Below are 288,358 nucleotides of genomic sequence, written 5' to 3' on the forward strand. Positions count from 1 at the left end.
CGAGTTACATCTCTAACTCTCTGGTTAACTGAGCCTTCCAGAACACTGAGATCATCTGCTGCTGGTTTATTGGAGGTTCTCGGCAGCAGCCGAATGAAAATTGGGGATTCAGCTTTTGTCAGTTCTGTTTCAACACATTGGAACAAACTACCTGCAGATATCAGGGAAGCTACCTCAGTTAATACTTTTAAAAGAAAGCTCAAAACATATCTATTTACATCAGCCTTTAACTGTGACTCTTGAAGCTCTCTCGCACCTGCCTACACTTGAACTACCGCGCCTTTAAAATGCATATTGCTTATTTTATACTTTAACTCTATTTGTGTTTAATTTTATGCATTTTATCTGTTCCTATGCATCTCATTTCTTTTCTATATTTTTAAATGTTCATTTATATCTGTTTCTATGTCAAACACTGCATGTACTGTAATTATCTGACTGTAAAGAAGTTTGAGCTACATTTCTTATATGAAAGGTGCTCTACAAATAAAGTTTATTATTTTATTGTATAATTATGATGAGGTCCCTGCTTGATCAGATTCTCGAGCACTCAGATTCAATTTGTAGACACGCGGAATTTCCTGCAACGCTTGAACGCCCAATTCCATTTGAAGCATCCGAAGAGGAAACATTTCACCTGTTAAACATTTAAATCAGGTGGGTACCATGGAGCAGTGGATATGCGAGAGTTACAAATGCTTCACTACATCATTGCAGCGTGCACCCGTGTTTGTGCTGGCTTTTGAATTAAAGCCAACACCAATCTAATTAAAACTAACGCATGTGGTCTCAGCAGCCTTGTAGCCCAAGTTAATGTGGGTTGTTATGGAGACTTAAACAACTTGTTCTTGTTTCCTATTTTTACCGAATCAATTTCTGTTTAATTTAAATTCTGGACATCGTGACAACCCGCCTGAGATGCTGTTGTCACCACATGACGCAAAAACATTGTGGAACCACCAACACATACTTTACAAAACCTCTGAAATGTGGACATAGTTTGATATCTTTCCGGTAAACACAATAAGCACATTCCTACCTCTTGTATGTAACTGTACTTTGCAGACAGTCACCAGTTCCCTTATTTTCGGCACAATTTTTGAAATACACTATTTAAATCTTCTTTAAGAAAATTAAAGGGAATTCCGAAGTCGGTACGATTAATCTGTGCAGTGCCCAAGTATGTTTACATCATCGTCAGCCACACGGCAGTTTTATACACAATATAAACTTCACGTTTACGTTTTTACTCTACGTTTCAACTGTACTTTAAATGTACAGGAATTCAGTTAAATCCTATTCCTTGGTAAAATTACCATTCCTGTGTTTTATTTTAGCAGTGATGGTAACTTAAAGAAAAAAACAGGCACAAAGCTTTCTGTGATGCATTATGTATCTTAAGCATGTTTCAAGTCTTCACACTTTAATTCTACCACTACATAATCAGAAAGCTTAGAGCTGGCTTTAGAAAAAGTTCAGCAGTAATGTAAAATATACATAGTTCCTATTGTGACTGGGTGATGTATGCAAATGGTCTGAAAACACTTGAGATCAAGAGTACAGCATGACGTTCAAATGGAATCTGTAAATCCTCTACAATAACACTTCATAACAAGGACCAGACCGCTATGGTGCCCCAGTTCTACAAATACCGGGGCAGCATCACAGAACATGAGCTCGCTTCAAGAACATGTATAAAAAAAAATTAAAAAAAAAACATTTGCTCTCTTTTGAGGAAGTCAGTGGGACACGGTCGTGCTTCACTCTTCTGAAATGCTCTTTTGAAACACCGGTTTCAGTTTTTTGTATCGGGTGTCTTTCCAAAAACACAAACAAATCTGCTTTTTTTCAGAGTTGCAGCATAAATGCTGATGAGGTGAGCCCGCATGCTGCTCGGCATATTGTGCTGAGTAGTTTGTTTGTTTGCTTTCATACGTCTTTCTAAAGTGTTCTCATTAGTGAATTTCCACCTCAACTTTTTTCTTACAAACAAAAAATATCATCATATATCAAGAATAAACACAATGTTGTGTTTAATTATGTGCATTTTTGTGCTAGAAAATAACGACATTATATTATTGGTCATTTAAAAACTCAAAGAAATAAGAGAGATCACGAGAGAAATGATGTGAGAGTTGCGTCATGACAGAATCATTCCATTTCTTCAGAACAGCTGCTTTTGCATAATTTAAAAAGCTGTAAATCTATGATGCAGCAGGACATATAGACTGTATGTTTTTTTTTTTATCTGGTTTAGGTGATCTGTACTGTAATTTCTGCTGCTATCCATTTGCTTCAAATGGTCAATGATTTGAGGAAAAGAAAAACAGAAATATATAAATAGATATTAAAGATTATTTAAATAAATTAAAAAAAACTTCCGTTCAATATTGTGTGTGACTGCACTTACAAGTGCGACATTTTAGTTCTTACAGGTGATGCAGGTTTACCTGAATGGAAACAGTTTATGTGTGTGTGCATCTAATCTAAGCAGTGTATTTATATCCTTATAGGCAGGTATATATACTGAATATACCTGCATTGTACTTATGCAAATGTGCAGGTATGCCATCATCCCCGTCATCCTGTACAGTGTTCTTTGACATTTCTGATCCTAAAGCATGAAGACAACCTGATGCACAGAGACAGAGAGGGAGAGCAGCTGGGTAAGCCGCACACCCAGCTGTCAATCTGCTTCAACCGTGGTGAGGAAACTAATAGATAAAAAGAAACACAACAGAGTAACAAAAGATCACATAACTCTCTGCCAAGAAGCAAGTCACTTAATTATTTCTTTACACTGCAATTCCAGTTTTTTGTTCCCCCATCTATGTCTCCCTACTAATGCATATTTTCCAGGTGTAAATTGTTTTGCTGTTTCTATTGAGGCCAGAGCACACATTAACCAGACGATGTCTAAAAGATGACTACAATAGAGCAAAGAGGGAACAGAGAGAACCAAACTGCATAAGACCATGAAATTATAGTTTAAAAAAAAACATTTTTGTTTTTTTCCCCGTATTTCATTTTTGTCCACTGCGAGTCTCGCTGTCTCTTTCACCTGGCTCTCTTAGTTACTGTAGTTCCTTTCTCCCTCTAACATGTCCTTTTCTCATTGTGGAAGAAAAATAGTGGAAGAACCAACCAATAAAAATTTTTTTTTTTAAAAAGTCACAGTGTAGCATAATGACCCATTAAGGGCTCCCTTTGCATTCTGTTTAGTGGCAGTATTGGCTGTGAATCTCGAAGTCAATTCATTAGGCGTTGAAATAGCATCGCTTGCCATTAATGACTATTTAATGACAAAATTAATAAAACAATGGTGTTTTATCACCATCATGAGTCGTTGACACTTTGGCACTGGGGAGGAAAATGTTATTACGCGCACTGATTGGACAACACTGACAATGCAGGATTATCCATGTAAACAGGGGCCAGTGAGAGGCAACCGATATCCTAGTGAGAGTGTTGAACAGTCGTCGTTGCACCATGTGGTGCCTATACTGTTATGTATGTGGTATATTTTCAATGAATTGCCACACATGATCCGTTCTCCCTAATCTCGCTAATTGCTCTCTATTTTCAGTGTTTTTCAAACTGTGCTGTTGTCTGTGCGAAGGAGAGGATGGTTAAGCAGGCGAGTCGTGAAGTGGGTCAGAGGCAGTCTCTCTGTTCTTGTGCACAACCCCCAAAAACAATGGAGCACTGTACGCCAACTCCCCGAGATAATTGCGATACAATGAAGTTACATACATGAGATGACAGAAGCGATGAGGGACACGTGGATGCACCAATACAAATTACTTCTCTGCACAGTTGTAGAAATGATTGGCATTGACGAATAAAAGCTGGGACAATCCAGGGGCGCTGTACAAAAAAGTCATGAACGGGGTTATGAATCATTCCCACTGATTCATTATCATTTGAGAACCAAATAATGAAGAGATGAGGAAATTTAAAAAGAAAGAAAAGAGAAGGAAAGTGGTGCATTGGTTGAGGATGTGATGAGGGACCTGCTGTGAGCACATGCATGTGTCTCACCGGCCGGATGGATGAAGAGATGATAATCTTTGGTTGAAGCAATATTACTAGCTTGTTTACACACGCCCTGTTGAACTAAGCCCTGATGGCACCAGAGTTTTTTTTCTGTTGAAATTTTGATTCTGGATTCAGGATATTAGTCAGACGAGCAGTGCAGCGTAGCGCCTGCTGAGTTTCTGGTTCTCATCTGTTCCTCAGATCCCTTACAGCACGGTTCTGGATGAAAATACACTGCAGAGCATGAAGACGATTATGATGGCATGTACTAGATTGCACACAGGGAATCCAGTGTCGTGTTCCAAATTACATACTTCCCTTAGTACACTAACAAATAGTGCTCTGACATGTTAGGACTCTGACTTTGTGTAGTGCAGGAATTTTGACAGACGAGTGTTGTTTCAAATCGCACACGACCGTTCTGCACCGACTGGAAATGACCTCAGCGTGTGAACACATCACCCACCAAAATATCTGCAGCTTTAATTATTTGACCCATAAATTAACATGTTTTTGTGCCCTCTGTTTAACACTCAATAAACACACTGATTCTTCTGCCCAGCAGCATTCGTGAAAAATAAACACTTTTGTAAGGTGTTCAGGAACAGCTGCAGCTTCCTCAGACACCTTCATTTAAAAATTCTTTACGTTGGTGGTCCCGCGTTTTAGACTTCTTGCTTGGACTGTTTTGAGTGCATCATCCTGGTACTTGTAGTGCACTGCACCCCAGTGCTCCAATATCCAGACTACCATACTATTTAGTATGCTAGAAAAAGATTTAATATGTCCCAATACATAGTATGTTAAACGAAGGATGCCGAAAGTACCAGGACGTCCTACTTCATCCGGTCGTATTTTGCAGTATGCAGGCCAGCATGTTAAATCGAGCTGTTCTGACCCACAATCCTTTGCGTGGCAGAAGATACGTCACATCGACTGAGCCGCCGAGACAATTGGGTGCGCTAACGATTTTCGCGCTACGGATGGCGACAGATATAATCAAGAGGGTCAAAGTTCAAGGCGCATGTAGTATGTACAATTCTGTACATACTACATGCAACAGTACATACTTTTCAAGGGTAAATGCAGTAGGTACTAAAAGTAAAAAGAAATAGTGTGTGATTTGGAACGCAGGGCGTGTTTCTGAACTTGACAGTGGAAACGCACTTCTGCACTCAAAATAGTGAGCGTTGGTACACAAGTATACCCTTTAAAACACAGCACAGGAGTCGTACTGGTGATAAATGTAGCACCATGATGGCTTCCATTTGTAGTATCCATGTCACAGCACAAATAGAGTATGCTGTTAAGATAAAGACTCTTGGCTCGTACAGAGAATCTTACATGTCACACTGCAGAGCTCTTCCACATATCCACATATAACATGCTCCCCGGTGCATTCACACTTCCCACACAGTTTCCATCACCTGTCCTGTTGATGGAAATTTGTTCCCAAATGCTCTTTGCTGTGTGTTTGTTTTATCATTTCAACACCACTGCGTATAAACTGTAATCATGGCATTTGTGGTGTGTAGCATAGATGCTGTAAGGTTGCAATTAAACATACTTAGTACAAGGAACACACAGCAACATTCCCTAAATTGCACAATTAACCTGATAATGGCATGCTGCGACTAAATAAGTTCCAACAGCCTCAGCTTTAAAAAAAAAAAAAAAAAAGGTAAAAAGCATATCCTTATCTTGAAGACTATGCCTGACTGGATAAACACAAAGCACCCACAAAAGCACAGTTCAATAATTAGATCAATTAAGCCAGTGGGTAATCAGATGCAGAAAGAGAAAACTCACAAAAGCTTCCTTTCAGGATGTGAGATGAAGGAGCCAAGTGAACCTGCAGCACACATTATGCTGATTGAAGGGCAGCCTAATGGGGACTCGTTTGTGGGTAATACACACACACACACACACACACACACACACACACACACATTGTCTCAGAACCTAGGAAGTGCATGGTAGGAGATGAGCACAATCTTGCTTGTCTGGTGAGAAAACCACAACTAAAAGCCCAGACAAGACATTAGACTCTACTGCACTGATTATCACACAGCAAAAGTCAATCAACCTCATTTAAACCCATTTCCTGCTCTTATCAAAGTAGCACAGCCAATCTCTATAATAACACAGCTCTCTATCTCTTGCCATGTCTCCATCTCTATTCATATTGGCCTCTGAATCACTCTATTTTCTCTCTTCTTCTGGCCACATTATATGGACATGAGGTTTATTTCTTGAGGCACTCGTACACAGACATAAGAGCAGAGGCCTCATTAAGGTATTTAAGAAGAAAAACAAAACTGCCTGTCTTTAAACATATTAAGGCTGACATCAAGCTGCCTCCTCAGAAGAAGGATAAAGGCAAGACCATTACTGCTCAGTATGCTAAACTTACCAAAGCTATGTTTCCATCTGCCTCTCCTCCTGACACAAAGTATGCCAACACTGGAGACAGTCAATAGCACAAACTGTGACTTATACAATGAGCCCATGTTTGCTACAGCTGGGTATTATTCCTTGAGCATCTTCCACTTACAGGCATTTTGTTGCCTTTTGATCTCTCAAGATGGAAAGAATGAGCTGAGTAGGAGCTCTCCGTGGTGCTGAACTATTTCCAGCTGAACGGCTGCCCTCGGGCCACGGCAACCAAAAATATGCACCGACAGTATGAGGCGGTGCGATCCGTGCTGCAACAACATTGCTTGGACACAGAAAGCTGGCACCGGCTAAAACCCCTTTTATAGTTCAAGTCGATGTTGGTTAGATGGAACTCAATTTATTCCTTTTTGCTGGTAAAATATTATTATTGCAGCTGATTTTGGATGCAATCATGAATTTATATTTTTAAAGCTATTTTAGTCATTTTTCTCTTTTTGCCAAGAATGTGCATTTCCCCTTGTAGTGTATGAAACCAAAAGTGGCTCGAGAGCTTATTTAATCTTGCAGTTCATCGAACAGTTTAATTATAAATGTATTTCAAGTAGGGCTGCACGATTAATCGTATGTAAAACGCAATCTCGAGCTTTACCTCTGTGTTATCTAATTTCTAAGTGACAATTCTGAAGCATTTTCATTAGAACTGCATTAGAACACGCACAGAAAAATAGTTATTCAAACATCTTCAAAGTCAAAGACAAGAGCTGAAATTGATTGTTTTTATGTTCAGAGTGAGATCCATGAAGCTGCTGCATTTAAGATAAAAACAAGAGCGTCTCTTTTGGTTGTTAAAAATGTATCCTATACGAGGCGCCATCATTTTTCTGTGGCGTTTCGTTCTGTATCTGGTAAATCAGTGCATTAAACATTCATATTGAAAAAAAAATTATGAGTGAGAATCTTGATCTCAATTCCAAGCAAGGAAATTGCATCTCCTGGAAACACGTAACCCCCCCCCCCCCCCCCAAAAAAAAAAAAAAAAAAAACCCACATGTACCTGTGTGTGTCCGTGTCTCAGCTGTGGCATTAACCAAAGTTATTTAGTCCTCAAACCGCAGGTCACAGACGCGTGCTAAAAACTCTGCAGAGTCTGAAGGCCACATCCTATTCACCAACTTCAAATTGAACCGTCTTGTTCAAATCAGCGCGACATACCGAGAGACCACCGCATATGAACTGTATTTTACATTCACTGTCGTCTTTGCTGACAGTCTCTAATGTAGAGGTAAATCTCTGCCAGACTCTTTATATTTGGTTCAATGTACACACGGCTTTCGCTGAGCATAACTCTGTATGCATGTGGATATGAGCGAGAGCGGGAGCGTATACAGATTGCCTCATTGGCTTCAGCGTGGGGTTAATGAGAGTTCAGAAGAAAATATACAACGAGAGAACATTTAGAGGTCAGTGGGTGTCAAGAAACAGACTCGAACATTAACTTTCCCGCTGACGGCATTAAACACACAAAGTGAACTCATTTGCACGGGAACCTACAGTACATGTACGCCAAAATGTCCAAGCGTGGAGATGGGGGAGATGCCCGTGAAAGCACTTGCAGCAGAGCTGATCAACTTTCGCAGCAGGAGGCAAGTTACATTTCACACCCAATTAAGGAGACTAGTTCACAGGAGTCCATTTGTGTGCGCACATGTGCTTATGAGTGTCTGTCAATGTGTAATTAAGTGTGCACAACTGGAAAAATTCAACAGCATACTCCTGCTCGCAATTTTTAAGCACAGTGTTTAATTACAAAACCATTCAAAAGTCCACATGATCCATCCTGTCAGCCATCCGTCCGCCCTTTTTCATTTCATTAAAAAACATAGTATTGCAATGCATGTGTCATTTCATAATTAGACCTTTCTCATTAATAACTCCACCTCTGTAATTTTCTATTAAAATATCCCCCAAATAGACAGTCCGCTGTGTGTTTCGCTTCAAACCACTCAAAACCACATTAACATCTGATATCAGTGGTGAAATAAATCCCAAATGAACACAGACGTAACTATGAAAATGTGTATTTACAAAACTTACATTTTTCATGACGGCAACTCACTTCTGCTTTTTTTTTTTTTTTTTTTTTTTTTTTTAATGTAATTTTCAAAACAAGCTCTCCTTGCTATTTCAAGATGCAAGGGGTTGGATAGTTGATATTCAGAGTGAGCTGAACAAAGAAGCTAAACATGTTTAAAAAGTGGACTGCTTAAACTGCTGTAACCAGCTCCTGGAACACGCTCATTACTCCCCTAAAAACTGGCCACTTGAGCAAACATTAGAAAGAGTTGTTGAAAAGTGCAAAGAGACCAAAAGAAATGGATCGAACGTATTGAGCTGGTGTGGAGAATGACACAGAACATGCTGCATCCAAAGAAGAGTAAACATTCCTCAACATTTCAGAGCTATATTTGAAACTCCACTGTGCCCACATACAACCAAACAGATTTTAAAATGTATTGCCATTACTGTTGCTCTATCCACCAACACATGCAACACGTATGAAGTGCAATTTGTAGCACCATTATATCGTGCTCTAGTGATGCTATTGTTGTTGAAGCGGTTTTGTGTAATCTCTGACAGATTTCTCCCCGTAAACCTCCTGATACGAACTCCAGAAATACACCACCACTGTTGGAGTCAAATGAAATCAACTCTAATTGCAAACAAAGAAAATCATGGACAGAGAGGCTACTTTTAAAATCAAACCGCCCAGGTGCACCTTCTTTTCACACAATGTTAATGTGACCCTGACACAGTACCTACTAGTGGACGGTATTACACTCTTTGCCATGAAAACGAGCTGCCTCAAATTTCAAGTCAGTGATGTCACAGTGCAACCCAGTATCAAGGCAAAGCGTGAAATAGACACGCCGGTCCACTACAGCTAAATGCGAGATAGCCACGCTTTCACCTGTCTAGGCGTAAAAGTTACATGTTTTGCGAGCATGAAACTTTCAGGCCCGCAACAGAGGTTTTGAGACCAAGTACAATTGTCTATTTCATGCTTTGCCATCATACCAGGTTGCACAGTGTGTTGACCACACCCGGAAGTACACTTCTACATGCATGCAACAAAATGAGAATCTAAACCCCTTGATATCTGCAGACAAAGAGACTTTGAGTTTGTAAACATATTCTTACATATTTATGAAGTGCTTGGACTTGTGGGACCCTGACTTAAATGCAGCTTTTTGTCTTAATAAGGATTACACAACTCCTGCATTTTAGCTCATAGCTTATTTTCATCCTGGGCAAAAAGCAGCTGAATAATGGCTGCCCCAAGGCCAAGTTGCTGCGACTGACGCCTTAAATTAAAATCGCCCGCTCCTCTGTCTATCACACCCTCCTTTAGAGCATCTGTTGTCAGGGCAGATTTTCATAGCATTAAGTTCACTTGTCTTTCCCACTTTAAAACAACACTGAGAAACAAAATGCATTTCATACACACAACGCATACGAGCGTGTGGAGTCATAGATACACAGTCTCTCAATCTGAAGCAAAGAAACCCACAGTGACACGCATTCATAACAATATATGATCACACTTAGATTATTGTTTTTCTGCATGCAACTCACACTGCATTGACCAAAATATTGATTGATTCTTCTGCTCCGTTTGAGATTCACTGACTTTGTTTGTTTTCATCTCTATCAGGACCTATTAAGAAAAAAAATTGAAAAAGCTGGAGCTTCTTTGTGGTTTCTTCCTTTTTGAAGGCAGGGGAATATTCAAAGCAGCTCAGCACTCTGCCTGCTTTTCAAATCCAGGAGGCAGGATGATCGGATAAGTATTCACTGCACATCACCATCCCTGAATGGCCTTGTCTACCTTTGCTCTCAGCACTCTGTGCTCACTCACTGATATCCATGCATAGCGTCTCTAATGGATGCAATGGACTCGGCGAAGAGAAGGAGAGGACGAGGCTTGGTAGCTCTCATTGGCTGAGGATACACGTGTTGAAGTTGGACCTAAATGAAATGTTAAATGTTTTTCACCCCACTCTTATGCATTGACACAATGGGCAGGAGAAATCCAGGGACAAATTCTGGCCACCATCTCTGTCACTCACTCTCTGGGCTTCTCTCGTGCCCGCAGCACTACGTTTCCCATTGTACCAAATGGGCACCCATTGAACCGCTGCACAATGCAATGGGGAATTAAATCCTGGGATCCCCTCTGTTCGGTAATCACCATAATAAATTGAGCAAATCCAATCAAATCTACAGTATTTCCCATATCGGTGTGAGAATGGATGTGAAGGAACAGGCAGGCTCCAGCTTCAGGTACTGAGAATTGATTAAAGGCTTCTCACAGTTGACAAATAAACTCAAGGGCAATTATGAGAAGCAGGAGGAGAGAAAATCACAAAGGATAAGTGTATCTGTGGGTTTGTGGAGGCATGTGACTGAATGTGTGTGAGAGAGGGAAATTGTAGGGGGGCTGTATGGACTGTGACTTCCATGCAGCCCAGCAGCAAGTGTCCATAGAGCCGTCTAGCAGTGCGTTAATCTGGCAGCTCTTAATGGCAGAGGCAGGCAACGAGCAACAGCTCCGCACTCCCACATCAATTCCACAAGTGCAGGCCTCTCCAGCAGCCAAATGGGCCATGGCTCGGAGCTAGTGGAGCCTCTGTGTTTGTGCAAGTGTTCCTATGCTTATGAGCATCTCATGCCCCCCCCCCCCCCACACACACAAAAAAACAAAAAAAAACAAAGAGGCGAGGAGAATCGTCTGCAGCGAGGTCATTTTGTAAAATCCCTGCAAAAAGCTCTCTTTTTGTCACGAGGCTGCTTCCCAGGCTGAGATTTGTGTGCACTGTCGTTGTGAGAATTTATGGTTATAGTTAGAATAATCATTAGGTCAGCTATGGCTGCTCCTCAGCACCAAGTGACAGCAAAACAAACAGCACTGGAGGCAGATAGCGCTGTGTACTCAGTGCCCTTGCATCTTAACTGAACAGCTACAAGATTAAAGGACAGGATAAATATAATAAAGTCGCCGACAAACTATTTGATGCTGCTGATTAAAATAATGACACACTCCAAATGAAGGTGTCTCAACAGCTACTTTTATCTGCATGTTGTGGGTCTTGCTGGAATAAATGAATCTCCCCTCTAAAAACAAGTGTTACAGAGTAAACCCAGGCAATTTAAATGCCTATTACGCAAGGCCATTCATTATACTACAAGCAGCAGGCCTGGCGTTATTTCTCTACTTCTTTATTTTCATTTACATAACAATCTTGGAGTCATTTTTTTTGTGTTATCCCATGAATTTGTCCGGCCTTCATTAATTTGAGTCTCTGTGCACTAGTTAAGGATTAGGATTTCGGGTAAAATGTAAAATGAGGGATGAAGGTATAGAATTAGGGCTCATTGTGCTTGTGTAGTTGGTGTTTGTGAACGAGAGAAAATGAGAAAAGCCACTTAAGGCAACATGCAGAGGTACTTGCATTATCCCCACAATGACAGTTGCACCCACACAGTAACCAACAACTAGACAGAGAGACACAAATACACACCAGACTCTCTGTGCTCCCGGTATTTCCGAGCAGTTCCCTTTTAAGCTAACCTGCAGAAGTAATCAGAAATACAATAAATGCTATTAAGAATGCACAAGAATGGCACGAAGCAACAACATTTTTCAATTAGCCATCTCTCTCCTCTGTGGTGCGGGGCCACTGCCAAGCCGGGACAACGGCCACACAATGCATTTCCACCCGCAGCAGTCTGCCTCCACAGAGCATACCTTCTCTAAACAACTGGCTGGCTCCGATGTAAAATATTCTCCAATTAGTTTTTTTTTTCCCCGTATGTCCCCCTTGTTCACTGATTGGCCATTGTACCAAACACAATGGTGGAAATAACATGTTTGTGTCCACAGTAATGTCATAAAGCTTGCATTGATTTGTGAATCAATACACACTCAATTAAGATTACACTTAATCAGGGTTTCATTTCCTTGAAGGATGTAAACATATGTGTACCCGTTTAATTTCAGCTTAGTGTTTGACGGTCGTTTGTCTCTGCTCTCTGCCCAAAATAAATATATAAGCGGAAATAAATCGACGCCAAACTTTGGACCAAAATATTGTAGCTTTGTCGATGATCAGGATAGCCGTCCTGGCCGGAGCAGCAGCTCTCACAGCTGCACCCCAAACGTAATGCTTAAGGAGAAACTGTTACATTTGTGGTGACATATAAAGTTATAAAACAAATTTTGTTGATATTGGATGTCATTGAAATCAATAATCAAATCTTCATTATTTTATGTGTTTAAGAATACTGTTATTGCAAAAATACCAAACATATTTTGTGTTATAAAAATGTATTCTTATTTTATCACTGCACTCTATTGGGATTTTGTTAAACCATGCCAGCAGCATGACTTGTGGGACGACAACATCAATCCGCTGCTCAATCGGTTGACTGCTATGAAAACCTGTACAGTCCTGTAATGACTCCTTCTGATATTGGTCATCTTTCTTTTTTTGTCGTGCCACCAGGAGGTTGTATTTTTCTTATTTTTCTTTTTTTATTGGCATGTCTTGGGGTGTCTCAGGTGTGTCAAAATTGAATTGGTTTATGACCAAATACCTGCAAGACTTACGTCATTCCCATAAATCTCAGCAGTACTTTGTCGGTTTAGAGCTAATTGTGAGCAGGCTAATACACGAAACTAAGATGTGAACATGATAAATATTACATTATAAAAATTTGCACTCTACCTCTTGGTCTTCTCACTACAAAACTGTTAAAATAATTTGTTTAATCTTATCTTTCTAAACTAATCAGAGTGTCACTTTGTCCTGCTCTATTTTTGGTGAGAAGGAGTTCCTAATCAAAGTTTGACCAAAGGGTTCAGTTTCAGTGCTCTGGAGCCGCTTTGATCAGCCTGATTGGAACATGTTCAAGGCAGCTGCACATGGAGGGCCTGCACAGACCCAGAGGAATATGCATCATCTGTCACTAGTTCCATCTGCAAGCAGGGGCATGATGTTGTGATCACAAAATTGGCATTACCAAACCAAAGGCCCTGGCTCAATGCAGAAAGTCGGATCCCTCCTGAAAACCTGGGAATGGCACACATTTACATCTGTTGACAACGCAGCAATATGGACAATCTTTCCAGCTTCCTCAAAATAATTTAGGGTATTTGTTGAAATTAAAATAGAGGATATTATCACCAAAGAAGATACAGTCACCACAAGTTAGTAAAAGTGGCAGAAAACTGTGCTCAAGGTGAGCTAAATGTTGTACCATTGAGACCCGTCGCATAAAATGTGCAGGCTCCCTGAGCACATAACTGTGTCCTGCTGTGAGAGATTTTTCAAATGCCTTTGAGAACATTGTGAAAATTTGGTCCCCTAAACGAATTAAATCCACCTTTATGCCAACAAAAAAAATCTTTAATTTTAACCCAAGGCCCTTAAAATCTGTGGAGGCAGAGTGCAGGTTTAAATCCCAGAGGATGTGCCTCAGACAATCTCTCTCTGGGTCGAGCACTTCTCCTTTACTGTGAAAATAATCAGTAATGCCTCTACGTCTAGAGGAGACTAAGGAAACCTGCTTCATGCTCAGTGATCATGACCATGTTCGGGTTTAGAAACTGCTTCACACAGAAAGGACCTGCATTTGGTTGGGAAACCTGCACAGCTCATTGAAGGAGGAAGTCAATTCATTATCAAAGACATCTATACTATCCTACCGACTAGTCCTCTACTGCCTCTTTCTCCCTCTGTCTGAACGAATGTGACGCATCACACCAGGACTTTCATGTTTTAAAAAACAGTTACTTTTCACAAGATGTCAGACAAGTCAAGAGCTATGAGGTGTGATCAAAAAGTTCCAAGACTGCATCTATAACAACCAAAAACTGCATCTGATTTAAATCTGCCTGCCATCCCCTTCAAAGCAGTCTCCTTGTGCAGGGATGAACCGTTCTGAGCAGCGCTGCCATTCTTGGGGCGCTCCCTTCAAGTCCCGGTCTTTAAGCGCGTCAAGTACCATCTGTGATTAGTGCTGGATCACCTCCACAGTGTCCAAATGGCAACCCTGTAGCTGGAACTTTATTTTGGACGAACAAGAAAGAAGTTACAGGAAGTCCAGTCCAGGGAGGAGGACGAGTACGGGGGGACAGTCGTGTTGTTGTGGGTGAAAAAACGAGTGCGTTTTCAAAGTGCCGTGAGCTGATGCTTTGTTGTGTTTGAGAACCCATTTGCCAATCGCGTCACAGTTCAGGTCATTTGCGCCAAATATCTTCCTTTAGACACCTCAGAACATCACGGTGGAACTTGGCGTTGACAGTCTGAACTTGGAGAATGAGTTCAAGGTGCACAATCATGTGAATTTTAAAAGGAAACCACCAACGTGCTCTTGGTTGCACTCCTGAATTAATTAGTTGATTGTTGGACGCTATCTTCAGCATTTCAACGATCTCTGTTGCCAATTTATTAAGTCTGACTCAATTTGATTCGGCTTTCTGCTCAAATCTATGATGAAATTGTAAATGTGCGTGCACCCTTGGTCACAAAATAAATTTCTGACACAAGGGCTGATGTCGTTCAAGCAACGTAACTTGGAAAACTCACTGACCAAAGTTATTGCTTCTCCATGCAGCAGCTCCGTTCATGTGCAACAGGAACTCTCCAAATTTGTTGGACGCACCCCCAACTTCTCAAATATTTTTGACTTTAGTACCAGGTTTACAGCATTGATCAATTATTTCCCAACTGGGATATGGCCAACCAAAGAAAACAGCAGCAGCATATTTAAAATGATGTGTGATGTTACTTATACATTACACATATATTCTTGCATAACTATCAGCATTCTGGATTTTGCAGTTTCATTGATTGAATATGGTGGAAACCTTTTTTTGTCACTATAAATACACAGTAACTTCAGACAAGGCATAAAAATATGTGCTTAAATAATACAGATTCCTTCATGGGGTACAGGATGATTGTGTTGTGTTTTAGAGGCAGCTTTGGGAGGTTTCAGAACATCAACGTTTTTGACACGAGCACCCAGCAGTGGAATTTAGAGAAATTACTGAAAGCACTACTCATCTGTGTGATCAGTAATAATTAATGTACTGACTAAAAGTTGAGGAGAGCACAGAAAGCACTTTAATACATTTATGACTTCCTGACAGAATTAGATGTCAGCACAAATGACAGCGCTTAATATTTAATGTAATGACATAACCATGAAAGGAACTATTGTATCAACCTTCTGCCCAAATATTTTGCTGGATTATCTAAATGATAACGGTAATTAAGTACTTCTAAAACCAAATAAATGAACTTAAATGTTAATGGATGAACAATGGTTTTGATTAAACTTTGCACTAATATATGTAATGTATGTTTTACAACTGTAATGGTAGAGATATAAATCATTTTTGTTTACAGTTCCTTATTTTTTATGAACATTTGAAGGAAATGAATTGATTTGTGAACCCTTGTCATCTAAGAGAACTTGTACCAGATTTGGGTGTTTTAAAAGTGAAGTACTTTTTATGGCTGTGGTCAGAAAAAAGTTATATCAATATCCAATCTTCCTGCCTAACTTGGTAATGGGTTTAATGGTAATATTCTCAGGTGATTCAACAGAGCAGGGTAAAAAAAAAAAAAAAACATAGGAAAGAAAAATGAAAGAAATTAATTGAAAGAACAAAGGAAAGATAGAACGTAGAAGAAGTAGGGGAAATAAGGGGCGAGCAAGTCAAACTGCCAAGAGTTGTTAGAAAGAACATGTTGGAAAGAATAGCATAAAAGCGCTCAATATGTTTATATTTATGTTTAATGTCATTACTTTGATATCATTTATTTTTAAAGCTTTAAAGTAAATTGACAGACATCTCTGGAACTCTACCTTTTTGGTATTTTTGATAATTTACATTAAATTGCCGCTTAAAAAATGTTACAGGATCAATTCAAATTACATAAGTTCAAAATAATATTGGAACCACCTGAAATCTTACGTGAGTGCATTTAAAACCAAGTACCTTGTCTTTAAATAATAGACTATATATTTACATATAAATTACATTGACTCAATAAATGCTCATTGTGTGGGCGTTGTTTGTTGCTTGTTTGTGATTTGAGGAAGACTCCATCATCTGTCATTCGGTGTACGTACCCAATTCTTTGTGGCAGCACGGCGACATACAGACACAGAACCACCTGTGATGCATAACGTTCATTAGGCATGAATAAAAAAATACACCTATTAGGCATGTTCTTTGCTCTAAGCACAGGTCATCAGAGTTGTCAAAGAGCTACTCACAGCAGTCAGCCTCTGAACAATGAACACATGCTGTCATGCCATGGTTTTTCATTGATGGTAAATAGGGCAGTTCTAAAGCTTCATTTTATTTTTTGAAACTGATTATGTTGAAGGACCAGTCTGATCCAAGTCCCGCTGTTCTTTTATACTGCATTTGAAAAAACTAGTCTATGCGTGATTGAACAAATTACATATGGCTGTATAAAAATACATTTCATTTCAATTTCAAAGTGTTAAACAACAAATCTTAAATTTTGACACTTTATTTAACTTTTTTCAAACAATCTTTTGGCCTCATATTTGTCTGACTCTGCAGTAAGTGGAGGCTTCTCTGCATGCAACCAGCAAGACAAAATCCACAAACAGAATGAGTCACTCAGTGAATGCTGGTTAATTGTAGTGGCTGAGGAGGGTTTCAATGTGCGTCATTTACGGAACATCGCTGCACTGTAACATCCAGCGATAAATTGCATGGGAGGCATTGAGCATTTAAGTGTAGCAAAAGAAAACAACCTGGGTTAGACTCTCCCTATCGGAACTGCATGAAAACCAAATATTTATATCATAATGGAATTTTCTTATTCTTACAATGGATTTATTCATTTGGTATCCAAAACCGTTCCGTACCGTACCAATCAGGAACGAGTAACGAATTCAAGGGACCAGTAGTGATATATAAAATTCTACAACAATACCCAGTCGTACCCTTACAGATGTCCCTCAATAGTATATTGTGTTCAAACCAAAACCAGAATAGATACTATTATATGTTGTACTGATTGTACACTCTTTTGAGTCAAGTTTTAAATTTGTGGTTATCCAGTTTGAAACACGTAAGCAACATAAAAACAAAAACAAAGGTTCAAGATTCAAACTTCAGATGATTCAATTACATTTTCAACCATTGAACATTTCACACCTTATAAAAGATATAGATATATACATATATAAGCCTTCCACTTAATCAAATGTATATATAGTTTTAGTAGCGCCAACAAAAAAATGTAATATACATAGAAAAATATGTAAGAAATGGATATGTCCTCTCTGCGGTTGAACGTTTAACCACAAAATGAGAAATGTGTGCTCACTCGTAACCAAACTCATACATGTCCATGGTTTTCTAATGTAATGTCAGGTTTACACAGATAAATTACAGACTGCAGGTGAGTTCAGATCTTCCTTCAGAACAGCGGCCCTGCTTTCAGAATTCCAATGAGGCCATTACAATCTTCACCCATCCTGTTTTATATCCTCATATGCATATGATTTTTTTTCTTACTTTCATCTTACCGCTCTCCTCTCCTTCTCTTTGTCCTCTCCCATGTGACGTCCTTTTCATTTCCTCGTGTCTTTCCCTAATGACTCCACATCTTTTATTTCTCTTTTTTTGCCACTTTTTTCTTTCCTTCTTTTCATTTCACATCCTCTCCTCTCTCCTTTGACCCTGCTTCATCACAACCCTCTGATGTCTATCAAAGTCAGGATAATGAGTGGTAATATTTCCAGCGCAAATTCTCACATAGGCTGACCCCGTCAGGCCTCTTATTCCTGCATCTGGCTTTTTTAGGATCAGAAACTACTATGTTGGCACTGAAAGCAATGATAATGGAAATTTAAAAATGTCTGCGTAATAGTGGATGTTGTGTTTTGCTGAAAGTACGCATTAGCTCGAGGTGAAGCAGAGCAGATTATTACTTCAGAATCATAAATGATTGCTAACATCAAATAGCAAAATTGTTTCCAGTGGGATCTGTGGAGCCAAGCTTAAAGAGGAGATGAACCGCTGAAAAATATGACTGTGGCTTGTTTCTTTTTTACCTGATATGGCACTGCAGTCAAACAAACCACAGCCATATTGTTTAGTGGTCTAGCTCTACTTTAAGTCTGCTTCACACTCTTTCTTCCTGCTCTCACTTCCCTTCTTTTCTGTGCCCTACCCTCACAGAGTTTTCCACTCCAGCTCTCCTCGTCTCCCTCTCTTTGTCCTCCATTTACTCCCCTGTCCACCAAGTTCACTTATCCCCCACCCGTCTGCCTGCTGTGCTTCCTCCCCCTGCCGTACACCTCCTTGAAATATGACTTTATGGAGGAATTTGTGGAACCTTGGTGCAGTGACGAGGCTAATGACAGGCAATTACCAAGATGCAGAACTCACTAATGGACTTTCACCATCGTTTGTCTCCTGCTGATCTCGCCGCACTCCTCCTTTTATGGCGAGGCGATTGAGAATGGGACCGCTGAGAGGGTGAGCCGCAAGAAACTTTTGTGTAACTAAAATCAGAACATCAAGTGATTCATCAAAAGTCAAGTACTTTAACAATATAAATGATTATGGCGTCAATCAAAGGCTTAAGGCAACCTATGATATTCACTCTCCAATCAGAAAGCCATCTCACATTAAGAAGGATAAAAGCAAATCTTGACAATGGAGCCATGGAATTACATGAAATAGCAGCAGTAGCTTAAATTGTGAAGCCCCGGGCTGGGGTGTATTTCATTTTACAATGGCCAGTGAACAGCAGTTACAGGAGTACCGGTTTAGATAACCCCTGAAATTACAGGCTTTTAATTACAGAGAATGACTTCAAATAACTTAATACAATAGTTACATTTAGAAGCACTGGCCCATACCAGTGTCAAGTATATTTAAATGTTCAAATATCACATACAGTTCCTTATTAGGCTTTCTAGACTCACATCGGTGATGGTTATATCAGGCAAAATTCAAGGAAAAACAAAAAACCCTCATAAACCCATAAACACAAAGGGAAAACTGCACGGGAGAGAGAAATCATAGAGGCAATTCTTTGAGGATTCAGTCGCACCATATGTGGCAGAAAATCAATCACAAAAATGAAAAGAACACTGTAACAACAATTATAGCAACAGCAGGGGGATTCTCTTTGAAGTCCAACTGTAGGATTAATAAAAATAAAAAACTGAAATATCATGACTTCTATTATGAATCCAATAGCGGCATTTAAAAATGTATTGAAACCGTAAGAAGGTACGGACAGCTTAATTGGAACCATTTCTTCAAGTCAGTTTCATGAAGGATGAGAGAAACATATGGAACAATACATTGCAACGATGGCTATTGTTGGAGCTTTAGAATGTGTTTTGATCAACTTCAAATCTGGAGATTTAAAATGAGCCAGCTTTTTTAAAAACAGATGGGCGTCAGAGCAGGAAAGGACGGCACGTGTCTGTATATCCTGAGGATCTCGTCGGAGATCTTAATAAAACAAGGATGCCTTCTAACTGATGAGTCATGAGTCATGAGTTACAGGACTGTAGGAAGTATCTATAATATGAAAGCAATACACATGAATGTCAAGTATGTTCAGTGTTAAATTACTCTAATAACTCTGAGACATGTTATTATACCTTATTTGGTTAATGTAGCAATATTATACGAGGCTTATATTTAGTTTGAGCACCCCAAAATTGATTAAAAGAAAAGCAATACACGAATCGAACACTGCTGAGGTGATGTTGATGTAATGTTGCTTTCCGTCAGCAACTGGTGCCAAAATTAAGACCATTTCCTGGAACGTTTTAGCATCTTTCAGGTCATTGTTTTGGTGCTACAGCCCAAAACGTAGTTGTTTTGCCAACTATCACTGCTCTCATCTACCGTGTTTGTAGCAGGAAGCAAACAGTACAGTACAGATGTTGGGCACTCATTTGCCGGATCACTCTATGTACTTTGTAACATGACCTCAGTTGTACGACCTCTTTCTTCAACCCGATAAGTGAACTGCTTTGAAAATATAGTCATGTGATCCACAGTTAATGTGAAAATATATATTACAGTAACTTTTTTTATGTTACAGTACCTAATATGTTTTACTTACATTTTGTGCAAATGTGTATTGAGAGTTGTACAGAGAGTCTTGCTGTTGCTGAAAAAATACAGTCCTTACTGATGAGAACACAGGGTGTCTGGTTAATGGTGTGGATTAGAATTCCTTCCAGGGGACTTTACTTTTTCTATGACATTGATTTGTATTCTCCGTATGCCTGTCCTACCTACTCAGAGCAGCTGGTTTGTTCCACCACACAGTGAAGGTGAGGAGTTGACGTCTGACATCTCATGATAACAAGCCTCCGTCTACGTCTACATGATAACCAGCCTACGTCTACTGCTGTGTTTCAATTATAAAGTTTCCTGGTTCCATATTGATGGTGGAGAAGGACATTATTTCCACTGACTCCCACACACCCTAAGCACAGAGCTGGCCTTGAGAGAGCAACAATGACTGCCATAACTCTTTGTCAAGCATATTGACTAGCAAACCTCTGGAAGGAATCTCCATTAAAAAATGGATGGCTGTGTTGTTCTTCTCACCCCATCCTGCCATTGTTATACCAGGTACATTAAGTGAGTCAACAGGCAGTGGAAAATCACTCATGCACAAACTGTTTCTAACTGCAACCTTGCTCCTCAGAGGAAAATATATCAGGAGAGGAATGATGTTGAACATTGATCCTGTGCTGTGCCTCCAGTCTATCCTCTTATTGTGACAGGATGTGACAACATAATGTAGGACCGCAGCTCGTGACAGAGCAGGAGGCACATATCATAAATCAAATTCAAGTAGAGGTTGTTAGTGAAAGTCACAAGATTAGAGTGAGCAGGATAGAAAGAGACCAGAGACCAGAGATCGGGGGAGGATTTTTTTTTTGACAGTGTGTTTCAAATGTAGAGAAAGAGAGTGTAAATGATGATAGAAAAACATCATGAGTTATAGTACTCTAGGAGCTATATGTAATATGCTAGCAACATTTGAAATACAAGACGGTTAAGTATTGAAAGTATTTTCAGTTCAATGTTAAACCCCATTGAAACACCTCATGTAATAACACAACCTGGTATCACAGCAAAGCGTGGAATAGACACGCCTGTCCACTACAGCAAAATGTGAACTTTTTCTGTTTTCCTGTAGTCAATAAAAATGAAACCTACTGCATGCTTTGAGGTGATGTGATTTACTGGAAAATTAAACTTATCACAAAAACACATGGTTGGGGTTAGGAAATAACCACATGGTTGGGGTTAGTGACAAACAACAGTTGGGGTTCCGAAAAATAACATTGTTGGGGTTAGGAAACAAAACAAAACACAAGTACAACGTTGTAACCTCCTGGATTCAAACATCGTAGTATTGTATGGCAGTCTGTGAACAAAGCCACCCATCCTACCTCCTAATACCGCCCAAAAAAATGTCCTTTGTACCTGGTCTCAATGCCTCTGTTGCAGGACCTTGGTCACATGATCCTTAATCACATGACATTTATATGTGTGGAAATTTCACACTTACAAAATGTGTAACTTTCACATGAAGACAGTCCAAAGCAGGGTTATCTCACATTTTGCTGTATTGGACGGGCGTGTCTATTTCACGCTTTGCCGTGATACTGGGTTGAATAATACCCTATAGGGTTACTTTAGCAATTTATACGGGGCTGATGTTTTTTTGGACACCCCGACATTTACAAAAACATACACATATCTAACATGGCTAAACTACCACAGGAGATATGGACGTAACGTTATTTTCAGTCAGCATCAGGGGCTATAATTAACACTGCTTTGTGGATGCATTTTAGCCTCTTTAAGATCATTGTGTTGACACTACAGCCCAGAACCTCATTGTTTTGGTTAAGTATCACGGCTCTAATTAAGCCTGTTTGTAGCAGGAAGTAAACAGCACATAAAACTAAAAATAGAGCCAATAGTGGACTTGCTTCCCCCAGGTCGCTGTAAACAAGACTCCAGATGAATTCTTATGTTGCTGCTGGACACATAAGTAGGCTATTGTTTTCTTACATGCTTGTCAAAATAATGTTAAATAATGTCAAAATTTATATACATATATAAATATATATATAAACAAAACAGGATGTATGCCAAGATAAAGGCAGTTCCCCAGCAGAACAAGGCTCTGTATTTATGTTGAACAGATGTGGCAATGTTCAAGCCTTCAGCACACTGGACGTCTCAAACATGTGAAGTTGGCATACCTAAAGGGTTTTATGGAGAATCGAAAGAAGAAAGGCCGCAGGAAATGGGTCTAGAACTGCTGAAGCCGGCATGTCTTCCAAAATATGTCATAACAAAAATAAAGAGATAGGGAGCGCGTATGGATACAATCACATGTGTGGTATTGTGCATTAAAGAGAAGTCAAGTGGCCTGTTTTAATCAACAATGATTACTGAATGACTAATGATTAGGTAGCAGGAGAACACAGCTGTGGACATTCTTATTTTACATTATGGTAATAGTTTTCGAGGATCATAGGAAAGCGAGTCTGTGGTGAAGCAGCTGGATTAGTGACTCATACAGATGGCAGCTGATTAGCAAAGCCACCTCCTTATTTTTAAAGTTTGGGCCAGTTTTAGGTTAGGCAGCAACTGAACATACCGTACCAAAGTACTGTGGAGTTGCCAGTAATCTCACCCTCTGTTCGTGTGTTATGTGCGTCAATGTAACAACAGTTTGTGTTTTCTATTGAGGTTGCCCACAGAAGGTCTGGAGGTCTGAGTGAAGTGAAGTGCTGCCTCCACAGCACACACAAAAAGACACGGTGGTCTTTTACTCCTCCTTTAATATTTACTACATTACTGCCTCCTTTTCTGATATGATTATCACGACAGTAGGAAACAAATTATTTCATTATGGCTTCCCTTCACTTGCTGCCACATTGAGAAGAATATTTTATGTCACGATCAGGCTGCAGAATTTACAAAGAAACAGAAGCCCATCTCTATGAGATGACCTTTAATGTGCAGCGGCAGTGACAACAGCCGCAAGGAAATTGTTTTAACCACCATTTTACTTTTCTTTTTTTTTTATGTGGACAATTTGTGTGTTTCAACAATGCTAATGCAAAAAGGACAAAGGAAATCATGCAGGAGACATGCCTATGGCCCTCGCTGCTAACTGATGGTAATAGTGTGCCTTCTAAGGCTCACAGAACCCCTGACTGTCAGTATTAGTGAAATGGGAATGGAGGGATGGGGTGTTGGCTGGCAGGGGGAGGTAGAAGGCTCCGCGGGCCATCTATTAGGTTTGAGCTTTAATCTCCATGTGCAGCAACAAACTGAGCCCAAGGCTTTCTGGAAGACATTGCTCTCTGTCTCTCTCTTTGTCATTCTTTCGTGTCTTATAACACCACTGATGTTCCCTTATGCCACTCATTGCCTCACCATTTTCATAATTACAAGCTCTCCAAACATGTGGCTGGCATGTAAAAGGGAACTGAATTAATATGCATGATGTTAAGTGATTTTTTTTTTCCCCCTCTAGCATACAAATTCAGTCACGATGACTTTGTACTGATGAGAATTTCCAGAATATATCTTTCTCATGAAAATATCATATTACCTTACTTCAACCTAAAAAAAAAAATGCACTGTAACACTCAGTATGGGATAAATTACAAGGACCTAAAGTGCTTCTTATTTGTTTTTGTTTAATTATCTCAACATCATCAACATAAGCTATTTTCTAAGATTTAATTACTTTGTAAGAAGTGTGTATCTGTGTTTGTTTGTGTGTGTGTGTGTGTGTGTGTGTGTGTGTGTGTGTGTGTGTGTGTGTGTTAGAATGACTGCAATTTATTACAATTTGTGTTTGTTTTTGCTGGTTTGGCCATTATTTCTGGGAATACAGAGGCATTACTCTAACGAAGTCTGGCATGCCAACACATTTAAGCAGTCAAAGAAGTTGTAAACAACTGATAATCTGGCTAGGTACCAGGGAAATGTCCTTTATTGTACAGGAGAAAACAAAGTGTGCACACAACTAAATTAAGCACGGTAAGTCATGAACCAGTAAGTTGGTTTCTACAGTTGGGTAAAATTGTGCTCACTTTCTTTCCCGAATACCTTTTGATTATTAAAAATCAAAGTTTTTCAGTTCTAAAGTGGGTTATTTTATTGAATTTATTGGCATTCTAAATGTAAATGGCCTTTTCGACATTTATCTGGGTGGTAATTTAGTTAATATATCAGATCCGGTGCTACATAATATTCATGAGGCCTTAAATATTGCTGACCATAAAAGAAGAATTGAGAATGTCTTCACTTCTGATTAATCAAGGCTCATCTCAAAGTCAGGGGATATGTTGTTGCCATTGGAGACTTAAATCTGAGTTGCCATTGGAGACTTAAATCTGAGTGGATCACTACGACATGCGGAGTCCCTCAGGATTTGATTCCCGGGCCTCTTTTATTTAACCTGTTCTTCAAAGTAAATCATTTAAAACAAGTCTGATTACTCCAGACACACAGTGGAAACACAGATTTACTTTGATCTCTTACTATGTAACTCAATGCATCAATGATAACAGCAGGTAAATAACTGGATGCTATTGAAGTTCCTTGAATAAAGACAGGTGAGAAATCACTAAAATTAGCAACAAGGAAGATATATGAAAAGTTCTTGCTCGCTTTTATTCCAGAGCAAAAAATACGGAGTTAAAATATGGTGTTTTAAAATACTCCGATCTAAGCTTCAGCAGCTTTAACTCCATCAGAATTTTTTATATTCTCTAACAAATTGCAATAAACCTGTAATGTTCTTTTTTGTGGTATTCCTAAAAAGGCCATTAGAAAGCTTTATCTCACTCAGAATGCTGCTGCCAGAGTTCCCATAAAAAACAGGAGAAGGTAGCACACTGCTCCATTTTACTTTGGCTCCAGTTACAGAACACAGATGTTGATCTCTTAGACTGTTAGAAAGCAATCAAGTGAGTTTTATGTGTCATAACCATTCCTGTGGTCCCCGTAATGCCGGTTTCCCCCCATAGACTGTAATTGGGTCCATGTCTCGGATAATCAGATGATGCATATTCAGCAGGCTTGTGCCCATTTGGAATCAAATTGACTGTCGAGGACACAGAAGACAACTACAGATTGCTTTCCTTCAAATTTTAAAGAACAATGATGATAATCACTGTTAATTAGTAGCTAGAGGTGTACTGGGAAATAGACTGCCATGGTTGACAAAGACTTTGATGGTCCACTGACCCATCAATGCATCAGCCCACTGGGATTTTCCCAGGTATTCCCAACAGCCAGCACGCCACTTCAACTATCCAAGCAACCCGTTTATAATACCTTTTCCAAGCACCAATCTTGTCAACAGCTGCATCAGGTTATTCTACTCTTTTTGGGCAAGCTCAAATCAAAATGTTGATGTGAATACTGTAAATGCATGTAATTATTGATAGGTGATTTAAAATTATGTTTTAAATTTAAATTATTTTAAATTTGTACTAATTTTGCCTCAATATTTATACACATAAACTGTTTTTGTGTTTGTTTTTAAGAGGGTGACTCATCATATATATGGTGTTGTAATGCTGCCTGGTTCACTATGTAGTTGCTCTCAATTACATATTTTCTGTTCCAGTTGTAGAACAAACAAAATAATGTGTTTTGATTCCCCTCTCAATCAGCAGTTATTACCAAGCTGTTGCGCTGCAGAAAAAGACATTATTTTTGTTTGACAAAATGAACAAAATGACAGGTTATTGACAACAGATGTGATGTGAGATCAGCTAGAATGCCATTTTAAAATGAGCGACGATCAGAAATTAAACACAACCATCACAGACGACCCCATTTACCAGGAGGCAATCGGATATTCCGCAATCACCATTAATGACGATATGAAGTCAATAATCTTGTTACAACCCATTTGATTAATTTGAAATAAGTTCAAACTGGTTACATAGTCAAGACAAAAGTAGGTGTAGAGTCATTTTCATGCTGTAGCAATGTTCTGGGCTCAGCCTGTTGGTCTTGATTACTTTTAAACAATTGAAATGCCAAGGACGAGCCACTCGTATCTGCTGATTTATTATGGAGACTATGGAATGTCTACTCTCTGCTGGAAGTTTAGTGTCCTTGATAAACTGTTGTCTGTCCTTTCCTAAACCATTCACCAGCTGCTCTCTGCTCTTTTACAGTCTCCAAATCCGTCTATCAAACATATGGTATGCAAAAAAAAAATCATCCTCTTTGTCAATCTTACAACCCCTCGCTTGAATGAAAAGAAATTATGTGACTGGACTCATAACAAATAACCAACAGTAATGTTCCGTGCAACTTCAGTATACAACAAATATGTACAGTCATCTACTAACTGAGATACCCAGGGTTGTCATGTATCACTTCCATCATGTGTGGTACACCCTCTCAATGATTCACTCTAATATTCACCCTGCATCCCAAAGCCATTGAGCCACACATGAAAATGCGCATGTTCTCAGAGATCCATCAAGATCTGTTGGCCTAAAAGACAGACTTGCTACATGTTCAAGCGTAATTCATGTTCAAAACCTGCATCTACAATCTGAATATGAGATCTGAACAGATGATGTAAAAGTTTGATCAAATAATTCTCCCTGACACAGTTACACAGATGGTGTACATAGTTTTGCGCACCCCATTTTTCGCTCATTAAAGTTTTATTAAGTTCAACAAAAATATCTAAAATTAAGCTTTTCCATTACGTTAGTCAGGCAAATATTTTTGTTTTAAAATGTTTATGTTTAATAATACAGCCCTGCAGCTGCAGTTTTTAATTTTAGTTATGTCTTCAGAGCTGGCCAAGGCACACTATGATTTCACTAGTTGTCAGCTTTCCCAATTCAGGATTAAGTCAGAGTAATGACTACCATGACAAGCTTAGAAAAATGATGCAGTGTGAATTACTGCGCTCCAGATTTGTGCTGCAGAAAATGGTTATTGTTGTGTTTAATTATTAACCCCCACAGCTATTTATTCAAATGAACAAATCATGTAGTTTTTTTTGGAACAAAGTACTCTTAACTCTACATGCTGGGATGACTTCACCAACCTTAATCATATTTCTTGTTTTTGTTCAGAGGCCCAACAAACTGTACTGGTAAAATGGCACCCGCTGACAAAATAATAATGGTTTCATTAGAATGTAGATGGAGTTGAGATGTTTTTACTCTTAAACGTATTGTTTTGAGCTGCCGACACAAAATCACACGATTTGATTGACATGCTAAATTTGTTTAGTCAAGAAAAACAGACCGACGGCGGCCAAACTCGCATGAAAATTCAAGTAAATACTGTTCAGAAATATGACACATTGAACAAGAAGAACTGAAGAGATAGAGGAAATTAGCCGTACCTAAAGCTAAAGCCGTATTTAGTTGTCGATTTTCTTGAATGACTTATTGAAGTCCATCCATAACCTCCAAATCAATGTTTCTTCTGTTGCTGTTCTGGATGTCATCGAGTTTGTTCGATTTCATCTTCTGATCACTGCAGTTCCCTTGTTAAATTCTATCTTTCATATTTCATTTTGTTACATTGCCCAACTCTGCAGCTGTAGTACTAAAAATGTGTAGTCTGTTTGTAGTACCACTCAAGGTTTAAAAATGATATACTGACCTTCAGCCTGTTCTCACACACACTTGTGAAAACATTGCATTACATTTCATTTAGCTGACGCTTTTATCCAAAGCGACTTACAATAAGTGCATTTCAACCATGAGGGTACAAAACCCAGAACAACAGGAACCAAGTAAATAGGAAACCAACCAAAATCAATCAAATCAAGAAAACCGACCAAAGAGGTATGGATGGTGTCAAGGAAGTGATTTTGTGCTAAGTTTGCATCGTGGTACCTTCAGTTAGGCTTTACAACAATATGGAGATTGACATAAAGAGACGAATCTGACTTTTCATTTGTTTGAAAGCTACCTTGCATGTATGTTGTCGTAAACTAAGGTAGGGCCAACACTGGTCCACACCAGTAAAAAGGCACTTATTTAACTCCAAAAATTACCTTCACAGTGTTTTTTATCGGCATGCTGAGAACATTTATACTATTCAGAGAACTACAGCGATTTGAATAACTTAACAGCACATCTTTTATTGTTTGATTTCTCTTTAAGAATGTCAATACCACCTTCATCTTTGAAGCCAGCTGCCAAATTTCTTAGTTTGGGTTTTTGTACTGATTAAACAAAGAAGATATTACAGCAAATGAAGGCAAATTTTATAAAATGACAAGGAAAACTCAGGAGAAGATTCAAGTAAAATAAGTGGGGGTAAAACCAGCATGACGATAGAATAGACTGAACCTGCTCGAAGATAAACTGGTTGTTTTTTTGTACTTTTGGACAGACGAGCTGTTTCTGTGTTCAGTCTTTATGCTAAACGAGCTGGCTGTTTGCTGTAGCCTTAGGCTGTGTATGAAAGTGGGTGTAACTTCAGGTCTGAAAATGAGGCCAATGCAAAAGTGTATTATCTGCAATACCACCATGGGCCACTAGAGGTTGGCTCCAAAAAAGGCTCTGGCTCTACAAACTCTTATTCAACTTCTCTCACGAAATACAAAATCAGTACATCTTTTCCAGGCGTAGTGTCCTCGGTTTCACAATCAGATCAAGTCAGATCCACCCCTTTTCCTCCAAATACAGTCACTCCTATCTCTAGACTGGCAAGATGCCAACGGCAGAAACGTCAAACTCAAGGCTTCATAACAGCAGTTAACAAACCAATGGGTGATGTCACCGTTGGTTACCACTTGGCTGTAGCTTCATATTTCATGTGTAAACCTTAGAGTGGTAGTATTTCTTCTTACCTAACTCATGGAAAGAAAGTCAACAAGCATATTTTCCATGCTGAACCATTCCTTTAGATTGATTATTTCACGACCATACATCCTTCACTTTACTTTTTCATTTCTGATACAACTTTGAGTGTATGGTATAAAGTTGGGGCTCCTTGGATAAATCTCCTTATATTCGCCCTTTAACTATCCCAACTAAACAAAACAGAAACTCTCTCATCCAGCTACAAAAATAGATCAATACAATGCTGAAAAGAAACCGAGAGAAAGAAATTTAAAGCCCAAAAAAGTAGCATCACAATAATAAAAAAAAAAAAAAACAATGTGAGGCCCTCTGTGGGTTCAGATAGTTGTTATATCTATAAAACCATAATCAGACAGCACACAAAAAAGATAAAAAGGGAGAAAAAGAATTTGTAAAGCTCATTTGTAATTTCCCTAAGCACTGATGGCTCCTGCTGGGATTGATCACTCTTACAGAAGCAGAGTTAAATTTAACTTACTTTAACAATATCTAAACTAACAATGTCAAACTTTTGATCTGTCCCTTTGTGAATAAAGTTTACATCACATTGGACCAGTCAGGGCGAGGAAGGCTAACGAGATGAGATAAGAACGGAGCAGAAGAGGGGAAGGTGATTAAACGGCTGCAGTTTCGAAGAGCCTGCTTTTTTATTCAGAGATGCCATTCTGGTTATCTGGCAAAGCAGAGGGCACAACAGGATTATGGCCAATAGCTAATGAGCTATTTAGTACTGGCAACGCTGCAAGGAGAGATGGTCCTGCTGGTCGTTCCAATTTGTTACAAACATATACAAGTATGTGCAAATGAGAGCACACATTTGTTACAAACTAAAAAACAATTCAGGTTCTCAAATCTGAAACGGATTTGAGGACTTGCTGTGAAATGTGTGTAATTTTAACATTTTGTCCTCTTTGTAACTGGTTGGCTGCAGATAGTAAGTATGGGACTCTTACTGATTGTTATACATTTTGCTCTATTTTATTATTGACATTGAGTAATGCCAAAAGTGCTAAAATAAATATTATAACGACCTAAAAGACGAACGACGAACAACCTCTGGTAAAGATGATCTTTTTGGCTTTTGATATACTTTTTTGTGAAGACTCAGCTACACGGCACTATCTTGCTCGTTCCCAGCGGTTTGGCGATGACATACAGAAAACGTGTGCAGAAATTTTATGAACTGATCATTTTATGAGAGAAGTTGAATGGCAGTCTATGGAGCCGAGGCTTTTTGGACCCAACCTCTAGTGGCACCCGGTGGTATTACAGCTTAAGGCACTTCCTCATCGGCCTCATTTTTCAATGTCCACTTTTATATAATGTCTATGGTTTGGACACACAGTAACACCACCAGTGGTAAAAAAAAAAAAAAAAAGATAGTTACCAGAGGGCTCCAACAGGGGGAGTTTGTGACTTTTGACCAGTATTGCGCAACCTTTCTGTTCCTTTATTTTCCCCTGTCATTAGTTATAACGTAAGAAAATGTGGGTTGTAATTTTCTTACTGCTAATTGCAAATCCTTTCACGGTGATGACAACCTCATAATAATAATTTATGTTCATATGTGTGTGAGGTCAATGTGTGTCCTTGTGGAATTTTGATAGTTTCATTGTAAAGATCGATCGATATTGGCCTATCACAGATATATTGCTATGTGCGTCTATGTTGGCTGATATGTGCCAATATGACTTCTTTTTTTTCCAGAATGTAATGCAGAAAAAGATGCTTGGGGTAAATTAGAAAATGTTTTATATCTTAGTCTCCAGTGCAAAAAGTGTTTGACAACAACATTTGAAGAATCACTGCAAAAATTGTGTTTATACATACTGTATATATATATATATATATATATATATATATATATATAAAGAATATGTGACCATATATGGATATTGGAACTTTTTCACTCCCAAATATCAGTATTAGCATTGACCCCAAAAAATCCAGTATCGGTCGGGCTTTATTGCAAAGTAATGTGGTACTGTACATCAAAATGTCAATAAACTGGCTAGCCTTTTCTTCCTTCCCTTCTAGTCGTCGTACATACATTCAGAGATAAAACCCATTAAAACACTTTTTGAAACATGTTTATATTTACTCCTGCTTTCTGCCTTGGTAGGAAGCAACTACACTGCATTCTGATTTTCGTGTATTACAGGAAATGTCTGACTGCAATTGAGTAAGATTCATTTAAGAAAGACCCTGATTAGAGTTCAGTTGATCAAATCTGTTGGATTGTTGTATAAAGCCATTGAATTGATATTTCTCACATTATAGGGGGTTTAAATACAAAGAACAGGCGAGAGGGCTGTGTATAACAAGACATGGACTCACAATTGTAACAAATAGACCTTTCTTCAGGGTCGGACAAATACATGTGGTCACGGTAGTATGACTGAAAGACAGTCAATGTTACTGCCCAGCTTGAGTATTTAGACTGATAAGCCAAGTGTCATTTCACTCAGCGATCATGACTCATGCAGCTGTAAGAATTTGTTCAATATTTTTGCTGTCAGCGAAGACACAGCACCAACCCATCCTGTGTGGCTGAGCAAATCCTCCACTCCTAGAATTACTATCCGTAAACTCACGCCGCGCCAGGTCGGCTCGCCTGGCTTGAGTTTACGGCATTGACTGCTTAAGTAAGTGAGACGTCTGCACGGTCACTCCGTGGCCTTGCTGACCAAAGATCAGAGCCACCTCTCTGCCAGACCATCTGACTTCATTATCTGGTAGCAGGGGAGATACACAGAGGCCTTAACTGGGTCTCGGGAGACATATAACCGAGCAATTCACCTTCTATCTCTGTGTTTGATAGTCTACTTTGTCCTCTGCTTTCTCCCGGGTCCTACCTGTTCTTGGCCTGAGGCCTCTGATCTCCTCACTGAACTCTGCAGGAGAATGGCTGCAAGAGAGACTCACAAATGGCAGAAGACAAAGAGGTAGAGATGTAGGATGAGGATCCGGGGAAGAGAGAGCTCCTCGTCACAACCCTTTTTGTATCTGGAAGAACAGACCCCCGGATGAAAAGGCAAAATTTTACATTCTCTCTCTCTCTGTGCGTCTCTCGTTTGTCTCCCTCTCAAGCATTCTCTTTACCTCATGCTCATTACCGCAGCGCCTTTTTATCAACAGCGCATATGAATTTAGCTCCGTGTCTTCTTTCCAATTCTCCTATTCATAACCCTTTTGCTGCTCCTTTTTTGTGGGTGCGGATGACTGAAGCAGAGAATCACAGACGCCCAACAGCCTCCCGCCGGCCCCCGATTCATCCCCGCTGCTTTCTGATCACCGGGGATGAACAGCAATTACCTGACAGACAACAGACAGGAGCTTAAATATAACAGTTATTCTGTACTGAATTTGATTGCTACTAAAGATATCAAAGTAGCTCATACTTAAGGAGATCTATGCTGTTGCATAAATTTGATTTGATCACATGCTGCCAGATTGCCGGCAAAGCTGGGACACATTTCAGAGGAATCCATTCTTTTGTTTCAGATTCTGTTCTAATTGTAACATTTAATTACTGTTTAGTCATTTGTTGCCGCAAAGCTAATTTTAGAGGAATCTGACAATACAGTTTATGTATTCTGTTCTATGAAGCTTTGAGTGCAAAAGATAACGATGATAATGGTGTGAGGAATCAGCATTCTCACAATGACGATGCTAAGCAGGTCATGTTTGCCATGTTTACCGCCTACGTTTAGTGTATACGCATGCTAATATTTGATGTTAAGGACTTAAAGCACAGACAAACTAATGATGATGGCAAAATAACTTAATTGTGCAGGTAATTGGTCATAAACCCAAATTAGAATTGGACAAAAATTAGGACCCGATGGTGGCGCGAAAGAAAATTCAAGGATCACTCAAGTTTATTCTAAAAGTGTATTCTAAACAATAGATAGCTGTACCAAATTGAAGGAAAATGAATCCAACAATTCAGACATTGTGATCTACAAATTCAGCTTTGTGAGGGCATGAAAGATAAATTCAGATGGTCACAAAGGTATTTAGCTGATCAACAGATATTGAGATAGTAAAGATTAAAAGGCCAAAATTCACCAGCATTGACCGGCGCGTGTCAAAAAACAGATTTACAACAATCATGCCACCGTGTTTATACCTGTTACCATGAAAACAAAGGTATAGTAGGCCTCTTGCTGCTTTCCAACGAGCATATACACCGTATCATTGATAACAGCCTCCTTAGCCCACCTGCAGGTTTCATTGGCTCCCTGCTAGCCCATATATTTGGGACAAATGTGTGATGACAACCGCCTGTTCAATAGTAGTCAAACTGGGTGCCCACTCATAAGCACACACACACACACACACACACACACACACACACACACACACACACACACACACACACACACACACACACACACTACTCCATTTCCCAGCAATATTGCTGATGTGCTACCATATGGCTGGTTGGACTGCCAGCTATAATCTTCTCTGTTCTCCATTTCAACTGAAGGAGGTCTCCTTCACTTCTTTTTCAAGTAGCATTTTCCAGTCCACAGATCACCTGCTTTTCTGGATAAGATAATAGGATAGCTACAGAGAAACGTGCGCCTTACATGGCATAAATAATCCAAAAATAAAATAAAAAAATAATCCAATTAGGACAATTTTTGCAGAAACAAGCAAGAGTCCACAACACAAATTTTAAAAAAAAGAGTATTTGACTCTATAGCCAAAAAGAATAAACAAACACATACGTACATTCAGAGATATTTCTACATGTGTGAAATCACAAGTCTTAATTCACCTGAATTCATTCCATCAAACGCAGCATCTTTAGCCTGTCTTCCTGATTAGACACACCCAGGACGGTATAAAAATCCACCCTTTATGCCTGCGAAGCCCCTTTTACCTCTAAACAACTGTGTATATAAAACAAAGACATTTCTGCTGCAAGTTCAAAGATGGACTTTTTAACCAAAAAAAATCATTTGATTTGGTTGATATTTACCTGCACTCCACATTTTCTGAGAGCCAACACCACTATCAAGGCATTTATATCGTCAACTTGATGTGTTTGCCTAATTCAAAAATATACCGTTTGTGTGGGCCTGATATACACGGGCAGATTTAAAATATTCCTGTGAAGTAAAGTTGCTTTAATCTTAAACATTGTGTTTCAGTTGGTATTGATGGAAATATTTAAATTTGTGCATTGCAGACCCGCACTGGATTTTGGAGATGATTCAGGATGCAAAGATACTATACACTACATTTTTGAAAGAAAAAAAAAATGGTTTTGCTGTAATGAATTGAAGCAGAAATTTTACTTTGATTTCAGGAGAGAAACCAGAAGATACAGAGTAACAACTCTTCAGAAGTTAAGGGCCAACATGTTACATTGCTTGTCGGGATTCCCAAGTATTGTTCGGATCCAATTTACACAGAAGTCAGTTAGTCCACCAAGTAAAACCAGTGTCCTGGAATGATATCTTTACGTGTCACACACACACACACCCGTAACGTGTTTTACTGGGAAGGTGGTAGAAGTGATCGACGAACAAAACTCTGCCTGTGCGGTTTATTATTTTTACCGCTCCCATAACCCTCACACCACAAAGCTATCATGTCAGGTTCAATCTCCTATTACCAGCTGCGTGTGCACATCAAAAATATCTCCCCCTGTAACGTCATAACCATCTCCACCATAAAGGTTTACAATCCACTCAATTCAGGTCATGTTCAGTGATAACATCGCAGAGGGAAGACGGACCGCAGATTTATATAAATCAATGAAACTTGCCACACGGAGCAGGACTGTGTTTTGTGATCAATCTGTTGGAAAACGTGTTGCACTTTGACAGCAGCAGGTGGAGGCCGTGCTTTTTGATCTCCACAATGGGCTTGATACGGCGCTGTTGCCAAATTGGTTTGCTAGCTTGCAATGTTGGAGCCTGCCAACTGTAGTCAATGGCTGGCAGTGGACCTCTAAATGCCTGCTCAGAGGCTGCTTCCTGGCCATGCAGCGGTTCCTGTTGCTAAAATATGCTGCAGATTACAATACAGCAACTCACAGCTCATCTGTCTGCATGCACACGGCTACTGTTGAGCCAGTCAGAGGACGGGAATAGTGCTGAGTTGGTAGAGATGATTAATGAATGTACTCCCAACAGCAAAAAAGAAAGAAAAAGTGTAGCAACTGCCATTGTAAAAAAATATGGCGTAATTAGACTCTCCATGCAAATACAGGAAGTTACGCATTTGTTGAACGTGAAGTAAATGACTGAAATTTTCATGATAATGAGGGAAAGAAAGCTAATTGGCGGTCAGGTATGAATGAACCCCCTTCCCACACACACACACGCACACACACACACACACACACACACACACACACACACTAAAATGCATTAACCTGACAGCAGAGAAGCATCCGTGCCTGACCTCCAGCGGCCAGCCCTCTAACCCACAGGCTAATTATAAACCTCATTATGTTCCCCCAGTCCTCTTCCCTCGTCACATTAATTCTTCTGTGTGGTCGGACAGACTCAAGACTGATGTCGCGTGGCGAAGAACAGAGATGAGCCATGTCTATATACACAACTCACACTTTGACAGACCCAGAAGTATTTTATTCCATATTTCATTGTTGATTTTGCAATTACAGGCTTTGCATTTGTTTAAAAAAAAACAATAAAGTTTGACCTCAAGCAGTAGATAGAGTTAGTGATGCCAGCGTGGATCAATAAATTCTGAGACTCCTCCTGTTGCGCGTGAACGATGCGCAACACCGTGACGTGCACGGAGCACAGAGAAGCTGCAACCTTCGTTCACAAGCACTCCAAGTTTCGTCACTTGATCAGAATAATCACCCGAGTTACACGTGCTTTTGCACATGTATATGTTTTGCGCACCTGAAACTTTATCATTATTATTAGTGGGGAACAGAGAAACATAGCAGGTAGCCAAGTCTGACAGATAGGGGTGGCGGGGAGCGACATTTGTGTTACTGTGGGCGAGAAACTCTTGCAGTGACGTTCTGCCCAGAAACACAAATGTCACTGCAAGATTTTTAGAGTCAGACTTACAATCCGAGCGCCCTCTGATCATGTCAACAAAGAAATTGCCACGTGCACAGAGCAGCACTCACAGAAAGGGGCATAACTTGGGTGCCGAGTTTGATCAAGTGCCAAAATGTGTAACACTTACTCATCAGGGTTATACCTTCCTCCTGCTCCGTGCACATCACCGTGCTGTGCATCGTTCACGTGCAACAGGACTAGTCTTGAAACTTCATATACATCCATTCAAACTATGTGGTACATGTGGGATTCAGTTGTGTTAAGGTAATGGGGCACATAGTAAAAGAAAAAAAACCTCAACAGCCACACAACCTGCCTGCAGTCTCCGTAAGCTGTACGTCACAGCTTCACATCCATCTCTTCATCGCTCTTAGACTTATTTATCAAAGAGTTTTGTCTTTTTCAGCACTTTTACTCGGCTCCTGTCACACGTACACAGTACTGCAACCAACAGACTCAAAAAGGCCAGAGTTTGTTTGGTTTGACTGCAGCTCGCGTCGGGGACTGATCTGACACCAGCAGCCCTCCAGTTGGTGCACAGGAGGGCTACAAGGTCACTTCAATCAATGGGAGACTTCAACAAATTGAATTACATGTTTTCAAGGCAAACTGTACAGCCCAGTAATTTGGACATTAAGTACATTTTGTGGCTCTACCTTGGTAGAATACTAAACACTAAAACCAGCAGCAGCAAACACAGATAGAAATTGTTGTTTAATCAACTTGATCTAACAACTGAAGTATTTAATACGGCCATCTCATTCATGAAAGGTAAAGTTTCAGCTCATCCAAATAACAGTATAATATGGATATAGTAATGACAGGGAGTGGCATGGAGACTGAGTGCTACCTACAGTCCCTTTCTGAACAAGAAGAACCCGAGTTGGAACACAACCCACCAGTCGGTGTCCTTTCAGGCTGCGGTGTGCGTGATCTCTCCGTTTCCGCACGAGTTTCATAAAACACGCCAAAGACATGCGGGTTAGACTGACTGGAAACTATGAAGTCTCCGTCGGTGTGAATGTGATTATCTGCATGACAGACAGGCGACCTCTCGAGGTTATCTTCTGTCTCTTACTCTGGGTGCGCAGGAACACACTGCAGCCTCCCACCACCTTCAGCAGCTTAAAGATTGGACGGAAGGATATTAATGACGATGATACTGAAGGTGAGGATAATAACACAGATAATGATAATGCTTCTTAACACGTATAGAACTGTGAAATTGTTGAAACTAAAACTGGAAGAAAAGCTTTGAAGTTTATTTTAAATGTATAATTATTATTTTAAAATGTGCTGTAGAATTTCTAATGTATTCTGTGTGTAAATGGAGTGCTCTCCATGGTATGTGATTCGAGAAGTTTTACTTAATTTCTGCTGCTTCAAACACTCCTAACCTACACTGTGATGAAAGTTAAGGCCAAAAATATTGGTGGAACACTGGTGGTAAAAGCAAAACATCAAATAATTCATAACATTATAATTTTTAGAGCGTAAACATGGTTTGTTTCATGGTTAGAATAAATTAGAGATAATCCTACTTCTTGGTTTTCTCGAATATTTCTCCCTGACCTTAAAAACTAAGGATACAAAGCAACATGCAACATGTCTCATTCAGCAGGCACGTTGTGATTAATCACAGTGCCGTGACCTATCCCATACTACAACAAAAACGCTAAATGGTAATCAAGACAGTGTCAGGAAGAGTGTCTGATCTATTTGTTGTGAGGGTCATGTAAACCAAAAGGTTTAGCAGTTGCTGAAATATGTGATTTCTGTCTATATTCACATCTCTTTTCAGGCCCCTTTCTTCTCACAAATACAACCGCTTGACCAAATACGAGGAGTACTTTAAGAAACACATATCAATTAAACTCGAGCAGGAAACGGAACACTTGACGTCCTGCCTTTTTTACTAATTATCCTAGATACTTTGCACTTGTACACAGTTAAAGGCATTTGACACATAAGTTGCTCCAAGCATTTTGGAGAAACAGTTCTTCTGTGGAACTGGACTGTCTCTGTTGTTTCTATCTCTGTATGTAACTCCAGACTGACAGGAGGATATTGAGATCAGGGTTCTCTCGGGACCCAACCGTCTGTTGCAGGACTGCATGCCGCTGAACATCATCCGTTATGAGTCTGTGGCTGTATGTTTGGGGTTGTTCTTATGCTCCAGAATGAATCTCCCTGATAATATTGAATAACAGTTAAGAATCCTACCATCTAACGTGACTAAAACTTTTACACGGCACTGCAGATTATCAGATTTCTGCAATTGCGTTGAGCATACTTATTGACTGAAAAATTGCATTTCTGCTCACAAAGGCAGTCATGTAAGAAAATACCATTAACTTGAGTAAACTCGCCTGGAATGATAATCTGGTAAAGGATATCTGACTGTTGCTGATTATGACGGCAGTCATTCGTAATTTGTACCTGTAATTACTGCCGCTCATTACCACAGGTAAATCACATGGTACGCTGTAATTTATGATGTTAGGACTGTCATTTCATCTTAGCCTGTAAGTGAAATGCTGAAATAAAATTGTCACTGTCCTCTGGACACTTGTTATGAAGTAAAATACAGTTTCTTTTTTCTGCCATTCGGTTGGAGGACTAATTATCTCTGTGGAGATTTTAAGCCTCCTGGTGGAAGTTGTTTTGAGTGCACCAGCTCAGATGACACTTTTGTGTTTGTGACGTCCGAGTGGAATATCACGTCTCCTGGTGCTGCTGCTTCCCTGCACTTTGCCCCAATTTGGATGTTCGGTAAATAGAGACGAATCAGGATGTCGTCAGTGGACAAGTGTCACAGTCCCTGTGTGCGCCTGTGTGTTTGTGTATGCGTCTGTGGAGGGGGGAGAGTGTCCCACAACTGCACACGGACACTTTCAGGCCTCTTTCATCTGTTTGAAATCGTACATTTTCTGTGCCTAAAATGTGGACATTCAGATCAACAAACTTGTTGTCCTGTGCTGAAAATGTTTTTAAATTACTGAGCCCGGGCCTGGGGGATTGTTTGGGTGTCATAAATGTACAACTCGGTAAACTCTTTGCACTTTACTGATTAGACAGCCCTGCTGTGCTGTTGTTTTTTTAAGATGTGATTTTCTGATTGGGCCACAATCACAGGTTTTAAAACAGTTACTCTGTAGTCTGCAGGAATCCTGATATTTCTCATAAACTGTGCTCATAAGGGATGACAGTGGGACTCTGTTTTGTGATCTAATCTATTGTTGTTGTTTTTTGCTCTGATGTTTTTCCTGTTGGCCTCTGTTTGAGACCTAAACAAGTTAACTCCAATCTTTGAAAGCAAGTTTGCTGTGATTGTTATTCTCGACTTGGGCATTTTAGTTTGATCAGTTTTTCCTGGTGGTGTATTCAAAGGATGACTCACATCAAATGCAAGTTAAATCTCCACAGGACATCAGAACAGATGAATCCCTTCTGCCGAATGGAGAAACATTCTGCAGATTGTTGAAACTATAATGTGGCCGTATAAAGGTGGATCAAAAAGTGCAGAGACTGCCCCTGTTACGCGAAAACGGTGTGCAGCAGGATAACGTGCATGGAGCAGGGGGGAGGCTATAACCCTCATGAGTAAGTATTCCAAGTTTCTTCGCTTGATTAACATCAGCATATGTGATTCACAGGTTTTTGTGACCACTGGTCCAGCACATCTGCAATTTCACCATGGACATGAACAGAAAACGCATTTAAATGATTTTGCTAAACTTGGGAAATTGAAAACAGAGACCCTTGAAATGCTTCAGAAAATCTACGATAATGAAGATAGATAAAGTAGCTCTGTTTCAATATGGCCAAATCATATAGTAGAACTCCTTATTTCATCCTTTTTAAACCAATATATTTGTAAACAAGTTTGTCGCAGTTTTTGATGCAATAATTTTTAGTCAAGGGCATCCATACTCTCTTAAATGTTATTACCATAAAATATGTTCTTATATCATAAACAACCAAATCCAAAGGAAACTACACTCACTGTTGTCCGAATGGTTTATAATAAATCATCGAAATTATGTAAAAAGCGGCCAGTGAAACTCTGACCAGCTGACCAAAAGGGCCAGTGGGGAAAAAAAATGTTATGTCCGACACTGCTGCCTAACAACTAACTACATATACCACAAGTACTTTAAAACCACTACTGCTAAAGGTAATGATTTTACTGCTACTCTTTTACTCCTGCAGAACGAGCACACACATTCCTGTTTGTTCAGTTTGCTTCAAGTAATTAGAACATTTGAGTTTTCAGTGAATGAGCAGTGTATTCAACCTCTCAGCGATAGACAGCCACTGAGAAGTGCTGCCATCCACTTCGAGCATTTTTATCATCCAAATTATGATCCTGTCAGAATGCAAGTCACCTTTTTTGTGAGTCTGCACAGACATGTGAGTATAATTCTGTTTGAAGATTTTTTTTTTTTTTTTTTTTTTTTTAATGATTGTGTGACATTGTGAAGGCTGAACTCTCAGGATAATTTTTTGAGTTTCATCATAAATAAAAGAAAAACTGAAAGGAAAATGTTTTTCCTGTGTTTGCCTAAATTCTCATTTTATGCAGACTGCGAGCCAGACTGGAAAAAAGTTTGTTCTTAACAAGAAATATGCATGAAAGCATCTGTTTCTACTTTAATATGGCACACTACTTCTACAGTACAGAGAATATAGGATCCTCCTGTGTAGTTATCAGTGTTTAATACTTGTTCCCATTCTGAAATAACAAAGTTTCACTTTTATCTCATCCCTGTCGCCCTTTGAGATTTCCTTTTAATGAAAATTGTGTTAGAACTAAAATGTGAAATCCTTTATCCGTCTATCAGCCTTCCACAGAAGTTGGATTTTTTTTTTTTTTAAGCTTTACAAAGACTATATCAACTCAAAAATAAGAAAACCAAAAAACGGTGAATATGTATGTTTGAATAGAAAATGCTAAGTGTAAGATTATCTCCCAACTCTTCTGTTTAAAAAAACATGCTGGTTTGAGATTCCTAATTACCTACATGTATTTTCCAAGACCACTGATAAAAAAAATAAAAAAAACACCAAATGCTGCTGCTTTTCGTGTGAGCCCAGTGTGTTAGTCTTTTTTGCCTTCCCGCAAGAACTAAAGAACTTACAATATTCAAAACAAGCTCTAAAGACCAAAGATTATCCAGCTAATTACATATTATCTGAGACAACAGACAGCCATGGGAAGACCAAAAGAGGCACATACTCAACCACTAAGCTGGCAATTACAATTACTATCGGTTCCACAGCTTCCCTGATGAGGAAGGTGATAATAGTGACAATCAGGATGACTAACAAAGCATGGAGTAATCAGAACCGGCAATTGGACCCTGAAGCCACAAAAACAGTGCTAACAAGGTACCCTACTGAGCAACAGCCACAATGCAGGTAAATAGGACAGGCGGCGTAATCAGTCACATAAACCTCAGTGTGGACCCACTGATGGTTTCAGGAAGGCTGAGATTCTGACAGTTGTGAGCAGCAGATACTTGACAAGCTTTCCTGTTTGATTTCATCACCTGAAGAGAGGACAGAACATTCAGAAGGCAATTGAGTTTTGATGTGGTCTCCTTTATGTCATTCACCGGTGTCTCGCACCGCCAAAGAGTAGAGGAAGAAAAGCCTTCACCTTCACAGCAAGAGTTCAAGGCAGTATTTTGACAGCGGTTTTTAAAGGATTTTCAATACTTCTGCATAAATGTGACCTAAAACTTCATCAGATTTTTTTACACAAGTTCAAAAAAATAGATGAATAGAACCCAGAGATACAAATATTCTGCTTGGTTATTTATTCATGAAAGAAATGATCCAATATTACATATTACGTTGTATGTGAATCTTTGCTTCCAGTATGAAGTGCGACTTAAGTTCTGCACATCAGCTTGGAGGAATATTAGCCCATACCTCAATACAGAGCCACGTTTTCTCTGGACCGGACCCATTTTTCCCAGCACATTCACCGCAAGTTGACAATGATGTAGTTTCAGCACCGTGGACAGCGCTGTTTGTTGCACGCCATATAATGCAAGACATTGTTCTACTTAACTCCCCCTGCTGATTTTGACAGAGAATTGTTTAGAAATTTAAAAAAAAAAAATACAAAGCGCTTTGCTAGTGCTATGTTCTTCTGTGAGTGCTCTGACTAATGGATATATTATTGGATTTCGAAACAGCAGTCTTATGTAGTTGCTATTCAACCTTTCTGAGTAGTTTATGCCATATTGTATTATTCACAATAATATTGGCATGCTTTTTAATATGATTACAACAATTCAAACTGGGATATGGCAACTTGACAGAATGACATCATACTGTTACGCAGTGCAATGGTTTGACGTACGTTACATGTGCAAATTACACACAGCACCAAAATGGAGGGCTGAAAGAGGCTCTATTTTATACGGAACCTGTAATTCCCTTTGAGTTACTGTTTTTGTTTGCAGACAAAAGAACCAACTGAGAGATAATTCTTTAGCTTCTACTGGATATTTGAGGGAAAAAATGTTCTGTTTAGTCTGAATTATCACACTTATTTTGTTTCAATTGTACATTCTTGAAATTAATAACAAAATACGTTTCAGTATTTTGTCATATTGTCAAAAATTTTAGAAATATCCTGAAATATTGTTGTATCATTTTGTGGCTATGTTTCTGAGGTTATTGTAGAGTTAGAGCAATGAATTTCACTTCATGAAAAATTGCTACCTCAAAATTTAGCTGCACATTTTATTTTAAATCTGATTCTAAATATCTCTGGTTTAATATTTGTTGAAGGATGCACAATTTGCTTCAGAAGGAGCAAAAATAAATAAATAAATAAATAAGCATAGGCTAAACACTTGCTAAATTGTAAATCAATGCCCAGGTCATCTATCACTTCTGCGTGTTCTGTGGCTGAATATTGCTCCACCAAAGTAACCACTAAATCCACCAGCCTGAACACTCACTGAATGGATGTGACAGGTGATCCAATTTATAATTCCCAAGTCGGTCTCCCTTACCGTCACGACACGCAGTCTTACCTGGCGAGGTTGTCATGTCGCTCATGCTCGATGGCGACCTCCTCCTCCTGCTGCTGCCCAGTGGAACCATGCTTACGGCCACACGCTTCCTCTTCCTCTTCCTGCTGTCCAGTGGAACCATGCTTACAGCCACACTCTTCCTCCTCCTGCGCTTCAATGTCCATGTCGTTTTCGGGACATGTAACCTCCAATCGGATGGACTGCTCCAACGTCAGGGGGGCAGGAACATGCAGGTAGATTTCTTTCCACGCGACTGTCAATCGGTCTATTTGGCCTTTGCAGATTGCCAGTCCGAGCCTGTAGCTAATATTATAGTAAATATAATTGAAGTAACAAGAAGTCATTCCATCATAACGTTTGAAGTTCATTTCAGTTTCTACTCTTTCACCGTCAGACGGCAAAATACAAAACAAAACGTGTTTGTGTCCCACAATGAGGTTTTCACCTTCAACTCAGATCTGACTTCTGTCCCGGATGAATGGGAAAGTTTATCAACGTCGGAGGAAGGTAAGACACTTATTTCCAGCGTTTTTGATTATATAAAATTTGATTTTTTTTTTTTTTTTTTTTTTTTTTTTTTTTTGCTATTAAAAAAAAAACTAAAAAAAAAACGGCGAAACTAAAATCTACGCGTGTCTGTGTGGCTGCAAAATGTTTTATTGTTGATTTTTCTGCTGGGTTTAGCAGGGTTTTTTTTTGCTCATTTTGTTTTTGGCATGGTTAGAATAAGTGCATTCACACTGTGAAGTACCACATGATGCACTCAAAATGCCCTAAAAAAGAAGTTTAAAATGGTGGACACTTTGGCCCAATCCCAATGCCCACCTTAAACCCTAAACCCTCGCTGATTTAGCTGACGTCACAGATGTAGTGTTTGAGTTCATAAGGGCTGAAATGGTCTAAAAAGCAAAATGCGACACTCCATCATGACATCACACTCTGCTTGCATCTCCACTGTAAAAGAAAAAACACCACGCCTCCAAAAAAACATGATGAAAAATATTACAGATCGACCGACAGATAGATAGATATAAGCCTATACGTTGACTATATTTAGGCCTATATAATGTTTATTCATTTGAGCTAATTACCAGAAAAGGCACTATTTGTTAGGGTACTACGGGGAGTACTGTATGTCATTTGGAACACAGCATCAGTCTTCAGGTGTCCCCTCAAATGTTCAGTGGTGTTGAGGTCAGGTGACTGGAAGAAGGTCAGCACTCCTTAGTCATCTTTGGTCTGTTCTTCAAATCTTTGAGGTGTGTTGAGGCTCATTATCCAGCTGCAGTATAAACCATTTTCCATAAAGCATGTCTCGGAAGAATGGAGTGCTGCTCCTTGGTTCAAGGTAGACTTCAGTGCAGGTGTCTAAACACCCTCAGGATTGAAGATTACCACCCCCTAAGGTTTGATTCACTGTGGTGTCTTTCTCTCTCCTGAAACTGAAATGCTGCTGTCTTCGCCCACCCCACATGTTGGATCCTGTTTCCCCTCCTGAGAAGTGTTTTTGAGGTGCTACCTGTTCTCTGAGGCCACTACTAGACAGCCTCCTATTTTATTTAGACGACCCTGTATCTGCGATGAAGTTGCTTTTTCTGTCTCTCGGTGAACAAACCTTGATGTATTAATGTTCTGTTGGTGTAGTCACTTTCGGTCTCCCTGATCGTGCTTTGGATACAACGGGTCCAGTTTCCACACAGTGTTTTAGAGTGTGATGTGCTGCCCCCTCAGAGAGCCTCAGTATAGCCATGATTTGATGCTGAACAAGTCTAAGAATATAAATGTTTGCTTCTGACACTTTCACTTAGGTCTCATGCCATGTTTTCCACAAGCACCATGCTACTCAGGAAACAATGATTTGCAGGAACCTTGAGGCACACTCATATTCATAACAGATGAATCGCTGCAGGTTGATTTAGCTGACTTCATCAAGTGTCATTTGAACGTTGCTTCAATGGAAGGAAGGAACTCGAAAAATGTTCACCTTTTGTGCAAAGGAGTTAACATAGTCAAAGCTACTGATCTGCTCAAATTTGATTGGCATCCTAGAGTCTAAAATATGTTTTCTCTATTTTACATGTCAGAACTTTTTCTTTTCTTGATGTTTCATGTGTGCTTTGTTAAAACCTAAAGTACCGCACAAGTTCACAAGTGCTATCAGTTTATAATGCAGTCTATCTGTTTTGTCAGTCGACTGATGAAACAGAAATCACACAAGTCTGTGCTGCTTCTGCTCCCTCCTCTGTTTGTGGAAAGTCAAGGATGTAACACGTGAATCCCTGCAGCCCAGATGGATCAGTGGGTGGTCTGAATACACCAGAGTTTTGCTGTTGCACTGGAACCCCTGGTGAGATGAAGGACTATATTTATTGGGGAAAAAAAGACCTTTGAAAGGTGGTTGACATCATGTCTACCTGCTGTAAAAGGAGGCGTACATCAGGGAGACATCTCACCATCTTTGCAGATGTGACTACGTGCGTGTCTGTTGCATAGTTGCATATCGACTGGCATATACTGACCCGTCTGTTTAAGACTATGATGACGAGGGTGATTAAATACTGGAAAGGCTTTCATTTAATCCTGTGTGTATCTTGCAAAAAGAGCACTGTGCTTTCTGTGACTAAAAGATCATGCCACAAGGATTTGTGCACTCTTTGTGTCCTCCCCCTGCTGGTAGTGACTTATACCTGCAAGATTATACCAGTCCATGAAATATTATAATCGCAGTGATTTCTTGCTACAACACCACTTTAGAAAGTGCCTGGTTCAAGAAGCACAGAAAGTACATGGTGCTGAGATCGTGTGTGTGTGTGTGTGTGTGTGTGTGTGTGTGTGTGTGTGTGTGTGTGTGTGTGTGTGTGTGTGTGTGTGTGTGTGTGTGCGTGTGCCTGTGTGTGGTGTGTGTGTGTGTGTGTGTGTGTTAGGCTGTTTGTTACAGAAAGGCAGCGATTTCTCCATCAGAACCACAGAGATTAGAAATGATGGATTTTCTGTTCTCCCCCATTTACTATCGTTGTGTCCTTGGTGGGCATACCATTGACAATGGATTTAGATAAATATATATCCAAACCCAGGGGCAGTGAACTGGCCATGAAACACATGATTAGCCATCGGAGAACAGTCAGTGAAATCAGACATGTTTTTTACATACGTTTTCTATGTACTGAATTTATTATTGTGTTTGTCAGCATTTCCAAACCAGTAATTGCACTGATATTATATATTTTCTGTTTAGAGAACAGACTCTGCAATAGAGCACTGACTGTCTTCTTATCGTTACCCAGTAATGGTTACATGATGACATTACTGAGCAATGAAAGCAAAGTGTTAAATTAGGTGAGTCAAGCCGAGCTGCCTCTGCTCTGTCTCGCTGGCTTTTCATTACGAAGCATAAATTTCACACGGCCACTCAAAGACATATGTTTTTTGGAGAACACTAGATGTGCTCATGGCTGGCTGTAATATCTCAACAGTTACATTTAATGGTGTCAAATGTCATCCATGAATTCGATCAGAGAAGTGGGAACAAATGAAAGAAAAAAACAAAAAAAAAAGCATTGTGATTGCAGAGGTGTGCAGGAAAAAAAAGAGCAATCATTAAACTACATATTTTGCTTGGGATTGCGGTTCTGCCGAGAACCCACGGTGTTCATCTTGTCAGTCAAAGTGTGTGAGGTATGAAGACGTATGTGCGAATGCTTATGTGCACATTTGTGAGAGTTTCTGTGCTGCGGAGCAGAAGCCAGAGTTGCTGTGACACTGAAGCTGCAGCTTAGAGGAGTAACTCTCAGCCTGCGTGTCAGGGATCGCTCTTAATTACCTTCAATCTGAGCACCGCAGTTTGTTTCACAGACTAATGACTACGATGGGGATTAAGCTCCTGGCACTGTGCTTATTAGCCTGCTAGCTCACCCCGGGCATCCCAACCTGAGCCGCAGACAAAAAGCCTTCAACTCGGGGAGAGTACTGTTGAATTTAAGTTTCAGTTCAACTGGCCTCTGACCTCTGTGCCGATCGATCACACCTTCAGCCATCATTCAGGCTAATTGGGCAGGGGTTAGGTCGCTAATGTTCGGATTATTGGCTATATTGTGTTTAAAGGCTACTAGTAACTGTCACATCTTCTTTTTTTTTCTTGTCTGTGATTTCTTTTCTCATAGTTATATTTGGTTTTCTTATCACAAGCCTGTTCTTCTGTTTCAAATCTGTCCATAATTAACATGCTCTGAATATTATCTTCTGAACAGAACAGTTACATTTAGCAAGCCTTCCCTTCATTGTTCTCCTTCAGAAAGATAGATCAAGAAAGAAAGAAAAACATTCCCTCATTCTTATTCAGTTCTTTGATTTAATTGCTGCTGTGCCGTGGTCCAACCCTCAGGAGGGCCTATGGATTAAGCATCATAATTAAGCAAACTCACAAAAAACTGCTGCCTCCACTTAGAATAGTTAGAACCAAAGATCAAAACTGTCGGGCTTAATTAAGAAATCCATTGTTGTTTTGTTTTTTTCTTTATTTTTTTGAAATATATATTGTTCTTTTTATTATTTTGTATTGTGTTTCAGATAGTTTGGAAAAACAACCCCTTTCTATTCACAGATCTTCCAATTAGATTTAACTAGTTACCTGTATACACGCGTCGCAGATATAGGTGGTCAGCTCTTGTTCTGCGCCAGGAGTGCCGTTTGCAGAGATAAACGGTGAAACAAAGACGAACACAATTCTATTATTCGATCAGCCAATATGAGGCCAGTGTATTGTGCTAAATGAAAACCAAAATCCATGTTTTTTTTATACAATAAGAAGACACAGACATCCACAGTGTTGATGAGTGCATAAAATGATTTAAGCACGCAGGTTGCAATCTGTTTGGGTGGAAATCTCTTCACTGTAAGTGAAGAGGCCATGTGAGAAGAAATGAGTCTCGCTACAGCATGAGTGTTATTTCAGCCATTTTCTTACCTTGTAAGGAAATTTCGAATAAAAATAAAATTTGACGATAGTATGCTAAAATTCACATTACAAAAATGTCCCATTGTGCAAAACACATTATTTGGTTTATTCATTACCATACACATTTATTCACATAGTGGAGCTCCACCAAACCAGCTGAATAAACTTCTCTTGTGTGAACAATAATAAATTGATAGTCAAAGTAACCGTTTTGGTGAGAAGCAAAGCACCAACATGTTAAGTATGGGTGGGAGTGTTTTTTTTCCTGTCAGTGTTCCAGGGACAGTTACTTGTTTGGTATTTTTTGTACTTGTTTGTTTTTTGGGTTTTTTTTGGTACTATTAGTGGCAGAAACAGGTTTAGTGTTTGGACTCACCTCACTGATAAAACTGCAACTTTGGAGACATAAAACGATTGTTAATACTGTACTGTATTGGTGAACAACATAAGCCGTCTGATGGTGTTGATGCCTTTAGCCCACCACAGAAAATTGTTCTCTATTCTCAGTTTGTTGTACAAGTTGAAAGACATTATTTTCCAGTGTTATCCATATGTTGTCCAATATAATATTAGTATAAACCCCTACGACCTCCTGCGCAGTTGTATCTGGCTGAGTGAATTCATGCTCGCCCAATGTGTGGATACAAATCCACCACTAGTTGTATGTACTCTTTGTCTTCGGCCCCGCTGACTCATCCTTCAACAAAAGAGCCATCAAAAAAAACATCGGCTGGAGTTGAATCTGTGTCCTGCTGTGTGGAGAATGAATATGAAACGTGAATGTGGGATTCCCAGCGAGACTCCTTTCTGCTCTGCAGCGTTTCCACCACAATGCTCTGGTGGAGGCCAAACTGTACTATCTGTCAATTAAATAGTCTGTAATCCAAGACTCCCATACTGCTGTCCACCTGCTTCACTTTGAGCTGCACCCAGAGGGGCTGGATAGCCATGAAAGCAGTACAATCAAAGAACACGATTGCCATCATGCAACCACTTCTCTGGGCTGAAATAAGCCCTGTGGCGCTGGTACATGATGAAATTGTCCACAACCATTATGTTACTTTGACTGAAAAGAATGAACCACATTTGAATGGAATAAGATGGGTGTGTTGTCAGGCTGTGCAGTATTGGCAGACATTTTTTTTTTTCCCCGATCTAACCACAGTCAAATAGAACAAATGGTCCTGATCAGCCAGCAGAAAGGCGGGTCGGCTGGGCGACAGTAGCTATAAGTATAAGTAGAGCCGTAGTCTGAGGTAAACGGTCGAGGCAAATGGCGTCCCACCTCTCAATCTGTTTCTGTTTAAAGTGCTTTGGGATGACTGGCGTTGTGATTTGGTTCTAAATAAATACGGTTTAATTTAATTGTAAAATTCAGTAAGGTTGTAAAGTTAAACAAGGCGAGAATAGAAATACAGTTACTCAATGGTACAGTCCAGTCGACAGTGTAGTAGTTGCAGGTTTGCATATCATAGAGGAGTGAAATATTGGTGCCCTTCTAGTTTGCTCTTTACATTTTATTTCACTCATTCACTCCGGCGACACCTGCACACTCTCGTCAGGAAACGGTGGACTCGCTGTAACCTCTCTTTCTCAGCATACAACTATTGCACACCAAGATGGCAACGAGCAAACACATCATTTCAGTTGTGTTTTCGCTGAAGAACTGTTTGATCACACGGGGAAGCTGCACCCCTCTCATGCTGAAAGGTCTATAAGTGTACTGACTAATTTTTCCAAAGAGATGTACAACATATTTCTGTATTATCTGTTGGTTTTTAAGACAGAAATTAAATTACTAGCACATCAAGCTTAAAAAAAATTAAAAAGTGTCATTGTGTGTGTTGTATGTGAGCATGTACGTGTGAATTATACAGAGCAGGAAGAGGGTGTAAAGGTTTACAGGAATTCTGTTACATTTTTAAATGTCACCCGTTTCTTATTTGACATCCTTTCTGCTTGCTCCCTTCTTTATGGACGTTGTGATGCCCGTGAAGAAACCCATTTCTTCCTTTTACACTCTCTGATCATCAAGATTATTATTTTGTCTTATATCAAAGCCAGCCCATCAGTTATATCCGCGGCTGTAATAGACTTATTATTTGAGCTCACCAAGGTAGCCATTTCTATTTCTGGCTCTTCCTGTGAAATTCATATTCATTAATCAGAACCTTCTTTGAGGCTTTAGAAATACAGGTGACTTTCACTGAAGCATAAGACATACAAGATAACGTGATATCCTAAATTGGCCAAGCCAGCGTGAATATATTCATTTTCTTAATATATGCACATACATTCTCATTGCACTCTTATCATAGCACATATCATGTAGACATGAGGATAAGTGGTAGAAACATCTATTTGCTTAATGTTTCTACAAAAAAAAAAGAAGGCTTTGTACTTAGTATATTACTTGTGATGAACATTTGTATTCCAAAGACTGAATAAGCAGATAAGCATTCATTAAAAAAAAAAGAGAGGGGTCTTTTAATCAATCAGCTGTTTAAAAAAATGGGATCTTACAAGTTAATGTGCTTATCGGCAGCGGCGTCAAGGCTCACCGAGTGCCGCTGGTTACTCTTTGTATTTATTTGTTCCCGTTGGCACGTTTTCTAACCAAGGTCACCTTTTGTCTTTGATAGTTTTCTGGCAAAATGTCTCAGTAAAATGTATCTCATTTATCTGTGGTCCAAAAAGTCACGGGGAAAACAAACATAAACCTCCACTTGAAAAAAGCTGAAGCATTGCTGTCATTTTTCCAGTCATCCGTGAGGCTTCATCAGTTCCTATTAGCTGGGGTGAAGTGACAGTCATTTAAAGCTCTGCAGTAGCTGCTCACTCCACGACCTCACATGATGAGAGCTGTTGAGGTCACATTCCTGTCACCCAAGATTTGCATCAGTTTCACTTAAGGTGTGAGTTGTTGTACAATTATCCAGCTGCTTATATGCAAATGCTTTGATGTCCTTAATATTTATTTGTTCATCTGCTATGTGGCTGTTACCAACCCAAACTCCACCAACTGACTGGGCAGCCTGGTATCACGCCAAAGTTCGTAATACGGCCGTCGGTCCACTGCAGCATGCAATGTCACATTTTGCCTCACCTAAGCGTGGAAAAACCTCGGCGGTGAGGTTAAGGATGTGGTTACAGTTAGGCACGAAAACTACTTTGTTAAAGTGAGGAAAATATTTCTTTAAAGCAATCAATGACCTCCGTCACGTGACCTCTTTTCTTCTAACCTGGTCGTACGCGAGTGTGCTTTTAACGGCGAGGCAAAACGTCACACTGACAGGATATCCTCTTATGGACTGACAGGTGTGTGACACACTTAGGTGTGAGACTGGACTGTGCTGCTTGGTCACCATAGAGAATTTAATTGCATTGAACCGGAAAGTGTTGACAACAGAAATGAGTGCTCTTCTGAATGTCTTTTCCCCCCAGATAATGTTGTGTCCTGCCAGGCAGTAGCATTGGTTGTGTTGAAGAAATGCACAATGGACCAGCTGGGGTCTGTCAAAGCAGCCATGTATTCTTCCTGCGTCTGAGTGGGTTTCCTTGTACTTGACGTTCTTTTCACAATGAAAAAGTCTGTCGGTTTTCATCAAATGCTCAGTGTGTTACTGTAAGCGTGAGCCTTGACAATCAGTCCGGTGTGCATTCATTGTCTCTCTGAGCTAAGATGACCCTGCACCTGACAAGAGGGAATAAATAATGGACATGTGTTGAGTGGGGGAAGAAGTACGCCAGTTCCTTTAAATCGAATAAAGGTTTCAATACCGCACCACACCAAAAGAACGCGTCCTTTAACTTGCCGGCAAAAAGCTCTGAAAGTATTCAAAGTAAAAGAAGCCCTTTTCATTTTCCAGCGGTATTACAAACACATATTGTCCATACAGGTTATTACCTTGCAAACAACATCGAGAATGATTATAATACGAAATAATGCATGTTGAGTATTGACCCACAATCCAGTTTTGTGCATCCCTCATTATTTTAAAGACCAAAATATATAATAATGAATCCTTTAGACTGCTTCGACAGAAAAAGTCTAGCATACATTTACATTATCTTATGGATATTACCATCGGACGGCATCTACATCATTTTAATACACTGACCAAGTTGTTGACTGAGTTATTCCTAAAAGTATGTGAGGACAATCTGACATTTCTTTGGTGCCCTAAATGGCAAGAAATACCTTTACATAAAAAGGATATCTTTTCAGTTGCTGTTTTGCATTTTTATTTGAATGAAGTGGGTGCAGAATGTGCTGTTGCAAATTTCTGGGGCCCAATAAAAAAAAAGCTTCCCATTGAGATTTCTCTCTTCTTCTTTTGCCTTATTTGTGTTTGTCTGCATGCAGTTTCAATTGGCTCAAATTGTTCAATAGAAATAGAGGGGGGGGAGGAGGCTACATGTTTTGTACATTTCCCCCAGTTAAGTGTAAAAGCTCGCCTCCTTCCCTGTGTCTGCTGCTTGCATGAAGGAAGCGAGTTCAGGAAACAACCGCTTGACACACGGCCCGATGACCGAGGTTTGGGGCGTCGACTAAACTTCGCTCAGACCAATCGGAGTTCACGGTGAAACTTTGTAAACAACTCCGTCTACACGCTGGTTTAAAGCTCATTTACTCTATTTACTACGAAAAGACGCCATGGTGCTGCAGCCGAGGGACTCTGAAGTGACAAAACAGGTGAGGCAGAGTTGCGTTTGGTCGCAGTTTTTAATTTGGTGTTTGTGTGCTGTGTGTGTGTGCGCGCGTGTGTGTGCGCGCGCGCGCGCGCCGAGCATTTGTTTGCTTGTGCTCGTGACACGTAGTAGTAGTAGTAGTAGTAGTAGTAGGTGCAAAACAGCTGTCATGTAACGTAACAAGTGAAGGAGAAAAAGTGACGGATAGTTTGTATAGACAGTAAATCAATACACATTTCACAGGCGTAAAAATGGCATAACGCTGAAAGGATGCCTCAATGTACCGAATGACGTCGTCACCATACGGTAAAACGTTACATTCCTGAACTCGGTAACGAAAAAGAGACTTTCTGCCGGATTATTGCTGGCTGGTTTGCTCGAAGTTTGACCGTTACGACGTTAAAAAAAAAAAAGAATCGAAAAGAATAATTGGCCAAACAATTCCTTAGTGGATGAGATTTTAATTGAATTCGCGAGACTTGAGTGGGATGGGTGTGGTGATGGCCCCACCTTAGAAGAGTTGAGTGTGATGGTGTCATAAAACCTTACAGCTGTTCTGACACTTTGTGCTTTCCTCTGTGTCTTTCTATTTTTTTTTTTTTTTTTTTTTTTTTACCATTAAGATAATGTGTGTGAGGTGAAACATGGAACTATGGGGGGAAAAGTTCAGTTTAAATTTAACAAGGCTTTGGCTGATTTTCTAAGTAATTTCAATGAGCTGGCTAATGATGGAGCAGAGTTCATTGAAAATCACCCAGCACTTGCCTGCTGACTGAATGAGACAGACCTGTTATTAGGCAGCTTCACAGCCTTTAAATCTGTCAGAGCAGTGATAAGAGTAGGTATCAAGAATTGCTTATTTAAGGCCAGTTTAAATGGGCGACAAGAAAATGTGACAGTCCATCGACTCGGCAGGTGACGGGAGAAAGTGTTCATGTTAAAGTGTTCTTTTATGATTTTAAAGCTCCTTATAATGTACAAAAACATCAATCAAAATCACCAGTCAGCTTATAAATGACAGCTTTTTTTTTTTTTTTTTTTCTTGCATCTCAGATTAGTAAGTAAATTCCTTTTGAATTTTCAGTCTCCCTAGTCGTCCTATAGTGCCCACAATTTCAGACTCACTCAGAGACTTATAAGTTCCTGTTTTGCCTCAATAATCCATTCCTGCTGCTGTCTCTGAGCTCCAGCAGTCCTGAAAGTGTACTGCACTGTAGATGCGCCGTATTTCGTTTCCTGCTGTTTTACTGTTCGTCTGAGCAGCCTGCTATAGGCTACGCGAGTGTTCATTCTGAGCGGATGTGGGCAAAGCTTTCGTTGTGGAACGTCAACATCTGCATGCTCTGTGTTCCCTCAGCACGCCCAGCACGCCCACCTCAGCTGAAGGAGGGGTTGAGGAAGAAGGGGGAGGGAAAAGCTTCCTGTCAGAATGGCTGAGAAACTGAATAGGCTGAAGTTTGGCAGTCTCTCAGGCCTGGGGGCAAAGGAGGAGGGAGGGGGGGGGGGGGAGGTGGGACTTTATACATGTAATCAAGACTATGTTCTCTGTAACTTCTCTGGAAATGTGTCACTTTTCTGTTCAGTACAATTGTGGTTTGCTAAGTTTATTTCATCTTGATTGTACCGTGCTCTTTGTTAGGGGAAGTCTATTTTGAGGAAATGGATGTCTGCCGCTGCAGTCCCCACTCTGTCACAGCTTTCAGTAAATGCTTAACAGGTGGTATATGTGCTCATCTCCAAAAGTCCTCGAACCGTGAAACACTCGTTATTTTGGTAACTCTATGGCGGTATTTTTGGCTCTGTTACTGGCAGCTTTTGGCCCCGTGATGTTGTTTTGGTTTAAAAATGAGACTCTGGCAGAGAGTTTAAAATGTAAACTGTGAATTTGAAAGCAATATTATGTAACTTTTGATGAGCAAGAGCAACAGCGGCCTCTGTGGCCACAAGTCTTAATCACACATAAGAATTTCAGTACAAACCAGCAGCGGCACTGTGCAGACATGTCAGGTCGGAATACATGGGATGCCAGCAGACAAAGAAAAGCTGCAACCAAATTAACATTACACAACTTGAATTCCTCTGATGCAAAGTGGTGCTTACTTCCCTCGAACCCTAGCGAACTTCAGAACAACCTTCACAAGAGCACTTATTACCAGTACCCATGTCCAAACGTGTTACATGATATCTGGGTAGTGGAGAGCGAGTCGGCAACCTAAATAACACGGCAACACAAGACATATGATACCAGCAATAACACTCACTAATCCAAAAGGGAAGAAAGCCGGCTGAGCATCTGTCTCCTCGCTGTTTGTTTCATAAAGCTCTTGCCAACAACTAAAAGCCAGTCAATTTGCTCTAGTCTGCCTTCATTCTGTGTTTTTCCTCCATCAATGTCTTCTTTGGTCTCTTTTGCCTCTGCCATGATCCCCGCACTGATCATGCAGCCTTAGCTGGAGACCCATAGTTGGTGGTGTGTGTGACGTAGTGGGGTCGAGCCTGATGCACTTCTCACGTGAGATCATACTTGGTCAACCAAAGGTACGCAGAGCCTGTTCAGGCGTTCAGGGTGCAGAGCGGGAATGAAGGAGATCCTATTCTCCCAGTTAGAAGTTGGTGAATCACTCAAAATGATGTTGAAGCAGTTATTTTAAGGTCAAATAGTTGCAGAATGTTGCTTTACAGCGATGACATTTAATCCATATTGGATAAATTGCTCCACAGACCAACATTTTAAGTGATTTAAATGCTTAATCTAAACTGCTAATTTGCCGTTTTTAGGAGCTACAGATACAAAGGAAAGCAAGGGAAAAACGAAAAGGGGAAAATAATTTTTTTTTAAATACCTGAGTTTTGGTTGATATGGCCATTTCTCAGAAATATATATTACATGGTATACAGAAGATTGTTGTGTGGAAATAGTTTCCATCTTTTAAATCTGGTTATGAATTTCCACTAATTCTTGAATCCTCCACTGGTGCTTTTTTTAATGTAATCTACAAAATTCTTACGGTAAGATCCTGTCCAAAATAATGAAAATATGCAGTTAATATGAAAATAAAAGAAATTATTCATGTCAATGTTCTTTTCTAGGTACCGCACAGAAGCCGGCTCATTGTTCTGACTTTCCTCATAATAGTCTGGGAATTTGCAGACACTGACTGGACTGTCATTTGTCTTTACTTCTTATTCTGCACCTGAAAACCTGCCCGCAATTACCCTTATCTTATTTTACTATCCAGCAAAATCAGCTGAATTAATTCAAGGTGAGAATTTAGCTGGGCGGTTTGAGAATTGCAACATTTAGTTAGTTTTGAGAGTCAGCAGGTCATTTCATCATCATCTAAAAACTCTGCATACGTCACAGCCTGTCACCAGCGTTACGTTACGCTCTTCGGTGGATGTTGAGTCTCGTAAACAACCGCCGAGATGCAGTTTGGCTTTTCAACATTTGCATGTCATTTAAACACTGTCAGAGTTTGGAAGCAAATAATGATTTAATATCTCACAACACACTTTGCCGACTGATTCACTGTGAATTATTCATCGCGTTCAGCTGAAAATCAGGAGCTTAAGTCGCTCGTCGGTAATCTGAAGTAGTGGCGACACCTTGCAGGGAAATGAGAGTTGTTTGTTTTCATGTTGAGGTGCTCCTCACCGACAACCACTTCGCTCTCTCACACAAAACACTCCGACGTCACCACTTCCCGTTGCACTTTCCGAAACACAAACGAGGTGCATGCATGTCAGCAGTGACAGACAGACCGCAGTGTTTTGGTGATTTGACTGCTGTAAATGTTCGACGTGCTGAGGACACCCTGTTGCTTTAATGAGAACGTGTTGGCTTCGTGCCGTTGTTGCGTGTCGCATCAATACAGCTGAACCTGACACGTGAAGAAGAAAATATCTCGACGAGAGTCGAGATGATTTCATGGGTTAGAAAAAAAGAAGCAGAACAGTATTTATTAATACAGCTTTCGGCAGAGTCATATTTGCGTTGGTGAACAGGGGTGTTATTTCCAGGTGAATCTTGTGCACAGTAACAGTGATAATTATTAGCTGGTGCTTGACAGTTGTTAATTGCATGATTTTTGTGGTTTTGCATTGAGCGTTGAATCAATAGTCCGTGTAAACAGTGACGCATTATGTAGTAGCACATACTTCATGCGTCATGAATCTATTTAAGATCAGTGTCTCATGGGAAACTATGAACATTTCATCCCTCCCCCAAAACCCTACAACATAGATGATGCAAGTAATGACGACTTATTTTAACCGGCAAAATTTTCGCAGAATACCCAACTCTGGCCAAACCAAACGAAAGCTGATTCTTCTCGATACTGTTCAGCCTCACTAAGTGCACGATGTGAGCATTGGAATAGAGCCTGCCTGCGAGACACAAAGAATACCAAAAACCTGAAATATCCGTATTGGTATTAGAAGAACTTTGAAACAAGTTTACAGAGTGAAACCATTCTTTAGTAGAAGGCTGCTGGCACGTTTTCAGCGCAGCAGCAGGAGGAGAAGAGCATTGTCGGATTGTGTCTACGAAACAACTGGACCAGGATCAGTAATGAGATTTTGCCGCTGCCGGTCTGCTGGAGGAACATCTTGATGATGCTGATTGTGCCAGCTGACATACTGTAGGAATGCACTTACATGGGTTACACATTAAAGCATCAAATGAACTGTCTACGTGTTACAATACAGCCCTACATTCATTTTCTGCTCTTTTTGTGCGCATCATTTTTTTTTTTTTTCCATGTTCTGTGCGTTAGAGCAGCAATGTCACAAAAATAACTGTCGCACAACCATGTGCATGTTCCACTGCACAAATGCCAACCAAATGAAAAGCACAGTTTCTCACTGAATTTGTGATGTGACTGTTACGCTGCTTTTTGCTGCATATTTGTACATGCTGTGTATGTTTGCTCTGATTCACAGCTGTGCATTATTAACAGAAGCACTATGCCTGCCTTTACCTGCTCCGTGAGGCATGTCGTGCTGTTTTTTTGGAGTGATCAGTGAAGTAGAAAGACATCTTAAAATGTTTTCCGTAAGAGGAGCTTTTTCCAGTAGAACATAGAGTAAGTTAGACATTACAGCTGTCATGGGGTGCGCATTGTTCTCTGTTTAACTATATCAGCTGCTCACATTGCAGTGTTGTGGTGGTGCAAATTCCCCTGAGTGTTTGCGTCAAGTCATGCAAGTATTTGGCCCAACAGTGCAGTCAGTCTTGTTATGTAACGATGGCTGGGGGATAGAGTTTTCTTTTTCTTTTTTTTTTTTTCTTTTTTTTTTTTTTAAAGCATTTGACAGTGCCACTTCTCTTGACATTATTTATTTTATTGTATTTACTTCTCCAGCAGATGATTTGTGTCTACATCCGGTACAGTAGTACACATACACAGACATTTTTTCTCTTAGAAAATCTCACCGCTTTGTAGAAACAGGAGTTAGTATTTTGACCAAATTAACAAATAGGAAAAAATGTCTTTATCTTAAATAGTAAAAAAACAAAAACAATCTAAACTACATAAATGCAATGCATCATCACTGTCTTGAAAAAGAGCTTTGATTGTTGGATTTTAGATTTTTAGGTGATTAACTCATTTTCTCATTTTGATTCTACTGTTTTCGATTGTTTGTTGACTCTGTTGGAGGGAGTTTAATTGACGTGATAACAATTGGTAGCCACGGTTTAGTTCATAGATGGTAGAACTGTGACCTCTAGTGGTTAGAAAACATTCACACAACATTATGCACTACTTTTAATGCAGCAGGGAGTGTTTGGACCCATAATATGTATTCATGTATTGGTTTTAAGAGCTTAATGAATTCCACTGGTCTAATTTTAAATAAATAGTTTTTTCCATACAACTGTAAATATCTAAACACTTATCATTGATTTCAGTGACCAGTAATGAATTGTTATGAATTGTTTTATTCAGTTATCAGTAATGTATTATATTACTGACTACAGATCCATATTTTCTATAATAGGTATATTAAATAGTCTGCTATATTAAACAAACCCCATTTATTTCCAGCTTTGATAGAATGAAGCTCAGAATTGGTGGAAAAATACAGTTCAGATATTTACAATGCTGTTTTTTTATTTTTTTTTTATTTCCCAAGGCACAAAAAATGCTGTATTTTAGAAACGTTAAAATAAAATTGCGAACATCTTATGTAAGCTCACAGTCACTTATTTGTACATTTAAGAGTGCAAGGAAACATTGTCATTGCCATTTAATGCTCATATTAATCACGGCTGCCGTTCTCATAAATCACCACTAGATAGCAGAAAAGTCATGCTGATGGGAATTAAAGGTGTAAGAATCATTACTTCACTGTGTCAGTGAAATGAGATGAGAGCATCTGTCAACTTCAGTTAGAGGAATGAAACATTAGGTGGTTTTCTTAAGGTAGTTTACACTGCAACAAGAGGAGAACAGCCTGTGTTGGTAAGGCTGGGTACTGTTTGAAGTATTCAGTTTTTTGTTATCTTGCTTTGAGGAATACAAACACAATTTTAACCACAGAAGCCAAAGTTCTTAAATGTTGAATGATCCAAACAGAAGAAGCCCTGAGGACTTTTCCTCAGTAAAGTCTTCTGAAATTGGAAACATTTGGACTTATTTATGAGTTGTCTGTCCAAGAAATCACTGAATGAGATTGCGCATCCAGTTAAGTACCAAAAACAGTGTTAAGGCTTAACACCCATCCCTCATCAGATCGTGCAGATCGATTACAGAGGCAGTTAAACCGCCCTTACTACGACCGTGGATTGCTACCAAAAGTTCCCGTACAAAATCAATAGATATATTTTGAGAACGGAAATGTTAGGGATGTGAGAGGTGCATCTGAGGGCAGAGGGAGAACTAGGAAGCGAGCTCCGCCGCTTAGGCCTGTTTCTCTTTGAAGTCGAGCAGAATGACCCGTCGGCCCCTCGTGACCCCGAAGTCTGACCTCAAGTTGGAAGTTTATACTAGAGGCAAAACCAATCTAGCCTACGTGAGAGCAGAGAGGATGGATGTGGATTAGACGGGAATGTTGTGTGTGTGTGTGTGTGTGTGTGTGTGTGTGTGTGTGTGTGTGTGTGTGTACGCTTGCATGTGTGCGTATAGAAGAGAGACGGAGAGTTTAATCGAAAGGGAAAAATAAGTAAAAAGGCCAATTAGACACAGAGCGCCTCATTCATATTGCTCATATCTATAGGAAGGATGTAGTATTTTGAAACTCCAAACAGAATGAAACCCCACAGTGAGAAAAACTGAGCCGTATTGTTGCCCGGTGTTATTCCTTCATTCTGTGCTCTGAACCTCCCTGTGCTATGTGGTGTACGGTTCAGGATGCTTGGGTGTCACATAAAGGTTAGTGGCCGTGTGTGTGAACATTTTTGTGGTGTATTTTAATTGAAAGTAAACTTCCCTTGATGAAGAGTTTCCAGTGAAAGGTGAGCTTTGTTGTAGTTTGGGCAACATTGAGGATCAACTCCAGTCTGAATTGTGTTATTGCATGTATTTCGGTGCGTGGCAGCAGATAATGAACAGGCGATGGAAGCTTTGGCGCTTGTGCATGAGGAGGATGAAGAGTTATGAATTCATATCTCTGGGTTGTCTTAGCCCTGTGTTTGGATGCATCCTTGTATCCTCAATCATGTTTCAGCTTTAGATCTTTTAATCAGTTGCGCGCGCACACACACACACACACACACACACACACACACACACACACACACACACACACAAACTTGCATACAGTTCACACCCGTACTCCCTCTGAAGAACTCGCACACAAACACATCACTACACTGCACATGCACAGAGGTTCCAGTGTGTGGGATTACAGGAGGAGAAACAATCTGAGTTCCATAACTAACTGTGTTTATCCAGGCTGGCGGAGGAGGCCTCTCACTGGGCGGCCTCGGTCCACCTCCAGGCCCCCACTGGCTCCAGCCTCTGTTGATGTAGACATCGTGGACTATTTTCAACCCCCAGAACCATTGTTGAAGCTGTGTTTTTGTTGGTTTAGTTGTATTTTTTTTCCTAAAACTTTTGTTTTGTATTTGTGGCTTTTGCTCACGTGAATCTGTCCATCAAAGTCAAAATCAGAATTTGATGTGCTTTTGTTTTTGACTCGTATAGCAGCTCCGCGAGTTAGACTTGGAGTTGAAATTTGTAGGCAGATAGAAACATGTTCAAGGACTTCATACGAGGTGCGAAGTTCAGAGACCAAAAACTGCACCTGATTTAACCCCGTCTGCCATCTGCTTTTGAGTTGTCTGCTTGAGCATCAGTACAGCACTCCCATTGCTCCCATTGCTCCTGCAACACCCTGCAAGTCCACTTCTGTAAGCTATCTGCGATTCCACCGCAGTGTCAAAACGGCAACCCTTCATCTTGAACTTCATTTCGGGGAACAGAAAAAAGCTCCAAAAAGCCGAATGCAGCGGGTTTGGAGTGATGGGGAGCGACGACTGTGTTGATTAAGTGATGCAACTTGGAATACTCACTCATAAAGGTTCTTGCGCCCCTCTGCTCCGTGCTACGTTTGTGTGCAACAGAAACGGTCTCAGAACTTTCTGATTGCACCTCATGTTAGAAATATCTAATACTCGCCTTGTTCTAGATGGTGGAATTTTAGGTACCGTGCATGTGAACCTTCATATAGACTGTTTTGTTATGTGTGGGTGTAAACGTAAACCTTCTTTGACAGACTCTTCACCTCCTAGTTTTGCAGAAATTGCTCTATTTTGCTGGCGGGTAATTGGCCTTTCCTCCCCTGACTTGTCACATCAAGATGAATGAGTTCATTTGTGAAGGCATGTGGCCCTAATCTGCTTAATTAGAACAAATAAATCCACCAGATCGGGTAAAGATCACCGCAGAAGTTAGCCGTGACACAAACTGGCATGTCGGGTCAATCCGACTGATAAACTGTCCTTTTCTAACCTGCTGTGTTTAGTACCTTTCGCGCCGCATCTGGTGGATTGTTGGAGGCTTCAGTGATGTCGTGTGCGTGAGCCTGTGAGTGTACGCATGTCTCATTAGGATCAGAAAAAGACATATTGTAAAAATAGACTTCCAGAAATGTGTGTACGTCCAGATCTGCAGCTGTCTTTCTATTTGTCTCTGGGTGTGAAACCGCAGATGAGGCAATAATAATGCTTTGCGGTTGAACTGGGATTTTTCAATTTAATGCATTTTCTTTCTTCTTCCCACACTTCACTGCTCATCGGTCTGTCTCTGGGTACTCCCCATTTGACTTCTACTCTGCTGTGCCTGTCCAGAACAGCTGCAATCTCTGTCATGGTTTCCGTCATTTATGTTTTCTTCCAGTGAACTGTGAACTGACTTTGATGTAATATCGTGTAGTTCTGCAGTGTTGTGATGTAGATTATACTCCTCTAGTTGACTCCGCAACACCACCTACTATTCACTCTAGATTTGTTTAATGGATACACCAGAATAATGCCAGACATGAATCAAAATTGGTTTGAGATGATGAAAATCTTAATGGTTATAACTTTTAAAGGAAAGTTTTATGTTCAGAGCTCCGCCCATTGTTTTTGTTGGATATGATAGTCTGTACTCAACCAAGTAGTTATTAGGAACACTGTGACATCTGGGGGAAAAAATGTCCAACAGGACAAAAAAATAACAGCGATCAGGTGATCAGATAAGTTAGAAACACAAACCTCAGATTAGTCACATTTATTTGGAAGAGAAACACTTTGTTGTTCACTTTGTTCTCAACATCTCGGCAATCACTTTTGTGTTTACGTTGCTATTGTAACCTATCACTACTGAAGTAATGCTGAAGTTAGAGCACAACCAATTCTCGATTTTTGGGGGTGTTGCCAGTTACAATATTAGGAAGTATATAAAACTCATTGGGAGTTGAATAATTACAAATAACTGTAAAAACAAAAACACAAATAGAATATTTGTACAAATTTCCCTCAGTCATCTTATTCTGCATTATGTATTATTGTGCTCAGATATATCGGTTGGGCTCTTGTCGTAACAAAACATTTATATCCTATTTACAACAATCCTCTAATACCACAGCCCGTTTGCTAATTTGCATCAATGTAAAGTCCTAATGTTTTACTCCTAACCCTGAGATTTGACTTATTCTTAAAAAAAAACAGAAAAAAACAGCTTCATGAGTTCTGTCTAATGGTGGGATTTTCACATACTTGACTTTACATTAAAAAATAAAAGTCCTGATGACTGATCCCCTGGCCGTTCTGCCCATCTGCTCCCAAACGGCCCGGGACTTTAGCCTGGCTGAGCGACACTAAATGGTGTGATTTCAGCCGCCACCTCCTCACAGCCATTAGGTACCATCGGGCTGCCTCTCTCAGGCCGAACCTCCTGTAAACAAAAATGGGCCAGCCATCACTTTGGACTGAGAGGAGACTTCAAACCTCTATCCTCTGCTCCATTCTCCAGTCTAAACACCCCCCATCCCCACTCACACACACACACACACACACACACACTCACACACTCACATTCACACACGCACGCACGCACGCACACACACACACACACACACACACACACACACACACACACACACACACACACACACACACTCCCTGATGCAACCCATAACTTGGCTCAATCCTGCATTATGCGTAATGATGTCAAAACTCTGCCCTACCAACACACAAATGCACTTTATTCCTCATTGTGGCTCGTTTCTACCCTTATACTTACTACTTCAGAGTGTCTCACAATGCCAGGGCCATTTACTGGAAAGTAGGGCAAAGGTCAGCAGAGCTTTACGTGACTCCGGTGTGCATCTTTGCGTGTTTATTTGGGTCTGTATATGTATGTGAGGTCTGAGAGAGCCGATAAGCGAAAGCAAGAGCATGTGTGAGACCCAAAACGGGGCAGCGGGCCCAGCGGAGGGGTACCCTGATAGGCCCCAGAATTTCCCCCAAGCAGCACCCAACATAGAGGAACAACTATGGCCTTTGTTGGTCACCCCGTGGATCTCACACACAGTTAATATAGACTTTTCCCACTGACTCTGCCAAGAGTCTGAAGTCATTTAATGAAGTGGCGGCTGAGTTTAGAAGGAGCCAGTGTGCTCGCTGCTCGCGCTGACAGAATGGAAAATGTCTGTGTTATGCAGTGAACAGCAAGTGACAAGAGGAGTGTGTTCTGATACTCACCTCTCTGCGCGCACACACACACACACACACACACACACACACACACACGCATGCATTAAGAACACACACATATACAGGCGCATATAACAAAGCTTCATGAGGAGGGACGGCAATTATACAAATTGGGGATGGTAATGGCTCATCGTTCAGGGATACCTCAGGGATTCCAACAGGTTTGTAATCAGCTATGATTAGGTCTAACAATGTGAAAGTTCCCTCCTGAACTCACAAGAACTTAAATGGGTCATTGGCATTCGGGCTCTGCTTTGTCTCCGTGTGTATCTGAATATTTTTGTATACATTAAAAGTGACTCTCTGGTAAATAAAATTTCTCAGGGCCCTAAACTAAGCATTTAAACTGAGTCTGCCTAATTGTTTCACAAATTCTTTGTGTTTATCTTTTTTGTTTTTCATTTGAGCAAAACTTCACCGTTCATGTCCATTTTCACGGCTGTCTATTTATCCACTTCTGCCATGAATGGACAGTATCTCTGTATGTATTTGGTCACACTTCTTTTCAAGTCCCTGTCTTTTCATCTACGGGCAGATTGCAGTCTGTTTTGGTGTCCTATTGTGCAGCTGTCAGTTATTTTCAAAACACTCGAGTGTCATTTGCCTCAGATTCCATCCCTTTCAATTCTCACCACCAGCGTACATCTCATTGAGTGTGCATCAGCAGGCAGATTCATTCTTCTCTTCTTCTAAAAAGCACATTTCTTTTTTTTCATAGCGGCCATAAGCCTTCTTTTTAAATCCACAGACAATGTGGTTTTGTCCATCCTCCTCCATCCTTTTCACTGGAAAGTGCAGGGATTCTCTCTCTTGCTCTGTTACTCTCCCTACATCTCTCTCTCTCTCTCTCTCTCTCTCTCTCTCTCGCCACCTCTCTCTCTCTCTCTCTCTCTGGGGGGGGGGGGGGGGGGGGACCCCTGAGCGTGGTGTTTCTCTTGAAGCTCAATTGTCTGTCTGTAATGAACCATGATGAAAGATAACAGAATGAAATGTAATAATTCATGCAGGCCTCGGTGAGGAGCACGTGGCTAGCGGTTGGCCCGGGCCGTGATAGCCTCCTGCTCGGCTCCTAGAACAATGCTGCGGCCCTGCCAGCACCACTCGCCCTGCTCTGGTCCAGCGATCTTGTTGTGCTGTCCACTCGCTGTTCTCTCACTTCTATTCAGAGTCACTTAACGTTGGAAGGGCTGTCTGTGACCACTGGCATGCCGGCACATCTCTTTGGGAAACAAGGCAAACCGTCTCCGTGGACTCGCTGTCTTCTTGGAATTCCTTCATTCTTTACCCCAAACCTCTTGCTTTGTATGTTCGGCCCCTCTTGTCAGGCTTTTTGACCCTGAGTTGAGTTTGTCAGATGAAGGCTAACAATGTCAACCTCTTGACGCTGCATAATGTTTCCCCGCTCTGTTGTTGATTGTTCTAATTGTGTCTCCTTGTCTGGAACATCTGATGATGGTTGCAGGAATGCGGGCTTGTTTTATGCCCTTTATTTATCCAGAGAAAGTTGAAACAATACACTTGGCTCTTTCCTGGAAATGCCCTGTTTCATATTCAGGGGGTACCACACACCTTTGAGCTTTTGCAGTCTTCTACCATTGGCTGCGACCAGTTTAACCAGAATAGTCAGGGATTAAGTATCTTGCTTAAGGGTACATTGACAGAGGTTGTCTGGAGCTTTTGTCATCCCCCCCCTCCCCCCCGACCCTCCCCCCACACCCCCAACTGCTTTTTTTCCAGCTGCTTTAGGGATTTGAACGAGCATTGCCTCTTTGGTCACAAGATCGATCGCTTCTCTAAGTTCTGTCCCTGTTTCATGGCACCGTGGCACTGATTAATGCATCCACTTGCGAGCTACTGTTTGAGTGCAATAATGGCGATCAAGGAATTTAAACTCATGAGATATGCTAAGAATTTACTCCATGACAAGAGTTCGAGACAGCCGGGGACCTTCCCGCTCTTTCATCTCATTCAATAAGTTTCCCAAGGCAAGACTAAGAGTGGAAGTCAATGAGAGCCAGAAAACTGAAACAATGCTTGTTTATTGAAAGATAGCGTGTCCCTGCTTTTAATTGAAGCACGCTTTGAAGGCTGCTTGTCTCCTTTAAGGTCGTGCTGTCCTGTGACAAATTACGTGGCGTGGATGTTGGTGGAGGAAGATGGCGTGTCGAAGTGTAGACTGGGAGCGCAAGGAGAGATGAACAGAGACTCAATTGATGCTCCAGACCAGCAGCTTGAGGTTTTGACGCAGAGTGCTTGTGTGCGTCTGTATTTGTGTACATTCCAGTATACTGCATCGACGCCTGTGTGCATGTTGGTTGAATCTTACCGGGCTGGTTTTCAAGGCAAAAAAAACACACAAAAAACACAATTGGGAAAAAAAAAATATTTTCTATTCGTTAAAAAAGCAAATCTCAATGCCACATAGAAGTGACCTTGATGGAACTTCATGAACACTTTACAAAGTGCTCTGTCCATCAACAGTTGAAATCCAGAGCTAAACTAAAACTAGGCACAGCAGTGAGTGCACATATACTTGAGTATCCTAGTAATGAGACTTATCCCAGTTTAGATCATATTCAGAATATGGCATTTACATGGAACTCAGAAATCTGGTTATTCATGTCCATTCATGACACGATAAACATTAGTATCCTGGTTATTATTGCGGTATATTCTGATTGCGCACGCGCCTCTAATGTTAACAACACAAAACAATGATTTTGAGAAGAGAGCAACTCAATATTAGTAGAGAATTCTTTTACCGACTGCGCAACACAGTTCAGCCAATCATAGCATCAACAACAGTATGAGCTCTTTTCTGTTAGCGATAACAGTGCTTAGAAGGTTGTACAAAGCTGGCAGTTGTGGACAATATCGCTAACCAGTTTTGGCGTCCACAAGCACCAAATTTGCACATTCTGTTGCAGTATGGCGGGAAAAGCTTCGAGCTACTTCATAAACGTCCCAAGCATGCAGGAAATCATTTGTCTTTCTGTTGCGTCACTTGGCTGACACCTCATATGTGAAGGTAGTCGGCAGCGGTCGAAATTCGGGATAAGATACGGACACACCAGTGGTCGCAAAAACGTGTGTAACACAGGTGCTGATGTTGAACAAGCGACGTAACTTGGAACACTGACTCACAAAAGTTACTGCTTCTCCCCACTCCATGTACATTACTGGGCTGCGATCCATTCGTGCACAACAGGAACCGACTGTGAACATTTGGATTTACCGCATAGAATGGGATGCAGTGTTTTTTTTGTGATCAGATCCCAGATCCCTGAGTGATTAGTGGCATCAGAATGACCTCTCTTATGACAACTGGACCACTGCAATGTGGAACAGTATATCTCAAGTTGTTAGAGATGATGAGGATGATTGAATAGTTTGGATTAGGACAGAAGTAAAGGTGGTTTACATTGTGAAGACATTAACTATGTTACGGTGTGAGTCTCAACACAGTCTGTGTGTGAAACGTAGGAAGATCTGAACATGTTAAATATTGCATAATAAAACAGGAGGAGTAGTTTTGTTTATTGTATATCTCGGAGAGAGGACAGCCAACTCGGTCCCTGTGAATGTTACAGTTGTTTCTTCAGATATTCAGATATTCAGATAACAGCAAGTTAATGTGCACTGGCTTTCACTGTAAGGATGGCTGCTATATAAGAGTTAGCAGCATGATCAATAGAAAAATATTTTTTTTTCTGAGTGTCAGAGTGTGTGCACTCGTGAGTGTTTCGTCTGGAGGAGGCTTAGGTTTACACGAAGCTCCGGCTTAGCTTGAAAAGTTGCGTTGGCTGATGCAACACAACTCCCCAGCGCAACGCAACCAAACAGGGACCGACAGAAAACGAAGAAAGATTAAAACAGAGTGAAAGAGTCTAACTGTAAGCGTGCTTTGAGCGTGCCAGTTCACCAGTTTGGTGGTCTTCCTCTAAAGGTTGTTAATTAGTGCAGAATGTAGACTACAGTTCTACTGCCAGCACTGATGAAAAGAGGAAAGGGAGAAAGAGAGAGAGAGAGAGAGAGGGTAAACTGTAGAGCTGCCAAGAAGGAGGAATTTGTGATAGGTTGAGAGTGGTTCCAAATGGTGAAGCAAAGCATGGAGACTCCCAGAGTTCCTGCCTCCTGACCCGTGTGTTTTCTGCAGGCCCCTTGAGCCGCGGAGTCAGACACTCCAGTCAGTACAGTGAAACAACTGTCGACAAGAGCAGTAGACACAATGAGAAATGTCAGTGTTTAGACTTTGGAAACGGAGGTGGTTGATTTGATTTCAAATCTAAAATCCAAATATCTTGAAGTGTGTATATCTGTAATTGCGATGCCGATCCTCTCCCATTCTCCGCATACACTACAGTGTGTCAGATCCACGCGTAAGCCCCACTAGATACAGTATTGACGAGGGCTTGGTATCGTTAAAAACTAATTTGATACCGGTACCAATATCTAATGGTTCCCGAATTATACTTTTTTTGTTTCAGTAAGAATTTGACAACAAAAAAAAAACAAAAATGTAAAAGAAATCAAATAAAATACATTATGATACAAATCTTTAGTTTCCATGCAGTTTAGAAGAGGAGAGTGTAGCCAAGGTTATTTTCTGTAGTTACAAAACGTAGATGTCCCCTAAATGCCTCGCATGCAAACTAGATGCTACAATTTACCAAAGGCCTCAATGCTATCAGTAGATGCTACCTGCGCACAGAGAAGCCTTCAGTTACAGCAGCTGTAGGTGAGAGGCCAAAAATAATTTTGAAAAAAAAAAAAGAATGAAGACGTTCTTCTTCTCACTTGCCTAAGTTGAAGCCGAGTGATTTTTACCTTTTGGGGTGGGACACCTCAGTAGAGGTTATATATGGTAAACTGGCTTGCTGGCACTGAGTAAACTTAGCAAAAGTTATCCGACTAATAATGAAAATGTGTTACTTTGGTTGTAGACTAATGACAAGGCAGTTTTCGAAAGAAGACGGTACCGAAGTAATTCTGTCGGTGCCATAAAAGTGTCAAAGTTCGGTACCCAAAGCTCGTAAAGACTCCAGTGTTTCATTTCAGAGCAGAATGAGCATAATGCACTTTACACAGTATAATGAAGAGCTGAGTATGTTACAGGACAGTTTTGTAAAGAGGGATGGGACTGAATTTACTTAAGGGGAAACAGAGAAGCCCACACAAACTAGGGTTCTGGCCACACATCTATCTGCGTTTCACACAATGGAGGCATCAACCCTCCCTCGCTCCCGGGCTTTACCCAAGGAAATTAATGTTTACTCTTCTTATTTGATGGTTCCTTTTTATGTTTTTGTTGTATAAAGACATGCAGGAGGACAAACAAAAGCCCTTAAATCCCTCTAAAGATATTGCTCAATAGACCGTCAGGTGCTGCTTTACACGCATGCTATATGCTGTATGAATGACTGTAGGTTATGTCAGGTGCCTGATCAATGTGGCGTCATTCAGCACATTCACGCCCAACATTTAAAGGATTCCTGTGAGCTTGCCAAATTGCTGCACATGCAGTTCTTTAAGTAAAAGAGAAACCAACATCCCAGTCAGTCCACACAAGACCAGTCTGTCTCATCGTATATGAGTGTTATTCCTATGGCTTGTGGATTACATAAGCACCGCGAGGAATCATAAATGCGCTCTATGGGATTGAGTGACACGCATGTGAAGACTGTCTGAGGTGTGTATAAAAAGTAAAAGTAACAGAAAAACTAATTATCCAAATTTACCAGTGTGTCACGACAATTATTCACTCACAACCCCCCCACCCCCCCCCCCCACACACACACACACACACACACACCACCACCACACCTTCAGCGCAGTGCATATCTTTAGAGTAGGGAGGTTGGATGGAAAACACCATTATGTCATCCCAGTTGCACCCTCCCCGACTGGCCACACTGTGGTGCTTTGTGTGCAGCAGACAGAGGAGCTGGAGGCATGGATGAGTAGATGGATCCTTTACTAGATGGGATATAGAGATATATCACACAGAATTCTATTAATGCAATTAACAATGGTTTTCTTTATTGACAAATCTTTGGAACATCAGCTAACAAGTCAATCGTTTAATTTGATTGTTAAATCAAATGAAAACTGGAGAAAAAAAAAAAAAAAAAAAAAAAAACTTTCACAGTTTCGGATATCTTCACATGGCCTGTTTTGTTCACCAGTCCAAAACTTCAAGTTATTATAAAATTAAACAAAGAAAAGCATAAAATTCTCACATTTCTGAAGCAAAAACAAACTGTTGTCGGACTTTTCCTTTATGAATGACAAGCAAATAATTGTTTAGTCAGATATATTTCCAGCGTTGTCTACACAGTGAAAGATTAACCAACTCTTTCAGCACCACATGGATGCATTTAAATTATTACATGTTTAAAGTTTTAAACTTTGAACTAATTTTCCATTCTCTCTCTCTCTCTCTCTCTCTCTCTCTCTCTCTCTCTCTCTCTCTCTCTCTCTCTCTCTTTGGTGTGCCTCCTAACATCTGCTCCCAGCTAGCCACCTGTCTCCTGTCAAATGCAATATTAATGTACGCCATACACTTGTTAATTATTTCCCCTGAATGTGGTCATGTCAAGCCGAATATGCATAACAGGATTGTAAAGAACCATTTTATTAGAGGTGATCACTCTCTTTCTGCCTCCTCTCTCTTTCATTCTCTATTCTTGTCCAAATGCCGTTTCTCAGGTCTTTCTATCCACTGAAGTGGTATGGTGTGTGTGTGTGTGTGTGTGTGTGTGTGTGTGTGTGTGTGTGTGTGTGTGTGTGTGTGTGTGTGTGTGTGTGTGTACTCAGCGTGCCTCCATACACCAACTAGAGCTTGTTTCCCAGGAGACACACAACTGCGTGTGCTAGGAGGGTGGCAGAGGGATGGTCGAAGGGGCCGATGGAGTGATGGAGGGGTGGCATGTCGAACAGGGGATGGAAAGGAGGGAGGTGGGGCGGGAGGGGTGAAGTAATGAGAGGTGTTGTGGGAGGGAAGCCGCGGAGGGGGTGGCAAGCAAAGCGAGGCGAGGCGAGGCCAGGCGGGTGGCATGGCAGTGGGGCCTCCTTGTGTCCCGGTCCCCCCTTGTCCCTCCTGGTCCCCTTTTTTGCGGACAGCATCTGCAGCCTGCTTTACATGCAAAACACACCCTGCAGAGAGGGCGTCTACACATGGGGCTAAGGGGAGAAGAAGAAAAGCATTCCTGAGGCAGTGCTGGGAGAAGAGGGGAGGTGGGTATCTTCAACAGCCTCACTCTACCAGTGTCTCTCCCAGATGAAGCCGTGGGGGGAAGCAGTAATGAGGGATGAGAGGATACATTCACTGCAGATTATTTTGCTTTGAATCTGGCTTGAGCTCATTTCTATACACAGCCACTGCTATTGTTTTTGGCCTGACAAGAGCTCCGTTTCATTTACACTAGACCTGACTATCAACCAGCTTCACACTGATGTCTGTGTTTCTGTTTAGTTCAAGAGCAAGCTATTATGTCTGCTAAGCTTAAACGTGAGCAGACAAGAAAAAAAAAAAAAAAAAAACTGCGAAGAAAGGAAGTATTTATTCGCTCTCTGCCCAGATTCTGATGTTTTCCATTTCTTGCTCCCAACTTTTTTTTTTTTTTTTTTTTTTTTTTTTTTTTTTTTTTTTATCACTTCTCTTTAACTGGAGGGCCGAGTTGTCCAGGAACTAGTCAAGCCACAGTTGTCCCCAGTGCTGGCAGTACGGACCCCCATTGTTAACGGAGGAAAAAACATTAATAGAGAACCGAGGCCTAATATTATAATAATGTATTTTATTCCATGGCTTTCTCCTTTTCCGTTTTCCTTCCATTATGCATAGTGTTAAGTCACTGTGCTACCCCGAACAATGTATCCACCACTAACCAGATGTCACGGCATGTGAGTCATCTCATGCAGAGGACACAGTGCGTGTGTGTGTGCGTGTGTGTGTGTGCGTGTGTGTGTGTGTGTGTGCGTGCGCGTGTGTGTGTGTGCGCTCGAGGGAGTGCCACCTGCCAAGGAAAGCACACACACATACACCTGACATTTCCTGATGTTTTGCCGTAACAACAAAGCCTTTGTCGCACGTCATTTCTTTCACGTCACAGCATGACATTGAGTTTTAGGAGCATTTGAGAAGACACCAACAGTTTAAGGCTAATGTGTCACAGGCATTGTAGCTTAACGCTGACTGTCATTTTGTGCCTGCTTCCTCGGGAGTCAGTCCGAGGTCACCCAAAATGTCTTGGTTTTGTGTACGCTGCCAGAGACTGAGCAGAGGTATAATTGAGTCATTGTAGGGATTTGGGATCCTCAAGTGACATTTGGTGGTGTTTCATCTGACGCAGGATAGCTTGTCCTTCTTTGTCAGCCCTGACGGGAAAATGAGACGAAGATTTAAAATGTGGTTCTGGTGCCACTCGTCTTTGTCAGCCCATGCGTCGACTGTGAGATGTCCTTTCATCTTCGGGTTTTAGAAAATATTTGCAGCAGATGTCTTTATTGGTGTCTAACTTTGACGTGTTATCCTCCAGATAGATGATTGTTTGATCTGTCGTGTAACTAAAGGCTCGGCGGGAAAAGTGAGTTCATCTAAATAGAACAGGCCGTAGTTTCACTCTTTCCTTTCATCCATCTTCCCTCGTGTCTAGCCTTACATCCCACCATATATAGGCGTATTAAATAACCATGGCGATGTCACTCTTAGGCTAACTGCAGGCCTTCCTAATAGATGATATTAAAAGTCATTTCCCTTGATAATTCCTGCTCTCGTTTTTCCTTCTTTTCCCCAGTTTTAATTCTCCCGTCCTCTCTCCAACTAAGCTCCTCTTTAAAGAATGTTGTCCCGTTTGATTTCTGAACGCGGCCTTGTCTTCGATTTCTAAATGACCCACTGCACCCCTGTCACTTTCGGTGTTTGTCTTTTCCATTCCCACCGAGGAAAACTTCCTCTTTCATTTTTTCGCTCCCCCTGCAGAAGTGAATTGTGTAACATTGCTCTCTGCGTGTGCAATAATAAACTGAGGAAATAAGCAGTGTTGCCTCACTTAATGTTAACATTATACATTATCAGGAGGTAGATTGCTGCCGGTTCGTGTTTCAAAGCACGGGGCCGTCACAAGCGGTAGTTTATGGCGGAGATGAATGAACTGTTTCCACGCCATTGTTACAGTCAAACCAGAGTTTGACCCTCGTCTGAATAAATACACTTTTTTATTCGCTGGGGGGGAAATAGTTTCAGTCATTTCCTTGACTGAATACAAACAGAAGCAGTCTGTAAATGGGGTACCTGGAATATGCTTGACCTCCTCAAAAACACAAGCATGTTGCTCAGATTCCTTCTCAGAAGAAAGGATGCTCCGGCCTACAGTCCTGCACGCTCGAACTTAACGGCAGCACGAATTCCATGAACGTTGTTGCACGTTGAGCACGATGACCAGACCCGACTGTATGCCAAACCTCTGACGCGTATCACGAAGCCCCTTACAAAACCCCTTCTGAAGAACAATTGCACTGTTCAGTGTTGACATATTTGTGCATAGTACATGATGTTCATCCACATTTGGTGTGACAACGGCCCCGTGTTGCGTTCAATCTCCTCCAGAGGAATTTTTCTCCATGTTGTGACGTTCCAAAGAGATATTGTACTTTTTTCACAGCATTCTGCAGTTGCAAAAGTTGTGATTGCTCACGTACGGCCTTTATATACCTAACGAACACAATTAGGGATGGGGCACGAATTTCGAATATTCTAATAGTCGTCAGTATCTACCAAATCGATTAGTGCATGCGACTATTGTTTTTCCTTATTTTCCTTGTTTTTTTTTACTGGCGCCTGGTTGTAATGCACCTTAAAAAGCGTACTGCCAGCCTCCATTAAATAACATGAAGAAGAAGAGCACACTGCGATATTCGATTAAAATTTGAATAGTTCAGAGAAAATTTGGAACAGTAGTTTTGCTTGAAATGCCAATACTAAACATTTTGAATGCACTCTGGTGAATGGTAAAAATATGGTAAAAGTCCAAGATTACTGGATGATGCACTGTAGCATCCACGAAGCTGCTGAGGGGACCTCAGGAGCTGTAGCTGCTGCAGGTGGAGCTATTAGGATGTCGGGATTGGTGCTATGTTGTGGGTTAAAACGGGAACTCCAGGGATCATCTTTTGTGTCCTCCAACCAGCACATACCTCACATGTATGTACAACAGAAAGGAAATCCCATATTTACTAGTCCAGCATCATCTGCAACACTTTATCTTTATGTTGTTGTTTTTTTCCTTTCTCTCGTTATTCTCACTCACCCTCAGTTTCTTCGCCTGCAGTCGTCAAGAAAGCCTCCGTGGTGCCCAATTCCAGATGTTTATGTCACTCTGAAGGGTCGAGGCGAATCATTGTATAATTACAAACGTACACAATTAAGATCCGGTTTTAAGAGCAGCTCTAATCTTCTTTGGATTCCTCTCTGAGCTGCCCAAAGACTGAGTTTTATGGCTTTGTGTGGAGCGAGTGCATAGTCCGCCTCATCGCATCCTCAAATGGAAACTCCTATAAAATATCCAGTCTTCTCTTTAAAAGGGGATGTTTTACTCTGCTTTTTGGGAATTTGCGTCTTTGAGGTCTGCAGAGCTCACACCCCCACCAGGAATGCTATGTTGTATGTGTGCAGCATAAAGATATGCCTGAATTCCCAACCTGCGTTTGTGTGTGTGTGTGTGTGTGTGTGTGTGTGTGTGTGTGTGTGTGTGTGTGTGTGTGTGTTTGGGTGCACCCTTAATGTGTATATGTGTCAGAAAAAGTTCCAGCAAATTCATATGTATCTCATTAATGCAGATGACAACACCCCCAAAGCGTGGAAAAAAAAAAAAAAACAGCAATAAAAAAACAAAACAAGCAACAATACAATTACAGTGAGATTCTTGAATGGTGCCATGTCTCAAATGAACAACAGCCCTTTCATGGGACCCAACATCATTTGGTTACATTTACTGTATGGTGGTTTACATTAAACGTTTGCCTTGAGTTTGTCCTGTGAAAGTCGTATTTCCATTGCAGCTAGTAATTGTGGGTCTTCTGTATCCATGAGTGCAGATGTAGCTGCTTAAGTCCCTTTCCATTGCCTGCATTGTGCTGTCGTTTCCAGCGTCATGTGTGGCGGTCCTCACAGACGTTCATCTATTTTCATGTTCTGGGAAAATGAGGCTCACTTTGCTGCAGAATTTAGCTTTATTTGAACTTGATACCTTCCTTGAGCTCCACTGAAACTCTATATGATATCTTTTCTTTTCTGTACGTTAACCTTCAACACTCCAGAGCTTTCTCTTGTTTACAGTTGTCGAAAATAGTTGGTCTCCTTTTATCCTCCTTCCTTTTAAGTCACACTTCTCAGACACTAAAGATGGGATGGAAGCCACAAGTGTTCTCTCCCTGTAATTTTCCATGTCTCCCTAAGCTCAGAGCATGAGCAGATGGAGATGCAGCGTTCTCTCCATATGTGTGCATGCACACGTGTGTGTGTGTGTGTGTGTGTGTGTGTGTGTGTGTGTGTGTGTGTGTGTGTGTGTGTGTGTGTTTTGAAATATCCAAGACAATCATGTTTCGGATACTCCACTCTTCTCTGGATTTCCCGCTCCTCGCTTAGTTCCTTTTTGATCATGCACTTGACGTGTCATTGGGCAATGGTGCAACCGCGTTTTGTTGAAATCTTAGGGCCTGAAATGAATTTGAACATCGCTAGCAACAATTCCTCAACCTCACAAAGCCACACACTTCCTCCTCTGTCCCCACCCACCGCCTCCTCTGCAGCTTTGGTCAGGGGGACCTGGCTGGTGATCCCAGTGTCATCCCTCCTACTTTGAAAAGACAGAAACATTCCCTGACCCTTTTCTATGCAACCTCCCTACACGCACACACACACACCCACACACACCCCCACACACAGCAACCCCCCCACCCCCAACCCCCCAGCCAGACATCCCTGTCTTGTCCCAGCTAGCTAGCGGCTGCAGAGCGAGGGAACAGGAGGCCCCACGACTGAGCCAGCTGTTCCAGACTCCCTCGCTGCCCTGGGCCCCACATTCCCTCATTCAAGGGAGCTTTGTAGTTCTGACATCTTGGAACAGTTGAGCAGCTCAGCTTCTAATGCTGCTGTAATGGTGAGAGAGGCAGAGACAGAGAGAGGGAGGGGAGGGAAAAAAAAAAAAAAGAATGAGACAGGCTTTATGTGTGCTTGCTTGTTACGCTCAATCTCTCCACTCCTCCCTCCCTCGATCCCTTCAGCCCCCTCATCTTGAATCCCTTTACTGTACTTTACCAGGCCTGCACTCGCGTGTTTTGGTTACATGATTCCACTTCAGCGCATTTTAAAATGCAGTCTAGCGTCGGTACCATATTACACTAGACGCAGTTTGCAGGGTCGTGCCATAGTGCACCACTCTGTATGATAATCTTTAAGTTTCCATCTCGTCCATCGTAATGTTCCATACGGCGTTGTATCTGTTGGCTGAACTTTATTCCTATTTCAGACCGTCTGAACCTCGCTGTGGTGTAATGTGTTTGTACCAGGCACCTAAGTGTGTTCGTGGGAGTTTGCTCGAGCTGCTGGTTAGATCATACTTCACTGCACTGAGCTGCACTGTACTTCACTGCGTGGCTGCTGTCATTGCAAGCGATGGCGTCCCGGGCCGTGTCTTTTGTGAGCTGTGGAGCTATCAGCTGTTGGGATGTACTGTACTCTACTGTAACTGTGACTCCCCTCTGCCTTCTTCACTGCTGCTCAGCTGCCAATTTCAACAGGAAGGGAAGCCTGTGGATCATGAATCAAGCAAGTTTACAGAAATCCGATGTACATTGAGAGGAAAAGGAATAAAGATGCATGCAGCTGTGATGTGTTCATCTGACGTAGCCCTGTTCAGAGGGTGTTATCGTATGAAGTACAATGACCTTTAACAGCAGCCTAAAGCCTGACGATCAGCGTTAAGTTCAGTATCATCACCGAACGGCAATTGCTTAAAGGCAGTTAAGAAAGCATGCCCTCATGTTTGTTTTGGCAGATGACGCCTTTTACCTGCCAACAGCGTGCCGCTGTTGTTTGCACTTAAATTGCTTCCTGTGTGTTCATTTGGTACGCCTTCACTCCCAGAGCTATCTCTGCCACAACTTATAAAACATATGATCGGCATAGTTCCCATGGCGCTACGTTTCAACTTGCTGAACTCCAGGACTTTTGCCAGCCTTGCACTTTACATGGCCCCATTTCTCCTCAATGACATGCCATTCAGGAAAGGCCAGTTTTATGGGGTAATCAAGAGGGTTTATCTAAAGTTATGGAATTGTAGATCTCAAGACCGGACTAATTGCTCTCTCCACTCCCTTGTCACAGTGGAAGTGCTGTTTGCTTAGGCCACTTATCCACCGCAATCAGTTCAAGTCACTTTTGCTCCACAGAAAACTTCATGGGAAACTCGGTCTGATTAGATGCCAAGAAAGGTTTAAACATCCCACCCCTGTACAGTTTTGTGCACGTGTGCTTTTACGCACTTATGTGCGCGCACACATATCCGCGGTCGTGCATCTACGCATGAGTAAACGCGTTTTCCTGCCTTTCATGTGGGAAAGACGTGTGCCTGAAAATAATGGGGCTGGCCGCCAAAAAAAGAGACTCCATTTGCGACAAACAAAATGGGCACATAGCTCGACGGAGCTCTCTGGTCAATGACATGCAGACCTTTGAAATTCCTCCAAGGACAAGTTCCTCAATGGTGTCACTGATGGCGCTTTCATACGCAGATGATGCACATTTTTCTCTCTCATCCCGCTTTCCTGCAGATGCGTTACATGCATGCTGTGAATATCCTCTTGTTTGAATTTTGTAAACATCAGAAACAGAGTGTCTGTATACGAGAGTGAGACTTACAAGTAGAAAGAAGAGTGAAAGATGTTTTGTTTCTTGTTGTAGTACCTGCCGCTGACCATAAGATGGAACTGCTGCACTCATTTTAATGCCTCCCTCCAGGTTCTGATGTGGTGCTCACATGCCATAATGAGTATACTGAGGGATACTTGTTATATGCAAGCATGGCATCAGCTGAATGACTAAATGAATGAATGGGAGGCTTGAAAATTACAAAGTGCTTCTGGAATATCAGAATTTATGATTTTAGGGCACCATTTGTTTTAAACGAGACCACCATGGGATGCTTAGGGGCTCGTAGGGAATCACATGTGTACAATAGGCTTACAGTGACAGTACAGAGAGACCGCCTAAGGGTGATAACTGTGGTGATATCACCAGAACACATTTGAGGTTGTCAAAATTTGCTGCACAGTACGAATCCATCAATGTTATTCTTATTATTTTTAACCTAAAGCTTGCATTAGAAACTGGAGGTGTGGCAGCACAGGAGGCAGGGAACTGTAACGGAGGGTTGTATTATGGGAAATGTAGGATCCCATTTTTTGGGATATACCCACACTACAAACTAAAAATCACACTTCAGCTTCTGCTGCTTTGATATTTACAATTCTTTATTCATTTTTTTTCTTAAATCTCTAAGTCCCCAGCTTTATGTAGCTGCAATAATAACTCCCTGCATTAGTCACTTTAATGACACTATTTCAGTGTAAATTGACTGGACACAGTTTAACAAATTACAATGTATACATTTTAGTTGCATGTAGTTTTTTAAGCAGGCTACATTATATGAGAAATAATTAAAGACAATATCATGTTAATTTCACATAACTCCTGAATTGTGAGCCTTAATAATTTATAACTGAAGATTAGTTTTTTTTTTCTTTAGAGCCTGACCAATTTATCAGTTGGCCAACTTTATCAGCCAATCCTGGCCGATCATGAAAACTTTTACAGAAGTTAATGCAGAAAAAGGGCTTAATTTATTTATATTTATATATATATATATATATATATATATATATATATAGTTTAACATATATATATTCTACATTGTATATAACTTTACAATACTTATATCCTATAAAGTATAGTTATTTGCATTTTGCTTTACTGTTTTTACTCACCATGATCATCTGAAAATGAACCCAATAAAACCCTTTTAAATTCCACCATATGCACGTTAACTCCACCACCTGTGCTCATTTTTGTTGTTATGTTATTGCTGAGTATCCCTATATTCACACAAAAGAACAACACAGCCTCAAGCAGCATCGCAAATACAATGCACAAAATACAGTGTTTACATTGGACATATGTATGTACAGAATTTTACAAAAAGAAGCTATTTTTGATCAGTTGGGAATTTTGGATGTGGGGACTCCTCATAATGTATGTTGGTACAGATGAGGGAGTTTAAGTTTTTTTTTGTTTTGTTTTTTTCCTCCATTCTTACAACACAGGCACCTGCCTTTTTTATCTTTTTTTTTTTTAAGACACAAATGTTTTAATCTACGAGACTAGACGGGTCTCAAAATTGTTCAATTGTGTAAAGTGATCTGTGGTTACATTTGGATCACATTTCCAGCGCTCAGAAACTTTATGAACATACATCCTGGAGCTCTGGAGGTTCCTCTGGGCTGGGTGTTGTTTCAAGCCCACAGGTGTGCAACCATCTGAGGCAAAACCGTTGAACCAGTGTCCCTTGAAAGATAATTGGCACTGTACCAGCAAAACCAACAACTCTCTTTGATCCAGCCACACCTTGCTCACTCTGCATTTTGATTATCCGAGTTTTCATGCAGTCAGCTTTACATTAATTGGGCACGTATGTGTCTGTATGACCGTTCTATCGAATGTAAAGAGAAGTGACGGACCTGTTTGAGCATATGTGGTGTAGTTTCTGTTGTATATGTGGTTCTATGTGAAACTTGTGTCCATGTTTACATGTTTGTTTACTGCCGTTGACAGGCAGACGTAGAGAAGTGCAGGTAGTTTCCCTGACTTAAACCACACACTTCACGAGAACGCCACATGGTCAACTGCTAACCTCATTTTGTGTGTTTCTTTTAGGCTACATTGCACTCTTATATTTAAACCACTGTTATGAAATTATCAGCATCACGGTATCCTTTAATTTACGTTGCCATGACAATGTATTTCACATTTCATCCGCAGTGCAATACTTCAGTTCTTGAGAGCATGATTTATAGCACCTTGTGGCTATACAGAATAGTGTCATGTGTTACCAGAGTCTCAACCTCATTGTCGTCACAGTTCATCAAACATGTAAAAGTTGGAGCATGGCGTGTGCGCGAGGCAACAAAGCAGCCGTTGTCAAGTTACTAAACAGCACGATGGAAACACAGTGACGCAGAGAGGACTGCATGCGCGTCCTGTTCTTGGTATTCATTTTTTGGAGGATTTCTATGAATGATTTTTCTATTTCCTGTTTAGTTTTTTTTTTTTTTCATTTTGTATTGCATGACACAACTTGTATACAACTATTATTGACACTCTTATAACAATTTCAATTCCACCACCGATCATTGTGTTCATAGAGAAGGTGTCTGCAGGTGGCCCATGGTTTGTAGGGATGAGGTTCAAATATTTCCAAAGTGCATCTATAGATAAGAGCATATGTGGCCATTGGATGTTACATTAAATTCATTAAAAAAAAAAAAAGCTGCTAATTGTGAAACCCAGCCAATGATGGCACTCGCGCCCTGTTGCCTTTTAGCTTTTTAACATTCTAAACACAAACAGCAAGAATGATTGCATTTTATATTCATGGGCATTTCTCTAATGATGCATGCTGTTTGCTATGCATACAATACAATACAATTCAAATCCATAATGAAAATGTGAAGGCTTCCCAATTATTGTTATTAATTACAAAAGAGGATGGAGTTGACTTTTACAAGCAGGCCTAATTTTAGATACATTGATTTCAATAAAATGTTGACCTTAAAATGTTTAAACAGATAGTGGATCATTGGTGCGGGAAATTAAAAAGATAAATTGTATTTCTCCAAATAAGGATGCAACACCTGAATAGTGTTTGGCGCTTTCCCTAATTAATTGAAGGAGGGAGTAACTGACATTAACTCTAGCTATTCATTAAATTATTGAACTTGAGTATCACTCAAGTAAGCTAGAAACACTGATCCAAGAGATACCTATTCTGCAATAGATAAACTATTAATTCGTCACATTACCGCTGACTGTCACATTATTTGTCCTTTTCTTCACCTTCTTGTCTTCAGCACTAAAGGTATTTGGTCTTTTTGACATGTTATATGGATTTGAATTTGGAAACTGATTATATGAATACATGGATAGAAACCGGTGTTATCTTCTTGGCTAATATAATAATAATAATCGACACCAAAAGACTGTGAGGGCCTCTGGACCAATCAGAGAGTCAGTTTCCTACAAATATAACATGCATCGGCGATAACATCCAAAAGCTCTCAATCTTAGCAGATAGGAGTCTGTGCTGGGTAGGCTATTGGTGAGGAGATTATTTCATAAGAGACTGTTTCATTAGATAGGTTGCTACATATCGAAAAACACGCACAAAACAAGCGGAACAGAGGAAATGATTTGGAAATAGCACGTTCGAGTTTCCTGTTGGACACAATGGAGGATGTCTTTGTCCGCAGGCCAATCTTGTCATTCCACCGATGATGTGAAAAAGTTTAGTGTACCAATTGTTGCTGACTAAACAAGAACATCCACTAAAAATATTAAACTCCAAAACCTACAGACAGCTTTTTTTCATGTGTCTGCATATGATTGCTGTCAGTTCATTTCAGGTTGCTGTGTGTGTGTGTGTGTGTGTGTGTGTGTGTGTGTGTGTGTGTGTGTGTTTGCACAGTTAAAAATTCTGAAGGGTCACATCCACCAATAAAGCTTGACAGAGACCACCTATTCTCTGTTCATTTCCACATGATTTGATTTCAGGGGAGCATTCATTCAAGAATGTGACTCGGAAATAAGACACCTTGATGAGCCATTGTGCGTGGTGTAATGGCAGTGAGCAGGAGGCCTCAGGTGGAGCTAGTGACTGAAGGTTTGACGTGCGTAGACCGTAGGCCTGGTGGGACAAGCCGGGGATTAGAGAGGGGGGGGACGATTTTCTTTTGACAGCATTATTGCCATTTTAAAGGTACACGCTGTAGTTTAATTACCAAAAGTAAAACACTTGTTAAACTCACTGCAGCATTTGTTGGGCTGGTTTTCATTCGAAAATGTTCACTACCACTATCTTGATTTTCATACCGGTTTTCAAAAAAAGAAAGTTGCATTTAACATTACGTTGCAAATCTTTAGTTTCCATGCATTTTAGAGGGGGAGAGTGTAACCACAGATTTATTTCTGTTAACTAACAGACATCCCCTAAAATGCAAGTTATTGTTAAATACTGCAATTTATCGATGTTTCCTAATTGCGTCACGTCATCAGCGGATGCCAGCTTACCAGCTGCACACAGAAAAGCCCAAAGTGGCTGAAGAGCACGCAACTCAGACAGCTATATGGCTAAAAAATAGTTTGAAAAGAGTGAAATAAGGCGTCCTCAATTTAAGATTTACTTACCTCAATTAAAGTACGCATGCCGTGCCTTTTTTGCAGATTTGTAGGTTTTGCCTTTTAAAATGCAAATATGTTTGTGTCGATGTAGTTTTGGTATCAAAATCCGGTACAAAGGACGAGGCATATTTTGATAGCTGATTGTACTGAAACCATTTAAAAGAAATGAGGTTCGGCAGCGAGTCCTTGTCATTTGTGAAGGTATTTATGACTCATTAAGAGTGCATGGCTTCAGAAACTACTGTTGTAATGACTGATGCAGCACCACCAGGCTACTGTTTGCTAACTGTGACTTGGAGCGAAAGATGGTCCACCGTGCAATATTTGCTGACTGAACCTTTAACTAGGTGGATGTTCAGTGGGTCTTGGAACGAGAGCAGACACTGCGAGACCCCTTAATCCTGTCTTGTCAATCAAAGGGGCCAAAAACAGTCATTAGCAGTCTTTCACTCTCTGCTGCAAAAGGGGCTCTGGCGGAAGCTGAGTAGAAGTATGAATGCCGTCGGCTGCTTCAAACAGTCACAAAAGGATCTTGTCATTTATAATAAAACCAGCGTAACTCCTGTAGTTAACAACATTGTTTGCGACACAACCATCAGACAGATTTCTGGGAGGTCAGGGTTGCTTTATATGAATTGAACATCTAAAGTACGTGCTGAGAGAGAACGTGTGAAAGAGAGATGAGCAACTATTTGTTACATTTGTTATGATGGTGATATTGAAGCGGGCTAGTGATGCATCATTATGACCTACTTGTGTTGTTGGCAGGGTGGCGACCGGTATAACGGCGTTCGCACTAGCTTGTATCTCGCCGACTAGAAGCGAAGAAACCTGAGGAACATTTGTCACTGTGAAGCAAATATTAACACTTCTCAAAGTTTTAAAATGACAAAGCCAAGGAGACGCTACTGACTGGATTTAAGTTCAGTAGTTTAACATCTGGCGTCACATCTTCATTAACTACTTTGTCTCCTCCTTCCTCTTTTCTTTTTGATGTGGACAGTTATGAGTTTTTGGATGTAGTGGGAAGACAAATTGAAGGAAATAAGCCGGCGGTGGTGTGTGGTCGCAGCGTGACAGTTGCTGTGTTACTTATGTATCAGTCTGCCGCTCTTGCGGAGGGGCCCGAGACAGAACGAGGGTCTTCAGAGATTTCCATCAGCCGTCGACTCAGATTTTCGAGCCATCTGGCGCACCGAGGCCGGGGCCGTGCAGCTTACCTTGTGACTCTGTGTGCGCCGTGGCCGGCAATGTTTGACTTGTGCTTTCAAGGTCATGACCCTCGACTCATTTCCTTCCAGGCACCCATTCTGACAGCAGGGTTAAGTTTATATGATACCCCTGGATAAGTGCTACTTTAAAGTGCCAAGTTTCTGAAATCAGCCCTCTTAGCTTTGATACTCTGGTTTCTGTTGTGACCCCGCTCCGTCCATATTGGCCCTCGGTCCATCTGGACAGGCCCCCACACATGCACACACACCCACACACCCACACACCCGCCATCCTTTATTAGTACACGACTTTCCACCCCAATAGGATGTTTCCCAGATTATTGTTTTTTCTCATCATCAAGGTCTGCATTTGGCAGCTAGTGATCACTTTATACCAGACTGTGGTAGTTTTAGTCTTTTCCATGGTAGTAAGGAGATGTTAAGACATAATACATATTCATTTAAATATCAGTATTCTGACTTGCATCATGTTTTTTATTTAAATGAGTAAAATATGTAGCTATAAATAAATATATCAATACAGCAGTCATCAAAAGAACATGTATTGTCCCTGCTAAGTTTAGTGTGTCTGTAATAACCATTCTCAAATATTTGAAGGGTTTTTGGTTCTGTGTGGTCGTTCACAAAGTAACTCTCCCTTGAGAGCTGCCCTGGAATTTGTTGAATCTTTGAACCCTGTGCACAGCCGGCTGGTTTCACAAGCCTGAGGAATCTTTCAGTGGCCCTTGGTGCCAGGAGGAGGGCATCAGGTGTCGGGCCGGAGCCTCAGTCCTCCTTTCTCTGGCTGCCCTGGGGTTTTCGAGGAATGAAAAAGCGAGTAACAGTTCCCAAAACCAGGAATTACTAATTAAGAGTAAAAAGAGGGGGAAAAGTTTCCAATGTTTTCTCCCAGCACCTGTGTCTCTCTCTTTTTCTGTCTGGAAAAAAAATATTGACACACTGAGTTAAATGTGTTCATTTCTGCCTCCATACTGCAGCAGACTGGTGGAGGAGTTTAGCTCCTTTCGGTGGTATGCGTGAGTGTTGCTGTCCTTGACAGACTTGGACCTCTGATAGATGTCAGCTGGTCTGCAGGACTGAGAGCAAGGGCAAGGCTGACTGCAGCATCCCCCTCACAGGTGCATCCCATCTTCCACGAAGGACAGACCGGCTAGTGAGGCTGAGCAAAGGAGAGAGGCACAAGGACTTCACTAAATAGAAGGACTAGTTGTTTTAAAAGCAAGGCATAAGCATTATCGCAAGCCCTCATGTAGGTGCAAACTTGTCACTGCACTTTTTAATCTTTAAAAGAAACATATTTACCGGAGAACTTCCTGTTTGTTCAATTTCTTCTTGAGCGAAAGACACATTTACCTTGCCAGAACCGAGACACACCTTGTTTTGTATGATTCTTTTCTATTTTTTTGATACCCTTCATTCGTCTTATGTGGTATCACTTGAGCAAGCAGCGACTAAAAATGGAAAAACCCTGGTTGGTTTTGATTTGAGATAAGTACAAGATTTGGTTTTTGTGTTTGAACATCGTTTGGGCTGTGGCCTAGCGACAGTTTCTTAGAATTTGAAGTTCACAAGCTAAAACCTCTCTTACGTGTCATGGGAGTTTTTTCATTTTACGCATATTTTGTAATGAGGCCTTAATTTGATTGTATTCCAAAAGATAAAGTCAAAAAAATGCTATAATTTTCATGGCTAGCAATGAGCGTGGTATACAGATATGTGATATTACTATATAATACTAATCAGAACACGTTGGTGTAGGAGTCTCCGTTGCCAACATACATACTGAAAATTTTAAATTTCGTACAGTCAATATAAGGCAATGTTGCATAAGCATTCAGGAGGCAGTCCATAATCCTTTTTATATGTTATTCCTGTAGTTAGTTGAAGTTGGGGCTTTTTGTTTTTGAACCACTGTAACCTTAAAGAACTAAAAAGATGCTCTACGGTGCACCTTGAAACCTCCTTCATGTTTTGATGAGGCCGCGTTGCAGCTGTTTTCTGATGAAAATGTGTGTACCGGGATGGTATTCATGAGCTTGAGAGGCTTGCTGCCCACTTACTGGGAGTGGTAGTCACCTTGAGCGCAGTGTCATGGCTCAGGAATGCTATCAATGATCGCTATTTTTACGCGATAGCTCAGAGGCAAAGGAGGAGGAGTGCGATAAATGGCCGGGCACATGGTTTACCTGTTTGAACTCAACATCTTTGATGGGTATGGATAGTGTTCAGACATGAATGCTTGGGTTATAATTACAGTATATTAAGGATATGGCTGTTGACCAAGCATTTGTGGGAGTGTTAACCGATTTCTTGAATGTTTGAAGTTCCCCGAAGATTTTAGTGTAGGTACCCTATTTACGGCCTACATCGCTATTTATTACTGCCTACATCGCTATTTATTAGATACAGTAGGTGATGGTTTTGATCGTTTATTAAGTGTCATTGACATGAACTTGTCCTGATTGAATTTTAAGTTGGGTGAAGGACAACAGAGGTTGGAGGCATCACCCTGGAACACCGGCTTTGAATGTCAAGCCTGTCTGACTTGGTCAGAAGTTCAGCCATTCCGCATTCTTGACTAAAGGATAAAGCAGCCCTAATCCCCTTTACCAGGTAGCTAGAGTTGGCAGTGGAGCCAGAAATTCCTACAGCATACCGATTTGGGGAAGTTGCTAGGGTTTGGATGGACAATTTGAAACAACAATGGAGTACTCTCATTCAAAGAAAAATAGGGTTTAAGTTCTGTGAGAAAGTACTGCCACCACAGAGATAGGTACCATGTGGAATGTGACATATTTAGAGTGCTTTTGAGTCAGAGGCATTTGCCACAAGTAAAAAAAAAAAAAGTGGGCAGGGTGATTTAGGGCGTCCAGAAGAGCTGGGAAAGGGAGCCAGAAAGACAAAAACAAATAACGATTGGACGTGGTTATGGACGGTAGGGATGTATGTTCCTGATCTCATGACAGCCAGGCCATAGTGTGAGCCCCCAGCCGGGGCAGACTATAGTAACAGCAGGCTCTACAGCAGCTTACCTGGCTATCAAACTGAGCCAATGACCTGCCAGCCTTGCATCCAATAGTCCAATGTCAGGGAACAGGATCAGCCCGACAAGAGTGACTTCAGAGACACAGAAGGCAGCATCTAGCTCCTTTATCTGCCTCCATAATGCTGCCAAAGACTAAGGCCTCCACAGAGGTGGAGCAGCATTACTGACCTGTCCTGCTGCTCCTCTCAGGCCCAGTGGATTAGCTGTGAAAAGGCCCCTAGAGAAAAACTGTGGGTGAAATACATTGGGCCGTCTTTGTCCCGTCTGTCTGCTGGGCTGGGGAGCACTGACTTTAGCCCTCTGTCAACTGGGCCCGGTGAAACCCCTCAACAAAAGCTATTCATCTGTTGTACTGTACATGCCAAATGGCTGGCATTCCTCTTCACGAGTTGTTTTGTAAGCCGCATCTGTCTGTCTGTCTCTGCAATTACGAGTCTGTTAGGAGAAGAATGGTTTCTGTGCAGCTGGGGTTTTTCTGCGTTTGCCGAGTAGATCTGATTAACCTTCTGTCTGCTCATTACTGACCAATGGCCAGACGTGTTTTTTTAACTGATTCAGTCATTGAGACACAAGATTACATTTTTGCTTGTACAAGAGCTGCACTATTCAAGGTCACATACAGGTTCTTTGTCAGAGAACTCTAAATTGTAATTACAAGTATCCGGCTTATCAACCGTTCAATACGACGTCTTTCATTATATTTGAATTGCTTTATTACTCACTTGTGATGTGTTCATGTGTGACTAAATGCTAAGTTGCTGCTAGTCGGAGGAATTTACTCGAGGAATAAAAAAAAAAAAAAAAAAAAAGCAAGTAACAGGTAGCCAATGCAGATTTGAGAAATTGCATAGTTTCTATAGGCCAGTGTGAGTGTCTCCCATAAACTGCCAGCTCATTGTCATTTCCAGGGCGTCAAATACTGACGTTTGGTCGAACCCACGTGCGTCAGAAAGATCCCCACAAGGTGCCCTTTGACATTGTGACCATGATGATCCGGGTCGAAGAAGGAGGTCATGGAGTCATGAAGAAGAAAAACTGATAATGTTGGTGTAGGAAGGAGGTCAAGGGTGGTTGCACGGATCAAACACAGGACTTTCACCTCGGACAGCAGGGTTCAAGTCTGTGAAAAAGCAAAAGTCAATCTGGATTTCTTTTAAGTAACGTAAGAAAGTTACTAACGTAATATAATGACTAATTAAAACATATGTGCCACACGTAATGGTAACTAAAATTACTTATTTCAAACCAAACCATGATCTTTTCCTAAACCTTACCATGTGGTTTTTGATGCATAAACCTATAAAACCTCATGTGTATCTTTAAGACACTGGTGGGCTGTGATAACAATCAGTATTTGACACCCAGGGATGAGAAGTACTTGTTGCATCACATTCCCAGTAAATCTGATTTCTTTTTTTTTTTCTTTTATCTCATTTGAGAAGTTAAACAATCTCAAATCACTTGGACTGAATGTAGCATCCACTAATGAAGTTGCTGGTAAATTTATTGGCACTGCATATTTGGTTATTGAGAGTGTGTATATGCGTGTGGTTTCAAGTTCTTGTGTGAGAAGTGGGTGCAGAAATAATTAATAGATTGATTGTTTTGCGAGTTTTCTTCCTGACACAGAGAATGCTCCCAGTGGACGTCATGGTTTATGGGTGATTGTCTAATTGAGTGTTTATGGATCCTGACAAGTTCAAAACTCTAAATTATTTCCGTGTCCAAGCAGCCAACATTGTGATATTAATGCATGGAAGATGCTTTCTGTTTTGAAGGAACAAACTGGCAGAAGATGCAAAGAATCACAAACTGGTCAATTTTATTGTCGCAGCTGGAATGCGTTTATTCTGTTCATCAAAGTAACGGTTCTGTCTTTCAGATAAATGATCGACAGAAGCATTGTGACTTCCTTAATTGGCTTTGACGAGGCGATGCATCATGTCACACCCTATCCGACCCATTTAACAGCCAAACCTGCACAGACACGCACATTGTCGACCCCGGTCCCGTTACTACCACCTCCCTGTGAAGCTCAGGTAAAACTGACAGTCTAATGACACCACAGGGGCCGTCAATTTTGGCCTGGTGTCATTTCAAATCTGCGCTGAGGCTCTCACAGCTGTGTCAGTGTGTCACCTAGAGAAAAAAGTATGTTGCGTTTGTCGCCGTGTCATTCAGTCCTACATGGGGCGCTCCGTTCCCACACGGTTAAAGAAACGCTGCCCAGAGGTCGGTTGCCCATTCCCAACCGGCTCACCGTTTCAGCGCCTGGAAATCCCCCTGCGCACAAAGAGGCCAGATATGATACCACAGCACTGCAGGCGAGGGAGGGAGCTCGGAACAGTATTGATACGGCGAGCACTTTTGTCTGGGAAAATCCTTAAGGGAATGCAACCAATTGTTGTTAATTGTATGGGGGCCACATTCTATCCCAAGTGCAGCTGGTATGTGTTACTTGTTTTGAATGGGAGAGACAAGTATACTTACTGATGATCAGTGCTTGTATTTTGTTCTTGTGAGTCATTCTTGTTTTTTTGTGGCTTGCTCTTTGCTGTCGTATCAATCCTACGAAGCTCACGTCGCTCAGAAAGGTGGCGTTTTATTGGTTTTTTTTTAGCACATTCACACAGTTCAGTTTAATTTTGGCTGCAGGCGTGTGCACATGCACATACCTAAGTGTGAGAAAATATATTGATACCCTTGAGCGCTCACTTAGAAAATTCCCCTTGGTTCTGTGCCGTGTAATCCTGTCCTGGAAGTACACCGTCCTATTTGGGATTATTTCAATTCATACCAGGGGAATCGTTTCATTGATAGCTTGGAGATTCCTTCAGAGTCAGTGAAGCCTGACTGAAGTGTATTCTTCCAAGAGTTCCCACAGTACACGAAAGGGATGCGAGGCGGACGAGTGCGGGATATTTGCTGATGAGGGAACGTGTGCTGTTCAGTCCTCGGTGGTCCTCCAGGAACAGACAAGGTGCCTTCCCAGTTAGTCACTGCGCTGTGTAATTGAAAGAGAGAAAGAAAGCAGCGAGGCAGGGTCCGCAGAGAGATCCACGATGCAGCCACAGAGACGATGTGTTCCCCTGGGCAGTATAATGAAGCTCTCAGTAGGAACGACGTGGTTTGAATGCACTTCAGACGGAAAGGGGGAGAGATGTACAGCCCCATATGCATCTACTCACCACATCATATTTCCACTGCCATGAATGAGGCCCTCACACAGACATCCCCCCACTGCTGTCAGACAGTCAGAGCCAAAACCTTTCACATGTCTTCCACACAATGCGGAGAAAAACTCTTTCGGGGGTTTGCACCGAGCAGAACCCTTGGGGAGGATAGGATCTGTCTTCAGACGGCGAGAGAAAAGAGAGATGGGTTGCCGTTTCTCAGAAATCTGGAGAGCAATGTCATATTACTCTCCGTCCTTCATGTGGTCCCCAGCGCTTTTCATACACCCTGTTTGCAAAATGGTCTACTGCAAGACTGGTTTTACTTTTGTTTTTCCAACTGTTGCTTTGTTTTGACGAGCGTTCAGAAATCGTTCTGGGTCTGATGGTTGTGGTGATTAGAGCTCTCATCAGTTCGGTCGTGTTTAACTGGAATCAATGGTGCCAGTGTGGACTGCGTTATGTGAACACGACGGCTATCGCACAGATTTGACTAAATAAAGCCGTCAAACTGGCCAACGACCAGATGAAATTATGCAATCGCAATTAAGTCCATGGCTGACAGCCAAGCATCTTTTAATGTGAACGAGCACAAAATGCTTTAAACGATAACATAGCCAGAACTGGTGATTGTTCTCGTCACGACCTGCTCTTTTGTTTCGCTTGTTTTTATTTTTCAGTATAAAAGAAAGCAATGTCAAAAATGTTGTACTTTTTATGCTAATAATCATTTTTCAAACTATTTAAACTGGCTTGAAATAAGTATCTTCCGCTGAAAACGTTTTCAGTGTCCATTTGTGATTGTTTGGTATTTTTTTCCACCATCAAGGAGGTTTGTTTTCTTTTAGGTTTGTTTGTCTGTCAGCAGGATTACCAAAGAACCACAGGCCCGATTTCCATCAAATGTGGTGGATGTGTGTAACATGGGCCAAAGAAGAAGCTGTTAGATTTAGCAGCGGGTCGGCTTCATGGGCTGGATCCTCGAAGTATTTTTTCAATTTAATCAACATCTTATCGGCTGGAATTGTCACAATCAACATTCACATGTACAGATAATCTTCTGGGGTACAACAGCTGAGATGTGATGCTTCAACTGGGCCTATTTAAAACAAATTCTAATAGTTTTGAAAATATGTCCAGACATATATCATACAATGTTTGCAGTTGCACATTTGCCCTTCAAGTTATTACTTGACTACTGAAAGATGTGTCACTGTTTTGTTTTTAAATTGATTCAAACGAATCCCCAATAAATTATATTATGTTGATGAGATTATTTTGCGATTTCCCCACTTTACAGCTATTCAGAGGATGATGCAAATGTGTATGCGAGGATGACTCTTACAGAACTTCCTATTACTGTGTTTACCCTCCCCAGGCCAAGATTTTAGGGGAATTTTCAGTCACTAAGCCTATTTAAAGCTGCCATTTGTGTTTTCTGTGGACACGTTTAGCCTGTTTTTGACAGCATGCGTGTCTATTGTTGTTCCTGCAATATGAGGCACTGTTGTCTGTGGTCTACTTTGGTCAGAGTAGACTAATCTCAAAAGGGCTCCTTACCAGCTGCAAGACTGAGCAGAAGTCTGTGGGTGTGCTGGATGACCATCGTAAGTTGACCGTGAGCTCCACAGGGAGCTTTTGTTCGTTTGTTCTATGCTAAACTGTCCTTTCAAGCTCATGCTGTCACTTGAGTGCAATGTGAGATTCCTGTCATAGTCTCCTCATCTTCACAGCTTTGCTCCTCGTCTCTCCTCCATCTGCATTTGTCTACTCAGCTGAGTAGACCTCGTATCCCAACTGCCCTCACCGCCAACCCGGTGACCCTGTCATCTTTTGGATTCAGGAATCCAATGGAATCCCCGTTTGATAAAGGGCAAGAAATATTGCAAGGCCGGAGACACTGGCAGGAAGCCGGGCTAAAGCAAGGTACTATTTTGGTTGAACAGTCCTATTGTCCGCGGACGGGGGATGGCTGACTGCCTGAGGGGGGGGGCGGAGCGGATGATGACGGAGAGACAGGGGGAATGATGGACTGTGAGGACGTCTCTCTGCTCTCCATCCTCCCTCCTCCACCTCTGATCATTCAGAGGGTCCTCTGTCCCCCTTTTCAGTGTTGAACTCATGGCAGTCACACCCTGAAACATGTGCAAAGGAAAGGGGCAGGGGTAGGTGTATGTTTATGTGTGTGTTTGTGTGGGGGTGTGTGTGCGGTGGGGGGGACTCTGTTATGTAACAGTGCCTTCCCTAACACAAACTCCAGTCTCTTGAAGAAGTACCGTGGCAGAGGTGCAACTGAATTTGGACATCAAAAAGCAATTGAAAGAGACACGGAAGAGATGATGTCAGGGTATTTTTTTGAAGTGGACAATCGCTTTTGTTGTTTGGCGGTGATGATGCCAAATGCTAACAATAACTGCTTTTCGGAAAGGGTGGGATGACACAATGGGAATGTTGGCCTTGGACTTTTTTTTTTTTTTTTTTTATAAATGGAGATGTAAATATGGAAAGATTTATGTGGAAAGAGAAGAGCCTGCTTGGAAAAAGAGCACTCGGAAAAATGATGCGATGTCGTATCTTTGCAGGCTTGTAGCAAAGTCCCAACTAAACAAACTTTTACATGTATGCAGCGATAAGTTTCAAAGCAGCTTTAAAAGGTCATGCAGTATGTTGCAGAAATTTCCCAGGCAGATTAGTGAGTGTGTCAACTCAGTGACACCACACACACACACTCACCGCACAGACACGCAGAAACACACACACACACACACAAATGCTAAAAATGGGAGGGGAATCGATGTATGTTACGGGAAATGTGTTCTTGTTTTAGTTTTACTGGTACGCAAGGTCTCATGGCTGCATCCTCCCAACTGTCAGATGCTCTCTTTCTCCTTAAGGTCTGAATCCCCTCAGAGACCAAGAGAGGCAGGCATTAATGTAAAGCATCCAAATAGCCCCAACTGCAGGGGTTCGAATCCCAGCTGTTTCTCTGTCTATTCATCTTATCATCTGTCTGAATGGAAAAAGAAAAAAAAAAAAAGTTTCTGAAAGGAGGACAGACTGTCCAGTCATCTTTTAAATGAGAAAGTCAAACTATAGTTTTCTCGTGATATTTCCTGGCAGTTGACTTATCTTGGATATATACAAATTGCTGTAGCATTTAGACATTTAAACACGGGGCAATCAGGACTAAAACAATCCGGCATCAAACATAAGCTGCTCAGAAGGCTGCACAAACAAACAAGATGAAGGTCGTAGTAAATGCTCGTGGGCTAAAAGTACGTCATGTGTGGGCCACCGCGCTGACGAGCATTAAAATGCCACACACACTCACCCACATCCACACGTGCGCGCACACACACACACACGCACACACACACACACGCACACACGCACGCAGCTGTGGATACACGTACCCGTACCTAGCATGTACACACACGGACACGCTCCGAACACTTGCCCTCTCGGGGGCCTCTGTACAGCCTACATGCACACCCACGCGTTCCTGTTGCTGCACTCGTCTTACCGACTGCTCTGGCTGAGCCACTGAGCCAGCTGGTGATAACAACACTTCCTCCTCGCTCCCCTCTTGTGCTTAGCTGTTGTGTTCTTACCATCTGCGGCAACTGGCGGGGGCCAAAGCATCATGTTACCCACACAACTGGAGACCCAAAGATCCTGAGGACACACGAGCACAGCCAAGATTGCGGAGACTCCCACACACACACACACACACACACACACGCACACACACACACACACACACACACACACACACACACACACACACACACACACACACACACACACACACACACACACACACACACACACACGCGCGGCAGTTAGAGTTGTGATGGCCGTGATATGTGGAGGTGAAAAGAGCAGAAAGCGGCCCAGGCTCTTTATTGGGCACTGGGATCCAGCAGAGGTGGGACCACATCGCAGAATGTTCCTGGAAGGAAATGCACAGAAGGACATGTAACATTTAGAAACAAATGCTGAGAGTGTTTTAGTGAGTGAGAATCAGCCAAGCGGAGTTCAGGCAGGGAATAGATCCTGAGAGAGGAGGAAGAGAGAAAAAAAAAGACATCAAATAATTGCCAAGTCAAGTAATTTTCCGCCTTTCTTAAAGGTCCCGTATTTTTCACTGTTCCGTTGTTTAATATCGCTCAGAAGATATTTTTGTGGATTTATGTTAAAAAAAAAAAAATCACTCGAACATATTTTTACGTCTCCTCTGTTCAGATTCTCCCTGGAGCTCGACCAAAAACCCACTGTTTTGCGTCTGCGACTTCAAAACGTGTTGATATCGGTGACCCTCTTCTGATTGGATGACTCTTTAATGAGTGACGTAGCCCCAGCCTCCCTAGCACCGCAACAAAGTGGCCGCTCCGTTTCCATCCACACAAAACCTTGGACAGCGAGCCCCACTCAGGGCGGACTTATGACATGTCCGTGAGTTTGTGACATCACAAAGTCCAAACGGCACAGTTGCTGAGTACGAGCTGTTTGCATTTCTCCTCGAACTGAAAGTTTTGACACTTTTCAATGTATTTACATAACACCTGGACGTTTGACTTGTTAGAAATAGCTCAAATGTCCACCTTTTATTTATTTTTTTTTTTGGCTGCCATCCTGATTTAGCATATCACCAAATTAGCTTAGCTTCCAAACATCGTTGGTTATGTTTGAATTATCTGATCAAAATTATTGCTTGGGGTAATTCAGTAGTCACTGGATATTTGGAGGGACTTTTCTCTTCGGTCCCAACCACATTTGACGCCTTTGCCGCTGATACGTTGCAAAAGATCTTGACAAGAATAACCTTCGAGGGAAAAAAAAAAAGAAAAAAAAGATAACTGGAAAATCCAAACTGGAGGAAGTAGAAAAGGAAGTCATAACATCCTGTTCTTCTCGGAGGAAGAAACACCAACACATTTTATCTTTGCATCCGTTTTCAGCACTGCAAATACAACCACAACCAACCGGAGCTACGGCAAAACCGTCAAGTAGCCACTGCATCGCTTTTGCTTCTCGCGCCACCCGCGCTGCGAATAAATGAAAGCCGTTTGGCTTTTCAGTGACGTGGAAGTTGCCTCTTGAGTATGATCGTATGGAAACAGAAGAATCCCCAGCCGTGCCGTGACAGTCTCTCTGAGCTAAACGCTTTCAACACACTAACGAGCTCACACTGATAATGATAACAAACCAACGTTTGGCAGCGTCTTGCATTTGCACGCTCGCTATCGTGTTTTAATGTTCGGCAAGCTAACATTTGCTGACGAGCACAAAACGCAAGCCAGCTGAAGGTGACGCCATGACCTTTTGTTCTGCAAGTAATTGATGATAAACCAAATTATAATTATGGCCTGATGAACATTTACGAGACAACTGCAGTTCAGCCCGTGAGGAATATGATTATGGGCGGCAGTCTATCTAATGGTTGTTAAGCAACATCTTTTGGGAACACAGTGGTGAACCGACAAACGTGACCATTCACTGAGTCACGCCCCAAGTATGGCCAAAATACTTTTGATATTGCTCAGACAGGAAGGTTCTTAATTTTAGTCTCCGAACACGACCGCGGTTGGTCGTTATTAGACTTGAAAGACTCTCCAATCAGGAGTGAATTCCTAATGTGAATAAAGCTCAGCCACATATAGAGGTGAGGAGGCAGTAGAAGGAGATGGGGAGCGTAGGAGGAGAGTGGGAAGAGAGGAAAGCACTGGGTTATTCTGCGGAGAGGGAGGGCGAGAGTGGCATGCGGCTGGATGGTATCCTTGGGAAAGTTTGCAGCTCGCTCTCCCACTCTCTGGATCTTAGCTGGGGACAAAATACCACATGGAGCTGAGAGGAAGCCCGCTGGAGTGTGCAGGGCCACAAGCACACAGGAATGTTTCACTTCAAATGGAAAATGTTCACAGCTGTTAGTTAAGCTATCTCTCTCGATCCAAATCTCCATCTCTATCTATCCATCTCGCTCTGTCAGAAGTTGTCTGCTATGTTTAGCTCAACTCATTGTGTGCTTGTGATAAACGGTATTTTTAGTGCTGCGGCTCCGTTTTGAGTTTAATGTTCACATAATCGATGGGAGTCTGAAGCGATTATTAGTGTCTTTGCTCCTGAAAACATGTAACTTATCGTGTCATGTGGCTGCCCAGCAACAAAAGGCCTGCAGCCCATTTTGTATCCCGACGCATAGTTTAGGAAACCGCTCACTTGACAACGTGTGGCATGAAAATACCGGAAGCCCTCGCCTGACCCACAAACAAAAATGACGACGACAACAACAATAATAACAACAAAAACAACAACACAGGGTTTCCGCCTCCACATCAAGCTGTCTGGCATCGCCACATTTTTGGGGTTATAGCGGCTGCAAGTGAACCCGAGCTCAATAATTCTGCTGGTTGGAGGTTCTGCCAGGCTGACACACACGCACACACGCACACACACACACACACACACACACACACACACGTTGCAGCAGACACTGTTCCTGAGGGATGAAATGAGAGCAGACTCTGATCAAGCCAACCGGCAGGTGTGGAGGTGCATTCCTGCTGCATATGAGATCAAATTTTCTTTATTTGTGTAAAATTGATCACACAGGTATTTTTTTGTTGTTGTTGTTCTTGTTGTTTTTTTTAGACGCCACAAACATCCATTGCACCAACAATAGGGACACAACTCTTTGTTAGTGGTGGACGTATGCCTTCGTATGTGTGTAGCTCCAACTCAAAATGATTTCAAAACTTACCTGGAACGCTTATTGTTTCTTGGCTCATTGTGCCCCAAATGGACTCGTTCAGTCAGTGCACAATGTTCGCTCAAGTTGAATCAGTCTAGTTTGCACAAACGCATCTTCTTCACAAGTCTATTAAGACATTTCATGATGAGTAGATGATGCTATTCCGCCGTTTCAGAGCCTCTAAAATCTTCATCATTGTTCGTCTAAATAAAGACTGTTTGTAGACTGCGTCTATTAAAAACTAAGAGCCATTCCTGATTTCAATCTCGTCACCGTCCCCTTCAAAGTATAGTGAAGCAATACAGGGAGTTGCACTGAATCTTCTCCACAGTGACAAAACAGCAACCCTTCAGCTGTAACCTCTTTACATGCGCCCAAAAGTTAGCTGGGATAGACTCCACCCCCCCCACCCCCCACCCACCCACCCTTGACCCTGTTCAGGATCAAGCGGGTACAGATGATGGATGGATGTTGAGGTTCTTAATGCATAATGTTGATCTTGTACCTGTTCACATATGAGTATATACAAGCTTTCCCATGCAGTCGACCCGCCCGCTGTGTGTATGTACACACACACACACACACACACACACACACACACACACACACACACACACACACACATACATACATACACGCTATATTGTATATAGAATGTATATTTACAACACCACCCACAAACATACCCAGAGGCTCAAACCAAGGTTTTCTTTTTTCTTCTTAAACCACTTCCCTGCCTTTCCCCTGCTCCTGGTGACGACACGCTCTTGGAATTCACTCCTTGTGCTGGTGCTCAGAGAGAGAGAGAGAGAGAGAGACTAACTTTGTTGTTCAGATCTCTCTGTGCTCTGCAGCCACTAACCAGGACCATTTGGTGTCTCCTTTCTCCACACTTTTTTTTTTTTTTTTTTTTTTTTTTTTTAACCCCTCCTTTTCATTCTTTTGCATTCATTCTTTGTTTTGTTCCTTCCCTTGTTCTTCTTTGTGTCTGTTTTGTGGCAATTTTGCATTCATTAGTTTTGCTGCTTAATTGTGTTGTGGTGGCGTGGACAGGCTATAGGTGCTGAGGTCTGAGAGGATTGCTTATCATACATGTGCATTTGTGGGCATGTATGTCTGATCATGCACGTGTGTGTGTCCTGTGGTTATGTGTGAGACCGACCTAGGGGGGCATTCTGCTGGGTGCTCTGGAGGCCTGTGAAGGGACAGGCTCCCTCTCCCTCCCTAAACCCGCCTACAGATTGATGGGGGAGGTGTTGCTTCTGCTCACTCATCCATCACACACTTTATTTGGGTTTTAGAGGAAAGGAAAATGAAAAAGGCAAAATAAAGAAGAAGAAGAAAAAAAAAAGACTTCCAAAAATATCAGAGTTGGGGGCTGTGCTGTGGGTGGTTGAGGAGTTGTCCTGCATTGGTCCCCACTCCGGCCCCACCTCTCTTTAAGCAGATGCTGGAAGAGAAGTCTTACCCTTGTGACCCCCCGCCATTCTCCAGTCCCAGCACTGATAACAAAAGACAGATAAAGCCAAATGGGGGGCAGATTTAGTGAAGATTAGCAAGCAGGTTTGTGATTTTTGACTACTGCCATTTGAGTGTGCATAAACATGTTTTATATGTGCCCTGGTAAATGTGGCTTGCCAGTAAGCAGACTTAGAGGTGTTGGTGGTCTTTGTCTACCATCCAGGCTGATCAGGGTTTACTGTTGCCCCTTTTGTACATCCTGCTCAGGACAGGAATGTGGCACTGTTGTTGCGCCTCGCCGTTCTGGATAAAACGTACAAACATGGGGGAATGAGGGAGGCCTTGTGGTTTTGCTCGGAGTTGAGGTACCGAATCTAAGAGGAGAGTTCGATGGCGCTGGACTTAACGCCAACGTCATGCTATCAAAGATCACACACTGGGGCAGCAATATGTCGACTGTGTTTGCTTCCGTGTGTAAAAAAAAATAAAAATAAAAAAAAAAGCCAAGCTAGCGGGTCGGGTCGTCTTTATAGCAGTATTGCAGAATCTCGGATTAAAACAGGCTTATTTGACAGGACAGCGAGTTCAGATGATATTGTAAGATTGACAGAGGAGACGGTGCCTGTAGTCTCAGCTCTCAATGTTGATTAGCTCTATGTACCAACTCCGTCTGCAGATTAAACCGTTTTACCTGCAGCACAGCACAAGTCAAGTGTATCTATGATCCCTCATTAGAAAATCATACATGTTTTTGATAGTGTCACATAGTGCCCGCATATGTCTATTACTTAAAGTCAATTCCTCAAACCAAAAGTCACTGTCAAGCTAGAAAACACCGGAGTAATTCAGAGAACCAACCAGGGCTAAAAGGAAGTTTGTCTCATTCACATGTTGTCTATCGAATTATAAAAATCTTATCGGGGGGTATAAATGGTTCGAATACACCAAGAAGACAATCAAATAAAGAAATCCTTGTTTTCTACTGTTGCTGCTGTTGGGTTTGGAGGTGGCTTCTGTCGTTTATACCAAACTAACATGAACAGAATAATAAATAAATAAACAAATAAAATAAAATGATTACTCAGAATCTTTGGATTGGCCTTTCTCTTGTAAATGTAGAAGTAATTCCTGATATAAAACTATTGATAATTATTTTTTATGTTGTTGATAATTGAATTCCTTTGCAGAAAAAAACAGCAAGTCAGTTACTGTGATTTCTTTCCTGCCATGCTTTAAATGTTGATCTATTCAGGTTGCCATATGGCCAAATGAATAAAATAATTTATTTCCCCAATAGAAACTGTTTTTGTTCCCAAGTCAATGTAACTTGAGCTAAATCCCACAGTTTTGTGATGTAAAAATATGAAAATGTGAAATTGAAGGGGGGGGGGGGGGGGGAGAGGAGACCTGGTTGGCTTATCCTTGAGGGAATGGGAGAGTGTTTGTTTCCTCTGAGAAGCTTTTCCAACTCCAGACCTCACAGTGAAGCCCCCAAAGGTCTTATTTGAATCACAAATGTCTTTCGTTTCTCAATCGTTCACAGGTTTTGGTCAGTTGAGGAATTTTGGGACCCATTAAAGCCTGGTGACAATGACTTTCACCCCCAGGGCCACCGCAGGGGTCCGCCCCCCTACTGACCTCTCCATTGCTGCCCGGTCCGAGCTTCAGCGGTCCTGCTCCCAAGTTCTGATTGGTTCAACAAAGCACCCAAAAAACCCTCTGGGGTCAATGTTTCCTTTCTCTCCATCGCTCTTTTTCTCCTTGCTGCCTTGTTCTGGCTCAAGTCGGGGCTTATCAAAGACAATCCAGTTCTGTCATGTGGCCAAATCATCTTGACACCCATTTAGCATGCTCATCAGAGGACAGTTATGAATATTCAAGATGTTGCCAGGGGCCTGTGAGAAGCAGAGAGGAAGAGAGGAGAGTGACAGATAATGGAGGGTGTGTGTCCAGGAAAGGGGACAAAGTGAGACAAAGAGAGACGGAGAGGAAGATTAAACGTGCACATGTGATCAGTGAGAGAAAGAAAAACATCAAAATATCAAAAAATTATAGATTTTCAGAAATTCAAACTTTAAACGTACTCGGCAATATGAAACAAGACTAGGATTCTATCAATCAGTCAATTATAAAGAAATATATAAGTTTACTATAAAAAGTGCAGAAAAGATGATAAGTTAGCCAGTCAGACATGTACCACAGTTGAAAGGCCAAAACTGAAGAAAGTGAAATCTGGAAATTTATTGTAAATCTTACAGACAAGCAATATCTAGACGAAAGAAAAACGACGCGATACGATGAGTTAGATAGGCTGATTTATCAAGCCTTAGTTGGAGGATTGTACAGTGCACATCATGATCACAAAAATGGGGACAGAGGGGGAGCGTAGAGATGGGAAACAAGACAACGTCTCGGGTCACCCTGATCTACATCACAGAAAACAAACATCGTGAAGGAGCAAGTTCCTCTGATCAGCCCTCGCGGGACGTCCGGACCGTCACAAAGAGAACTGGTCAAAATAGGTTGAGATTGCAAGTCATTTATAATTCCTTTATTTCTCTGAATACAAGACAAATGTGAGGCCTCATTTTCTCTGTTAAGTAAAATGATGGCGAAAAACCTTAAAAATGTTTGCATGAAGCAGCAGACCCTTCTGCTGACTCCAGCCCAACATTTGGGACCCTGGACTGTTCCACAACTTTATAATTAATCTTTAAAAGAGGTCAAGAACACACAGATGGCATTAAACTAGCAAACCACTAGCGAACTATCACTTTCACGTGTCATGATCACGTATGAAACGATAATGTGCATCACGTGAAAACATGAAAACAGCAGAGTAGGTGCATTTGTAACTGAAGTGGTCGCTGCCGGACTGTGGAGGTGCTTTGATTCATAACGCACCTGCTTTCCAACAAACGTGCCCAAACACAGCGATAAGTTCCAAATTCTCCAGAAATCCAGCGATGTTCGAGCACTGCAACAAACTGGAGTAGAACTCAGTCAAAGTTCTCACCGGTCAACGCGTGCAGATGTGGAAACCATGAATTGGCCTTTAGGGTGGATCACTGGGACACTGGAATGTATCCATTGTTCATGTCATTGGGTTACATCTGTGCTTAAGTTTAGAGGGAACAAAGTGTCTGGGGTACAGATTTGCAGTTTATGACATATGAACATGGAGCTTTTTTTTTGGTGATGTCTTGTCAGGCTGCACAGAGGGATTCGTGATGGACATTTTGCTCTATTTTCACACATTTGTTGATGTGTTAATTAGAAGGGGGAAAAAAAGTATTGAGTGGTCGCAGAATTTTAAAACTAATTACCAGTTGTGGGTGGAGTGACACTGTGATTGTAAAACAAGACATTTAAAGTGATGGATTGTTGGATTGTAGTACTTTAGGCATTCTCCTGTGGATCCACCAGAACAGAGTCAAACCAAACAGAATAGAACAGAGTGGCATTGACATGTTTACAGGATACTGAGTTCACGGGGGGGGGGGGGGTGCGTCAGGGACGATGGTTGCCTAAAGTTGCAAATTATATTTCCCAGCTGCACAGTACTGATTTGTTGAAATAGAGTGCCAAGTATTGAGGAAAACCCTTTGGCACTGCTTGTGAATCGCAGGCTTTCAATGTCCTTGATCCTCTTGTGTTGCTGACCACCGTTTGGTTATGAATGTATTGGATCTTGTGAGAACAAGAGAGCCAAGCCAGGAAGAAACAAGTTTGTGTGAATGAGCCTGCCTGTCTCATTGACACTGATGTCAAAAACTTCTAGGATCACATCCAAGCTGAGACAAGTGGTCACTTGGACTTTGAGAACGCGGCACTGTTCCAAGCTTTGATGTTTCAGCTCTTAAAGATCGGAGATGGAGACAGAAAGGGTTATCAAGGGTGTTGCAACTTCATGAATTGATATTTGTGGACCCAGATGGTGCTTGTGTAATAGTCTTTTCACCCTATTTTCTGGTTTACATTGTGTGATTGTTGTCTCGTGTTTCAGTCATTCGCTTTCCCTTTTTTTGTTCCTGCAATTCCTCGTTCTGAGCAGGGTGTTCTGCCCTGAAGCTGGCGTACTGAACAACCAGAGGGATGCAATATTCCTTTGTGGCAGATATATCATTGGTTTAAAAGCAAATAAAATAATCAAAGCAAACTGAATTATTGTTGTGGTCATTGAACTGCAGACGATAAGTCGCCAAGTATTGTGGAGCGTAGCTGTGCATAAGAGATGCCGCTTGAGGTCCAGATGTGCGTGGTGGTTCCTGCCCCGCTACGTTTCACGCCTGTCCTCTGCTCCGTGTCACTGACTGTTTGCCCAGCGGCCGGGCTGAGTGACTCACCCGCACACAGAGCAGACAGGGAGTGACCGTAGGGCGGACGAACCAAACCAAGACTTTATGTTTTGCCCTCGAGTTTGAGAACACAACGCATGTCAACCCGAAGTGGAACAAAATCCGCCACTGTGGGAAAACGTTCGAGCAATTTCTGAAACACCTGTTCGACAAGTAGAGTAAACATTCGACGGCTTCTTCAGCCGCTCGGTCGTCCTGCTGTCACGGGTAGAATGTTTTACACGGCCGTACACTGCTTGTGATGCTGATCCTGAAATACGTACGGCACACAATGAACGCTGAATATATGTAGTGGTTGACTCTAATCAGATACGTTTCCTAAACTTAGTTGAATTTTAGTCAACTTTAAGACGGAGACCGACCAACCCCCCTCAGACAGCAGCACTTAGTCTCTTCACATCAGCAGCTCAGGGAGGAGGGCGGAGGAGAGAATGAATGATCTCCAAGCCGGGTTAGTGAGGCAAGTAGAGCCGACAGATGCTGGATTTTTGGGGTAGACAATAATATTCGGAAGTAATAAAATTCAGATATTGAAATGTCAGGATATTTTAACGTTTAACGATAAACTGTGTTTTCCAGAATCTTTATCTCAATTACATTCTGTAAAACAATCTTTTCATATCAAACAACGTAAACAACAATAGTGATATATCTCTTGATAGGCCAATATTGGCCAATAATTGTCCAACAGATAAAGCGGTCATGCCATGAATCAGTAGGGATGTAAAGCTTTCTGATGTTTTTTTTGGTAGCCTTTACATTCTTGTCAGTCAAGTCTGGTTATGAATTAGTCCATATGTTCGAAAAATAAACAAGGTAATGGCACTCAAAATTACAGTAAATGAATGTATTCTTGGTACTAGGAATGATCAAACCTCTCTAAACATCGGTGGTGTATGATAAACGTGGCAATCTAAAACCACGTATTTACTTTGATCTTCACATTTCTGCATTTATAAGGGTAGTACTGTCAATTATCCGGTCAGTGTCGGCCCCAACAAACGCAAAATTATTAGTTACTATTTATGAACTTTGTTATCGGTGCATCTTTAACCAGAATGACCCTCAGTCGTCTCTGCTGTCCTGAAAGACGCATTAACTGATTGAATGACTGATCATCATTTGTGAGTGAAAAACGGGTCGTGTCATCCGGCTCCCGCGTCCTCTAAAACAAGTCCGGTGTATCGTAGTGCACACGTGCAGCGGGAGGACAGGGAGAGGTCTGCTGCGCTCGGTGCAGGAAAAGCACTCTGGTGCGGAAAGGGAGTCATTTTTCCTTGGCTCCAAAATAACAATATTTTTTACACATCTGCATTCAGCCAGAGGAAAATTGTGATCCTCCTCCGGCTGCTCCCTGTAAACGAATTTCTTCATCTCTTTCATTACCCAGAATCCTCTTTTAAATTGGATGCATGCGCAGATGGATGAGGGAATAGCTTCATGGTCCGAAAAAACAGTCTTGCTACTGTGTTCAGCCTGTTTCTCGACCTTTATATTTGTGTGTCTGCGTTCGCTGTGCGTTGTTTCATGTTTGTGGGATTACAGTGCCTTTGATTGTCTCCTCATAACTTGTGATGAATGGGGGGGGTCAGCTCTGGGCCACCAAAAACCACTTGTAACATCTTTCAAAGAACAGTTGGCTTCATTTAAACATTTGTGTGAAGCCAGTGTGTTTATTTTTAACTTAAAAGTGTTTAATCATTTACAGTTCAGGAGTCAAGAGTGTTGGTCTATTATTTAAGTTATTAATAGTTTGATCCAAACTGCTAAGTGGACAGAGCCCACGATGTTTCGTGGCAAACAACACAAAAGAGCGAGCATAAATATACGTTCAAAAAAAAACGTTTCCACTTATGGCCGAGAGTATGAATTATTGTATACGGTCGACGCCGCACCAAAACATCAGTTTGCACCATCTGCAGGCTGTAATGTAAGTCCATAAGTCTTCTCTCTTTGATCCTCCACTTCCAGTCATGTTTCCATCAGGAGAACTTCCCTCAACTCTGCAATTTCAGGCTGATGAAGAGGGTGCTATCTACAGTCATGGTCCCATCTGTGTCACAGGCCTTATCTGTCATTATATCATTGTTCTCTCTCTATAGTACCGCATTGTCTCCAAGCTGCTGGCTCATCTTTGGTAAACAGCGGCGGAGATGACGGTTCTTATATAGAAAGAGTTGACTCATTTTAAAGGCACAGCCTCGGTTTGTAGTTGAGTCACAAAGGTATACGGTGACACGGCCAGAGCCCGTCGAAACCAAAGCATCTGTAGTAAATTTCAGGAAGTAGCAGCTTAATTTCCTGCAGGTTCGTCAGCACAAATTGGTGAGTCGCAAAGGCTCTTGCTTGCTGCCAAGGGTGATAAAACAAAAAAAAGATGGCGTTGCCTGTGAGGGATTCTGGTGGGTGAACAGCAGTCAGTAATGAGAGGGGAGGTGGAGGAGGATTTGGAGGCAACCACATAATCAGAAGATCCCAGGATGAGTCACACCACAGACCTTGTCAGTTAGATTGGGGTTTCCTGCAAACACACATCTGCCACATTGCGTACATTTCAGACTCTGGCTATGATAACACGGCTGTTTATTGACAGTTTTACAGTTTTTTTCTGATTTCCAGGTATTGAAAGTTGTAGTTTCTTCAACAAGCTTTTACCAGACTTTGTTGTTGTTTGTCTAATATTTGTTGCGGGGGAGGAGGGGGGGGTCAGGATGCACTCATTGACCCTCCACAGACAGACAGACAGACAGACAGATACTGTAAACTCCAGCCAGACAAATGCTGCCCATCCCGTCAGCTTGCTAGCAAGGGCAGTGAGGTAGATAATAATTGTCAGCTTGCCTGTGCCACTGCCAATACCAGGGTGGGCTCTGCCTGTGGGATCTGGCTAAGAAGGACTAGATCACTGTGGGCATCAGGAGTCTGCAGGGCCGGGGGACAGAAGAGGCTGTACAAAGAGGCAATTGCACTCACACAAGATGGCACCTGGTGGAAATGACAAACACATAAAAAAAAAAAAAAAGAATATTTTCAGTGTATAACGAATAGAAATAATTGCTTCGTAATTTCCCCACATTGTGTCTGTATTCTGAATATGATGTCTGTATTTCTTTTGTTTTAACCACAGACAGCCATCCAGATGTTGAAATTAAACACCCATGAAATAATATTTATGAAGACAAGATGGATAACGCAGTGCAAAGCAGAGAGAAGCAGCACCAGAAAGCCTGTCACGGTCCTACATGAGACCTCGAGTCAGGCTCTTTCTTAGTACACCCAAGTGTCATCCTAAACACGGCGGAATCATAGCCCATCCGTGAGCAGTCCAAGGTTTTAACGTAAGTCTAAATACTTAATTTTTTTTAACCGCGGTTGTTTGATTTTAAATGCCTGTCGCCTAAAAGAACAGCTGAGTATCGATGTTGCAGGAGTGGAAAACAGACTCTGCCGTCTGCGCCCACCTGGCCTTCATACCTGCTTTGTGTCTGTCTCTGGGTTTGAACTCTGGAGGAAATTAGATTTTTGGGTCGGTGTGTGATTAAGTACATTTATCACTCAGATGGGTCAGAGCTGTGGAGAGGAGGAAAAGCGGTCTGGCACGAGATATGTCGTTACGTCTCCCACATTTATGTCTCCAAACTATTCGTGGGCCACCAAAATTGGGACCTCCTGTTTAGACTGTGGGAACTGTTGACAGTTGACCGAATTAAACAGTGTTTCAGCTTCTCATTGTGAAATAAACAAGCTCTGTGATGCTCCGCAAACATCTTCGCCTCTAACTGAAATGAATCAGTGAAAATAATAACAGTCAATATACCAGATTTGCCAAATTCAAAGAGAAGTATGGCATGTTTTAGCTTTGATTTTACATTTGAATATTTTATTCTCATCTATTTATCAGTACCAAAAACATGAATACTTAACAATATTTTCAGATCATAAAATGTGTGATACAACAGAGGGGCAAGCATTTTTCTTATGATTGCAATAAAACCGTATGTCCAACAATAGTGTCCCCGACATCCTCATCCCTCAGCTCCCAGTGTGCATAGCTACTATTGCGGCAATACGGTTTTAGACCATCATGTCAGCAGTGGTAATGACATCCATCCAAATGGCCCCCTCTGGACACTGCAAATCATGTCCAGGTGTCCAAAGGAAAAGGCCCGGCCATGGAAAAACACAGCGGCGTACGTCAGCACTGTGACACAGGAAGCTGAACGAAGACCCTGCTAGATGGAGGTGATGCTGTGAATGTGCAGGGCAGGAATGCACGTGGTACCAAGACGCTGGAAACCACAAGAAGACTTTTGATTTAGTAAATCTGCGTCCTTCTTTCCCCTCTCCTGAACGTTCAACGCCTCCGTACTGACTTTCCCACCTCCCTTTATATAGCGACTAAACCGCCCATATATGTGAATACGTTTCTTCCTTGTCGCAGCGGCGCTTAACTTCCTGTCACTAGCCCCAGGGTGAGATCGCACAATAACGAACACCACCCACATTAGCTCCGTAGCAGGCAGTCAGGCCGACAGGCAGGGTGACACAGGGGTCATTTGTTTCTGTCACAAGCACAGAAATAGTCTCCCAACTCCTCCTGGGGTGGACAAAGCAGGCGTGCATTCATTGGCCTGCAGCCTGGGCGGGATGTGCTCTTGTTGTGATTACCTGCCTCTGCAGAGGAAGGGCTTTCTCTGAGGACCTGTGGAAAAAATGCTGCCGTCTGCCAAGTGCCATGATTAGCACCCCAGCCGGTTCCTGGGTCAGCTCAGAGGGCAAAAGTGTCTAGACCAGCCGGGGGGATTTCCACAGGCTGAGCTGTAATTATTACTGCTTATAGTATAGAGCCCCCAACTCTCACAGCCCGCATTCCTCTTTGGGACCGTTGTGTGGCATTACTCCATTCAGTGTGTGGTGAGAGTTGGCTTTACATATGGTTTGAATATTGCATTCTTAATGGGCTCAATTTTTCATTGAGTCATGTTATTTGATGTGAGCCGATCAAGAGATAGGACGGTGGGAACTATTTGGTTCTAATAAGTATCTAATATCAAATCAAAGAAGTAGTAAGTATCACAGTTTTATTCAAAGATTTTATTGATTATCTGATTGGCATTGTGCAGTGAAAGGAGCCCTCCCCCTCTAATGTCGGGATCTTCTAGCATGTTTTCAGTGCTCTTACAGAGCATTGTGCATTACAAACTCAATCCTGGCTTTTGCCAGAAAAAGCACAACCAGTTAATGGTTCGGAACTCTGGCTTATCTTGGCCATTGATGCAACAAAAGGCTATAATTATCTGCAAAATAAACTCACTTCCTTGATTGTTAGACAAATAATGCATTAAACAGTTCCAGATAAACCACTGCTGCCAGCCCCTGTGGGGAAGGAGAGGCATTCAGGCCACCAATACTGGAAGACCAATCCATTGGGCTACTCAGGGAGTTCTTCGGTTCTGTGTTCCAGCGCTTCATAAAATATGAGTAACTTATATAACCAATTCTTATTTGAAAAGCACAGATTTGTTCTGTGGGAAAATAAGTGAAAAACATGCCCCAGATGTTTTCTACCTGCCAACAAATTGAGTTTTTCTTCTGTATGTCAGCATTGTGTGTCTCTCAAGGCCATCTTTATATAGGCCCAGACATTATTTTTGGCTTTTTCTTTTCTTTCTTTTTTTTTCTTCTTTCTGACGTGTACCTCCCACTCCTCCCACTCTCTCTGGCCCTCCTCCACTAGGGCCAAGAAAGCCTGGCACTCGCCTGAAGGTCTCAGCCAGTCCTGGGCAGCTGGGATCTGGGGGAGCTCCCTGCAGTTCTGCAGTGTGCTGGCAGCCCCCTTTTTCTCTTTCCCCCCACCACTCTTAATTCTGCCTTTTTACTCCAAGCCAGCCTCAGAATACAATACAGAGGAGCCCTGTGCTGCGAACACAGGCACACACCCTTGGACGTGCACACACATCCACACTTTTATAAGCCATTGAAAGAGACAAGACCAAAGGCGGAAAGAGGAGCAGACGCCTCTCAGATGCTGGGCTTGGCTTCATGTGCCACTTGACACAGACGGCTGCACACAAGATAACTGTTGTTTATTGTTTATGGAAGGACCCTCTGCCACACTCCATGCTCTCTTCATTTGGAGACTCCTAAAGGGCCACGGCCAAGAGCCACAGGGGAAAAGAAAAATGGAACTTTGTGTCTACTGTATGTGTGCAAGTGTGTGTCTCTGTGTGAAAATGGAAAAAAAAAAAAAAAAAAAAGAGTGCGTGCATGCATGTCCAGCGGGTACGTACACTTATTGTACAGTCGTGGGTGCTGTTATTCTTCTTCCCCATTGAGTGTGTGTTGTTTGCTCAGCTGGAGTTGGTTCAGTGAGGAGGGGTCGGGGAAACCACCTTGTTCCACTGGGGCCTCGGTCACAGTAAATTACAACAGGTGAAGGGATGCTTCCACTCAGATATGACAAATGATACACTATATTCTCTTCTATATTATATAATACCATAGACTGTATATAAACGTGGACGTAGCTTGCGGGATTGAAAAATGAGGCCGATGCGGAAGTGCCTGAAGTTGCAATACCACCGAGTGCCGGTAGAGGTTGGCTCGGAAAAGCTCCACAGACTCCAATTCAACCAGTCTCGTGAAATTCTCAGTCAATAAAATTTCTCCACGAGTTACCTCTGTTCACTTAGCTAAACTCACTCCTTCTTATTAGTTTTCTGGCCGTCCGTCTTAAAAAATAATCGAATCATTAACTCGAAAAAAAAGCTTCAAAAAGTCGTGTTTTTGAGGGGCGCGTCTGTTTGATCGACAGGCCTGTGGCGCAGTCAGGTTACGGCGGGACGTGGTATCCCCGGGAGTCAGATCCACTCCTCGCTCACCCCCAGCTCGCCCAAATATGATCACAAACGGCTTCAAACCGCTACGAACCAGCAAGATGGCGCCGGCCAAAATCCCAACTCGAGGCTTCATAACGGCCGTTCACAAACGGACGGGTGACGTCACTGTTGGTTGCCACAGTTGAGGAGACAGTAGAACCTTCTGACTGTGGAAAACCTATCCCTGCATGGGTTCAAACCTTTGATGGATGTTAACAGCGAGTCTCTTACATAGGACACCGCTCATTTGGTTGTACTGTGTTAAAAATCTATCATATTAAATGTATTACAAGAAATTCTATTTTATGGTTCCGTTTTATAAGGCTAAATATACAGTATTTGTACTTCAGTAGGTTTTCCTGCCCACTCATGTCGTCTCCTTCCCACCAGTCAGCCCTGTGCTGACAGGAACTTATTGGTCTGTACCAGGTTCTCAGTAGTTAAAAGCAATAGTAAGAGAAATACCTTCCTAATGGTGCATGAAAGTAATGATTCACCACTGGATTATTTTTTGAACCCCTTGGCAGATCTCCGCATTACCTCAACACCACCTAAAGAAAACCATATTCATTATTATGTTTTTTTTATATACATATATATATATGTATATATATATATATATTTATTTTTTTATTTTTTTATTTTTATTTTTTTACTCTTGCATGAAGCTTGAACTGATCAGCCTAACTCAGTTTGATGCATCTCCCTTGACCTTTCATGAAAATGTGAAGTTGGTTGGAAAGACGCTGCAGCTGGCCACTTGTCAGGCCTGATGGCGATAGAGCATGAATAGCAGGGTAGCCCTGGGCTCTATGAAAAGGTCCTGCTGACGACTGTACCGACAGGGTCACAGCCCCTCCGCGCTGCCCCGCGAAAGAGACTGAGAGTAAACAGGCGTAACAGGGGGGAGACTAAAAGAGACTTGGACTGTGTTCTTGTAAATAATTGCATTCATTGTTCTCTGCCACTGTTGGTTATGGTCACAAGCTGTTTGGTAGGCCCCTGTCTGTCTGGTGCTCACCATGGGCCCGGTGTCAGCCCCTACGCCCCCGAGGGGTGCAACTTGTGCCAGGGGTGAAGATGCCAGCTCCATGACCCAGTGGCCCTGCGTCTGACGTGCCCACGCCAGGAGCAAACAGTCCCCGGGCCAGCTCGGAGACTCAGGGCGTGCTGTGCGCATGCTGCTCCACTGTTAAATAAAGCTGGTTCAAAGAGCACATTCCTGCCCTCAGCCCCAGCAGCGAAATAGCAAGCTCTCTTGCTTGTAGTGTCAAAGCACCAAATTGTTTCATTTTATTGCTTTGCCTTTATCTCCACTGACTCTTCTATAATCTGATTGGATGCAGCGCGTTATTAGACTCTGTTGTTTGCTGTGGGAATAGCAGATGGCCTATTTGGACCAGATTACCTGTACGCAGGTACACATCTTAAGTGTAGAATTCATCCCAACTGCTCGGATGTTTCCAAAACGCTGCTCGTCTGCATTGTGAATTTGGTGCAGCACAGTTGAACTCATCTACAAGTTGAAACACTGCTTCGTCCACTGTGCAGATTTTTGCGATCATCACAGATGGTGAAATCTGTTTACGATTGGCCATTTGAGTCTAGCTGTCAAAAGGACGAGAAGAATAAGTGTCACCACGATTACGGCAGCAACATTTTTAAGTGAAATGAAATGTGAGCTGTCACTAAAGATTTCACTTGTTCAGCAGGAACTAGTTTAATGCTCTCTGTTTGCCTTTCAAACTCCTCAGAGGACTGAAGAGGCTCTCAGACAGATGCTGCAAAATGGATTGTAACACGAGAGGAACTACAAAAAAAAAAAATCAGGAAGTCTCAACTTGAGATCCGATTTTCTTTTTTTCTTTACGAATCACGCCCTGTGGATTTCTTCTTCTTCTTCACACAACTTAAGCAACAGTCGGAAACCTCACTGGGTTATTGCTTCTTATGTAAAGTTTACAAAGACTTAAGCGTGGGAACCCACCCAGCTCAACACAACATCATCTGCAGCCTGTAATGATAGAACCTCAATGACATCATGAGTGCGGGGCTCTGTTAACAGCGCCGCGCGGCTCCTCGAAATACCAGTGGCTGAGTGGAACACACAAGCTGAGCTCGGCAATGGAAGGCAGATGCTCTCGAGCCTTTCCTTTCTTCATCCGCTGATAGGTTTAAGAGATTTTGAATAGAGGGGGCCTCCACCACGAGGGAGATGTCTGATTTTTACTATATGGTAAATGTCAGAAAGTAAATGCAGGACGAGTGGAATTGGATCCAACCTGCCCCAAGCCACCACGTTTGATCTGCAACCGCCCCCCCACCCACCACCCCTTTACCTCCCCCGCACCACAGCTACCCACATTTTGGGCGTACAGCACATTCAGGATGTTATGGTATTTTGTCGTATAATAATCTGACGTCACGGTGGAGAAAAACAGTTTTCATATGTTGCTTGACATTATCAAAACTTCAGGTCATGCAGTCATAAATTCATTCCCATCTTGTCTTTGTTAGGGTTTTTTTTTTGTTTTTTTTTTTTAATGAACTTCCTTTCAAACCGGTAACCAGGCTCCTATAATAAGTTTGTTTCTCCTGGTTTCATATTGTATACATTATCCCGCTGAGTACTCGCATCTGTGCTACATTCCTGCAGCGCAAAGAGAATTGCAATTTTGAACCCCAGCAGCCGAAATCTGATACAATGCCTGGATTTAATGGAGCCTTTATGCGACTCCTGAGATCATCCTGCTTGCAAATAACATGTTCTTCATGTGTATTGAGAGAATAATTGTAGGTGGGGAATGTTTTATCAGGTTTGACTGAGGTCAATCATTCCGCCACAATGGAGCGGAGATCAAAGACGGGAGGCAACAAAAAGTCTCCGGCCTACAGGTAGCAGAGCAGTTAAACTGGAAGTATGAAACACCCACCCACGCACACTTAGTTTCCCAGCCAGTGTGGGATGATCCCCAAAGATGTGAAACTCAAACCATGTTGTTTTGGTTTTGATCATGTGTTTGACATCAGATGATGGATAGGTGGTGAGTGCCAAAATCACTTGGTATAATCCTCTCTATAATTTTCTTTGTTGATATTGTATTATATTCCTTTTGTAAATTAATTTGACTTTACTTTGTTTTGCTCATTTCTACGTTTGTGTTTATCTTGTCCGTAAGATGTTCAGCCACTCTGATTTCCTTTTTGGATTAATCAAGTGTTAATTGCACATAATCATTTTAAAGTATGGTAAATAGTAAAAACGAATAATTGTTAGGAAATGTATCCGCTTCTTAAGAAAAGACATTGCTCAAATAACAGCGAGGCAATCGATAAATGAAAAGGTTTTTTTTATTATTCTTTCATGCTATTCATTTTGTGCTGACATCAGACATTCCACTAACTCGCTCAAAAGTGTGAGTTAAGTACTTCACATCCTTTAAAAGCCCAACATTGCTCTGCTGTGGCAATGGCACCAGACAAAATTAAACAAAACAAAAACAGATGCAAAGAGAAATGACTGCGAAAGAGAGAGCACATGCATGCTGTCATGGTTTTTAATCAAACAGACTAGAGATAAAAAAAAAAAAATTTAAAAAAGATTTATAACATATATATATAATCAAAATAGAACGAAATCATTTTTAAAAACTGCTGAAATACACACATTCGAATTATCCACACCAATAAGCAATCACTTGGCTGATTATCCCTGTGTCTTTGAGATATACTAACTTTCAGAGAAACAGACCGAAAACACAAGCAGAGGTGTGGTAGTCTCTGTTTCCCCTTTTCCAAAAAAAAAAAATTACATTAAAGTTATCTTTGTTTACAATTTGTGAATGACCGGTTCCTTTTATTACGTGAGCCAAACACAACACTGAGTGTTAACACGTAGCAGGAATCAGTGCTCATGTTTGCTTCCATTTGTAAAAGGTGGCCAGTTCGCCTACTTTTCTCATTTCCACTTCACGTGTTGAATACAAACTGAAGAGCACGAGGGGTCCGTGATGTTTAATCTCAGGACAGAAAAGTCTGTCCCCACAGTAACTTCGAGAAATGTGTGTTGGCTTGTTAAAAAGGGGAGAAAACATTCCATATCAATATTTGTTCGCAATGCAGAAGCTTGTATTTCCTCCTGTAAAATTCCAGTCCAACTTTAATCCACAGGTGCGCGAGTCAATCAGTCTGCAACACTGCACCTCTTTTCAGCTTTTGGTGAAAACAAAGAAAATGAGAAGCTGTTTTAGATTAACACTTAAATTATTTTTTTTTAAAAGTAGTTATGAGCGGTTTGACTGTGAAGTATTTTTAGTTTCATTTTCACCTGTCTCACTCACCCTTTGCTCCCTCTAAACCACCCGCACGCATCACGTTGCCTGGCGTGGTTTCCTTAATCATGTCTTCAGTTTTGAGTTTATTGTATAACCCTTTGGTAGAACTGAAAGTTAAATTACTGATCTGGACTTTTAAGTTTTCTAATTCATTTCCTGCCCCACTCTCATTTTTAGACAACAATATAACTGACATGCAGTCCGCTCGATAGGACATTAGGATTTAGTGAGTGAAAGAGTGAAGTTCGAAAACAGTTTGTGAATGACATGAACCTCGAGGCATGCACCATATGTTATTATACCAATCCTGAAAGCAGAAGAAAAATGCAGAGTGCAGCACATGGTCCAAATGCTACGCTTTATGTACTTCCTTCCTCGCCAGGCATAATCTTGTACCTCCCTTTTGCATCCATTTGCCCCTCTTCCACTGGAACCAGAAAAATCAATCTGCAGCATACACGTTGTCAAACAATGATGTAGGCCCCGCTCTACCCCATCCATGGGGCCGGACGTGATTGACTCAAGATCTGGTCTGGGCTGTTTGAAAATACGGTCTCAATTACGCCGTGCACGGCTCCCACAAAAACCCCTAGCTTTGTACACACACGAGCACACATGCGTACACTCACATCCCCCTTTTTTCGCCGGTTAAATTAAAGTCAGATTTCTATCGGTGCATCCTAAATGCACGTTTCAGTAAATACAGCTCTGCCTCCTCAGCTTCCCCTCATGGGAGGCCCTTTCAGAAGCCCGCTCCGCGCCCTCCACGCTACTTAGTAATGGACCGGGGCCGTTAGAGGAGAGGTGAGCTGAGGTGGATGGAGATGGCGACGCATGGCAGTCATATGTGACTGAGGCCACTGAGAGTCTGATGTGGCAACCATTAGCGCAGCAGCGTCAGTAGAAGCATGGAGGCACACGCGGGGTGTGCAGCTTGAACAAATAAGGCCCTCTGTGTTTTGGAGTGAATACCCTTGCTGCCTTATTACCAGTTTGAAGTGTGGTTTGCTGGCGATGACATCAATGACAAACAGAGCGCTCTGGTTTCCTCTTCAGGGATGGAAACTGCTGCTTTGAACTTAAACAACTTCTCCATTCATTCTTTATGGGAAGTAGACACCAGGAACTTACTTCATTACAGCATTAATATTAAAATGCTTCAAAAATAATAAGAATAAATAATGTTTTTTTGTGTGTGTTTTACAGGTTAGGTTGGAATTGCCATCCAGGTCTTAATCGCAAAGTTAAAATAATAATACGAATACGAATAAACGAAGACTTCTGAAGTCAACAACTAACAGTCAAATTGACCTAAAGTTATCATCAGTTATTTTGTTCTACCACTTGTGTTCTTCACAGTTAAGTGCAGTTCAAAATGCGTTGCTTAAAGCTCCACTTTTGTCTGGCATCACTAAAAGGAAGGATTTTTCCACTTTAGGGCTCCATACTACAACTATTCAAGTCGCAAGTGTTTGTTTTTCCAAAGGTTGCACTGGTGCAACTGCGAAATAAACAAGCGATTAGTGAAGAAAATGGTAGTTTTGGTCTAACTGCGTTATAAGTGGCCTTGGAATGTTTCTTTGAATTTTATGTGTACGTTAGAGGTCGAATCATCTGTTTCCATCACTTTCTGTTCTCTGCATTTTCCTTTGTCACACCTGCATGTCCTCTATCCTCACATCCGTAAACCTCCTCATTGGCCGTCTTCTTTTCCTCTAAAATTGTTGCTCCATCTTGAGCATCTAATTATCTAACGTCACGCTTATTCTCGTTCCTCGTGAAAATCGTAGCACTTTCAGCTCTGCCACCTTCAGCTTCACCTCCTCTCTTTTCGTCAGTGTTACCGCCCACAAATCATAATCTTTGGTACTCCTGACACTCTTCACCCGCTCCACCCTGCTTACACTCTCTTCTTCACCTCATTCCTGGCACTCACTGTTACATTCAACAGTTGACCCCAAGGATTCAAACTCCGACTTTAGTTTTATATTTTTTTTATTTGGATGTGAATGTTTTTTTGACAGTTGTCGATGCCTATGAATTGATATTTGTTGGATGACTAAAGTGTTTCACTTTATCTCATACATGTCCCTCTCTGGTGATTTCATGATAAATAGACTCCTATCGGATGGTAAAGAAACAATTTTTTTGTCACGGTGCCACCAAATCTGGCACTGGTGCTTTCATTTGAGATACTTGGTGACACTAGTTCCATCAGTGTGACATGTTTGTCTGCAGCCGTTTACCTAAATGGGGGAATTCAGACAGTTAACGTGTCATCATGTTGGGGAACTCACAAGAGATGTAAAAAAAATAATAATAATAAAAAAAAAAGTTTAGGTAAATAATCCGAGCCCTACTTTTTTCAAACTTAAATGCCCTATGCTGTATACAAGGCTGCAGGAATCACAGGACAGAACATGCAAGAATGTTTAAGTCCAAATGCTTCAAACACTCAGACTTGGGGACGCCACTGTCATAGATCTCTTACTGTTAATCTGGCATGCCTAATAATACCCTCAAATTAAAGCTGACACTGAATTTTTACCCTCAAAGACAAGGAGACACTGTCCTTCATTCATTCTGTCTCTCTTCCAACATAACTCTCTTCATGGTCTCCGCAGGGCTGCAACGTGTCCATCACAGGTCCAGTGACACTGAATCTGAGACCAAAACGTAGGATGTGCGTCACTCATGCCGTTCACATTGCTGTTGTTTACCTGATTTGAACATTTACTTGTGCAACAATCATCAGTGATTGTTCACCAGAAACGGTGTCGTGTGATACAATATGAATAACCTTAGCAGTTAAATCCACCCAGTCTGTTTCAGCCCAACTGTCAGCTTTACAGACTCTTTAAATGTTTGTAGCTTGAGTTCCCATCAAATCATGACACAAAGGTTTTTTCCTTTGATGATCATAAATGATTTTCATGTATTGTGCGTATTCTTCCAAGTCACTTTTGATTGGACAGTTGATTTCCTTGAGTGTTTTCAGGACTGACCGCCATATCGAAGGAGTAGTGTAACATTTAGTGAAAAACACTTTCGAGTTAGATGAGAGGATCAATATTACCTCTGTCTCGGCATGACGTGTGGAGTAAGGAAATTCTTAATTAAATCAGTAATTAAATTAAGGAAAACTTAGTGTCACACTTGGAAATCTAAAGCTCATGAATACTTTTGCAAATATCTTTTAGGAGCCACTGATTAACTTATTGCATTTGATTTATTTCAGTTACATTCTAACACGAATGTAAAAACAACTAATTGTGTTTTTTACGGCATGTTTTGTTTTTAGTGCAACTAATTCTTGGTGATTGGTGTCCTCACAATGACGTCGTCATTATGAGGATGGCAACTGAACAGCAGTTACTCCAGGGAGGATGAAATACATAAATAAGATAGGTCATCAGCTTTCTCATCCACCTCGTGGCAAAAAGAGCAACTATATGTATATTTCCTAAAATGCCGAACTGTTGCTTTAATCATTTTAATAAATTAATTCCACAGCAATGTGTTAAAGGCGAAGCTGCAAACTCATTTAAATCTAATTGCCGATGTTTTGTCTGAGTCTAGTGTGGGTATAGTGTGGGTACAATACCCTCGACACTCTTCACTGTGTGTGAATACAGTCCACTGGTACACTGAGCTGTCTTATGCAACCTGCTCCAGTGTTCAAAGGCTGCTGAGTGCCCTCTCCTGCTTTGTCAGGCTCACACAAGGGTTTATCAAGTGTAGGGAGGGAAGGCATGACGCCGGAGGACTTTGGAAGTGAGTGCTTATGTGTGTATGCGGCAAGTTTGCCTCTTTGTATGTGTATTCTTTAGTGTGTGTGTGTGTGTGTGTGTGTGTGTGTGTGTGTGTGTGTGTGTGTGTGTGTGTGTAAAATGTGTCTGCATCCCGGTGCGCATGCTCGTGTTTGCGTATGATTGTATGTGTGCACTTGTGCTCTGGTGTGCATGCATGCATGTGTTTTCTTCTGCTCTCTCACTCAAGGACTTTGTCCTCTGAAAGGTGTGCCAGCCGGTCAGCTGAGCGGGAGGGTGAGAGGAAAACAAGATCTAAAGAAAGCCGTGGTGTCAGAAGTGGGAGAAAGACGAGACAGAAAACAAGGGAGAGCTCCAGTGAATGAGAAAGATAGGAGCGAATGCGGGAAAAAGTGGCGCCGGTGTTGCTTTGAACCTTGTTCCAAATGTTTGTGCATCGCAAATATCGCAAACATAACATGTCGAGTGCAAGCAGGATCAGGCAGGAGTTTAGTTAATGACAGGTGTGTTACGGGCAGGTCACTTTCATTCACGGTGTCATTGATCTCGGTCTCCACCTATTGCCCTGATTATTCAGCTGAGTCACGTGTAGATCTCAAGGGGAAAAATAACTTTTTTTAAGATTACAGTGTCTGATTTCTTTTTTTCCATCGAAGATAATCAAGTTAATTTGATGGAACTCCTCATAATCAGCCCCTCTGACTTCTGGGGTACCTCAAGGGTCCGTTTTGAGTCCAATTCTGTTTTCACTATATCGGATATCTTATCCAATAGATCGGTTCATCAGCTTTACTACCAGTATTCAAATTTCCATTTTAAATATATTTGTTTTCACTGGTATTTTCAGATTAGGGCTAGTTTAATATTCATGTAATCTTCCTTGAGTATTATTTATCGCTCATGTACATCCTCGTGTCTTAGTATTTATTTTATTCCTTTGCTTTCTCTTTTATCACTTATTTTGTCTTTAAAACGTTTTAAGTCTTTCAAGTCTATCTGATCAGTTCTGTTGGATGTTGCGCAGCACTTTGGTCTTTTTGGACCTTTTATCATATTTAAATGAGATAAATAAAAATAACTGACTCGACTCTACAGTTGAAAACCCTGATGATGAGATTTAGTATCATTGACCTACTGCAGTCCCGACTTAAAACTCAACATGTAAAGGTTGGCGTGACGATCTATGATTTGTAGCATTGATTAGGTGACTGTGATAACGGATAGAGAAGTGACTGGCAGGCAGACTTGCTGCCCTGCCACCCACGCTGTTGACAAGCCAGGGTGCCTGATGACGTTGTCATTAGGTAAAGTACAAACAGTAACGACACAGACCAACCTAAGCACTCTTTGAACTCCAAATGAATTGCGGGTCTACCAGCAGCTGTTCACAATGACCTTACCCCACAAAAATCAATCAGCACAAACATACTGGGCAGCCTGATGTAGTGCAACGGGAAAGTAAGCGTGCGTGTGTGTGTGTGTGTGTGCGTGTGCGTGTGTGCGCGCGTGCGTGTGTGTGTTTGTGTGGTCCAGTCCGGGGTGTTGTCTACAGTGCACGGTGATGCAGGAAAAACTGGGATCTTTCCAGAAAGTCTTTTGATGTTTTGACATATTGGGACGGCTCGCCGTAGTCCTCCCATCCCTTTCAAAGCTACTTTTTTCCACTGACCCAAGTTCAACAGATTGGACTAGTGGACTCGACCCAATGGAACACTCACCCACCGATCCTGCAAGTGTTAAGGTGTTCTTTTCAATGATTGAAAGGTGCCATTGTACTTGTTAACCTTCCCTCGACCATCCAAACCCAACGCAGGACAGTAGGAGAGTGGGTGATGTGGTTTATGAAGTATCAGGTACATGCACTACAGCACAGCACAGCACTTGTCTGCCAGGTTGCCCCACCCATTTTGTGCACTGGGCAGGACACACTGACTGGCTGTCTGGCTTGCTGGCATAACTACCTCAGTTGGCAAAGCCGCGCTCCTCCGGCTTCACTTTTTTTTTTAACAATTTTTTTTTTTTTTCATGTCCTGATGTCTCTTCCTCTCTGTCACATTGTGCGTCCCTGCCTGCCTGTTGCCCCAGCGCATGCAAATGTTGGCCGAGGTATGCATCGGTTATCTCCTTCTGGAAAAGCAGTGCCCTTGTTGCTTCATATAGCCCGGCTCTAGTGACCGGCTATTGATAAGGCTAATGTCTCCCGATAGCTACCAAGCTTTCAAGTCCCGGCACAAAACAGCCGGCTCCCTTTTATGTTGTTTTCCCAAGCCAAGGACAGACAGGCCTCCCTACAGGACCGAGCTAGCTAATCAGTAATCACTAACTTGCTGAGCCCAGCAGTCCCCTTCAGATGGGCTGCTTTTCACCCCTTCTTCTTCTTCTTCATCTTCTTTCTTTGCTTCCTTCTTCCTCTCATCTTTCTCCTGCTCCTCTTTCCTCCTTTAAACTTTTTGATGATGATGCTTTTCTTGGTGGGTTTTTTTCTTTTTGTTTCTATCTCGGCTTTTTTTTCTCAAGTCACTTCTTTATACTACTTGTTCCCTCCCTCCCTGCCTGCCCCCCCCTCCCCTCCCTCCTCCTCCTTGTCCTAAGTTGCTCCTTTACTCATCTTCATTGCCCTTCCTCCGTGCCCGGCCGCGGAACAAATGCCGCCCCTTTAGCCTGCTAATGAATCGAGATAGAGAAGGGGGGTGGGGTGGATCAGGAGGTCTCCGGGCTATGACTGTGCCGCAGACACATGGCGTTATATTAAAACATTAGTACCACTATATGACTTTATTTAGGACTTGCCAAAGAAAATTGATTAGGTGACAGAGATGGAACAAAGGAGGAATCATCTTCAGCCACCCTGACTGGGCTTCTGCTTTCTGAGCCAACGGCAGCAGGTCTGCTCCAAACTTTTGCTGAGAAGCGATCTGGCCATGCTTGGCCTCTTGTTCAAAGACACACCCTCCCCTGCCCCTCTGTGCAGCCGTACTGTCTGTATGTTCAGTCAAATTAGCGCTACACAATTTGTGCATCACATACTGCAGACTTTCATTTATTTGTCCTCATTTAATTGTATGTCAGACCGGTAGAAAATCATCCAACTGAATGGAACAGACGCTCACATGTGCTGTCACATGTGCCTCTGTGTCTCGTACTGTAAGTAGCAGAACTTCTGAAGAGGTGTTGTTGCAGAATCGTGGACGCGGTTCTGTGTTTGTTGTCCCCGACTGAGGCAAACTGCAAGTCAGCAGCTGGGCAAAGGGTAGGAAGTATGCACTGCTTCACAACAATGAAAAACCTGTTTACAAAATGTGTTACTGTGTCTTAAAAATATCCTGCAGAGATGTTAGTGCATGTAAAAGTACTCTGCTTCGAATAATACATAGTGTCTATCAGTTTTCCAACAAAATAATTTAATTGTAAAAATTCTCAAAAGTACATTTAAACTTTATCGCTTATTTAAAAATATAACGAATATCCAAACATTTCATTTTAATTCCTGGACAAAAGATATATTTAAAACTTCATTATCAGTATATGAACACTGGCTGTTTCAAGTTTTCACATAACTCTTGTGTAAGTTAACTATTGGACACCATTGGCTTTCAGACTAGTTAATTTAAGGATACATCAACTTTCCCCCTTTACCAGCTTTGAAAACAGCTTTTTAGTGCCAAGCTCCACACATACATACGTTTAAGTAAAGGAACAATCGGTGATCTTCCTTTTACACAGCCTAGACACAAAGTATAGACACAACTTTAGTCAGTAGTTTAAGCCAAGGACCAAGAAGCCTGAGCATTCACGGTGCTAGATGCACTTGGTATGTCATATACACTGTTCAACACAGGACAGTCAATGCATGACACATGTACATTTCTACTATTGATCATTTATCCATTTGCATATACTGGCAGAAGAATACAGTGGGAGATTATTCAGTTTTTGAGTTTCAACCCTCCTGAATAATCAGGTTGTTTTTTGTGACGTAGTATATCACAGACCTTCCATGTGGTTGCTGGCAAAACTGGCTATTGCTGCTTTGTTAAACACAATACTGTGGCACGCTGACCGTTTCAAATTAAAGCCCACTTTTCAAATTCAAAGCCCATTGCTGTTTAATACAAGGTTCAGCTTCAAACTAGATTTTGACCCAATGTCTCCAGAACCATTAATACCAGTATGAAACATTTGTCCTCTAACTGTGTCCTTCACAGGGGAGTTACTAATATTCAGTTTAAATTGAAATCCTTTTGTTAAATTAAATAATGTGTAGAACTTCAAAATAAACAGTATATATCTATATCTATATTTATATAGATATAGATATATACTGTTTATTTTGAATAATCAAATATTGAATATGTATAGATATATATATATATATCTCCGCCACTTGCTATTAGAGAGATATGAAATTTTCATGAATGTCCGTCTCCTCTGCAGTGAAGGTTTGCGGGATGACCCCACTGCTACCCCACAAACTAGTTCACCAGCTGGCCCAAATGCATTGTGGGTAAAAGGAAATTACCTCAGTGATGAGGAACGTGTTATCAGTTCTGTCCAGGACATCCTTCATACAGTAATGTCACGCAGCAGCATGACTCGGAGATAAAGGTGGTGTAGCTGACACTCGGGCAGTATGGTGGACAGTGTGCAGTCTGGAGGACAGCACCACCGCCACGTCTGTCTATCTGTCACGTTTCTGTCTGCATGTCTAACTCACTTTCTCTCTCAAACGCACATACATACGGTGTATTTTTTTACATGCAATGATTAAATAAGTGCATAAAGTTGCATCTGTGGTTAATTGATGTGCAGAGAAGCTTTCTTGTCACATACACAGAAGCAGGACTTCTCTTTAGAATAGGAAAACAGTTACTTCACAGGAAATGTCAGTTTCGTAAAAACCAAAAAGAAAAAGTTGTTGCATATCACTTACTTCATACTATACATTACCCATGGTGTCAGTACAGCTGAACAGTTGCTTTTGACACTATGGGGATGCAGTTGCGTGACCAAAGTTTTATAGTGCTAGTTATCAGTTTATGTCAGCCACAAATAGTACAGCATGTGGTTGTTTCAGTGTGATGTCTGCCATGTGTGATATGTATGTGGGTTTGACTTATGTAACACTCTCGTGGGATATTTAGTAATGTTAAAATACATGCCATAACGGGGGTGTAATTTGAGAAGTGACAGATTGGAAATAAATACAAAAACGTACTTCTTTAGTGTGACTTCGTGACAGTAATGTCAAACAGGATCCATTAAGGAGTTATTAGATTCATGTAAATCTGAAGGTTCACAAGGAGTTTTCAAGTAGGCTCTGTGCTTAAGTAGACTGCGCATTGAACGATGAATTGTATTCAAAAAGGTGATCGATTGATTGATACCTTCATGTCATCTCATATTTATAAATGACAACAATTCTGCCGCATTTTCATCAGGTGCATCAACAAGCGCTCCAACGTGCCGTTAGACCGTATGATGCAGAGCAGCAGGAACTGACCGTGAGGAACATAAAGCCAGTGATGAAATGCACAGAAAATGTGTGTTAAATGGTTGCGTTTAATAGGACAAGACAAGCAACTGAAGTTGATCTTGATCTCTTGATGTTCAGTTTCAGATTCATGAAGCTGTAGCTTTTACACTAAACGCATTCCTTTTCTGTTTTCCAAAGTCGATGAGTCAGCCCTAAATCAAGCACCATCATCTTATTTGTTCCGTGTCAGGTAAATGAATGCAATAAAGTTTTGAAATTGAAAATAATTTTGTTTATAATTGTGTTCACAAGTCTCTGCAAGAATATCGTGATCCTCATTTCATCCTGATGCTTGATGCCTTATTTGGGTACTACTGACTATTTTTAAATCATCACGCTTCTAAAATGTATTTCCAACAATTTATTCTGTATTAAATACAACTAGATTAAGCGGTCACAAGCCAAAGATTTTTATAATATATGCTTTATGGAATGATTCATTGTGTTATCCCTAGATTGATAACTAATGGATGGAATACATTAGACTAAAGAACAAGCTATTGTGAACCCAACAACATATTCCTGTCCAAATTTTAATCCCGACCTTTTTTGTTGACCAACATGAACTTCTAATTTCAAACACACAAACCGGCAACATTAGGATCTTCTAAAAAAAAGAAAAAAAAACACTGCTCATATGTCTTTGTAAGCATGTTTCACATTAAATATAGCTATGTACATACAAATCTGTTCTAGTTGTAGGTTCTCGTGGCCCCCTCAGCTCGTTTTGAGAAGGGAACGCATTCCACCCTGCCATCGTCCTCTGCCCCCCACCCCCCCACCTCCTCCACATCCTTCTCTTCTGGGTAACCAGACCCAGATGGTACCTGGTACAGACACCAGCGGCTTGTGTTTTTTGCCTTTTGTGAGTCAGACGCTGCAATCAGTAGCCAGGAAGCCCAGAAGTGAGGTGTGGGCCTTCATGAGGCCATACGGGGGTGAACAGAGGCTTAGGAAAGGAAAGGTGGGGGGGGGGGGGGGGGGGGACCGGTCATTGAGACAGTGGTTTTAGCCGAACTCTTTTAAGTTTAAATGTGCAATTAACTCAAATAAGGAGAACACAGTGCAGAAATTTTCTGTCAGAATGGATTGTTAGACATTTTTTCCACATACACTGAGAGAGCAGTGTGTGTGTGTGCATGCGTGTGTGCGTGCGCGTGTGTGCGTGCGCGTGTGTGAGAGCTCGGTAGTTCAATATCCGGCTTGGCCATGGATACTGTTGAGGCACTGCACTTTGACCATTAGTATTATTTTACATGGTTTATCTGAGTGCCATACTGTCCTTGTGTGTGTGCGCCTGCGTATGTATGTGCGTGTGCACAGGTGTTTATGTGTATGCATGTATGTATGTATGCATGTATGTATGCATGTATGGTTAAAAAAAAAAAAAAAAAGAGGATGGGAAGAAGTGTGGTGTTGTGGGTAGGTGGCAGACAGTTGTGCATGAAGATGGATGGGAACACTGAGCTTTGGGAAGCAGGAATGTCAGACAGACATTAAAGAAATACGATATGAAACCATGCTGTGCCCCCCCCCCCCCTCCTCTCCTCCCCCCTCCCCACCTGCCCTCGTGAAATTAACTGTGGTCCTGCCCGGACCCCGCATTCCCAGGAGCTCTCGAGTAAAGAAACACCAGGAACAGGCGTGTTACCCATAAACTACATGTTACCTGATGACTAACTGCGCTTTCTTTCTAAAAAATGTCACACTGCTCTTCCAGATTTTTCTTTCCTCTGACTCTTGATGGAGACATGTATTACTCACAGGTAGTGTCATCTCAAATAAAAGAACCATTGATGACTTATATCTTAGCTGGTGTGTTTTGAATTACAGAAATCATTTCCCATCAGTGCTTGTAAGCAGAAGTCGGTTACTTTTTTTTTTTTTTTTTTTTTTATTATAATTTTCCCACTTGAATAACTCGCGTTCCTGGTTTAACGCTCTTTCTTCACTCTGACAAGTGACCACCTTTCTCTGCCATTGGTTGATATGGTCATACAGTGCAAACACCGATGTGAAAGCGTGCCAACGGAAATAACACCAGCTTTTTCCCTCCTCTCTTCTCCTCTCTCCATCCGAGCTGATAAGATTAGACCGCCACGGTCAGAATCAACTCTGGTTCTGATTGTTAAGCACCAGCCTCGTGTTTTGGAGGCTAATTATGTTTTATGTGATGGGTGAGTCATGTTTAACTCATGCATGTGCAGTGTTTGAGATGACACATGACTTATTAAACATGTTGCTTTTTGGGGCTTTTGATACGTCTTAATTACGTCATAAGTCTGAAACATGTACCAGGAACCACACCCTAAACCTGAAGTTTTGAAATGGTTAAACTGTTGATTGCTCATTCTAAGTCTGTCATAAATTCCCTTTACACGAGTCCCGGTCCATCATGCATAAATAATTTAAAAATTGGGTTTCATTTTGAGTAATTTTATACAGAATAAATCATGTAGTAAATTTCCCCACCTACTTTGTTATGCTTTAGCCCCCAAAAACATTCATTGCAGGAGCCTTTGATACTCCTTAGTTTCCCTTTTATAGAATTGAGAGTTTGCAGAATTGCAGATTGTATCAAAGGCATGTAAACGGAAGATGTTATATTCATTTTTGTTTCACCTTTTTAAATCATAAAGTTCAAGGAGAAAAGGGTTTTGCTCTTAAATGCCCAGAAAGTGAAAACACAAGGTGTGACCTGACAGTAAGCAGGATGTGAAAGTATTCATTTAAGTCAAAGAACAGGTGAAAGAAACTAAAGCTATACAGTTCAAATGACAGGCTATGTGTGGGAAAGCTTTGTGTGGAGGAGACAGGAGTATTTTCCCATGGTAAAATGTATTATCTAGCCCCAAGTTCCTATAAGATGCTATAAGTAAGGTTAATATTTCACTATTGTATTGAAAAAAATTTTGGGTTTATCTGCCTCAGTTTCCACACAATAAGAATATATGTGTGGCAGAAGCTACAGTTTCTCTTTAGTCTGTTTTCTTTCCTGTTTTGAATTGGGTAACTTTCACACTTTAGCACCTTGACTTGGTCTAAACCTCATCCACCACTGGTCTGAAAACATCCTGGACTCTGCTTTGTGCTGTTGTTTTGTGAATCTGTGGTTAACATGTTCGTAGCTGCCGTACACATACACAAAAACACAAAGACGCCGCAAAACAGCCTGGGTGTGGGCCATGTATTAGAAGATTTAATCCATAACTCACTGATTTCTTCTTTTTTTTTTTTTGCATATGCTTTGATGCGTGATTATTTAAAGTTGTAAAATGGGATCTTAAGCCATATAAAGTCATGATTCCAGGAACTATACTCTCTCTATGTGTCAGTGGATGGAGGGTGACTGATAGCAGAACAGCTGTTTCCGGGGGGCCGCACCGCTGTCTCTGGCATGAGTGCTGCTGGTGGCAGTACGGCACTTGCCCCGCGTCCAGCTGCTTGCCCTGCTCTAGTTTCTGTTCTGCAGAAATATTTTTTGTACCTGCAGCTCATAGAGGGCGCTAGTCAGACCGGCTGGCTGGCTGGCTGGCTGGCTGGCTGGCTGGCTGCAGCTGCTGCAGGGCACAAAGGAAAGAGCCTCACTGAGAGACTACTGCTGCTGAGAGCTGTGGAAGCAAGCATTGTGTATAGAGAATTTACGTGCAAGATTCTGTATATATTAAAGATCATTTTCAGGCACATGTAATCAAATTATACTTCATTTTATTGAGTTATTTATTGTTTCTTTTCATTTGTTTGTAATTGAAATCCACAAAATTTTTAGAAAGTTTAAGTAAATAGAAGTATATTGAAGAAAATCACGCCGGAAAACCTTGGCAATTTTATTAATATCAATAAAACTCCAGGAAATGCCACAGGAATATCATCCAACAACATTTTCTGTCAAACTTTATGACTTCTTTACATATTATTAGAGGCTGTTATAACATACTCCTTTTGTATCTCTTCAGAGCCGCTGTCTTTGCTCATGATGCAGCAGTAAGGCAGTGCACCAACATGCTGAGTCAAAACAAAAGCTGCTCTCAGCTGTTTGGAACCTGCAGCTTGCCACACCTCGCGCTTCACCTTTTGTTTCACATCCTTCTCTGGCAAACACAGAGAAACATCCGGTTTGCTGTAGATCAGCGGCCATCAGTGTCGTGGTTGCCATGATCTGTTTGACACATTTTAACAGACACTTCGCTGCAGCACTGCTTCCTTACTGTTTAATAACTGACCCACCCTCTTTGATTATGAGTCATGGCAGTGGCAGTTATTTCAGGTCAAACGGTGACTAAAGTGAAAGAAATGAATTGAAAATATGTTAAATCTTATCAGCGCATACTTTTACTTTACTTGCACAATTTCTACCGTTTCTCTGAAATCTACCAGTTGGGTGTGTCTTTTTTTGGAAAGAGTGAGTAACCTACCTCTAGATAGGCAGCTTGAGTATTGTGTTTTGGATCAGGGTTCACCAAAGGCAGAGTTAGTCTTCTAAAATATTGGCTTCTGTTAATCAGTGATGCCGCCTTTCCCCTTTCAGGTACAGTAAATTGCCCATGAACAGTGGCGACACCGATTTCAAAGAATCTTTCCATCATTCCAAACAAGGCAATTATCAACCAATCACATGGGAATCAGTCCCCCCTTCTTGTCATGTGGACTTATTTTGCCCGACAACAGTTAAAGTTTAGTCAAATCCCTCTGGGAGTGAAAGAGAGTTCTTCACAAGGAGCTCAATCACAGGACCCTTTTTTTTTTTTTTCATGTGTCTAAATGAAGAGAAAAACAGACAAATACCTCGATCCAAAATAGAAAACGGCGCTGGAATGTTTTGAGGCACGGGAGGTGATGTAGGAATTAGCTGTAATCAGTGAAACAGTTGGAGAATGCTGCTGCTTTGCGCCAGAGAGCTGATCACTGTTGGAGTGGCACAAATGGAAACAGATTTTTTTTTTTATTATTCAATACACTTCATTACAGCCAGTGTGAGAGCTGATCATTATTAAAGCGACAGTTTTATGACATTATAATAACAATAACTAATGATATCATACCTCATCAGTCTGTGACCTTGTGTTGACATGCTCTATTGCCTTTTTACTCAAAACTGGCTTCTTCAGTGTTCATCAACTGCTGTGGGTGGAGCCAGCAGTGTGCGGGCATCATAGCAACAACAGTAAAAGTATATAATCCATTCAAACTCCAGTTAATTTCAACATTTCCATGTATATTGGTATACGTTTTTTTTTTCTACTGAGAAGATTAATGTTACAGTTTAATGTATGTTTAAAGAAGCTGATGTTTTTTTAAGAGTGGAGAACAGTAAAAATTGGAGGAAACTAGAACTGTGTACATTTAGGATGATGAATTCAGTTTTATGTAATATATCCAAGTGCTTTCATAACTGTAGTTGTGTTCATTTTATCTGGGCAAGAGAAAGAAATGACATATTGTTGGCTTGCGGTTCTGGATTTAATTTAAAAATATTGAATTTGGTTTTCTTTCACACCACAAACAGGCTTGGAATCAAATCAATATTGTTTGAAGGAAGGTCTCTTAACAGCTTTAACCCCAGGCCAAACTAAACAAGTTTGTTTTAACCAAGCCAAACAGATTAAATGAGAAAGTACACTAAAAAATTGTTGACTTGTTTTTCGCACACTTATTCTATCACTCAAACTGGACAGCATGCCAAACTGGATGAAACAATCAGATTTGTTAAAATGCTCCCACTTATTCAAAGAGAAAATTAAACCATGAAATACATTATTTAATAAGATTATAAACAGAAATAGATCACTTTTTTTTTCATATGGCTGAAAATACTTGATGTATTATTTTTGGCTTTGTAGATGTGTTAGAATATACCTTACTTTATTTTAGATGTTTGTTACAGTAGTGTCTCTTTTTTATATACTTAATGTGGGATTTGCTAAATGTCTAATTTAGTCATTTTGATCTGTGATGACCTGCAGACAGTACATATGTATAGTGTTAAGTATTGGTGCACAGTATTGGTACTAACAATACTTAGGTTTAAAGTTCCATATTGTAACTATTCTGTGTATATAGTTTATACTGCCTCAAAGAATTACATGAACTAGTTCCTGTAGCATCAGCTGATTGTGGCCATTTTGGTTTGTCTGACATCCTCTTTTCACGTTAACTTCACTTGAATGAATGAGTGGAAGTTGAAAGTAAACCTACAGCATGAACAAACTTCTGGTCAGTGCATCATTGTGACAATTTCAGTTTCACTGTTAACACAGTTGAATTTACTGAAATTAAAATAACCCTGCATGGATGAATGTTCAGCATGTTTCATCGCAGACTCTTTCAGAATCCGTGCTTAGTTTTTCACATGAACTTTTGTCACAATTTATAGGCTGAACACCGTAGATCTTTTGTCCTGAAGTGAACCCAAATTTAAGGTTTTAGAAAAGTAAACATTGTCAGATACTGGCCCTTAGATTGTATTTCGAGAACAAAAACACTCCTATTTGTGTGTATGCATGACTGTATGTGCAGAGCTGTGTGACCATCCATATCTCGCTGCCTTTTATCAGCGAGCTCCTCTGCGATAGGCTGATTCTGTGGATTAAACACTGAGCCCATTCCCAAAAGGGACTAAGTCCCAGGTGCTTCAGACACCATAGTGCCCTCTCACTCTTATTTGCGTACACAGATGTTGAACTTCTGTGTACTTGCTGCAGTTGTGTAAAATCCCCCAAACTTCATTCTAAACCACAAAATAGTATTTCACCCAGGACTGGGTTTGAATGAGCTGTTTTTAAATGCACATTTGACTTTTTTTCTTTTGCATGGTACAGATTTAAGTAATTCTCTGTCTCTGTCTCTGTGAGTGTGAGTGTGTGTGTGTGTGTGTGTGTGTGTGTGTGTGTGGCTGATGGAGGTTATGAATGAGCTACAGCTGCATGACCTGCTCTGGTCAATATGGACAGTTGATGAATGAAGTGGAAATTATTAAAATAAACTCTCTGGCCCTCCACATCTCTCCATCCATATCTTCCTCACACATCTGGCTTCACAAAGATGCACACCCTGTTGATGCAACGAACACAAATATTTAAAACACCCAAAGGTCATCAAGTTTCTTCATGCACTTTGAAGGAACTCCCACGAGTTTATGAATTAATAAAAAAAACATTGTAAAACATTCTTTGCATAAAAACAAAGAGAGAAAAGAGAGCAGTCAGACAGATCTGTGAGCAGTAAAGGGTGGTAGTGATGGCGACAGATGGACAGAGATGGGGAGGTGACAGAGAGAGGCAGACAGGGCCGGTGATGGATAGACAGACGGAGGGAGAAGAAGAAGAAGGGCTGTGATAAGGACAAAGACATCAGTCACGTTTAGGGGCTTTTCCCTCCTCCCCTTCTGCGAGTGGACCTTGATCCAAGCCACACAGACTCTACTGTGTCATGGTGTGTGTGGCCCTGTGTCCGTGTGGGCCCTGCGAGTGGTGACGGGGCGACTCATGACTCAGCAGAAACAGAGCAACACAGAATAGGATGGAGAACATCCTCGTTTTTAAAGCAGGTTTCTTCGGCTTCACGAGCCGCTGTTCAGAGTACAATGGATCGGACTCTTTTCACAGAGACTCTCAGGATCGAAGTGTGAGAGTGAAAAATATCACTTGTATTAGCTGCTTATGGGGAAACGGTGAGGGTCATTTTATTTTACATGTTTGATGATCACTGAATTTTACGGAAATGTTACAGTATACTTGTGAAACAGCAGCCACAATTGGCGGTTACAATGTTAAAACAGACTGCAAGAGTAGCACAAGCAGAGAGGAGTCAAAAACCAGCACATTTATTTAGTTTCGTTCCTGAGTAACGTCAGTTACACAACAAATCGTTTGCTAACAATAGTCAACATTTGACACCAAATCTTTCTGGTCAAACCAGAACAAAGAAAACACGGAGTTTTGAGTTGAGTATTAATGCGTTTTTGGGGGGGTTTTTTGCCTTTATTTGTACTTAAGTTGTATTTGTAAGTGAAAGAATATGTTATATTTTTTTCAACTTTAACTATTTGATATCAATCTGTTATCACAGGAAACTAAGTAACACATTTATTTCAAATATGGTAAATGGAGGCTATGAAAGGTAGTCCGAAAGCTGTAACAAAATGCTTTGACCATGAATCACCTCCTCAGAAACGGAGCTCTTCATGCCCACAACTTTACCCACAATCTGAACCGTTTTAAACGGGCTCTTCAAGTAACAGCAACCTGAAACCTGCCAGCGAACAGAGTTTCAATTCACTTATCAGATTGGGGAATGATACTTTCTGTGTGGTGCGGCGCTATTATTGATGATTCGATGTCTCTTTAAACTGTTAACCGTTCAGCGGTCAGATGATCTCATCTATGTGGGCCAACAGGTCGGCAGAGGTGGGCTTCAACACGAAAACAAAGCTGTCCTCTTTTATAAACTGAATGAACATGTAATTCACTTGCATGCGTGTGTGCTGCCCTGGCTGTGTGTGTGTTTACGCGCGCGTGCGTGTGCGCGTGCACGTGTCAAACACTTGCACTTGCAGTTCCTGTTTGGGGAGGTCCACTGGTCCTGGCAAACAGTGTCTGGTCTTATCTCTTGTGTTTTATGTTTCTAGCAAGCCGGGGGCACAAGCAGCCCTTTGTGGCCAAGAGGTTGCTGGTCTCACTCCAGACCAACCCATGCAGCTGTTCACCACTGTTGGTCGTATCCATGTGTGTGCACGCCTGTGTGTGGGGAGACATGCGTGTATGTGTGCCTGTATGCATGTATATATGAACCTTTGTTTGTGTGTGTGTGTGTGTGTGTGTGTGTGTCATTGTATGCACAGGATGTGTGTGTGTGTCTGCACGTGTCGGCAATAGTTTGTTCATTTAATTGACCTGTCAGAATCATCTGTCCGTCATTTCCTCCGAGTGACAGTCCGACCTAAACACACGGAGGAGCCGAGTGCGTAGCTCGACAGAATGTCGGACCTGCAGCCCAATATGTGGTCGACTCGTGTGTCTCTTTCCCCGCCTCCCTCTCCTCCACCTGAACCCCCTACGGTGACACCACCGATCTCCTCCGTGGAGGTTCCCTGCTCCGTAGCACAATGAGCGTTGTGCGTGTGACCCATTAAGAACTCCTAAAAGGAGCCATCGGCGAAGCCAGCACGAAGCCACGTGCTGTGTTGGCAGTTGAGTGTGGAGAGGGCAAGAATGTGGCCCCCAGACTCAGCTTCTGGTTATCCAGTGTGTTAGAGAGACACACACACACACACACACACACACACACACACAAAGAGAGAGGAATATCAGGCATGCTTTTGGGTATTATTGATATTCTGAGTCTAATCACCTCTGGTCAGAGGACAAGTAGACTGTTAAACATTCCTCACATTTAATTAACTCCAAATTTACTTTGATTTACTAGACTTTGCTCGATATTTTTCATTGAAAGTGCTTTTCCAAGATCAACACAATCCTGTGCGACAAAATCCTGTGTCTCGCTGTTTGCTCTCGAGCAACATACATATTTATTTCCCATGCTGTACTCGTGTCATGTTCTCCCTTCTGTTTTATGTTCTTGTAAAACACTTTTGTCTGTGAAAAGTGTTTTACAAATACATTTCTGTTACTTACACTGAATGCTGCAGTTTCATGAAACATTTCAGGAGCACTCTCCCTCCGCAGCCACATTCATAACATCATTGAGAATTGTTTTGCTGGCACTGATTGTGTTTTACAAGCATAAATTATTGTTTTGAACTCATGTATATGTGGTGTCACATCCTTTGTGGCTGTAGCTTCAACCGTTCTCTGTGATCGCTCATTTTTAGTGTCAAGTTTCAGGCACACCTGTTGTCATTAAACTCTATTTTTGTTTATTGTGTACTAAATGTTTACTTTATGTACTGATCGTAAAGTATTGATTTTATCTGCAAACTCAGCGGCTTTTAGTAATGACGGCTAGTTGAAGCAGCACTGATGAGCCATTATCAAATTTCATACTTGTTCTCTGACAACAGAAACCAAAAAATATCAATTGCATTAAAACTGCTCAAGACATTTTCTCCAGCACGGTCACTGTTATAGTAGTTGTTGATTGTTATTTTATTGATTGAGATGTACAAAACCTTAAATTTGAATTTCAAGTGTTCAGCCACTGTACATGATGTTTGTACCTCATGGACAAACACAGGCTGCAGGTTTTTGTTTTTTTACTAATAACTGGTATTTGATATATAACTGATATTTATTATCTAAGTCTGTTTCTGTACATTCTCACTGTTTTTATCACATCGACTCTGCTTCAAGACATATTTTTCATAGTTGTTTAAAAAAAACAAAAAACTACGTGAGATTCTTTGACTAGTAAAAACATGTTGCTTCTATTGCAGCCGTCACCATCTGTCTTGTTCACTCGCATTTGAAATGCATCGTCTGAGTCGACCTTTCACCCCCATTGGCCGTGTCACTTCCTCTCTGTCCCACTCCAGGGGGAAGGGTGAGGCAGGTCACCGAGGTCGGCAGGTTGAGCTGTCAGCACAGGCTTCATGTCTTAAGTGAGGCCTGTGAGGGATCGGGGTGGGATGCGCAGAGACGGCCACCGTGTGAGGTCACAGAAGATCTGATTTATTACTCTTATCTTTATGAAGTCCATCTCTACACGTTTAACTACTTTTTCCATCTGTCTTTTCTGCTTTTCTCTCTCTGACTTCATGTGACAGTTACTGGCTGTGTCATCAGCCCAAAACTCACCTGCTCTTCGTGTTAGGATGCAGATATTATAAATATAACTTTTTACCAGTTTCTCATCCTCATTAAGTTTCCTTACGTATATAATTCATATGACATCGCTTCATTTCAAGCTGAATTTGTCAAGTGACGTTCACTTGCAGGTTTTTGGAACAAGCTTCGTTCCAGGCTTTTTGCAATGACATTAATATAATCTTACGAACACAAAAATACACAATTGCGAACACAATTCTTATCGTCAACAATTACAATGATCAGATCAAATTGGGTTTTTTTGTTCAAGTCTGATGTCAGTAATTTCTCTGCTGCATGGTCAGTGAGCCCCACCATTGCACGGTGTGACATGTTCCTACATAGCGATGCACTCTGCAGTTTTGATGCATATTAATCCGCTGCTGAATATAGTCCTTAAAATATGCACTACCTCCCAGCTTCTGAGGGAATAACGTTTGCTAAAAGCCACAGTGCAGCGGTAAAGGAAACAAATGAGCCTTTTTGTTTGAGGTTCATGTGTTCAGTCAGAAGAAAGAGACTTGGGTGCTGAGAACTACTGACAGAGTGGCAACGTTGGAAAGTAGACAGACATGCATGTTGTTTTTGTTTTTTAATGTTTTTTGTGAGTAATGAAATATAAATGAAAACGCTAGTCTTATTTTTTCACCTACATCTATAAAGGCATTCTTTGCCTGAGGTTCAGTTCATTTCTATACGGTCAGGATTCTTTGAGTAGTTTACCAACTGGGTTGATTATCAGAATATAGCTGGAATTAAGTTATGCTTGCGTATCGTCGCTGTTTGAGCAGTCCAGCGGTGCAACATTTTTTTGACATATGTTATCACATCTTGTATTTTTTAGTTACTTCCATCACTGACATAAGAACTTAGTAACTTTTAATAACTGCTGTAATCATTATTGAACCACACATCTGCACCACCGTGTACCGTGTTTACATCATGCATGAACCGCAAAGATAACTGGTTTCTGGGTGGGGTCGTGTCAAAAGATAAGTTGGAAATAAAACTTGATTCCTTTTTTTATCAGCAACCCAAACAGAATATAAAGCTTTATCAAAGTCAAAAAAGAAGACACAGTGTCCCTTTCTCTCCGCGCAAATGATACTAACCTGAAAAACAGGACAGGAATCCATTTCTTTGTCCTGTTAAGTGAATGCTACTTTTACCCTCTGCCTCCTTTCTCTCTTTCTTTTCTTCTCCACAATCTATTATGTCCTCTTTATCCTGCCTGTATCTTTGATGATCTGAAACATCTGTCAACGCTGTGCGATTGTATGTTTTCATGCATTTATAAGTGACTCCCTGTGCTGACCTCTGTGTAGGAACATCTGCCTCGTCATACTAGCGAGGGACAAACACAGACTGGGAATACCTAACTGGCCCCAAATAAACCGTTTCACAAAAGGGGCGGCGTGGAAAGGACACTAAAGTCTGCTAATCAACCGATTTCTTTCCAATTAACCCGGGGTTGAAAAGATAAGTGAACCTCCTTGAACAAACGCCGAGGAGACCAAAGAGTTGACTGAAAGTTACTCTCGTCTTTACCTGGGTGGCGATGTGACGTGCTGTTTGCTCAGGCTTTGGACTGACTCACAAATCAAAGTGTGTGTCAGAATGGAGAGATTAGGGAGTCAGAATAGGTCTGGTTCTCTACCTGCAACCCTTGTCTCTTTGTTGTCACCCCACCTGGATGAACTGTTAACATTGTGTAACACATGCACACACACAAATAGATACCCAGACCGCAGTGTAACTTTCTTATACCCTGATAAAAACGCAGCTGTTTTTATCTCCTGCTTCAGAGAAGAGGCCCAGCGAAAAAGGCTGTTTGAAGAAATAATGAGCATAGCATTGTTTCGGAGTGGGATATTCCCCTTCCGCTGAGGCATTCGGTTGCTCTCAGTGTGGCCTGTCCCAGCAGCTGCTGTCATTACAGGACATGATGCAGACCTTAAAAGCTGGTACACAGCAAATTTCTGGAGCGGAATATCCTGAAATAAAACAAAACAAGGTGAAAGAGATTTTGGGAGTTGATTTACTCCAGCTTGTGTTCAGAGATACTCTGGCAGTGATATGTTGGTGTTCAGTCGCTGGGTGTTGAGGAACATGATTCAACCCTCCTGCTGTTTACTGTGCAGCTTTGTTGATGTATTAGCATCTCCCAGCTTGCAGGTCGTTATCTCCAAGAAAAGAGTTACTTTCACTTCAGAGTGTATCCAATGGTCTCACATGTACAAGCAAATGAACTTGAATTGAACGCAGAGAGTTTATTATTATAGTTCGCACACTGGACCTAAAGTCAAAGAGAGAGAATAGAGAGTTCATAATCATGATAACAGAGTTTCAAAGAGAAAGAGGAAGTTGTAACTTATGTGGGAGACCTGCATGATTTGTCATTCATCAACTGTAATAAATTTTTATCAGATACCATCAAACTGGTTTGGATCGAGTTACAGCACATATATGTTGTTACTGAATTTAGTTTCCTTGTGTAGTTGTGATACACTTGTTTATCAGGAAGTGGGTAACTGATGTGCTCATCCTGGAGCTCGGGTTTCAAAGACAAGATAATGGAAGATGTTTAAAAAAAAAAAGCCATGTCAGACAATGCAGGGTATTAAGTCCTGGATGCTTTGCTAATCATTCATCTGATCCCATTTCCTGACTTCTGAAGATCGAGGAATCCAACTGAAACCTCTCCCCTTTACACCCACTTTGTTTTCCACCCTGTTTGAAACAAAAATAAAATATGTGTTTTGACAACTTCACATCTCACTGGCTTCCATGGTTGCAGTTTCACCGCCTCGCCCCACGCCATCACGCCGGCTCTCCTCTCCCACTCCTTGCATTTCCCCTTTAGGTGAATTCAACCTTGTCTTACTGTTAAATGAAGCTCTGCAGGAACTCTGTAAAGGGAGAGGGGTGGGGCATTACCTTTCGGAAGTGAAGCTAGCTCCCTGACCCGCTTTGGTGAAAGGCCCTCAGGCTTTGCTGCATCGCTCACATAAGATGATCTCTATGGAGAAAAGCAGGAGATTACACCTGATAGGAAGGAGACTTAGCATAAAGTCAATTGGCTCCTTTGTGGAATAATCCGCTCTTCTCATCCAAGTCATTGTGACGAGTGATAAGGTGTTGAGTGAGTGGAGAGGGAAGAAAAAAAAAAAAGAAACAGCAGAGTAATGTATTACTCCAGCTTCACTGCTCATTTCACATGAAACCCATACTGAGATTTAGTTTCATGTGACGGGGCTCACTTTTGCAGTGATGTTATTTCATTGAGGAAAAGATTTGCTGGAATTGTCACTTTCAGTTAAGTTGCAAAGATGCACGATTCAACAAGCCACTGGAAAGTTTGACACATTAAAGATTTATTTTTACAACACTCACGAGTGTGTCGGAGCTTTTCTTTTATTTGACTGTCAGAGAGGGGAATGTCCAATTTGGTAACACTATTGTATCCAAACTAGTGCAGTGCCTGTTGATGTTATATAGTATTGTGGTAGATTAAACTACCCAAGTATGTAATTAGTCAAATTAGTCCAACCTTAAACATCTACAGAAGTAATAATATAGAGTTAATACAGCAGTAATATTAACAAAATACTTCATACAATAGTAAACACTGACGGGGAGCATTTTACTGCACAATGTGTACTTTTACTTGTCATATATTGTAGTTTTAGTACATTTTGCAGGACTTTTATTTGTAGTGGAGTATTTGTACTTTTTACTTCAGGATCATTCTGATTCTTTATCACTACTCTTATTGGTTATCCTTAGAATATCTATATTTTAAATGTGACAAAACGTTGTTTTTACAGCAGAAATGTCCCTATAAAATGTAAAAATACATAATATTGTTGACATCCAAATACTGTGTCTCCGTCTCCGTCAAAGGGGTTGCCAGGTTTGCTTTGTTTTCGCAGGTTTTGCTGTCGCCTTTTTATGAAAATCTATCAATATATCATAGTGTCGCGTGTCTTAATCGCACAAAAGGCACAACCTTGTGTCCCCCAGCAGCACACCTGCCGAGTGTGAAGCAGGTGGGAAGAACGGTTTTGAAAATATTTCAAGGACAAACGGCGAGACATTTCTGAAATTGTATAGAAAGATATTGTTGACACATCTCTGAAATGTCATAAAGTCACTCGTCCTCATCACTTCAAATCCCCTCATGCGTCACTGTTTATTGTGTCCTCTAGGAATGGAACTGTACGCTCTGGAGTTCGCCTCAGGAAGTGATCTCACATAAGATGAATGACTTTGTTTTCACTGTGTTTACGTGAGCTGCTGATTCACGTGAGTGGGATTTTTACGGATCTCGGGCCAAACTGGCCATCAAACGAGCTGGAATGATCATATTCTGAATGATTCATGCGCTGCGTATGAACAGATGCAAGCTATGTCAAATGGTGCTTGAATGGATGTGTGTCACTTCAGAAAATATATATATTGCATACAGATGATAGATACAGATGGTACGTTAGAGAGGAAAGAATCAACGAGATGTTTCAGAAATGCCTTCAGAAGAAGCGACCTTTTCCTCACAGTGTAGATTGTCTCCGTGGATACCATGTTCTCATCCCCATATGCCACCGTCTCTGTTAACAATAGATCATAGCTCTGCCGGGCCTGTAGTTTTGTTCTGATTGAAACCAGTCTCGCTGGCTTGTCTGTCTCCCGCAGGAGCCTGAAAAGCTTTCTTCTGCTTGCTTACAGTTTTCTTCCGTCATAAAGAGAAACAAAACAACTGTATGAGGGAGTTGTGGAAGTTTTTGCTCATTACGCTCTTTGTGATCTTAGAGATGAAGCAGAATGTAAAAGGGATGATGTTGACCCAATCACATGTTTGAGTAGTTCTGTGGCTGATGGCGCATTGTGCAGGTTGATCATGTTGTGCTCCACTGAAATGCATCTGTTCTCAAACACGCTGCAGGTGTGTTATTCCCTGAAATAGAAGTAACTCTCAGTAAAGGTCAGCAGAGAGTCTGGTATTGACCTTGTTACTGTCATTTTCAGTATCACAATGATATGATACTGTGTCTTTCTCTGCCATTGAAACCCCACGAGTATGGATTCCTGTAAATGTCACCTTTAGGTGGTTTCTCTACTTCTATCCTTTTCCACACAATGACTGATGTGCTTTTTAAATTGCTAATTAACATTTCTGTGCAGTAAAAACTACAGTAGAGTGTTTGTTCATGGTATGAAATGATATTCACGTGTGTGGCCAGAATATGAGATGATAGTGGGACATCTCACAAATTTTGTAAGGCTTGTTTTTGATGATATGATGATAATTAAAAAAAGGTCAGAAGATATTCAATATGTTGTATCTTCCATGTCAATCAATCAATTTTATTAAGTGCATAATAACGAAGCAGCATAGTCCCAATACACAAAATAATCACAAAGTATTCGGAATATATGGCAAGCAAATAAACTATTGAATTTAAGTAAGACAACCACATTAAATTACCAATTTTTATGCGATCTATATGTATTCTAAATTTAATACATAGTTAATAAAAAGAAATATATTTTTTTAATTGAGTCAATTCAATTAAAAAAGCAAACTAGGAGTTTATTTCTAGCGTCATTATGAATCAGCATTAATTGATATACTAAACAGTCAATACCTCCCTTGAAATCAGCGGCGAGGCAGCTGCTCAACAGTAATTAGAAAGACAGAGACAGCAGCAAATTAAAGTGCAAAAGACATCGGCCTCAAAAAGCTACAGCCTGCATGAGGAAGAGAAAGCACAACAAACTGAAGAAAGGGGATTATTCGAGTCAAACAGAGAGCGAGAAACAGATACATAATGTTGTTTGCTTCTCAAACGTAACACAGCCCAGTAAGTTCATGTTAATGAAATTCGACATGGACAAGAATATATTATTATGATTAATCATAAATGCAGGGCAGTTTTGTAAATCCTGGCATCAGCGTGTGGCCAGGTGGTTGAGTTGTTGCTGTTGTCGTGCTCTACAGATGTTGGAACATGTGATGTTGGTCGTGTTGCTAATGATGCAAAAGTGGCTGTAAAAACCTTTTTTTTTTTTTTTTAAAAAAACCTTCCTGGTTATGGTCAACCAGGAGAAAAAAAAAGCTGCATACAGTGTAGTCCAGTGCAGAGCATTCCTGGGTCATGAGGCTGCTCACAGGGTGACTTGACGCTTTTGACATGTGGTTTGGTGTTCAGCAGCAGCAGCAGCAGCACAACACTTGTGTTCACAAAGTTTGCCTGTTCGGATTAGCGCTGTGCAGCTGCCCTCCTCCTCACAGCTGACCAAACCTTGGGACTGAGAAGGACAGAGGTGGAGCTCAGTGCACTTCTTTGCACCGATTTCCCCTTATTCAGTCATTCTGACACACGCACACATTCACAGGGATTGTTATTGATCGGGCAAAACTCCTAATGCAAGGTGGTTTTGCGCAGATTAAGTTTAAGTCAAATATATGCTTTCATTATTGCACTCGCTCTTAAATGTAATGCTATCAAATGCATACTAGTAATCACACCGTTCACCTGCTGTAGTGATGAAATAATGTTTACGTTTCAGTGGGAGCTTCCTTATTTAGTTGTCGCAGGTTGGACTTGAGTTGAGAGTTGCCGTATGTCTTTGTGTCCAGACCCTGTCTTCTGGATTAGACCCTGTCTTTCTTCATGATCATGTTTTACCTGTTCCAGATCTATACACACACACACACACACACACACAGGTAATCCAAGTGGTCGGTCAAGCCAAAGGAAGAATGTTAAACACACACACACTAATACGAGAACACACATTGCTGCTTCCTGTCTTCCTCTCATTCTCATCATGTCACAACCACTGTGCAGTTTGTCCTCTGCCCCGCCGTGTTTGACCTGCTCTGTCATCATCAACTCGTTCAATTTTCAAGAATATTCACGCCATTCCTCTCAGGTTTGTTTCCGGCACAGACACTACTTGGTTAGTGGGACGATAAAATGATGGTTTGGGTTTCAAAGGGTGCTCAGTTCAGGTCAGGGAAAAATCGCTGTGATGATTAAAAAGAGACCGTTGTTGACAACTGTTGTTTTGTCTGAAGGTTTTGCAGCGTTGTCGTGCTACTTTCCTAGCCTGCCTGCGCTGACTGCTGTTAAGAGTTTTCTTCGCTGTGATTACAGTCTGCGAACTCAGCTGCTATTAGCATTTGCGCAGCCACTCTGAAGGGCGGACCAATCAGCGACAAGTGACGTGGTTAGCCGCGTTTGTCCCGCCCCTCCTTTACTGTGATGGACGGCTGGTGACAGCGAAGAGCGCAGCGTTTACATTTTTCAACTCTCGGTGACCGGGAAAAATAAACACTAAGCACTTTGTGAAGCTGCCGGAGTTTATTAAAACAATTTTAAAATTTGGGTCTGCTTCGCACCAGGCCAGCTACTTCCGCCTTTGCCTCTGAGAAACAATAATTCGTGCTACACATAGAGGTCTTTGTCCAGTACACATAAAGTTAGGTTCAGGCATTTAAACAGTCAAGTAACACTGTTGTTCTTCTGTGACTACAGTGTCGATAAATAGTATTTTGACAGATCAACAGAGCTCACGATGAATAAAACGCTCCCCAGAGATCAGGCTACAGTCTTGGGAAGCGGAGGCTGTGACGGCGACTGTTGGTGCTACACTGTATCAGCCTGCCACAGAAATAGCTCTTGTGTGGCCCTTTCAAAATTTTAGAATAATAACCCTCGTCACCCAAAAGGGAAAATGCAAGGTCGGTCCTTCCCAGAGATTGTGGTGGGAAGAATCGATGACTTCCTCCATCGTTCTCCCTCGGGAGACATGGGGACAAAGTCTCACTGGTATTAATAGTAGTCCTGTGATAAGCGGGCCTCTGCTCCGCGCTGCGTTGTCATAGCCTTTCTTCTGGTTGTTGCGAGAACCTCTTGTCATGGTATCTAAGGTAGGTAGTTAGGTATATACTTTATTAGGTAGGTATATACTTTATTAATCCCCGAGGGGAAATTCTTTAAAGGACGAGCACCCGAACAGGAAGAGCTCTTATAGAAGATACATTCCCTTGCCTTCCTGTTTCACCGTACATCACAACCTTTTTACAGTACAATAGAGGACACTTGAGTGTCCCATCAGCAGATACTTGACACTGTGTGTGACGGTTTGCTCTTCAGCTCGGCTGCGATGCTGCCCGCTGCCCCAGAGCTATGTCCCTATTGGAGACTTGTGTCGTAAAAAATGCCGAGAGCAAAGGTGATATGCCTCTGTCACTGACCAGGCCGTTAATCTGAATAGCAGGTTGTGTGTTCGCCTCAGGGGCCTGACAGGCCATTCAGTCGACACGTCGGTCACAAAAGAGGCTGTAAATGCTGCTTTTCAATTATCTTATTGTTTCTGAAAACACAGGAAACATCGTGTAACACTTCAGTATGTAGTCAAAGACAAAAGAAACAGCTGTGCTGGGAGAATGTTGTTTAAAAACCAGTCTTTTAAAGAATAATGCAAAGACATGAGTGCAGTTAGAAACAATATTGCAGTTAAATTGAGAAGTGAGTTGTGTCTATTGAATTGATTTGCTTTTTGTTTGTTTCTTGAGCTCTCAAAGAGTTGTGTTTTCATTCTCAGATGGTTAAAATGCCCCAAATAGGTTCCTCTGAAAGGAGAGCATGGGAAAAATAGCTGTCGTTGTGGAAACTGCTGGGAAAAGAATTATTCTCATTGGTAGTGGTGCAGGGCATTGTGGGAGCTCAGAAGAACTGTTTTGCTCCCTGTGAGAAGGAGAAAACATGGAAACATGGACACAAAAAACGCAGCGATTAGACCCGATTGAGCAGAACTAACTGGCTGCAGTTAATGCTCTGCTGGCTCCGCTTCACTCAGAGATGTGAAGATGAGAAATGGATGGTCAGCGACAGCACAGTGTGGCAAGGTGGGCCGGGTGGCTGCTACTGTTTCTCAGTCGTCTGCCTCAGCCAATTTAAAGTCCCCTGACGTCAGCACGAGCGGCGGTGGCCTGCATACCGACATACCGGGTTGATGGTTGCCAGCCCATTAGCGGGGCCCGAGTGATAGAGCCCACCCAGGTCTGACGACCCCTCTCCTGCCCACCTTCTGCCTTCCTGCCCGGCCCTGGCTCTGGATCAGAGGTAGGCTGCACGTCGAGGGACGAGGCTAATGATGGCCGCAGCCCTGCCATCCCTTTCAAGCCCTCAACCCAAGAGTACAATTTTGGCTAATGCTATTTCCTGCAGATAAGATGCAAACAAGCTCCTTTTACTCCTTTTTCCTCATCGGGGGGTTAGGAGGGTGAGCGGTGGCAAAATACGTGATTGGGTCGCTGTTCTGTTTCATCATCAGCTGGTTGGGTGTCGCTCACCTCCACTGTCGTTGCCATGACTGCAATTACATCACACTGATTTAAAACACCTGTGATATATGATTGATTAAATGAAATAAAGATAGGCTGCTTTCTGTCTGCACAACTCAAACTAGTTATCAAACCATTTTGCTCTCTATCAGTCCCTAAGTGGCTTAATCAAGGCTGTGTAACGTGATTATTTTACTCACTCAAGAACTCCTAAATTGTTTCCAGCTTAAAACGAGATTGTTGGAGATATTCATGCTGCGTGGAACTTTTTTTTCATGACTGTGGTTACACGTTGTCCTACTTTAAAACTCCCAGCTTCAAACTTTTGAAGTCAAAAACAGCTCTTTTATAAGGTTTTTACTGATTCAAAAAGCTCCACCTATTTGAATTGTAGTTTAAAGGCGCCCTCCACAAAAAAAAAAAAAATCAAGATTTTAACCTGGTTAACATGTCCATGTCATGTTTTTTTTATGCTACAAAACATAAGACAAGCAGAAAAAGCAGTTAATTCAATGGCTAAGCATTTTTGTTGTGGAATTGCAGTGTACCAATGGCAATCTCAAAAGCATTGATTGAGACAGACAGTTTTATATGTCACAAACCTAAGAACCAATCCCATCAACCTGCAGGGTGGGACTTAATGTCATAAAGCTACAGATGAGCGTACGGGCGGGTGGAGATAGACGTGGAAACTATTTGCGTATGCGTACTGAATGAAGGCAAAAGTGTTGAGTTACATCTGTGTCATGTAAGTAATTTTGATGATCAGAGATGAGCTTGTAAAGGTTTTAATAAATGCCATAAGAGGGACTTTAAAAATTGGATTCCATCATAACTGACTGCGACATGCTACTGCTCCGACACAACCTCGTTGACGATTCTAGTCTGTTTCAGGTAAAGTCATTTTGAATGTTTTTTAACAAAACTGTTGGCCATGAAGCCATGAAGCCATGAAGCCGTGCGGAGAACACAACAAAACAGACATGACTGATCCGTGGCTGGTGGAATCCCTGAGTGCGACAAAACCACGTAAATGAGATCATCTGACTTGTGAAAACATCACTGACATGATGAAAGGAGCTCAAGTCATCCATGGTGAATTCAAATCAAAACAACAGCAGGGATTCAACACCACGCTCAACAACCTGACTCTAATTTCAATAAATCTTGGATTAAACGAATTATATGATTTCCTCTGGTTGTCGTCAGATAGATATTAAAATGAAAGGATCAAACATGGAAGTCATATCGCCAGGTCAATCTAAAGGTTACTAATATACGTCCTAATCATGGCAGCTGTGTACAGGGAGCGTGTACTTTGTGGGTCCTGTTGGCATTTGGTATCATCCCTCCGTCTCGCCGTCGTCAGAGGAGGCTGGCAGCGTCTCAGCCGAGCGCACACATCTGTCCACGTGCCCCTCTGATCCCAATCATTCATAAATTCAGCCAGGGAGATTTGTATCCGCCATCCTGCCCTGACGCGTTCTCTTATCTCTGCACCACCACCACCACCACCTCCCTTTGGCTATTAAGCTGGAAAGACGTACACACAGTAACAAAAGCACGCTCACATATCTGAGGGTGTTGACAGCTGCCTGTCTCCTCGACTGCATTTCTTTATTACTATTTTATTTCCTTCATTTTGTTTGTTGGTACTGCATTGATTGAATTTTTTTTTTCACGTCAAGTCATCTCTTTTTCTCTCTTGCTTCAAGTTCTCCATTTCTTTGCTCACTTCTTCCTCTGTCTCTCTACTGTACCTCCAGTTTCTCACCATGTCTCCATGTGCCTCTGCCAGAAAACTAAAAAAGCAGTGAAATTTCCCCTTAGTCATTTAGCCCACATTCAACACTGCAGGCTGGCAACGTAGCGGCTGTAACTTACCAGAATGTAAATAGAGCGATGTTTTTCACATTACTTCACCACTTATTTTTAGTAGCTGAACAAGAGCAGGCAAGGGTGTGCCTTTTCAGGCCCCGACTGCAAGTCTTATCAGCTGAATACACAGAAGAAAAAAATGGAGAGAAATTATAAGTCAAACAAAACAATAATGACCCAATACAGGAAGTGATGTGTTGATTCATGGTTTAAGTTTTAACGGTTGCTGGCTAACAATACTGGAGCAGCTTTTTTAAACGTAGGGAAAGAATGCTGTCTCGCTCTTTCTGGTTTTCTCTTTCTCCCTGATACTAACTGAGGATGTCATGAATTTTCATTTTAGCTGTAAATCAGTTAAATGTATTATTGTTCGGTGCTGTATTTATGCAGTTTTAAGTCATTAGCAACCGACAGCAGACTTCCGTCACTTGGATTTTCCCGCCGAGTGATACCTTCAAAGGGCAGATTAATCTTAATTTTTCGTTTACACATAATAGATTTCATTTCATCTTCTGCCTCCAACAATTGCACCTCTCCAGGGAGATCAAAACCCACGATGAACCACAGATTAGTTTGGTATTTTGCCTAAAGACTCCTCGGCAGAGGTTTGCAAGTGAAGCTGCCAACCACTCCTCGACTGCTGGTCCACATCCAGCTCTTACCTTCCCCTCACTTCCAGGGATTCAACCAGTAACACCGGTCTGTTTTAGCAGGCCCAACAGCTGCAGCAGTGGGGAAGTCGTGGTGGTGGATAGTGGCTGAGTCTCTCTGCGTCTCCTCCTCCCAGCCGCTCACACCAGGAAACGTCCTTTTCCTTCTTGTTCTCCAATATACTTCATTGCTTCCTGCTCTCCAGCGACAAAGACTAAAACAAGAGGGATACTTTTGGTGGCAGTTGTTAGCACTTCTTTTTGCGTTTGATGTTTTCCGCCACCTCTTTTACGCTTTCGTTTTCTCTTTGCAGAAATGTCTTGTATTGAAAAGATGATAGCAGCATGTGTGGCTGCAGCTTTGAAAATCTGGGCAAAAATCTGCAAGTTGTGTGTGTGTGTGTGTGTGTGTGTGTGTGTGTGTGTGTGTGTGTGTGTGTGTGTGTGTGTGCGCGCGCGCGCTGATAAGTGTCTGCGGAGGTTACCCGGAGGTGCTAAACCCTCCATGTTGAGCACACTCACTGAACATGATGACTCAGTTGAATTTCCACTGAGGTAAGCTGTCACTCTCTGATGAACAGTGAACCCAGAAGCACTGAGTCACACACACCCCACACACACACACACACACACACACACACTCACCTACTGTCTCTACAGGCTTACTGGCCAGCGAGAATTATACGCTGAATGTTTTGAATTGAGCCATCAATAAATACAACAGAACACAGCTCTCTTTCCCTTTCTGTGATGATCTTGGTGCGTAGCCATAGACACACACACACACACACACACACACACACACACACTTGTGCTTGGCCTTGTCCCTGTCCAAACAGCCCTTCTATAGTGAGAGGCTCCAATGGAGTGGATCAGCTCCAGCTAAGACACCCTTTCACACTTCCTCCCTCCCTTTCTGAAAAAAACCCTCCCTCCTGTGTGACCGCAGGGCCTTCCTTCCTTCCTCCTGACACAGAGGCCTGGGGGAGTCGCAGGGGAGTCAGGATGGCCGGATGTGCCCTGATCAGACACAGAGAGACAGACAGACATACTGACAAGGAACAGACATGGCAGACAGGAGGATGCTGCTGCTGCTTCTTCTGCTTCTTCTGCTTCTTCTGCTTCTTCTTCTTCTTCTTCTTCTTATGAAGCGGACCTTGAGCTCGTTTTTTTTCTTCCCATCCGGAAGTCCAAGGAGAATGACATCGTTCCTGTTTGGATAGGACTACAGGAAGGTGGAAGGAGACGGAGTCCGGCCGGGTGCGTGGGTGACAGCTATGAAGGAGTGTGTGGACACACAAAAGGGAAGCATACGTGTTGATCAGAGAAACCAGAGCTCCAGCTGTGCTAGTGGAGGAATATTTGACCTCAGGCCCTACAACAGGCTTTGATTTGCCCACACAATAACTTTTGATTTTCAGATGTTTATGTAATTTGCTCCCCTTCTCCTTTTGACTCTAATAAAACAATAAAATATAAAAAAGTGAATAAAGACCAGAGCAGGATTTGCCTAACAAGAGGTCTTTTGTAGTTAGCGTAGCGTTAGCAGGTGCAGCTAGCTCATGTCTTAATGTACAATAGGTCTCTACCTCTTTGTCTTTGCAAGACTCCTAGGATCTTTGTAGTTTCACAGCACTTCTCAATGCAGTTTATCTCCCTGTGCAAGACAGCCATTTCCTCTTCCATTCTCTAGGGGAAGAAAGAAAAAAAACCAAAATGATTGCAAGTGGCTGGAGGAGCAGAAGAAAGCAAAAGAAAGAAAGAAAGAAAGAAAGAAAGAGAGAAAGAGATAGAGGGGGGGATCATAATAATAAGAGCAATCTCTCTTCTCTCCCCTCCTCTGTTTTTTTTTTCTTGGAAGAGGTTACACTGAGTGGCAGCTGTGCTCTACTGCTGCTGCTGTTGTACAGTGCACACTATACTTCAGAGAAGTCAACCTCGCTGCACTCCATCCATCCACCCCATTGAACTGCCAGCTCCGATAATCAATTCTGAGCCTTGTGCTGTCACTGCGGGCCTCTGCACACGGCAGCTGGCTGCAGGAAGAAGCGTTCTTCCACAGTCTATCCAAAGATCAGCTGCACCCAGCTGTCCAGCAGCAGCCCCACTATTCAGAGCACTGCTGCTACTGCTGGTGAGGGAGGCCTTCTTTTCACTGCTGTCACCGGCCTCCGCTGACTGGAGTCCCCTTCACCATACTTTCTTTTTTACTTCTTCCTTCCTAAATTTTCAACTATAGAGACACATCCGCCCCTTGAGCTGCGCAGCAGGCCTCATATGTCTGTCTGGACTTCGCTCTCTGTCTTTCTTTCTCTTTCTTCCCAAGTCAAATTGTCCAGCTGTCTCTGCATTTACCGACTTTTAGTCCACTATTTTCATCTTGCTTTCTCACCCCCCACCTATTCTCCTCCTGTCGTCCATGCTGGGTCCTTAGATTAACTTTCCTTCTTCCTTTTTTGCTGTTGTTGCCTTTCTTTCTATTACCTCCATCCATGTCCCTTCTGTCTCTGTTTTGTGGTACCCATTCCTCTTTTCCTTCTTTGTTGGTTGCCATGTCTCAGTTTCTCCACTCCTTTCTCTGCAGTTCTGTCCCCCCCCCCTTTTTTTTTTTTCCTTTTTTTTTGCCACACGCTCTTATTTCCGCACAATTTCCATCTCATTCTTTGTCACTCTGCCGCAATCTAAACTATGCCCCCTTTTTTTTTTTTTCCCAAACATCACAATACTGTATCTTTTCTTCCCCCTTTTCTTTAGAGTCACTTCTTTTTCTGGCCCCCCTCTTTCTGCTGTATTTTTTTCACAGGTGTCTGTAAGGCGGGGATTTACATTTTCTCAGGACAGGCAGCCCGTGGAGAGAGGCCTGCTGGCAGATCAAAGGCTCCGGCTGTAAAACGATCTGAAAGAGTCCAGCATTAGCATCCATCAGGGTACCTTGAAAGCTCCCTGATCAGCCGAGAGGGAAGCTGAGGGCCGCCCAAAGTGAAAGCCCAGTCTGGAGAGGGGTGATGGAGGGGTGGGAGGGAGGGTAGAGCGAGGAGGAAGGGGAGGAAAAAGGGAGGAAAATTCCCATAACAAGCTGCAAATGTTGTGATTTCTCTATTGGAGTCATCCTTTAGTGCTTCTTCCTTTATCTTTCTAACATCTTCTGAGAACATCTCCATCTGTGCACCATGTCACCGCCAGAGTTTTTCTACTCCACCCTGGTGTCTATACATAGGGTCACGTACGGTCTGCTGTGGGAAGTGGAGTGAAGGCTGGAGAGAAGGAAGGAGGGAAGTGTGTGTCAGAGGAAGATAAGCGTTGATTGGCTTCATATATAGTATCTCTTTACATCGGAAAAGTGGGAAAGAGAAATGGCAGCAGTGTGGAGGCGGTGTGGCCCTTCTTTGATGCATTAAGCATGATTCAGGGTAGTGAAATGGAGAGGTACCGAACATGTGTGATAGGGATCAAGCTTTGGACTGCATTCCTGGTGTGTTCCAGTGCTTTCGGTGTTTGTGTCCTTTTTCAATAACAAAAGTAACACATACATCGTATAAAGTTATCCCTGCATCCTTCGGGCCGATTTTAGGATTGACTCAAAGGAGATTTATGGACGCTGAGACCTGTGAACACTCAGCTCCTCTTCCTGGAAAGACTCTCAACAACACTATGTTACACGTAAAGACCTGTCAGTTTCATTATTTTTCAATTTACAAAGTCAGATTAGAGAAACCTGAGGGGTGTGGACGTATGACTCATATTCTGACACGATGTATATATGTCGTATCATTTACATTTTAGCGCTGACTTCCTCGGCACCGTCGCCGCAGCGCAAAATCAGAGCGGAGAGGTTCCATGAGTTGATTGATCTACGAATGAGTCAGAATTCGAGGGAGGCCGTGTTTTTGTCTGTGTCCCCCAGCAGGCTGACACATCATTCATTGGTCTTCATTCGATGTGAGTTATAGCTGAGCAGGTTTCCTTTTAGTAAAGAGGCAGGTCTTATGCCACATTTCCACTAAATGGTATGAGTTAGCTTGACTTGACTCTACTCCTTTTTTGGTACCAGATACTTTTCTGGATTTTGCTTTCTGCTGCACCCCTGTCAGTGTAGCCTGTAGTCATAGCGATGTAGCGTGAATCTACCATGACGTAATTTTCAATGCAACAAGCATGCTAGATGGATTGTTTTGTCAGCAGCTCCATTGTACTTTTGCAGGCTGCCATTCAATCCAGTTGTCTGGTGAGTAAAAGAAATTTGGCCACTATAGTAGCATGTTTTGTTGTTTTTTTTTCAAGAATGGCACGTTTGACTTAGTGCAGGATGTTGCATGACGACACATTGATGCAGTAAGGATTCTAGTGATGATTCTCTCTGATCAGTCATCGTATCGGCTCATCTCACTTGAAACCTCCACAGAGGAGATACCAAATAAAAAAAACCAGGTGCCATCGACAACTTTTGTGGGATGGAAAACCAAAAAATGGCGTGTCAAATCGAGTGGAGTTTAGCTATAGCATGCAGCGGGAAAAGGGGCTTCATAGATGTCTACAGAGACATACTGGACTGGGTGGGTGGGCGTGTGTGCGCATGTGTGTTGACACCATAATTTAATTTAAGATGCATTGGAAGTAAATAAATTAGACAGTCCACAGTCACCTCATGCGCTATATCAGTGTGTAGGGACACATCTACATGCAGATTCAAAATACTTCTCACACAGGATCACCCAAACACACACACACACACACACACACACACACACACACACACACACACTGTTTGTGTCCCTCAGTGTGCAGCTTGCAGACATGTGTGGAGCCTCCTCCATGCAGGGCCAGGGCTGCATGCCACTGTCTCAGCTCAGTAATGGATGTCCCGTTTGTTGCGCACACACTCGCACTCACACACACAGACACAGACACACACAGACAGACAGACAGACAGACAGACAGACAGACAGTGGCGGTCCTCAGTTTGGGTGTCCTGTCCACCCGAGGATGAGTTCCTCCTCTGTTTAGGGAAAAGGATGTGATCTCACTCGTTAAAAATCCAACCTATGTCGCTTGCCACTCATGACTTAATCCAGGCTTCTCCTTTGTGCAAAGCGCCCTCCCCTTCCCCTCGTCTCCTCTTACTTTCTCTTGCTCTCTGCGACTCTTCCTGTATCTCTTCTCTCTGCCTGTCTGTCTATCAGGTTTATTTTTTTCCCTTACTTTCATTACTATCGGTGACAAAAGACTATGAAAGAAAACTGCTTGTGTAATTTAGGGTGGACCTGAAATTCACAGGGAACAGACTTCCTGTTCTGAGATAAACTTGGTGTCACCTCAGGCACACACAACAAATGCAAACATAGAATAAAAAATAGAATACTTTGCAAATGTTTGAGGCACTTTATACATTTCGATTTTTCCATCTGGCCACAGACCAGGATGTGCATGTTCGCTGTTAATGATCGATTTGTTGGTCTTTGTTATCCCCAATCTGATCACTTCCTCGTCAAAAACAATCCACCAACAACAACCAACCAAGAGGTATTTTTAATGAGTAGAAGAAGAAGTTAGCGTCATGTACAATGGTGACATGCAGCAATTTTGGAAGTTTTACCAAAGAAAAGGACAGATATTTCGTCTTTCGCTGACCTCATCATTCCCGTGTGCTTGCGGTATTTCTCTACAAAGCTGCGTACCGTCTCAGGTCCTTAATATACTCTCTGGTGGACGTGTACACGGACAGCTGTGAACACCACGGATGCGTAGTAGTTTATTTTTTACTACTTTCTGGAGCTTGCGGAATACATCGGCATCTAGATGAAGACATATACCAAAACACTGGGCAATTTTCTTCCACAAACTGCTGCATATTTGATTGTCTTTATATTGTTTTAAAGATCATTTGTAGACACGTCGGTAATTACGACCTCTTCACGGAGGCTCTCTTCAAACTCGGCATCCATTGTGATTTTCCTGCACATGCACAGTTGGTGTCCTTGAAGCGTAGTGACCATGAAAACAAAAGCAATAGCGTCACTTGTTGCAGACAGTGAACACGTAACTGCAGGGGTGATCACACGCAGTTTTGTGCAGGGAACATGCTGAGGCCATTATTCTTGTTTCTGTGCGTGTATTGTAATTGGTTGTTGTGTTTAAGAACACGCTCCTATATATATATTCCATCTAAATAAACATCCATAATCTCCCGCCTACTTTAACAATAGATCGTGCATCTGTTACTGTATTTAAGACACTTCACTGTATGTTGTATTCCAGTGTAACGTGTTTGTCCAGCTTTCCCGTTTGTGAACGCACTTACACATATGTGCATCCACTGAAACCACTGTGACCCGATAGGAGTCCATCACAACAACCGGGGTACCAAGAACTGAACATATGGGCTTTTTTTTTTTTACACCCAAATACAGTGGCCTCTAATCTGTGGTCAAACTGTACAGAAGTACAGAACTAAACACCAGCCTGTTATGTTTATTGTTTCTTTTTTTATCTGTACCATCTGTGTCTGTTTTTGTGAATTTTTGTTGTGTATATGCACATTTACAGTATCTGTGTCCCTTTTCAAACCGTCTTGTTTATGTTTAACATAATCATTTGCTATTATGGAACCCCTTTAGTCATCCTGGCCAGTAATTCGCATCTCTAGTCAGCAACCCTCACTCCATACACACTCACTTGTCACAGTTTGTCAGGGCAGCTGTCTGCATGTAGCAAGTGATTATGGCACCTCATGACTCAAACTACAGGGAGAAAATGAGGAAAAAAGGAATTTGATATACTTCAAGCCAATAAAACCTGTTGGACCAATTTTGCTTGTTGTTGTTAAAAACCTCTTAAACCACCATATTGCATAATATTAACATGCCATTATCGCTTTCATTTTCTCTGCCAGCAAATTCCTTTATGCATGTGAAGCAGGCCGGGACTGATTACACAATGCTGGTCGGAGACATTAAAGGTGCTACATGTAAGATTTGAGTCCCGTCTTGTAATACCACTTTGTACCTTTAGAGGTGATAGTGAATCACTGTAGCTCCCAGTCTGCCCTCAGTCTGGCTCTTAAAGTTACGTCAGTTTGGTTGAATTTTGCATATTCGTTCCCTGCCGTCAGTATTTTTTTTGCTCCTAACTGGTGATTGTAAAGTTAGATTGTATTGACCCAGTAGTGGATCGACTGTATAAAATGGCAATCGGTTGAGCCTGCAATTTGAGCTTTGGTTTGATTATGTCCATTTTTAGCAAGAAAACAGCAGCAGTAAAACCATATATGGACACCATTTGGAAGCTCAGCATCAAACTTCATTCCTTTACTCTCCGGGAGCTGTGTCCAGAGGTGGAAAGCAACACCGATGGTACCTCTTGTTTTACTTCTGTTTTGCTGAGAGTTTCAACCAATTCTGGTCATTTCAACGCGAGCTACTTATCCGCTACGTCTTCCTCTCATTTCGAACTGTGTGTTGACCGGAAGCTACAGTGACTCACTATCACCTGGTCTACTTCAGTAGACAACTGTGCAAAACAATACACAACTAACTTCAATAAAACGTCAAAACTGCCATTTTTACACATTCTGTGAAAAGTTTTTAGATTACTTTTAAATGTTGTAAACTTAAAAAATCGTATATATTGCACCTTTAATACACCATGGGAGGGGCCTCATAGTCACTTAAAATAGGATGGACTTAGTGTGGAAAGTAACAAGGGTCCCAACACAGGGAGAGCCCTCAATGCGTGAGACTGCATATGTGTGAGGTCCATATTAGTGTGCTCCATCACTGTCCAAGGGTATTCACACATACACGCATTTATCTCTTTTTCTTAAACACACACGCTGTGCAACCACACTTGGCCCCAACCTCCGATATGAGCTGTGAGTGTCCCCTGTGGGGCCAAAGACAGAAACAAAGTTTTTTTTCCAACTCCATCCTTCAAATTCAAACATTTGCAATAATCCCGTACGGTGTCATTTAAAGCAGCCAAAACGTAACCTGCTCTTACATCTTTAATATTACATTTAATTACAGTAGACCAGGAGGTGTATAGATCCACTGGAGGCTGTAGGGAGTCATGTAGGCCTGAAGGTTCAAAGAGAGATTCCAGCAAGATGATGCGGGGATTAGATCGATCCTGGACAGATTGTGTGAGGGACAATAACAGATATGGAAGTAACGAGGCAGCACCTGTCTTCACTGCTGAAACATCAAACACTCATTTATAACACGGTTATTACCTTCCGCATTTCTGTGACCTGGGGATATACTGGCGTTTCCAACTTGCATGCAAACATTGCAAGGGGCCCAAACTGTCAGGCAGTTAGCTGAGAGCTGAGATCTGCTGAGAAAGTTGTATTAATGCCAAAATGACCTGAAAAACTGGACCAACCAGATGTCTGCTGATGGAAACTGGAGCAGCACAACAATGTCTGGAAACATCTCCCTGTTCCAACACCCTCTGGGTGAACATATATGTTAACAGAAGCATTAACTGTTTTGTTAAACCTCAGAGTTAGGGTACTGTTCTGACAGGACATGTTTCAAACATTGCAGAGTCAGTGAAAAATAGCTGGATTCAACTTAAAATAAACTTTCTAATTTCTAATCCTACGAGATAAGGTAATTAAAAATATTACTCACCGTGTTACTTCGGTTCATTTTAAACAACTTAAACTCCTCCACATATTTAATATCCTTTTCAACACGTAGAAAAAGGAAACAAGACATTGCAGTTGAACAGGCTTGCAGCTTTTGAAAGGTATTTAATGAGCATTAATGGATAGCTTGGCGATTTATGCAACAAGTCCCCAAAAGTCCGAACATTACAGTAAAGCCTTTAGGTTCACACACCCTCCAGCTCTGAACGAAGCCCAGAAGATGCCTGGCTCGAGGAACGCTAGTCGTAACTGTTAAAAACATGCAGCACCTCAATAAGAAAACCTCCTTAAAGATGCATTCCTTCTCTGTTTCTGTAGCATCCAATCACACCTCCACACCTAGAGTTCATCCACCAAACTACCATATCATCCACCATACTGATATCAGTGTTGACCACACAACGTGCCCTCATCGGTGCACACACATTCAACTGAGGAATGTGTCTCACATCAGCCTTATCAGGTGTTTTGTCTGTTTTGTCTGGGGGGCATCCGAAGAGGGCTCGGCGTTACGACTGATAGGCCTTTTTGGAGTACACACCTCTCTCCTCTTCTCTCGCGCATCCCCCGCCCATCCTGTATCACCTTGTTTGTGCACATTTACATGCATTCAGCATTAAAGCCCCCTTTTTTATGTTCTCACGCTGTTAATTGGAGGAGTAAGGCTGTAAGCGCATACCTTTTTCTTTTTTACGCAGTGACTTTCAAGAGTTCAGGTAGAGCATTAAAACATTTTTGATGATACTTGGATTGGCGCAAGGCCTTTATTCTTTCAAAAACACTGCAGAGCCAGTACCTTGTTACCTTGTTACCTTGTTCCCAAGCCTACCTCCTGCAGCACCCGTACATCTGACCCGTAACAACCAATTGATTTATCCCCGATTGTTAGGAGGCCTTTGGAGCTGCGTCTCGATTGGCTCCATATGAGAACCGTGCCGAGAGGTCATCTATAACAATCATTTTCAGTGGCTCATTATTCCCAGGCCAAACAACCCAAAGACCCAATTTCCTACCGCACTGTTCATAAAAGTGACAGATGGCCAAAACCTGGAAAAGCTTTCCTATAATCGTTTACCCACTGAAGTGCTACATACAATGCTCTTTAGTATAGTCGAGTTTGGACTCTGTTCCCTCTCTCTCTTTCTTCCACCTTTTCTATCCTGTTCATTTTTTCCAAGGTGAAGAATGTGAAGAAGGAGAATGCAGTGTGTTTAATAGCTTTAGGCCATATTCCACCCAGTTCAACTTTCCTCCTCTTCATATGGCCCACAAGGCGGATTCAACGCACAAATATTTGCCAGGTAGTTTGTCTTCTCTCGAAAGGCTCACTCTACCTTAACATGGGACAGCACTTAAAGTCACACGGACAAGACAGAGACCAAGACAAGGTCTCCTTTCATCCCACAGACCTGCCACTCTCTGGTATTCAGGGTCATCTAGTCACTTGAGCGAGTTTGCACCCCTCCGCGGCTGCCTGCGAGGGGTCTTTTCTTGCTGGGGATGTGCCTGCGTGATAAATGTGTGGCTTGGAACAACAGCTGAGACTAAGACTTGGCTCGGCCTTCCCGCTGCCTGTTTCAGACACAAGTGTGGTTTCCTCATATCTTGGCTCTTTTTCATGAATGACCTCTTTCATTTTTCCCCTCCTCCAATAATAACCAAACTCCTCTACTCAGCATTTAAAGAAAAAAAAAAAAGCTTCTTTTTTTTTCACATATTTGTTTCCACTTCTGTTTTTTTTGGCAGAGTGAAATGCTGGCTCATTTCATTAACTGTATTCAGTGCAGGGTAGCTTGCAGCATTGTGTGGGGTGGTGGGTGGGCAGATGGATGGTTTCAAAGATGTTTAAAACATTCATCCTCCTCTTAGAAGTGAGGTTTTTCATTCAGAAAAAAACTATTTCTTACCCACTCCCACTGTCTCCTTTGTTTGGCACGTACATGTGGGTTTGTATCCACTGATGGGTTTTTTTTTCTCCTGTAGAGTCACTTGGCTCAAAGATATCACCAAACTCTCTTATGATACATGTTACAAAAACTGTCACCTCCTACATGATCTTGGTTGTGAAATTTCCAAATCTTTTATGTGAAATAAATCACCCAGCGAAGTCCAGTCGACTCACTTGAACCACTTGCAGATTTACCTTCAGTCAGTTCATTCATCGTGGTGCCACTTCAACCACCAATTCATCTTATAAAAATAGGGGGCCTAACCCCCATCTTCCTCAACCATCTTTCATCCTGGGTCTGTGGCCCTCCCATATGTGCCTCTAATCTCTCCCTTGTGTCTCTGAAATGTCAGTGCAGAGGAGCGAACATGTACTTGCTCGCTATGGATATTCCATGGAATGCGCCATTTTCGGTTCACCCTGCGTACGTTGCCTGTTTTGATAGGTGGTGATTGTGGAGTATTTATTTTCCGACTAGGTGTGGGAACCCAACCTGTTGGTACACTGCTATTGTGAGGTGGGTTTGCTGTTACTTCTGAAGTCGTGACTCATAACATGTTGGCGTACACAAACACACTCTCAGAATTATATTAAATGGGATTAGATTTTATCTGTAACATTCAGGTACACACCAAAAGCCACCTTCAGGTGTGTTGTTGACACTGAAAGATGAAAAAAATGAAGCGGACCATTAAAACAAACAGACAGCCTGTACCTAAATGCAGGACACGATACAATGTGTGTTTGTCAGTTTATCTTGTTTGACTTGCAGGTTTCTTTTTGCATGCACAACGTGCACATGCATGAGTGTGCATGTATGTTCAGGCGTATCAATAGGTGAGGGAGTTGGGGTGTGCATGCCTTTTCCTGTTTGTTTGTGTTTGAGAGAAGAGAGGCCGACCAAGTCACAGAGGTTAAGCCCCAACTATCTGCCTCATTGGTGAATGGTGGTGGGCTGGGATCCGGGCTTAGTGGAGGAGGGGTCAAAAAAAAAAACAGAGAGAGTGAATGATGGAGGGAGGGAAAAAGGGAGGCCCCTGCAAGACAATTCCCCTGATGTTGGGTCATTCACAGACACAGGAAATGCTTGACCTCACACCCTGAGAAATGTCCACAGCGGCCCACTTGTGTTAAAGGTGTAATTGGGCATAATTAGAAGCTGGCAGAGAGAGAGAAATGTAGACCGACTTGCACGCCCCACATGCCTTCCTTCCCCATGCCTGCCTCCGTCTGGCAGCCTGCTACACTCCGGAGCCAAGCTCTCGCTGCACAGATTTACAGCAAATACCATCTCTAAACAAGCAGGGAAAACTTCACAACAACAAGGATCCTTTCAGCTCAGCTGCTTATTTTCAGGCTATACAGTAGCAGGAAAGGTCTAACTCGCAGACTTCTTCCGAAATCTTCGGGGTTGGAATGACAAGGAGGGTCAACTGCAGCCATCTGTTCTTTTGCAGCACTCTAAACAAGCAATAAAATCGTAAATTAAATGGCTTTGATGCAGATGCTTGAGAAATGTTTGAGATAAAGAAGTCTAAACCACCACAGGAGATATTTGCTCTGCATTCTAACCCTTCACCTTCAATCCCTCCTTTGACCTGGCCTGCAGGTCAACCTCAGGTGTGGCAGCATCTCCGCAGAAAGTTCTCCGCACATCAACCTCCCGGACTCTATTTCTTCTCCTTGATATTCCTCTTGCACTTGTGTTTTTTCTCCTTCTCCTTCATGCTTAATTCTCCTGCATAGTACATGTTAAACACACACGTCCGACATGAACTCACCAAAGAGCCAGCTGCTTCCTTTCAGAGCGGAGGCAGGAATGCACTTTCGTTTGGGTCCTTCATTCATAAGAAATAAACCATCGACCCGCATGCTGGGGTTTTAGTGAGAGTAAGGGCTGTCAGCCATTGATGTGATAGGGGGGTTGGGTCGCAGGGGGGCGGGTGGATGGGGTGAGGCTTGGGAAAGGGAGCATAATGTGTGGAGCATGGTGCAGATCTCTTTGCAGGAAAAGTTCCAAGGGATGAAACTTGATTGAGACTTTTTAATGGCATTCTCTTCGAGGGTAAAAATCTGATTTGTCTTGTGAAAGGTAAAATGACAGTGGGAGGGAGAAAAAAGAAAGGATTTAGAAATGGAAAGGAAAGTAAACACGTACAAGAACTGCTGATATGAAAGAATGAAGTCAAAAGAAAACCCAATTGGAGTCGAGTAAAGAAAGGAGCCGGAAAATATGAAAGTGCTGGCGGGGCTGGGAGCAGGAATGGGGTGGTGGGGGTGTGGGAGAGCAGGGAGAGGTTTGGAGGAGAAGTCAGTGATCACTCAGGAGGTCTGGAACTTTGACCTCCGACCCCATAGCGGGGCGGATGCCACCATGGTGAAAATGTGAGAGGTGAGGTATGCGAGCCCCCCCCCGAAACCCGGCGGAAACCATTTCCCCCCCCCCATGATGAATGGGATGTTAGCATTGACACAAATTGGCCCATAATAATGACACAAGGACGCTAAGCACACACACAGAGTGACAGAGTGGGAATTACAAAGAGAAAGAGAGGAAGAGGAAGGAGAAGAGGAATAAGAGAGAGAGATGGAGATGTAAATGTTCTGCAGGAAAGCATTATCTTAGCCAGTGGGATAGCCGGTGTGTGTGTGTGTGGGGGGGGGGTTGAAAAAATGTCTAGTGTTTCACATTTCTCTTTTGGACCGTTTTGAGTGCATCATCCGGGTACTTGTGGTGCACTGCGTGTTTCTGTACTCAACCGTGGGAACGCACTTCCGCACTCAAAATAGTGAGTGTTAGTACACAAGTGCACCATTTGGATCACAGCATTGGATTGTTGGCTTTGCATCCTGCCTCCTCTCCCTCGCTTCTCCTCTCCTCACAGCAAATGATGTTTACATCACTTCCAGGCTGCACAACATACAGCATATGTGTCCTGCTAAAAATAGAAGCTGACTTCCCAGGCTGAATCTGAAGAAAACTTATGGCGTCCCTTTTTATAGCTTCGGCATGACACAGCATGTTGATACGTGCTTCTCTCTTTCTTTCTTTTTTTTCTTTTCTTTTTTTTACCCTCCTTCTACCAAAACAAGGCATCCCTCTGTCTTTTAGGAAACACATGTATTAGATTAGGCATGTTGGGAGGCAAGGGTCACACTCCTGTCAGTAATTGAAATACGATTATGTATGAGCTAACATGATTACAGGGGTGAGGGGCTGGAGGGATGGGGGGGGAGGGGGACGGAGGAGGGGGGGGGGGGGTGATTGAAAGGTGAATGCCAGCCTGTAATGTGCGGCTGCTTCCTTATTCCTCTGTAGACATTCCAGAGGTAATGGGACATGAATGAGTCCGCTGCCTTCATGCCGACTGGGGAATGACCACAGAGTTGAGCCGGTGTGTATTCCTCACAGTTCTTCTCAGTTTTTAAGATAAACTGTTTAATATGAATCCCATTCTGTGGAAGGACATTTGTTCAAGTTGTTGCCTGGAAATGGAGGTCTTCACCGGTCCACTCATTTCCTAGTAAACAATGGGTTATTTTACAGTTGAGTTTAAGTAGGGTCCGGTTGTGAGTCTCAACTTGTGTGGTGTCTCAATAGATCTGACCTGTTGTCTGACCTGTTGCCTGTTGCTCTGGTCAGCAGCAGAATCACTACACAACAATGTTTTCATTTTGATTAAATATGCCACCAAAACGACACCATTTGTCCGATCTGAAACTGTTACAAGTAATCACTGTTGAAGTAACACTTTTCTGATGTGACATCGCCATGCTTATGGTTTGGTTGTTTTCAAACAAGTGGCAACACAAGCATTGGTTTGTGAACTGTGGATTTAAAGCCTCTAGTCTGGTATTTTGGCTGTCACCATCTTGGTTATTTGGGAGGAGAAGTGACCATATTTGGACGAGCTGGGGGGGGGGAGAGGGGGGGGGTCAGAGAGCCCAGGAACACCCCAGGCATGTCAGCCAAATCAGGCACGACCCCAAACTTACCTCTCTTTGAGGCCTCTAAGAAGGCACTTAATGGTATTGGTTTCACTTTTCAGACCCAGAGTCTTTTTCTTTATATACAGTCTATGATTTAAACAGAAAAACAACCGAGTTAGGGAAACATCGCGGTTTGGGTTAGTACGATAACTACTTCCTTAAGGCCAGGGAACCATCATGGTCTTGGTTAAAAGAACTCGGCATTGACTGTCAGTTGAAAATCAAAAGTAGAAGCAGCCGTCCTTAACTCATAAAAAAAAAAAAAAAAACCTTGAAGGAATTAATTTCACTTTCAACAATCACGTTTTAATATTTCAATGACCTCTAGCATTAAAAAGTGAACTCAAGAGGCAGAAAAAGCCATAAAATTGAGCCAATTAAAAAGATCCTTCTTAAAAGACTGTGGCATGGCTCCTTGGGTTGGAGGGATGATGGTGTGGTTAGTCAGCTTGCAGGACAGTAAACAAAGATGAAAGCAAAGTATATCACTCAGCTAGATTCATCATTCGGTGACAGATAAGAATGATGATAAACGTAGAGCTTAGCAAGTTTGCAGGATGAAAACTAAATCAAGAATGATGAATGTACTTCCGATTTGAACTTACATTCATGGCTTCATTATTTTCCACCTGACTCATTCAGTGCAATGTTTCTCGTGCAGAGCAATATGTTTGCCCACACTGGAGTTGCCATGGAGAATTTATTTTGATCGCTGAGTCCCAGTATTCTTTGTTTCTTACCTGCTACCTGCACACACATGCCATGAGTGACTTCATACCCAGTGAGCCAACTGCAGAGGAGGGTAATGGTGGTGACGGAAATGTACCGTAAAAAGAAACAACAACCATCGACAAAATGGCTTTGAGGGAGAAAACTCACTCAACATGTTTTATGCACACAATGTGTCGAAAATTTGTAATGCAAAAATATATTTATCTCCAGTCACAGGCAAAGTAGGGAAAAGGGGGAGAAAAAAAAAAAAAAAAAAAAATTAATAGTCAGTGGGCCTATTAAATTCATACCGGTTGATTTCTAGTAATTGCATCCATGCCGGTGTTTCTCTGAGGAGGAGAATGAAGTTTGGGGATATCTGAACGCTCATCGAGATGAAAGAGCGAAAGGACTTCACTTTATCGGCACAGGGTCGTTGATGGATTGGGTTTTTGAGGAAAGAAAAAGTAATCGAATGATCTAATCTCATTTATTTAGCTGGAATTTAAGCATTATCAATAATTTTTGAGAGCATGTTTGTTTAATTTTGGAGGTCAGTTTGTCAATTTGAAGTTTTTCTGAAACAAAAATTGGTTCGAGGAGCCTTCAACTTACGTAAACAGAAAATGTATGTTCTTTACAGGCACTGATTCTCACTCATAAACTTATTCCGAATTAACATCCCTGTGCAAACTGAGGTTGATATGAATTTAAACCTGGCAGGTGAAGTGAACTCATTGAACTTACAGACAGAGTGCATGTGCCCACCTTAAGCAGACATGTTTACGTGCATGCACATGCAGCAGCTGTCAAGAAGCTATTTATTCTGCAGCATGAGAGTTGCACCTGACTAACCTGATGGCATCCTCCCAGTGAGCGCTCAGGTTCCACTGCTCTAGATGTGGCTCAAAGTGCACCTCTGCTCGTATCCGGCGCTGTCAGAATCATTACCTGCAGCAGATGTTTGCTGCACGTTTCTCTAATTGGGCATCAACAATCGTTCCATTTGCAGAACCCAGCCAGAGCACGTCTGCAGAGGCGCTTCAGATATTCTGATAAGAATAAACTCATCACACTCCAGCACACAACAAACAGGTGCAACCAACAGGAACTGCTTGTTTGTGAATTACCATGAAATGTGTTTGCCTCCTCCAGCTATTCAAAGCTAGTGTCAGCGTAGTCATTTTCTATACATCATTAAGGACATTTGTCATTTGCAGGAGTGAAATCCCCTCTGATATAAAAAGACATAAAAAAAAAAATAAAAAAAATCCCCGTCAGTACAAGAGCATGAATTTTAAAGACTTCAAAAGAAACACCCAAAATAAAACATGTATCTTCTGTTTTCATTTTTTTCTATCTAGTTTGTTTTTTTCCACCCCAAGACTTGTGTCATCTCAGGAGCCTGACTAAATTTGAAGATATGTAGTTACTAAACTTTTCCTCTTTAAGAGGAGGGAATTTCCTCTTCAAATCATCAGAAAGTCAAAATGTGTGCTACCATCAAATAAAAACATCCACCCTTTGTCACTAAGTGCAAACAGTGACAGACGTGTGGGGAAGCAAGCAGGCGGTTTTAGGTACTCTGTCAACTCAAACTGTGTTTCAGGTTATAATCATTATCGCATAAGCAGTCGAACTCTGCCAACATTGACAGGAATATATTCAGACCATATTCATCTGCTAAAAGTAAACTTTTGATCAAATAAGAGATGCTTAATTTTTACTCCCATTGACAAATGAATAAAAATGTCTCTTGAAATGTAACAGAGCTCCAATGATCTCCTAGATTCGACATATAATAATACTAATAATGATAGCTATACATACAGCCTTTATACATTAAAAACATATCAGCTTATTTATTTGATAATAATAGTCATAAAATAACATTAATTATTCCAAATGAATTAAATTTTCACACAAATAAAATGAGCTTAAATAAGTTATTTTTAAAAGTTTATTTTTAACCAAAATGTGTTCTCGGATAAGAATTATTTTATGTTTTTATTTGGTTAATATATTCATCGGTTCTTCAGATTAGTTTGGACGATGAAATAAATACATTAACTTTGATCTTAAACAAAAGAGAAATTTACAAATAAGAATTTATTTAAATGAATGTCAACAACAGTAGAAACGGTAAACAGCAAACATACAAACAAAATCTGTAAAATTAAACAGGATCAACAAACAAACAAAACATTTCATTTACCCATCAATTTCCTTTTCCTTTCCTTATTATTTTTTTGCATTTCCTGCCATAACTTCTTAAATTATGCCAAAGTTGTTTCATTGTTAAATTTTTTTATTTTATTTTTTTATTTTTTCTACCTCTATCAGTATTACGTCTGTCTGTCTGTCATTTAAGCCCCAACTCGGTTCTTGATGGGCGGCCCAGTCTCACATCAATGTAACAGCTTCATTGCTCCACAGATCAAAACATTAGGTTCACAATAACAGTTATAAAAATGTGGTTGCCTACATTTTTCTTAGCCTATTCTTTTCTATTGGCCTGGGTCCATGTCAAATGACTAAACCTGCTGGCATCTCAGACATGCACTGAAAAAAAGATAAAAACACTGTTGTTTGTTCAATCTGGTTTTTCTCATTCCAATAGCTAAAACATATTAGTTTGTTCATTTAAATGCAACTTTCTAATTTAAGTTGATGGTTGAACCATATTTTTTTTCATCTGTATATAAAAGGCAAAGGGACATTCACTCGGTCAACATCACATATTTCATTTTTTTTTTTTTACTACTTTTAAGGTGATCTTAAAGTTACATTTTTTTTCAGTGTCACTAAAATGTGCATCAAAACCACGAGGTTGGGTTTAGAAAAAGATCATGATTTGGGTTAGAATAAGGACGTTACTTATGCAGCTTACGTCAGTTAAATACATTACATAAGTTTACATTACTTAATCGAAAGTCCATGAGGACTTTTGTTTTCTCCCAAATTCGAACACCACTCTCCTGTTTAAAAGTCCTTTGTTTGATCCATCCAATCAGTGTCCTTCAGTGTCCTACTTGGTGACATCATTAAAGCATTGTACTTGTTTGGTTTACAATTTCCTATATAATCTATAATTAGATCTATTAAATGTGTCCTGTGAACACAGATGTTAAAAGCGAGTAACAATGTGTTCGACATGAGATTGTGTTGTTCTTTGTATCCAATAAGCTCCATTACATTTTTGTACTGTAGACGAACTGGTTGCTTGAAGCCGGTTGCAGCTGATACAAGGAGACTCTATGATATCAGTGCATCACATTCAAAATGTTTACATGTGACTGAAGATTTTTTACTGCTGCAAAAACACTGCGAATGAAAATGTGTGCTTTGGTAAACGAGATTAAAGTAACCAATATTCAGGAATAGCAGTAAATCAGGTACAAAGTAAGAGTAGTTCTTTAGACGACGCGGCTCAGGTCTGTGAAGTGAAACTTATTCAAAGCCTGTATTTACTGTTGATGATTTACCATCACATTCTGGCCCACATGCCTTCACCAGGTCATCAAAGTGCTCACTCAGGCCAAAGCAAGTAGGTCAACAAGCATCTTAATCCATCTAAATAAACTCGCTTCAGCTTCTTCACATCACAGAGCTCTTCCTTGTTTGTTTGCAGGATGTGTTTGTGTCCTTAATTTGTCTGTTCTTTAAAATTCTGTTTACACGAACCTGAAAGGATTTTAATCTTAATTTGAGTTTCCTCGACGAAATGCAGAAATTGTTAAAGTATGCATTCAACGTAAAGCAGTCAAGTGAAAGCAGCGTCCTCTCATTTTTCCACAATATTTTGTCAACATCATGCAGCCCCACAGCTGTTCCTCCTACATCTCCCCAAAAGTGGCCTCTGAGTGTGAAGTCTGACTTAACCGAGTCAGTGGTACCCCACCTACAGCAGTTGTCCAGCATTATCATAGAAGTGCATTATGTACAGATTGTCTGACCCCTATACCTCTGACTGTAGACCAGAGATTACTGGCAGTGGGCCTCCTTCCTACTCCCATTTATCTTTCTTTCACCTCCTTCTACCCCCCCAGCCCCACCCCTTCCCTCTCTCTCCCTCTGTAATGTCTCAGCTGTTCCCTGCAGGCAGGGCTCTCTGACTGAGTGCCTGCTCTGTTATGGGTTCATTGGGCTGGTATGTGGCAGGAATCTTTGGATCAAGGTAATTTCACACTGTTCAACTTTTTCCCAGGCTGTTAAGCTTCCCTTTACCTTTGTGCCACTCACAGAGCGAGATAGGGAGCGACACATGTAGCCGTTAAACACACACAGTGGCTCAGGGGCTGACGCCACCGGCGGAGCCGGGGGAAAGACTTGAAAGATACGGCCTATAAATTACAGTCCAACACCTCAGTTTCCCAAAAGGATCAGATTATTGCGGGCCCGATCCAGAGTGGTGGGGAGGATGGCGCACATTCATGTGTGGTGCTGTAATGAAGCTACACGTCTGCCAGGGGAGCCACTGCGGTGGGCCCCACTCATTTGTCTCCATCACTGATCACGAAGGAGATCAGATGCTCTGCGGTGTGTGGGTGTGTGTGTGTGTGGGTGTGTTCATGAGTTTTCATAGCTTGTCGGTTTTAATGGTTATCTTTCTTTGTTTTTGTGTGCGCATTTCTCATCAGATGTGTCTTTTTTCTGTCGCTGCGTCTGCATCCCGTCTTCTCTCGTGCACGTGTGATTTCTTTTTTGAAGCTCTTCATCCCAAAGCGGATCACTCGGTGTTATTATTAGTGACAGATAGGTGAACACCTGATGCACTCGCGAAAGGAGGGAAACCCTCCGTAATCGTTGAAGTAATCTTGTTCTCATTTCTGCCATCTGTTACCATCTGCAAAAAGAGAAACAAGGGCAACAGTACGCACCAGTAGACACATGAGAGCTCAGGTGTTCAACATGTTTGGTTTTGAAGTTTATTTTTAATGCCTGAGGTTATGTTGGTAACTACATGGCTTGCATTTTTTTTTATATTTGCATACCTCTGTCTTTTTGAAAGACAATGTAAATAAGTAGATTCCCTTGTGTGTGAATCATAGATTAAATAAGATTTGAATAAATGGTTTGATTTATTGGGTTTTTCTGTGCCAGCTGAGAGTGATGCAGTGCACTCTACAACTATTTATCTCATATAATCTTGCATCCCTTTTCATGGTTGTAATTACAGTTTTTGAATTAAGTGTGATCAGATTAGTGTATTTTCTAATTGGTGCCATTATTCAAATGCCAGAGAGCTTTGTTGATAAGCTGAGAGATCTCTTTGACCTCAACTCCTGTGTGTTCCAGTCTGAGCTTGTTGTGATACCAGGTGGAAGTCGTCAGGATGTTGATCCTCCCAAAGCACCAACAGACACAATTTTAGAAAGTTTTCTTGCTCACGAAGTCCTTGCATTCTGTATGTATCAAGGACTGTGCCGGATTAACAATGCCTTTGTTCTCGGCGTGCACGGTGAAAGAAAGGGGGGAGCAATGGTCTGGAACAGTGATGCGGTATCAGCAAGCAGCTGTTGAATGAGTGACAAAGTCAAGGGCTAGTGATATGAACATGGGAAAATTCTGGAAGAGCTCGAGGGGAAGAGACAGCAGCAGCAGCTGAGCCGGTCTGAGTGACGCAGCCTTCACTGTTGCTGTTATGTGGAGGGAAAAAGCGTGTGAGAAACAGAAAAGAAAGCAGTTTATCCTCCGTTAGGGCAAGGCAATATTGACATTATTTAGCAGCCGGTGCTCCCAGACGCACCTCTCAATCTGGCTCATTTGGCCCCAGATTTGATGACCATATGAAGGGTAGTTGGTGGAGTTCAAAAGACGGGGTCAAGCATGTGAAAGAGGGGAGGGATGGAGGCAGGGAGGGAGGCAGGGATGAAGGAACGGAGTGGAGGGGTAGAAGAAAGGTAAATGAGTACCAGACGGTTTGTGTCTTGTGTTAACTGAAGGTTCGGCCAAAGCTACCAGACCTTATTGTGCGCACCTTCCACAACACTTACTCTGTGGAGAAACGCATCTGTCGCTAAACAAGCTGTCAGTAATGTCCGTGATGGATTGAGACGTAGTACAAGGCTACTTTTTTTAGTTATCAATGATGCTTTTCACTTTGCTTTTTTTTTTTCAGCTCTCCTTGTGTGTGAAAAGATGGACGTCGTCTTTGTTAAAGGGAGAAAAAATTGCTACTCGGAACTTTTGGTTTGTTTCTTTTCTCGAGACGAACTGAAGCAAAGTGCAACAAATCATCCAGAACTATTTTCTCACCGTCGGTTGCACCTGCACGTCAGTCAAAACCAGAGAGGAGTGCAACACAGTAATAGCACCGATATACAGTTTACAAGTAGTTATATTGTTATTTTAACGCGCTCTTACGGAGTGTCAATGCTTTGGAAGGGGAGGAAAAGATGAAGGTGTCCATGATAGTATTATCTCCTCAGACTTGACAAATTTAAGCAGGAGAAAGGAACAGAAAACATTTCCTTCAGCAACTGTTGTCAGAAATTGTTCAGGAAGGGACTGAAGTCCTCGTTGCTGCACTGACTGTATCGATTGGCCACGGAGACTTTTGTCGTCGATGCATTGTCTTTGGCAGTAAAATTAAAAAATATGATGTGATGTTTCCATTTAAAAACATGAAAACAAGCTGTGCGTTAAAAAAAAAAAAATTGTGTTCAGTCTAAAAACACGAGTCATCTGCTGTTACTGATTAAATTGATTTAAGAAGATACCATTTGAATGTGTTTGTTTGCTAAACTGCAACCTAATTTGTCATTTCAGTCATGGTTTAAGGAATAGAGGACCCAAAATACACGACAACAAAACAGGAAGTTTAATTAAATCAAAAAGCTTTAATTACCAAAGGCAGTCCCAACTATGGAACGAATTACAAAACAGGCAATCCCATAAATACCAGAGTCCACCGGGTGTGGATCCAAAAGGAGCTCAAGAAGCAAAAACTAAAGAGGCGAGAAAAAAAAAATCAAAAGAGCTGACAGGCTCATAGAACTTTGTTGGGTCGAAAATCGCAGTAACTCAACGAGCAAACTGACCAAGAGGGAAGGAGAGCACATCGACTAAAAACACCAGGGAGGGAAGGACAACGAGGGACTGGTGAAACTAATCAGGGCCGGGCAGACAATCAAACAAAGTGAAGCAAGACAGACACAAGAGTTGAGTAAAACAGGAAACACAAAACCTGGACTGAACTAAAGTAAACAGCTTACAGGGGTCCAGATATCCAGAAATAAAGACTAAATCACAGAAATAAATACAACAAAATAGAAATGTTCAAACCATGACAGTTTCCACAGCAGATCGTACAGCTATGACCAAAAACAACTGCTGCTTTGAGTGCTTCTCCGACACAAAAAGTACCAGGTGTAACTTGAATTGAATGCTTCAGGAATTGTAGCCAATTAGCTAAATCTGTCCCAGGACCCCATGGCCCCTCTCTCTCTCTCTCTCTCTCTCTCTCTCGCTCTCGCTCTCTCTCTCTCCCTGAGAGATCTTAAATGAAAGCACAGCGAATGCAATGAGTGCCAGTCTTTTAGAACAATTTTCGAGATGCACGACCGTGCGTCGAGACGTCTTGCGAAGTCACCGTGCTCCGCGCAGAGTCTGAAGCATCCTCGACTTTTGCGTGCCAGCAACTGTTCTTCTGTCCGTGCTTTAAACTAATGAGGAATAATAGAGGAATGTCACACGCATACTTAATTCAAAGTACAGTTTGTAACCCCCCCCCCCCCCCCCCCCACAGCCAGTTAATGTGATGTAATACCTGTTGAAATAAAAGCCCCGCCCAGCAGCTGAGGCTCTGAAAGGTATCCACCTGAGGAAGAGGTTTCCTTTTGAGCAGGGAGGTCTCGCCCCTCTTCCTCATGCAGTCAAACATTGTATCCCAAAGATGTCAGAAGACGACAATTAGGACTTTGTTCTGTGTGTTTTTTGCTCTCCCCCCTTTCTTCTTTTCCAGTTAATGATATAAGGGCATGTCTCAAAGAATTTGGGAGGACATGTTTGCATAAAGAATTTCAGAGGGAGTCTGAGGGAAGTGTGCAGGGCAAGCGCTCGGTGCCAAAGCTACATTGTTGTAACATCAGACATGGAGGCGAATCAGAGAAATCCCACAGGTGGTTAGTGGAGATGTCAGGGACGAGCTTCAGCCCCGCCGCTGGGAACATTCACATCATACAGTATCAGACGAGGCGTAAAATCCCTGCACTGATTCCTGAATCGTGTTTTGGGGAAGGTGCTGTTCATCATCAGCTGAAGGCTGGACAGATACTCACCTCAGATTTGTAGGATCAGCTGGTTCTTCAGATTGGATATTTACAAGTTTACCACTTAATCGCGATCAAAACTTTTTTCAGAAGCCACACTCTGTGACTCTTTTTCCTTATCTTTAAGTGTGTGTCTGATAATTAGGGACAAAAGGACTTCTTTTCTCTCCTACTTGGTTATCGAGGATGTTTGGTCATTTAGATACGGATTCCAGTTAAAACACACTTTCTAACCATTTTAAATTTAAGCTGGGAACTGTGTAGCGCTTACTGTTTGTGCGTTTAATGACACAAACACAGCAGAGAGCAGTGACATCTCTCTCTCTGACTAATAAACAGTTTGTGACGTTTCCAGCTGGTCGGTTGGACTTTTGCATGAAGTCTGGTGTTTTTTTAATCATGGATGAGTAACTCTTTTCTGTATTGTTGTTGTTTGGCGCACACATCTGCAGTTGTTCAACCACAGAAAAAAACACTGCAAAAATGGGGAAATGTGGTCCTGATGAGCAAATGATATGAAACGATGTATGAGGGATGTTTTCATGAGATCATGGAGATCAATCTGAAAGAAGGTGCGGCACGTAAAAACTCCTTTCTTGTTTGTGTATTTGGATTTTTATTACGTGTCTCGCTGACCTGCTTTAAAGTTGAATATTGAAAGAAAGATTTTAGCACGCTGCTGCTAATGGATTTTGAATCTGAGAGGATTCCTGCTCTTTATTCACTTGTAGGATTTGGCCAGGGAAGTTTAGTCAGCAAATGAATCCCCAAAATCTTAGTTGGCTGCTGGGTGAAGTCTGGGCTGATGTAGGCATCTCACCTGCTGCTTTATTGTTCGGATAAACTGCTATTATTATTAAACTGTTTCATTGTGTTACAATTTAAACTCCTGTGTTGGGTTTCTACAAAACATATTTTTAAAGTAAAAATTTCAGCAATTAATAGACAAAATGTGTTATATTCTCCACCGATTTCCACCTTCTTAAACATTACCTCACGTCTGTTTTATTTCTATTTCAGCAGTTATTTATTTGATATGTTCATAGACTCTAAATAAAACAGAAATCAAACAGATTTGTAACCCAGAAAATGAAGAAATGAGCACTTGTGAATTTTAAGAACAAAATGTTTCATTTTATTCATGTTGTTATCTTGCAAATAATTAAATTTGTATAATAATTTCAGTAAATCAGCCTGTTTCTCAACTATTCAACGATAATTTATTGTAGTTAGAGTGTTAATATATTAATCAAAAATCTCCCAAAAACCATTCTTACAATCAGTTATGATAAAAATGAGAATAATATACATAAACTGTTTAAACACAGATAAATACAAAAATAATACATAAGTCAAACTGAAGAGAGACAAGTGGAATTTGACATGAAATTGCATTGTTACTTCAAATATATATAATATTTCTGTTTCTTTGAAGGCTTAAAAGAAACATGATGAATCCGAGTTAGATTATGTCAAATTATAATATCCTGTTGGGAATCTTTTAATTTAATTTAATTTGATAGAATTATATTTAATGAAGAGGTGTATTTCCTGCATGGCAGCTGCTGACCTGATGGTGCAGGTGTGTTGTTTTTAGATTATTTATTTTCACATTCCTGAGGAGATCTTATCTGTTTAAAGAAGTTGATCTGCAGTTTTGAAAAGCTTGACATAAATAATAATAAAAAACAACTCTTCAGTTTTTTTTCCTGTTGATTTCAGTTTCATTTTTAGGTTCATGAGAATGTTGTGTAGCAGAAAGATCAGAAAACCTACTTTACAAGGTTATACAGTTTGCTTAATCTTCATGCAGCCTATTGTGTGGATATAGTTGATATATAAAATTGAATTATTTGTTTCTTAATTTTAGTGATAAAATCATGTAAAATGAAAGTTACACCTGTTTCTCACTGTAAAGAAAGTAAAGCATGTAAAATACCTGACAGATTCATAGAAAACGGACCTTATACTTAATTTGAAAGGCAGAGCTCCGTGTGTTTTACTTCCAAACTCTCTCAGACTTGAGCTGCTGTCATTTCACAACTGTTTGTGCCTCTATAGGAACCTTTTTTTCTGCCAAAGTCCCCTCCGACACTTTTCTTGTCTTGAGGGACATTTTTTTTTTTTTTTTCTCAGCGTCAGATTCCCATGTTGATGTCGGTAACAGAAGAAGATAAAAGAACCGCCGGGCCACCGTCGTTGTCGGGGTGCTGACTGCTCGAACGTAGTCGCTGTAACGGTTATTTAAACTGTTATAGGTGCGGTGATGATGAGTCACCGGTCGATCCTCGCTGCAAAAAGTGACTACCTTGACTCTTTTTATTGGTGACTTTAAACCGAATTTTATCCTCAAACAAAGCTGAAAAAAAATCTACAAGAACGAGCAAGCAATTCTCTCTGTTTAATGCTTTTATTTGGGGAATTCTTTTGAATTATCTGTCACTAAAATAAAACAAAATAAATGCAGATTACCGCGCTGGTTTTCAGACAAAAGTATCATTTAATAAGCTGCAAACAAGTGGAGTTATCCCGTGATCTTTGGCTGTTTTTTAATTAAAAAAAACAACTTTTATTCATGAAATAAGATTTCCAAACTTGACACAGAACTAAATCATTTGTGCCGACAGATATTTCTTGCAGTGTGCAGCGCAAGAATTTAACAAACTTTTCAAACTTCAGTTTTTATCGATTTTTTTCCCCCTGTCGCCGTACTTTGGGATGGAGAGTGTCATAACGTGTTAAACGTTTCTACATGGTGTCTTCCGATTCTGTTTTCGTGTGATAATTGAATGCTTCCGGGGACACAACGCGCTGCTGCTGCTGCTTCTGGTCTCACTCAGAGGAGCAGTTGACGTCACTGAAAAAAACTCCTGACAGTTTTGTGATCAACTTATGTCTGCGTTGCTATTTTATTGAAATATTTGATGATGTGCCTTGTTCAATTATTATTCAACCTTATTTCAAGACATTACTTGATTTAAAAACGCCTTAAAAACCAGTGAATCTACTTCCTTTCCAGTCATTGGGCAGATTTTTATCACATTGTTTGCGTGCAAGATTTTAAGAATTAAGAATGACCACATGGGCATTTTGCAGCACATTGCTCTGATATGATGTTTAATATACCTGACTCTGATGTTTTTTAAACTTTAAATTACTTCTTTACCTTTAACAAAGAAAAAGCAGCTTTCACTGACATCAGCCGGTGATGAAATGCTGGAGAAAATGGTTTGGAGATGCGTAATTGCGCATCCTGGTGAGCTGAGAGTAACTGATAAGTGTTGGATGTCTGGAGGATCTGGAGCACCTGCTTCTGCACCGCAGCACACTATTTATTCACATTTCAATAGCTTTTGGCTTCTTTTAAACAATTATATTATAAATAATATTACTTTTAAATTTAAAAAAAATTCTCACCTCAGCCCTGCTAAGTAGGAAGATGATGACGTGTTGCTGCCTTAATGAACTAAAAAAAAAACCTCAATCTTTATAGATAGTTGGCAGCATCTGCCATTAAAGATGAATTTATTTTCTTTCTTGTTTTCCTGCTAAATTCAATTTTTTTAAAATATTTTTATTGAATGAAGAATCATTTTGTTGATATCAGTGGGGTGATATTCTTCCGTGTTTCAAGATACAAGCACTTGTTTAAAGAAAAAAAAACCAGCGACAAATTAGTTTGCACCTCAGATAAAATGTGTCACTTCAGATGCAAAAGTTCAATAAACTACAGTCTCACATGATGCCACTGAAGACACTGATGAGCGTCTCAGATTGGCTCTAAAGCAGAAGCGACATCCTTTGAAGGAGTGAGACTGAGAAATGACCAGGGCAGGGGAAGGAGGAGAGAGAGAGAAAGAGAGAAAGAGAGAGAGAGAGAGAGAGAGAGAGAGAGAGAGAGGTCTCGAGGAAGTCTGCCCAGTAACAATCGCACAGCCTCGGTGGAGCGCTGAGGAGCTATTGGCTATGCAAATAGACACCCAGGGAGGAGGAAACAACTTAGACTGGAAAAAAAAAAAAAAAAAAAAAAACTTTAAAGAGACATTTCCCATACTTTTCTCACAAGCGTTTCTGTATAACCATCGAGTTTCGGATGGAAATTAACAGCTCTAAAGCTCTGAGGACTTTGCAGTCCCCAGTCTTCCCCTGATGCACTGATGTCTCGTTTCATTCAGGGCTCCGTCTTTGAAGTTGACTAAGAATGGGACGGGGATTAACATATTTACCATGCAGATTCTCTTTGTGACTGTATGTGAGGCTAAATCATTTGGCAGTCATTTTTTAATTATCTGCTCAATGACTTACACTCTCAGCTTCGTTTCCACCTGCTGCTTTTTCCATGTAAATGATAACAGAAGTCTAATAAAAAAAAAAAAGTAGTGATTTATTGAAGGATATTATTTGAATTGAGCAGAGCCAGTGAGTCTCATCTTTGTGTTACCGTCAACAGAAGGTTGTGAGAAAAAAAAATTCAATGTTGCTTCAAATTTCCTAGAAAGCTATCTTATAAACCACAAGCAGTTTGTGGCTGCACTGCAAAAAAAGTAGTTCTTGTAAGACCATGCGTGTTCCTAAATGTATGCATGTGTGTGCGTGTGTGTCAAGAGTGGGTGGGTGGGTTGGATCGGTCCGGTGCGCGTGGCCGTGTGCGCCCACACGCCTCTATAAGTTACCATGCAGTATTTATGGCAACATGCCTACAGTATCTACATGCACCATGTTCTGCACGAGTCCACTTCAAAAAGCTGTCACACAAGTTGGTTTAAGTGTAATCAAATCAACTTCGTAACTTTTTTTTCTTTTTGATCCAAACTAATACACAAGTTATTTTTCAAAAGGGGGCACGTGCAGCACTTTAACAAGTAAAGTTGACTTCTTGGAGGCGTTTTTTTAAGATGAAAAAAATGCGTAATAAAAATGCAACAATGGATAAAACATTGATAAATTCATTTACAACATGTTAAATGGCAATATCATGTCCCTCACTTAGTAATTATCATCATAAATCAGTCAAGCACCAACATAAAAGAAAATCTTCTGTAAAAGTACAGCATATATAGTTTTAAGATATTTTTGGCATGTCGCAGCCTAAAACACTCTTTAAATGCGTAAAATACGGTTTCCTTTTAGTTTAGATTCATTTATTTGTGTCTTTGTTGTCCGTTTACGTCTGCAAAGGTGATAGCCTCTAAATTTTTGGAATGTAACAAAGTGTGGTAAAAGTTGTGTTGCACAGCGGGGACAGGGGTGCACTATGTTGCGTCTGGTCTATACAGAGGTAATGAAGTGAATTGCGTCAGTGGCGCACGCAGGGCAGGCTTGAAATGTGCCTGATCTAGCCAGGCGGATGAAAGTAAACGCGCAGTGTGGGGAGAGAGGAAAAAGTTCTCAACAAGGAGAGGCAGGACTACTCGCACGGAGCCCCTGCAGTCTCACTTTTTTTATGCCTCTAAAAGACTTTCCCTGCCATCTTTTCGCCTTTTTGCTCTGCTACGCTGCTTTTACGCTTCCGAGAGAGAAAGCCTACTTTTTTACTTAAGTGAAAGCACCAGCACCATGGAGCTGCTTTGCCTCGAAATGGACACCATCATACGAGCTCGTCCCGATCCGAACCTCTTGTGCGATGACAGAGTGCTGCAGAGCTTGTTGACTATAGAGGAGAGGTTTCTACCCCAATATTCCTATTTCAAAGGCGTCCAGAAAGATATTCAGCCGTTTATGAGGAGGATGGTCGCTACTTGGATGTTGGAGGTATACCGAAACACCGAGTGCTGACAAGTCTTATTATATCCGTGCTAGACTTTAAAGCCTCCGCATTTGTTTCAATGCTGCTTTACCGAGCGATGTTTGCCGTTTCTGAACTGTAGATGTGACACATGACACTTATTTCCGACTGTTTATTCCTCATATCAACTAAATGTGTCGTTTTCGGCAAATTTCTTACCCTTTTTAAAAGTCCGGTCATGACGACTGCGTTTCTGAAACTGCGTGCTGTGTTATGTGTGACACCAGAGAATTTCCTTTATGTGCCTCGCATGGTGTCGGGTACAAGCTGCCTGTTGATTCTTTAATGTTATTATTTTAGATAGCCTGAATATTTCCATGCACACGTATGCACTCCCCAATGCAATGCTGCCTTGCGCTGTTGTATCGCCATGTTGGTTTTACAGGAGCGCTCGTGCTTTTAAGAGGATTTACAGTGTCATAAACGCAATAACAGCGGCTAAAAGCCATCGGCAATGACAGAGGAGAGTCTTGGGTGTCCACCGAATACAGAAATGATGACAAAAGGCGTTGCGAACATTTTAGGTATCTATTCTAAATGTCGGAAGGGGCGAGGGCCTTATCTGTTCTTCTGGTCTTCCCCCCGTCGCAAAGCCTCCGTCTGGAATTATGTTCAATTTTTGACACTCGCTCAAATAATTTCGGTCAACATGTGTCTGTAAACATTTCCGAGTCTTTGCGCTTTATTTTCATGTAAATATCGTCAGAGTCCGAGCCTCTGCAGATTTTTAATTAATTTTTGAAATAAATATATCGACTCGGTGTGACGCACACGAGACCAGCCGCTCGCTACTCGCCTTTTATTTTGACATTTTATTCATATTTATCCCGCGTAGATTTGGATACGAATTGTCGGGTATGATGTGGAAGACCCCGCTGAACATTATGACGCGAAGAAAATCGCTCCAGACAATTTATTTGTATTTTTAATTATTTTATGAAAATATGACGAATGAAAAAAAGTGTGTTTCCGTGTGCTGCGCTGTCGGGGTGTTTTTTTGGCTCGGCTGATTGTGACTTGAATTCATTTCTTAGTGAATGAACTGCAGGAATGCGACTCTATTGACAGTGTGTCTGAGACCTATTTCATCCTTTGTAAAATAATCTATTTCGAATTAATATGTGATGTCGCAACCGATTAGGGCTGGGCGCAAATTCTTGGCCGAGCCCCAACTATGTGTGTCATTGAATTTATATGTGCTCTTTATGTGATTAGTCTTTTGTTTCGTTATCTCACAAAAGTTTTATATACATTTCTAGCGCTGGAAAATAAGTCAGGTGACTGCAGGCTGGGTTACTGATTCCAAATGCTCAACATTGCTGCATTGTCTGCTGTCTCTTTATTCAGGTTTGTGAGGAGCAGAAGTGCGAGGAAGAAGTTTTTCCCTTGGCCATGAACTACTTAGACAGATTTTTAGCAGTGGTACCCACCAAAAAGTGTAACCTGCAGCTGCTGGGAGCAGTGTGCATGTTTCTTGCATCCAAATTGAAAGAGACGCGTCCATTAACCGCAGAGAAGCTTTGCATCTACACAGATAACTCCATCAGACCACAAGAGCTGCTGGTAAGCAACAGTTGGTTAAATATATTTCATATCATTCACAGTGGCACCTCTTAGGATTCATGCTTTCATCATCAGCTGCTTTAAACATATTTGTATGTTTTCTTTTTACTTGCATCACGTGTGCTGTGAAACCAGATGTTATTTCAGTTGTTCTAAGCTTTTAATTCACCTAAAATATGTTCATTTTAATCACTGGGCTCCAAACATCACGCACTAAACACCGGGTTAACTCTCATCTCTCTGAACCTGCTGTCCGGTCTCCGCTCCTGACTGCACTGTCATCAAAGGCACGTGAAAAAAAAAAAAAGCGAAAGCCACACAAGTGAATTGTTCCACAAGGGCTCTCTCTTTTACTGTACAAGACCCTCAGGGCTTTTACAGTATCCGTCCGGCTCTGTGCAGTGGTCTCCATCGCCATCTAGCGACAGATATTTGCACAGAGCAACGAGGTCAGCTTGAACTCTAGCCAAAAGTTCTGACTCTGTTCCTGTCAGCTCGAGAGAGAGGGAGAGGGAGAGACTCAGAGAAATTCAAGTTTGCCTTTTACAGTTTAGCTTTCATCCAAAAATAACCTTGGATGCACACATTTCTCATATTATGTCATGCTGCACTATTTCTGACTCACATTTTGTCAGAGCACGGGTGCAGATTATAGTCACATAAAACTGATGATGCCGGCTAGGGACTCTGTCTTTTAATCCTGTGCATTTTATTTATTTGATAAGACCTCTCTGGCCTGACACTACCAGCCGCCTACACAGGGGCAAACCCATTAATTAACTGGGTTTCACATCAGATTTCCCCACTGCTCTGTGGTGCTACATAAACATTCCTCAGTAAACAACAGCCAATCCCACCCATGTTGTGAAAGAGGCCACATATTATGATTCAGACGTGGCTGATGCTCGCAGGCCTGCCTGCCTCGCTGCCTGACTGGCGGCTCTATACCCACCGACCTGATCGCCGCAGTGCATTCAAGTCGAGCCGCTGTTGATTTCTGATATTTCTCAGGAATGTGTTTCAGCTACAGAATATTATGACCGATTTAATTTCCCCTTTTCCTTCAATGACAGTTTCAATGGTCAGGTTCTTTTTAGATACAAAATGCATTTCAAAAAAAGTAAAAGTGGCTGCATAAAGCTGCACTTTACAAAAAGCCTGAGTCCATCCCACCTTTATGTTCAGACTGAAGACAAAGCCCTCAGTCCTTGAACTAGTTTGCCGAGGCCTCTTCTGTGTTTCTGTATAAGGCAGTATTTTGGCTGACATGCAGATACAGGAAACAGAGATCAGCTGCTCAGGGCATGTGATCTTTTTTTTTTTTTTTTTTTTTTTTTTTTTTTTGTCCTCATCTTTGGTAACAATTTCTCGTAAAGAGAACCACAATGTTACAAAGAAGGTGTGACCAGAGGAAGGCAGTAGCAGAAGGAAGTGGCTGCTTGCCTGCCTGCCACTCTGTCAGCATACAGCCTGTGTTGCAAGCCTTGTCACAGCACCGACTGTGGGCTTGAATATTGCCTGCTGGCATTGATCGGGAAAATGCTTTTTTAGAGCAGGAGGCAGCCGTGGTGCCTACGAGCAGCCAATCATCAACGCTCCACTGCTGGGGGTTATCATTTGCATATATTTTTGCAGTATCGGTCACATATGTCCAAACTAGCTCTTATTTCCTCCTGTGTGAGTCACTAAAAAAAAAAAAAAAAAATCTCCATTTTCTAAAAAGCATTATATCTTCTGTTTCAATGTCCCAGGCAGCAAAGAGATCAGAAGACATGTCAGGGCTGAAAAAGGTCACTTTGATTAGAAAATTGCCGGCTGGTAGCCAGGTCAGCCATATTGAATTGTCTCATGACTGAGTCCATGTGGTCTCCCTCTCTCTCTCTCTCTCTCTCTCTCTCTCTCTCTAGCTCTCTCTGTGAAAGGGAAAATGAAGAGCATCCATAGTCCTAGTCACAAGGCTGCAGTGCGGAACCAAACCACAAAATGTTTTCCCAAATTAGTCACTGAGTCTTCCGTTAATCACCTCCTCCACTAGGAAGTGAAAGTAACAATACACCCTAAGAGAGGAGAGCACCGCACCCTAATATACCCCCACACAGACATCCATGTAAACTAGCGTGTCACCAAATTTTTTTGACCAGAGATGCACTTTAAAAAAAAAAAAGATTGGCGATCACTTGTGTGTGGTGAATCCGATGTTACAGAAAGGTGTTGAGGTTTGTGTCGCCTGTGAGATATGTTGAAAAAAAAAAAAAAATACTCTCGCACTATATTTGGCACTTGTTTATGTAAAGCAAAGTGTAAACCGCTACACTATGTAAATATATGATTTGGACCATTTGATAGATGGAGCTAAAAAGCTAAACAGTCTTTTATCTCTCATGGCTGCTGATCCTGCTCAGTGAACGCAGCCTTCCTATCCGCTTTCACTCTCCACTTGCACAGTGGAACCTCTGGTGGGCCTCTTTAGGAAAGTCCCCAGATGCCAGACAGGCAGACGGGGAGGGAGACAGTGTTGTGAGGTCACCTGGGTTGGTGGCGCTGCTGCTGGTGTTTCTCTATCCCAGGGCCGGCCGAGCGGAGACTTAACGTAATCACAATAATGCTTAACCTCCACACGCTCATCACCGGTCCGGGGCCCAGGGTCTCGCCCGAGTCACATTCACACGCTTATAGGGCCGGACAGCTGCAGGGAGGTGCAGCGCCGTATAGCTCTGTGTACAGTGTGCAAAGCACCGAAACGTTTTTGTCGTTAATCTCCTCTGCTCTTTACTCTCCTTCTCTCTCGCTCGCTCTCTTCAGGAATGGGAACTGGTGGTGTTGGGGAAGTTGAAGTGGAACTTGGCAGCAGTTACGCCGAACGACTTCATCGAGCACATCGTGAGGAGGCTGCCGCTGCCCGAGGATAAGCTGGCACTTATACGGAAACATGTCCAGACCTTCATCGCCCTCTGCGCCACAGGTAGGACACGACGACAGCTGACGTCACGCACGTTGAACGTCCCGAGACGTTCGTCCCAATGCGAGGCCTGATTAGAAAAGCTGATCCCAAAAGATGAGCATCCAGACTGCAATGTCATTTTGACATCATCGTTTTTCTTCCCTTTTTTTTTTTTTTTTTTTGGTGTTGCAAGTGACACTAATCGCGGACAGGCTGCCAAGTCAAACCAAGCGATAATGGCTTGCATCAACACACTTTCTCATGTTGCAAAATATCTTCATCTCCACATTTTTTTTTTCTTTCAGCGCCGTATCAAAGCCCTCTTCTCTCGATAACATGCTGCAGAGGTTTGCTGTGGGTCAGTCGCGGTTAGCCGTAGCTTTAGCGAGGTGCATTACCTCCGATGGGAAAATAGTCCTCCCTAAAGAGAAGCGTGTGTCAAAGGAAGACTGTCAAAGGGTCTGACGTCTATCGTCTGTCTTCTCCCGGGCTGGTATGTGGTCGTGTTTAGAGGTGTATCGGCGGCTTCCAGAGCATCCAGTGACACTTCAAAGCAGAGAGGCATTCCCATGTTGCACACAGTCAAAGTGTGGAGGAGTGGACCTGGGTGGAGGCGGGCGGGTCATTGTCTTTTTTTTTTTTCTTTTTTTTTTTACTCTCGAGGTGAATTGTTCCCTTAAAGATCAAACATCGAGCGTGTCAGGGGAGGAGACGGGGAGCCCCTTAAAACATGATATGGAGAGACGCTGAGGTCGAGCCGGAGAAGATGCAGCAGGAGGGACCAGGGGAGTCGAGGCGAAGCCGGAGGAGTGTATTGTTTTTCTTCTGCCAATTCTAAGGCATGTCATGTTTTCATATCTCTTTCCCCTGCCGCCTTCGTTCCACCGCCGCCCCTCCAACCCCACCCCCCCGACACTTCTCACGCCTCCCCGCCCTACAGCTGGAGGACACCATAGCTTTTTTCTCCCCACGTGTCGAGGTTCTCTGCAGGGCAGATTCCTCCCGTTTGCGTCACGTTCAAAGCTACAAACAAGGCAGGGGCGAGTCGCAGGCGACATCCTCCAGGATTTATCTAAATATTTATTGGGGGGGGAAAAAATGACACAATTCAACAATAATAATGCAATTTGGCGCTCCTTCTCTCTCCCTGTGCTGACATCATTCAGTGGAGTTTGTATGGATACAAAGGAGGTGACCGGCATTTACAACATTAAGTGATCTCCTGCGCTGATGATGCAATGGATACGATGGGGTAAGAAAAAGTTCTAGAGTCTCCATTTTCTGATATTATATCTCTTTTTCCAACCCCCCCACCCCCAGTCTCACCCCGTATTTTGTCACAGCGGATTAATGTGTGGAATGACAGTGTGTCAGTGATCGGACCGACTCCCAAAAGCAACATTGTGAAAGACTCAGCGTGCACTTTGTCCTTAATTGCTTCAATGAGGCAGTGGAAATAAATTTACGAGCCTCCCGGAGTCATCCTACTGACATTGTGTTTTAGGAGAGAGGCGTTCTGGAGATAGCTCTGGATCAGCGGCAGGTAATTTATCTGTGTGTACGCTCTCCTCAGACTCGTATCCAGGCAAACAGAAAAGCGAAAGGCTAAAGCAGGGGGAAAGGAGAAGGAGAGAGAGTGCACGAGTGAGTCAACAATTTGGTGCATCTGAAGATCTCTGGGAATTCGAAACCCCATTTGTGGAACGTTCCCAGCCGTAAATCTTTCGGAGGTTATCTGGTGAGAATCCTCCTCGAGACGTCCTCCGAGAGGAGTTGAGAAGGTAAAGACGCAGCAGCAGCAGCAGCAGAAGGAGGAGATCTCTCAGGAGGATTTACATTTGCAAGACAGTTGACAACGGGTCACCTGTGGCCCTTCCTATTCCGTACAGTCTCATTCAACCCCGGCGCCCACCGCGACTCCCACCGCCGGCCGTCGCTATACTGAAAAAAAAAAAATAAAAACATGCATTAAAAACCACAGCTCTCTGTTTTCAAGGGAACAAGAGAGAGAAGAGGAGAAGTGGAGAATAAGGCCTCTCATTCCTAATGGCTCCTCTCTTTTGATGAAACAGTTCCGTTCGGGCCACTCGGTGGGATTTTGTCAGGTGGCGCAGGCTGGCTCTGTATTAATTAATAACATTGGCTGGTCCATTCAGGACTATGCAAATGGATCGGGGGGCTCAGCTAGAGGCTGGGAGAAAAGGAGACAAAAGGCTTGGCCCTTACATTTCATATGCAGAGCCATGTGAGGGTCAGCGCTGCAGGGCCACTTGATAGGAAACACCAGCGTTTTCCTCAGGCAGGCCGCCGGATAATAGCCCAGAAACAAGCTCATTAAGGGAGATTATGAACCTCCATTCCTGCACACAGACACCGAGCACTCCGAGCTTCCTCTTCTATTCTTATTCAATGGAGGTAAAGTGGGAGAATGGGCGGGGTGCATGGGGCAGACAGATGCCCCCCAACCTGTCTGCTGCGGTTATTGAGCTCCGTCTTCTCGCCATATTGGCAGGGATTATAGTGTATTTTTTTTTTCTTATTCCTTTAAATACGCCATACAATAGCTCTCCCTGTAATGGTATGCATGGAATGGTGACAATGGTCATAGAAGCAGATCAAAAGAAAATTCTGGATCGGGGCCACCACTGGTGTCCATGCGAGAGTCAATAGTCCCGCAGGACACAATGAAGAATTTTTTTTTTTTTTTTTTTTTTTTTGCTACAAGTTGGGATCTAAATAACAAGCGATTTAAAGTATCTGAGTAGTCGTTCTTTTAACTCTGAATAGTATTTGATCAGTTTTTTTCTGGTTTGTGGAGTTGTCTTTGAAGTATGTGTGAAGTAACTTGATGATTAACTGGTTAGTTTCTCCAAGACAAACTAATGATTCACCAGCTAACAAACATGAAAGTGGAAGTCAAGCCTCGCTGCATGGGCCCTCTTTGTCTTTTAACTGGAACAAATTAGCCTGTTTGTTTGTTTTTTTTATGCAGCATATTACAGGGTAGCTGAGGTTTAGATTTAAAGCAAGTATTTAGTAATGAAGTGCACAGAACGTATAAACCCGGCATCTTAACTGCGTTTAGGTGTTATGCAGCATCTTGGGAATTATGCATAGATCAGACCGGCGCATTCGGGAATTTTGGCTTTCAGCACGTCCCCGCTCCCTTTTGGTGGAAAAGCAAGTGACCCTCACCACAGACTTTAGTGTAAAATAGCGGTACAAAACCAAACCTCCAGAGGTAAATTATTTTATCAATGACCCAAAAAAATCCCATGTCCACTTTGCCATAAAGCACGCTCGATAGATTGAAAAGTTTAATTTGATCCCTCTTCAGTCCCTTCAGGTTGCCATCAAGCTGGTGTTCTAACCCCACTTACATGTCAGAGTTGTTTTACCTGACTGAACCTCCAGGTGAGCAAATTACTAGTGAAATACTTTACTTTGCAGTCCTGCTCTACAAATACTATGCTATCTCACATTAGCACTGTGCTATGACAATTGACCGAGCTACGGAAAAAAAAAATCGGAGATCATCGTTTTTTCCAAGCCGGTCTGATCGATACATTTTATTCCGTTTGTTATCCAGACCTACAAAGCTGGATGAGAGCTTCACACGGTTCCTCCACAGGCAGTAAAGCTCTCCAAAGCTGTCGTCTGTATCCCACAACGTGTCCCCAAACTCCGGCTATAAACTCTGAACTAAGACGTGCCCATATTTACGCAGCGGTGACCACTCAGATACTCCTAATATGATTCATAAGTCCCGATTTGTTTTGGCTGTGAAGTCTCTCTGGTCCAGAGGCAGGAATGCTCCTCGTAGCTTCTTCTCCGAGTGGCTGCTCCGTGGAGAATCCCCTCCGGGCTCGGCTCAGCATTCTGGAGATGGATGATTCATCTCAGATGTGGTCAATAAAAAAGGTCTTTACTGGTGTTTGTTTACATAAAACCCCCTTCATGTTTGATGAGTCAGAACCTCAACAAATTAGCTGCCTCCTCCAACAAATTATAATTTCTCCAACACGCTCCACCGATGCGAGGGCTCGCGTCCGGTCTGGGCCGGGCCACATCGTCGACAGATGAAGCAGGAGGGAGCTTCCTGACAGTATGCTCCAAAAAATGTGACACGGGGTGAATCATCGAGTGGTATGTCCTGAGTTACCTCCCCCCCTTTCACCTCACTGCTGTAATCAGCACCGAGCCGTAAATACTGCGGCCAGCTGAGTCACACCCGAAACACAAAGACACATTTTTTTGTCTACAATTATCCCCCAAAAAAGATTTAGAAATCAAAATCGTTTCAGGCTGACATGTTTACCTTGGAGGTCATGTTAACTACAAAGACTAATATTTGTGATTTTAAGTAAAGTAAATGTTAGCGTGAGCTAGTTTGACCTGAACAGTTTTGTCATGAAACCACAGTGTCTCTCAGTCCTTGTCCTCTCTTCTCTGAAGACCTTTTTTTTTCTTCTTTTTTTTCTCCTCTTTATAAGGTTTTCATATTTTGGATCTTTATTTATTCAGGTGTGATTGAGATTGAGATCCTTTTCAACAGAAAAAATGTATAGTCAAACATGTCATATAATGTAGTTTTGAAACTACAAAAAGTATAAAGGACTTCAGTTTGAAGGCAGTTTGCAGTTCCTTCCATTTAATAGGTGCTTTATACCTTAAAACCAGTTCTGCTAAACTTTGTGGGCACAATAATGAGTCCAAATTGTGTCATTAGTGATAAAGTGCTATGATGAGTGGTATGAAATGTAATGTAATGAGCTGCTGAAGCAAAGATGGGGCAGTGTGACAGTACAGAAGATCTCCATAACTAAGTACAAAATAGATTCATGGGTTGAAAACAGCGTTTAATTCCACAGACAGACAGACAGACATCTTTAACAGCTCGTTTCATCTAAACTGTAACCATGATTACACACACTTTATAATTTAGCACATGTACAGTTATCAATCTGGGTTCTTGCACTGTGGAGAAACGTGAACTCCTCTGCCCGCCCCCCCCCCGCCCGCCCCTCCCCTCATCTAAATCCGTATGCTCCTCAGCACCACCTCCTCAAGGCTGCAGCTGTGACCGTGGAGATGATGGTGAAAGGCTGAGGAGAGCTGTCACAGGATGCTGCAATTAACATGGAATTCTGTTTTCTGGCAAATGAGCTGAACTCACGGTTTTGAGCACGGCACGTTACTCAGACTTTCCCAACTTTAGTTTTTTTTTGTTTGTCTCCAGAGTGACAGTCTTAAACGATAATTAATTGAGTATGACAGCAAGTGTGTATCAAGTCATTGTTTTTTTTAATCCTCCCCCTTGTTACATGTGGAAGAGCTTCTCCAGCGCCAGTCGAGAAGTTGTTGTTGTTGTTGTTGTTGTTTGACTGAAGCAGCTACACTCGGTGGACCGTCTGAGCCACACTCCACAGGACTTGTTTTGACTACCAGTCTGTGTTGCATTAGTGGTGAAACATACTGTCATGCCAATCCCAAAATGATGTTTGTTTTTGACCTTGATCAGTCAACGGGCTGCGGGTCCTCGTAATGCTACTCCTTTAATAAACACGGTCAATAAGAGCGACACGTATAGAATACAAGACCCTGATTTATAGCGCTGGAAAGAGGCGAGAGGGCGCAGGAGAGGGTTTTTTGTTTTTTTTTCTTCTTCTTCTTCTTCTTTCTTCTTTTGGCTGTTACTCAACTTTCCAACTTTAATTAATTTACAATTTTAATGTGCATACTGTGCATCGCAGCCACCCAGAAGGAGTGGGCCATGTAGGGGCAGCAGACTGTGTGACCAGAGAGGCCTGAGGATGAAGTTTCATGGGGGTAGGAACACGGAGGAATGGAGACGAGGGGGCACCGGGAGGAGAAAGGGCCATTGAAGGGGGTGAGAGGCGTGCAGGCCAGGCCAGCCAGCCGCTGCTCACAGGGAGCTTTCCATCGCAGGCGTCCCCACTCAGCTACATACACTGTTTATCCTCAACATGAATATCAATGAGGGCCTCCTAAAATACGTCCATTCTTCCCCCCACATGCAGCAGCCACCAGGCCGGAGTGTCAGCCCGCATCGGCTGCACGCGCAGCGTCCTTGTTCTGCTACAGACCTGTCTTGTCTTGAGTGCGAAAAATCAGCTTGCTGCCCACTGCCCACCACTCAGCTCTCCCACAAACCTACATCTGTGCTGTGTGTGTGTGTGTGTGTGTGTGTGTGTGTGTGTGTGTGTGTGTCATCTTAAAGCATCGCTGCATTGTTTCTTGGCCTGTGTCTCTGAGGTGTCCGTCGCCTCGCCTGTCAGTCTGCACTCGCTGCACACTTACAGTAAATGCGTGTATGCCTTTGTCCTCGTCCCCTTCCACAGAAAAGTTGTGCTCTTACAGCAGTGATGTAATGCCGAGGGGCTTTGTGCGCTCTTTCCTCTTGGCTCGAGGTAGCCTTTAATAAATCGCCCCTTGGCAGAGGCCCAGCGGCGAACACAGGGGTGTATAATAAGTTCATTTATTTGTCAACACTGAGCCCACAAGATGAGAAAGCGCCTGGCTGTGCATGTTAAAAAGGCAGCGAGGGCTGCCTTTGCAGCTATCAAAGGGCCTACCTCTTTGATTCCAGATAAAAAAAAATAAAAAAAAAAAAAAGAAGGAAGAAAAATCTCCTTCAGAGCCATCGCACGCAGTTTGCTTTGCAATTGAATATGGCAATATGTTAATGTGCAGGCTGTTTCTATGCCCCCGCTGCCCACTCCTCCAGCCCATAGGTGGCCCAGGAACAGAGAAATACTCGGAGGGGAGGGGGAGGGAGGGGGTGAGGGGGTGTTGGACGGGAGGCAGGAGGTGAGGGTCACCGGAGGGCGACTCTTTTCTTCTTCCAAAAAAAACCTCACAAGGGTCTGGACACAGACTTGAGAGTGATGTGCAGCAGAGTTGTCCACCCCCCTCCCCCACCCCCACCCACCCACCACCACCACCACCACCACACCCGCCACCTTCCCCTTCTTTTCTCCTCACTGCCTTGTAGCCATACCGTCCATCCCTCCCTCTTCACCCCCCCTTCCCCCGTCCCTCCCCGTCCCCCCATGTCCAGCCGCAGTCTTTGTCCAGCCTGTCTCGCTGAATCGCTATCAGCAGCAAGGGGACGGATGCTGTGTCTCTCAATTGGGTGAAATGAGGTGATGACTCTGGACAATGGAGTCACACTCTTCTGCCTTCCCTCTCACAGGCCCGCCACTCTATTAATATGCTAAAAGATAGGAGGGCCGCCAATGCAAACCGCTGCCTGTTGTAGCAACAAAGACCGGGGCATGTGTGCCATTCACTGGCTCATCTAAGCAGGCCTTGTGTTGTCCAAAGAGAAAGGTAGAAGTTGAGCAAGACATAAAGAGAGAATAGAGAAAGTAATGTGTGTGTGTGTGTGTGTGTGTGTGTGTGTGTGTGTGTGTGAAGAGTTAACCTCTCTCTCCCTGTCTGTCTCTCTCTCTCTGTATGCCAGTTGCCTTGCCTTTTCGGGCTTCTGGCCCGTTCACAAGCTGTCTCATTTGCATTATGAATGACAGTGAGGGGAGCTAACAAGGTTATTGGTCTTTGAGACGCACGCCTGTGACCACACGTGGAAAAAGGACCTACAGCAGTGCGCATTGGCAAAGGCACTGAGCCTCTTTATTCCTCCTTTTCCAAGCACTATGGGGCTTTTTTTCAGCAAGCACACGATTTACTCAGGAGATGGAAGAAAAGGGGCCGGGCTGGGGAAAAGGGGGACTGGATTGGGGAGTGGGTGAGGGTGGTTGCTTTTCAGCTCCTTTACAAGCCAAGTGAACCCTCATTATCCCGGCCCCTGGTCATTAGTGAGCACCACGTTCAGACCCAGTGCAATAGAGGGAGTATTTATTAGCTGACTGCTAGATTACCAAATCATATTGTCTCGGGGAGGGACGTATCCGTACCCCTTTTTTGTGGAGCGTATGAATTGAAAAGTGCAATTTACAAACTGCACCAGGTGAATAATGAATGCAGTGGTAAATCAGTGCAATGGTTAACCATTTATCCGCCACACCAAAGACTCCTTCCTTAACGCAACATTTAACTCAATCTGCGTTTCTTCCCTTGACAGATTTCAGATTCGCCATGTACCCTCCCTCCATGATTGCCACAGGAAGTGTGGGGGCAGCGATCTGCGGCCTACAGCTGGATTCCGCTGACCAGTCGCAGTGGGGTGACAGTCTGACAGACCTGCTGGCCAAAATCACAAACACAGAAGTGGTGAGTTTGATTTGTACTCCTTGAACACATCCAGAGAAGTTTGGTTGAGCAAGACACTCTTTTTCTGAAAAAACAAAAAAACAAAACGTGTTCTTGTTAGTCAGGGTTTAGTTAAGAGCTTTTGAAAAGTGTAGGAGGATATTTCTGAGTACTATTTGAATGAGTAAAAGTTAAGACAACACCTAACTGATGTCTGCAATTACATATAAAGTTGTACCAATAACGCTGAATCCGCTGCTGTTCACTCTTCAGTCAGATTGCGTCTCCAGGGAAATGGCACAATTAAGTCATCTCATTACCACTGAAACACAGTTTTACAATCTGTGACTGTTAACAAGCATTATTTTCTTTTTTGACCAAACTCGCTTCTTCTGAGGGAAAATATTGCAGTTATTTCAGTAAAAAGTTAAGAAATGCCACATGTTTGTTAAGACTGCGTGTTTGCAAAATTGAAATGTTGAAATGCGGCACTCAAGATTTAGCTTCACTGGAATTCATCGAACCACAAATCCATTTTGGGGAAGATTTACTGCCAATATTTGTCACCAAAAGAACAATTTAAAAAATGAGCATAAAATTCCCTAATTAAAAGAGCTCATTCACACGCTGCAGCTAACTGCGCTGGTTTCTATGCAGTGTTCTCTGTAATACACTTGACTGGACTTTAAGGGAGCGTGCGGCAGGTTTCTTTTCCGTCCGGCTGTTCAGGGGCCTCCTCATATAAAGAATCCTCTAAATCGAGCCAGGTTGAGAGCTATATACTGTACTGTACTGTATACCGCTCTGTCGCTGACAGGAATGCTGGCCAGGCTGTTGTGTGGCTGTCTGGGTACAGCGAATGTTGCAGCGGTGGGTGAGTTGAGTCCAAACACAGGCAAAGGCCCCTACTGACTCTGAGATGCCTGGCTTTCATCACGCAGAGGGGAAAGGCCCTTCAGCTTGCTATAGCTGAGTAGATGGGCAGAACTGTAGAAGGCAAGGAGAGCCAGACTGTGAGATGACAAGTGAGGTTGTTCTTCATTAGTCTTCCGAGTTTGACCCATCCGAACTGTTGAGGAGCAGCGGGGCAGCCGGAGAGCAGCGCTCGGGGACCGGCTCCAGTTCGGCAGCCCTCTCCCTGGCCAGCAGCGCCCCCAATACCAAACATGATGAAAAAGCCTTTTGGTCAGTAATAGCAGACTTAATATAAACATTTGGGTTAATGTGTGCACGGGGAGCAGATCAGTGGGCACGGCACTGGTCGCGAGCGTTGGCCCTGGTGAGTTAAACTCTGTCCGAAAAAGCAGGAGGAGGAGGAGGAGGAGGAGGAAAGCTGTTGAAGTGTGAAAAGGACACTGAGGGGGTGTCATGCCTCCCTCGCGACAATCGGCCCTCTCTCATCTCCTCCTATGCTCCATAATGCATCACTGCTGGAAAGCATGGCTCCCTCTGGTGCGAGCTGTGTGAAGTCTCGCTCAGCAGCTGAGGAAAAACAAATAGCTGGCCTCAGCAGCACAGGGCCTCAGTGTGTTTAGGCTGCGAGGTCTCCGACTTGAGGGAATTAAGTCGCTCTGTGTCTTTATGATCAACTCCTTTACATTCCTGGAATCAGACAAGCCATGGCTCGCAGTAAACACAGCAGGCGAAGCAGAGGGCATCCTTCCTAATTCAACATATATGAGAGGTTTTAGTATAAACTGCTAAGAGAGTCCAACCAAAACTCAATACGGAATATTTTTCTGCTTTAAGAACTTAAAAACAGAACTAAAACACAGACAGATGCCCAGAAGTAGTTGTCAGCGTTAACAAGCGGCTTCACTTCTATTTGCGGTCTTTGTCACCATTTGAATATTTCAGCTTTCAGACACGCAAAAAGAGGAAATGCTCTTAAACTGTGTCACTTTAACACTTACCCTACCTTCTTTTACCAAGAGCTCAACCACCGTCTCCACCTCAACGCTGACTGCAGTCTTCAGGGTGGTGCTTCGAGCCTTTTGGTCTAAAACGTGCACAACACAACACACTGTATTTGTTTTTTGGCCGGCAGCGTCGCGGCTCGCCAACACGGTAGAGCGGCATCTCGCGGCCCGAAGAGCCAGGCAAAATATGAAGGCGAAGCGAGTTTTCGCCAACCTCTGCTGCAGCTGCTGCTGCCAACAGCATCATGGCCAACGCCACCAACCCTCCACCCCCTCACCCCCCCCCCACCCCACCCCACCCTGCCGCTCTGGCACCCTGCTGGCATCTGTGGTATCCAGAAGCTGTGGTTTTCCAGTGGAAATGCGATAGGGCCAAGTCACCATCTTTGGACCCGGTTTGAAGAATGTGTGTTGCCTCACGTTCACCTGGTGTGGTCGAGAGGGGGGGGCAGACGGGCCTGTGTGACATAGAAGAAAAATATGAAATGTGTTGAGTTCAAAGTGCGACAGATCAGCTGCGATTCTCCTAAACGGCACACGAGTCTTCGACAGTGAATATAAGAGAGATATAAATTAGACTCTTGACTCACGTAGAATAAAGCGTTTGAGTTCCCGTTTACTGCAGACTGATTAAAACAGGAAATAGAAGTTAGAGAAGTACGAGAGGTTTTCACTCATTCATCTTTTTTTTTGTTGTTGTTGTTCAGTCATGGTCACACACTGAGACACCAGACACACATTTTCCCACTTTCCTCTCTTTGTTCCTGTTTTTGTTTCTCCTTTCTTCTCTTTTTTAATTCACATTTCTAATTCATTGTCCATTCACGGAAATGTACTTAAAACAAAGGTGCACTTATTAGGACACATTATTTCTGTTAACGCAGCATGTGGCATCACCAGTCCGTGGTGTTTCGGTGTGCGGGGCTACAGAAAGAGAAAGGTCACATTTTCTATTGTAACTTGCGGAAATTCGAGTCATGTGGTGACTTTTTATTTCCAGTGTCAGCCCCCGGATATTTTGTTTTAAGATTCCCTGAGATCCGTGTGTGTGTGTGTGTGTGTGTGTGTGTGTGTGTGTGTGTGTGTGTGTGTGTGTGTGTGTGCGCGTGCGTGTGCGTGTGTGTGTGTTTGTTTCAGCTGTCTTGACCACCAAGTCATCCCAGAGTTGCTAACAGTGTCTTGTGTGGTACGGTCAGCAGTTAAAACACATTCCACGGTTTCACACATTTCTTCCTCTTGGTTTTGTCTGTCTGCACGCCTTCCTCCTGCTGCCAGTGTCACAAAGGCCGCCCAGGGATAATGTGCATGCCTTGATTTGTCAGAGGGATGGATTGTTGCAGTATGAGGTTTGAGGTGGGGCAGATGGAGGACTGGAGCTACGAGGGAGGATCTGAGGTGGTCATGTGTTTTCCGGTTTTGAGGATGCAAAATAAGATGCTTCAGTTTAGCGCTACCTCCCATGGACAATTTATTCAGTGCTTTTGGCCCCTTCATTGTCCAAGTACCTCCAGCTTCTCTGAAAACAGCATTGGTGTTTCCAGTAGTCACACATTGAAGTCATTAAAGGTTCTCGAATAAAGCCCATGGGGCTTGGCATGGGATCCGAACTGCCGCTCTAAAGAGCAGCAGAGACGGAAGGGCGAGGGTTGGGGAGGGGGGGGGGTTCTTTTAAGAAGTGAAGGCGTGCATTCTTGTGGTAAGACACAGGCAGTTTCTTTACATGTACTGCGCTTTACTTAATTTTCTCACAGGAATTGAGATTTTATGACCAATGGGAGGGCACACGTCGGTGGGAAGATTTTTGCGTGTGTGTGAGTGTGTGTGCGCACCCCCTTACGTTAGTGGGCCGCCCCTCTGGAGAAGATTAAGGGACAGACGCTGGTCGGGTTTCCTCCACGTCACACCGTTGCGGAGGAAAATGTTCTCCTGAAGTCGTGCAGCACAGATCAGTCCGACTTCGACATCAAATCAGCCTTCATGGATTTAGAGCTTAAAAAATGACTTCAGACAATAAACAATAATTAAGAGATGTCATAGGAGAATCTACTTCATACAAATCTCAGATATCAGCAGAAAAAAAGTTGCATTCATTCATTCAGGTTTTTTTTGTTTTTGTTTTTTTTACTTCGCAAGAAATTCTCTTTAATGTTGGCCATGTGTCAAAACTTTCAACCAGTTACCGGTCTGACAACATGGTACATGTTTCACCCTGCAGTGTGTCCTGCTGTTTGACCTTTGACACCGTGACCTCTCGTCACTCAGCCCCCGCGTGCACCTCCCCGAAAGCAATTCTGATGTGAGCGAGGGCTCAGTTCTCGTTTCATCAAGGCCCAGCGGCACCAGAGGCTAAAACACCGGCTCAAACTGCGGCCCATCAGGTTTAAATTAGCTGTAAATTTTCAAAAGAATGTCTTCCTGCTCCGTGAGCGGCACACTCTCACCCATCTCTCTGGCCTGATTCCCACAGACGCCTGGTGCTTTAAGGCAGGGAGGGTCATGCATGTGCGTGCATGAAAGAAAGCAGCATCAGGTGTTTTCTGGTATTTCACCAGCAGAGGGCAGTGTTTACTCTCTATCAACTCCTGACAGGAATTTTAGTTCCTCTTACTCCTGAAGATCTTTAAAGACTATCATCGCTGTTCCTCACCTTAAAACAATTTGACCTTTTTCTGACGCTCTTGCGAGCAACCCCATTCAGCGCTCCTCTAACCACCCTTCCTCCTCCTCCCTCCTCCCCGGAGAGTTGCTCTCTCTTCCTGCGCCGGGCTGTCCCCTCACTCAACCCTCCATCAAGGGAAGGATATGAGGCCTCGGTGCTGTTGAGGGGCTCTTCTCCCAGGTGGATTCTCAGGTTGCCTCGGTGGCCTTTGATGGTGTAAGTCGAGCCGGCCGGGTCTGGGACGGATCCCCCCGCGGGCGGGCGGGCGGGCGGGTTCGCAGACTGGCTCTCGTTAAAAAAGCACCACCTTTGTGTTCCCACAGGAGGTGGATGTAATTAACATAGCTTTAATACTACCTGTGTTTTCAGCCGCCGTTGTCAAGGTTACTTCTGTTTGGGTTTTGTGTGTGTGTTTGAGAATGGCAAAGGTGGGTTGGAGTCGGAGGGGGAAGAAGGGGGGGCTGTGTGTGTCTGCGCACATGCGTGTGCATGCACATGAGGACTGGAGGGGGGGTGGTATTCAGAGCACAACCCTGGTGGGCTGATGTAATGCTTCGGTCTGGCCCGTGTCTGCGCAAATTGTTTTTTGGCAACAGTCGGAGCAGCTAGAAAAGTCTTTGGTCATTTAAAATGTCTGGCCTGCGCTGCCTGGGGGTCCCTCTGCTGCCACACCAAGGGCCCTCGTTTCTCATGCTTTGATTTTCAGATGTCTAGTCTCAGCCGTATTACTGACGAGTTAGCTGGAGTACTCGCTTGTGGAAAAAGTTCACAGGTGAGAATATAAGCTTAGATCACAGACTGTATATAAAAGTGGACGTAGCTTCCGGCTCTGAAAAATTTGACTGATGCAGAAGCGCCTTAAGCTGCAATACCACCGAGTGCCACCGGAGGTCGGCTCCAAAAAGCCTCCGGCTCCATAGACTCCCATTCAACAAGTCTCATCAAATTTTCAAAAAGCGTTCCGCTGACTTGAGCCCCGCTGCCCCATTAGCAGATTAAAATGGGTGTATTGTAACAGCTTGTTTGTCTTCTCTTTGTGCATTGCAGGATGTTCTCAAAGAGTGCCAGGAGCAGATCGAGCGCGTGTTGGTGAGCAGCCTACGCGAAGGGCGGCAGCAGCAGCAGCAGCAGCAGCAGACTCAGAGAGGCCCCAGCGGGAAAGGCCTGGACGAGCTGGATCAGTCCTCCACCCCGACAGATGTCCGCGATGTCAACTTGTGAACCAGCAGAGGGCATCGTTGCGCAGGATTTACAAAAACAACAACAACAACAACAACAACAAAAAAACATTTAAAAAAAAACCATCATGAAAAAAAAACCTCAACTTTCCTTAAAAGCAGAAAAAAAGAACAAAAGAAGAAAAATTTTAAAAACACAAGCCCTTTAAGAGAAAAAGAACAATGCTTGCTAGTTTTTTTTTTGTTTTTTTTTTTGTAGATTTTCTGTTCTTCAAGTCGAAACCACCTGCACACGAAGTAGATTTTTCTATGATGTCCTAGTCTAAAAGCAACCAATTTGATATGACATGAAGCTCTGTGGTGCCTTGGATATACAGAAGGGAAGCTAATCATATTTGCATTCTGCCTTTGATTGTGTAGTATGATCTTTTAAGTTATATCTTAACCATAGCTTGATAACGAGGCTGTTATACTAGGAGTCGTGGAAACCATTCAGAAATTTGCATACATGGGATCACAGCAGAGGGGGGTGCTTATGTTTCTTTTTTGCTCACTATTTACATTTGCGGTGTAAACGAGAGAGAGAGAGAGAGAGAGAGAGAGAGAGAGGACACGTGTTGGATCTCCTCGACCGGCAGGAGGTCGGCGTGCGTTGAGACGGAGCAAGCCGTGAGAACATGATGCTGAACAGTTGATGGGTCCCGTTTTCCAGGGAAAAGGCTGGGATGATCGTAATTATTGGTAGTATTAGTAATTAGTAATTATCATTATTATTATTATTATTATTATTATTAATATTATCATATTTTGGAACTGAGTAGTAGAGATCAATAAGCTCCTTTTGTCAGGCTGCTTGCATGTGTCAGTTTGTGGATGCAGCGAGCAAGCGCGTGCGTGTTTGCGAGCGTGGCTGCATGTGTGTTTTCACCTCTGTGTGTGTGCGCATGGATGACGCGTGTGCGTGGCGTGAGTGTTACATGTGATCTTGTATCTATAGTCGCGGTGTGTGTTCTCTGGCGCGAGGGCACTTAAGCAAAGTCGATGTTGAAATCGAACGGCGCGAGCGGAGGACACACACACACACACACACACACACACACACACACACACACACGTACTCTGTCCATCTGAATAACAGGGCATCGACGCTATATCGCTGCCTTCGTGCATTAACAGTGCATCGTGGTTGTACGGTAAACTCATGTGCATGGACCGGGAGTGAGACGGGAAAAAAAAAAAAGATTTGGCCGAGGAGGATACGGCTGAAGGGACTTTCAGCCCCCTTCATCTTTGTAAGAGCATTTTTTTTTTTTTTTTTTTCCCAGCGGCGTTTCACCTCAGACTCGATGTCACTTGAGGTTTATTTCTGCCATTGTGATAATGAGATATTACAGCTACTTCATTCTTCTTCGTGTTGTTATGATAATGGTGTTTCCTTAGTTGTTGAACGGCTGCTTTGAGTCTGGCCAGAGGGAGCGCTGACTTCTCACATGTGGAAAAACGGGAGAGGACGGCGCCTTGAAGAAACTCCTCTTGTTGAATAGCAGGGAGGGATAAAGATGGTGGAGGTTGAGGAAAAGATTTCAAAAGACAGGGACAGCTAAGGCGTCACTGTGGAGCTGTGGAGGGCACGCCGGTGCGCGGCACAGGGTGGTCGGATTTATTTTAGAGGTGCAGGAGGATGCTGCTGTGTAGGAGACCGGGGGGGAGGTATACAGAAGATAATGAATAAAAGACACCCAGAAGCCTCACGATAAAAAAAAAAATTAAAAAAAAAAATTAAAAAAACTCTGATGGCTCCATGTTTGGGTGGATTCAACATTAATATCCTGTAATGGACAGTAAAGTGAACAGAAGATGTTCTGGGTTTCCATTTACACGAGGAACTAAGACTGTACACTGCCAGATCATGTGTGGATGATTTTTTTTTTTTGTTCTTGTAAATGAGGGTGGGGAGGGGCGGGGGGATGGGTGTTGGAGGATGGTTAGAGTAGGATAATATACTGTCAATGCATCTGGAGTCCCACATAGGGTTGTTTTTTTTTCAGCTCCCCTATATGATTTCAATGGCAAAGCACTTTGAGAACATGCTCCCCAGGAGATAAGTACAAAATGAAATGCGTCGGACGGTGATCGGAGGTAAATGGATGTTTTCTTCTTTTTTTTTTTTTTCTTTTTTTTTTTCTCATTAGCCTTTTCTTTGGTTTACTTTGTAGGGCTGGTTTCCCAATCATCAGACATACCCTTGTCAAGCGAGAGTCCGATTTAAAGAAAAAAGAAAAAAAAAAAAAGAAAAAAAAAAAAAAAAGGCTTACCGATGAGAGGACATTCCAAAAAAAAATAAAAAAAATAATAAAAAAAACAACATTCCTGTTCAAGCAAGGTGCAAGTTGATCGATGAGTCTGAACCGTTTCAGACAATTTGAACATATAAAAAAAAAAATGAATTGGAAAATGCCGACACATACACACAGAGCTCTGATCCGTGGGGTCTCTTTGATTTTCTTTTACAATGTCAAGAAATGAAATATTTGTTTTTACTTGAATCTTTTTTTATTTATCTGCATCACAGCCACAGAGAGCCACACAGGGCGGCGATGAGCTTACGAGAAAAAAAAAGGGGTGGTCACAACATCCAGTATTTGCACATGTTCTTCAAAGGGCAATGAGGTTTTGCGATTTTAAGACAGCGCAGAGCCTTCGTTCAAAACCACCTTTACTGATGTGTGTTGCAGTGGTTGGTCAGTTTTTTTTTTTTGTTTGTTTGTTTGTTTGTTTAATGGTGCTGGCTTGTGTTGGGCCGATTCAGGGCCGATTGTCTGTCAGTGAACACATCTGTCCCCTGTGAGCTTTGCTGCTTTAAATCATTGGCAAGGGGATTCGTCAGCACAAAACAAGAGACAGATGATTTTTATTTTTGTTTTTAACGGGACACGCGGCAGGGTGTCTTCGACTCTGTTCATGACGGTGCTGCGTGTTTGTTTCTCCGTCTGAAGAGAACGTGGGGATCCGATGTTTTTCAGTAAAACTGAGCAGTTTAATGACACGTTTGCCAAAACATCCCCCGTCTGAATATCTGCTACGACCCCTTCATCGTGCCTCTGTTTGCCTGATGTAAGCTCTCTCCCAAACCTAAGGGTTGTGATTTTCTTTCCTGCAATGTATTGTTGCATGTGTTATATATTTGAGACCACCTTGTCAATTTGTGTTTGATATATTTTATGGGGTGACCAGACCCACAAAAGGGGTTTTTCTAAGATTTAGAGATACTGTATTCCAAAGTGAAGAGAGGACAGAGGAGGAGGAGGTGTGAAGACATCAACAAAAAAGTGTCAATATTTTATTGTTGTCTTTTTGCGCTGCTAAAAGCTATGAATTTGTTTCATTTATACAAAAAAAAAAAAAATAACATTACATAGTTGTGATGTGTCACTTGAGTGTGCTGCTATTTTATAAACATTTGTATTATAATATAATTATTTTACTGCTTAAGAGATACATTCAGAAAAAACGAAGTAGATGGTGATAGAAGAACATGAAATGAGTATTCGACTGGAAATGTTCTTTGTACAGTTTGACAGTTTGCTTAGATAGCATGTCTCCTTTTTTTCCCCCCTATTTTTTTTTTTTTTTTTTTTTATCTATTTTTGCTCTCCGTCTTCGGTCACATTCTGCATCAGTGGTATTTCCTATACCTCAGGATTACTGGACAATATAAAAACACACATGCGTCACCTATACCTCTGCAGTTAGGGAGCCTGGAACAGAGGAGAAGGAATACAGTGGGGGAGAAAAAACAACAACAACAACAACAACAACAAATTAGCATGTTTGTGGAAGAGTCCTGCTGTTTTAGTGGGAGAACAACTTGCTTAGTTTGATGGGAAACAGGAAATATGCAAGGCTTCTACTTGGACTTACCCTATATTGGAGGAGGGAAGGGGGATGTGAGGGGTAGAGGGGGGGGGGGGCACATATACTTTGAGGTGTTTATACCACAGATAGTTCAAGCGTGTTCGTTTCTGTCCATGTTGGTGCTACATCTGACTTGTTTGTGTTTGAGAGGGAACAAAAAAACAGCAACAGCAGCAGCATTCCTATCATGGCCAAAGTACAGTTCTTGCTTTATACGACCACAATCACTATGAATGTCAGTAAATATGGAGGCTGTATGTGAGACAGATATTGTTTTGGTCTAAGATATTGTGTGTGCGCACCATTGGGACTCCCATTGAACAACATAATGGTTTTGAGCTCCACCTGTCATGTCCAGTCATAAATATTCTGATATCTGGAAGTTTCAATGGTGCAGATTTCCCCTTTGAGTTGCCCCCCCCCCTCTCCCTCCCCTCCACCCCTCTCTTTCTCCTCTACTATAACTCATATCATGTACCTCAAATGTCTGTTGCACAACCTCTGTTCAATAAACTTCTGCTTTAAAGGGTGTGACACCACATCAGCTCGATATTTCCCACGCCTGTGTTCCTTCTCAGTCGCGTGTCCGTGAGGCTGTCGGCCTCCAGCTGCTCTCGTCATTCATTCACGCTGCTTGCGTGGGGTTGGCGGTTTAAATACAGGCTGCAGTATGTTCCTGTGTGTCCTGAATGTTCAGGCGGCAGAGTGATGCTGAGATCAGCTGTCACCGAGTCCATGACGGTCAGCAATCACTGGTCCTCAACGTGTTCTTCAAATCTGAGGTGTGTTTGAGCTCTTTCTCCAGCTGCAGATACAAACCAGAGGGTGGAGCACGTCTCCGAAGAAGGAGCGCTGCTTCTCCTCGCTCAGGGTGGAGTCCATTCGGTGCAGGTGTCCAAACTCCAGACTTTATATTCCCACCGTCATGTTTCGCTGTGGGGTTTACACCCGTCTCCTTCTGACACAAACTTGGATTCATCCCTAAGTGGGACTTTTTTCAGTCATAACTATTCTGAAACTATGATGAAGTTGTTCTTCTCATTTGGTGCGTCTCTTTGTGCCTTAGAGACAACTGATCCAGTTTCCCCAAATTATTTGAGAGCTCCATGAACTGCCCCCTGAAGAGACCTTTAGACCTTCTGAAAAAGCCCCTCTGCTTAGATAACTATTGGTTATTTACTTCTGGTTATTTCGCTTAGTTTTCATGACATGTTTCCCAAGTATTACGTTTTTCGTTTATTTATTTATCACAAAGAGAGCATATGCTTGGGTTTGAAAAGTCGTTATTTAAAACAGTCAACTAAACATCTGCAGTCTGCTTGTAACGTGTCTTTAGCTGGACAGGTGCTATATGCCACTGACAGGTACGGGACACGTGACGGTGTTTATTTTTTAACGGGGCCTGGTTTGTTTTAACAGCAGCTCTCACAGAGAAGTTTAAGAGCGTCGAAGTTAACAGTAAACACGGACAGTTTTATAAGAAGAGCGGCAAAGACTCACGACCCGTATTTAACTCGCAGTCAGGCCACTTTACAGTCGGGACATCAACCTGCAGTGCCTCACAATGACCACCAGGGGGCAGAATGAACGCATGATTCAGGCACAGTAATCATTATCTGGAACATTAGTAGATATGTACTTTTTAAAAATTGGTTTAATATGATCATTTCAATAGCATAATAATTTCAATATAAACATCTATTTAAAATATATATTAAAATATAATATTAAAATTGTTTGTGGAGCACATAACTATTATACATCAGTACATATTGTCAACAGAAAATATACAAATATAACAACAATTCACAAGGCATTGCAAGTGAAAATAATATGAATAACTGATATTTGATTCACTGATTAAGTCAAGTTACTAAGCAAAGTTGGTGCCGTTTTTTTTAATGTAGGGATTTGATAGTTTTCTACTTTTTAACCGACATTTATTTTTTTATTTTTTTTTTACTGATTAACCAAAAAAAAAAAAAAATTACATTTTTGTTTAATATGATCACTTCAAAAAGATGTTGAACATGTCTCATACATTTGTGAGACTACATTAGACTGTTCAAAATATAGCCACACTGTTCATAAAATGCAGGAATCGTGTGTGATAGCTGTATCCTGGGATGGAAATGAAAGGTTTATACATTTCAAACGTTGTAATCCTCAAAGAAAACATCAATGTGATATCTAAAAACACAACAACACAGTTTTAGTTTTTTGTTGTTGTCGTTTTGAGTTGTATTATTTTGTTTGTTTTGTGAAGTACCAGTGTTATTCATGACGTGCAAGCTTCATTCGTGACGTACCAGAGTGTTATATCTTGAGTGGGTATCGAACCCATGACTCATTCGTTGCATCCTGCTACCGAAGCGACTATCTTCGGCGCCGACAGACGATCGGCAGCAGAGAGACTAAAGCAGCATCGCCGTGCAGATGAGGAAGTGGACAAAGCCTGAACCAACTGATGTTTCCGTTTTCAGCACAAACAAAGTGACGTGATGAATCTCTAACAGCTGACCCCGAGTCAGTTCCTGTAAAATTCAAATGTCTTCAGCAGGCTGGGTCTGTGTCCGTATCTCACCATGTAATGATGCTTCACCTCAAATCACAGCAACGAAGGTTCAAAAAGTAAAAAAAAAAAAAAAAAAATAGTTCAATATTTTTTAAAGTACAGGTAATACAAATAAAAGGAGATTTAAAAAAAAAAAAAACTGAAAACACTTTCAACAGTCAAAATGTTGTTGCCTTACACAAGTAGTAGTTACGGTTTGTGGTAGGTTAAGTTTTTATGACAACTGTCTGCAGCTGTGTGGTTGCCATGGTGAAACATTGGCTGCCTGGGCAGGATTTGAACCAGTGACAGTCTGATAAATGCATCGACACCTATGTGTTATCTGGCTACCAGACCACCGTATCATGCACAGATCTAGAATACAGTTTTTTGCAGCAGCAACCATTCAGACCGATTACTGATTTCCTACTTCTTTAGAAATGCTGCTCTGCGACCACTAGATGGCAGCATGCTTACTTAATCCTGCCTTGTTGTTATGATAACGGTGTTTCCTTAGTTGTTGACCGGCTGCTTTAAATCTGGCCAGAGGGAGAGCTGACTTCTCTCCTGCTGCATTTAATGTATATAGAAGATAATGAATAAAAGACACCCAGAAGCCTCACGATAAAAATAAAAAAATAAAAAAAAACTCTGATGGCTCCATGTTTGGGTGGATTCAACATTAATATCCTGTAATGGACAGTAAAGTGAACAGAACATGTTCTGGGTTTGCATTTACACGATAAACTAAGACTGTACACTGCCAGATCATGTGTGGATGATTTTATTTTTTATTTTAAATGAGGGTGTGGGTGGGGGCGGGGGGGTGTTGGAGGATAGTTTAGAGTAGGATAATATACTGTTAATGCATCAATGCAAATAAATAATGGTTATTTACTTCTGGTTTAACTTAGTTTTCATGACATGTTTCCCAATTATTACGTTTTTCTTTTATTTATTTATCACAAAGAAGATAGCAAACAGAAGAACAAAGGAATTGTGTTTCCTGCAAAATACAAGTTAAGCAAAATCAAACAAGCAAAAAAAATATTTTTTTTAAAATAGCCCAACTAGCAAAAGAAAACAGTGGAGATGTTCACCAAATGACGCAAAAATGTAAAGTAATCCAAACTTCAAGCAAATTAATGAATATTAGAATAGCCAACAAACAAAAAAGCCCCTTCACCACTAATCAGCTTCAAACGTTTCTTTAATACATTTTTTTGTTACAAGTTCTTTTGTTTTTAATTGCTTCTAATTAACTCCTAAATCCTAATTTTTGGAGCCAACCGTGTGTATACAGTCTGTATGAAAACACTTGTTTAATAGGCTACTTTTTTTTATTTAAATTGTTGTAACAAAACAGCAGCAAGCGGTGCATTGTTGTATTATGAATTGATGGCTACGTCACGTTTTCCAAACCTAATCCAGCCAATCAGAAGAGGGTCTGTTTACCTCACCAGCATGTATTGTGGTCTAAACACCTGGCAGGAGAAACCGCTCTTCTGCACAACCTGCGGGCCACTTGCAGGAAAGTCACGCAAAAGCAGCTCCTCCCCAACTCTCGTCGACCGCAGCGGTTCGCTGTCGTCTTCAGAGCAGTTTCATTCAAGAAACTACCGGTGAATTAATGCGTTTACTTCCCGTCCTGAACTTCCGGAGCATGAAAGCGCTCACGTTTGGCCTCACCTTTGTTCGACAGTAAGTGCATTTAACGCGTGTGTGTTTAATGTTTATTAAGTTTAGCAGTGGGTTCACATACAACCTCACTACGTTTTGGAGTAAAATTTAAAATTTAAAAAAATTAAAAAAAAAAACGTAGTTAAATTCATATACTTGGGTTTGAAAAGTCGTTATTTAAAACGGTCAACTAAACGTCTGCAGTCTGCATGTAACGTGTCTTTAGCTGGACAGGTGCTACGTGCTACTGACAGGTACGGGACACGTGACGGTGTTTATTTTTTTTTGAACGGGGCCTGGTTTGTTTTAACAGCAGCTCTCACAGAGGAGTTTAAGAGCGTCGAAGTTAACAGTAAACACGGACAGTTTTATAAGAAGAGCGGCAAAGACTCACGACCCGTATTTAACTCGCAGTCAGGCCACTTTACAGTCGGGACATCAACCTGCAGTGCCTCACAATGACCACCAGGGGGCAGAATGAACGCATGATTCAGGCACAGTAATCATTATCTGGAACATTAGTAGATATGTACTTTTTAAAAATTGGTTTAATATGATCATTTCAATAGCATAATAATTTCAATATAAACATCTATTTAAAATATATATTAAAATATAATATTAAAATTGTTTGTGGAGCACATAACTATTATACATCAGTACATATTGTCAACAGAAAATATACAAATATAACAACAATTCACAAGGCGTTGCAAGTGAAAATAATATGAATAACTGATATTTGATTCACTGATTAAGTCAAGTTACTAAGCAACGTTGGTGCCAGTTTTTTTAATGTAGGGATTTGATAGTTTTCTACTTTTTAACCGACATTTTTTTTTTTTACTGATTAACCAAAAAAAAAAAGTAATTTGATTAATTGATTAAGTCAGTTACCAAGCAAAATTGATGCGAGTTTGTTTTTTTGTTTTGTTTTTTTTAAATGTATGGATTTGCTAGTTTTCTAGATTTTACCTCAAGTTTCTTTTGACTGAAGAACCAAACAAAATGTAATTTTTGTTAAAACTGCTTGATGATGTTCAAACACAGAGCGATTAAATAACCACTTGGCTTGACCAGGTAGGTGTTAAACCTGCTAGGCTCCAGACCTGTTTAGTTAGCCGAGGCCATCAGCCGGAGACCACCATTCATAGACGTTTCGCCCCTTGAATGAATCATGAAAACAAGCATTAGTTGCGTCCCTTGTAGACACCGTCACAGCCCTCGTCAAAACAACCACCGTGGAGTATATCCGGGGTGAAACAACAACCTTTCATTCACTTGATAATTGCCATGAAATCAAGTTTGTGACAGCTGAACTGACTCCCAACTTCTGTAAATGATATTAGCTCCTGTACTTTGACATCATTTATCTCCTGCAGTGGGGAAACCCAGTACAACAAAGAAGGACTGCTACAAGGTAGACCACGAGTCTGAATATGAATTTGAAAAATGTGAGTTTCTAAATGTTGACATAATCTTTATTGTCACGCTCCCCTCTCCCTCCTACAGGCCAGACTATAGATGTCCCTCTGTCTGACACCGGGCTGCAGCAGGCTGAAGCTGCAGGACGATACCTGAAAGATGTCACGTTCAGCGACGTGTTCGTTAGTGACATGCTGCGGGCACGACAGGTAAGATGCTCCAGTTGTACAATTGGCGTCAACGACGAACTCCATGGAAGAAAATTCAATCAAAACAGGGAAGAAGTGTGCGTAATTACATTAAAAGGAAAGGTGCTCTTTCATAGATAATCAAACCCACACTTTTTCATTTTGTGGGATTTTTTTTTTTCCTGTGAGTAATAATTGGAATAGAAAGTACGCAAATGTTAAAACTAACCCGCTTCTAATCTACAAAGCGTTAACAACAGGTTGTTTCAGTATTTGATGAGATGATTGTTGTGTTTGTTTGTTTTTCTTTCAGACGGCTGAAACAATAATGAAACACAACAGCAGCTGTTTGGGACTTCAAATGGTGCTCGACCCTTTACTTAAAGAGAAAGTGAGTGGCACCTCCTCCGTGTGATGTTATGATTTCATAGTAAGCTAAAACATTTACTTGAAGTATATCTGTTCATCAATAAATCCGGGTGAGTTATCCAGTTGATCCTTTGGTTGTTTCTCAGAGTTTCGGGATAGCTGAGGGCCGACCAGTGAAGGACATGAAAGAGATGGCCCACGCAGCCGGTCAGTCGCTTCTAGGCTTCACTCCTCCGAAGGGGGAGACTCAGGAGCAGGTGAGGATGAGGATGTTTTCTTTGTCATTTCATTTTTGGACGTGGTTATTATTCATTTCTGTCCCCGTCCTCTCCGCTGATCCGTTTTCATTTGTATTTGTCTGTCTCTCTGTTTGCGCTCTTTGGTCTCGGTCAGTTCATAGTTAGTTGTGTCATTTACACAAAATTACTTGGATTTATAAAGTACAGCATCTCACGTTAATAATCCCACAGTGGACGCCACAACATTGTTGCATGAAACATAGTTTATTATAATAACCACAGTTCTGTCTATTTGTCTTTGGAACAGAGAGCCACTACATGTTTTCTATTCAATTTTTTTTTTACCGCCAAGGAATATATATCTTCACTCTGACAGATGAGCATTACTATTTAGCAGATAATTCAGTATTAAATCATCAACAACTCCTCATCCCATCACATTATTGTCTGTGTCCTGGTGTTTTGGGACTGTCCTTCAGTTCGTTACTGACATATACAGTAGGACAGTGATTGTAATGAATTAGCTTCAGATAAGGAATCTAAAAAAAAAAAAAAAAAGAATTTAGCATTACAAATTAAATAGATGCTAATTTTTGATAAATGTCTCTCTTCTGAAATTACTCCACAAGACTCCTGTTTACATAAAGCATTTGAAAGAGGTATTTTTCAGCACGTTGAGGGGGGGGGGGGGCACCAATCAAATTATATTTATCATAACCATAATGGTTGGAAGCACAAAATTTAGAGGTAGATATCAGAAAACTTTAGGACCTTAAAACAAAACTATTTGCATGGAAAAGCACCATTAGTGGGTATAAAATTCTCCCTTAATCTGAAGAACGCGTCCGTGATGTAATGCACACATACTGCCACTAGATGGCAGAAGCCACTCATCTCCTCAGCCGGCCTCCGGCTCTGCAGGGATGTAAACCGGTATGTCACAGTCTCTTTGCATCCACATGATTGTATTTCTTATGTATCTGCCGGGGCCCTTCGAAGGTGTGAATGAGGGGGATCAAAGTACACGTCGTTCCACCGTCAAACAACTGCAGAGCGTTCGTCACTGCCCCGATTAAAAAGTCACCACTTAGCTGTGTGTTATTTGTGTTAGAGGCTGCGTGGGAGGAGGACGTGTGTGTGTGTGTGTGTGTGTGTGTGTGTGTGTGTGTGTGTGGGCATGCGGGGGTGTCGGTAGGAAGGATGTTCTATTTCAAACACACCTCGTCAGACCTAACTCCGGTCCGACCCGGTATGTGACCAGTGCATCATCACGATGATGCTGCAGATATTCAAAGACAGAGAGTGCTGCCCCCCCCCTCCCTCCCCCCTCACCTCCACCCCCAATCACAAACAGGGCCCAGGTGGATGCGTCAGAACGACGCCTGTTTTTGATGGCAAAGGTTGTGACCGTTTTGAATGAAACAACCTTTTGACTTCCATGTGCACATTTGCAGTTATTCATATTTCCGTCGTACACTTTTCCGTGAGAGACGCAGGTTTCTGACGGACTTCTGCTGTGTTCAGGTGAAGGAGCGCTTCAAAGAGTTTCTGGAGAAAATGCTTCAGCAAATTGGGGCCGAGCGCTGGCACGACGGAGGGCAGGACGAAACGTCCGTGCCGGCGCCGCCGCGGACGTCTCCCGTCGAGGGGAAGGCAGACGACGGGGTCGGGGGGGTCCCGGTCCACACTCTGGTTGTCACCCACGGGGCGTACATGTGCGTGGCGGTGCGCTACTTTGTGGAGGAGTTGCACTGCAGCTTACCTCCGGGTTGTGACAAGGCGCGTGCGTTTTCTCTAAGTCCCAACACAGGCCTGTGCCGGTTTATTCTGACCATGAGAGGCGAGGACAACAGGTTCATGCTGTCCGGTCTCCGCTGTGTGTTCGTCCACCGGGGGGACCACGTCAAACAGTAGCAGTTGAGACGAGGGCACAGATTTTAAAGGGAGGTGTCGGAGACAGTGAAAGGATTTTCAAAAAAAACAACACGTACAATTTAGATGATTATTGTAACATGCGTATTTATTTTAGTCTCCTCACAATACGGTTTATTCGAATTTTGAATTAATGAGTCAAAAAAAGGTATAAATTATGGGATCAAACATTAGGTACCTCTTATTATTTTAAAGTAAACCAGTGTCAATATTTTAAAAACAACTTTACACACTTTATCTAAATAAATGGAATTAAAAATTCCACATTAAAAATCTGTCAAATTAGCATTAAATGCATCTTCACAATTTGATGCGTTGGCCTACAATACAACATGTTTTATATTCCGGGTGTCGGTGTGTTTGTGTGATCGGCACCTTCAGTTAACCTCAGGCGGACGGTTTGTGTTGCGCGGAGACGTCATCATCATCACGTTGTTTCTGTCTGGCTGTTCATTGCTGTAAATGTGGGCAGCGCGATGCTCTAATGAGTCCTTGTTTCTACATTTATCCCGCGGGAGCTCACACATTTTACGCAGAAGCGAAGCAGTGTTTACTTTTGTGGAAATCAGTGACTCTTTCATTGTTGTGAATTAACACTTGAGTCAACAAGGACAAATGAATGCCACAACCTTGTGTATTGCCCTGCAGGATGTGTGCATTGTTGCTGCGCTGCAGCTTTTCACTCCACTCCAGAAGTAAAACTCAATTATTTATATTGTATTTCTTAAATGCTATAGTGAAGGAAATGTGCAGCGTTTTGACTACTGAGCTGCATTTTGCTGGAACTCTGTGAATGAACGCTGTCTCTCATAAGAGGTTTGCATGGTTCTGTATCACAGCTGTGACTGTGGAGACGTGTCTTTTTTCTGATAAAGTTTCCTTAAAAAGTTCAGTCGGTCTACACTGGTTCTCATTTCTTCATCTTTACATGAGATTTTTTTTTTAAACATACCAAGTTTGGGATGTTTCCCTTTCGGTAAGTGTGCCTCTTCATTTAGATCTTTGTCTGCGTTTATTTGATTCACATCACCTGATTTGGACTCTTATTTGATCACATCTAATATTTGCTAGTTATAAAACATACAGTTGGCTGTGTGCATAGTAACCATCTGATGTTGTTTTCTGAGTTGTTGGTTTTTTTTGGCCTTTCTTGATTGGTGAACAAAAAGATGTGCAGCAACTTTTTTTTTGTTCCATTTGTAAAAAAAAAATTTGAATTTCAAATGTTCATGTAAAAGCTTCATGACGCTTTTGTTTCTTTAATCGCCCCGACCTGGTCATAAATGTTGATAACAAACTCTGGTGAGGCTCTATGGGCCGAAATGACAACATGAACGTGCCAATATATCTTTTTTTTACGGACCTAAATGAAATGAATGAACATGGCGACCCACGTTTTTGCTGACGGTTTCAAACTTTCTTTTCCTGCCGTGTGCGTTGATTTGTTTGGGATGAAGCTGCTCTTGTTTGTGATGTAGTGATCGTGACTGAAGAACCGTGAACACCAGAGTCTCTTCGTTCAGTGGTGGAAGAAGAGGCTGGGACCGGACCTCCTGTTTCCCTTTGAGGTGGTGATCTTGTCAAAAAGATGTTGAACATGTCTCCTACATTTGTGAGAGTATTTTTGACACAAATGCAAATGATGAAAGTCCAGACTGCAGACTTTATTTGACATTTTTTCAGTCGTTCCTTCTTGAAATGGAAACAAACGGATGTTCTGCAGAATAGGTATTTATTTTTGTTAACATCAGAAATGACACGGCATGAAATATAAATAATAAAACAGTAGGCTAGAAAGGAAGTCATCATTTAACACATTTCAATAAATAAATACCTTTCATTGCTGTGACTACTGGTGTCCAGCACCTGACATACTTGGATTATGTTTATGAATGGTTACATACAGTATAGTAGATCATTTTTCACTTCTTTTTTTTTTCCCCAGTAACAAAAGTATGCAGTGGTCATAATTTTTTGTTTTGTTTTTCAACACATTTGTGTGTAAATATTCCGAATTACTTACTGATTACACATTTTTACATATGCAAAACAAACATTGCCACATCTGGCCCGAGGATTAAAATTTAACTGACGACAGAGGTTAAAGGACAGCAGGACGCCGGAACAAACTTATGTTGAATGTTGCCAAACTTATCCTTCATCTGCTGTTTAAACAGAGGACCCGCACACGGCACTGTGATGTAATAGGGTTTATGAGTACATAACCAAGCCTAATGGTTCCATAAAACATCAGAAAATTTTGATTTAATGATTTTATACTTTTTTTTTTCTCTCTCTCTCTCTTTTCTTTCGAAGCCGTTATATATTTTATGCTTTTAAATCACTTCATAAAAGAAAAAAACGCTCTCTGGTTTGTATCTTTGTAAGCTGCTCTCAGTCATACTGCAAGTTGTCCAGAAGTATCAACTGACACCATGCAGTCAAACATAAAGTGAGTTTTCACAGCAAATCCTAAAGGCTCTCATCTTTTCTCTCATTAAACCCCAGTTCAGTATCTTAGTCGTGCTGTACCCGGTCTGCAATGTTAGTCTTGACAGGACTGACGGGCCCGTTGGACTGTAAGACCCTCAGGGGGTCGTCGCAGGAGCTGATGGTCTCTTTGGATACGGCGCCCGCCTTGTCCTGTTCAGGCTGCCCGTGATCTGCGTCCTTCTGATCCTTCCCAGAAAGCGATGGATGTGATTCCGATCTTAACGGATCCGACGGGTTCACCTCCTCGCTCCTCCGCTGTCTCTTTCCCGAGGGACTCGTCAACCTCTCCGGCAGGGCCGGGGAGCGTTCAGGCGGCTCCCGCTGAACCACTCGCAGCTCACCTCCCCCCAGTCTGAGCAGCCGGCTCCCGCTTGTAGAGTAAAACACCTCACGGTGGTTCGCCAGATCCAACCAGAGGCGCTGGAAGAGGCAGTCCTCTCTGTCCCGTTTCCTCTGTTCAGGAGAAAAACAAAACAAATACACAATGTTTAGTATCTTTCTCTGCACTTAATTTCACGACTCCATTCAAATGTAGTGCATCGAAATGATACTTGCAGAGTTGTACAGTTCTCCCTTCATGTCCATACAGACGAACCGCTTTCTTCTCAAATCAAATATTGACACAAAGTTGCTTGTAGCTGTTCTTACCGGCAAAATAACAACAAAAGAAAAGAAAAGGCAGTTACAAGTTTATTTGAAATTTAAAAACTGTCATGATAAAAATAATTTCCTTAACTGTATGTTTCAGGAAAATGTTTCGGCAACATTTTTACTGGCCGACAGAAATCTTGTTTGTTTGTTTGTTTGTTTGTTTAGATGATATGCAAAGTATGGTTTGGATGTCTATATTAAAACATATATTTAACATTTTTCAAGAAATGTGCAAAATGTATCTCTAAACTTCTATTAATCTGTGCAAATACATTGTGTGGACATAGTTGTGTATTATAAACCATTTCACGACATAAATGTATAGGATATTTCCCACTGGGATTTTGAATGAACTAAGCTGGATGTGGTTTGAATTTAGCATTCAAAAGACTGTTCTTCTCTGAAATGAATGAATTCAATGTGGTTGATCAGGATGTAGGATGTAGGCAGACTTACCGAGAAAGTTTCTGTGAATGCCTCTCCTCATTGATCCATTCGGCTCCGGGTAGAAGCGTCCCGTCCCAGCCGGTGTATCTGCCTGTGTCCCTGTGATGGAGCTGCCCTGCTGACGTCCTGGTAGCTGCTCGGGATCCTGCAGCCTCGGCCTACACTTCACTGGCACACACTCATGAAGCACGGCAGTCAAGATGAGCGAGAAGAAAGCCGGTTGCATGATCAGTGGGGACGAGGCGCTCTCTGAAGGCGCAAATGTTCAGGATGGTGTGTGGTCAGCTACTGGAGCAGGAGAAAGTCCAACAGGTCTATTTAAACAGAGGGTCAATAAACTGGCTAACTCATTTACCAAAAGGACTCGCAGCTTACCTGTTTTCCCTGGTTAAGGGTTGTCTCGGTGGAATTCATGAAGGCTCCAACTGAAAAGATACTTTGATTGGCCATACCATCACACAAACATGTATATTCTTTTCTGCTATAGGTAGAAACATAATTTATTCTGTTAAAACTCAAGAAAAAAAAAAATCAAATGCAAAGATTAATCCTGTGAATCCAGAGGCTGGAGCAGAGGAGGGGAAATAATTATGGAGATTATGTTTCAGCTTTACTCATCTGTATCCCTGAAGTCTCAAGAGAAAGAAGTCGGGTAAGAATAACAGGCTTTTACTTATATAATCTTTCATCTTTGACTTACTTTGTTGATATCAGACTTTTGGGAAGTTTTCAACAGTGTTGTTTCAACAGTACTTTTAAAAGTTGAGTACAGGTTATGCACACACTCCATCTACCTGTAACGAACACTTTCATTATTCTAAACTCTGATAAAGACCAAAAAGCCATAATTTATGCCTTTGCAGTGAATATGTAACTCCCTGATGTTTAATGAGGATTCAGTTCTGTTGTGTCCCGGTATGCCGACTGACTTTAGAGGAGAATGAATTATACCTGCTTATTAATTAACTGTACACTCTTCCGCTGCTCTTACCGTCTTTCACTTGAGCCCACACTGTAGCTATTATTAGAAAACTATTCACCTCATTCAAAACACTTCACAGTTCCTTCAGTACTTTTAGAAAAACTTCAAATTCTTTCTAATCACACGTTAAGTTCCAGAAAAGTTGCCATTTTAGAGATACACATTTTCTTTCCCCAACAAATAAAATATATAGGATACATTTTCTGTTAAATAACTGATATATAACTGATATTAAGTGGGTTGTGCAGGCAACTTACAAATAGATGGCTCATGTTCACATGCTACAGCAGTTATAATTCAAAATTTAGGGCCCCCTGTAGAGACTCGTTTAAGGTACTTAAGGAGGTAATGACCATATTTCACTTATTTATGACTATAAACAGTAGAGCTACTATGTTGTACAATGTCATAGATGTTTCATATTTCCAATCAAGTTTTTGGAACGTAACTGTAAAAAAACAATGTGATTCAATACTAAAACTAGATATTTATGTTTATTCATTCATGTATTAGTGGTACTTTATTTTTTACATGTGACTAAAAGACTCTTCATGTTATCATCCTTAAGCCTTTTCATGAAAACAAATTAATTGGATCTATCTGAACCCTGTCTCTGTTCTACCTAAAGTATAATCACTGTTAAATTACATAGACATTTTACAAATGTATTAATAGTAGTGTAAAATAAAGTGGTACTGCAGTTTGGAAACACTTCTGTTTCAGTCTGTTTTCAGCTTCATGTACTTCCACATGTCAAAATATTGCCCTTCTACCTCTTCACCAGCAGAGGGCGCTACATACTGACTCATGATGATGGTCTCTACGTGACTTTGGCTGAAGGTTTAACATTTACACCGGCATTCATACTTTCTGCCCACATCGATTAAAGAATGTATGTCACTCAGGGTCAGTAAATGAGAAGTAACTCAAACATGCAGCTTTAAAGGATTCAGTCACAACAGATTTTACAAAACGTCTTTTATTAACGTCTCAGGAATACAGTTGACTGCTGTGCACAGCACATACGTACAAAAATAAAAGGAAAACCATTTGTAATATAGTATTTTACTTACTCGTCATCATATTTTTCAGAAACGAATGATTGGAGAAGTCTGTTGTTTCAAACTAATTTACAATCATTTCAATAATCAGAACTAAGGCAGAAGGTGAGGTATATGTTAAAAAAGAGGAGGGGGACTCAGAGGAAGCACTCTCCCCTCAGTGCAGGAATAGAAAACTGAGAGAGAAACACAAAGGCTGCCGGCACACAGGGACACACACTCACGCACAAGTCTGATCCCAGATCTGCCCACAGACCTCCCGTTTCCCTGTGAACCAACACGTTTTAAAAAATAAAATAAAAAAAACAGCTGAACAGGTATAATAAGCACAATGGCAAAATCCAGACACTGGATCCTTAATCAAAAGGGGGGTAAGACGTACCAAGTCCATTCAGAACTCTACATGCATAATGAGGACTTAAAGAAGAAAGGGTTGATGTTGAAAAGGTGATGTTTTCTCACCATTAACTAACTTCTTTCAGTTAACTTACAACATGTTTCTGGCCTGGAAACGGCATCATGCAGAAGTTGTAGAATTTGTAACAGTGAAAATCTGACGCCAAGTTAAATTACTTCTGGTGTAAACAATATCAATTGATCGGGTACCCCTTATAGTTTTAGGGAGCCATTGTGACTTTACGATTCCCATTCTGCCCCTTAAATAAATCTTGTGCTGACAGTGTCCTCTGAAACATACAGTAATAAACCAAAACAAAAAAAAAATGACATAATCACAATGGTGTCATCAAAAACAAGTTCTTTTGTTCTTGCATGTCGGCTTGTTTTGATGAAAGCGTAGCATCATCTACTTCTGCTCAGTAAATTGCACTCCAATAAAAAAAAAAAAAATTAAAAAAAAAAAAGTTGCACCTTTTTGTATATTTCGATAAATTAGCAAAAATAGTTCTCAAACCAACTCCTCGCTGCCGTGACATCAGCCAAGAAAAAGCTACAGGTGATCATTTTCCGATCAGAGTGATATGATAATATGATAAAGGCTGATCAGTCAAAATGAGTGACACGATGCTCAAGGCATAAAATCCCCCAAAAAAGACAATTATCATCGGTGTCAACGTTCAAAAACATCAAACATGACATCCAGGGAGTCTCCAGTTGCTCTCTTGGATCACAGTATTCAGTCCACCAGACGGCCTATAGTTAACTCAAGCGTCCCTTTTTCCTGGAAGCATTTGATTCTTTTTTACGTGGCCTTTTTTGCTACATAACTACCAGCTTTCTGTCGACACACACGTCCCCTCAGCAGCCTCTGCGGTGGCTATTTCTTTTTTTTTCCTCCCGCACTCTCGTCTTCGTCCTCCTTCTGCGAGGATCCGTTTGCACGGTCAGACAATGCCCTGTTATTCCTGACTCAAGGTAAATCGATACCGATACCATCTCCACAGAACGTGACAGGAGCGTGCTCGGTCGGACACACACACGCACACACACACACACACACACACACACGCACACGCACACGCACACACACTGACTTATACGCTGCACATTCGTCTCTGCCACAAGACAGAAGCTGGAGCTTAAAGGGCACGTAAACCATCACTCACAGACATGTTGTCAGTGCGTTACAGTAATGTTAGAAAGGGCGTGAGGTAAAATATGATCACATATTTCTAGAAGAGGCTCGCTACTTTCTTTTCATCATATTTCACCAAGCTGGCCTTATACTGGTCGTTTGCTACTTGCAGGATATTGCAGGTCAGGAACCAAAATAAATGAAATCCAGCTCACTCCAACATTTAGAAGACGTTGCTCAGAGAGTGTGAGAAATTGCTAAATACTTTCATTGCACATTACAAGACAACCGTTCTTGTCTTTTGTCAAGAAAAAGCCCAACGGGTGCAGAGCTCCATCAAGCAACAATTAAAAAGTTGTTGCGATGGACCAGGAAAAAAAAAAAAACTAAAAACGGCTGCACGAGAAACACTGAAGACAGAACGGCCCACACCTCTGACCTCGGTACAAAAATGGCTCAGATGCACAAGATTCTCGGGGCCCTGCGGCCAACCGTCCAGTCAGCGAGGGGCCCCGCAAGTCTGGATCCTCAGGTATTTTGCCCTGCATGATCCACATCCTCGCCAAGTTAAACAAACAATCAGTGCCACATGCAGAGACCCATGTAAGTCCTCTGTCCTTCTACTTCGTTTGCTTTGTTCTCGTTTCCACAATGGAAAATTACAGTATCTGAAAGAGGAGCGTGAGCTGAATTCAAGCATGGTGTGCTGCATAACACAAAGCCTCAGTGGACATCACTAATGTGACCCTTCGGTTCACTTTTCTTTTTCAAACATTGCTCGTATTCTGAATAATGCATGAACAGCTCAGAAATGTGGGCGCAGTCCAATTTTATCTAAATGTCAGACAGATGAGTGGAGTAATCTTAACTATTGTTTACAAATCCCAGGATCATGAACGCTGAGGCAGGTCCACGTCTCTCTAAATGATTTCAAATGGCCACAGCAGACCGTCATATTTACAGTGAACCGACTAAACTCATAAAAATGTCACTTTAAGTGCCAAATATCATCAAACAGCTCCCATGATCACGTTTCCTGTTAACTCTCCCAGACAAGCTGAATAAATTAAACGTGAGCCTTCAACAACGAATTGCTAAGTCTGAGCAACAGACCGTATCAGCTCGATTCGAACTGGGGGGGGGAATTACAGCAGACAGAGATTGAGGATATTTCTCTTCATAGTATCAGGTCTATGATATTCTGCTACACAGACGCGGCTTTGACAGTGAACAAATGACCAAAAAAAAAAAAAAACAAACTTTAAATTAAGCACCTCTCAAACTGAGCATTTCCACATACATACTTAAAATAAACTCATACGCACACAGCACACACGGACACACTCAATCTGGCCTGATGATCCAGCTACAAAACTTGTGAAAATAAAACCTGGGATTGTCAAAGCTCCCTTGGACATGAGAGGGGGTCGAGTGCTGATTCTAAATCTAGATTTCCATATTAACAAGAGGCTCCACCGGGTCCTGTGCAGCATAGAGCCTCCATTACTTAATTGATCTAATTCTGGAGAAACCTCCGGTCCTCGAGGAATCAGTCTTAAAGTCACCCGGTGGTGTCGGAGGGAGGGATGATCATTCCTATTTCTGACTCGAGCACCACGTTTCTTGCATGCACGGGGGGGGGGGAGGGGGAGGGCGAGGGGGCCGCAAGAAGGAATTCAAGGCACCGCCACCTCATGACGAAGCAAGGAAGAAAGAAAAACACCGCCATATTTGCAACTGCTCTAGTTGCCCTGACAGTGACAGAGACAATCAAACATAGTGGATGGGAAATGTCCTTCACGGGTGACAACAAAAACAATTTTTTTTTTTTTTTTTTTTTTTTTTTAAGTAAACAGCCATTCTTCTGTGTAGAAATTTCATGCACACGTTTCTCTTTTTCTACATCTTCTCCTCAGGATGTGGTGCTTTGAGGTAATAACGTATCCGTTTCATGTCCCAAAAGATGAACCGTCACCCACTGACAGGGCAAGAATGCAACCAATTCCAGCAAGCACCCATAAAAACCGAGGGGGAGAGGAGAGGGGTGGGGGGGGGGAGACGGACAGGCGACGCCTCTCCGTCCCCTTCGTATCACAAAATGATCAAAATCATAAAAGCAGCAAAGAATGGCATTTCCATATTTCCTAATACAAAGTAAGCTACCCAAATATACATATAAAGTTTGAATAAATACTATCAGATATAATTGTATTTCTTTCTTTTACAGTCCATTTTGTCTTTTGTGTTTGTACGTACTTGTATACGGTATTCATGTTACCTGGGAAATACTCCACATGTGCAAATAAGTTTGTTATTGCCAGTTTTTTTTTTTTTTTTTTTTTCGCTCGTCATATTCGGGGTAGGAAGTGCGTCACAGTCATGGCGGTGGTGGCCTTGTTGCCCCTCTTCACGCGGCCATGCTTGCTGAGCGCAATGTAGGAGCCTCGGTAAACCAGGGACTCGTAGGCGTTGTAGTTGTTGGGGAGCATGCTCTCCTTGAACTTGCACTCGTCATGGAAGACTGTCTGGAGGGAACGAAGAGAGACGGAGAGGGTACGTTTTAATTAACCGCTCGAGGAAGACACAGAAACAGCGGTTTCAACGTTTGAAAATAGAAAATTATAAAAAAATAAAATAAAATTTTAAATCTCTTGGGGAAAAACAACAACATTTGGACAATGTAGAGATATCTTTTGGGGAATATTTGTGCCCAAGAGATCCGGAACCAGCGGGCCGGTAGCCTTAGTCTGGCTGTTAAAAGATTTTTTTAAAAAAACAACTTTCAACCAACACTTCCAAAGCTCAATGATTAACATGTTATATCTCGGTTGTTTAATTCGTAGTCTCACACGCAAATAAAACCACCATTTATAGTTGTTTTTGTTTGTTTTTTACTTTTGTGTAGGCTGCAGATTTTAACAAAAGAGATATTTTAGGGTGTTAATCAGTGAGCTTTTACGAGTCTTAGTTGTTGTATCTTTTTAAAAAAAAAAATATATATATATATATATAGACAGATAGGTCGGCAAGTAATTGCTCGGTGTGTTTCCAGTCTTTATGCTAAGCTACATTTGTTCCAGCTGCACATTTGGCGAACAGACCTGAGAGTGGTGCTCATCTAATCCTCATCTAACAACAATGCAGATGATGGTGTCAAACTAGTCCTTTAAACAGTTTAAAGACTTAAACCTTCAGAAAATATTGAAACTTTACAATTAAGCGCCACAAACACAGTTAAGATATATAAGTTCCAAAATTAACAATAGAAGCAGTGACCATTTTTTTTTTTTTTTTTTTTTTTTTTCCACATCCGGTCCCTCTGTGTGTGAGAATAATCTCTAAATATCTGCCACTACAAAAGACCAATACGACCGCTCTGCTATTCTGAGCTGGCAACGCACGACTCGTGCGGTGTGCAGCGGCACAGCAAATGCTCTCCGTCAGAGACCACGTGGCCTAATTCAATCTCTTATCAGACCATCAGCCCGCTCACGAGCTAACGCTTCATCACTCACGATGAGATAACCGACTCACGTTCTGTCTGTCAAATACGTTCAAGACAACAAGACGAGCAGCAGCCGTGTGTCAGCAGGGCTCTACCAAACCCAAGGTCCCCACCCACCCACCGCCGGGAACAGTTATATATTAATAACTTGTCAACGCTGCGTCTAAAAGCAAAACAATTACGTCTTCTAAAAGTTATCTCTAGTTATTCATCAAATACAATTTATCTGTGTGATAAGGACTTTGAAAAAAAAAACCAACAGGGCATGAATGTATAAATCGTTACTGCCATTAAAGATCTGTGCTTGAATTTGAAAAACAGCATGTGACGCAGTTTAACATACAGTATGAGGTTTGAATATTGTCTGACTAATAGAGGCCAATCATGATATTGATATTCTGGGAGTCTAAAAAAACAAAAAAAAAAGGTGATGAGAATATTTTGTCCAATAATGATTTGTTTGCCTAATTTTCTTGTTTTTTTTTTAAATTTAAATTGTGATAAGATACAAAGTGAGTGGAAGATTTTACAGAGAGAAAAATAAACATGTAACCTCGCTGGTGAACAAACTTTCATTGGAGAAACTGCATCTAAATGATGTTCAACTTTGGCATGTCTGTACTGCAATGTCTTGTTATGAGTATGTATACCTACAAAATGAAATATAGCAATAAAAATAAAACTAGGCTATAAGCCGATATCAGCTGATACTTGTACAAATTATTGGTCTAACTCTAATAGACGCCCATAATATACATTCAAGTCCACCAGTTCACAAAGAACATTGGTGTCTTTACTTTTTTATCTGTCACCTAAATCTAACATCAATCTTCTTAGAAACTATCAGTGCAATTTCATATTTCCAGAGAATAAGCATAACATTGAACACTTTCAGCAATGGAGAGTTTCAATTATGACTGATGAAACATGTCCAAAGCGGAGCACTACATTTAGGTCAAATTCAACCCCAATATTTCCATTCATATTTCGATAATAATACTTTCTTTTTTAAGTTATGAATTATCAAATAGTTGACCAAACAAAACCAAATACTGACTAGTACTTAACATTTCGCTACATACAGATAGTTATCCCTCTAATAAAATACATTTTATGTAATTAAAGACAAGCTCCTGGCTGGCTGGTGACAATCTGAGGACCAAAGTTTCCTTGTTTTGACTTGCTCTGGATCTACACTGATGAAACTCTGATTATTCTACGAGAAAGACACTAAACTCTAAAATGCAAAAGGTGCTCTGCCTTGTGTCCTTAAAACACTTACTTACTGGAGGCTTCTCTGAAATTTCAAAAAGCATAACAGTTCGAACAGACATAAAGCTATGAAACGCTGACCAGACAAATGTTATTCTGTCAGACTACAATTAAAAATATAAAAATGCACTAGAATAAAATTTAAATGGTGTCTTATTTTAGATGTTTGGAGATTATACGGTTTAGAAGCTGACTTATTTTTTTTTTATTTTTTTGGGGGAGGGGGGGGATCTTTTTGCCTCCAACGTGTGTGATGGGCTGCCCTACGAAATAAGCACTTTGCCATTGAAATCGATTTTCAGCTCTGCTGACAGGTTTCTCGGAGTCAAGGGGTTTCCCCTCCTCACACACGCAGACACGCAGACACACACACGCACACACACACACACACACACGACCACATTACAGCCATGCATCTGTTAACCTCATCATTATTTAGCCATAGGCCAACTGGCCTAGCACTTGCTTTAAATAGAGCTTTATAAATTCCTGATGAAATTAAAATATATGGATTTCGCAACACAAAAATATGCAGCCCCCCTGCTGGTAGATAGAGTACCACTCCAAAATATAAAAGGCAAATAAAAAATTAATTAATTAATTAATTAAAAAAATAAATAAATAAAAAAAAAAAATTAAAAAAAAGGGGGGATCAAGCTGCGTCCTAATTTCAGGATCCAATTAACTAACAGTGCTGGACAATAAATGAAATACTGTGCATACCTACCGTTCCATATAACCTCCCACGGCTGTTCATTGCGACAAACAACTCACTCTTCACCCCGTACAGGCTCACTACTCCTCTCTCCACCGTAGAGATTTCTATTAGACCTGATACAGGACAAAGAATGATCACATTAGGATTGAAAAAAAAATGAACCGAGCATCCTGGCTGATTGTGTTTTCTCATGGTGACTGGAGCATTGTGCTTTCTCTGCGTCTATGGGTGTAACCTTGCAGGTTGCTGCGCAGCATGCCGAGCCTTTGTTCTGCATCTTTCACTCCCAGCTTACAATTAGCATCCAGGCGCTGTCAATTAAGAGCATTCTGGTTATTGCAATAATTGCAGTAATTGCATTGACGTGCACGGCTATTGGTCTCTGGACCGCCCTCACAGGGCTGCGTAAAAATAAGTTGTGTCTAAAAGCGTCCATACATTCATGACATGGTTGAGCTTGGGGAGGAGGGGGAGGAAGAAGGGTGTTCAGCACTGATGGATACTTGTTTTTAATAGATTTTGTCTTTGCCTCGGAAGAAATTCAATTCTCCCTCTGAGTCGGATGAGATATGATCATGCAAATAGAGGGGATACACTAGCCTGCTCATCTCAGATCCATGCTTATTGACTCAGCCTCTCTTTTATGTCTATTGCATTACATCGGTGGAGGTATAACTCACTGTACTGGTTTTCATTATGTGCACCGTTTATCCTGCCGTCGGGGAGGATCTGAAGGTGAAACCCGATGCCCACGTTGCAGTAGAGCCTCCGCACTCTTTTGATGCCCAGCAGATAGTCACTCTCCCAGTTCAGCTCCGGTTTCTCCCCGGAGATCCCCAGTACAGAGCGGGAGAAGAGGGTCTCCCATCGTTTCTCCAGTAAAGTTGCATTTGTCCTGCTGCTCGGTAAAGGGTACGCTGACACGATCCCCAGCAGAAAGCCCAGGAGAACCACCGCGGTCAGCGTCCAGTGCGGCGTGCCGGCCTCGCAGGACATACTGACGAGGAGCCTTTGCGCAACGGCCATCCGGTTTACCTTCGGGCCACGTGGTCGAAATTAATGACCCTAAAAATACCGCTCTTCTTGTTTTGCTTCCTTCGGCATGCTGGCTGAAGGTTATTTTTGGAGCGCAGATCAGGGCTTTGGGCATGAAACGCAAGCCTCGGTGCAGAGGAGGAGAGGAGACGGGAGAGTGCGCGGCAGAGCTGGAGGTGATGGTGATGGTGATGTTGTTGGTGGTGATTACCATGTTTTGCAGCTCCTCCGCGCCCCACTCTCTCTCACACACACTCTCTCTTTCTCTCTCTCTTCCCTCTGACAGTCTCTCTCTCTCGGTGTAAGAGTTCAGAATAAATCCTCTGGGCCACCACTCACCAAAAACCCTGTTTCAACCTTGCCAGGGCTATCGCATCCCTGGATGACATCATGCTGACTTCACCGCTGGGATAATACAAGGGTAGAGAGGGTGCGGACAGCAGCAAAAAATACCAAGTCTTTGGAGAGTTGAGGGCAATAGCCTACTGTCACTGCTGGACTGGAAGGGAAGAAAGCTTATTGGTGGCGTTCAGCGGCCGTGGGACGCGATGGGGCACTCGGGGTGCTCCCAAATTGGGTCGGTGGTCATATGTCTGTCAGGCCGCTTCCTTATTTAGAAGGAAGGTGTAAAAACAGGCCCACTTGTCACCGGAGAGCAATGACAGGGCTCTTGTGGTTCCACTTCTTCTGCTGCAGCCGTTCAAGAACTTTTCCGAGCAAATCTCTGTTTTTTCTAGGCCTAAAATGACATGTCAGCTGGAGCCGGGAGGCAGCAGGGCGCCCGCTACCAATCGACCGCAAAGATCAAAGGTTCAAGCCCTCGGTGTCTGCCTGCATCCGCCCCTCTGACGTGTCCTTGAGCAAAGAACCGAGTCCTTCTGAGCTTTACAGCACGGCTGTGGAGCAGAGGCCCTCAGTCACATTTTAATCACGTCATATTTTTATATGTACACCTTAACCCCTGCGTTTCCCGTGGTGCATTCGTGAGAACTATGAGGAGAAGCGGAGAGGCCCCGTCATGAAATGGCACACATTGTCGGCATACCATTCCCTGCAACATGAAAGCCTATCGTCTTTTCCATGTAACAGATAATGCCACCAGCAGCATGCCCATGCGTCAGTGGGGCCAGCGCAGTTGCGCACCAGCGGCTCTCCTGCACGCCACTTCCCCGAGATTTCCAAAGGATGGCACCATTTCCAAATTCATTTTAAACTACTCGTGGAGCCTTCGGGCTTTACTGTCTGAGGGGCAAACTGGAGACTTCAGACACAAAACATTAAAAAAAAACAACATTTAAATTAACAGTAAGATTCAAATCTTATTTCAGATTAATCCAAATAAAATGTGTTGACCTCTATTGTAATATTTTCTGATTAATTACTACTAATAACCAATTACCATTTCTTTTGATATTGTAAAGGAGAATATGTTTTATAAAATGACTCGGACAACATCTCTTTGCAATGCAGTTCTTTTATTTTGTATAAAATCTATTTGTAACTGCATATTTATACACAATCTGATAGATGTACAATAACAATGAAGTACAACCTTTTCCTTATGGCTGAATGCATTAATGACATTGACATAAGTGACTGAAATATTGTGATTTAAAAAAAAAAGAAAAGAAAAGTCATATCAAAACATGACAACTTCTGGCCTAAACATAGTCTGACCATTGGCACTTTTTGTTTATATCAAACAGGTCATTTGGTTTATAGGGCAACAGTGGAGAGTAGAAAGAAACTCCACCCATCCTATTAGATATCTGCAGTACTAGTTAAACAATATAACAGACCTGTGATGCAGAAGAAGAAACAAGTGGTTATATGAGACCCAGAAAAAGCAGGATTGACAAAATGAGAAGATTCCTTGCAGCGGAAAAAATAAAACTCACAGAGCATCTCAGTCATGTGACTGTAAAGTTTTCACCTTCACACGCTCCACTGGCAGTATTGTCACCTGAAACCGATATGATACTGACAGCAGACATCAGCAAAACGCCCCGTGATGTTACCAAAGCTACAGGATAAAGTGGGTCATGTTAAAATAAATTATAGCTTTGAGGATGTTTCTATACCATATCTATACAAATAATTTATCTTTTTTCACAGAAACAGCCTTCACCCTTGCACCTATAAAAAGATGCCAAAGAGTCCAATAGTTTAATACATGCTATTTTTTGTAATAAACGCATAATAAATAAATACATATGTACAAAAACATGTTTGAAAAATGTACAGGCACTTGTAAAAACGACCGTTTTTCTGACACTTCAGCTACTGCTGGACGATATTTTCCTGTGCGTTTCAGGGTGAAAAGGACAAGTCGAGCGTTGGACTACGCAGTAATGACAACATGACAAATCCTCCGATCCTCCATGCTGAGCACAACTACGGCAATAACATCCTTTGGGACTATTTGTATCTGCTCAAACTGATTTATCGCCCCATTTGTGTAGGATCAGACGAGCAGGATAAAAAAAAAAAATTTTTTTAATTCTCTGATGGACTCACTGATTGTGACACAAACATTGCGTTTACATCATCTGACCAATGAGAAATCAAAAGCTTGACTGAAAGCCATAATGTACTGTAACATAGTTTGGGCGAAAGTCAATACCTCACACTTAAAATATTACTCATGCTTTCTCAGTCTGGCCTCCACGTTATGCGCACGCACACACAGAGCTAAATTCAGCGTGACCGTCAGCCCGTCGTATACAGTGCCCACACTTCACGTGATTTTCAGTAACCAACTGTTTTCATTTACTGCATGACTTTTTTTTTTTTTGGGGGGGGGGGGGGGGGGTTTCAGGAATGGGTGCTATGAAGTGGTCATCCACGACACGTCACCCTACATTTTTACCGTGCACCCCCAGCATTACACAAGAAGCCCATCTGGATGTCCGAGATTGTCACTTGAAAATACAGTAAAAAAAACAAAAGAACATGAGGTTATAGGCAGCAGGGAAAGTGTTTCATCAGTAACAGTATTGGGGGGGGGGGAGGGAGGGGGGGGGCGTCACTAAAACAAGGTACTAACCTGAGACAACTGTCCGGATCAGAAGTGTAGCTGGACAGGATGAGCAGTCCTGTTACACTAGACTCATTCATCTGGACGGTATTCCAATTTGAGTGAACAGCTTCATTCTTAAACCACCACAGTCAGTAACCCAGTAACCTCACCTCAGCAGGTTGCATAACAGAAGTCCCATAGGGATATACAGTAACTTTGTATATAAAATATTTGCAGTAAAATTGCTCATTAAGTATTAAATGAATCTAGGTGGTGGTGGAGGTGTGTGTGGGGGGGGGGGGGGGAATAATATCAGAGTACAGCTAAATCTATAAGTACTCCACCAATTCTACATATAGTCAGTTTACTCAACGTTGAGTGACAGTCAGCCAGTGAAAATAGTTTTCTTCTATTTTAAATAACTCCAATGATGTCATAGTGATGTCATTGGGGTTATTTTGCAGACTGGTGTCACCGCAAAAATTTACTGTGTGAATTCATGGGTGTGGCCACTTTCCATACAGAACTGTTTCCAGTTGTTCCATCCTACCGGGTGTAGACGTCGGGTTAATTTAAAACTACCAGATCAGCCTTTAACCAATCGGCTTTGATCGCCACGCGTGCTGAAAATTTTGCATCACTACAACTACATTTACAAAATAATGCTTAAATTAAGCATCATTGCACTGAGCCACTCTACTGGTCGCTAATTGGTCAACTCTTCTGAGTGGCCTGGCAGACCTTAATGTGAACAGGGTTTCCAGACTATAATCACAGTGAAGAAAAGTTAAGCTGAGCAACAGTCCGGCAACTTTGAGCTAGAGATTTCAAATAATTGACAGAACATCTGCATTATAATCAGAGAGCATGGTGCTTGAATGACGACAGGTAGGGCAGGTCTAACGAGAGATGATGCAGACATTTTAACCGTTCTTTTTAAATCCGTCTCTAAGCAGGTCTATATCGCTAGAGCACTCCTTTATGCGTGTTTAGTTTTTATTTTTGTATCCTGGAAACACAAGTCTACTGGTCCCACTCGTACTTCTATTTTCTGAATGCATCAATTTAACCATTCTGCAATTGTGCCGTAAAACGGGATTTTCTTAGTAGGATTGAGGAAAAAAACAACATGATGCATCTTCAGGGGGTTTACCCTTTAGTTAAATTCAATATATAATAAAATATGACCAGTCTCCAGATCGCCTCTGTGATACTGCGCATGAGTCTGGACGAGCCAATACGTTCCAAAACTGTGGAGCGCTCGGTATAAGACTGTAAACACCATAAAGGGCAGTAGCTGTGTATCTGAGGTTGACGAGTTCTGCGATAAACCCGCTTGATGGTACCTGAGAAAAAACATGGACAGAAATGATGTAACAACAAGAAGTTTTTTTTTTTTTTTTTTTTTTTTAAAGAGAGATTTCTATGTAATTCAATAGCTTTCAGAGAAGTGTGGACCACACCTGACCTGAGCACGCAGGTGGTGTCGACTCATCAGGTGGTTGGTAACTATTCCTGCTGTACTGCACCTCACTGGCAGGAAACATGGCTCCTGTGACTTTTTCTGTCATTGGCCACTTTCACGTAACCGGCCACACACCGACGGGTACACTTCCTCAGCTCAAGAACTTTCATTAAAGCAAACAGACGACACTAGCACAAAGCATTCTGGGAACAGCAGTGCACTGCTGACTTCCCCACATGGACCCTGAATGATTGATGGATGGATGGATGGATGGATGGTTGGATTGATTGATTGATTATCTGTGATTCCATCCCGCTCTCATCTTTTGTATTCAAGTCTTCAGCTTCTGAGGTCCTTTTGGTCAAAGACGATGTGACTGGCCAGGTAGATGGCGACGGCTCCGAATATGGCCGAGCCGGCGATGTAGGCAGTGACGGACTGTGCGAACTGAACAATCATGCCCATGAAGAGGGTGGGGAAAACCTGAGAGAGGAGAAAGGTGCTGTCTAAGATGGCGAAGTCCAAGCCCACGCCACGCTTCTCAAACCCCGACTCGGCCTCGTCCTGCTCAGCGCCGCCGGAGCCGAGAGATGAGCTGTTCTGGCTCTTTGGGCCGGGATAGTACTCGTAACTGTCCTGGTTGAAGAAGGTATGCTTGTAGGGAGGCCCTGCCTTGTGGTTCAATCCACCCTCCTCTTCCACAGGAGTCAAATACACGGAGTCCCGCTTGGCTGCTAGACCATTTTTATGCATGCTTTTGGTTATCCTTTTTGGCATAAAGACCTGAAATGAGACGAGAAAACAACCAGCTTACTCAATCAGGCGGATGTTTTTCAACATACCATTCTGGTATTTAAATGTGTTACTCGTGTTCTTACCTCTTTCTCCTGGTGGTAATGGCAGGTGAGTGTGTAAGGCAGAGTCTGCAGCGTTGCATACGCATAGCCAGTGAGAGCTGCCATTACGGTGACCAAGACAACACTTTTCGACAGGCAGATGACCGACGCAGAGACCGTGAAGCTCACCATGCTGCTCACGTAGACCCACCGGGACCCAAAATGGCGCACCAAACGACTCATGACCAGAGAGAAGAAGGTTGAGGTAGCACACTGCAGGAACAAGCCCAGACTGCCCATACGGATTCCTGGAAAGACAAATGTCAGTGTTACAACAAAGCGGCAACTAACAGTGACACCCATTGGTTTGTGAACGGCCGTTATAAAGCCTTTGGAAGATCTTGTGGGGGTGGGGGGGGGGGAACTGACTATCTGATTGGAAACCCGGTGGTACTATGTTTCGCCCACCGATAGCCGTGACCTGACTGCACCACAGGCCTGTCAATCAAACAGACACGCCCCCCAAAACGCCCTTTTTAGTTTAGATAGATAACTTGTGGAGAAATTTTATTCACTGAGAATTTTATTAGAGAAGTTGAATGAATGAATTGGAGGCTTTTTGGAGCCAACCTCTAGTGGCACCCGGTGGTATTGCAGCCTAATTAGCCTAATTTGTCAGACCCGGACACTATGTCCACTTTTATATAAAGTCTATGGTTACAACCAGGAGAGCCAATGAAGGATGGCTGCCATTGTAACAATCAAAGAGCTCCTCAGCGCAAACAAATTGTTTGGGTGGACCAACTTGGACCATCACAGGCAGAACTAACCTTAGATAAATCCATGAAAAGCCTGAAAGAGCAGGACACACAGGCCGGTCGTTGTTTACTGAGGCAACGTGCCTCCTGGCCCAAGTCTGGCCCAGTTAGCAAAACCAGACAACAAGCATTTATAAAGATGTCGCACCAACTGACCAAAGTGGAATTTAAAATTCAAACAACACAGGAGGGATTTGCACACTCCTCGGCAAAAGTAGATTAATTTATGTCACCTTCCTTCCTTCCTTCCTTCCTTGTCCGCTGCATCGTGTCAAAAGCTTTTCAGTTCCCAAATTAACACATTAACAGTCAGTAAACGGGGGATTTTAATCATGTGATGCATCATGTCCATGATCTAAAACCATAAAAGCAGCAAATGGAAGCAAAGTTCTTGATACCGCAGCTGACGGTAAATAACGTTCTCACGATGATATGTATTTAATGATGAAATAAAACAGTGCAAATAAAGCTGCATTTGCCTCGTACCTTTGAACTTGATTTTTCAATCAGACGGAAATATGAAACTTTTGTTTTCCATCTTTTGACAGAATCAAAGAACCGAAATCAGTTGTGGGATTTTGGACATCAAGGGAAAATTGTTCCCTTTTAAATAACGATCCCAGTTTATCCCCGTATGTTTGGCCGCCTAATAAATGTTATACTTTTTTTTTTTTTTTTTACTATAAAAAGATTCCATCTCCGGGCTGTGATTTATTTCAGCCTGCTAATATCCTGATCTTCGCTTGCTCTTGGTGAACAGTGTGGGTCAGGAGTTCAGCAGCAGACTAGCTTGTGTGGACGGAGTATGTGGATCATATTACTCCTGGAAAGCAAAGCTGCCGAGCCCAATTTACAAACACTACAGAGGGTAATGAGGACCGAAATTCAACCCTTGAGAGATATGGGACTGAGCCAGAATGCTTCTGACTCTGTGCAGAGGAGAACCGCTGCAGTTTGGGAAAACAGCCGCTTCCATAGTGTAAGCTTTACAGATAAAGGGATAGTGTTAAAAAAAATGAGGTAAAAAAAAAAAAAAGGCCAATGTAACTTTAAACAAAGCAGATCACCCTCATGCAGAGGAGCATCTGCAGACCGAATGATGTGGTTTAATAACATTCACTGTGTTTCAGATTAAACAAACAAATCTCAGACAGACCTCAAGAATTGTGCGCTTTGGCCGTCTACCTGACTTGAATGAACATGTTCTTTGTGTGCCGATTGCTTGACATTAATTCTTTGAGTGTGACATTCCTCGTGGTCCAGCAATCACATGGAGCAGAGATGGGGGGATAGGGGGGGGCAGAAGGTAAACAAAAGTAGGAAAGGAGGAGACAGAAGTGGACAAAGAGGACGGAGAAAAGAATGCAGAAGGACGGATGGAAAATGAAAGAGGGCAAAAGGTGAAAGAGAGGGACGGTTGAGTACTCAGATTAAAAGGATAAAACACTAAGTAGCCAGTAGTAGGAAGGGATTAAAAAAAATGAAAAGGGAATCTGAAAAGTACATAATTGTTAGTTGAGAGAAGTAATGAAAAGGCCAAAAGAAGGGAGGGAAGTAGGATGCAAGACAGGAAGTCTGGCTGGACAGAGACTTCACACTTAACTCTCACATGGCCCACTTGGGTAATACATCTGAAACGTGTCTGCCTCCCGTTTGTTTACCACATGCTAATCGTCATCATTCACTGTCTGGTAAAATACACCCAAAAAAGAAGTCTTCTTTTTTGGCCCTCTGACACCACCGACACAACCGATTTGTTCAGGTTTACCTGCCTTTAGACTGTCTACAGGGTATAATCACACAGCCAAGCATCTGCATATAGCTACAGAATAATGCCATAAAAGTGTCTGGCAGGATTAGTGACGGTAACAGTAAGTGATTTACGGAGCTGGAACAGGTGGGGATGAATACGGCGCGTATTTGTTTACAGTTTCTGAAGTGCAGGGTTGGAAAGTAATACCTGGAATTGTGAAATAAATTGGCTTGACATTGGCTTAAGCCCAAGTAACCAAAATATGTGTTAGTTCTTAAATGGAATTAGTACACAGTGTTGTCTAAGAGTCTGCAAGTCAGCGGCTGATTTTTGAGGGATGTTTCCCAGAACAAGAACCAAAATGAGTGCAGTAGGAAGACGCGTATTCAGAAACAAAATTTTCTGCCTGTGTGTCTCATGACAGAAGGATGTGAGTGCATCCTGCTGCTGAGAGAGAGGAGAACAACAACTGGAACTGGATTTCGCTACGTGGACAGGTGGCAGAGGTAAAAACACGATGACCAGCTACTGGAAGCTGACGATAGGGTGGAAGTTATTACAGCAACTCAAAGTGGAATTGTGATTCTAATAATCATTTTAAGTGGAGCTATTATTAAAGACATATTTTAGTTTGAAAGTGCAGCACTAGTTTTCATGTTTTAGTTAACAATAACAAAGTGGAATTTTGATAAATATTTTTGTTTGTTTACTTTGTTATATTTGGTAAATCCATGTTGTAAACAGTGCTTGAACAGGCTAAACTCTCATGAAGAGATGAATAAAGCTCGCATCTAGTGTGTACACCACAGTGACATGCAAATAATAAATAGTTATAATAATAAATAGACATAAATCTTCAATATATTGTATAAAGAAGAAGTCTAACCGTCATCGTATCGTTGCCTGGACACGCTTCCTGGCAATGCACTGGGCACGCCCTCGTACAGACCTTCCCCCACAAAGTCGGTGTAGAAAAGCATAAAGGACATGACGGCCATCCAGCTGCAGAGCTGAGCGACACACAGCTGCCTCATGACCCGCGGGACGTGGCAGTAGCTCCGGTAGATGGCCGGGGTCATGGACCAGCATGTTCTCAGTAAGCACAGTAAGGGTCCGGACTTGAGCAGCCTGAGTTTGCACTTCAGCAGGTAGCAGCACGAGCGCGGCACGCCGCACCTGCTGGCCTCCGTGGGCCCGGCCCCAGACTCCAGTAAAGACCCCGATCCTGCCAAACCGCTGCTGGCACACAAGGGCTCCTCAGACACCTTCATGGTGATGAGCACACTGAAGACGAAGATGAGGATGAGGAGGAAAAAGAGGCACTCGGCCTGGCCTCCTAGGTAAACCGAGAGCAGACCGCGGCTCCAGTCCAGCGAAGGTAGTAAATAACCCACGCAGCCTCCCAAGCTGACCATGAAGGAGAACATTGCAAAGGCTTGGCCGCACTCCTCCTCGTCCCGGTACAGGTCCGACAACAGAGCCTCCAACGGCGTGAAGCACACCTGTCCACAAAAGTCAAGGAGCCCCACGCCGAGGATGAGGAAGCCCACCTGGAACAGATTACATGAAAGAAAGTTACATTTTAAACTTGAACGGTTCTTTTAATTATCCAAATCTCAACTGAATAATACATGGGAGGACCAAGCAGTAACCAGCAGTGACGTCACCCGTCGGTTTGTGAACGGCCGTTATGTAGCATCGAGTTCGGATTTTGGTCGGCGCCATCTTGCTAGTTCGGAGCAATTTACAGCCAGACGTGACCATATTTGGACGAGCTGGGGGGGGAGCGAGAGGTGGATCTGACTCCATCTGATTGGAAACCCAATGATACTACATCCCGCCCGCCGGTAGCCGTAACCTGACTGCACCACAGGCCTGTCAATCAAACAGACGCGCTCCCAAAAAACACAGCTTTTTGAATCTTATTTTCTAATCAATGACGGGATTATTTTCAGATGGACGGCCAGAAAACGAATAAGAAGGAACGACTTTAGCTAACAACACCAGAAAAACTCAAATTTTATTGGCTTAGAATTATCGGTGACGAGTTGAATGGGAGTCTATGGAGCTGGAGGCTTTTTGGAGCCAACCTTTAGTGGCACTCGGTGGTATTGCAGCTTAAGGCACTTCTGCATCGGCCTCATTTTTCCGACCTGGAAGCTACGTCCACTTTTATATAGAGTCTATAATAAGGAGGCTGGGTTCCTAAACTAACCCCACATCCAGCTGCTAATGTCTGAATTATAACCAACACGAGCTGCTTTCTTGTCTTGTGCACTTTGTAGGTAGAATTACAAAATGACGTAAACGATAAACTCATCCTACCTGGACGGTGCGTCCGCCCCAAGCCAGACGTGCTGCGAGGACGTCGGCGTGGGGGATGATGAAAAGTGCCACAAGGACTCCCAGAGACAACAGCCAGATGAAAGGCCGTCTCCTGCCGTAACTGCTGTTGCAGTGGTCACTGGCCGAGCCGATCAGAGGGATGAACAGGAGGCCGAGCACTGGCCCGATACCTGCAGTTACAACCAGGGATACACACAGGAAGTCAGACAACACACAAACAAAACACAACATACAGTGAAAGAGAAACAGTAAAGACACAAGGCAGGTGGACAAATTGAGAAGAAATTCTAAGAAAGTTCTAAATATAAACATATGAATTCAATAAAGTTGAAATACACTCTGCGAGAAAAGATTTATTTTCCTTCCAAAACCCTGATTGCTTTTCCATTCATATTTTCCAACCAGATTTTCATCTATAAAATCTCTGCCGTGATCTACAACAGGAGCTTTTCAGCTCGTCTTTTATTGGCCCCGTCAGGTCCTCCTTGTTCCTGACCTACCAGGGTGGGCGAGCTGCATGCGTCCCTCTGTCATCATCCCTGATTGCCGGTGATGACTCCTACAGATGGCCTGCTGCCTGAAGGTAGCAGCTCATCAGCCTCACGTGGCTGGGTCGAGCTAATTAGAACACACCCTGGCACACTGGGTGTTCGCTTGCAGACACACAGGCAACATCTAAAGTGACCCAATCGCCGTGCTAGATTTTGCCATTTAAAAAAGGTCCCCTGTGGAGTTTTTATTATAGTCAGGAAGGTTTTTGTTTACATTCTCACCAGAAGGTTCATGCCCACATGCACGTACAGAAAACACAACCAATACAGGGCTCTGCAATCAATCTTTGGTCATTCTCCAGTTTGACAAGAAACTGAAACACAGGGAGAGAGAGCCTGAAGTCAGTAAGCTGAACAGACGAACACAGACAGCGAGACGGGCAGGTGAACTGAGAAAGACAGACAAGTTGACAGCAGCCAGACAGTCAAGCCCTCCACCACATTCATTCCTGCTGCAGCTGTGGGGGCCCATCATAACAATCCTCACCATCTACAGCTGTAAGACTAACTGTCTCACACACCCCCCCCACTCAGTCACTGAAACACACACACACACACACACACAGAGAGAGAGAGTGTGCCGTCTAACCAAACCCATACATATGATTCGATCTCGTATAACACATGCCACATTCCACAAGGTGTTTTCTTTCTTACAGTAAATCCTGAACTAAATACACTCTTTTACTCTTCAGTTCCAAAAAGCAGAGAGAGAATCTTCTCCACTAACAGAAGGGGGAACTAGAGGAAGAAAAACTAACAACTGGAGGAAGACGCAGCCAACAAATGGCTATTGGATAAAGTAGAAAGCAGCCATCCGAGAACCTGACACTACTGCTCGGGGAAATTAGCTATTGGTCTCCCAAGACACAATATCTATCTTCATTGAAATAACACTGTGGCACTCCATTATAACACAGGGATATGAGAAATAGGTTGAGTACCATTTCCAGATAGGTTTACAGTGCAGCCGGTTTGGGAGGAACTCTACAATGAAATCATTTTTCTTCATATCACCGGCAGCTGTTGGGAGAAATGGAAGAGTAGAAGTGTATAGTGTTGAATCTTAAACCTTGAATAGCCACTTGTGTCACACACACACGGAGCCTTTTGGTTCGGTGGAATTGTATCTATCATCTGTATAGTCACAAGACAATGTCTCAAAGAGACGTCTCAGTGGGAACCATGTGAATGGGGTTACAGGATAATGCAACTATTCACGTCACTTACAAAGTAAACCCAGTGTACAAATATACATATACCATATCGGTGATGCCAATTAGGTGTATTTAGACACATGCCACAAATTCAGAAGCGTCAAGATTCAGAAATAGTTCAGAATAGTTTTGGTCATTTCTTCCTATTGTTAAATTGAAAAGGCAACTAGGCCACAAATACACCACCACAATTATATGTTAGCGAGGCACAATGGCGCAGTCATCAGCTGCACATACTCAACACTATGTTTGTGGTGCGTGTTTCTGCTGGACAGAGTCAAATTAGATGCTTTTCAAGGTTTCTTTCCCCAGGGTTCCTGAATATAATGGTGCACTTAACTGTCAGTACACTGCGAGTAAAATGTTTTGTATCCTGCATGTTACAAGCCAGGAGGTCTACAAGGTTCTGATCACAGATTTATACATTGTTGTTTCCAGCTGAGCCCTTCTTAATGGATACAAAAGAAAGACAGAAGAATAGATTTAGTGAAATCATTGTTACTTTGTTTTTTTTTCCTCACTGATAAGAAGTCGAAGAACTGCAAGAGGCAACACAATGTGCCCGTCAGTCTGGAGATAGTCGCCCTCCTGCTGCCTTTCACATGGTGCCTGATTACCATACCGACAAAACAACAGGTGATTTGGCCACTAATTTCTCTAAAGGCCTCAATTATGTCTTTATGACCTGAATGGGAATGAAGATAAGAGCCCCGGAGGCACATTCACACCCCCCACTGCCAAACTAATTTGGCTACCACTGGACAAGGTCACATCTTTTATATATTTACATTTATAAAACATACATTCCTCAGAGGCTTGTTGTGATTTACAATACTAGATACTAATGAGATCAATTTCAGTTTGTATTATAGCTTTATTCTAACCACAGCAAATACAATTTAACCTCTTTTCAGCACAATGCGAAATAAACAAATGACAATGAAGAGCTATAAAAAGTTATCATTTGAAACACTCGGGTGAAAAACAGTCACGCATGTGGTCATTAAAGAAGCCAAACAAGAGATGGTTGAATCGCAGCGATCCTGCAGAAGGAATGTGAAAATGTGTATGTGAACGAGGGTTGTCCCACCTTTGCCTTTCATGTTAAATGAATGCCTTGTCAGAAAGAGACGATGCATGCATGTCATACATGCGAGAGAATGAGGCGCACAGTATGAGGTACCAAAGAGGCCTGGTAATTAGATCCCCCCCCCCCTCTTTCTGTCTTTACCGAGCTCTTACCTAGCACCATGGTCATGTAGCGCTCCTCCACTCCGGCCTCCAGCAACAGCGGGGGCACGTATGTGATCCCAGCTGCCACGCAGATCTCCAGGCCGCAGGTCAGGGAGTTCAGCAGGACGAGACGCCACTGAGCCCTCCATCCAGGCATATTTACAGGGGCTGGGGTCGCCTTTCCTCCCCTCTGGGATGTCCACTACTGGGGGAGGGGGGAGGCACCCGGACAGGGGCGAGTGGGGGAGCACGGGGAGGCAGATGGTGCCCCGGTGGGACTAGAGGACTGTCGGGGAGGGACAGTGGCAAAGACGCGTGGATGTCTCCGATGGCCTGGAGGACTCATCCTCTTCTCAGCATCCTGGGATCTGAAGAGCAGAGAGTTTGACTTTAGAGCAGGGAAAGGTAAAGAAACACGACACACAGCTTTCACACCGCCTCTGCACGGTATGTCCTACAGTATATAATTTGCTGCCGTTTCAGACTGTGGCATGCCATGTTAGACGGGTCACTCCCAGGTCACTACACCTGGATGTCAGCAGCCTCGGGTTGCACAGGGAATGTCAACACTGACAGCTTTCTCACAACACAAGCTAATCCACACAGTTTGCGACATATTTTCCAGGAACACGGAAATAGCGACAACACTAGAAAGGCAATGATATTGATAGGAGTCCTCTGAGCTCAGCACCAACACCTTCAGGGCAGCAGGAAAAACAACAGGCGGACAAAGATGAGTCAGCTGGAGTGACGTGGCAAACCATTTGCTAAGCGAATTCTTTTTCTCCGTTTTAAAAAAATTAAATCTACCCTGCGTTAAAAAAAGCAACCTTTACCCTTCAAAATACCAGTCTACGCTTTAATTTCCCATCTCTATCCTTACTACTTCTCCCTTTCCCTCCTCCGTAGTAACACCAGCATTAGAGGGAGGATCGAAAATCCACCCTTCCCTTGGCTGACCCTGTCATTATGTGTATTATTAAGCTCTGATTGCAGCTTGAGTCACATTTGCGAGATCCTCCTTCCAGAAACTTTCAGCAGATTACTGCCATTGTTGAGCTGAGTGTGCGAGGAGATGCTCTTTAGCACCTGAGAGGGCGCTTACTGCAGAGAAAGTAGGCAGGAGGGTAGAGTAAGTCAGGAGTATAAGGGATGATATTATACGGCATGTTTTCCAATGCTAGGTTTAAATCATTCACTGTATATAAAAGTGGATGTCGTTTTTGGGTCTGAAAAATGAGGCCGATGGTTTGGTGCTTTAAGCCTCAATACCACTAGAAGTTGGGTCCAAAAAAACTCCGGCTAAATAGACTCCCATTCAACTTCTATCATAAAATTCTAAGTCAATAAAATTTCTCCACTAATTATTTCGGTGTTGCTACCTAAAGTCATTCCTTCTTATTCGTTTTCTGGCGGTCTATCTGAAAATAATCCCATCAGTCATTAGTTATTCATTAATTTTGATTCATTTTTTATCAATTTGAAAAAGGGAGAAGCACAAGATGAACAAGCCGATTTAGAAAATCCTCAAATATTTGGCACAGCTTTCAATATAAAAACAAAGAACGAGCCATTTTATACAGAGATTTAAAGTGAAGAGAGACAGTATACTATGCAGACTGATGAGGCAACAAGTTCTCCAGAAACATATCACTGCGCTACAATCTGTGCAGTTCATGTACAGATCTCTCTGCTTCCTCGCAAGCTGGAAAAAAAAAAAAGAAAAAAAAAAAGAGGTAAAACCAAGATAATCGTTATCGTCATCATCCACCAATGAAGTGCGTGTTCTTTTAAAGCAGAGGGGAAAAGCAAGAACAGTCAGAACAGCCGCAAATATAAAAACAACAAGGTGCTATATTTGCATTTGGTGTGACATTTCTCTGCCAATGCTGCCCATCTGTTCTCTCGCGGCAAACAAAATGGATGTCATCCTCGCTAACAAGACTCGGTTAATCACACGAAATGTGCTCAGCTCTGTGCTTGGCCAGTATTTCAAGAGAAAAATAATATCTTACGTTGGGCAATGTGTGCTAAGACAACCTCATAAATAAAGGAGGAATCAACTGAACTGAAGACATACTTTTTTTTTTCTCCAACTGCACAGGCCTGAGGCCTTACGACATTGTAGCTCCAGTTATCAACTAGGAAGCCCATCAAAAACCTCTTGTGCTTTTCATATCATTCTAATCGATGATGTTAAATGAACGTCATCAGATTTCTGTGGGCACTTATACTTCGTCATTATGAGTCCTTTGATAGAGGCTCTTTGAAAATCTGAGGGGACAATGCAACAGTGTTAGCAGGCTGGACCTATCAGGGGCCTGGCTCGCACAGAGAGAGGACCATTTTAAACCCGTCAGATCTCATTCCCACCCAGCCTGGGCACACTGAAAGACACCCATCAGGGGACCAGCCTTTGCCCCCTTCGGCCTGTCTGGCCACTACAACCTCCCACCCACACAGTCTATACGCGTGTGTGTGTGTGTGTGTGTGTGTGTGTGTGTGTGTGTGTGTACACCCTCCTTCCCTCCCCTCTGCATTTCTTCCTCCAGCCTTCCTCAGCCCCTGAGGTCAGCTTCGTCTCTGACCTGCATTCTAAGAGGACCCTTTTGACATATCTGCCCACGACTGGTTATGCCTGTATGGTTCCGAGTCTCAGTGCGAATGCTTTTCTATTGCGGCCCCAGCTGACTCTCTGTCAGACTATCTCACTGAAAACAGAAGGCTCCCCCGTGGCAAGAATAGAGAAATCTTATTTGTCTACCCGAGCTCAGGGTTTTTTGTAAATTGAATGGTTGCTTTAAGTCCTGACCCGATCGGCGGCGGCCAGTCAGACAGCTGATGGAAGGATTGCAAGACGTTGGCAGGGATCGAAATGTAGTGCGGAGTCCATTTATTCACCTCAAAGTCAAATTTAAAAATAAAATCCACTTGTCTATTGTAAATATGGTCCTCTATAACCGATGTTTGCTGCACTGCCTCAAAGCAGAACAGAGCTCTCAAGTTTGTGTTCTAGGGATACGTAAGAGAGACACACACACACACACACACACATATATATACACATACACACACACGTGCATCCCACGCAGTCGTTCCAGCGCTTACTTAATGACACCTGACCCAACAATGTATTCCAGTCATGCCCTCCGTCTTCCCAGAGCCTTGGAGACACACGCTCGCGCTGTTAGACAAACGTCTCTCCTGCTCAATTTACGTGTTTAAACACTACAATCTGAGCTCAGCTGGTGACGGCGGGGAGGTGGAGGAGGGCGGCTGCTTTTGTGCGCTCTTCCTCTCCTCCATTACCAAAAAACCCTATTCAGCCACAGCAGTGGCAATCCCTCCCCTCCCCCCCAAAAAAGGTCCTAATGACTCTGAGCGGTATTCTTACAACACAAAACAGGCATTGTATACATTGTGCCAGGGAGAGTAATGTGATATAGTGAGGTATCAGCTCCAGTTTAGTATTGATGCAGGGTTCATTTAGATGGTGGGATAAGGAAAGTGTGTGTGTGAGTGTGTGAGTGTTGGGGGGTATCCCACCAGACACCGGGGTTTGGATGAGAAGAGGGGAAGGAATTTCTCCGAGATGACATCAGAGCCACGAACACAGTGGAGGCTGTGGCTGCATCGAACCTCAGCGGGAGGGTCTGCTTGTCGGTTTGGCTCAAGCTGAATGGCTGCGGCACTGTGGCCTTTTCTCCCTTTCAGTTCCTGCACACATTAAATGGGCCCGGCCGGCTGCACGGAGGGACAGCGGGACCAGCCTTTAGGACGGCTGCTTGCCTGGCTTACTTCCTGCAAAACCGTCCTGTGCGGCTCTCCTCTGTTTTCTGAATAACACAAACAAGTTAAGATGGAGCAGTGCCTAATGAGCAGTGAACAATGATGCCTTAACATGACCACCAACGCTTTTTGTAATTGTGCTAACTTGGCACCGTCGTTGAAAGAGGGACATCAGCAAATCCTGTCATAATCAGAAGGTATCAGACTGGTTACTACTAGAAACAAGTCCTCAACATGTGCTCTCTTTAGATGTGGGATCTCTACATATAAATATCTGGGTTTCTACCCATTTGATTGGCAGACCTGTACACTGACACAACCTGTGCTCTACATCTTCTATCCACATGTCTGATATGAATGAATAAACTCATATTGCCACCCGTTTAATTTCCTCTCCAACATTTCCTTCATCATTTACAATCAGGCACTTTAACAGCTCTTGAAAGGTGTTTTCCTTCCTTTAGACAATCAAGCAAATTTCTCTTCCTGTATAAGCAGCTGTATATCAGCTGTAATCAGCTGCTTTCCACTCTTCAACTCTCAGTTCATATACCACCACCGTTTCTAAATTCAAGTGCCTGCATGGGCTCAAGTCAAAGCTAAACTTTTAAAGGCTTTTCTCTGCTTTGAATCATTTGGATGAATTTGACTGTTGGCCCATTTGAGTGTATTCACCCCAAGCAGACAACGTACCAACTGTCTGGTTGGCTGTTTGCTAAGTAGTGATAGACAGACCAACCATGTGTGGCGGAGTGTGTCTGTGCGTGCGTTTCTGTTTAGCTCAGCCTCCGGCTGAATTCAGAGCTCATCAGGAACCTGGACGTTTTCCGTTTGTTTCCCAGCAGTGTCTGCTTCTTCCTTTTATCTTTGGACATTCATGAAGCACGATCATAAAGCCCAGGGATATGTGCAAAAAAGTTGAAATATTTTTAATTCTCGTGGACATGATGATTGGAAGCCCATCCCTGGCAAAGTCGTTTCTAACTGCGTCTTTACATTAACTGTGCAAATGCCTGAAAAGAATTGCACTTGAAATGCTTGAATCAGTACATTAATCTCTTTGTAAAATAAATGCTTAAACTTTAACTTCCATACAACATTTTGCATGCAAACACTTATCATTTCAAAACACCTCCTTCTTCAGAAAATAACTCGTAGCCCCTCTTTTTCTCCATTTCCCCGACGCTCCACCCAAACAGGTGTTCTACGTCGTTCCCTGGCGTTTCACCCAGACGATCCCTCGACCAGAGCCCCATCACTGGCTTTCCCCCAAACACGCCGTTTCCTTCTGGCATTGAAAACTGCATAATGACATGGAACGTCTTTAACAGACTTCAATAAAAAAAAGTTTAGTGTTTGATTTGTGTTCTGTCCCTGCTCACTTGAAAGGCTGGCCTGATCGTGCTGACCCTACCCCCCAGCCCGTAATCTTAAACCCACATCCGTCACCGTGACCCCCTGACCCCGCCTTTCACCGCAAACCATGTGACCAACCCCTAGTGTTTCAAGGAGGGCAACAGCAGCGGGATGATTGCCGCTAATGTTCTCCTGTACTGTGCAGCCAAGTCAAATGAAACAGTCAACCTGTCGCCAGTTATTTTAAGTTATTTAGTTTAGTGCTTCTGTGAGAAGATACGATGGAGGGGACACGCATCTCATACTGGAGCGGGAAAGACGACCTTGTCTTATTTCTGGAGGGTCCAATGACACTCTTTGCTGTGCCAGAATGTGAAGTCCCTTTTCTATCTCTCTGCACATAATTAGGACGATGACTCAGAATAAGTCCCTGAAGACTAGAAGAGCAAAAGGATGACAAGAAACTAATAGTTCATGGCTCCTGAGAGAGCGATGCTATAAGTATCTTCAATATTTATTGTAGGATGATGGTGTCATTTCTGTTTCTAGGGAGGAAAATTTACAATCCCCATCAATCCAATTCAGTCATTCATTAAATGCATTGCTTCACAGCACAGGATCAGCCCAATACTCTTTTTTTTTTTTTTTTTATAAACCGCATCTCTACACCAGTGGACCCAAACATGGGAAAAGTGAGTGAAGAAAAGTATCTGTGCTTATCTAAGCAGGACTACACACAAATAGAGTAACACACACACACTTAAACACAGCCACTTATCAGGTGGACATGAGAGGAATGCAAGCCAAGTTGGGTTGCCCTGCTGTGGGATTAGAGTGCGTGCGTGTGCCACGGGGTGAACCGAGGGAAAGCCTGGACGGGAGAATGAAGCCTGCTATGCCTCAGGGAGGTGACCATTATCATACTGGCCCATGCAAATAGCACAACAATGGAGTGTAGCAGAGTTTGGCCGTGAAGCCTCTTGTGAGCCAATGTGGCTGATAACGTGGCTCCCCAAAAACTCTGGCTTTCCAGTCACTAAAAAGCCGATAAGAGGGAATCCAACGCTAATGAGTTTCCATTGAACCATGATCAGGTGTGTTTACATTTAGTTAATAGAGCGGTCAAAATTGTAATTAGGTCGAGTTAACAGCTAGTTAATTGCCGTGAGATTGTCTTTCTGATCAACAATGTTGCAACATGTAAACATTACTTTTTATTTCTAGGATGCAGGAAAAGTGTATGATGGCATTTTATGATTCACTTCTCAATAGCATGCCCGTGTTTTATATCATTTTATCTTTACACTGCCAATTTTTGTTCCGATCTCTATTCCAACTAATCCATAGCATGCCAGAAACTGTTACTTAATTGCTGTCGATTTTTATTGTCATATATTATTAATGTATTAACACTTTGTTTTGCTTGCATTCAAATGATGAATCTGTCTAGGCTTATCTTCCAACTCCGATTTGACTCTTAGATGCACATGTAATATATATTTTAATAATAATATTCTTTTTAAAATGATGAAAGGTCACAGCAGACCTTGAAAGTCAACAGCATCGCTTAAATTAGACTTTTAAAATAAAAGTGAGACAGTTGACCTTTTACCATCTCGTATAAGAGCAACAGTTTAATTTGATACACTACAATGAGCTAATCAAATTCAGAAGAAATTCATCATGCTTGGCTGAATGACAGCATCTAAAAAGCCCAAATGTCATTATATTGCTCAAAGTGCTCACAAAGAGAAACTGCATCCTTATTATTCATTGTGCATTAACTAACTGCACTTCAGGCCCTCTGCACAGAGGTAAGACGATCCAAGAACATGTGTGATAGTAGTAAAACAACATGATGAGCCACAAAGGATTAGAGTGATTAGGCAAAATGATACTCACCATCCACAGAAGAAAAACTCAAAAAAGGTCCATCTACAGACTTGCACTGCTGAAAATTTTGCATCTAGTCTATTTTAAAAGGCTACTTGCACTCTATCCAATCAACACTCCCTACTCGCATGCAGAGCGTATCCATACAGACTCCTCTGACCACCTGCTTCTAGCAAGAGTCTGACTCTTTTTTTATCCTGCTTCTTTCTCAGTCCCCTTCCTTCCCCTCTTATTTAGCCCACCTCCTTTGCATCCCTCCCATTATTCTCCCTCCCTCCCTCCCTCCCTCCCTCTCCTCTGTGTCTCAGCCTGTAAGGTGGGAATTGGGAAAATCCCAAAGCACTTGAGGAATCCTGCTGGTTTCTGTCTGTCTGTATCTGTCTCACAAAATGACCCGTTTCTGTCTTTCTCCCCCTCAAAAATGTTTCCTGAAAGCCTCAAGCCTTGACCTGAGATATAAAGGTTAGCAAGAGACACACACTCACCTGTGTTGGGGAAAAAGATGCAGTGAGGAAACAAAGAATGAATTGATATCATTTAACAACCCCATGCTGAGGCCACACCCCCCCACCCCTTCTCTCACTATCTATAACCACTCCCTAAAAGTTCTGTACATACCCCCCCCCCCCCCCCGACCCTGTATCATGTTCAGCCGCCTATCAGGGCAGGGCAGCTCTCCGACCCTCTCTCATTACCTCCCTTCTTCCAGCCCCAGTCTTAGTTAAGCTTATACTCCTGCATGGCTGCTTGTCCGTGGACTGCCTTAACCCTGTTCCTGGTTCACCAGCTCAGCCAGCAAGAAGCCTATTTCAGTCGACACACACACACACACACACACACACACACACACACACACACACACACACAATCACTCCACCATCCGGCTGGCTGCCATGGATGTACCCAACGCCTGCAGGCCAAGACCAACCCTCTATAGAAAAGCTTTTAATTTGATAACAGTGAGAGGAAGAAGAAAAGTGGAGCGCAGGGAGATCTAAAGTGTGTGTGGGGGGACGGGGAGGGGTGGTTAGCGGTGGGCGGGCGGGTGGGTTGGGGTGTTGAGTAATGTCATTAGACTACGACTGGCTTTAAGGAATCTCCGTTTCTGGAGCCCAGAGGCGGATCAATAGAGCAGAGTGCGGAGAACGGCTGCTGGCAGTCCCTTCCCTCTGCAACAGGAGCGGCTTGCCTGGAATTAAGACAATACTAAAAATACCATTTAAGAGAACGGCCGGGCCTCGTCAACGCCGTCTGCATGTCTCGTGTCCTCACTTACTGAAAAGGGCTCCTCCTCTCAAATCTTTTGTTCGGATATATATACACAACTCATTACGGTACGCACAGAACACTACCCGTCTTTGTTGGCAAATGTATAGTAGCTCATCGGTGTGCAATTACCCACCTCAAGTGCAAATATGCACGTCTCCAATGCACACACTCACAGTGGTCTAATAATTAGCAAGGAATGGAAAACACCAGACAGCTTTTCATTGTGTGTCAGTCCAGGGGAACCGTATGCTGAGAATAATGATGTATACACCGAAGAAAAAAAAAAAGAAAAAAAAACAGAAGCTCCAGCCAAGACACCTCAAAACTTAAAGTTCCACACATACCAGACACTTACTGTTCCCAACCAGCGGACAGCTCTCTCTACAAATGGCTCCGTTACTACATGAGCCGATACTGCGACAAAGCTTTGCAGAGGTTTTGCCTTTTTTTTTTTGTCTGTGCTGCATTTATGTTACTATTGTTAACACAATGTGTGTGTGTGTCTGTCTGTGCGCTTGACTACAGTTTTGGCTAAAGATGCATGAGCTCCCTGGCAGGCCAAGAAGGCTTTAATTCCATGGTAGCCTTCTCCACAAACCCGGCTTCTGCCGCACCAGCCAAACCCAACATGCCCATAATAAGCTACGGCACACTGCGCTCTCCGCTTTGATAAACCAAGAAAACCAAAACAGTGCATCAGAAATAGAACTCAAGGGCTACTGCTCTTGGAGAAGCAGCAGGGACCCAATAAAGCCTAAATGTCACCCACATTATACATTGCACGAAGGACGGGACGGGAGGGATCAATCACTCATTGTGTGCTTCCACAGCAAATTAACCTTTAAGTAAATACGTGATGCTGATGCTGAGCTTCCATACATACCCAATAGCTTTTAACATATGGAGCCTTCAGGATTAGCACTGCTCCAATGGCCATCCAAGAGCACCAGACAGTTAACATTCTCCAGGAGTTATTTTAACATAGCTAGTCCAAGATTATTCGAAACAACCCCCCACCCCGAAGGCTTAAAAATCCCATCAGTGTTTTAGTTATAGAGAGCCATCTGTTGCACATGGTCACAGTGCTGTCACAGCAGCCTCAGTATCATGAATAATTTAAATTCAATCATGAAATGGTGCAATCGATCCATAAAGCTGTGCCTGAGAGACACGCAGTGTTACATCCCATCAAGGTTCAATACTGCACAAGAGCCACGACACACCTGAAGAGAAGATAAACTCAAAGCAAACAAGTTGACCAACAAGTTAAGTTTGTAGGTTGGTTTTTTTCCTGCTAGAGAATTTCAGGACTGACATGGGTACCTAATAAAATAAACTAAAACGAATCTGTTTTTTTCCAGAATTGTGTGATTAAATATGCTTGAATTAGCAGCAACTGCGATGCAATTTACAAACGTTTGTGTGACATTTAGCTGTAAAACGGCAGGAATTGGCATAAATTCAAAGTTGAGGTTATTTTCAACTACTACCCAATAAAGAAAGTGATATGAAAACATTTTCTGTGATAATAGTCATAAAGCACATCACAAAAATAGCTAGAAATATTTAAATTCCTGAGTCTGTGACAGCAATACAAAATACATGGCTGGATCTTCTGTAAAATAAGTAGTTTAAATGGTTTATATTAATTTAGCACATAATGCCAACTTTCTCTAAAACAAATACCATTTGCATTTGACACTTTGTTATCTAATACACCCACATTTATACATTTAGCCTCAAGTATTCAGTGGCCTTTGGGGGCCACTGCACATACAGCACATAAAACAAGTATCCAATTTGCTTTTTCTAGCACATCTCATCTGGCACAGCACAGAAGGACACCGACAGCCACAAGGATGCAGCAAGTACGTAGTGGCCTTTACAGTGTGCAGTTCCTTCCAATAACCGGCAATAAAGGCAACTCCGCAAACTATAAATGTAGGTCGAGAGTTACTGAATGGGAAGTTAAAGGCTGAGAGACATTACCGGCAGAGGAAATAGCTGTATGAAGGCTGCTCCAGCTGTTTTTCGATAAACTTTGTGGAACACCAAGGTCATGAACCTTACAGCTGCAGAGATACAGTTCATACAGCAGTGCACGGAGGACAAACACACAGAGGGACAGATGGACATCAACAGGTCCATCTCCCTTTTCCAGCTGTTGTCAGAGCAGTAGTGGCCCCCAGGCACAATGATTAACGCCTCAGTTAAATGCTACACAAACCAGATGGTAAGGATAGAAGAGAAGGGCAAAGTCCTTTCTCTCCCTCTTAGAATGAACACGAACACACACGCGAACACACACCATATACTTAATCTTGGGTGCACACACACACACACACACACACACACACACACACACACACACACACGCTGTTTAAATCATCTTTCATAAACATCCTGCCCATAGCCAGGAAGTGCCCTGCAGTAAAAGTTTGATCATGTATAATGGAGCCTTTCCTTCAAAAACATTAAAATAGCGGCATAAAAACACAATTACACTATAGGAAAAGGGTTTTACTACATTAACGATCTTTGTGTGCGCAAACCGTAAACGCCAGCGAAAAAGGCTACGCTGGGCCTTCTTGAAATAAAAACAAAAAAGAAATGTCAATCATCAGCTCGACAAAACAAAAAGCCTGCCAACAAAGAAACACGTAATCAAGATAAATCTTTCCTTCCTTCGTTTTAATCAAACTTTGGATGCAGCACTCATTATCAAAGTGCCCAAACAAGTTCACAAATACAACATTGTTTACCCTCAACAAGGGCGGAACAGCAATCCCATTAGTTATAGCTGTGCGTGTGCATGTGTACATTTAAGCGCGCACACACAAGCACCTTTTTCACACATATGAGCTGTGTTGCTGATCCCGTCGGACCGCTGTCGTCCTGACAAAACATTGGTCTGTCAAAAAAAAAAAAAAAAAAGGTCATCAAAGCACTCACACGCATATTGACTTAAATCATAAGCTCGATCCTTTCACAAGGCACAGAGCATCTCACATATCAAAGGTCTCCCTCGAACACTCAATAGCATCCCCCTCAGCTTGCTACATGAAAGAGAACACTGTGGTGTCTTATAATATGCCGTTTCCCCATTCACAGAGACAAACTTCAAAAGAGGTTCAAGTTGGAAACCTTTGCACTGTCCCCATGGAGTTGGTGTTTCATGGTAGTGTCATTAAGAAATTATCAAGGGGTGGCGAGGTCATTCATAATTTGGCACACTAAACGCCTTACCAGGTTTGTTCGTTCTAAAATCTGCCATTTTACACATTCTCTGGGGCTTCTCTGACTGGCAGAGGGAGTCGCAGAGAGGGAGATGGTGAATATGCATTACGATCATCTGGCCCGAGTCCTTGTCGCCATGGGAAAAATGTCTGCGGACAATCCTCGCTGCAGGGCCTGAGCCTGTCCCATCTAGACTTCGACTGCGGTTTAGGAGCCACGCCAAACTGTCAAAGTAGTGCTTCTCATTAATGGCGAATTACGGAAAAGCGATAGGCTCCTTTGCCATCTGTTCGCCACTTTTCATGGGAGTTGAGACCCGAGGCTGTGTTGCCTTCAATGCCAGGCACTCTCCTCCACACTAAAACCATGTGGGCAAACTAAGTAAAGTCAGTAAATTGAATTAGACAGAGGGGGTGTGAGAGTAAACAAATGCAAACAGACTTAAGACTGTTGGTTTCTGTCGATTTCTCTCGCCAAAAAGGAAGTGAGCTCGGCCATGTTAGCTACGGGTAACTTGGTTTATGTTAAAAGCACTCATGTAGAATTGAAGAGAGAAGATGTTGGCTTCCATTCAGTATCACGTTCTAGAACTAGTGGCAAGATACTCATACAACAGGAAGATTAATTTACTTTAAAAACATGGATCTTGGGTCACTGCCATTCTTACTGTGAACTCACTTGCTGAATGAGGAAATTAAATACACTGTAAGGGTACAGAAACTAGAAATACTCCTCCACCATGTTAGCACTGTGGTCCTCTAACATTGCTGGACTCATGGTGCAGGAGTGCTCTGTAAACTCACACCTGATTCTTTCTTTCTGGTTGTTTGTGAGGATTAAAAAGAAAGTAAACCCTGAAGGTGTGTCTTCAGACAAGTCCAAATCCCGTCAAATCAAAAGATGCCAGTTGACACCAACAGTCACCAGTTGACTGCAAAATGAGCTGCAAGCTGAAAATATTTAAACTGGAGCAGAATTGTTCACCTATCCAGAGGCTTTATGGCCCCACTGCCCTTTACAGACATGGAATATGTAACACTGGCTACATCAAGCCATTAAAGTGGCAGCTTTCTCACAGTCATACATGAGGTACTTCTACATTAATGTTGTTTATGGCTTTATTCAGACATGCCAAGACCTTTATAGAAAGAGCCACGGTATGCGCATGATATTTGCCATCTGACACGCAAGAACAAACAGTACAGGAAGTTATATACTGCGTAACGTTGGGCTAAATTTCCATTACAGGAACTTAATGACCCATAACCGGATCCTCATGAGGACTCGTGGAGTAAAGGTGGTGCTTTTCCACTCCGTGTCACAAACTGGTAGGGACCAGATTTACAACAATATAATATGTAAGGCCTCTAACTTACTATATAACATGTTATATAAAATTTAATTGAATAACTGATTGAATAAAACAGGGGGGGGGGCTTTTGATCGGGAGTGAGGTCCAGACTAGGAGCTGTTTCTGACCACAACATCCGTCTCGCAAGGAAAACGTCTGGTACTCGCCGCCATCCGATCCACAGACAAAGTACAGTGTGCTGTGGATTTTCTGATACTAGGCTATATGAAAAGTAAAGGAACGGATAGTCCAATCTTCTTGTTGAACACCCAAATCCGATTCGTTTGAGAAGTACTCGGAGTCGGGTAAGGCCCTATTGCTTATTCAGACATGAATGACACCGACAGGTTAATAGCGGCGTCAGATTAATGAAGGGGGTTGCATGTCTAAAGGAGGCTCAAATTATACAAAGATGAGAGGAAAAATCGGATAGACTAGAGTTCCTGGTGAGGTCTGACATCAGTCAGGCACAGTTTGTGGTGGGGGAAAAGGAAAAAAAAAAAAAAAAAAAAAAAAAAAAAAAAAAATCACAACTGAAAACCCTCCAGCAGACGAATTAACGAGACTAAAGCAGCATTCTGTCTTAAAACACCTTCGGAGTTCCAAACCAAAATTACAATGTTTTGATACCGATTCTTACATGATATGCACAATGACCAGCATGAATAACTCTGGTTATCACAGATTCATGCGGCTGCACAAAAAGACAAAGAGTATCCTTCTATAATTTAGTCTCACGTGTCACAATGACAGAGGAAAGAAAAACATCTTCAGCCTGTTACTTCTGACATAAACCAAATGAAAGCCACTTATATGTTCCCATAATTTGCTAAATTATGCTGCTTTTTGAAACGGCAGCGAAGTTGGCATATTTCACCCATTGTGTGACAGCGCATTTAGGTTTGAATGACAAAAATACTGAGCAGCAAATTAGGATTAAAGAGAAAAGCAGTTGGCCATGTGAGCCACTAGAGAACTGAACCAGTGCCAGTGCACCCACACACTCTGGCATGGAGTGACTGCATCCCAGAGTGAAGAGATGATAGGGAATATTCATGCCTTTAATCAGACACGATATTAAAAGAACACAGATAACCTAGATGCTCGCATTTAATATGCCACCTTCACCTTCTCGCATCAATTTAAGACAGCCGTGATCCCAGGAGAGGTCACGAGAGGACTCTGATCCTGCCAGAGACTCAGACATGGACATCACACTGTCAGGAGACCTGACGCAAGTGTCACAGGGAGGAAAAAAAAAAAAGGTGTCAGCATGTTGTTCCATATTTTAAAAAGGACAGATATTTGACAAATGCTGAATGATCTCGAGGTGGAACAAATGACTTAACTGAAGTGTCAGTAATATCCCTTTTAAATCCACGTCTTTGTAATAACATGAAAGGAAACTGGCTGGTGAAATTCCCAGCAGCAAACCCTGAGAAAGCAGCCCTAATGTCAAAAACTGTAAAAAGCTGAGTGATAACAATGTCAAAGAGGTGACATTCCTGGGTGGTGGGGAAGCTGTCATCTTTTCTTTTAGCTTTAGCCATTAGTGGAGCCTGTAAGCGCTCTTTCTCTCTGGCCCAGCTGGCTGTGAAGCACTATTACAGGGAAGCTGTTTGGTCTTTGACCCCGTAGCCTGGAGAGAGCTGGGAAAACTTTTGAGCACCCCCGCTCTCCGTCAGGGAGAGATCCAGGAAGCCGACAGGTTGCTTAATATTCAGCCCCCCCCCCCCCTCTGTTAGTGACTTATGGTGGTCTAATAGCGTGCATTCCAGCACTTGCAAGATTTTCCCAGTCTTGAAGCAGGTGTTGTTGTTGGTTCTGATTGGTGGTTGTTGTACGAAAGGGGAAAATATGCAGAATAAATCTCACCATCTACTTTCTGTTGCCATTACCCCCCCCCCCCCCTTACTGTTTCAACAAATGAGCTCACTGTTTTTACAATGATTAGCACTTAAGGGACACATTCACTTAGGCCGTAAATGTACGAGGCCCAAGTGATTTAAGTGATTGCCTTAAGATAACTACAAAATACACCATGTAGATCTGTCAAGTGATCTCCTGTTAAATTGGAGATCACGCAGAGACAAAAGGAAATAGAGGCAGCCAGCACGGATTCTGTCAATATAAAGGCAACTGCTCAAATTACATGAAACCGAGAGGCAATTGGTCCAACTTAAGTGCAGACAAGGTTTTATCCAACTTCCTGCAGACAGAAAATCAAAACGAGCGTGCATATTTCTTCCTATACGACTTGAGGCACAGCAACATCTGTCATACACAATAAAAAAATAGAAACATTTTAGGATACAAAAGCACCACAACTCGACTAATCCACCCAAACTAGGACATGAAACGTAAAACCGGAAGGCGCTGTAAACAAACAGGATTGTGAGGAGAGCTGTACCTTCCCATTGAAGCGAGTGTCTGCTGCCCCTCTCTGATGTCCTCTCTGATGTGAGAGACAACCATTGTGCAGATCGCATACCTGTGATTGTTCTTGGTTACAGGTGATATCAGAGCGACGGCCGGCACACAATGCTTTGAAGAGGACACGGAGATTAAGAGAAAGAAAAACCCTTCAAGCCAGAGAGAGAGAGAGAGAGAGAGAGAGAGAGAGAGAGAGAGAGAGAGAGAGAGAGAGAGAGAGAGAGAGAGAGAGAGAGAGAGAGAGAGAGAGAGAGAAAAACAACACTCTTCAGGCACTCCCCATAAGGGAAAAAAATAAAATTATATATATATATATATATATATATATATATATATATATATATATATATATATATATATCACACCCACCACATAATCCACCACTTGCCTTCAAAAACATATGCAGGAGCCTACGGTAATTCACTGAGACACCAGGTACACATGGAAAGCACTGAGCTGGAGATAAACAGCCTACGACTGATTAAAACGGCAAAGCCTTCAGTCTACCTAAGTAGCTTGGTGTCCTCGACTACGGTGGGTGATTATCCCGCACTTGGCTTGGGGGGGTATATTAGACTGTCAGAGAGCAGTTAGAGAACAGCCAGCTGGTCTAGGCACGACATCCCGGGCTAAGAAGCATTTCTATCACTGTGGAGCAGAAGCGCCCACCAGAGAGCGGCCTCCAACCCCCCCACCGACCCCCGCCCCACCCACCCCCTCTCTCTCCTGGGGGCAATGCACAAGAATGTGGCTGCTCTGAGATCAGCCAGTCGGATCACAACGACAGCTTGTCACTGATCGTTAGTAGTCAAACTTCTGGATGAATGTTAATGCAGCGTACCCACAAGAATCTAACACAATTCTCATGTGAAAACTAGCTGTGCACATGCCAACAGAGGACACAACTCCACTTTACAATAAAAGAAACAGTTTCAGGTTTGTTAAAAGTTAACAAAAATCCTGTTAAGAAGAGAGGCGCTGCCAGGCCCAACACGACTGAAGAGAAGTCCATTTTCCAGGGTAGAATAAATAACACTCTTAAGAGGACTATGAAGAGGGGAAAGAGGTCTTTGTGTGATGGCAGAGTCACGGTCATGGTGACAATAAAAGTCCCTCTGTCATGGGTTAGAGCGGTTTAACCTTTTGATCCTCTTCACTCTTAATGTGGTTTTGCAGCCTTTGAGGTTCTGGTTTAAGTCAAAGAAACCAGATTCACACTGCACAAAATAAAAAAAGAAACTCAAGTGGAAACTTTCAGAAGTTTAGTTAGGGGGGGGGGTAGTTTACGTTCCTGAAGTTGCTTTCTGTAGATATAGAAATTCAAACAAGAAGGGGGCTTTGAAAACTGGACACCCCCCCCCCCCCTAAAAAAAAAAAAAGCAAAATGATCCACAATGCTAAAATGTCAAAAAGATGTTGACAACAGAGGAGAACGAAGTAACAAAAAAAAAAAAAAAAAAACGAGTCCATTGACCCCTTTTTGAAAATATCCACAATCAATGACGGTTTTCTGCCATATGTTTTGTGAAAATTAGAAACTGCTCATCACAGTAACACAAGATGAATTAGATTAGATTCCAGATTTTGAAACTAACCTGGACCAGATGAAGTTACACTTCCACACTTGGCATCTCGCTTTAGAAATCAAGTGTAACGACGTGTAAACCCACAACTATCAAGTTTAGAAACGTGAGCCCACAATTAAGAAAAATGCTCTCACACATTATGTTCAACTTAATTGAATAACACAAGACGTGATGCTATTTAACTGCCTATAATTGCGTTGACGGTGCGTAAACTCCCTGGGACCTGACACCCAAGAAATATCCATCTTAAAAAACAGAAGAAACATAATCATTTAGCGAGTTAATGAGCAACTTTCCAAACAGGGGGAGGGAGGTCCTTAAACGCCTCCTACCCCCCTACCCCCCTAGCCCCCTCATATATCCATGTGTCAAAACAGCGGGGCTCTGCGTCGACACGCGGCGCCCAAATGTTTGCAGCGGACGACACCGGAGGTTCTGGCGCGGACAGGAGAAGTTATATCGGTCGGTGAGCCTGGAAAGTTATTGCCACCATGGCACTTGGCACCACATCGGTGCGCAGCGAGCCTTGTTGGCAGAGCTGCAGTCAGCGACGCAAGAGTGGAAAAACTTCCAGAAAGCACCACGCTGCTGGATCCCGGCTCCGCCGCGCACCTTTTCAGCCGCAGGCTCAAACATTATCGCTCACTCACTCGCACACGTCCAATTTTTCAGGCCGGTTAAATCACCGGTCTCTGGCGTAGTATTAAATCAGGCGCAAAACCGGAGGATACGCGCCGACGTTCGCGTCCAAATTTTAAGCCGCGCTGTCTTGCGGTTTCGACCGCTAAGTTGCAAAGTACCGCGTCAGCTTTGGCATTGAATAACAAGCAGCTAATATTATTCCAAAAGAAGGATCCTCCGGGGTGCAAACTTCACCTTTAAGTTATGTGGAGCTCCGTGAAATCCATGCAGCAACTTGCTCGCTCCCGACGTGCCGCTGTTGCCCAACTTGTGGAGAGCAAACTACCCAGCTGTGGCATCAGCCGTCAAGTTGGCTATATAGACAGCAACTACTTCCGGTCTTAACTTTCGAAATAAAGGCACCAAAAGGGTAGACCGTTTTTTTGCTGATAAACAAATTAATAACTAACTATCGAACAAAAACACCACAAAAAAAACAAATATATAATTTAGGGGGGACTCACAATGAACTATACTAAGATATAATGGTAAATGTTATGAAATTATTTTCAAATTGTTTCATAGGTGACCGAGAAGCTTTTATTTTTTTAAGCTGGCATGTTCCTGTAATAGTGCCTGTGACGTGACTGAAAAAGGCTGTAAACAAACATGAATAAAAGAATAAATAGATAAATATATGTTTTTATGTGGTGAAGCCTTGGATAAAATTGGTCATACCATTAATTGTTGTCTTGTATTTAAACAAACACTTATATTTCATCTTTCTGCTTCATACACGTACCTGTATATAATAGTTAAAAACAGGTTTGTCTGGTCATACTTTGTATTATTTTTGTTTTCTTTGTCCAGAAAGTGTGCTCTCTAGTTGAATTTGCATATTTTCATCTATTAAAAGGATTGCAGAAGCCTATTATTAAATAAAACTGTAATATTATTTCATCATAATTGTGCAGGGACCATGCTATAATTCAGTAATCGCTATGTAATAGCTGTTTTAGTTGGTTAGTAAATATACAAGTTATAGCTATAAAGTGCAGGACAGAAATGAATAGTATAAAAGTCATAAAAATAAAAACATTTCTATAGGTTTCAAAGAGCTATGTCTTGTTATTATGTTCTCCATTATATTCTGGATTCATGTTTTACTATGCATATAGATTTTTCTGTATATCTTTTCAGTCATGTCATACTCTATCGTAATGTTTTTTTCCCCTTCATATCTAGATCAACCTTTAATTCATGGGTCACTGTGGGCAGTCCATTCCTCAAACTTATAATTCCCAGACATGTTAAAGTGGGCGAGGAAATCAGTTATAACTGAATAATTCTTTCCTGTGCGAGTAAAACTATGCACGGAAAATGTTCCTTCTCAAGGGAGAGCAAAGTTTCCAATTACAACTGTCTATTTTTATGTTGTGACAGGGACAGAAGGATGAAAAGCCCTGAGGCATATTTTATATAATACACTCTACGCTGTGCAAATATTTTAGGTACTTTAGATGTTAAGATTCGGTTTCATCACACAATACCATCAGAGAGGCAACTGATCAGCTCCAAATTCCTCGTGCAGCGTCACAATGAACCCAAACATACAGCCAGACTCGTAAAGAACTGTCTTCAGTGACAAGAAGAACAAGGACTCCTGCAATAGATGATACGGCTCTCATAACTCTGATGTAAACATCATAGAGTCAGACTGTATTTATTAAAAGAGATGGAAGACTCTGAGGAAGTCCACAGAGGAAGTTTGGCAAGTTCTCCAAGATGCATGTACCGAGGTTCCTGCCAGGTACTTTAAAAAAAGTGTGTACAAGTGTACATAGGAGAGTGGTGCTGATTTAAAAGCAAAAATTGGTCACATCAAATATTGATTTTATTCAGGGTTTTTTTCCTTCTCTTTATTGCACTTTATATGAAGGTAATTTTCATTCTTTAAACTTTTTCAGAGTATTGCATCTTACCAATCACTGTTGTTTTAGTCAGTTGGACCATACAGATCAATACAATCAATAATGCATATTCTAAATTGAAATCAAAGATAATGAGTTTCCCCTCAACACAATATCAATTATGGACTATGACATGCTGTATATAACTGTTCTCTTATCATGTGTCTGCCTGCTTTTGACAGGACATCCCCAGGTTATGAGGTTACTTGGTTTTGACACAACTTAATGAGCTGAAAGAAAATGAACTGAACATGAATTACTACTTTTCCTTTCCAGTTTGTCAGTGTTAATATCTTGCTCTGATCATTTTGAAGCAGCAGCACTGTGAGAAGAGTACGAGGTGGACTCTCATGCTGAAACCCAACACTTGAAGCCACTGAGACCAATCCTGAGAATGCTAACCACTTGGCAATACATATTCTTAACATTTTGTGGGTTCTCAGCATGACAGTGTGATATAAACAGTTGCAGGTTTCAACATGAAGCTATTAAGAAATGTCATAACTCTCTGAGGGCAAATGGCCATCTTTTTAAAAAAAATTTTTTTTATTGCTACACTTTGATTGCTACGCTGTCAACTCTTTTAATCAGCCTAATACCATCACTGAATGTGGCTGTGGCAAACTTTCTGACAAGTTGAATTGATTGTATGTCTGAGATGGCTCATGGGCCACCATTAGATGTCCAGGAATGTAATTCCAATAAATGACATGGATTATTAACTTCACAGAGATTATGTCTCTGTGGATAACCCATCAACAGTAAAAAATAAATAATAAAAAAAAAAAACCTCAACCAAATGCCACTATAAGTGCATCACTGTTGGGAGACGAGTGGGGAAAAGAAATGTAATCATCCATGACGCAAAACTCTGTCATGAGCTTACGATGGCTTTCATAAAGAATATTCATCATGTCAGTGTGGTGAGTGTGTTACTTTTTTATTAAAACATAAAAATGTAAACATATAAAGTAATTATACAGAATATAAATCTGAGTAGACTCTCAAGTTTTCAACACATTTACCAATGGAGAAACGAGACAACTGAGGCTGTACTTTCGGTGCAGCTTCACCTTATTCATTATGAATGCAGACTAAAATGGCTTGACATGAATTACAATGGGCAGCAGACCCTCATTAACACTTTCTCTTATTTATAATAAGTGCAGAGTGTAAGTGTCTGTGCAGTCTTCCTGTTCACATCTTTGTCTTTAGGAACAGTGCCATCTGCTGTCACGCAGGTAGAGGGGAGGGACCGTACCTACACGTCCACACACACTCACACGTAGAGCGGTCCTGGCTACAACTCTCTGCAATGCAGTAGAAATTCACCTGCACACAGCTTGTTTGAGCAGCAGTGCAATTTATCTTTAGGACAAGAAGAGCCAAGTACATGTCACTTCTCTGTGGATGACCCAACCCACAACACAGACCTAATTACCCATGAGATTAGGCTGCTAAATCTCACGATGGCTGAGCTGTGAAGTCATCTATCTTGAACAGATAAATATGAGGATTTGGTCATACAGCAAAACAAAATTCAACTAAAAGCTAAGATGTGTGTTTTTTAAATAAAATAATTATATCGAATCAATCATGTTATGTGGTAAAAACATTAAAAGTCACATTACGAGGGGTTGTAAACTGATGAAAAGTGATACTTGGGTCCAATGGGTCACATTTTTCTGATTGACAGTTACATTCAACTGACTTTACTGTATTTTCAAATTTTTTTCATCTGCATTGTCAAAATTTTCATTGCATGCCACCTTGAAACAACTTCACTGACTACATTTGCAGAACCGACGGCTGATGTCATCAAACTCACCAGAACCGCAGCCTGGAGACTTTAAATGATAATTGCAGCAGCCACTCTGGTGAGTCAGTGAATCCAGTTCTCTTTCGGTACTTCAGTACATGATGTGAAGCTTTGATAGTTGCAACAATAAAAACTGCATTAAAAGTTTCCTCTCATGTAAAATTATTATTATTAAAAATCTATAACGCCACAATACAATTTATTTTATTTTTTAAGTGAATGGGGATTATATTCTTTCTTTTTTTTTTACAAAATATCTATTTTCCAAATTTTCCTGAAATAAAACTGGTCAAAACCCAAGCTGTGTCTCAATTTGCACTCTTATGTACTTACACTTGTTATTTCAAGTGCATAAGTGTGTTCACACTGACAAGTATGGCAACGAACAGTGCACAACGAGTACCTGGATGGTGTCCTGAGAGACCATCGACCTATTCTCAAACTGCTGAAATTGGCAGGCCAGGAAGTTACAGCTGTTGCTGCGAACACCGAACTAAACGAAAACAAAAGCGTTTATTTCTCAGTGAATACAACTGTACTACTGTTAGATAGAAGCCATTAGTATGTTTATTGTGTGAAACAGGCGGCACGAAAACACGTTCACGTTTAAGTAAAATGACCAAACAAAGCCGCCACATATGTTGGCGGGTGATGCTTTGAAATGTTGCTGTTGTCATTCTCGGTAAATACTCAACAACAGTGTGATTTGAGACAACACTGTCGAAATTCACGCACTACTCATGTAAGTTTACCACTTGTCGTGCACATGTATCCTAGCGTAAGTACGCAAATTGAGACAGCCTTAGTATCTGGTTGGACCACATATGAAATGCTACAGGGCTTTTAATTTGAAATGAAGGCTTTTAATTTGAAACGGGTACTGGAAGTTGCAGCTTTCGGCCAACCGATGGTAAAACTATGATTACTCCCTCACTCAATAACACGGTGGTTTACAGGATTGGCCCCGCCCAGCCGAAAACACAACATGTGACTTGTCAAAATAATTGTGTCTCCATTTGTTTAAATGACTCGAGGATGAAATGTGATGCGTGTATACCCCATCAGTGCTTTGAAGTGAGAGTTAGGGTAGAGGAGACGCGGAAGATCTGAGGCAGCATGTTGCTCAACTGGTAGAACATCTCTTCTGAGATACTCTGTTAACACAAAGAGACAGCCGGGGTTAAAGAGCAACAAGGGGCTGAGAGTCGGACAGCAACAACATGGAAAAAAACAACAACAACAACAACTCGCGTACACATTTTCACTCCACACACTGTGATGATAGAAGGAAACCATTTAAAGTCTCTTTTAATCCGAGCTGAAATTGTGCCCACAATGTCAAAAATATATCTGGACTGTTTGTGTGCAGCCAAGTGTTAACAGCCCCCGTGGTGTCCTTTGGGTCACCGGGTCTTTCTCACTGCAGGGAGCAGCAGTCAAGAGGCTGAAACGATGTGAGCTGCAGCAGCTGGGACTTTAACGGGGGAACATACCGTGTCACTCTAAGCATCGCCACCCGTCAAATAAGAATGTTGAGTAATATGAAGGCACAAAACGCAGTCACACACGCACCTTTCAGCACACACAAACACACAGCGTATTTATATATATATATATAGACTGTATTTCTTTGAGGTGTAGACAACAATGTTGTTTCACTGGGTGCTTTTTTGCATGGTGTCTGAGCATGTGGCTGACAGTAAGCTGCTACAGTCGGAGCCCTTTCATGCCGCTTGTTTTATCATCTCATCCTGTCAACATGAGATAACACTATAGGCTCTGCTGCCTTCCTGACAAACCACAAAAGCTATAGGTATACTACATCCAGCTCAACTCAAAACAGTCACGTGTCATCCACCACTGAGGGCTTGAATTATTTGAAAATATGACGGAAAATTAAAGCTGAACCTGAACATTTTATATTCTTTTTAACTTGCAGTCACATTGACTTATTTACATGATATCAGAAATTACCGTCAGACTTGGATTTCTGAGAAAGTGAAGGTGATTATAGCTGAGTGTTGGGGAGCTACCCGTTAATCCCATTGCTTATCATAGATTCATATGAATGAGTCTCTGAGCTTTCTTTTATCACAGCAGTGTAAATACTGGGCCAAAGAATCTAAAGCTCTATAATCTATGATTTATGACATGCTTTTCAAACAGTCGACTCCTCTCCACCTGCATTTAAAGGCGTGCACTGTAAGGCCAGGTGTGCCTTTTGTGATGCTCTGTGCTGTACATGAGGCCTTAAGTGTACATTTCTTTTGAAAACAACATAAAGCATTATTGAAAGGCAATCAGTCAAAGAGAAAACGTTCACGACTTGCAGCCTTAGCTGTAAGTTGTGAAACCACAAAAAAACAAACAGAGCACATTCTGATCTCACCTTCGGCACGAGAAACTGGACTGTGCGTGATATACCTCCGTCCCAGGAAGCCATTTCCATCATAAAGCCTGCAAATGAAAGCCATTAAAAGTAAATGTAACAAGTTTAAATCTGTCTGTAATGTTCAGTGTTTTACATGCATTATTATATAAAGAAGTTTAGTGATTATGTTAATTATGTCCCAACTTGTTTGGGTTCGTGAGTTTCAACAGAATGAGACAGTTTGGAAAAAAAACTACTTTCAGTGCTTGTAGGTCATGAAAACAGACAGAAATTCAGTCAGTTATCTATGAAAATCTCTGAAAAGAGTAAGAATGCACCAACGGTGGGAACAGTGCAAGGTGCAAAGCAAATTGCTGGTTTAACAGAGTTAATGTGTGTTGAGGTCACATATTGAGTCAATAAATTAACTTCACATAATTTGAAACTATTCGTGTTACCTTTGACACATTTGAACACCAGCTCAGCCCTCTTCAGACACCACGGTATGGTCATCTCCTGCAAAGAGAAATTTCGTGTGTTGGTTTTGAATTGAATCTTTATTGGCTGAGATAATATTTACAGATCAAGAAATTTAACTGTGGTGTCTCTCAACACACATCGACAAACAAAATCTGGAAAACAAAGCTGAAAGAACATACGTAACATAACCGTATGACTATTAAATAAATGCATATAGAACTGATTTATACAGATGCATAGTGTTTAAAAATGTGAACTAGTTTAGTATATAACATGTTAATTTTTGTCAGTTTGTGTTGGTAAAATTGGTGTAGAGTCATTTTTAACAGTTAAAATAATGATTCATTACAGACAATACACACTTGCACACTGGTTTATAAAACGTTACTTCACATGGTGAACTCTATGAACAGTCTTAAACACTCGCTGCTTATGTCACTTCTCTTGTCTTTTCAGGTTGGAGAGTTTCTGGCTCCAGGCTGCTCACAGTGACCTCAGCCAGAAATCATCGCTACAATCTACCTTTGCTCACAGTGATGGGTGCCACATAGGCGGAGTCTCTGCCACAAACATGCACAACCTTTCACCCACTGGTGAATGTGTTGCACGCCTCCCGAGTCAGCAGACGGTGTATATGAACAGCGATGTCAGTGAGGCTCATGTTTAGGTTCGTGTCACCCGGTAACCGATTTGCCATCAAGATAAACTGCAAAAGCTCGAGCAATGGATCTTTGCGAAATTACCAAAAGGAGAGGAAATTCATTCAGTTTTTCCATTATGACCGAAGTTAGTACTGATGTGAAGTCGAGCTGCTGCGGCTGTCCACGTGAGCATGAAGGCAGCTCTGGTCTATAACAAGCAGCAGAGGCAAGAAAAGACTTACAACCAGGAACTGTTGTCAAATTGTGTAACAGACACTGTCAGCAAACCGGCTTGCTGAACTTACAGAGACAGTTTTCAATTTCCTCTCCAAAAACTTTTAAACAAGCATTAAAGTGCCACTAAGCAATTCCTCCGTGTTCCATCTTCCTCCAACTTCAAAGAAAAAAAAAACATCCAAAAACAAGGAGGAACCCTGCTGTATTTTGATTGTGGTCTGTTGTTCATCGAGACAAACTATACCCGCCGCTTTAATGCTAAAACACAAGAATAGGCTTGTACAAGCAGGCAAACATCTCTGCTAAATGAGAAACGCCTGAAAAGAAGCTGACGGGTAGAAAGTTTTGATGTGAAACCAGAAGCTATCAATTAAAGATCCTCTGGTTCCCCGGGCTTCAGAAGTTAGACGACTGGTTATGTAAACAAAAGACTCTTGATTAGACATGAGGAGAAAAATTGCACCGGGCACGTCGTGGCACGAGTGCACTCCACTCACAGGCTTGTTGAAAATGTTCTTTCCATGTTATGGGGTCTTTGGTTTTTTGTTTTACTTTCCCTTGGTTCAATAAATAATATGAGAGGCATTTTAATTAACAGAAAATCTTTCTTCCATTCATTTCCAGCAGACCGAATTAAACAAGGCTTTCCGATTTCCAGTTACAATAGGAAAACCCACTTTATTCTGACCAGATATTGGCCGAACATCAGTCACTAGAGGCTTTCTGTTTTACTCCACCCTAGCGTGTGAGCACAGAGTGTTGCTGTACATATGCTCAGCGGTAAGTAAACAGACCTGTTGTTGACCTGAAAGCAGCAAGTTGTTGACAGAAATCACAGCCGGAGCCTTGACAAGCCAGATGACAGCGGTACATAATGGAGCAGAGGCAGAATGAAAGGGAAGAAACTCTCACTGCGACATCAGCTGGGGCCAAGGAGACTCGTATGTTTGACACAAAAGTACAAGACCGAAGCGGTTACAATAGCATGCAAACATGGGTCATGACAAGGGTTCAAGAGCTGCTCTGCTGAAGTGTCGTTGTGCAACACTGAATCCATATCAGCTCGGTGCGTGAGCTACAGCAGAGCCTGACCACTCAACTCCCAAAAGTACGCAGAATTGTGAAATGGGGAGGAATATTCCCCCTGAAAAATGAAGCTGTCAAGGTATGTGCAAAATATTGAGATTTTATTTTTTTTTTTTTATACATTTTCTCCTTTATTGTAAAGCTGATAGTCTAACTTCAGGCAAGAAGCATGAGAACGAAAGGAGTATGAACTGCAACAATGCCCAAAATTAGAAGCAAGAAGTGAAAAATGGAAGTAACACTGTCTCAGCAACTAAACCAGAGGATCTTATTCCTTTTCTTTGTCTGATGTACCACCACAGTCATGTAAACTCAAGTAGCCTTTCATCAACACTACCCATTTTAAACTGACTGTTATTTAACGATATAAAAGTTGTTATTGTTACAGAACTTTTTTTTTTTATACATGAATACCCCAAATTTGATTGATTTTTCTACTGTTTAAACTCCACTTAGTCTCATCGGAATACCAGAGATATTTGGCCGCCATGGCAAGGCTGCAACCCTTTCCTAATCTTTTCACGTGTTTGGGAGCCAAACAACAGCATTGTCCAACTCAAACATTTACCCTTTTCTGTACTGTATTGTCTCTTCAGATGTGAGCTGTACATATTTGTCTTGTTAACTTGTACAGTTTAATAAAAGGAGAAAAATAAAACTGAGATAACCAACTGTATGTTTGTTGGTCCCGCAAACTTAAAGGAGCGGTGTGTAGGATTTAGTGGCACCTAGTGGTGATGTTGCAGACACAACTCGCCTCATTCTCCTATCGACGCGTGGAAGACAATCGACAATAAGCGCAAAAGAACCCAAAAATCCCTCTATAGAAACAGTGTTTAGTTTGTCACTGCGGGGCTAATGTAGAAAAATGACGGCACAACATAGCAACTTCCATGCAAGAGGACCCGCTCCCTACGTAGATGCAAAGAACTCCTTCAAAAGTAATGAAAACACAACAAATCTTAGTTACAGGTACACTAATGAAAAGGTAAATATGAATATTGTATTCCATTTCCGCCAACAGATACTCCTAAATCCTTCACGCTAACTCCTTAAACAATGTTTGAACGAAGTAAAGGGTAAGTGGATTGCTGAATTTCTCATTTGGGTTTCATGCTAAGATTATTGCGTGATTATATTCCTTATGAAGTGTCTATGTACAGTGTAAAAGCATCCACAGTGCTCTCAGCTGCTCTTACCTCGGACATGTCGTGGACCAGCAGCAGAGGGACGGTGACGGTCGTGATGTCATGCGTGCAGCAGACCTTCAGGATGTTCCTCAAGCCCATGATGGCCGGGTCGCGGGCCGTGATGTTCCCCGAACGGACGTTGTCATCCACACACAGATGGAAGACAACGTGGACCTCTGACAGGTTGGAGTGCCGGGAGATATAGAACTCACCTTGAGGAGGAGAAGCAGCAGATTAACAGAGTGCATGATGGGAAAAAAAACAAACAAGGAAGAAGTCTAAAGTTATATGCTGAATAACATTACCTGGTAAGATATTCGAAGGGTTCCTCTCAACATTTTTGCTCTTATCGTCACCTCCGTTCCTTGGAATCTCTGTAAGGACACGGGATTACAAAATAAAACAAAAAAAGGCATGCAGAGTATGCAAAAATACTGATAAAAATTTCTCATAAGGACCCTGAATACCACTGGCATCTGGAGCATCCATGAAAGGCCTGTGAGCTAGCAGGAATGCTTCTATGTACAGCGCTGCTCTATAAACCACTTAACTTATGCTGTGATAAGGATCTGGACAACGCTGTCTGTCAACACAGGAGCAGTGATGAAAAGTGTCTTCTATTTCCTGACTGTTTAATCCCCCTCTTATACTGCTGACATGCCAATGAAATTCTCCAGCTCAGTGAAAAGCTCTGCATACTGCTGCAAATATATTATCATACTTTTGTACTATTATACACTACTTTTTCTGGTATTATAAAAAAATAATGATGCTCTTTCTTGTTTTCTTCAACATCAAATTCGGTAAGTTAGACATGAACCTCGAAGGAATTATTTTCTATATATTGAGAGGAACATAGGCAAAACAAACCACACTTGGGTGATACAACTACATGTATCTTGTAGATCTGTCTCTATGGCACTACTAAAAGGAACCACGAATAACAGTGTTAGTTAAGCATTTTATAATACAGTCGAAAATACAACTATCTGTCTAAAAAAAAGACACTTACACCACCAGAAATAATCTATTTTCTTAATTTACGTCAGTGTCGAGGTCAGCGGTCCCACTGTGAAATGCACGGTGCATCCAGGATGACATTGTTGTGACCATCAGTCTCCAAAGTCTTGCCTTTGTCGTTGCAAAAAAAAAATAAAATAAAAAAAAAAGTCTAACCTGGTTGGTCTTTGTGTTTGCTGCTTCGCTGGGCTCTGGCACACAGCACGACCTGCTGCACCTCCTTCAGCTGCTCCTCCAGGCAGTGAAAGTGGAAGTCTGTACACTCCCTCGCCACAGTCGCAAAGTCTGGGGATCAGGGAGGAAATGATGCATGAAAACATTTTGGAACCAAATGACTTGTTGGCCAGAGCTTCTCTCCGTCTCCACATTTGTAATATAAAAAGATAATTCAAACATAAAGGTGAACGGAGTGCCGAGTCGCTGAACACAACACTGAAAGAGGTGTGAGAGAATGGTATTATTCTCCCAGTAAAATGTGAGCGACAACAAGAGTGAGTCATGAGTAGAACAAAAAATTAAAAATTCATTGGTTCCAGAATATAACAAAGCCCTGAAGGAATTATTGTGGAATATGTAAATATGCAGATCATTCTGCAGAAAGCTTGTGATACAAACTCTTATCATGACACAAAACAACCTCACAGTTTGCCCGAAGGGAAAAAAAAGGGAAACAATATGTATCAGAGCGATACATTATATTCAAAATGCCCCCTGACCTCTCTTGATGCCACTGTAGGAGTTGACCCTGTTGTCCACCAGCAGCACCAGACCACACAGTGAGGAGGAGTAGAGCGAGAGCGCCGTCTGCAGCCGCCGCAGCTTCGCTCCGCTGCTGCCGTGTCGCCGGTGTTTACAGAAATCCAGCACATCTGCTCGGACCAGCCGCAGGTTGTGCATCGTCTTCAGCTGTGCTCCTGCTCAAAGAAAGACACAAGGATACTTCTTTTAGGCACTGTATGCTACTCGAAAAAGTTCCAGATGGCATAAAACTGTTTATAAGCATATTAGAGGCTAAGCACCTAGGTGTATGGTGAAGCTCTCCTCCAGCTGAGGCTGCTCCTCAAACATCCTGGCCCCAGAATCTGCCTCCTCTGACAGCTGGCTGGGCTGCACCTTAATCTCCTCACTGGAAATCAATCACGCACAGAAATCAATACATAAGACGTCTATCAAATACATGACGACCATCCATTCGCTGTAGCCGCCTATCCTTTAAAGTGTTGCATTGGGGGGCAGAAAGCAGGGAACACCCTTGATAGATCGACTAGCTATTTAGTTATCCAATACATAATGTAAAGGCACAAAGAAAAGAACTGTCAGAACCTAAAGAGTTTCATCCCAAGACAAAAAAGAAACCACAAATGTTAAAGGAAAAACCATCCTACCTAGTAGCAGTTTTTTTTGGCTACTTCTTGGATAACAAATAAGATATAATGGATGATAATGACCTACACAGTTATGTATGAATATAAAAACGGCTTAAAAATCAAACACAACAGTTTACTGTTTCTGAAAATGTTTCTTTGTAACACGACACATGTAAAGCTCAGTTATCTGGATACTTTTTTTAAAATGTTATTTTAAAATAAAATACAACACCAAAGACATCAAAACTCCAACTTGAATTGTGTTTTGCAGTTACTGACTACAGCTTGAATTAAAAATGCATATTTATCAAGTGTCCAGAGTGCTGAAGTAGAAGGTTTTCACTTCCACCCACACACGAGATAATGATATTCATAATAAAAAAAAAACAACAACGAATGCAGGGTCAGCACACTGTCTGAGAGGCTCTTAGCATACGGGTCCTGGTCGTATCTGTTTCTGATGGAATATCCGATACACGCTGAGGAGTGTAATAAATGGATTTAAAGCACCACGCTGCAGGACTACCTTACAGTTAAGTACAATCTGATTTTTGCCTCCTTCTTGTTCCAAGACTCCAGTGATAACTGATACCGCAAAGCTAAGCATCCGTCAAACCAAGAAGAGTATTTTACCCCTTGTGATAATCACATTGATTTCCATGTAAATAGAGCTTGTACTTCAAAATAGAAAGTATTAATGTGGAGTTTTGAATTTGCACTGTTGCAGATGTGCAGCTGTTGACCTTCTGTTAGTTTCAGTTTGTCCTCCAGCAAAAATCTAAATGAAAAAAAGCTTCCAGAGCCATCTTTCCAGGAAATGAGTTTCATGTTATTTTATTAGTCAACAAAAAAGGTTGTTCTTGTTTTCATCAAGATTCTGCCACCCGGCGATATCTTACTTTGTCATACTTCCTCATTTTGTCTTTTAATCAGCCTATTTTAGAAGTATCTGTTTTAAATATCTCTAACCAACTGTTTTCAATGCTTAAACTCTGCACAAATAAATGTATGCAGGACTTGAGCATCGAAACCCAGACCGGCCTGAGCCTCAGCACCGAGGTTAACCTGTCTGTAACATGATACTGCCATCTACTGTTTGCATTTAAAGACAAGAGTAAGCACCTGACTTCAGAGTTCATTATCGTGAATCCACTGTTTTTTCTTTTTACCCTCCAATCTGAAAGTTTGTGAGGATTTGTCCCAGAAGTGGAGAGGCCTTAGGTTCAGGTCCGTTTAGGTATGCAATAAGCCGACACATATTAGCTGTGCAAACAACAACAAGTATAACACTAACAGATTTGTTTCTGTTTCTGAGATGAACTCACGTAATTTTGCTGCTGTTGTTGGATTTCTGCAGATCCTGGTGCAGTTTGATGACCCAATCTTGGTACTCGCGCTTTTGAATGCCAGTCACTTGCTTCAGTTCGCTGGCCCACTTGTTCTCCAGGACCTGTTCAAAGGACACGGTGTCAAACATTGAGGGTCTTTAATATGACAAAAAACATCTTTTAATTGAACATACTAGGAGAGACTTGAAACTTTGAAACCTGGAAAATGAATCCCGAAAACGTCGGAGGGAAGATGATGACCTTTAACTCGGCATTGAGATCAGTATATGTCTGCTTTTAAGACTGTGACACACCACGGAGAGCTCCAGCTTCTTCTTACCTGCTGTGCATCAAAGTGTTGAGAGGCTACTGCATTTACATCGTGGTCACTCAAGGTATTCCCCAGCTCATGCATCACTTTGTCCATTTCTGTTGCTTGCCTGACAGACAGGAAAGTATTCATCAATTTGATTAGATAGATGAGAAAATACATCATCATTTAAACAACTTATACATGTTCTGATATATCTATCCACTGCAAAAAAAAAAAACTGAGGTCAAGCAGATATTAAGATAAATTAAGAAAATAAGACAAAGTTGACTTAACTTTCGGTAAAATGTAATACCTAGACATTCTACTTTCATGGCTAAAATGCACAGACCTTTAGTGCAATAAGCAGATGGAAATTTCATATTATAGGCAACGTGATGAGTACCGATTCTTTCGCAGATATTTCTACATGAAAAAAAGCACAATATTCAAAGTTACAAATCCAAAATTGTATGCGTTTTTCAAGAGGGGAGCGGGATACCTTCGGTGTAACAGAGATTATAGGAATTTATCATGGCCTAAAAATTCAGGGCAAAACTGTTTGAGTACAAATTTAGCAATAAACAAGAACAGGAGTTGTGATGCCAGCCACTAATCCCTGACACCAACCTCTCCTGTAGTTTCTTGAGCTCCATGTCTCTCTCGCTGATGAGCTCGGAGATGCTAACAAAGTAGTTGTGCTCCAGGTTGAGGAGAGTATCTGAGGCAGGAGAGTGGATCAGCTCATGGTAAACATCGGCAAAGTCCTCATCCCAGCTCGGCTCTTCGGGCCGCGAATGCTCGAGTGTAGTCTGAAAGAGTGACAGAGAAAACAACGCATCTTTTTTTTAAATGGCAGAATAACCACACTGTGAATTTGACATTGTAGGGTTGTTGTTGGGGGTGATAATCTACTGGCCATGCTGTGAGGAAGAACAACAAGTGAGGAGCTGACTTTCAGTAGAAAGTGTGAAAATACTTTTTTTTTTAGAAGAAGTAAAAAGAGGAAGGCAAACTGCTTTGTCAACACAGTTTGTGTGCCACACACTGCTCAACAAACCAGGGAAGTTGATGTACCCCATCTTTAATTAGAAAAGCAACAGAACAGTATACAGAATCTGAAACTCCTCTATTGATATGAGCCCAGGAATCTTGAGAGCACCAACACGATGGACGCTGGAAATCTTCCACGTGTATTTCTGTGTGACTGCAGTAAAAGTCCTAATGCGAGTGCAGTGGGGCAGAGGGGCGTTACAACACAACCCGAGGCAGCCCGTCTTTTTATAAGTGCCTAAGCGAGTGGCAACAGAGTTTATACTCCTGAACTCTGAAGTTTAAAACCAAATGATCTCATTGGCCATCATTAAACATGAAATAAGACACGCTTGCTGTCAAAGAAATGTGCCCATGAACAAGACCGCACATGATTTCATTAGAAAACCACAAAGTTGTCTTCTCACTCTGCTATTTGCTTTGTGTTGATCCATAACATGAAAGCGATGACTCCATTCTCAGATATGTGAAAAATGTGCCACCGCAGATTGGATGTCTGGTACGAAATGCATCACAGTGCAACCAAGTAAAATGGGCGAGAGAGACATTAAACGCAGCATGTGGGCTCCTGTAATGAGATTTTTTCTTCTTCTCCGGAACCCATGAAACATCAATTTTCAGATGCACTCCACTACTTCTGTTTAAATTACTTTAATGATACATGACTCCCCCGAAGTAAACGGGAGCATTCGAGGATACTTCCAAAACACTGCGCTGTGCTACTACAGAAACATGGAGTAGCGTGGATATATGATCGGGGTGTGTTCAGCAGCCAGTGTCTGAAATTAACTTTTTGGAAGACCTGCCAAGCCTGAAACGTGCTGTCCACATTATTAATAGATATTTTTCACAGAAATATCCTGCGAAAATAAATGGAGGCACATTGGATACGTTGAATCGAGTGATGTTGCTTTGTCGTTGTAATAAGATATAGTCATGATATACCACATAACTCTATTTGTAAAACGGCATTTAAAAGTCATCCCACAAACTGTGTTGAAGCTAAAATGCTGTGGATGCCATGTGTAATATAGCTTTCTTAATGACAGTGGCATGTAAAACGTTATTCGTAATCGACAGTCATTTTTAAGCCGAAAGAGAAGTGTTTGAATGTAACCTCAGGGTCATTGAGTAATCACAAGAGCACCAAACAAGCTGCCTTTAAAACAAGTGCTTTAGTCTATAATAGCCACAATGTGGTGTAAAGTCATACATCCAAGTAAGGCATTCAAATAAAATAACAGCCTTACAGCTTATAACAACAAGCCCCACGGTCATCTTCTCAGATATGAGTATAAGCTATGTAGATAAACCCAAATAAATGAATCATGAAACCAAATCTGTTGAGAGCCTCCCATGTTTCCAGATACTGATATTACAGTTTGTGCTATAACCAACCAAAAGCTATTAGAAACATTAGGAAACATTCGTTTTTAGGGACAACAGCATTACTGACGTGTTTATTACCTCCACATAAGACCTGGTCCATGCGTTGGTGAGCTGATTTACGTCTACGTCTCCCGCTGTGAGTCTCTGCAGGGCCAGCTCTGCCTCTCTGTCATAATCCACAATGGTCTCGCTCTCGATGAATTTGGAAAGCGTGGTTTTCAGTTCTACGGAACGACATGCACACACAGCAGAAAACAGTCATTTAAAAAAAAAAAAAAGAAAGAAAGAAAATCAAAAAATGTTTTCATTTCTGTGAGAGCCAAGCACCACAGTGCAAAAATAAATGGACTGGATCCATTTCATCTATTCGGTTTCAGAGTAACAACACACATGCTGAGAATGCTGCGCTCCGTCCCAGGACAGCGTGCGGGGGGAAATGATTTCATTACATTAAGTTCTAATAAGTAGAAGCTGATGTTTCTTGTCCAATTGCAGTGATTTGGAGAAAACATGCAAGGTGGATAATACAGCAAAGTTAGTCATCACAAAATATTATTCAAGGCAAGGAACCACACTGACAAGCTCTCCCTGGCAATTTGTCATAAATCACTAATGTGTGGACGAAGGTCGTGGTTGTAGTTAGAAAAAGAAGAGAAATACAAAAAGGGAAATAAGCACAGGTCATTTATTTGACCAAGTCCACTCCAACGGCAAGATTGCGCCACAAATACACCAGCCATGTATTGTAACACGCCCTAGTTCCAGTTGACTTTTTACTGAGAGCGGCAAGCTCACCACTTTCTATGTAGCAGGGGATTTTATGCAGCAGCATCAGGCGTCCGTGAAGGTCACTGATGTTCTCTTGAACCGGAAACTGCAGGGGCACTTTGAGGACGCAGTTGTGTCTCCCTGCACTGAACTCAAACACAAACTCCTTCTCAGCAGTGCTGTTTGCTTTGCCTTTGTTCTTCTTCATGGTCACAACTGCAAAATAAAAGGCACAAGAGAAATATGAATGAAAATATTGTAATTTAAAATGTCACTGTGCAGAAATAATGCTGCAATACCATATCATTGTCATTTCAGTTTTTTTTTTGTTTATTTTAAATAACCTAAGTTTTAACCATTTACTAACACAAAGAAACAGCGTTCAGAGTATTAACAACACGTCTTTATAAATGAGATTCCCTTTGCAAAAAGATATTTTGCAAAATCATTGTGTTTTAGATCACAGCTGACAGAAAATCAAGTCACCTCCTGTTTGTATTGTAAACGTAAAATTAGCTCAACGTTTGCTAACAGTGTGGCTAACGTTTAAACTCGCTACAAAGCTAAAAACAATTTTTTTTTTTTTTTTTAAACGGACACTTTTGTCCTGGGTGCATTAATTTATTTTGGTGGACATATATACCTTATAAGGTGTTAATTTACCTGAGTATGAATGGATACGGAAACGCTATTTCCCTGTTGCAAAAAGCAGCGCTCCTGTTCGTGTCAGTCACCTGACCGCTTCACTGTGTAAGCAGTGTGACACCAAAAGCACTTTCGCAACACGGAAGTTTATGATTTTTTTTTTTTAATTTTTTTTAATTGTTTAATCTTCAAAACTACTATATAATCTGATTCGCATCTTAATACGTGTCATAAATGGTCTGGGTTTGTATTTTAGAATTTCTATTTTACGTCCCAATCAAATTTTACAAACCAACGAATCTGTTGGCCACCGAAGCTTGAATTTACTAAAGCATTTATTTCATTGAACACTACCTCCCCCTGCTGGACACAAATGGTTATTGATAAATGGTTTATGAGTGATTTTTTTTTTTATTTTTATTTTTAGGAGCTACCTAACAGAAAACATCAGATAAATAAACACTGACGCCGAGGAGAAAGCATTGTCTTTTTAATAAGAACGCAAAATCAGGACAAGATGCTCACAAAACTGCATTAAAAAAATAAATAAATAAGAACAGAGAGTTATAATAAAAAGAAAGACACTGAACATCAACATCTCATGGCTTTTTTGGGCAGATGAGGGTTTGAGTTTGCTCAGTTTTCATGGAGAATAAAATCAATCAATTGTTTAAATAATTAGGCCTATTTAGTATGTATAATTATTTAACATTTAATAAAAAAAAAAAAAAAAATAGCACAGATTGTATATATAATATACATGCCGAAAATATGGTACGTGGCTTATAAATCCAGTCAAAATTGTGTGCGGTCTGCGGTGCAAAGACAAAATCAACAAAGACGTTTTTTCTTAATGAGACATGTTTGAATAAAGTTGTGCGTGAGAGTGCGCACGCGCAAATCGCACGTAGACGCGCACGTTCTTGAACGTGCGTGTGTTTTCTTCAAGTTTGAGTCGATAAGAGTCCGTGTACAAATATCAAACCCTATGTAAAAACCGAATAATCCGTCATTTTTAAGCGCCCTCGAAATAAATACCACCAAAACCATCGCGGCACGTGACGGGACATAACCACGATGAAATAAATAGTTAGGCTATAATTTATTTTTTATTTTTTTTTACTTCACGCCTTCTACTTTCGTTTCGCGGTTTTTTAACCGGTATGAGAATTTGCAGACACTCCCTCCAGCGATTGAACCGCCGCGTCATACCTCGCGTGGCCAACGGCTCTCCACCGACCTCTCGCTCGCTCGTTGAATTACCGGAGTCCCGCTTGTTCGGCTCGATTTAGTCGAGATCGTTTGTAGAAAAAAACAAAACAAACAAAAAAAAACAACCGGGCCGCACTTTCTTAAATCAAACACCGCCACGCTAATCCCGGACACCTTGTGTGGGAGGCGTGCGGGGGGGTGGGGGGGAGAGGCTCCCTGGCTGGATTTGGTCAGGGGGGGGGAGGAGGGAGGGAGAGGGAGAGGGTGGAAGTACGGAGCTCGCTTGCTCGCTTTTGGTCCCGGGCGATGATGGAGCTGGAGTCGGCCAGCAACAGGGGCGACCTGGGCGCCGTGGTGGGGGACTCGCTGCAGCCGCAGACGCCGAGCAGGCACGAGAAGAGCCTGGGACTGCTCACGACCAAGTTCGTGACTTTACTGCAAGAGGCGAAGGACGGCGTGCTGGATCTGAAGGCGGTGAGCATAAAAAAAATAAAAAAAATAAAATATAAAATGCAACCCCCCCCTTTTTTTTTTTTTTTTTTTTTTTTTTTTTAAGAGTCTTTTGTTGTTAGCCTTTAGCACATGTCACGTTTTTGAGCTGTCGTTAGGTTGCGTACACTTTCGTTAGCTTTGCCCGTTAGCCTAGCCTAGCCGTGTGACAGGCTAATTTGAATGGACGATCACCTCGTTGCGTGTAACTTTGTAGTTTTAACGCACTTTAGTCACTTTTTTTTTAATCTCCTCCCCCTCTTTAAATGCTAAGTCATGCTATTTTTTTTTTTATTTATTTTTTTTTTTTTTTGCATTTCTTGGAGGAGGGGTTGGGGGGGGGGGGGAGTAAAGTGAACTTTTGAAAACACCGGTCAACTTTTCAGACTCTGCCCCCTGCAGATTCAAAGTTTAAAAAAAAGAAAAAAAGTGGGTCATGCTTTTGTCCTTCCTCTTTGTTTTTAATTCAATTAAATTCCTCGCTCTTAGTTTCCAGTAGTTTTTTTTTTATTTAAAAAGCATATATTTTATAGGGATAGTGAATTCGCTTTTCGATCAAAAGTATATTAAGCATATCATCATCATTATTATTATTATCGTCTCTATTAAGCCCTTCAGATAAAAAAATAATAACACCCATAACACTGATCAGATTCTCTTAAATAACGTAAATAAATAGTAAATTCTGGTTTGTACGTCTTAATAAGATGTTTCAGTCAGCTTATAAAGCACTTAATACGGGTTTTTTTTGTTAACACAATAATACCATTAAATTGGGTTTCAGCTGAAGTCAGAACATTAATTTCACAAATTGTAGTAACATGTTGTTTTTCTCTCAACCAAAACCAGTAAACCCAGATGGCAGCTTGACCAGCCAAGCGTTACTTTGGATAACACAACAGTTTCTTTTTCACAGTGACCTCAATGACTTGGCGGACAGATTGGCTTCGTAGCTGCTGACACTTGTGGTTGCACTGCGCTGTGTAGATAGTAAAATACAAGTTTTATCTGTCCAAAAAAACCCACTACATTAATTAGTACTGAAACGAATTGACTTTGAATAAGCATTTAATTTAGTCTCTCTGCATTCTTACATCGTTTCCTACACAGAAAAAAAAGACTAATGGGGTGATTGGATGTTGGGCACTAATGTTTGGAGATATTGCGCTTCAACGTACGATTCTTTTCAATATCATTCAAGCTGATGTTCATTTCTTTGATTAATTTGTTCTTTTTTTTTTTTTTTTGGTCTTTAAAATGGCGGTCAACAGTCCACAATGAAAGATACTCAGTTTACTATAATGAAGTACTAAAGGAACCAGAAAAATATTCACATTTAAGAAAGTAAATCTTGTCTGTTTCGATGTAAACACTCTGTTATAACACATCTTTTAGGTTTTTGAGATAACGACCTATTACAAAAGAGCTGTTACATAAATGTAAAAAAAAACCGAGACTCTGCTCTGTCTGGAGGCTATTTACATGTTGACCCTGCTGGAGAATGTATAAGTCAACTCATGACAATGAAGCATTGGGAATGTGTATTGATATCTGTCTTTGTCATCTGTGGCTCCCACAGGCACCCTGAACTAGAAGTCGTTAAATGTCTTGAAAAAAATATAATCCTTATAATTTATTAGCCATCATTCAAGTGGTTCATGACTCTCGTTTACCGACGGGGCCTGGTGACAAAGTCTAGACTTATCAGCACCCGCCATATGGTTATCATTAGCTTTTTAAACACCCGAGAGGTTGGGCTGCGGAGGAAGTTTAAATGACACGAAGACGGTTGGTGAAACTTCATGGTTTTCGGTTGCAGGGCACCTGTTGGCACGAATACAGCAGTGTTTCTTTCTTTGTCTGTGTTTTAGCTACAAGCGCGCCTGTAATCTCTATTGCATTTCTTATTGCACTTGTGCTGTCGTTCAGGCTGCAGACACCTTGGCAGTGCGGCAGAAACGACGGATCTACGATATCACTAATGTGCTGGAAGGAATTGGACTGATAGAGAAGAAGTCCAAGAACAGTATCCAATGGAAGTAAGTACATGGTTATTTTTGTTTTGTTCCCCAAACGGTTAAAATGCAGTCACTTTAAAAAAAAATTTAAAAAAAAGATGTACTGCATTCACTCTATAAGGACTCTCTGTATTTTGGCTTCATTAAAAGGCAAATGATCAAAGTCTTTGGAGTTGTGTGCTGACCTGTCGAAGCCTTCATCACAGAGAAGTGATGAACTTTATGAAACTATGTGACTAGATTCGTGTCTTGCCAGCTCTTGCACAAGTCGGCATGTTCATGCTGTATTAGTCCTGCAGAGAAATGGCTCTGATTGTGTGACAAACATTGTCATGACTCCGGGACTGTGTCTGAGTTGTAACAGTAGAAAAGTGACTGTTGACCTGAAGAGTGTGAAGTCAAAGGAAACAAATTAAAGTCTCAGTTTGCAGAACACATGCTCGTTTAGGTTACAGAACCGACCACTGACAGTGTGTGTTGTAAGTGTCACTTTCCTGTACACATTTAGCAATGAAGAAGCACATTATACCAAAATGGCCAGAACAATAGCAAAGAGCCTGTTTGCTGCAGGTGCAGTACTACAACATTCTGGACAGCTGTATATACATATGTGAACTGTAAACATACAGGAACATGTCAAAATGGCTTCGCTCATTGCACTGCAATATAGTGCAGACTATATATCTTGTTGCCCCCGGCCAGTTGTCAAAAAGTCAAACCATGGATTCGAAATGAAAAATGTCCCCCGCTGGGCTTTAATTATTAAGATGAACCTTTTAGGAAATGGATTTTAATGTTACTGTACAATTTACTACCATTCATAACTGCTTAAAGCAAACGTGACATTCAGCTGCGTCCGTTTAGTCCAAGCTGTAGTACAAATCAGATGAATCAGACTGTGCATTTCGCCTCTTTGTTTCAGGGGTGTAGGTCCAGGCTGCAACACCAGAGAGATAGCCGACAAGCTGATTGATCTGAAGGCCGAGCTGGATGACCTGGCCGTCCGGGAAAACGAGCTGGACCAGCAGAGAGTCTGGGTCCAACAAAGCATCAAGAACGTCACCGACGACTCCAACAACAGCCCATATCCTTCTCTGGCACTGTCTGTATGTTTGTGTTTTCTGTGATGTATCCCACGTGTCAGTGTTGCTTTAATCTGACAGAATTATCCTTCCTAAATTAATTCAAAATCACAACTGTTCCTAATAGATTTGTTTGTCACTGCTGCTTCTTCAGAACCAGCAAAATAATCCCAATGACGTCACTAGAATAGTTTTCGCACCCTTGTCGAAGCTTGAGACTAAAACAGATCTCGATGTGGAAAACGGGTGGTGTTTTTTTTTCCTGTTACAAGTACAGCAAAAAAACACATTACAGTTATAGCACTGTACCTTTCAACAGTTCATGGAAACTATTAAGTGGATTTGCAGGATTATAAATGTTCCTCCGAGCGCTGCCAAAATTCTGACTTCATTTGTCTGTCAGTTCTGACGTAGATGACATCCAGATTCTTTCCTGTGTCGGACAGACTGACAGTTTCATCATCGAGTACCCCTGAAAACCAAAGACACCTCTCTATACCTGTGTCCATGTTGAACTACTTCGATATGTTCATCTTTATGTGCTTTGAAAAAAACAGTCCTGGTCTGTATTTTGCTGAATGCGGCAGTAACACTAGTGAAACCTATGAAGCCTCAGCACCCGCCTTCTAATCAGGGATAATACTGGTTCTACATCCCCTGTGACTCTGCCAGCTCATATTGAAGCTCTCTGTCCTGGTGTCTTAAAGGGGCCACGCCATGAGTATTACTCACCTTGTAAAAACAGTTGTATGATGTCATCTGTGATGCAGGAGGGAGCTTTTTAAAGCCTGAGCCAAATGTGACTGTTACTTGACTTGGAGCCTTAACACATTCATACTATGGCATATATAAAACATGAAGACCTCTGTGGAGCTTTCAAAGGTAATTGGTTCTCGTGTTCAGTTTAATAGACGCGTTACCTTTTCTGTTACACTCGCCATCTCAAAACCAACTTTCCTCACTCGTCACTTTCCTGTCTCGCTTCCACAGGTGACACACTCCTAGCAATTCGTGCTCCCATAGGCACACAACTAGAGGTGCCCATACCAGAATCTGTAAGTAACACGTGTGGTTTGTGCATCTTGTATGCTCCTTAGGTCCACCTGCTGTTCTGTTCATGTCAAAGACTGAATCTGTTTGTGTGCAGGTCCTCAACGGACAGCGAAAATACCAGATCCGTCTGAAGAGTTCATCTGGTCCCATCGAGGTTCTATTGGTCAATAAGGACCCCTCCAGTGCCTCTCCTGTTGTTTTACCCGTCCCTCCTCCGGATGACGTCCTTCAGAACCTCCCAGCACCGACGCCTACCTCCCAGCTGCCCACCGCTGTTTCACAGGTCCAAAAAGATACCAGTTTTCTCTTTGCATTTAGTAAGGCGTCCGTCTTCAAAGACAGTAAAGAGGCTGCACAGGAGATCATTCTGGCAGACATTGGTCTGAAACACTTGGAGGCCTGGATTAGGCCCGGCTTACTCATTCAAGCTTGTCTTTAAACATGACAGTTGTATCCAAGTGAAATGATGTCGATAACATTGCCATGGGGACAAATGTAACTTCTATGAATTGTGCAATTGTCATGATTTTCCTCCTTTTCTTCCTTCAACGTTTTACCCTCCAGGCCCTCAAAGCTGCTCCAGCCACTCCCACCAAACCAGCTCTTCCAGCTAACCAGACAATGACAGGTGAGCAGGGTCAAAGTCCTGGTGATTTTACTATTTTGTATTCTAAATAAGAACTCTCTTCCCGTCTATGTTTATACCCCCCGTCAGGCAAAATCTCCACCCTCTTTATTGTGGTTTGCATTTTACACCAAGCCGTTTGTGATGCTTACATAAAGGGCATTTTGATACCGTGTCGACAGCCGATATATTCTTAAAATAATTTGTTGTCTCATGCTTGTTTTATGTCAGATGTGACGAGCACGGCGCCGCTCACCCCAACAACAGAAACACCTGCCACAGTTACTCAGCAACTGCAGTCGTCGGCCTCTTTGGATGGATCTGCAGCGTCCTCCGCCTCCGCAGTGTTTGAACCAATAAAATCGGATCCATCTGAATGTGAGTATTGAGCTCAAGGTTTGAGTTTTACTGTTATGTAGCCACGGTGGCTCATGATGATGATTCATTTGTTTGTGTAATGTTAAGTGAGGAACTGAATTGTTTCATTTTCCACAGATGAATGTTAATTATGCAAACATTTATCTTGCTACTTTCCGTGTGTAGTTACGACTTGCATACGGGAAAATTCAGTAAATGTATTCTGTACTTATGTATGTGACTGTATAACTGATAGGTTGCTTTTTTTTTTTCCTTGTAGTGCTGGACTTTCCCAAAGAGCTCTCTGAAATGTTTGATCCGACAAAAGGTAAACTTCTCCTGAGCCTCTCGCAAACTACAGGACTAGTTCAGTTCAGTGAAAAGCATACATCTCCAAATTTGGTCATTTTGAAAGTTTAAAATAAACAGGAGGATCAAATGTTCTTTTATGGCTGGAGGAAAGTCTCCTGCTTATTCAGATAAGGGAAACCCCCTTTTTTTTTCTTTTTCCTTTTTCTTTAAAAATGTCTAGTGACAAATCTGGCAACTTTTTAGACAAAATGTCGCTACTTTTCAAAGAAGTAGGAGATAAAGATGAAGGAATATGTTATATGTTGCTTTTCAAATGCAGTAGGAAAACATCCATACTGTCACAGTCTTCGGTCATAATATAATGATGTTCTGAAGATACGTGGTTTTCATGGGACAGTTTTTACTGTCTTGCAGACTTTCAGTTTTAAAAATATAATTCTTGTCTTTCTCTGACAGAGATCATGAGCGGAGACCTGTTGGAGGACTTGATGTCATCAGAAGGTAAGTTGGGTTTACAGACACGCTGTTATCAGCATGAATATTATGAGTATTTGATGACAGTTGCCATTAAAGAGTTATTAAAAATGTACCATATATGTTAACAAGAGGCTAATGCATATTGGCAGCTGGACTCACAGCCTTTACCGTTCCTGCATAATATTCCTCATCTCTTTCTCTGTTTCCACTCCAGTGTTCTCGCCTCTCCTCCGTCTGTCCCCTCCACCCAGCGACCACGACTACATATACAACCTGGATGAGACAGAAGGCCTGTGCGACCTCTTCGACGTGCCCATTCTCAACCTCTGACCCCTGACATCGTCAAAAACAGTCGCCCAAATATGCTAATCTACCTTCATTTTATCCCAAGTTTCCCTCCCTCACTGACAGTGAAAGTGAGAAAAAAGGGAAGGAAAGACGATGCGATCCGACGAGGACGCCGCTGCACTGACACGGTGAGCCCAGTCAGACAGCAGCCGGACGTACAGCCTGGTGAAGAAACACAGGCCGGAACAAAAGATTTTAAATACTGCTTTTCCAAGAAAAAGAAAAAGAAAAAAAAAAAAAGAGTCGTAATTATATTTTTGGATTCTTGTGTATTATAAAGCGTTGCGTTTGGGTATCAGCTTTCCCATGTGCTTGTGAGCGAATGTGTGTGTGCATACTTTGGGTGAGTGTGCTTGTGTGTCTGTGAGTCCGCTTTTTGTATTGAATGATCTCTTGAATCGGACGTCTCCAGGAAAAAAAAAAAAAAAAAAAAAAGGATAGAAACCTTTCTCCTATCAGGTCAAGAGTCATGTCAGACCGAACCAGAGGTCCCATCATGGCTTCACCGAGTCCAAACACAGCTGGTTAAATATGCACTGTCCTCATGTACATAGAGAATATATATTTTGTATTAAAAGCACACAAGGCTATTATGTAATTATTAACTACATTTTTAACACAGACAGAGCAATAGTTTGCAAATTAATAAAGACACCAGACGCATACAAATCCACTATATATATATGAAGTGCTTTACTTTGAATGATAGGAGTTTATTTTAATCAAACCTTTCAGTGTTGAAGTGCCGTTATCACCAGATAGAGAAGGAGGTTCTTAATGCAAAGCTAATGAAGCTCATAAACTTTAACGTAAAGAACCAAGGACCAAAAAAAAAAACGCTGAGTAAGTTTTTAACCATTTCACATGAAAAAATAAAAAAATATCTTTTATTTTTTTTATTTTTTTTTAACTCCTCATTATGACGACCTCGTTCTAGACCTGGTTCAACGTCAGCGCTTCTAACCTGAGAGGTTTTATTATAGAAATAAAATTAGGACTTTTGGACCTGGCAGATTTTTTATTGGCTCTGATTTAACTTAACTGGTGTTTGTCAGAGGAATACCCCCTCTCCCCCTTTTCCAAAGTGAACTCTGTGGCAATTGTCTTTCAGTTATGATGTGTGTATATGAACGCCATTGGACGACGTTTTTTTTTTTTGTATGTAAAAGACACGTACGATTATCTGATGTATTTTTACTGATGCAGTGAATATAGTCACCGTCATGAGATGTGCTCTCGTTTCTTGCTTGTTTTTGTATATGTGGCACAGATCCCTATTTCGTAGTTTTACATTTTTTTTGTTTTGAAATACTGCCTATCACTCTAAAATGGATTTTTCAACTCTAAATATTCTCTCTGTGCAGGGGACAGGTGAGTTAGGATGAGTTGGTACTGGCTGTCGCTGGTGAAGTAGATTATCCACATTATTCATCTCTCCACGGGGCTTTCTCCTGTAAAATCACTTTTTGTGTAATAATGTCCCATTTCGCCCTGGATGACGTGTATGTATGTACAGTATGTACTGTGTATATCTCTGCCGCTTGTATAGAATAGCATTTATTTTTTTATACCTGCTAGATATATTATTACAGGACTGTTGCTACTAATTTGGGGCTACACTTCAAAGTTTAAGGAGTTTTTTGTCGACAAAACCCTCTGCTTTTACCGGAGCATCCTGTCTCATTGTTGCACTTTTTTTCTTTTCTTTTTTTTTTTTCTTTTACACATCACTGGACGGACTGACTGCTGCTCGTCCTCTTCTTGATCAGCAGCCAGTCATTGTGTTTGGACGGTATTTGGCTGAATGAATCACGTCTGTGTGTGTGTGTCTGGCGTGTCAGACTGAAGCATACAGGCAGTTTGTAACAGCCTCTAAAGTGCTCAATTGTAGGTGCATCAAATGAAATAAACACTTTGGTATCGTTTGAGTATTGCCCAGCTTCCTCGGTTTCTTATTGAAGTGACATGTCACACTGTCTGCGTGATGGTGATGGAAGTTAGTTCAGTTGAGATCTTGATTAGCTTCTACTGTGACTTCTGATAGAACCCAAGTGTCTGAAGCTCAGGGCATGCGGTTTGTTTTTAATAATCAAATAAACTCATACCGAAGCTTCCTTTGTGGAAACCTATCAAGTCTACAAACCTAGAAAGAACCGTCACAGATAAGATTCTGTGATTAACGTGTATTATCCCTGAAACTCTCCTCGTTGCGGGGCCATCTGTAACGGAGTATGTTCACAAAGTCAGCTCCTCCATATGGTCTTTAAAGCCAAAAATGGCTTCATGCAAAAAGAGACACACATTTGATAAACATATTTCCATGGTGTCAAAATCCCCACTTGAGTTGCATGTCATTCCTTATCGTCCCTTCCGCCGCATATTTCCCGTCAACCCTCTATCGTCAACTTTCTATAATAAAGACGTGCAATACTGAAAAAGATAAATTATGTACAAAAGAGAGACATGAAATACGGTGGTATCTTAGTCAGTGCAGGAACATGCTGAATAGCACTGCAGCAGGATATGAGGTCTTCTATCCACCACAGGACATCCTGCAACCCTTTTGGTTACAATAAGTTTGACAATTTAAAAGGAGAGCTGAAGTGGATTTACTTATACAGTAAATGTAAAAACTCTGGGGGGACAGCAGGGGGCAGCTGAAACCAACTGTACATGACCCGGAACTTTGGACTGGTTTAAATTTCTTTGAAATGCAGTAGAAAATATGATACAGCTCAGCATAAGCAGCGAAAGCATTTCCAGAATTGATCTAATTATTATTTCAAATTAAAAGCGCTGAATTCCTCAACAACATTCATTATAGGGTTCTTATAAGTAATGCAATGAAAGTGTTGAAAGGCAAAAAAAATGTATGCTTGTATAATCATTTAATAAATAAGCAGTGTTAGTTTCTTTCTCGTGGAATATTTTCCTAGAGCATTATTTTCTCGTTATTGCTTCTGTCAGGACACGCTGAGCAGGAAGGGGTTTTATTTTGAAAATCTTAACCGGAAACTTCATTCGGAATTTGGCCACTTGACACACATCTCCTCGACCGATCGACTCCAGCCAACCCGGAACCTCTAAATCAACTAATCATTTCTGAAAACTTGCCGTGAGGAGTTTTTCCTCCTGCTTTTCTTGACAGTTCAGATGTTTCTATAAGAAAACTCACTTTTTCGGACTGACTTCGTTCCTCCGGAAACAGGAAAAAAAAAAAAAAAAAAAGGACAGTTGCAAATGTTTCTCGCTCCGACTGCGGCGGTTCCTGGAGGACAGTAACCATCGACTTGTCTTTTCGTACCAGGTAGGACGCAGTCAGGGGAAAAAAAAAAAAAAAAAAAAAAAGCTGTGCAGCTGACTTATTTTTGTCTTTCACAACTCTGTTCTCTCTGTTTCTCACCGTTTAGGCAATAATCATGTCACTTCAGGCGCTGTTTTAATATTTATTTGCATATAATTTGCTTACTTCTATACTAAAGTTGGCTTTCCAAAACATAGTTTGTTGGTTAATTTGGGCTGCAGCACATGACTTTACTGAATTACCATGCACCAGCACTCGTGTATGTGTGTAAAACTGAATTATTAATAAATATAATAAACAGGTCAAATATTAGTGTGCAGTTTAAATGTTTTATATATATATATATATATATTTATTGTATGAATACAAAGTTAATATCCTCTAAATCCCATCAGAAAAGAGTACTTGAGTTTCAAATTTCCCCATAACTCCTGTCTTACTCATGAAAAATGTCTATATCTGAGATTTAGTGTGTTCTTCCCTATCTGGTCAGGAATGCCAGGCAGCTGAGAGCTTCCCCCTTCACACACACACACACACACACACACACACACACACACACACACACACACACACACACACACACAGTGGGGGGGGGGGAGGCTGTCAGTCCAGGGGGTCTGAGACACACATCGGCTCTGCAGCCTAACAAAAGGTCTGGCCGTGCTTGTGGTTTTAAGCTTAATGAAACAAAGTGCTCACAGAAGAACAGGCAGTGACAGCTGCTGCCCAACGTGGTCGACTTTTAATCTGAAATCACTTCCTTTCATTGAAAGCTTCTTAAATGAATTACAGCTGTCCTTTTATGAACGGCATGACAAACACACATCCGTGCCTAAATGAGTTTCCCCCGTATCGTTGCCGTCATGAATTCCCATATTGAAATTAGCTGTCTGATATCAATCTGGAAACAACACGGATAAACAGAAAAGCTGTTTCTGATGTTTCTCATTACTTCACTCTTGATTGTCAAATGACTTGTTTTGTGCCTGGCAACCAGTCCGTACCCCGATAATATTAATATATAATAATATAATATTGCTGTAAGCAATTTTCCTTCCACTCTGCAGTAAACAGAGATGGCGTTTTCTGGTATTTCGTTCCCACTTTATTCAATCAGGAGAGAGAAAGGTCCCGTCTGCACAATCATCCAATCAGGAGAGAGAACTGCCCTCTCTGTGTACATCCAATCTGCAGCAGTTATACAGATCATTCTCAGCCAGTTGGTTTTTACCCTCCAAACCTTAGTTCATAACTGTCTGGACATTTTGTCATTTGTGGCCGACGTCAGATCGGTTTGTTTTATTGTGATGGCAGCAAAGCTTGTTGTTAGCTCGCCAGCTAATAGTAGCTGCAGTTATACGTGCTTATTAATAGCAGAAAACAAACTCTGTAATGCCGGGTAACTTTACAGCCAAGTGGATGTGAAGAAGAACATAGCGCCTTCGTGTGGTGACGTCCGGGTAACGAGGGAAGTGCTAACTGTAAAAACATACAGGAAGTTGGTAAAAAAAATATATGCTAATTTTGTTCACACCTCCTTTTGGGTTACAGTAGAAGAAGTTTCGAGAAGAAGCAAACATCTTCTGTTTTTTTCTTAAAAATACTGCCAGTTGATTGGTGAGTCCCGTATTTGACACGTGTTGAGGCTCTTGCACTCAATAAATGTTACATAAACTAATGTAACTGGATGTTCTTTAAATAAATAACCTTCATTAACCTGCGTTGGTTATTCCAGCAGTGTTTTATTACATTAACTGGAATCGTTGCTTTGACAGCTGTGTACTAAAAGCCAAACTTCACTTCTGTTTAAAAGCAGGCGGAGGCAGGAGGTGTGGTTTCAGCTTTCACCTACTTAATTCAAGGAACCAACAGGCACAGGCAGGTACAGATACTCACACTTTGGTGGTTAACCTCTTTGGAGAGTGGAGACCTTTTGTCTCTCTCTTCTGCCGAGTTCATAAAGGCAACTACATTTTCACTGATTAACAGTTTTTCTGTTGCGGTACATACGAAAAATCTCAGGGTTAGTTTTTGTGGTTAAAAGTACAATAATACACTATTTTGTACTCATTCTGTGTGCTGACATTGCTTGTCATAAGAAATTATTTTGAGAACCCGGTTTTGTATATTTTGAGTAACTTATTCGTCATCTTACTTGTATTTCCATCATCGGGTCGTATTACCTGTCATTTAAATGAAGAGCTGTATGAAATTAACCGAGTCAGAAATTTCAACAACACTCGCGTAGTTGAGGGAAGGAGCTGATTCTTAAAGCACTGGCTTAAGTTTAGCCTTCATTTTGGAGAATGACGGCGCAGGCTGAGCTGAAGCGTGTACGGACAGGTTACGATGAACACAGACTAATAGTGCGTTGCCGTTAGTACGAGTAAAGTCAGATCACTGGAAGTCTTCTCAACTTTTAGTGAATGTTTAACCCTCTGCTCTCCCTCATCTGACTTTACTAATATCTATTCTGGACATAGGTCTACTGTATTCATTGGTTTTATAATCCCCTTTCCTACTGTTCCCGTTATGTAATATAATTTATTTCTCAGTAAGAGAACGTCTGTGTGGATACACTCACCTAGGAGACTCAAGTACATATTTATGTTCCCCACTGAGATGACTCATGTATTCATAGTGTCTTCAGAAGAAGTGCATAATTGTGGCAAGATCTTATCTTTGATTTTGTATTATGGTAATATGATACAGTCACTGCCTGTTCTTGAAGACAGTTTTGTTTTTTTTTAGTATTGAGAGAAGTTGAGTGGAATTAAATAAAAGCCTCTTTGTGCGATAAAAAAGCTTCTCAAAATGTTCTTGCATATAAATGTCATCTTAAAGCATGAAATAAAAATAGCAAAATCACCATATTGACATGAAGCTTTAATTTAAAATTTGAAAGAATTAATTTTTACACCAAATATTAATCTTTAAATAAACAGCAATCAACGTCAAAGGTGTCTCTGAGCTTTTCAACCGGCAATAATAATGTACCCGGTGTGTGAAGAAATGACCGATGTAAACTGGAACTAATAAAGAAAGTCCATGTCACCGCGCTGCTAACAGAGCTGAAAACAATCCTCCGTCATTATTTAAAGTAATTATCTTGGAGGTAACACAACAGTGTCTGAGCCTGTGGCCCACTCGTGAAAGTCTTTACATTTACAGTCATACAAACAACAGACCCACTCTTCGTAGCTCAGGTCTCAACTGCCAAGTGACTGACGTCACACAGGAAACACGGTTTGGATCCCTTTGGAAGTGAAGCCCAAGATCAAAGCTGCAATTACTACTTATCACCAAATAGAAAGAAACCAAGAGCTTTGGGATTGTAACTATAAACTTTCTAAACTTAAGCTGACCTGCTTCATCAGGATTGCATAGTTTGATAAATATGATTCAGAGGCGTCATAAGTAAGAAACTCCACAACTGTCAACGCAATTTGATTCCAATATTGCTGAATTCTGATTTGTGCATGAAAGGAAGTATGTGACATTATTTACTTCCAACGTCAAACAGATTAGGAGAATTCAGACAAAAACAAATGTGTATATCTCTTATTTAAAATAATTAAAGCTGCTAATTTTGTGAAACCGATTGAGAAACTAGCATATATTTTTGGAATATTTATTCACAAAATTTGGGATGTTTGATTTTGTCACCCAGGCTTCATTTTAGTTTCAGTATCCTTATTGCAGGCTTTCTAGGGAAGTGGTTTGGAAGCAGTTGTTGTAGAAACCAGTGTATAAACTAGTGTATCTTTCACCATTAATACATTACCCGTGAGAATTTGCCACAACAGTAATTCTGCATTCAGCAGAAAGACATATGGACTCAGTCTCACATTCAACATTATAGAGCTCAGACGGCTTAAAAACCGCAGGCAGCCCGGGTTGTTTCAGAGACATGACGCGCCATTATCCAGAGTTTTCCCGTGAATTAGCTGACTCATAAGCTGCCCTCGAATAAACCTACATTCCTGCAAATCTCTTTAAGATTGAGGTTACAAAACCTTTGTGTTACTTGTTAAAGGGAAGTTCAGCACCAGAATCACTTCAACAAGCTTTTCCTTTCCAATGACCCCCCCCCCCCCACCTCCTAAAAAAAAACAACAACAAAAAAACTTGATGTCTCCTCGTTGCATCTACTTGTTGATCATAATCAACAAATAATAATCATCCTCGTGTTGAGGGCATTGCTCACCGGGAAAGACGCTGCCTCAGGGCGAGCGAGGTGAGAAGACCGTAAAGGCATGTGTGGTTGTTGTGACAGCAGTGGGAGCGTTGCTTTGAAACCTGCCGTAAACTGGGAGAGCTTGTCTGGAAGTGATGGTATGCGAACTATCCGAGAGATCAAGCGGGATGAGGGGGGGGGGGGGGGTATTAATCGAACCGAGCTCGACCTCTTTTCTTTTCACCGTGAGCTCAGAAGAATTAAGATCCAGCTGTATTGTTTCCATGTGCTGCGAGCGAGGGAAGATGGAGGAGGGGGGGGCGGGGGGGGAGAGATGGAGGGGGGAGATGGGGGGGGGGGGAGAGAGATGGAGGGGGGGAGATGGGGGGGGGGGGGTTGCTGGAAACACAACAACAGCGTCTTCTGTGTCCTCCGGGAATGCTATCTGAAGGCTGAGGAGGAAGCGTGTGTGTGTGTGTGTGTGTGTGTGTGTGCATGTGTGCGTGTGTGCATGTGTGTGCGTGTGTGTGTGTGTGCATGTACGGCTTCACTTAATGCACCATAAATACAGTGAAAGAGGAACACCGTGTGCTACAGCCTCATATTGAAAATGATATATGACTGGTTGTTCAGCTCTCACGCGAACAACTCCAGACTTTTTTTTTTTTTTTTACTTGTACCACAGCTCACTTTTCTGTTGTCAGAATTACTCTTTAGTTCCTGCTCGCCTGAATCAGGACGAGGCCCACCCACACTTTTTTTTTTTGTCGATTTCTGAAATGTTCGTCGAGGTCAGAGCCTCAGGATTTGTAGCCCATCCGTGTTAAATTTCAGACTTCACACAAGCTCAAACCCATTTTTTTTTTGTCACATAATTTTTAGACATATATTGTCTCTGATACAATGCATTCATATCTATCCTGCTCTGCTACTCGGGAGGTAATAGAGAAATACTGTGACCCGTCATCTGTGTTGTCTTTAATCAACAGGTAGTGAGCGGTGGAGCCGAGAGCTGCCAACATGCCGCAGCAGAAGGACATAGTGAAGATAGCCATCCAGATGCCTGGGGCCTACCCCCAGCTCATACAACTGGACCAGGTAAAACATGCTCACACACACACACACACACACACACACTCAAAATTACAATTAGCCCTGTTTTTAACCTCCAAATGCCCATAAAATGTGAAAGAGTTATGTTTTTTTTTTTTTACTCTGTTCGGCAGTAAAAAAAAAAAATCAGTTCAATCCTTGTTCCGTTGTGCATCATTACTTCATTTTTGTGTGTGTGTGTGGTTTTTTTTTTTCCCGCCACAGTCCTGCAGCAAGTTGTCGTTTTACCCGTGACGCAGAGCTCCTCATTGATGCCCTGGTGTCACTGTCAGTTAAACTCATTGCAGCTCTTGAAAGGTTAAAGGTACCGTACTGACTCTTAGAGTCTACCAAGTCCAGCAAATGAAGCAGCGTGTTAAATTAAAGGCCGCAAAAACCTGCAGCGGGACTGTGGCGGAAAAAAAAAAAACACGGAAAAGAAGTAACAACGCACAACAAAATACAACAACTTTTACGCATCTGGTTTGTTGAAGGTCATCCGTGCCTTACTACACACTCAAGCTGCATGATGTAGGTCTGATAATCAACCATGAGAAACCACACAGAAGATGCTGCATCATCTCATGGATTTATTTTTGCGGTTTCTTAAAATATTTTTTTTTTTTTGCTGAACGTATGCGGCTGCAGAACCAGAGCCAGAGGTTATCTCTGACCACAGGACCACCTGCCTTCAGTTAATATTCATTACTTCATTATGAATAGATCCCATCATCTAAACCTAAGTGTGACTATATTATTGGAAGCTTGATCGAGGTGGTTCATAATCTGGCAATCAGAATGACTTCTAAACCCTGTGACCCAACGGTGGCCCTATGATTGTTTTTTTGTTTTGTTTTTTTAATGATAAAATAACACGGGCTGCAGGTTGGATGACATGTTTCATTAAGAATACACCGTGGACTGATTGATTTGGCTGAACAGTTTTTCAGACAGGTAGTTTTTAATCTAGAAAACTTTGACATTTTTGGGTGCGCACACATGAACTCGTGCGCATATTTGTCAAGCACATACACTTATGTTTGTTCCAGTAGAAACCGAAACATGAAGGTGATATCGATGCCGTGAAGCCTTTTGGATGATTTTGTGGCGTGTAGCAACACAAGGTGACCACTTCCTTACCAGTGTGGTTGAATATCGCTGTTACAGCGTTAAATATTTCAAAATAGCTCTACATTGTCGCTGCCAAGTCTGCTGACAATGATCAACATATTGTCACTGGCTGGTAAAACAGCTCAGACTATTTATATTTTCTTTTTACCCGAATCACTGCATCCTGATAGCCACTATTTATTAAACTCAAACATGTGAGCCATTAAATAAATAAGGAGTCTTTGGTGAAACAAGGGTCAGGTACACAACCTGTCGGTCTTCGGTGCATTCACCTTTTAGCCATCCACTTGTGATCGGATCAGTCAGAACGCATGTTAAAGCAAAGTCTGACATAAATAGCCTACAATTAAAAATAATGATATGCAATAATAAAAAAAAAAAAAGGTAATGATGAATCACATTTCATAATAATTTGTTTGGATTTAAATTTTGTATTCTTTTACAGTCTAGTAATCTAATTAGATTATTAATTTAATAATGTCTTCTTAACATTTCTTTAATATAGAATGTTCTGGGTTATCGTATAGTCACTCACTGTTTTGGTTTCTTCAGCTTTGACCAAATGTTACATTAGGGAGGTTTTCCATGTGTTTCCCAGAAGCTTTGGGGAAATTGTACTTTCTTGCGCAAGACACGGCACACGAGTTGTAGTTTAAACTGAATACCAGACAGTAGGGATGTGTGTGTGTGTGTGTGTGTGTGTGTGTGTGTGTGTGTGTGTGTGTGTGTGTGTGTGTGTGTGTGTGTGTGAGTGAGACATACTGTTCATCATATGAGACGGTCTGAAGTGAGAGAGAATAGATTTAACAGCTACTCACCCAGACGGTCTGCAGCTGGAAAATGTAGCACAACTGGAGCGAACACCCAGTTTTACGCATTTTATTACAATTCGAGGTACCTTAAAGACCTCATCCAATGAAAATCAAGTTTTTAACCTTGTTAATGTGTCCATATGGAGTTCTTTTTATACAGTAGAAGACACGTTACTGAGCATTTTCACTTTGGGTCTATCTGAGCACAGATTCAGACAGCCAGGGTTTCATACATCACGTACCTAAGGAACCAATCAGCTTGCAGGGTGCAGGAGAAAATAACTCCTACATATGGGAGAGGAAGAGAGACTTTAACAATTTTTTTTTTTGAAGGCTTTGTATTGTAATGATCCTCTGGGAATCACCTCGTATAAACATTCAAGAGTGTTGCTTCAGATTTAAAAGGTCTATTCTCCACTCGGAATAGTTTTAAACCGGTCCTGTCAGGCCAGAAAACTCTCTCGAAAACTTCCCATTGGCCCAAACGTTTCCGCACGACCCATTCGATTGGTTGACCCCCTCGGCTGCCACTAATAACAGACCAACCACCGGGTCGGACCGCAGACCCTGAAGACATTTTGACTGGGTAGCCGCAGGGCCGACCACTAATGGCAGGATGGCTGAGAGTCAGACATGGAAGCAGTCTGGCTTTTATTTACGTGCAGAGAGGGATCTGGCCGGCGAGGGTAACATTGTTCTGAAGGCGTCGGGGAGCTCCAGGATTTCCTCCTCTCAGCGAACAAGGTTTGCAGCCAGCGCGAATAGCTGTGGTGTTGTGATCCCATAACAGCATGTCATTACTGCAGCTCCAGTTGAGCTCCCCGACACAGAAAGCAGAGTCGAGTTGTTATAAACCACGTGCATGCAGCAGGTGTGTGTTTTAATGTCGTGTCAACGTATTTGTTGAGTGTGTGTGTGTGTGTGTGTGTGTGTGTGTGTCTGACTGACTACATGCTGTTCTGTTGTGTGTCCGTGCAGAAAAAGCCTCTGTCTGCTGTCATAAAGGAGGTGTGTGATGGGTAAGTTGATGATGGTGGATCAGATTTATTTGTGCTTCCTCACTGTGTAGTTAATGTGTGACATCATTAGCATTCATCTGTACGTGTTGCTGTGATAGTTTAATGTGCGCGTGTGTGTTTGTACAGCTGGAATCTGCCGGGTCCTGACAACTACGCTCTGCAGTACGCTGACGGAGTGCAGATGTACATCACCGAATCGGTCAGTCATAAATATTTATCTATACCCCCGAATCAGTCTGGTAGATGTTTGAGTGCATCCTGAGGACATTGAACTACAGGCCCGAGTCGTTCCTTCAGCTGTGTCTATGTTTGAGATGAGAACAGTGTAATTTAGAGCTCGGCCAGATACTTGATTTTTGGGGCCGATGCTAAAGCGTATTTAAAGAGTAAAAAAAAAATGTACAATATGGATATGTTGGCTGAAATGTGGTTATCAAACACTTGCTAAAGTGTTAAATAAACC

At 41.9% G+C, this 288,358-nt stretch overlaps 8 protein-coding genes across 11 annotated transcripts in view; 4 read left to right on the top strand and 4 right to left on the bottom strand.

Annotated features, from left to right (window-relative positions):
- The first annotated feature begins 53,138 nt into the window (after positions 1 to 53,138).
- ccnd2a (cyclin D2, a) lies at positions 53,139 to 198,402 on the top strand. 2 transcript variants are annotated; one of them, XM_069162206.1, is made up of 5 exons: positions 53,139 to 53,205; positions 176,793 to 177,008; positions 179,811 to 179,970; positions 188,054 to 188,202; positions 193,807 to 198,402. In XM_069162206.1, exons 1-5 carry the CDS (start codon positions 53,167 to 53,169, stop codon positions 193,978 to 193,980), a joined length of 738 nt encoding a protein of 245 aa, XP_069018307.1. In that variant the 5' UTR covers positions 53,139 to 53,166; the 3' UTR covers positions 193,981 to 198,402. The 2 variants fall into 2 exon arrangements, with proteins under 2 accessions (XP_069018307.1, XP_069018306.1); XM_069162205.1 differs by lacking the exon at positions 53,139 to 53,205 and adding an exon at positions 174,993 to 175,411.
- Positions 198,403 to 202,010: 3,608 nt separating this feature from the next.
- tigara (TP53 induced glycolysis regulatory phosphatase a) lies at positions 202,011 to 207,131 on the top strand. The gene is made up of 6 exons (XM_069163428.1): positions 202,011 to 202,107; positions 203,469 to 203,506; positions 203,599 to 203,720; positions 204,013 to 204,090; positions 204,215 to 204,325; positions 205,832 to 207,131. The coding sequence occupies exons 1-6, from the start codon at positions 202,037 to 202,039 to the stop codon at positions 206,219 to 206,221; spliced, it is 810 nt and encodes a 269-aa protein (XP_069019529.1). The 5' UTR covers positions 202,011 to 202,036; the 3' UTR covers positions 206,222 to 207,131.
- An 829-nt stretch (positions 207,132 to 207,960) lies between these two features.
- Positions 207,961 to 210,102, bottom strand: LOC138206608 (fibroblast growth factor 23-like). Its single transcript, XM_069163429.1, has 3 exons — positions 209,843 to 210,102; positions 209,288 to 209,394; positions 207,961 to 209,185 (listed from the first exon to the last, which is right to left on the bottom strand). Exons 1-3 carry the CDS (start codon positions 210,054 to 210,056, stop codon positions 208,757 to 208,759), a joined length of 750 nt encoding a protein of 249 aa, XP_069019530.1. The 5' UTR covers positions 210,057 to 210,102; the 3' UTR covers positions 207,961 to 208,756.
- A 5,572-nt stretch (positions 210,103 to 215,674) lies between these two features.
- LOC138206469 (fibroblast growth factor 6-like) lies at positions 215,675 to 220,311 on the bottom strand. The gene is made up of 3 exons (XM_069163203.1): positions 219,583 to 220,311; positions 218,912 to 219,015; positions 215,675 to 215,932 (listed from the first exon to the last, which is right to left on the bottom strand). Exons 1-3 carry the CDS (start codon positions 219,926 to 219,928, stop codon positions 215,756 to 215,758), a joined length of 627 nt encoding a protein of 208 aa, XP_069019304.1. The 5' UTR covers positions 219,929 to 220,311; the 3' UTR covers positions 215,675 to 215,755.
- A 1,082-nt stretch (positions 220,312 to 221,393) lies between these two features.
- LOC138205782 (solute carrier family 45 member 3) lies at positions 221,394 to 251,038 on the bottom strand. Of its 3 annotated transcripts, none has more exons than XM_069162010.1 (6): positions 250,966 to 251,038; positions 233,185 to 233,543; positions 230,154 to 230,344; positions 228,715 to 229,378; positions 225,300 to 225,565; positions 221,394 to 225,204 (listed from the first exon to the last, which is right to left on the bottom strand). In XM_069162010.1, the coding sequence occupies exons 2-6, from the start codon at positions 233,330 to 233,332 to the stop codon at positions 224,761 to 224,763; spliced, it is 1,713 nt and encodes a 570-aa protein (XP_069018111.1). In that variant the 5' UTR covers positions 233,333 to 233,543; positions 250,966 to 251,038; the 3' UTR covers positions 221,394 to 224,760. The 3 variants fall into 3 exon arrangements, with proteins under 3 accessions (XP_069018111.1, XP_069018113.1, XP_069018112.1); XM_069162012.1 differs by lacking the exon at positions 250,966 to 251,038 and adding an exon at positions 248,481 to 248,601; XM_069162011.1 differs by lacking the exon at positions 250,966 to 251,038 and adding an exon at positions 240,223 to 240,400.
- Positions 251,039 to 253,604: 2,566 nt separating this feature from the next.
- Positions 253,605 to 268,479, bottom strand: ferry3 (FERRY endosomal RAB5 effector complex subunit 3). The gene is made up of 14 exons (XM_069162013.1): positions 268,403 to 268,479; positions 267,767 to 267,955; positions 267,050 to 267,195; positions 265,160 to 265,341; positions 264,560 to 264,659; positions 264,217 to 264,341; positions 262,544 to 262,650; positions 262,241 to 262,438; positions 261,681 to 261,809; positions 260,810 to 260,878; positions 260,514 to 260,716; positions 257,329 to 257,386; positions 256,889 to 256,956; positions 253,605 to 255,653 (listed from the first exon to the last, which is right to left on the bottom strand). The coding sequence occupies exons 2-14, from the start codon at positions 267,945 to 267,947 to the stop codon at positions 255,561 to 255,563; spliced, it is 1,659 nt and encodes a 552-aa protein (XP_069018114.1). The 5' UTR covers positions 267,948 to 267,955; positions 268,403 to 268,479; the 3' UTR covers positions 253,605 to 255,560.
- A 1,373-nt stretch (positions 268,480 to 269,852) lies between these two features.
- e2f4 (E2F transcription factor 4) lies at positions 269,853 to 278,290 on the top strand. Its single transcript, XM_069162888.1, has 11 exons — positions 269,853 to 270,070; positions 272,015 to 272,124; positions 273,026 to 273,186; positions 274,023 to 274,067; positions 274,176 to 274,240; positions 274,333 to 274,521; positions 274,803 to 274,866; positions 275,095 to 275,241; positions 275,501 to 275,548; positions 275,989 to 276,033; positions 276,224 to 278,290. The coding sequence occupies exons 1-11, from the start codon at positions 269,903 to 269,905 to the stop codon at positions 276,337 to 276,339; spliced, it is 1,158 nt and encodes a 385-aa protein (XP_069018989.1). The 5' UTR covers positions 269,853 to 269,902; the 3' UTR covers positions 276,340 to 278,290.
- Positions 278,291 to 279,398: 1,108 nt separating this feature from the next.
- Positions 279,399 to 288,358, top strand: part of elmo3 (engulfment and cell motility 3) — a 24,340-nt gene continuing 15,380 nt past the window's right edge. Inside the window, exons 1-4 of the mRNA XM_069162170.1 lie at positions 279,399 to 279,664; positions 284,831 to 284,939; positions 287,855 to 287,895; positions 288,022 to 288,094. Coding sequence (XP_069018271.1) covers positions 284,862 to 284,939; positions 287,855 to 287,895; positions 288,022 to 288,094 — 192 coding nt within the window. The 5' untranslated portion in view covers positions 279,399 to 279,664; positions 284,831 to 284,861. The remainder of the gene's footprint in view (positions 279,665 to 284,830; positions 284,940 to 287,854; positions 287,896 to 288,021; positions 288,095 to 288,358) is intronic.

The sequence above is a fragment of the Embiotoca jacksoni genome, unplaced genomic scaffold, assembly GCF_022577435.1.
Source record: "Embiotoca jacksoni isolate LCO1_2020_lvr unplaced genomic scaffold, fEmbJac1.0.p SCAF_3, whole genome shotgun sequence".
Lineage (NCBI taxonomy): Eukaryota > Metazoa > Chordata > Actinopteri > Embiotocidae > Embiotoca > Embiotoca jacksoni.

Excerpts from the sequence above, each read along its gene's own strand:
- ccnd2a (XM_069162205.1), top strand. The coding sequence starts at position 175,217 with ATGGAGCTGCTTTGCCTCGAAATGGACACCATCATACGAGCTCGTCCC. Across the intron at positions 177,009-179,810 it reads TCAGACCACAAGAGCTGCTG|GAATGGGAACTGGTGGTGTT; the intron begins GTAAGCAACAGT and ends CGCTCTCTTCAG. Across the intron at positions 188,203-193,806 it reads AAATCACAAACACAGAAGTG|GATGTTCTCAAAGAGTGCCA; the intron begins GTGAGTTTGATT and ends TGTGCATTGCAG.
- tigara (XM_069163428.1), top strand. The coding sequence starts at position 202,037 with ATGCGTTTACTTCCCGTCCTGAACTTCCGGAGCATGAAAGCGCTCACG. Across the intron at positions 202,108-203,468 it reads GGCCTCACCTTTGTTCGACA|TGGGGAAACCCAGTACAACA; the intron begins GTAAGTGCATTT and ends TATCTCCTGCAG. Across the intron at positions 203,507-203,598 it reads CAAAGAAGGACTGCTACAAG|GCCAGACTATAGATGTCCCT; the intron begins GTAGACCACGAG and ends TCCCTCCTACAG.
- LOC138206608 (XM_069163429.1), bottom strand. The coding sequence starts at position 210,056 with ATGCAACCGGCTTTCTTCTCGCTCATCTTGACTGCCGTGCTTCATGAG. Across the intron at positions 209,395-209,842 it reads AGGCATTCACAGAAACTTTC|TTGTTATTTTGCCGGTAAGA; the intron begins TCGGTAAGTCTG and ends TCTTTTCTTTTG. Across the intron at positions 209,186-209,287 it reads AGGGAGAACTGTACAACTCT|AGGAAACGGGACAGAGAGGA; the intron begins GCAAGTATCATT and ends TCTCCTGAACAG.
- LOC138206469 (XM_069163203.1), bottom strand. The coding sequence starts at position 219,928 with ATGGCCGTTGCGCAAAGGCTCCTCGTCAGTATGTCCTGCGAGGCCGGC. Across the intron at positions 219,016-219,582 it reads ACATAATGAAAACCAGTACA|GTCTAATAGAAATCTCTACG; the intron begins GTGAGTTATACC and ends GTCCTGTATCAG. Across the intron at positions 215,933-218,911 it reads GTGGGAGGTTATATGGAACG|ACAGTCTTCCATGACGAGTG; the intron begins GTAGGTATGCAC and ends CGTTCCCTCCAG.
- LOC138205782 (XM_069162010.1), bottom strand. The coding sequence starts at position 233,332 with ATGCCTGGATGGAGGGCTCAGTGGCGTCTCGTCCTGCTGAACTCCCTG. Across the intron at positions 230,345-233,184 it reads CTACATGACCATGGTGCTAG|GTATCGGGCCAGTGCTCGGC; the intron begins GTAAGAGCTCGG and ends TTGTAACTGCAG. Across the intron at positions 225,205-225,299 it reads ATTACCACCAGGAGAAAGAG|GTCTTTATGCCAAAAAGGAT; the intron begins GTAAGAACACGA and ends GTCTCATTTCAG.
- ferry3 (XM_069162013.1), bottom strand. The coding sequence starts at position 267,947 with ATGAAGAAGAACAAAGGCAAAGCAAACAGCACTGCTGAGAAGGAGTTT. Across the intron at positions 264,660-265,159 it reads CTCAAGAAACTACAGGAGAG|GCAAGCAACAGAAATGGACA; the intron begins GTTGGTGTCAGG and ends CCTGTCTGTCAG. Across the intron at positions 262,651-264,216 it reads AACAACAGCAGCAAAATTAC|TGAGGAGATTAAGGTGCAGC; the intron begins GTGAGTTCATCT and ends ATTGATTTCCAG.
- e2f4 (XM_069162888.1), top strand. The coding sequence starts at position 269,903 with ATGATGGAGCTGGAGTCGGCCAGCAACAGGGGCGACCTGGGCGCCGTG. Across the intron at positions 274,068-274,175 it reads CCTCTGTGGAGCTTTCAAAG|GTGACACACTCCTAGCAATT; the intron begins GTAATTGGTTCT and ends TCGCTTCCACAG. Across the intron at positions 275,242-275,500 it reads AAAATCGGATCCATCTGAAT|TGCTGGACTTTCCCAAAGAG; the intron begins GTGAGTATTGAG and ends TTTTCCTTGTAG.